Source organism: Varroa destructor, unplaced genomic scaffold (genome assembly GCF_002443255.2).
Source record: "Varroa destructor unplaced genomic scaffold, Vdes_3.0 BEIS01000002.1, whole genome shotgun sequence".
NCBI lineage: Eukaryota > Metazoa > Arthropoda > Arachnida > Mesostigmata > Varroidae > Varroa > Varroa destructor.
In genome coordinates, this window is record NW_019211455.1 from 19307272 (window position 1) to 19522625 (window position 215354).

At 42.7% G+C, this 215354-nt stretch overlaps 1 protein-coding gene and 2 long non-coding RNA genes across 19 annotated transcripts; 1 reads left to right on the plus strand and 2 right to left on the minus strand.

The window, feature by feature from the left end:
• The first annotated feature begins 82799 nt into the window (after window positions 1–82799).
• Window positions 82800–214332, plus strand: LOC111244674 (neuroligin-4, X-linked-like). 14 transcript variants are annotated; one of them, XM_086979057.1, is made up of 14 exons: window positions 82800–83548; window positions 183903–184052; window positions 192078–192263; window positions 197459–197832; window positions 199045–199268; window positions 199686–199904; window positions 200951–201057; window positions 202821–202963; window positions 204121–204253; window positions 205141–205385; window positions 205844–205978; window positions 207323–207646; window positions 209809–209972; window positions 211039–214332. In XM_086979057.1, the coding sequence occupies exons 2-14, from the start codon at window positions 183935–183937 to the stop codon at window positions 211055–211057; spliced, it is 2391 nt and encodes a 796-aa protein (XP_086835183.1). In that variant the 5' UTR covers window positions 82800–83548; window positions 183903–183934; the 3' UTR covers window positions 211058–214332. The 14 variants fall into 14 exon arrangements, 9 of the variants coding, with proteins under 9 accessions (XP_086835183.1, XP_086835181.1, XP_086835179.1 ...); XR_015320264.1 differs by lacking the exons at window positions 82800–83548; window positions 211039–214332 and adding exons at window positions 130152–131963; window positions 207826–208154 and having other exon boundaries at window positions 209809–209947; XR_015320265.1 differs by lacking the exons at window positions 82800–83548; window positions 211039–214332 and adding exons at window positions 130152–131963; window positions 207850–208154 and having other exon boundaries at window positions 209809–209947.
• LOC147757477 (uncharacterized) lies at window positions 91840–135272 on the minus strand. Of its 4 annotated transcripts, XR_015320274.1 has the most exons (5): window positions 134629–135272; window positions 134404–134521; window positions 106175–106261; window positions 98305–98481; window positions 91840–96506 (listed from the first exon to the last, which is right to left on the minus strand). It is a non-coding gene; the product is annotated as an uncharacterized LOC147757477 (long non-coding RNA). The 4 variants fall into 4 exon arrangements; XR_015320271.1 differs by lacking the exon at window positions 106175–106261; XR_015320275.1 differs by lacking the exons at window positions 98305–98481; window positions 106175–106261.
• On the minus strand, window positions 198853–199744 carry LOC147757478 (uncharacterized). The gene is made up of 2 exons (XR_015320276.1): window positions 199617–199744; window positions 198853–199176 (listed from the first exon to the last, which is right to left on the minus strand). It is a non-coding gene; the product is annotated as an uncharacterized LOC147757478 (long non-coding RNA).
• Window positions 214333–215354: the final 1022 nt, after the last annotated feature.

Below are 215354 nucleotides of genomic sequence, written 5' to 3' on the forward strand. Positions count from 1 at the left end.
ATAGAGAGAGAGAGAGAGAGAGAGAGAGAGAGAGAGAGAGAGAGAGAGAGAGAGAGAGAGGGAAATATCTCGGTTAAGACTGGCTTGCAGTCCATTCGTCCGATGAGAAGCGCGGGTCACTACTTCAAGCCGCTGCCAACGGTATTTAACTATACAATTTGATGAATGAAGAAAGTTATAATTAACCAGAAGTATCTCACTAACAATGAGGAAATAATCACTACTGCTGATAAAAGCAGTTTCCCAGATTCAAGAGCAACAATTCCGGCAGAACTATTACTTAACAAAGTGGTTAGATACTAAGTTACTAAGACTGCAAGTGTAGATGTTTCGAGTTCAGTACGCACCAAGGGTTTATCCCACGTACGCACATAGACACTTACAGATATCAACTATGGAAGAATAGTGAGTCGATGATGAGTTTTGAAAAAAAACGTAGCTATCAAAAGAGGTGCAACGTTTTAATAACAGCGAGCATAAAAGGCCTCGTTTATCTAAGATGCCCAGTAACCTGTTCCAAAAACTTCTAGGGAGACTCATTGCGACCGATAGAAACCCTCATTAAAGCTCGCTACATACATACATATATATATATTGCACTTAGTAATTCACTTTTACCTAAGTCGAGGTAATAGAGTATTTGCTTCGGGATACTAGCTACTGTTACAGAGTCTCACGGATACGTCATTGCTTTGTTTATGAACCTGTGATACTATTATAGTAACCAACATTTCAGTAGAGCAGTAGGGTTGAGCTAAAAGCAACTGAGCAATTACCACTTCGTATTAAAACATCGCAAATGAGAAGAATTTTTTTTGCCTTTACGTGCCAGAATATAGCGTGGTAATTGAGAATTTTCTCGTTACCTACCCAGTTTGATCTAGCAGGTTTTACGCATGTTGCTGTGTGTCTTATAAAGTGGCAGTTTTTTTCTCACAGATTAGAAAAACATTTTTTTTTCGCTTCTGTTGCCTAGAATCTCAAATACATTGCGGTCGAATTCGTTTTTACGATAGATTGCCCTTACAAACCACTGATAACTACTAACGAAAAACTCAACGCTCCCTTAAAAAAAAACCTGAACATAACAGGGCTGAACGAAATTTCCCTCTACTATTGGTCGTATCTTAACCCATCTATTAGTTTCGTGCCAAAAGTGCAAGTTGTCCTAAAGTTTAAACTGTGGCCGTTCGTTTGAAAAAGTTTGATCCGTTAAACGTTAAAAACGTAGCTTGATCTCAAGAAAAATCTTCACACACGACTAGATTGATTAGTAATCTTATCCACTATACATAAAACTAACCGGAAGCCACATCTACTAGTATCAATATACAAAGCTCGTCTGAAGGATTTGAATAGAAGACAGGTTTCTACATCCATAACGCCCGTCGCTTAACATTACAACATATCATTATATTGTTTAAACACAAAAGCTTTGTTAGAACTACAGGAATAGTCGATCTGAATATCAGCTTAACGAACGGAGCATATTCATTTGTATAAATGTTTCACATTAACTCTCAAGTTAATTCCGTACACTATGAGAGAACTCCGAAATTGCTTAGAACATGATCGAGTCTGCTTTAAATGACAAATGGTTTGTGAAGACGTCACAAGAATATTTCGGTTATCTATTAGGAATCAACGATCTTCTTATTGCTCCGGTCGTCGGAAATGCTGCTATACCGCCAATGCATCCGTGTAAAAAAACGCTATGATCCAACGAACGCTGATTTGTTTCACAGTTCTATCATCCCAATCATGAGACGTTCTCTGCAGAGCTGTTTAATAATCGGGACGACAGCTTGCTTTCACATAAGGTGTTCTCGTATTACCTATCCATGGACAACTAACTTGATAATTTTTCCACACCAGTTTCTCTATATGAAACAGACTTTAGTTTTAGGTATGATAAGCTAAACAACCTTCGTATGGCTTTACCCTTGTACTGGACGCGCCTGTGACACCCCTAGGGCTAGGTTAGGACTCGCACGATTTTAAAACAACAGCACTATGACTCATAATATTGGTGTATCTATGAAGACAAAATTAGCCTCAAGCGTATACGGTGAATAGGTCGAAGAATATCAGACGGATGATGCGATGGTCCGACGAACGGAAACTTGGACGTCGGCAACATGCTTTGAATGCTTCCACGAATAGGGACTACGCTAAAGCGACAATGTGTGCGGGCTGCCGCTGCTTTTTGTTCCATAACCATCGGGTCTTCCGTAACTCCATGTCGCCCGGATCGCCTTTTGTTGGCAATGAGCTTTTTACAACAGCGAAAAAGCAATAGTCATCCGAACTCTGAAGGTACAGTAGGTATGAAGCTATTTAAAGATGGCTACTGTAATAGTACCAGCGCGCCGTATACGACGCATCTAGGTCGCTTCTTGCGTGGAAGCCGAAGTAGGGGTGTCGCTTGAGGGTGATCCAAAGTCGCTTCCGAAAACGGTTGTTATTGCTGCCTGTTTTGGCGGCCATGGTCAGACGCAATCGAACCCAGGCTGGCTAGAGCCATGACCAATCCGAGTACCCCGACTGGCTGATAGATGAAACTTGTTGATGTGTCATGATTAAGCAAGCAACGGCGGATGAATCAGCGAGGGCAGGACGGGACACTAGCGGCAAAAGAAGAAGGGCACAACCCTAGTCTGGATTCTCCTTCCACACGCATATAGTGCCTCCATCAGTCAACAGTAGTACGTGGTCCGTCAAGGCGTCAATTTAAGTCCAGACCTAGTATGGTCTGTTAGAAAGCTCGAGGCTGGCTTGCGCTAGCTTTCCGTGGCCTTCGCTTGCTTATCACTAAGCATACGGAAAAAAAGTCTGTTCTTTCGACTCTTTGAAGTGCTTGCCTGGAAATGGGAATAAAACAAGGTTTGCTTGGCTAAGTTCGAATGTGCGAAGCTTAGAAAAACCGCGAGTAAATAGAGTTGGGTAGCTGGTGGGTTGGGCAAGCCAACAGATGAATCCAGTTGATTTAGAAAAGTGGGGAAAAGAAAACAAGGCAGCGCGCAAGCGAAAGTGAACCACAGCCGAGACAATTGATGGACGTCGTTTCCTGCGACATGGCTATGGCTGCATTCCACCGACGCCTATCTCGCTCCCCGTCGCAGCACTCGTTGCTGTTGTTAGAAATCCGTAATACATATGGCATGAAAACAGTCATACAGGCTCACAATACATAACAGATGCCCAATGCTAAACATACAAATATGCTGTGTATGGATGTATATATAGTTAGCAAGCTTAGCTAAGAATATAAGCAGGAACTGAGGAATCATAATGCCATCGCGTTGCTATCGACTCGAATAAATAGCGAGCGACTCCACCCGCAATCGATGGCACGCCCACGCTAAAATCTGCCAGATCCACCTGGTATTGATTCGACTTTGCAGGCGTTCGCTGGCTGAAAATCAGTGAAATGGAAGCATTCACCACTTCGTTTGTTTCGACATTTGCCATTCTTCCAATAATCCCGTTTCCCCCAGTCTTCGTTTATACGCTCAGTGCAGCATAGCGTTGGAAAGCTTTTGGACTCTGCTGTTTGTACTACGAAGAAAACGTACGTTTAATCGAACCAAGGCTCCAAAGGTGGAGGTTCTAGATGAAAGAGGGGCATTCAAGAGACCTGTTTTAACCTGGTTTTCCTTGAAATGAAAATCTATTAGAAGCAGTTGGAAAGTTCTAGTACCGTGTACGAAAAGAACTCAGAGGTCTGCTCGATGTAATTAAGAACTTATTCTGTATGAAAACAAAATGCTATAGGATACACCCAGTGTGTCCTAGTGTAGATAACGTGTGAAATGTAGGCGATTCGACGTAAGCGTAGATAATGAAGGACGGCATTACAGAAAATAGCTTCCGGACGATTTTATATACAGGCATATAGAGAGACGTAGTTGACGCAAAATGTTGCAAACGAATGTCGTAATGCTATCTGCAGATTACGCATTGATAGATTAGATCTCTACTAACTGTCTCTAGTCTTAAATTATGCCCTGACAGGTACTCACTAGTTCCGGTATCTGTAAAGGGTTCAAAAAAAAAACCCGTCACGCGCTAGACGCGGTTTCAGGGTCCTTGTCGTCAGTGCACTGTTGCTTACTTGTGATTAGTATTGCCATTCTCCGGAGTGGTGTAACGCATTTCTTTCAATGTCTGAGTGCCGTCAACTCTGGCTTCGTCCCCCTTCATTTTGGCTCCGTCACCGTCGTCCCGAGGAATTATCTCCTATCTAAGGGTGGGCTTTGCAAGTGGCTTTATTTGTAGAGCTAAAAGCGGCGCAAAAACACTTAAACACAATTACTTATCCGGTCCGCAGCGGGCAAAGAGAACGATCTCATCGGTAGCGGCGACATATTAACTCGCAGTGTTTCTTGCCAAAATTGGCGAGCCGGTCAGAATCTTCATTGCCATCGTTATCAGGCGTTGGATTGTTGTTATCGCTGCTGCCTGTTATTGTTATTAGCAGATCTTCTACGGTCATCGAAAACGTTTCCTTTACCACAACCGATTGGCATACTCTCTGTGGCTGCTAAAGCGACTTTTACTATCACTAGTAATACTGTTTTTACTATAGAGGTCCATAGAAAAACCTCATTGCCAGACACGGCTTTCCAACGGATAGCTGCCAGTTACCTCCTCCCACACATTTTCCGTTCTTAAAGCATCGTATCCTACCAGTGGTTAAGCTGTGACCCGCCTATTCGGCCTAGAAACAGCAGTCCCCCCACGGTAGCGCTCCAGTAGGGCAACAACTCTTTGCGCACGTATCCGCACACATACAAAAACATACACGATTTGAGTAGAACCGGCCGGCAGAAGCCCCCTGCTGCCTAAGAATGGTTTGTTGGAGGCCGGATAAATGACGACAGTAATGGTAACGCATTGATGCCACATTCTGCAGGGAGTTCCTATCTATTTGATTCCCTTTTTTTTTCTTTTTTTTTCCCTTTCTACGAAGCGATATTAGTATCACCAATCAAGCAGGTTAGAGGTACTTTTGTAGTATATTCGGTAATGACACGAAACAAACAAAGCCCAAACTTCAAATAACACCGTTCTGCAGGGCAGAATCCACTGCACAGGCTGAATATATGCAGAGATATAGATTCATACGCGTAGACATCACGTCACATAGTGGCTTTTCTGAGCATCGGACGCCATGTCCGGTGCCAGCCCGGTTGTCTCCTTATACAACCTTCGGTTTTTGAACAACGCGTGCACGATCTACTGGGAATTATGTTCCGGCTGCGACTGGTTTTGTGTGCCTTACTTGTATGATTTTTACCTACATTTTCTGTGTGTTCAACCGTATCCTCAGTCATTATTGAGGCGTATCACATTATCGAATTAAAGCTGGAAAGGCGACACTGATCCTTGCGTTCGCACGCTTTTGTTACGATTGCACCAAATACTAAGATAACGAGTGGGTTTTTAGCTCGTGTTGAGAACAGAGTTAGAACAGACGTGATCGGATATGAACCAATCTGCATAAGTTATCCCGTTTAATTTCTATTTATTTCGTAGCGTGTGTCCTGTATTCGTGTTGTGCGTGTCGTATAAGCGTCCGAATCTAGCTTGGATTTAACAGCAAATAAGGCCAATTAAAAGAATATGTGCCAGCATTTATAGTAATCCTACTGGCAAAGAAACATAAAATCTTTCAATGTTAATAGAAAATTACGAACAAAAAATTGCAATTTCAAAAGTGCACCTTCAAAAAGTTCTCTTTTGCTGAATCATGCAAGAAGATGTACAAGGTACGTTCGAATCTTTTATTTCTCTTTAAGTTCGAAACAAGTTAAACAACCCATGGGTAGCATATTAAATAATATTATATATATAATATTATATAATATTATATATATAATAGAAATAAATAATATTGCTAATGCATATATTATTAAAAGAATAACTCATTCGTTTCATCAGTTGGTATGTCAGCAGTATCAGGTACTTGTGGCAAAGCATATTCCCCCACCGACATTAACGCCATAGTTGACCTCTGTCGGGCCACACAACCATAATATCCTACTTGTTTTTTCTTGTTTAAATATCGCCAAAATACCTTGCTTCATCATTGAAATTTCAAGCCAGGATTACAACTCCCGGAGCTGTCGTCAGTATTGGCATACCTGCTCTTCGTATCACTCGTTAACGTACTGTATAAGCAGCGTCAAATCAACTCGATTATAGTTTATGGCAAAATTCAGTTCTATAGGAAGCTGCTCATTGCCTACCCAGCATTTCAAGTTGTAACTAGCTATCTCCATATGAAACACGCCATAGTCATACAGGATATCACGTTATACATATATATGTACATAGCACGCATGTAGGGGCCACCCTTTACGTGGTACACATACAGGCACTTGGCATTGGCAACCAAAAGCACTCCAGGCAGCTCGGTCGTTACAGGCCGATTACAGGCCGCTAGGGGCTGTTGGTACATTGAAGTTTTTGCCAAATATGCCTCGCCGCTGTAGGAATCAGCAGCGAACGTAGGCACTCAAGGGACAAGCGGGCAGGTCTAAAGTCTGCTGCAAAGTTTAATACGTCGTTTCCGTATCGAGCCAGGTGGGCAGGTTAGCGAACGGCTGGTCTGTCTGTCTGTCGGTAGGCAAAGCAAATCTTATCGCTACCCCTTGGTCTTCCAAGCAAAACCCTTCATAAATCCCATCCCACCGATCTCAGTGGTGGTATTTTTCAGCCAAGCAGAGGTGAACGACACTAAGGTCGCCTGAAAGCGACAGTCGAGTGCATGAGATTCGCCCCTGCCCTCATACGTCACGCACTTACGAGCACAACAACAACGAAAACAACATCAGTTACAACAGGAACAACAGTATACTGCAGTACCAGCTGCAACAGGAAGAGTGTCGCCTTGTCGAAACAAGATGGCACTCATAGCCTAGGGCTATAGTTCCTTCCAATGGGGTAGGAGGCAACCCTTGTTGTTTGCTGGGGCCTTGGCGTCTAGGCGGTGGCAAACACTGCATCGTTGCTGAGTAGCTTCATCGGTTAGTAGGATGGTTTGTTGCTCATAATAATAAATTGATTTGTCGCTAACTTTCACCACTGCTATTGCTGCTGCTGCTGCTGCTGCTGCTGCCGTTGCTAAAATGTTTTCTCCTCGTTGGCTTGGTTGTTTCATTAGAACAACGACCACTTGCTTGGATCGTGTTCATTGTTTGCTTTCTGAAGCTCGTCTTCGCTTACCACCGTTACGAAAACAAATTATTCTCGCCTATCGCGACACGCTGTCTAACGCGACCTGACGTTAAAGAAGCTGCCGCTACAACTCTCGAAGGATGCTAGTTGCGCAAAGCAAGACAACATGCGCACGGGCCGGATAGTCAAGGACCACTGCCAATGCTGCGATGTTTGGCGAACGCCCTCTTTCTTTTACTGCTTTTCTAGCTACGACTTTAATCGCTACAGCAGCTTTTATATGGTAGCATTTGTGGCTTTCGGGTGCAGGCGGCCAAGGCGGCGCTCGTACACTAGAACATAATTTACTATAGAGTGTAGTGAGGTCCGGAGAGCAAGACAGATCGCGTGTAAGCCATAGAAAGAGAACTTAGAGAGAAGAACATAAAACAGGCGGGTTCCGGAGAACGAAAATGTGCAAAAGATCAGAGAACGACCACGAACGAAAGACATTAAGAGAAAAAGCACAGAAATATGGAAAGAAGCTCAAAAATTCGACAGTGACTGGCGAAGAGCGTCGGAACACAGAAATACACAGATGCAGGAATTCCGCGGTGTTTCCTTTGTAAAAACAGGAAAAAATAAGAGTGCGAGAAATAAGGCTGCAGAAAAGGCAGTCGAGCTTGAGTCAGCCCTCTTGAAAAGCGTACATTACAGATGGTGAGAAGATATCCCTCATAAGGCAGATGCTGTCGTTGTCCTTTTAAAACTATCACCAGCTTTACCCCGTTCAACTATATTTCTGCTTGAACAATACTATGCGAATTATACATGTAGGCTTGAAGGGTACACGAAAGAAAAAAGCGTTCGAAAGAGAGCTTTGTAGCATTACAGCAGCGTTCTTGAGAAATTTTTTGACATAAAGGTTCAGATGCTGAAGGTTTCAGAGGTTAAAAGTGATGGAATAGCTAGCATGAATATCGAAAAATGGTGAGGATGGCTTGAGGTGATCTCTTGTTCAGGTTGATTAAAAAGTATTTCGAAAAAAGTAAAAATTGCCGGTTGACATGATATAACTGTTACAATAGAAGAAAACGCTGGACAGATAAGTGTCGTAATACAAAGCAGGCACCTTCTTGATTAGTTTTAACGAGAATGCTCCCGCCATTGCCTCTCGTTTACGACACTTACAATGACGAGCTAGAAATAAAAGTTTCAAGCGATGACTAAATAAGACCGTACTCAGACATGACTCGCCTACGTATAGGGCGTTTCATAGATATTCAACCAACAACAATCCGGTTTTGTTTACTAAGGATACGGGAGATACACCCAAATGACTATTTTGGTCAAACATCTATTAGAAGTATATGCACGCACCTTTCAAAGATTACCCTCGTTGTATTTGCTCGTAAATCTTCAAAGTTGCCTTATCTTCATAAGGAAATAAGCACACAGGTCATTCCATAGCAAACGAACCCTTCTGACTACTATACACATACGTTATATCCTAACATAAAAGAATGAAGTGAAACAACGTGTGGCAATGCCCAGTCTACTCATTCTTTTATCTTAACATCATAGTATACATCGAGGATGGTTTAATACCGTTGCCATTTACACAATCGTTACGTTAGGATGTAGCCTCGTCTGAGGATGTATGCCCAACCTAAAAAGTACCTGTCATGTTGACTTGTCTTTTCACCTTGATTTATTTATTTATTTGAATTTTATTAGATTATTCGCGCAGCGAGCAGCACCTAAAACAACGGCGGTTCTGTAGCTTCAACTATGTCCTCAACCGTCGCACAACGCTATTAATACCGTCAGCGCGAATCCTGTTCTAGGTACGATAACGCGCTATCCCTGGCCCCTTTTACCCCACTAGCAATCTGTTGCTTGCAAAGACAATTATCGTGTCCGCTTGTACTTGCACTGATGACCTTGGGGCTTCTGTCTGTTGCTTTGGTTTCCATATCGCAACCATACTCCTTCTAGTTGCGGTAGATGCTTATTGCTTCCGCAGCTAGCACTCCTTGAAAGGATCTTTGACCGGAACCCGACGAGAGCTCTAGCCTGTTACCAACGTATGGCACCAGCAATAAACATGACAAGCGTAGCACGATTCTCGACACTTGCTCCATCACCACTTTTCGTAATGTCACAGCCGTTTTCGCTATCTAACTAACTTGTAACATGTGCTACTTGTAGGAACAGTACTCCGTTTTGACGAATTTTGCTTCTGTTGTTATTGCTGTTGTGTGCTTCCTCTTGCTTAAGGTTTCCCCTCGTACCCTTAGGCCCCTATCTTACGTCTGCTTTCTCGTTTGCCATAACGTTCACCGTTTTTGTTATCACGTCTTCTGATGTCACGCCGGCACAGAAGTCGCTTTCGGTAATTTCCGCTGCTGCTCGCTGTTGGAACAGCCCCAAACGCCCAGCTTCCATGGTCACCCTAGCAGCGGTCATCGACATGACTCGTTACCATGCCATTGTTACCGTTGCATTGCTCAATGTCGCATCTCGGGTATCGCCTTCCTTAGGGTTGCCGTCGATACCCCACCTTTGTGTCATTCTCACTCTCCATCTGGAGTATCGCCGGTCGGCGCCCCACGAATTCTCCACCAAACAACTCCCTAAGCTGCCCCTATTTCTAATGTCGACAATAACCCCTACGACTAACAGGCGTTGGCCAACAAAGCGCTGCTTCGAACACAATTGCGTCGCAACAACTATCGCCGGCCACTGTTAGTTTTGACGACGAAGGTAGAAATGGTGGCAATCGCTGAAATTGCTCGAGTTGGGCTAAGTGAGGGCTGAGGTCGAACTATGCCGAGCTCTGCCTAGCAGGACATTGGTAAGAAACACAAAGAACACAGATGAACGTTCCAACAACCAGGATGATCTACACCCGCCTGGGCCGGCCGGTGCCGACTTGTTAGCATGTGCTTGAGGGACTCCTATCTAACACATTGTTGCCCCCGTCGTACCTTTACAGAGTATTGCAATCGTCGATGTTGTAGGCACTCTTATCGTATCACGTCGCCAAAAACGTTAATTACTTCTCGCATCACGGTTAACTGCACAGACTTGCCTACTGACCGCTCCGTGGCTTCCATGGTTATTCGTCTATGTAAAGTTTCTGGTGAGAAACAAGTCAAGAAGCAGTGGTGGGCACAGCAGCAGCAAAATGAGGAAATACTTGCGTGACCGGTGTCCATGACGTTCTTAGGCCTTTAATTGCGGCACCGAGTGCGTTCCGTGATACTAGCAGGTTTTTTGGATCGACGAAATCGATCGACTGGGGTTATAGGTTATGTACATGAGCATGCTTGAGGGCTTACCACCCTGGTGGACCCCGTCCGATATTGCTTCTTACTCCGAGAGTTTCCGGATACCCAAGACTGAACTTCATGCGGCACAATACGACGAATCATCGGTATATACGAAGCATTGGACCCAAGGAAAATCCCCGAACGAAGTGAGCCTATTGACAATTGCCAGGCCAGCTGACGGCTATAGCGTGTAACTGCGGTAATTGTAATAAAAGGATATGTGTTCAACAGGTGATCTAGTACGACAACAACGATAAAACGATAAACAATTAGCGGAGAAATTTGAGCAGACTGGAAAATGACCGGGTGCTATAGTCACACACTTTATCATCGTACTATTAGCTGAAAAAAACGATAAAATATCGGAAGAACTGCTACTTGGCTCGAAACAAAATCCGGTAACAATGGGGACAGAAAAACACGGAAATCGAGCGGATTTGTACATTGCAACATAATCCACAGACATGCATTTCATGTATGTAGTATGAAAGAGCTAATATAGTATGCAGAATAGCCGAGTTTGGATTGACCAGATCATCCTAAAAGTATAAGAGATTTATTACATCTTAAATATCATTGTCTTATACAGACCGCTAAGAAAATCATAAATCTCTGTGACGTCTGGAATGCTATGCAACTTGCTACGATGGCATTATGAGAATTATCCAGAGAAAATAACGCTTCGTAGGCTTGCGTAAATATGTGAAAACATTTCATAAGCTGTGTACATGTCCTGACGTCTTAAATATGAGGCGATTTTTCGTGAGAATGCTTCTAAAAATACAGTCCTGGTTGACCATGCGCCTACTACGGCTATACCTGATTCCAGATGTGGCATCAATGATAAGTAATAATGATGTTTCGTCTACTAATGCCTTTCTATTTAGCTATTTATATACTCAGACCCGTAGTTCATAAATCATGAATAATAGGAGAAAATAATAAAGAAGGCCAACGTTTTTCCATTTGTCTCAGGAAGCGCATTAACAGTCCGACCAACTTCTACCGTATGCCAATCTACGTATCTATTTGTAATTTTCATACTAAGAAAAAGACTCATGAATAAGTTGAGTGACATCGGTAGTAGTGTACTCAATTGCAATTTTTCCTTAGATGAGCCAATAGCCTGCTCAGGAATGACCACCAAAGCCTTCATTCATAGAACTCAAGCATCTTCTCCCAGATCAGCAGCAACAGCTACAACTTCGTTCGTGACGAAAGCTCTATGCCAGTAGTAAAACGCACGCTGATTTTGGTCAACATCTGCTGTTATCACCTGCAGACAAACTACTGTATAGAACCCGTAGTATTTCGCTGTGTGCGTGTATTCAATGCGCGTTTATTCCCCCTCCGTATTGCGATTATTAACCAGGAACTGCTATTTCGAACCTGATCCAAGATGACGTAGGGACTAGGAATTGTCCGGGACAACGATTTTTGACTTTGCTACGAAGGACAAGCCCCACTGTGGATAACGTGCAGGGTGTGAGCAGTCTATGACTGTGTCTATAGCTTGTAAGCTTCTAATTCTAAGGACAGCAGAATCATAGGCGCTTTGTAGGTACTAAGGGACACAGGGCTGAAATAGAGATTAGAGAAAGGAAAAGTGAGGGGATATTCGTCGAGAACTATGCACAATTGAAGAAAGAGACGCTATAATCACCGCTGCGCCATCACTACTTCCATCGATAATCCGGGTTTCCTCTTCTGCGGCTTTACGAAAAGCCATTGAGTCACGTTTACTTCTTCGGCGGCTTGCGTTCATCTCATCGTATTTGGGTTAAACGACATACGGCCGCCATCCAGATACTGTCAAAAACAGTTCAAAAAGGACCCCAGATTAAGCATCATCAAATCCATCCTGCATAACATCCACTATCTCTCCTACGTTCCTAGTCTGCTGTAGAGTCTACTACACCTAGTCACAATGCAATTTATTGAAGGTGAATTACTGGGCATTGCTGATGGAGGGGTGACGGACGGCGGAGGTGGTGATGAAAGGAAGATGCATAATTCAAGCATAGAAAGATGTGATCACGTTGTCGCTCGCTATGAATGAGAGCCCGGCCGGAGTAGACCCGGGGGGAATTGGAAGGCACTACGAGAACCTGGTAGTCCGTATCTTTTTTCATACTAGAGGCAAAGTTCACACCGATTTGTTCGCGTATATTCAAATCTATACGCTGTGCGAGGACACAGAAATGGTTCTCTATAGCGGGATAGCATCTGTACAGTCGGTTGCATTTTTCACGTTCCTATTTTTGTATAATTCTGACCTAGCCGTTTTCGAAAGGAAGAACAAATTGTGGGTTGTTCATGACCTTATCCATTATAGATCGTGGTGATTCAGCGAGCGCTTTCTCTCCGTATTTACAATATAATAATAATAATAAGAGTTGATCGCTCCCGATTGCATTTTGTATACTTATTTCAGGCATCGATAGTTAAATCGATTGAATCTAAGTCAATTGATGCCAATCAGCATTATTCTATGAGCGATATGTGGGCTTCCCATTAACCAGGCCAGGATCTAACTAACAAGCAGATAAAAAAGCTACTGATCGTAGACAATGCCTTACTAATTATTTTGAACTTGTCAACTTGGAGCTGTTGAGGCTGATGAGTCAAGTGATAATGCGTTACGAGCATAATGTCGGTTGGCTAGATTATCATTTTTGATAGGCGACTGCGACTTAATCGGATTTTATTTCGTTGATTGTATCGCATCTTTTACTTTACCAATATTTACCTATATTTAGTAATATTTATTTATTTATTCATAGGATATCAAGGTGCTGTAGCAGTCGAGCTTCTGTGAGCGTACTTCTATGCAGAAATTTGAGTTTAATATAAACGTTTAATTACAAACGTTTGAAGTTGGTGAGCACACGTAATTTACTGGCTTTACAAGCAGTTATCATCTGCGAGATTTTTAACATAGTAGCTCGAAAATTAGAAATGACGAAAATTGCAAAGGGGACCCTCTCGTATTCGACAGAACTGGACGAGCGTATCCCATGCAGGCCTGGATCAATTGGATTTACTCATGACGGAGGCCACATGGATCTGCAATTATTGTTTCTAATAGTACTTCTATCCTTAACTTAAAGCACACGATGAATTTTCGTACAGGGTAGTGCTACTTATTTTTACCGTTGTATTCGTTCGATCCGGTACCCTGCTTCGACAGCGCCGTTCACGTATCTAATCCACAGCTCCCTTAGAGAATTATCGAAATAGCAACGATATCGGTTACTGCTGGTTCAAATCTCACCGTTGTCAGACGCTGAACAAATGGTTTGTGAAAAAAGAAGGATAATTAGAAAAAGTTGATACCTGCAGTACATGCTGCCACAGTTCCCGTGTCGTTTGTGAATTCGTGAACGATACTTCAGATCTCGGCAGCTTCTGAAGCAAGTCGAAAAAAAAATGTTCTCAAGGCATTTTCCTGTACGCAGATAGTCGAGAAGATCAGTTTGAAAAAAACATATTACGCACGTAATGACGTAACGTGCGTTTGGCTCTTGCCTCGTCGTTTATCTTCTGTGGTCTGTCCCCCTCCCGATTGCAAACGCAAATGCATATACAAGAATATCTCCTAAAATGTACTCTTGAAAGTACTTAACGAAAAAGCAATCTAGATTTTCTTTCAATTAGTAGCAGCGAGTCGGCAAAGTCCCATCTCATTCGAACTTCGGCTCTACGTTGGGTAAGCGATGGACAGACAGGCAGACATGGACGACATTCTTATAATAACAAAAAAATTAATTAAATCGCGAGATTCCATGAAATAGTTGTACTCTCCCCATAGTAGTAGTGCCTAGCGTTTGCGTGGTAACTTGATAAATGCATCGTATGTACAGCATCATTAGGATCAATTCTCGTACAGGACAAAATCCGAAGTCGAGAGTGTTAACCCAGGTTATAAGACAATTATGTCTCCACGCTTAGGTTGAGAGGTAACCGTTGCGCTGGAGTTCTTTTCGATTGGCATTTCGATATACGATGTAAGGTTGTTATGCCGTTACATCTATCAGTAACAATTATCGCCGGATTTATTTAGAAGGTAGTAGGATATAGTTGTAGCTGCCAAATGCCAAAATAGGTAATACGTTTGTCATTTCCCTGTTTTTGATGAGAACTCTTGTTTCACCTTTTTTGATTACCTCGATAATTTTAAAACTGACCACTAGAATAATGCTTTTGTATGCTTGCTTATATCTCAAGAGCCTCCGTCACTCTGTAGTCGCTTTAAATGTCGTTTCATTGAAAAGCTCGCCTGGAGTGGTCACTGGTTCAATAGAAATCTACTGGAAAAGCAGTAATTTTGGCGGAGCAACTAACTTATATAACACCTCAACCTGGTGCTCTCAGCTAAACCTCTTCTTTCGCTGGCTTCAGTGAGGTTTTTCTTCTGCCCCATTTTCCCGTTTGCTCAACGATCTATCTGGCTGTGCCCGTTACTTCTTTTTGTATTGTATTCAAGGTATTTTTCTATTATTGCTGCGCAGGGATCAGCCCCAACAAACTAGGATGGACCCTTCAGGTACTCGTGACCTTTTGCTCTATTCTATGTCAAACAATAACCGAGGCCCGCCGCAACGTACGTTCAATCCAGAAACAGCATTAGAAGATGAAAATGTTTCAGGCTGGGATCTCGGGCTAAACCTGTCTAGCACGACTCCATTACTAATACATGCGCACGCGGCACTGACCACACGAAGCGCCAGCGGTCAGATATAGAACGAAAGTTTACTTGTTTGTTTATCTGATACCTTAACTTGCCTACGAGACTCCATGTCACTGTATTATATATATTTCGTCTTTTTCGACCAATGCCGACAGCGATGGTAACGAAAAGTCCATCGCGTTGGATTGGTGGACTTATTTCTTCTCCTTCCTCGCTATTTGTCGTTGCAGACATACCGGCCATAGCACCGCTGCCACCTTGACTGCAGTCGGTTATAGCCTCTGACTAACCAGGCAGTCCGCATGGCATTCTTTGTCCTGCTGACGTTACCCTTTGGCGGGAGCAAACGTGTCGCGCGCGGCGCCATCGCGGGTCATAGATAGGTTGCCATCATTTCACTATTGCTGCTGCTTGTGCTTTCCGTGGCTTTGGGAGACCGCCTCAGGTACTGTTGTGCTCTAGTAGTAATAAATCGAAGCCTTGAAAATAACCGTCAGCCACAGAAGAAGTAGGGAAACCGAAGAGCACTGCCTTTGCTGGTGAACCAGCAAGTTTTGTCCAGGATATCCTTATGCAGTAAGCCCGTTGTGGCTGTTCGCCTGGCGGTCTACACACTGGGCACATCCGGCATTTGCCTGGCACTCGCTGGTCGTCTCCGTTCGCGCTGGTACATCGTTGTGTGCAACGGGACAACCGTATTGTAGAGCACTGGAGCAGGCAACAGCCATCGAGCCAGACAACTAGACGCTAGCAAATGTCCTGAGTTGCCTGCTGTGGACCAAACCAGAGGAAACAAGATCTACCGGCCAGCACAAAGGAAGCGACCGACCCATTAGGGATTGTATGGGTAAAAACGACTTCAGCGGGCAAGGGTGTGAGTCTGAGACGCGAAAATTGGGCTTAAGAGTGGCGTCGGCTCCCACCACAGTCCAGCCATGGACCGAACATGACGGAGGTGTGGAAGCGAAAGCGGGCAACGCGTTTTCCGTGAGGTACACCGTTGAAGAAAGAAGGAACGGACAAATGAGAAAGAGCGAAAAATGGAGATCCTTTTAGGAGAAGAGTGGATTTAAAGAGAAGGTGCGGGAAGGGGAAAGTTAGTGGCCGTCCACCAGGCAGATTGCCGCTTTGGATGTTGGGGTTGTCACCGAACAGAAGCAGCGTTAAAGAAGAGTCACGGTGTCATAGTTTGGAACAGCCAGCAGAAAGACAGCTTCAAACACGCTGCCCCCGATACGACGGGCACGCTTGGTCTGCTATGGCTAAAAGCCAATGACCGAAGACCACCACCATACCCACCATAACCATACCACATCCGCACGCATTTGCTATTAGCCGATGGTGCAACGAAGTACGTGGTACACGTTACCTTGACAGCGGAAAGTGGAAACGAAAAATCCAAAGAAAATGGGAAAAATTGGAAGAAGATTACTGTTTCTGATAATGGTCATCCTAGTGGTAACAGTATTGATGCAGCGACTAGCATCCTTTTGTACTGAAAAAAGAACGCTCCACGTTATTCCAAATCCGACTCAACTTCTGCTTTTCAAAAGTAAATCGGCCCCTAGTTGTCACAGTCGTAATGGCCAGATGTATAAATAACAGACATAATAATAAGACATCCGCCCTCCTTCGAATGACCCCCCTTCCTCAACGCGCATACACATGAATTTTCGGCATGAGCCGAAGGCTTTATCTTGTAACGGCAGCTTCTTTTACTTTACGACTCTGTAAGATCTATAAGCGCTGGGTCCTGACAATGGAGGGAACCTGTAAATCTTTCCGTAGCAAGTAGCAATTTTTCGAGAGAACAGTGGGCGAAACTGAACTAAAATAGCGCTTATATAGATGCACGCACATCTACAAGCTTACGTTCGTCTGTATCATAAACCTTATCCAAATGCCTCTATATGTCTGTATGCTACTCTTCTAGTTCTACAATTAATGCCTGTTCTACTACTGTAGCTTCTAGTTATCCAGAGAAAACTAAAAACTAGGTACGTAGAAATCCGTCCAATATCGTTCGGACAATAATTAATCGAAGTTGATGCTAAAAGATGTATCATACAATGGATTTGATAATACTTCTGGTTAGAACTATGTTTCCTTTTCCGTCGGCCCCTATTCCAGTCGCTGTTTGGCATCGACTGATTGAAATCAAATACAAGAGCCCTTTTTCCCGTTTCTCGTTCGCCTTCATGAACCACGAGAACAGCCGCGACCCTAAAGCTCCTAGACGATTGGGAAGGGATAAGCGAATCGGTCATAGAGACGGGCGTCAGCGGACATTCGCGGCCTGTTTGGCCTGTGCGGACGTATGAGGAGAACATGAACTAGGAACCAAGTGGAAAGTGTAAAAGAACGCAACAAGACGGGGCGAAAGGGTTCATATCCACTACACAGACTGAACCACGTCAGGACATCACATTTCAAAAGGTGACGAAAAATTAATCGAAGGAAGACGAAGGAGACAGACGCATTTGAATAGACAACAGGTCATCGCACGGCTGCAATACTTACTGCGATTTGTATCGAGTGAAGGTTGGGACTCAGAGCAACTCGAGGAAAACCTAAACCAGGGCAATGGTTTGACCCTCGGTGCACCCCGAGTATTGAAACTAGAAAAGGTTGATGGACAAAACTAATATGATTCAACGGCGTAGGCCATTGATCAACTAACGGGTAAACGCAATTGTATTAACCTCCTTGAGTAGCAATGGTGAAAAATAGCCTGCTACAGCAGCTCCCTCATCTGCTTCGTCCCCTTTCTCACTAATAAAGAAAAAAACGGATTTGTCTTCAAGGGGCGAAATGAAGGGCAGTAGCGGTAACGGCGCTAGTAATAACAGTACCAGTGACAACAGTAGGAGTTCAGGCGGCAGCGGCTGTAGGTTCCTTTAAGTTGTGGCAGTTGAAGTATGGCGTTTAGAACAGCCAAGAAGAGGCTGCAAAACGTACGCGCTGTGCGAGCCCATGTGGATCTCACGAATGCACGAAGGACATAGAGATCCAGTCGACCAGGTAAAAACGTCAAGTTTAGGACAGTAGCACGACTTACTGTATGCTGCTCCGATAGAAGTAAGTCAATGTAGCCTTATGTCGCTGTCGTCATCACTACCGCTGTAGTAGACAAAACGCGTCAAACGACTTCTTAAAATGAGCAGAATGAGCAAAAACCAGAACGTGTAGCTAAATAACGTGAGAGCGTGCGCCACGCTAAGAAAAGAATTTCAAAAATGTCATAAGGTTACCGAATGTGCTATACATCTACTATAGCAGCATAATACTATATGTGTTGAAAGGGTGCGTCATTGCAACGGCCGGAACGGAAAAGCACACACACGACAGAGAAAGTGGGGTACATACATTTTGTAACAGAAGCCAAAGGCAAAGTTGGGCCTGTGTATATAGCAAAAAAATAAGATCGTACGATGTCTGCTAGGCAGTCGACTCAATTGAGTGTCGTATGTTGTGCTGGGGAGCGCACGTGACCCAACGGGTCCCAAAACGAAAGGGGGACATCGTGTTCGAGAGTTAGACAGATCGTCAGAACTGACGAAGATGAAAACGACCGGAGGGTAGCCTTCTTAGTTGAGAATGAATGCAATCACAAAGCAGTCAAATCGTGATGATCATACGAATGTGGACAATGTCATTCATTCAAAGGGATGATAGTCCAGCGTAACAACGTAGATAGAAGATACGAGCAGACCCTTAAAAAGTAACTTGAGCATACCCAGTATATTGATCTGTATTATACACTTGTAGCTGTTCCTGATAGAAATTGGGTAAATTGCTTAACGATCGGCACCGGTGACTGTTATCCTGCAAATGCAGCCACTATGGAATACCGTAAGCAGAGATCGATGGCGATCGTGTTTCAGTCATGAAAAACATGCGTGTATATTGGAAAATATATCATTGTAAAAAGTAGTTAAGTATACTTGGAAAACTGAGCGCTTTTATAACGAAGCGCTAAAATGTTTACCACGAAAAGTTGGCCCAGAGTCGAAAATGATGTAACAACATTCGACTCTACTCACTTCCTTCGGAGCTTCATAAATATATTAGTTAAATACTAGACTGACTAGAAGGTCAGCCGATCTTCCTTCGAGGCACCCCAACAATCCATGATTACTTTGCGCTATACGAATCTGCTGTTTGCCGTTTGTTCAACTGAAGCTTCTAGTCCCTTCGCTTAACGTTGCATCATCTCCCCATGCAATTGCTATACCATGCAATTGCTAGTGATCACCGGATGTTTAGACCGTTCGAGTCATCGCACTAATGAAACCTGTTCGTGAAGTGCGATCAAGCCCAACACTATGTTCTATTTTCTATTTCTGATCAATATAATATACCCGGAAGATTCGATTTTTCTCTATATGACATTATCAACTACTACGTCCCAAAGGATTTTTCAATGTCGTGCCTTCGCGTACCTCTGGGGGTTTCTTGTTTAATATCCGTAATTTTGGGGAAGTGCGCAATCATCGCGTACTCGAAAACTAGTTTCTAAATTAGCATTTCATTCGATAGCTTGATTAAAATAGCGCCTTTCAAAATTACCAAGAGATTCAGCGCGAACGTACTATTCATTGAACGTAACAAACGCATAAATGCATACATTAGTTGTATAATTTTACTACCTCGTCCACGCTCTAGCGGAAGTTGCAGAAGCGGTATACACGAATGCTTGCCAGCCTAGGTTCAATGGAAAAACCCATTTTTGTGTAATCGGCATATTTCTATTTTTAGTTGTCAAACAAATTACTTCCAACCACTGATACTATTTCCGGAACATAATTATTCCTACTGGTATTATTGCAGAATATAATTTAATAGGGCATATCGGTTCAGGCTCAGAAATCAAATATTACGTAGCCTCGAGTATAGAAAACTGGTTCCTTTTGCTTTTTACGGAAACTGTGAAGCAGAGCAAACTGGAATTCAGACTGGTGCTTTTTCAAGACATTTCCTCGATTCGTTGGGTAATTACCGTTCCATTCTACGTAGAATGCGCTGTTCTTCATCGTAACATTTCAACTGATGACTGACGTAGAGCTCGACAAAGAGAGAACATTAGAACCGTCTTTCATAGGCACACATGACAAGACTCCCTAGGTCAATAGAATGACGCTATTTATCCAGTCAACTAAGATAAACTTTGACTAAGACGATAAAACCCGCAATGATGATTCAACCTATAGTTTTCATTTATTCTGCTTCTATAAATAATATTTCTACTGGTGTAATGTTGATTTTAAATTATCGCGCCTTCTGTAGGCGTCCGTTCAAGCTATGCGCTTCGTTCGCATGTTCTTCAAGTAGTTTTCTTCATCGTACGCTCATATGAAAAGCGTACAAGTTTTTATAGTCACATGTCTGCTTTTCAGAATAATGGACAGGGCGCTCGGTGTCGGCTGCTATCAGCCGGAGAATGAATTGGCTGCTTTTATCATAATGAGCCCAGAACCGTTGAGAGACTTACTTAATTTAAGCATTTGTTTATGCTAAGCCTTAAGTAATAACTCGACTTTGATATATATTTGCGGCGCAAAATTGCCATCTATGGCTGTAACTTGTAAAAGTAACCCCATATTCATACTATTGAGGTATTCTGTCAAAAATCAGTTTCCGCAAGCGTCAATGTGACAGCTCTAATTTAGTTGAACTATAAGGTCCATGAGCTTGTAGAGATACATACGGACATTTTTAATAATTTGATGGAAATTGACTTAGTCCACTCTGAGCCGGTCACTCCGTCCGCAGTGGTAAAACCAGCGCTGTCTGTGTCAGCAATTGGTGAATACAACTTATTGATAGTGATATCAAACGTTACGGATACATCTTTCATGACGTGGCTTCCTACGAAGGTTACTTGACGCTAACTGGCTCGCAGACCTAATTATTTCAAATTGGTTTCCCGTGAATATAGATTTGTCAGTTATTCCTGTTAAATAAAGTTTTTCATTTAAGACAGCCATTCTGTTCCTGTTGTGATCTTTAACAGAATGCTTTTCAGCTTTAGTAATCGTTTCAGCTAAATGATGTACCTATAGCATTAGTGCAAAGTACGAGAGATTGGCATTAACCTAGTGGTTTGCCTAGCATAGTTTAGGGACCGGGCAACTATACGGTGTCGCTCATTTGTAACTTAATTGTTGTATTTTTTTGTTCACTATATTAGCATTGTGTTGCACTATGATTTTCGAATGTGCATGTATCCGACTATTACCTTTTTTTTTTTTGTTTTTTTTTTTTTAATTAACAACAAATTTCTAAGCTCTCTATTTTTTTTTCGCTCTTCGTCTAGGGAAGGAATGGTCTCCATCTCGAATAGCTGTTCACGTGCATGCAAGTTTCTAAGTTGTGCCTATGATGACATAGATTGGAGATAAAAAAATCCTCAAAAGGATAAATTCTTTGAGATCATACGTGCAGTGAGCAATGCAAACCGAATGAGACCATAACCTATTTTATTTTGTCTCTTGCTTAGCTTTTTGTTCTGCATATATTCGGCTAAGGACTCCCCTATATACAAAAAAAACCTACGTTGTCTTAAAATATCGTACACCAATCAGAGTCTACCCGGAACGCCTCGCATAAGATTGGCTTCAACTGCCATAGAAGTCTAACGAGCCCCGACGGGAATTCGGGCTGTCGAGTTTCAATCCCAAGAGAGTCAAATGATGCCGAAAAGGTTGTCGAAACAGAAATGAGAAGCAAGACAGTATTTATCCTCAGTAAGTATCGGTGGGTATATGCACGACCTTTCTTCCTTCGAAATTTCTACAAAATTTTAAGCTTTGTTGCCGATGAGACCAGTATCAACCAAGTACGAGCCGCTCCACAAAAGATGAAGGTCTGTTTGGCCAGGGGTGATTTACAATTGCTGTGAGAAATCCGTCTATGATGGCGCTCTGTTACCTTGCAGCTGCAGTTGGTGCCGGTGTGATGCTCGTACCACCAACGGTTTCTTTGTTGACTATAGTCTGCTAGATTTATGGAAAGCAGGCACATTGTAACGCAAGTTCATTCTCTGCTATCTGCTATGTATCGTTGATTCACCTTTGCGGAAGTTGATTCATCCTTCCTTCTCATCTCGGCTCTCATGCTACATAACCGCTTCAAAAACACAGGCTATTTTGACATGCCCGACTTTTCATGGCTGGATCAGCAGGCCGCCATATGGATTTTGGGATCCTCTTGCGGATGCTATATTCCAGCAACGTCTACAGGAAGAATGTCGACCTAGAGGAAGCATCCGTAAGACGAATGTCCGCAATGATATTCGAACAGTGGTGACGGCAGCATCGTTCCTATCGTCGTTCCTCTTGTAGATCTACTAGAATCGATGAAGGGTTTCCAGCAACCCAATCGCAGGCGAACGAACCAGCAAGGACGAAAAAAGGCTTGAGATTTTTGTCGATTCGAGAAACCTTGTGGACATCGTAAGAATCAGTTGCCGTCGCCCAAAAGGTAGTTGCTGAGAGATTTTGTTCCGACAGAAATACTTCCTTTCTGCTGCTTCTGCTGTACGCAAGTCACGTTCAGGAAAGAAAAAGAAGAAAAACTCGTTCACGCTTAACGAAAGATGAGGCCACACAGTCGCTAGCTGACCTAGATTGCGGTGAACATGTAAGCACGTAACACACACATATACACTATATACAGATATTTACAAAGGCACGCCAACATAAGGCCCTTCAATTTGATCCTCTGAATTCGAGGAGCGTAGCTATTCAATAGCAATTTCATTGATTATATATGCCAGTCAGATAAATAAGCATAACGGCTCCGAAGGTAGCCACAAGGGTCGCGTTATTACAAAAGAGCTTATGAGTAACTAACTTTGAGTAAACAGTAATAACTAATCTTGACCTAACTTTGAATAAGTGAACGGTATGAAAAATGAAAATAGTGCCTTATTAGAAATATTACGTACATGGATGATAAGACGATCTTATCGTTTGTTTAGCCAACTTAGATAAGCGTTTTTGGATACTTACTTCTCCCACTATTAGGCACATACGATGGCCAACTTAGGAGACCATCGGTCCTGCAGTTCAATAATTACCTTGCTTTTAACAACAACCATTGTTTAGATCAGCTCACTACTAATACCGGACGTTCATAGTGTGCTTATTCTTACGTCACTAACCATATGGTGCAACTAATTACAGCCAGAATCGATAGCTAGAACAATAACAGAAACAGTAGTCTTGCAAGAACTACGTTTTTATGGTACTGAGAAACCTGCCAATATCTTCTGGGTTAATTAGGGCCACACAGCTGTTAATCAGAGTCATAGTCACATTTCATTTGCCCCGAATTGGAGACACAACAAAGAGAGCGGCCAAGATCGCCGACCTAAGATAGAATGACGTTACTGTATATATTTAAAAACTTAGATAGGAGTGCTTAACAGAACCTTTGATTTCTTTTTTCCTATAATAAATAAATATTGTGGATGCATTGCAGTTTGTCATTGCTTGCCACATTTATCCATTTGAAACATATCTGGAATGAAAACACTGCTTTCATGCATAGATATATTTGGATCTTCGCTTACTGATTAGCTATATATAACTAGCGATGTCAGCGCTAACCAATATTATTATGACATCGAAGTATTTCATGTTATGATATTTTAGCTTATTTATATGGAAACAGGAAACCAGTGGATGGCCAACCGCCTGTGCGCACCTGTCATATAGTACGCTTTTCGGTCGGCGATGGTGATCTCACTGCCTCTCCTTTTAGAACTCCGACGATTGCTTTATGTGCAATGGGATGGGCAAAACAAAAGCAAACGGACGTAAACAAGCACAGAGATGGGACCCACCGAGAGAAATCGGTCGTCGTATTAAGGCCTTCTGGTCGCTTTTCATCGTTTGCGCGAATGTCCGTCGACAACAGCAGCAGGTTGCTATTGTCGAGTCTGCTGCGACTGTTGAGGCACTAGTCCTTGAGCTTAAGATGGCTAAGTTTTTAGCGGTGGCACATGAAGTAGAAAGCAGAAAAGGGAAAACTACTAGGACTTGTTGCTGTCTGGCATAGAGCAGGACGCAGAAAAGACTGAATAAACCTGAACAGGGAAAACATAGAAGGTAGGCAAGCCATGAGCCTAACACAGTTGTTTAGCTCTCTGGAACATGTCCGACTGCCCGCTCTACCAGTGACATTTCGTCAACCGTCGAAATACTACCAGTAGACTAGCAGATTCGTACTAGCAGTACGAATGGCCTTTTTCCTCAACGAGTGAGCGTAGCCGAAGACAGACTGCACAAATCCAGTCCGCTTTCGCTATGTTCATCCGGGTCCGGGTGGAACGCTAGAGTTAGCCGGTATATCGGCATGGTCTAATGTCGGTAAGCAAATTTAGTTGAGAAAAAACGTTGTTTAAGGGACCCGAACCTACTGCTTACTACCTGATGGATGTATTTTGTGACACCTGTTTAACCCAACTTTCGCCGCAAACGGCAGACACAAGGAGGGCTGATACCTCTTAGCTGTTTCTATTAGTGCCGTTGCTGCAGTCACGCACCGCCCAAAGTTTTTCTATTGTAACTCGGTTTAGGTACACTAAGTCTTCGTCGTTGGGCCTATCGCCGCCATTGGGCTCAGTCACCATGTTTGGCATTACATCAGCAAACTAGGTTTTTGTAATAGCGCACCCCATATCATATCGGAATGTATTATATGTATGCTCTACACGGTCTATGGTGGTTGTACACGCCAAAAAAAACCTAATGGAAACTCTTTCCCGTGTAGACAGAGACAGCTACATCTCAAGCAACATTTCTACAAAAGGAAGCGTGGATAAAAGCCATGATCTCAACTGTAAAAAGTCGATCAATCTCAGCAGACTGAGTTTTTCAAAATGCTAATCAACCAATGAAAAGTAGTGCACTAATAATTTATTCGTTCCAATAAATAGAGACGGTAATAAATACAGGCCAGTGGGCGCAGAGGGGACGAAAAATGTGAGCTTAGATGAGACGTTTGCGCATAACCGTATGAGGACTAACAGATGCATCACTCAAAGCGCACTTCCAATTAGTATTAAACACCTATTACCATGCATATATTACAAACGTACCAAATGCCATAATTTATGTAATTTTGTAAGTGTTTAATTTGGTTTAATGTAATTGATTTTCGCCGGCTTGTATCAGCGTAGACATGTTCGCTAGAGCTCTTTGTCCTTAACTGATCTATGGCTTACAATAACTCAGAGCTTTTCGATTCGGAGCCTTTTTCGATGGTAGTAGCTGCAATGTACTCATGCTTGGCCTAGTGGCGCCGTTGTCGCTTATAGATGTGTCCTTCCGGCTTTATCGGCATACTGGTGATATTTTTCCTCCTCAAGCGTAACGTCTCTTGCACCCCTTTACACATTTTACGGTCTGATGTCTCAGATAACCACTTTATGGAAAATTTAATAGCTATTATTTGCGCCCGCACACTCAATGGCAGTGTTAATCCGCTAATCAGAATATCCCCTGCTTTATAGCATGGCTTGTCCTTTTCGCTATCTGAAATAGACCGTACGTCAACAGATGTGTAACCCATCTATGAGCTGCCTGTTATGAAGGCGATTCCTTGAAAAAAGTCTCCGTAAAATTTTTTACACAGATGTTCAAATTCTACATGCGAAGTCCATGAAGCCGGCCCGTCGTACCAGCTTCATTATGGCCATCAACAAAGGCGACCATTTATTAAATTGGCAATGAAAACCCAGCAGCCACTGAACAATATCACTATATTAACACAATAATACATAAATATTACGCTTTTTTTTTTAATCTTTACCAACTGGGAAAGTTTACATTTCCCAAGAATCTACGGCTTGTTTACCGGTTATGGTGATTCAGGAGAAAACTTGAAAAGTAATTTAGTCAAACTTAATTTATGCTCTCTTTAGTTGGTGTCAGTTAAAAAATGTCGTTACCTATACGCAGTCCAAACGAGAACATCATAATTGACTGATGTTGGAAAAGACAAAGACAAAGAACATTCGGGATGCACTATGCATCTGATGAACAGCGACTGCTTAGCGAAAAGTCAATGTTTGATTTTTTTTTGGCATAAAGTATTAAGGTCTACTTCCTCATTGATTTGTAATTTCTATTTTTTAGCTAGGGCGAGACGGTTCATAACAGCGTGCAGCTTAAATCATCCACTACAATGCTAATACAAAATTCTAACGAACAATACAATAGATTTACAGTGAAGAATAACATGGCCATAGAACTAGAAACTGAAGACAACAAACTTCAACCAATAAATTTACGATCGTGGACAACAAACAACCATTCAACAGAAACGGAACTTTCGTATTGCCCCTGCAACATGCCCAAAACAACGAATGTCAACGTATCGTATATAGAAGAGAAATTGTCGGCGTTCCGTAGTTCGGAAATCGGCCTCACGCCACACATTTGAGAAAAATTGTCTAGTAATATTTTTACTATATCAACTGCCAACGTTTTTTATGTAACCTAAATTTGGCTAGGATTGGGAAGGAGGAACGGGTTCACCGAGTGAGTTAGCATACTTAAAAGAGATGATATCTAGGCTCTCTTGGAGTGTAGGCGTAAAAACAAGCAAAACTTAGAACTGCTCGTCTGATAGATAAGTATGCATTGGGAATGTCGTGTTGAACGGCCGGGATGGGTAGAGGTGAGCAACACAGCCTTCTTAAACACTGGAAAAAGACTCTGAAATTATGTAAAAGCCGATTATCAATATTTATAATTAGCTTTCGTTCGCCTTTTCTTATTTCAATCGGCATTCATGATGAAGGAAGATACGAGGTCAACAGGAGCAGAGCTAAATTGAAAGACTACAAGGTTTACTTATTCATTAAGTGAAGTTCCGCAAAGGAAACTAATCGAGGGTCACATTGCGTACGTTATTCCGGCGATAATTGGAAACCTGTTATCCTCCCCAGAGTAGCATAGAAAACGTGGAATATTTGAAGAAGAAAAGTAAGATCTGTAAACTAGGATATGGTACACTACCTGGCTTTGCGTTCTTTACTCATCAATTTTCGACTAAACTATGTAGAACCTAAAAGATGGCGCGAATTGGCAAACACTACCTTAGTGGTGGATCCGCGCGACATTTAACGACAACGGACTGGACCGGATTCCACTTACGCTATGCCGTGTTTGGTTTAACAGTTGATACGAAGGTTGAGCTTTTCCCTTCCGGGCATAGAGACCGAGGGCGGTAGATTCCGGTTAAGCAAATGAAGAAGGCGGGCTGCTTGTAGCCCCACTTCAGCTACGCCGTTAGCCTGTACTGGCACAGAAATAGGATTGGTTGCAATAGCATTATGTTATCCCCTTAGCATGCCGGCGGGAACGGTGATCCGTTGCTGACAAATCCGATATTTGTCGAGAGAAAAAACGAGTGCTGAAACCGACTTGGATCTAACAAATGCGCGCACACAGCGGTCGGCTCAGATACACCACATACACGAATCAACATAGCAATTGCGGAACGCACGGAGCGCAGAGCTGCCGTACCCTGCTTTCTTAGAAAGTAACCAGCACTTCAATATGCCATATCGTAAATCTCCGCCCGAGACGGCAGCAAAGGAGCGCCTGTATGCTTGGATCGAGTTGCGGTGCCATGTCGCAAGACACCGTAAACGATGACAGAGAAGAGCTTAAAAAAGATGCGGCAAAGAGGAAAGTATTTTCGCCCTTGGCCAGAACAACCTTCTTCATATATATTGGACATACCACGCTCTTAAAAACATCAACCGTTTGTATTCTTATGTAGACATCACTTGTGTACGCTACTTGCTGTACTCATATCTTGCAAAGCTTATCTTTCCGGTAGCGGTAAAGCGTAGTGTTAACTAAAAACTTGTCGACAAATCGAGTTGAGCAGGTTGATTCGCAATGGGTTCACATAATTTAGGCAAACTAACAAGTTGTCAATCAGATTATTATTATCTGGCCGTATCCAGAAGCATGTTCTATCATGAACGTTGCCGCCATTAATATTACCGTGTTGAAAGGGAAATCAGACTTTGAAGCTAGGGAAAGTCGTATTATAACCTCCGCGTCTCCAAGTTGGTCCGATTCGCAAGCAACAACTCAATCCGAGCCTGATTCTCCAATGGCAGGCCCTCTTGCTACCAACTGAGTCATAATACCCTACACGGTGGAATGGTTGATTATTGAGTGTGCGACGTTTGTTGCCATGAAACAACAACCCCGAAAGCGGCAGTGACAGGCTGTTTAGCGATCACGTTCTTTACGCAGAGTTGGCCTGATACGATTTAAAGCATTGCAAAGAAAATGTTTGCTTTTCAAATACTCGGCCGACCAGCTTAGTCGTTTTTTATGACAAACCTGGTCACGAGGGATCCGAAACTGGGAGAATTCCGGGGATTGCAAAATGCTACGCAGGAAAAATAGCTATGAACGATACCCAAGCTTAGGATTTAGCGTTCTTTTGTAATGCGATTGTTATCAGCGTAATTTACATCGCACCCGTGGGGAGGTGAATCTTGTGAACAGCGATAGATGCCTGTGCGTTCTAAGACATCCCGCCAACAGCAGATAGTGATGTATTTTCTTGAAGCAGTGTTGAAGTAGCGGTACTGAAGCGTACTGTAAAGGTGGCAACTGAGTGTTAGCTAAGGAAAAAGAAGACCTATGAAGCCGTTAGCTGCTATAGGTGTAGATATTTCCCCATTGAATGAAAACGTTACTTGATTAACGCTGCACAAAAGTCAAGGTGATTCGTAAACGGTTATCGACCCATATTTTTTTTAGAAACACCTCTCTTGTAAAGTTTTTTTTATAACAGATTTTCTTCTGCAAGCGTGTTATAAAAGACCTGGAATTTGCAACTTTTTCAGTTTTTCATACGCTTGCCATAATCAGGCGAAGAAAGTTTCACACGTCTATGCCACACCTGGTTTACATTCAAAAGCGTATTTGCGCAATACTTGGCATACAGCTAGACTTCATTTTTGACCCGGAAGTGAAATTTGGTCTTCTGTGCCCACATGTGCACTAATCCAATAACGTTAAAAACGCGCCTACAGTAAAATTCAGGCAAAACAAATTTTATAATGACTTTGTTATTTACTCAGAAGCAAACAAGGGAAAACATCTATCTAGACTATTCTATGTATTTGTCTAGCACGGAAAATAAACACGTGATTAAACTCGTTTCCCTATATCGAAGCGCGCCAAAAAAAAAAACCACACAAAAACATCTAGGGGAGCGGACGTATTAATTGACTTTCAGAGGAAAGCATTATTCCCAGATGATCAGTGTTTAGATTTCTACTTCTTGTATTTGTGGCATCGTCGCTTCGGTCAGTGGTCAGCATGATCGAACGCATGAGAACTTCCAGTAGCGTTTCCATGATTCGACAAACATCGAGAAGCCATCTGCAACATTATAGTTCCCATTCTAACTTGGCAAAATAACAGCACTCGACAACAGACCGATACAACAGAGACGATTAATTAAGGCTCATGACTGAGTTCTCACTGATTGAAACGAATACCAAAAACAAAGGCTCATCTTGAAGCAGTCGGTTATTTTATCCTTTCGAATCTGTGTTTTTGAATCCGAAAAACTAGATGATCATTCGTTATAATTAATGTTTCGATGTTCTCCTTTTTGTTGCCTTAAGTAATATATATGTTCTATAGCTTAAAAACAGCAATACGAGCTAAGAGCTCAACTGATACTATGAGGTCCACACGTTACGGCAACGTGGAATCTGGTATCGTTCAACATACCCGTTAAGTTAGATGCTGATAAATACTTCAAGTGAATTTATAGATGAACAGAAGAACGTATTATTATCATATTGTTCATTTACTATCGCCGTAGAAATAGATCCTACGTGACAATCCACCTGTACGTAAGCGTTCATGATAGACATTTAATCATTACTGCCCATTGAAATTGAAGTTACTAAATTAGATGGTAATAATCGAGACAGCTTTAATACGCCTAGGCTAAGACTCTTTCGACAGAACAAAGGAATAACATTTATTATCTTAGTTTTCTCCGTACCCAGCCAGTAATTAAGCGTCAACGAAGTCATCAAGTTTTGCGTCGAGGAGTTTATATACAATCAAAACGGTGACAGCTTGAAACCTTGTACAACGGGCCTGGCTAAGAGCAGGGAAAGGGCAAAAAGCACCTGTTAGGTTTTTCTATCCGTTCGAAGTCGCTGGGTAATATATCTCTTTGGATAATCTTGCATTTCGATGCAATGAGTTCGTATTAAGTAGCTACAAGAAACGAGTCCGGCCCTAATTGATGCTTGCCTAGTACTATAAGGCGAGAGGGTTATAAGGACTTACTTAAGTTTCAAATATTATACCTACAAGTACCACCGTAGTCATATCCATATTCCTTGAGCTTTGCGTATTTAGTACCATCCTGCTTTCTAATACCATCCATTAGTTATTGTATATGGTTGTGGTTTTATACAAGAACATACAACTTGATAAAATACATAATGAATAAAGGTGTTATATCAAGTCCTTCATGGAATCTCGGAGACGAAGTAGAATTTGGTCGACGGTTTTATTTGGTGCAAAGTAAAAGTGCTTTACAGTGCGGTCACTATATAAAAAAACCATGGGAAAATTGGGTTTCTTTCTAATGCAGACGTGTGCTGAAGCTTGCATATTGTTTGGCACAACGGAAAACAATTCCAAGGGAAGTTCTTGTACAGAGACATGCAGCCAGAATATAGGCAGGCTACACCAAGGTAAATATTTATCAAATGAATTAATTTTTAAACACTGCATATTTCAAACGCGCCATATGCGCAAAAGCTGTACTAATAAGAAGTACAATAAATATCTGAGTCTGGAGTTGTTAGGAACGCCAGTACTGAACTATACTACACTGTTGCCAAGTTATACTCACAGGTAAGAAAAAGTCCAAGCTACACTGACAACAGAGGGACGTGAACAGAAGGAAAGCCCTCCACGCAACGATGCCCAGGTCAATTGGTTCAGCTTTTATTGCATCGTGTCCTCCAGCGTCAGTTGGTTTCAGCATCAGTCACCATAGTTATTCTCGCATGCCATTCTGTACGGTCATACGATTACATAAGTGCCTTCATAGAAGGCTTTTCAGCAGCGATAATCACCTCAGGTTAGGAAAACGGCTAAGTTCTATGCGGAGTATGAATAGGGGGCGACAACCCACAATGCCCTATTTTGAAGTTTCAGTAATCTCAAGAACCTGCGTATGGTCATCAGAGACAAAGGAACTTATATCGTCTCTCTTGAATAGCATGTGTTAAAGCATGAAGGTTATAACCGACCGGCCAACACTTGTTGACTTTTATCACCTGATACTACCCCAATTTTACGGCAATTTTTATCTACGTAATTTTTTGCAAAAGCTTGTAGCGGTCCCAATGTAGTGTTAAATGTAATACTGTCTTGTATGAAAAACAAGCTCAAACGTGGTTAAGCGCGACAAGTGCTACGTTAAGTAAAGTACTATATTTTTTTTTTGTATATAAGGTGTTTTACATAATTTTGCATCAAACATGATCTGAAATAACTTATAACTCTGGTGTCGTTAGAACAAGTAACACATCATCAAGCAAATAATTTAAATCTTACGCCTTATATTATCTCTCTTTGCGTCTGATTATCGGAGCATTCCTACTACGAATTATACAAAGCAGTATATCGCGATAATTCACGAACCTTTGCGCTAGTTCACCTTACCTGATACTATATTATATGCTGGATCGAATGGGTTCATTACCCTTGAGCCTTATCTTTTCCTTCACTGGAGACATGTGCCCCACCGATCGTCGTCTTCCTATTTAGACTGCATTTGCTCTATACTTTCCTCTATTCATTGCATCCACGCAAGTGCGTCGTGCATTTTCTATGTCGACCTAGCAGCTTCTTCAACCCCTCTGGGGAGTTAGGTCCAGCGTTGCTGTTGGGGCTGCTACACGCGACCGTGTTCCCACCTTTACAGGGGTATTGGTAACCGTAAAGCCACTCACAGTACATCGGCTTTCCTGATGACGCTTCGCTCGCGAGGACATATTGTGTCCGGTTCTTGCCCCCTTGCCAGGCCATAGAGGGAAACCCGCCTACCCCCCTTATTCATTAGTTACTATTTACATACGTGAACTTACTACCAATCCATAGTGAGCCAGCTGACTCTGAATACAACCAATACGTCTAAACGAACCAGAACAGTTCTGTCGTAGGCCAGCTATTAACACTAACCAGGTCGATTCTCGACTGCCGTTTGTACACATGCGTTTGTCTCGTATGTGACCAGAGACAGCGGTGGACTACTATCGACGAAGCTTGAGGCAGCATGTCGTTCCTGACAGCCAGCAAGCAGCGAAGACGGTGATTAGAAAAAGGTTTTCGGCCTAATCATGCACTCGCCGACGACAAAAACCTAAGAAAGTGCTTATACCTGAAGTATGACGACACACAATGTCGGTAACACTTGGTAGGCCGAAACGTAGTGCTTAAGAATCGACGTTGTGCCAGTTTTTATTGTTTGGAACGGTTGAGGCGGGTAAGACCAGAGGACGGGAGCAGATTATGGGCTCGTGAACCAAGGACACTATTCGATTGGCTGAATGTTAAACTTTTTAAGAGGGCAGTAGTATAGTAGGAACTTACTAGTTTTGTAGTGGGCATGCGATTCTTTCATTGCTCGCAAGTTAACTTTTTGTTGGAGAAGGTTGATGCGAAACGTTTCAAACTAAAGTCGTCGCATTACGAGTGGAATTGCCAACTAATCTATTGGTCTAGACGAAAGGCAAGAACTAAACATCTGTAGAATTTTCGATTTTTCAGGCTGAACTAATTTTCCCGAAACGTTCAAGACAGTGAACCGTAGTAATGTATGTGTACCTTAGTAGAAACATTCAAGATGACTTCATGCCATGCTATCGGAAACGTCACTTAGGGTACTATTTTGCTATGGTGGTGTCCTATTATAGATAGACTATGGTTCGAGCAGTTCCCTGTTAACCGATGAATGTAGGACGTGATTATTTGTCAACGTGTAATCGTATCATTACAAATTTTCTACCTATTCAGTTACTTTAGCTCGGACAAACGTACGTTGCCTCAGGCTGTTTCTTATATGCACGTATGAATCACACTAGTACACGTGTCTTCGCTGTATGTTGAACGACCCGTAGTATCTATATACCTTCAGCGAAGCTTAATGATAACCTTCGTGAAGTAGGTTCGATGTACCAAAGAATAAAAAATACATTTTGACTGAATGATAATATATAGAATTAGGCCAGTATCGACCACCTGAACTAAGTCATTGTATAGCACGTGATGAACTATTGAGCAAACATGCACCCATTGTGACATACGTATGTTTGTTTTTATTAGATTATTTATTATTATTAAATTAAATTATATTATTAGATTATATTTTGTTATCGGATCTATCAGCTATCAGGACTGTGCAGCGAGCAATAAATCACAAAAAATGCATGCATTATTTATTATAAACATTAAAATAAAGTGGATTGGAAAGCTGCACTCCGAATCAAACTATGCTTTCTAGCCAGTGAGCTTATCTATGCTCTGGACTGAAGTTATGAACTAATGTTTTAACAGTTTAAAAAGTCTCGATTTCTTGTTGATGAATATATGATTCTATATTGATAAGGATACGGAAAAGATTATTAGAACAAAAAACCTAAAACACCATAAGTGTGAACAAGGACAATACAAGGCCGTTTCCAGATTAATCTTAATGTTACATTTTCCATATATGCTTTCTAAAGTTTAGGTTTTCTGCCGTATACGTTTACAATATCTCAGAAATAGGTGTGATTCAGTTCCGAAGTGCTACGGTTCGTGTAGAGTTCCCTAGTACGTCTAGTATTTGCATGCCTGAAAGATACTGCTTAATAAAAAAACGCTGGTGGCAGCCGTTCACATAACAAACTTGCGTGGATGGCCAACGCAAGAGGGCATCCTTGGATTGCTTTTAAACGTTCAATGTGTAAAGTTTCGCTTCAAGATCAGCCTCGATAGGTTCTAAATAGAGTACTACGATGATGCAATTGTTATCGCTTGAACTCCTTTTTGGGGTGTTGCATAGTGTCAAGGAATTACCGAACAAGCTGCGCTGAATACAGGGGCTAGATTTCGTCTACAGTATAGAAACGAAACGATAATTTTTCTCGATTATACAGGTTTTATGGATTTATTGGACTAGTTATAGATGATCGTTACTGATGATTGTGCCTATGTTAGGCTTTGAGAGTCTGAATTTGTTGGGAAGCCTTTTGCCAATCTCGATATTGGGAATAATTTCTTCCAAGTTCATGTTTCTAATGTAGCATACTTGCCTCGTTTTAAATCGCAAGAGGTTTTGAAATCAGTTACCGCGTCGCTGTCATCAGTTAACAAAAAGTACAGAAAATATTGTATAGCCAACCAGCACAAACAACAACACGGTTACCTTTTAGATACCTGAGAGCATATTCTATTGTCGACAAGTTATTGATCACCTGGTTTCACTCAATTTTCTAAGTATACTCTCGGTCCGTTTTGCCTCCAAGAGAAGCATGTCTATTTGACATCTCACAAGATCTAATCACACCTTAATTCCTCCTACAAAGTGCTCGAAGCACGCTTCGTTTAGAGTTTTTTAGCCCAGCAGATTGAAAATGGCTCGACCTATACGACCGGGCTATTAATATTAAAGACCAGTTATGTATTTACGTGGTTTCAAAAAGCAATAGGAGTTCGTTTGGATCAGTCCTGTTAATTGATTTCCTAACAGAGAAGCATGTTGCATGAGAACATGTCGTGTTTGCAGGATTTCGTCAGTAACTAGCAAGCAATCAAAGGGGATTCCGATGTTCGATGTAACTAGTATCGGATCGACAATGCCGAAACATGTGTCAGTTTAGATAATCACTGTAAAATGTAACGTAAGCTAAGTGTGTGCCTGTACAATGTGTCTCATTTTTTCAAAAAGAAAAAAAAACTATACACGCATGAGTTTTCTGACTGCTTCTACTGCCCGCGGGACGCAGTGGGAGGTAGCGTCTGGGAATTATTACCAGACGATCTCTGGTTTAAACTCAGTTAGGCGCAAGCAAATTAATGCGATCTTACACTTACAAATTTGTTGATAAAACTATTACTATTATCATTGTAATTCTCGTAATTGTCGACTGTATTTTCCAAAACGATCTAGGAATGGTCTAGACTTCACTATAGATCGTATTAATACGCAATACTGCTCCAGATATTTCCATTTTGCCTGTTACTATTTCTGTCTTAATTGACATAAGTTTACGTAAGTCGTCTATTGTTATTTTAGTCCACATGCTGACTTCTGAGTCATCAGAGTAGCGAAATACTTTCTAGCATGATCATGCGTACGCGATCTCGCTTCGCTGGCGTATATAACGAACATCTCTCGACAAGGCATAAGACCAACACCGTTTCAACTATCAGCCTCACATCATTCAGCAAGTACTACAAATATTCGTTTGGTTTTGGGAAGAAATCGTCCCATGTATAAATATAATCAGGGCTGGCCTTATAAGGGCCTGCCTATACCTACAGATTCTGTCGCTGTTTCCACTTCAAAAATGGGCTGGTGAAGAAATCTCAAGGGACTCTAAGGGAATCTAATAGGAGGACAATGGCAATGCAGCTGCCAACAGCAATGGTGGCCTCGTTCTCGTCTCAGTCGACCAGTCCAAGCGGAACCATACGTAGCAGCGATCTATGGCATGTCAGCTATACATCCCGTATCGAATCCTGTGTTGTTTGCACGGTCGCACCATAACAACGCTCACATGCCCAGCAACAACGGATGTTGGCTTCGCCCCCCGTTGGGCGTAGCGGGGTATTTGCCTCTCAGTGCCGCTTGGGCAAATTTGCGTCAAAGTAAACGGCAACGTTCTCACCCGCCGATCCCTACCTGCTTCCTAAAGAACACTTCCGATAACTTACATTTTCTAGCAGCGCATGTATCTACGCCACGTACGATTGCCGCGAGTGACATCAGCTACCCGCACTGAGGGATCTTCGAAGGCCTTACAGCCGCTCTTCTCGACAGAGCGTAATCCGACCTAATGGAACAAAGTACAACATCGGCTAGGAAAACATACGATCGGTTACACGGTGGTTGCTGACTCCCCCCCGCCAACGCAGTAGCAAAGGGCTGGGTAGGGCGCTCACAAAATCTCTGATCAGTGTGGCGTCATTGCGCCTATAGTGGAGAGGGTAACATGAAACAAGGCGAGAGCGGTATATCTGTATTGGACACGAGGGAGTGAACGGGGGAACGAATAGATGGCAAAGAACCGTTGTGTTTCACTTACCATTGAGCTTTCTAGCGATTGTCCCTGGATTGGGTGTAGGCGCCATTTAAGCGATTGGGCAGATACTCGATGGACATTAAAATGGTAGCCCTCGTACAATTTTAGCTAAAATCAAATTCGTTTCTCTTGAAAAGAGCCAGATTTCGCGCTTACTAAGATTGGGCCTGCCTCTAACGAGTTAGGCCTCCGATCTGTAAAATGAAATGATTTGTTTTGCGTCAGGTTTTCCTATTTTAATTGTAGGTCTCAGTGCGGACGGTAATATAATATATAACAGGCATAATATTGTTTGATCGGTACGAGACACGTATGACCACTCACTATGAATAGCTGCCGCGTTTCGTATGTGTGCATTGAAGATATAGTAGTGCAGAATAGGTAGAACGTATTCTTATTTAATTTTTTATCTTTCCTGTTTGTTTGATACAGGCATTTATGCTATGTGCTGGTGGTAAAATTTAATTCCTGTGAACCCGTATGCTGCTGTGTTTTTTTTGGGTCGAGCCCCAGGTATGTTGTGACAATTTTTCACCCCTATATATTTCATTAGGCTATTGAATTAAATTGTCTAGTTAGATATTAACGGATAAGAGATAAGTGAAGAGTGAAATATATTTAATGACATATACTTACTTAACATATAGACTTTAGGCTACGCAAGAAAAGCTTTATCGCGTCCGCTAACTATCTGATTTCTACGTATCGGATTTAATCACCAAAAATTGTTTAAGATTATTATTTCGATTCCAACTTATCTTAATCTAGATTGCCCTAATGTCAGATGAAATCATAAGTTTCAGACAAAAAAAAAATCGTAGCTATTAGTACCTCATAAATTGTCAATTCTGCGTTGTCTTACACTTAGATAGTTTTGATTTATTTATATCTAATTCTAGCCATGCCAACATTGACATCTAGCCATTCGATCGACAAACATTAACCACAAAAATTGAGAACGTCATGCAGGTTTTTCTTCTGATCTAACCTTACATTAGCCTTATTGACTGACTGCTCTGTATGCTATGGGGTTGTCTCGCAATCTGCGTCTCAAAAGCGGGGATTCGCGCAATGTTTCAATAACAGATCAACAACTTCCGAGTACAAGGCTTTTACTCTTAGTTTGTGACAACTTCGATTACCAGATAAACTGAAGGGCGATCAAACATCATATATAGCAAATTCATCAACAGACACAGAACTTCAGGTTTTTACTGTATTGTCGGCTTGCTCTATTGCTCCACCAAGGCTACAGGAAACTGTGTCGCGTAGAAACTTCACCCCCCCCCCCCCCAAAAGCGATGCATTCGGTGATAATAAAAAAAGCAAACTTTCTCCTTCCGCTACCTAAGCCGTTGCGCATTATCCCAGACAACCGGCTCACATAGCGAAACAATGCGTGTCTACGCACGGATTCAAATCTTGTCATGGATTTTTTACTTTAGCCGGCAAACATGTTACATACTGCGCTATAACCAGGACACTTCCTTCTGTAAAGCTTTCTATTAAAAGTCTTCGTTCCGCCGAACGTGAAGAGAAACCACAGATGAACGGATTAAATTGGCTATTGATTTCGCCTCAAAAAAGTTACAGAAAACATGTGATTAGTACTTTTTTTTTTTGTTTTGTTTGACTTATGACCTAGGTAATACCTAATTCAGGAGTCAAGCTAACCAGCGCCTGCATGAGCATACGTTAAAATGCACCAATTTGCTGTGAACACTATGAAGAAGAAAACAGAAGTCTAGACTACAGACGAGCAAGCAATTCTCATCTAAACATTTTGACGAACTACGACGCTTTTATTCCCGACCGTATATATTGTAAAGCCCTTTAGATACAAATGTTATATAGATATTTGTTATCGTTGGTATATATATCAGTAAGCTCAGTGTCGTTATACTTAGGTGCATGAGGGTGTAGTTCATCAAATAGATCGTGCAGAATTTTGAAGGTTGATTACTTCAAATGCCACAGATAGTTTACTGAACAATACAATAGTGCCACCCATAATAATAGGTTTGCTCCCTCATAACAGACAAGGCGCTATAGATAAGCGCCAATCCAATGTTTCACACTATGCCTAACGATTTTATTGGAAGATTGTGTATATGATGCTACAAGAATATTTCACAAATCATGATTTCTTCCTTTCAGGACTTGGTAAGCATATCCTTTTGACACTTTTGAACTGTTATACAATCTTGGAATTCTCACACCTTTATGTTGCACACGCGCCTCCTTGTACCCTTGACTATCGCATCGCTTCCTAAATGACGCTGCTGTCACCGTGGTTTCCAAATTTCAAATCAACAATTTCTTGGTTCCGCCAGAGCAGTTCTGAGACGTAAAACTAAAGAAGACTTTAGTTTTAAGATTTTGATCTCGTCTCTTTTTCCGTCTCGACGTGTCTTCCTATTTACGTGTGGATCCTACGCTCTGTAGTCCTAGGCACACGTCTTACTCAGTTCAGTGGTGTGACTTCTTTCTACCCGCATGCCTTCTCTAGTCCCAGCTTGCACTCAGGACTAGGCTAGTACTCGTATGTTTGCCTTTAATTGGCTTGTGTTTACTTGACTTTACAATCAACTAGAACGAGAATCAACAAGGCCGTATTAACCGCGCTTCACACAAACGTGGCCTGATCCACCCAGCTCCTGCGCCCTACACATTAACTGAAGAGTTAGCTAGGCAGCACAGTTAGATAGAACAGTTTCATGCACCACCGTGTCACGAGTGCTTTCTTGAGCTCTCGCCTCCATCAGTCGGTTCTGACTTATCGTGGGCCTTCACCGTCTTTGCAGTAAACACGTTTGCAGTTGCATCCAGATTCTTCTGCCACAGAGAACAACAAATAGGTAATTTATCCGGTGAAGAACTCATTGGGTGAAAGGTGAGTCGGGGTGAACAAGGCTACCGTGTCCTTGTCGTTTTTTGACCGTCTTCGTGCTTGGTAAATAACGACGATGGCGTATATAAACTAGCTAGGGAACCGGACGAGACCGCTGTTACAAATTCTACAATAACCCTGTGCAAACTTCGTTGTTCCTGACGTCGAATTTTTGTGTTCAAGGCGCAAAAACAAGCAGTCAAAGATTATCAAAGTATACCTGCGATTCGCACAGACGAAGTAGAGAAGCATGGGTAAGTTAAGCTAATGGATTATTAGGAAGTGTCTGTTACTGCTGTAAGGATTATGGTGATGTACGAATTCTGTAATAATACCAACTATATGTAATTTGCAAAACAGCAGGACAGCTTTTTGCAAGTCCAAAGGCAAAAGAAGTTTCGCGGGCGGCCTTAAAAACGCAGTCATAGAGAGGGCAAAAAATCGCCATCACCTCAACCTTTAATAAATTCGTATTAACACGAATAAACACTGGAACATTTGAGTTTTGTGTAAGTTTCGTTCACAGTTTTTCTTAGATTCATCATTTTAAAGCTGTGCTTTTAACAAAAGCCTCACAAGGTTGAGTCGTCGATTCAAACCGAACGCTTATTTTTATTTCCCGGGTCATCGCTCTTCGCCTGAAACCGAACGTGCGGACACGCTGCCGGCGTGTCCTCCCATCGGTGTCTCTCCGCTTACTATAATGAAATTAAAGTTCATATATTTGCCACTTTTTTTTTTTCATTAAAAAGTTGCAGCTATCGCGCTCGACGAGAATGGTTTTATTGCCTACCGCTTGAGAAATTGTGTCTATCGTAGCTAGCTAGGACAGGAGCGGTTCGCAATGTCGAACAACGTTCAGTTTTTGCGGCGCTCTTGTGTACAGTAACGTGGAAAGAACAAAGTTCTGCTGACGTGGCTCAAATATTGTTAGAAAGCGTCGAAAGGAGCGCCAGCGCAGGCGGCAGCAGAAGTGCGGATAATGGAAGATCAGCTTCAAAAAGCGAGTCGCCAATTCTTCGCACCAATCCCTGTGGATAGAAAAGAAGAGCTATGCCTTGGACAAGCGGAAATTGAAGAGGGGGATTGAGGGCAAAAGAGAAAGGCGGTGAGCAAACGAGGAAGAGCTTCTAGTTTTAGGCGTACGCGAACAGGTATGGATCTTATGACTAATAGCCGCAAGGCCAATTTTTCTACTTCCAGCGGTTGCTGTAAGACCTAAACGCTTGCTCCTGCTCAAGGATTCGCTTGCGTGGCGTTTTCGGTGCAGCAACAGTCGAGAGGCAATGGAAGGATGCCGGCCATTGCTAGCATCGAGTAGCCTGCCCCTTCGTTTATCTGCGATAGCTTTGCGTTAAAGGCGCAAAACACTTGCAGCGTCTTTCATTGGCACCAGCATACGATTACGGCCAAACAATAACGATGGTAAAGCGTACAAATATAACATAAAACAACAAAAACGGCGCCGTCTGCCGCCGTATTTTGGTAATAGATGCGGCGCCAGATTCCCGAACGCCGTATTGATAAATTCAACTCACGAACGGAAAGATTCTAATGAAAACCAAATGAAAGTAATAGATAATCAAATCGAGCTCGAGCTGGCGCAGACACAAACAATGTCTTTAACTTTATTAAATGTTTGGGCTAGTCCTGTTAGTATGCGAACAATCTAACTTATTACAACAACGTTGTATAAAAGTTAAATCGCTGTATTAAATAGACTAGCGTTGTTTAAAGTTTACTGAGCCAACGCTATTGGACGAGGGCTTTTGACTGGTCTATTATTAACATTATTGTTAGGTACAGTTTTGTTTTTGCGAAGCGTTCGAGCTGTGGACGCTTGGTGGTCTGTTCCAATGCCGTGACGTTTTTCCCATGAACGCGACTTTGATGCGATGCAAGTATGTGATCCGCTGGAATGATTACAGCCCATGTATTGCAACGTGACAAGTACAAATCTTTTCCTTATATAAATATATGCTTTTGGTTTGCTCTTTGGAAAAGGATTCAGTTTATTAAGAAATTGCCAAACCTAACCTAACCTAACCTATATAGGTATGCTGCTGTAAAAATGAACAGAAAATCCGCTACGAACTGGAAGAAACCCCGCTGTATTTTGACAAAGGTGCAATAGATAGTGTAGAATTTGAATTGATGCGTGAATATCGACGGACAACCAAAACATTAAAATTATATAGCGGGTTTTGCGGCAGGCTCACTGGTAGATTTTAATGTATTTATGAAACCTCATGGTATTATTGATAAGTACATGAACTGCGTATAATCATGTTGCAAGATTTGTATTAAATAATGTTTAGACAATTAGCCGCTTTTTATACATGACTATGTTTCGATATCAGCAAGATTCAAACCAATTCCTTTTCAGTTTCACCCCACCTTTTCCAATCACGCATTGCAACACATTCAGACATACACGCGCACACATATGTGTGATAATAATACCAATGACTGCGTGGACTCTATTCCGCTGTTCCATTTCCGGGAGCATAAAACTACCACCCCAACACGAACTCCCTATCGCTAGTTTTTCACTTCCCCCAAACTGTCTGCGGTGTTTGAAGCTGACGGCTGATTGTCTGTCAAGGTCTCGTAGGGAGCACTTGCTTTCTCTTGCATGCGTTATTTCCCTGACCAGTAACCACTGAGTTCCCTCAGACCCTTCTTTCTGCAAAGGGGTCGCGAACCACGTTCGACATTCGTCTGATGACTCTTCGAGCCATACGGATCACCCCTTGATCATTTCATCTGTCTGGGTTATGGACGCCTCCTTCTGTTTTCTCGCAGCGCACATTTCAGTTATTGGCATAGTTCTGTTCCACGTTACAACGACAATGTCTAGATTACGAATTTTCATAGCCGTGAGTTGCAGCAAAGGAATGGCTGAGCGGTGAACTGAAGAGCTGGGAACAATACCGGTTTGTTTAGCAATGCAGGTGTATGATGCTTTTCACGCAGGCTGGAGTAAATAAACCCCGCATGCAACAAGCGACAGACGTGGAAGACATGATACTAGTCTTTTCTAAAGGCAGGCGTTGAGCAGTACACCTGCGACTGGCGTGGACGAGCTATGAGCATCCGTCACCTGTGCACGGCTGGCGTGACCCTTTTTAGTTTAAGCGGGGTCATGGTTCGTTGTGAAATCGAAAGGGGACTCTAAAACATCACCTATATTTCCTACCTTTTTTAAACTTCTCATAGGATAGCTGCGGACTTTCATCGCTCGAATGGAGGAGGGACAGCCAGCAACACGGCAGAAATGGCCGTAATGGCGGACAACATGTTCTTACTGTTCGAGTGTTCCTGACAGGAGGCTCATATCAATGAGTAATAGTATAGGATGAAAGTAAAGGAACACAAAAGATTTGATAGCAGTGTCAACAGCTAGGATGGGCGAGAGCATAGAATTGCAACACCCCAGTATCCATGTTCAACATAATTCTAACAGATTGTACGCGCCTTTTACAACGTACACTATTTACTATTGTTTTTGATACGTTTCCTCCACGTCGCTCCTTTGATGATATAATGATTCCCATTGCGTGCATGTATTAGTGGACTGTGAATGTCAGTCCGTTGCTTTTCAATATTCAGCTCCTTGCCTACTGGGACGAGCTTTCCACCTTTACCCGAGGTTTCTGACCGTCGGACGACAAACGTAGTACTGCGAGGGGTTGTAAAGCTTGGTCGACTGCACAGGTTGTACACCGCTACTATAACTGAATGTATGCGGGTAAAGACCAAGTAGCCAACCTCAGTAGTTCCCGTCACGACATCTACCAGGTGGAGACTGTCTAAGCGAGATGAGTTAGGATAAACCAAAGCCAGAGAGGCTGGAACTTTCAAATTACATATAAATACAGGTTTCTACCCCAACTGGTGACAGGCACGCGCTCCACTCATCGACAGTCGAAGGCTAATACTGGAGTACGGGGCTTGGTTGTGCTATGCCTGCCCTTGACCGTTTCGTTTTCCTGTTATTTCAGTTGAGACTTAATGAGCTGCTTGGTGAAGGCTCCCTATCCGGTTGCTGTGTAAATCCATTGCAGAAGGGCGCTAGTGGTCCTCTTTCTTCTATTTGTATGGTAAGCGCACGTATGTATGGGAAGTGTGTGTATGTGGCACTATTGCTTTTACAGCAAATGACGTGACACCCAAACAGACAACGAGCCAGCTCAGCAGACAGCCGCCGGCCAAACTTCTAGAAGGCTCTGGAGGCTGGAACAGTCCCGCTCGCTGTTTCTGTTCCTTCCCTTACCCCTCACGTCAATCACATCATTAATGGACTTAGGTAATTGTAGCCGCGTCATGCCACATTATCAACCAAGCTAAGCTAGACATCCTACCTGGCCTAACGCCTGTGAGTCCTCAATGGTTCGCAACTCAATATCGTCTCGCGACTACGAAGCGTCAGGAGACAATAAAACAATTGAGGAGTTTGATAGAACTTAGTCCTGTAGTATATCTTAACATAGGGTGATGCTGCATTGGAATAATAGCGTATGAATCACAAATCCTTTATTCCTCAAATCCAGTCAAACTTGAAATGTATCCAAGGAATACGACTTTGACAAAATAATCTATTGCCTCGAATGACTCTTCGTGTTCAAATCTTCATTACCGCCGTCAGTTCCTGCTTCGACAAAATACCATTTTATGATGATAAAAGTAGCACATTTTACATTGCTCACGAATATTCAGCTGTAATTTAATGTTAGCGATTAGCGGCGGCACCTACACCGACATGGAAGGACCATCTCTTGTATTTTTGAGGAGTTCTAAAGTTAATGCATTCTACGAGCCAGACTTCACTGCTCAAAGCCCCAGGCCTCGTTTTCCTGGGCCTAGGTTCGGAATTCATTTTCCTTAATATTACTTTTAAACCAAGCTTGCAGGGACGGCCACAAGTGGATATGTGAGGCAGCCGTATAATGAGTGGCTGTACTTAATTACACAAATCCATATTGTACAAACGTAGGATCAGAAAAACTGTATCAACTTAGTCTTAAAGCCAATCTGCTATAAGATTTAGATCCATGTATAGCTAATCCTCTTGGCCAGAAATGAAACTAAACATCTATGTCACAGAAAAAGTAGTCCTATCGTTTCGACATCATCACGCCGCCGTTGCCTCTCTGGTGACAACGTTTTTGTCTCTGGTTGCATCAGCGAAATGCAACACAATTGCACCATTGAATAAAATGATCAACCCGTCTTCCGCTGTGTGTAAAAGCACGATTCATAATTAGACTCCTTCAGAGACAGGCGACGTAAAATAGTGCCGTTACGTTATCGGACAGTTAATTTCCAATATTATCTCTCCTCGCACCCCATTCCCCGTTGCCATTTTGTTGCTTTTTGCTTTCCGAGTATTTGACGAGACCTTTCTGAGCATTTGCAAGGGTGAACATTTGTAAGTGTCGATGTATTTTCCTTGTTACCATGTTTTTCGCATTATTTCTTACGGAACGTTTATGTGCACCCCCCTAAACTGCCTCGGGGTCGGATCGACGTTTTTGCACGGTTGCTTCTATTGTTATAACAATGTAGCACGTGTCACGACATTTTTCACACGCACACATCAGTATGCTATGTGAATACACAGATGTCAAACGTTGTATGTTACTATTTGCGTGATATCAAATATTTAACGGTCGAAACGTTGGCTAGCCTTTGGCGTTGAGCCATTAGACGCAAGTCAGACGGGGTTTGTAACGGGTTTGAGACACCACTGTGAAGGCCGCAGGGCCATCGGTGTCCGTTCGATCTACGCTAAGGGCGAGTTGCAGCAACTCCATGCCAAGTAATGGACGCACGACGAATTTCCATCTGAGTGTCTAACTCTTTTTGAGAGATGCGGAAGACAATACTCGAATTGGGAAGTAGCAAGCGATACTTTTAGCAGAAATCGATGAAGTTTTTAGTGTTCACTTAGACATGGCCAGACAGATAGACAAAAGACGTGAACAGAGTACGTTAATTGCGATCAAATCATGAAGGAGCAGAGAAAAAGGTACTGAGCTCGTCTAGACACGTGTTAAACCAATAGCGTCGACACGGGTAATCGTTGTTACAACCAGTATCTATGTAGTAAGTTCGTCGTCGAAAACGAACGGATAAATTTAGTTATCTGTTAAAATTACATGACAATTAACAGCCTGACACTGGCCTTCGGCCTGCATGGCCAAATTAATTAATTTGCGAAGTAAACCCGTACAAAGCAGTGTAAGCATTTATAGATAGACCTTCTATCACCACCTATATATAAAGTACACTTACCTATCTGCAAGAATGATTGCCAATTTTGTAGGGGGCCGATTCTTAGAGACCAACTTCAGTATCCTCGAAATTCAGCTACAAATAACGGGTTTCTTGTATGGTATGAAAGATGAAGGAAGTTTCTAACCAAACCATTTCGTGTCTAAAAAAAGCATTGCGCTAGCCCATTTGTGGTTGCTACGGTCTGGAAATGCGTATTCCGCGCATCTGAATTAAACCCACATCGCTATCTCGATAATTGTGTTAATGAATGTCGTAAATTTGGTACATTTACACCATTCTCCTCTGTGGTGTGTCAAATTCATTTATGGGTTAATAACATCATAGAGACCACCACTAATGTCACAGTAATAGATTATTTTCACAATATCGAAACGAGACAGATTCAACATAGTAATTGATCTGTATTAAACGTCTGTGTCGAAGCAAATCGTTCACGACGTCTTCGATTCTGCAAAGAAAAAAGAACAGAACATGACTAGTCATAACGGTGTGCGAACCTTAGCCAGTTATTGTAACAAGCTAAAATAGACGAATGCTTACTACAGTGGACGCTGACTGATATGAATCGCCGTTAGTAACTTGTTTTCATATGCATTGCATAGTAGCTGACTGCTTTTCGGGATGTCGCATCGAGGGTAAACACAATATCGGATCGGGTGAGGGGAGGTTTTCATCATAAGCAATCGCTACCTATTCTGGACAGCGTCCGTGCGGCTACCGTAATTGGGAATGGTTTTAGTCGACTAAAAACACTAGAAGAATCGTGACACTGGGGGCATCACAACCGTCTTCGGCAACAGACACTAGAGTGAATGCTCTTAAGAAGGGCTGTTTCTCCCATTTCTTTCTTAGTTGCTTGCTTACCGATAACGAACCTGCTGAGCTTCTCTATCGTGTTATTCCCTGATTTTTCTTCCATTATCGTGTGAAGGGTACCAGAAAAGTCCGATACCCGTTCCTGCTGCAGAAGTTCGACAATGTGGACGTGTCTACTAGCTAGCAAGCAGTTGTCAGTTGCTCTCTTCCAATGAAGACAAAAGAGACCTAGGCTATTTGTAAGCCCACTCTCGAAGGGCTGAGCTTGCTGGCCGGGGTAAAGAAGGATAGCCAGGGCAAGCACCGCCTCGTGAGGCTATCCTCTGCGGCTACTCGGAGAACTTTCTCCACAGGAGGAGCGTGAAAGAGAAAGAGAGCTGTGTCAGCGAGCAACGGAAGAAAAGAGTCAGCTGATGTTGCTAGTTGGACGCGTGTTATCGTACTTCTAGAAAAGCTTGCTAGCTAGATATCGACAGAGGCTGTTGGAAGAGCGGTCGTGGCAAAAACAAGTGGCTAGTTGTTGTGGCCGTGCAGGTTGCGGGCGTGCAGAGACGTGCAGAAAGCAAGAGTCGACCGTAGATAGACATTGTAGGAAAAAAAAAAAGGTGAAACGAAAAGACCGGCCGCCGACTACTAAATAAAGGCAGGAAGGCAGCATTCCGTCTACTGAGAAATTCAACGATGGGACTTGGGTAGTAGTAGCACAGTAAAACCAATGGCTGCTAAACTACTACTAGTGCTCTTAGTGATTGTGACGGGAGAAGAATCGGTTTAGGGCAGGATTCAGTTGGGTACCAGAGGAATCGATAGGTTTTGTGCAAGCCGAGTTACCATCGAAGGGGAGATTGGATGATTGGTCGAAGTCAACCGCAATACGTCCGCCTGGTTAACGTGCAACTGGATACCTGGACGGTAGAACTGATAACAGCCTGTGGCAGGATAAGTGGCTGTTGGGATAGACGACTCTTTAGCGATGCCATTCGCTTATTGACGTTGTTATGTACAAGGAAGATCAGAAATCAGACAATTGAAACACAGGGATGTCAAAAGAAGGATTTCAGGAAAACTCGGCGGTGAAGGACTATTGAGCGTGCGCATTCACGCTTCTAATGTACTCTCTTATTTACCTTTGTATTTTTCGCGTGCGTTTTTGTAGCCACTCACAGCGTACAAATGGAACGGTTATGAATAAAATGAGGCTTACGTGAATTACGATGCAAATCTGAGGGCGCCATTTGTGCTTCCGCTTGTGTTCGAACTTAAAAACACTTACAGGAAGTAGTCGTATTTGTTTGGACAGGGATCATTTGAAAGTATTAGTTAAATGATATACGTCTCGATAGATGATTTCGGCTTTGTGCGTGACACTAAGAACACAAACGTTTTATAGGTTTAGGCGGGTTGGAATATTGGACGATATCTTGTTTGCAAGTTCCGATTGTAAGCTGTAGATTGTCAATTGATCAGTGGCACGTATGTAAGTTCACAAACCTAACAATTCTTACATTCAACGTATGATTACATTCCATGTATAATATTGGTCTTTGACAGCTATAGATATACCATGTTTAAAACAGGCGTAAGCTGTACGCTCTGCTAGTGGGTTCGATAGGTCTCGTGCAAAGGATCATTCACCTTTTCTATACTATAAAAAAAAAAGAACTTCTCGTTTCCACTAATTGTCCCGTACAAAGTTATGTAGATATTAGTCGGTCGTCGAAAAAGTATTGAGCGTTTTTCTTTAGTTAAATTGCTTTAGACTTACATAGCTCAATGAATATGAGTCATATCGATTCGCTATTAATGTCATCTGGAACCTGAGATTTAACAGTAGTAAAGGTACTGCCATCGTCAGAATGTCGTTATCTAGGTCTCAGATGGAGCGCCTTGAATATGAGTGGGATTTCTGCAAAAAAATGGCCTTACGCTTTTGTCATGATAAAGGCATACATGCTGGCCAGGCCCATGAAAAATTTGTGCTGTTTATGGTAAAAGGACGTGATCGGCAAAAATGCTCCAAAGATGATTCCGCTGCTTTTGTTTTAGAGGTACCAATATTGATAAAACGGTTGATTATGAGTGATGAAACGTATAAAAAAAAAGGTAAAATAAAAAATATGTTCTACAACTTGTGGTAAAGTCCAGACTAACATCAAAAAAATGTGTAATGCTATATATGTGCTGGAGTTGGCAAAAAGTTGTGCATCACGAGCTACTGCCGGACAATTGGTTACGGTTTTTGCCGACTTCCTATAATGGTGGTCGTTTAGTTTCAATGAAAAGATTCAAAAACTACTTATTCCACTTACTACTTATATTAGCGAAGTTCCATTGTGGTAGAGTTATCGTGTTGCGAGAAAAATGGAAGAAAATCTTCAGTAAAAATAATGCATATTCAGCTTACTAATATTGTTTTAAATATATAGAAAAAATAACAGCTTCTATTTTGACTTAAAATGTTCAACACCATTTCAACGATCCTGTATCATTGTTATTATCATCTAGAGTTAAATCGTGGTAAATTTACGTTAAGAGTAAATGTACGATGAAACATGGATTATCCAGTTCGACCATGTGTACTATTAGTTTTGACAGAAGATTGCCAAGGCATCTTTCCTAGAAGTAAAGACTACTTGACAGAACCGTCAGAGGAACCTATTCAAAAACCTAAGCAAGCCGAATTTGGTGTGTACAAATGTTCGCAGTATCTGCAGAGTCATCACGGATAGAAACGAAAAGTTTTTAATAAAACGGGTTGGTAAATGCAGTGTTTTTTTGTAATAGATTTCCCTCCGGGGATATAAAGGAACGAAAGCAAAAAAGTGAGGTTTGGACACCCAACAACAGTGCGTTGCTCAGGACCAACGTTACGATTTACCATTTATGAAATGATGAGATGCGTAAATCTGAACGTCGTTAAAAGATGTGTATATATATATATACTTTTGATCAGAACAGTCGTAGATAAAAGAAAAAACTTCTGTAATACCTGCTACTAATGTCACCACGAAATTCGAATAAAAAAAACCTTTTAACGTCCAATTTTTTTGCTTTTTCAAGTTTTACCCTTAATATGTAATTTCAGAAGAATAGGAATTAGAAGAAGTTGATAAAGCTTTACAAATTGCAGTTTGTTTATGCTTCCTCATTGCTTGCGTACGGTACCACGGATACGTCTAAGAAGCCGGCTCATTTGACAATGATTTTTATAACGCTCTGAATGAAACTACTGCAAAATAATGCGAGCCGTTATTTTTTCCCGATATTATAAATTCTTATAGTGGGTATTTTTACTCAGTTGTTCGAAACAGCTACCATTTCTTTTTATGGCGTCTCATCTATTAATACTTTTTCCCTCTTATCAGCCCGCAAATCATCAGATGAACACAGTAATAAATATAGGTCGCATGCATCAAGGATAACCCTACAGGAACACTTTGTATAATCAAGACTTATTGCTAAAAGAAACCATTTAGTGATTTTCTGGAATATAGTTATCTACAGGAAAGAGAATGCGGGGCTGTGCCTGCTTGTTGAAAATTTCTGATCAGGTCATCTATAATGTTCCGGTGACGGACGCAAAGAGCAGAACCACAAAGGATACTCGGCAGAGACAGGGATCAGACTGGATTGGACTAATTTAATTGGAAAAAACTAGACTATTCTCTACAGCCGTTTACCGGCAGATGAACTACTGAGATACAAACAGATCTATTGGGATCAAATAATTGATTCTATCAACTCTGCCACTGATCCTTCCTTCGTTGACCACAGAAAAGCCCATCACTGTTGTATTATGTCCTCTAGCGAAGCACAAAGGAAATTAGTTAAAATAAACTACGTCACGTTGAGCAAAGAAAATAACGATCAAACAAAAACCATATGTTAATAATTTCTTGCTAACAGGGACAATTTTACAAGTCACTCAGTCATGTCAAGTGGTGCAAACTGCTCCACATGAGCGGCTATTGAGTGAGAAATATTAAGTGAGGCTAATTAAATACATTGTGCTTCAAACACTTCAGACAGAGGTAAACATGGATCACACTTACTATAGTATATCACTGTATCGACCGATATAAAGATCAGGAGATTTTAAAGCCAAATTCTATAAAAACCGAATTTAGTCGAGCGTATATTTCTAGCTTGTTTTGTCTTCGGCAAGTTGCCGTCTTCTTCTTCTGGTTTTACTCGTCTGCATAGCAATATAATTACGATACCCTGCATGGAATTTGGCTTCATGAGTGAAGCAAATTCGAAACGAGATTTGTATTTCCGCTTATACCTGTTCTAACCAGTAGCCGAGCCTAGCCCGATGATACGAGCTCTTGTTGCGAGCCTAAGGCAGTCGCTAGAAAAACTATTAGTCACAATAGTTCCGCTACCGGCCGAGTTTGTCTTGCCTCGAACAATAGATGAGGCATAGTTGGGGGTATAGGTTAGACTAAAATGTAATAGGACGAATATGAAGGCTTCAGAGCACCGCCGGCTATGCCGTGACGTTGCAGGTTAGAGTTCAGCTCTTATTCGCAGATGCCGTTTTTCCAGTGTCATAGTAGACTGCAAAGAAGAATCGGATGACGATAGAAGATAGCAGAATTGCCAGGGAACAAGATAACGCTCGTATAAATTATTCCATCGTGGATGACCATTTAGAAAAATGGAAAACACACGAGCCGTGGGGTGGAAGAACGACGGGCGAGAATTCAATTCAAATGCAATTGACAGAAAGGTACTCAGCAACACGAAAGCTTTTACTTTTAGAGGCAGGTGCTTGATAATAAATGCGATTCAAGTTTATAGGCGTTGCTTTGCGTTAAATATAGCTGAAGATAGGCTATTAAATGTACTTAATAATTCTGTTATCAGTAGTTATTTCTTTCATAAGTTTTACAAGCTGCGTAAGTTCTGTTTTCTCTTATGTATAGTAATTAGCTGTTAGGCATTCCTTCAGATGGGCCTTATTGCTCTTATCTGGATTTTTTAAAAATATATTTTTATATAAATGGTATGGTAATCGTATGCCATTTGTTAAAGTTGCATTAAAATCATCAGCGGCCGCATATTCATAGTTGCCCCGGCAACGTACCCAAAGGCATGCGCATTGGCCATCCAAATCATGTCATCTGAGCTTCATGAGTTCAATAAGTACACATGTCGCACAAGCGTCTACTTTTTTTCTGAGAAAAATTCTATATACAAAAAGCATAAACTCCACAATGATTGTCGGTTAATGTATGTAAGTCCATAACACGCCCAATCTATTAAAATGGAGGACAAAAATTTACAGGTTGTTATGTCTCCAATAAACAGACAAAGCTACTCTTTCTTTACGGTGTCATTACCCGTGTATGTACGTGTCCTAGGTAAACAGAGTTACAATTTGGGAATAATTGTTGCCCGTGTAACCCTCCCTCTGCTGATGCCTGGCACCACTCACTCAGTCATTCCGTTACTAAGTCAGTATTCGCGAAACGTCTCAATACCCTCAATTTTCCTTTTCTTTACCTTATATTTTCGATGTCTTTTAAAGCATACGGATAGCGTTAGGAGGTGAGCGCGTCGAATACCGACGAGTGATACTACAGGGAGGTAAATCAATCGAACAGTTTCGGAAGGATACTGGAGCGGAGTCCATGTGTGGACAAATATCCCCATTTCCAGCGCTTCTCTGTTCAGTTTGAGCCTCCCGGCTTCTTCCAAGCAAAAAGGGTTGGCCGAAGCGGGAATTCTGTTGAATGCTAGTAGCAGTCGACGATGGCTGTCGTGTCGAAACCCTTGAATATACTGGAAGGGGGGTATCAAAGGCAGTGGCCATGGAGACGTTGGTGGTGCTATCGGTTGCTCTGGCAGTTCAGTTTACGCCTTGGTACCACCAATGTACATCCAACCCATTCCAAGCCAACCAAAAGACAGACAACGGACCTCTCAGGCCGCTTTACTCGGTCCGACTACGTCACCACGTGTCGAGTTCTTGAATAAAGAAGTATCAATTTTTCTTCTTTCGACGAACGCCCTTGCTACCACATCTCTATCCTACCCTAAATCGCTTCTTTGATAGCTGCCTTTAAGGCCTCTCCCATAATAGAAATAAAAGCAGTCGAAGACTCGGGAGTTGGCCGGCGCCTCCTATGCTGCTAGTAGCGCCGGAACATCGACAACTCACTCGCTCGCTTGAGTTATTCGAATAATTGTGATAAACGGATCGTAGTCGGATCTTCGCTCCCTTTATAGTTTTCTTTTTTTTTAAGGTTTTCTATCGTCTAGAGACACCTTCTCTGTCTCTGCGCACCCTTGCTGATCGCCGGAGGAATCGGCGTTATTCTCGCCAATCTAAATTGCCCACATAGCCTAGGTTTGCAGGCTTCAGTGTTAGCCGGTTGAACTACCAAACCGAAAGTCGTTGCCGTCCTGTCGCGCTCGGCTGTCTCTTAGACTGCACTTTATTTAGACTCCTCAAGACCTAGCAACGGTGTTATTTGCCCCTTCTGTTCTAATGCCACGGAACCTTTCATCGACGGTAACTATCGTAGTGATAGTTCGAGAATCCTCGTTTGTCGTGTTGACGCAACTATCTGCTTCGAAATCGCCTTCAAACCGGCCTGCGCCAAGACAAACTAAGCCAACTACAAAAGTAATGCCAAAATTCGAAATAGTGGGATCAGTTAGATTGTTGGCTGTCTGTGTTCACTGTATAGTTTTGTGCTAGTGAACTTTTGAAAATTCACTTAGTACTTGCGCTCCCATTAGAGCATATACTGCTAGTGAGCGCAAGCGGCAACAGTGAAGAGCGTAGCAACAGATATAACTGTTCATTGTTATTATGATCATCGGTTTCATCACTATAAGTTCGGACCATACTCCGAAAGACATCGCTATAAGCTGCAAACAAACTGGCTACGTCTTCGCTTACCTTCATCTTGCACGTTTCTCCTCCCTGCGTCTTACGTCCTCTAACCTCGATGTCACTGCCTACGCACTCCGCACGTTTCCGTAGCTTTTCGTGTCCTTCTGTTAAGTGTAAGAAGGCCTTTTTCTGTTGACACTTCCAGAGGTGGACCACTGTCAACGGTAGTAGAAACGAGGGCTGTTAGCGACTACCACGCGATAAGCGTTTGACTGTCCGGTCACCAAAGGTGACGCGGCTTGCACCAGTTGAGCACTTTACCAGCACCGCTGGTAATAACAGTGCACGAATATGGATAGAGAAAAAAATCTTTAGCACAGTCAAGAGGCCATTATTAGGAATTTTTTGGGTACGTGGATACGGGCAGGCATGCCACAATTTATCGACATCTTTAAAAGGGACAAAAAAAATCTCATAAAGGGACAGCAAGTCAACATGTTTTTGACGTTTGCATAGTTAACTTGCGTACTCGGACATACTCCATGAATGTACCGGCAAGGATAGAACGGTGTTAGGCGTGAGAACTCGTAAATAGAAGGAAGTAGAAGAACAAACACAGTTGCAAAAAATAAGCCTGTGAGTAATTAGTGTATAATACAAATTATAGATAACTGATTTGTATGTAGCTTATAATCTCCAATGATGAACATGGGTCAGAATCAATCACGAGTCTTGTGATCAGTGAATGGATCAGTGGATGAAGAGTTTTTCTGTATTCTTTCAGGTACTGGAAATTATCGCTCTTGCTTTCAGTCACATTTATGAGCATCCTATACGTGGCGTCAATCATATGCGTTGAACACGTTGAAATAGTGCGTTTTGTTTTAGGTTTTCAGTTAATATCCTTACTTTGATACCAAACGCCGTCTGGTTAATATCGGACACGAAGCACAATACTTAAATTCCGAATCCTTCGTACAGCCTGTTAATTGAGGGAGCTTGACTCCTTAAAGTTCTCGGCTTGATACACCTCACAGTGCAAGAAGGGAGCAAATTGAAAGGGACTTAGATTTGGAGGACTTAGACAGTAAATGTTCTATAGGATCTTTTTAAAAATCCTTATTATCCGAACTTATTATACGTTACGGTTCAGTGTAGCAGTTAGCACACACTATAGTACTTCTATACCTAATCAAATGACGTGACATAATATTATTGTTTTCTAAGTTAAGGGAATTCAAAGCAAACGATCAAAGATGAACTTACTTCAGTGACGTATTCAATAAGTGGACCACATATGCTAAGATATGTCGCATAACATGCATACGGGGACGACTAGTTAAGGCTAATTGTATCAAAGTGGTATAAAAATACCTAGTTTTATAGGTTACAAAATACAAATTAGAAAGGAAGTGATTTGTGTGCTTTTGTGGTTAGCTGCTTTTGAAATCCGAACATAGCCATTTGTCTTGAAGATCTCTAACAAACAGTTGTGGCGCTAAAAGCACGTTTGTCGATAATGATGGTCGTATAACGCTTTTGTGATGTAAGCTTAGTTTCTTGAATTGATAGTTCTGCATTAAGTGTAGAGGCTAATATTTGACTATATAAAAGCCAACAGTAACGCAGCTGGACCCGTCTATTTATTTCACCACCACAGACCATATCGCTATAATTTGTTTTTGTGCGAACTTTTCTAGGATGATATTGACGCCATTGATAGTCTCTTTAGTATCTATAAGTTATATAAACACTAGTAAGCCTTTATGGTTTAGTGTTATGAGAGTCATTAGTCTTTGAAATAGCATTGATGCTAAAACTAAATGAAAATTCCAATTTCTAGAATTGATAATTATAACACGTAAGGCTAAATGTTGTAGGTCCTGTGTGTTATCGGTTGTGAACTCGACGAGGTTGACTTCGTTTTAACAGGCAAAGCAACGGAATTACAACACTTGCTCTCATTTCAAATTTCGAAACTCGAACTTCAGTAATTCAGACAAGTTATAAGGATACCTGTTACCCTTTTAAAGGATGAACAAAAAAAACCAATTCTATACTGTTTAAAAACATATGGGAGCAAGAAGTGCCAGGAGTCTTACTAAAAATTTCGACTCACTTAATATTACAGAATGCATATAATGTATCAAATAAATACGGTTTACTCACTCAGATTCTGTCATGTGCCCTGGCTTCCTCTTGGCCCGTTTTTGTTATAGAAAGCTTTTCCCGTCGTCGTCGTCGTCTGGACAAAGCTGGAAGATCGACTGTACAAGGCGTGACGTGTTTTTCTCAGTCAGGACGAGCACACGTGTTAGCCATCCGCCTCTGTTTTTACTAGTGAATCGCCGCGATATAAGGACATACCTTTTCGCTCTCTATTTTACAAGAAGATCTGTCTCCTACGCTATCTCAACAACAACAACCGTAACTTCATTGAGGCATCCGCCCGCCATTGGCAAATCTCACGGCATGTAGTGCGGTCGCTGTTTTGCCTGCTACTGTTTTCTAAATTATTTCTTTTTGTTTTCCTGTTGTCTTCACTTTTTCCCGTTGTAACACCCTCTTTCCAACCCTACTAACCCCCGACAACTCTGATCTGATTTAGTCAGCCTACGTTTGCAGACTGCTGGCAGCTTTTGCTCTACCGGCCGGCTTGCCATCTCGCTAACTTCTTCGTCGTCGTCGCTACGTTCCCTGCTTTCCTACACAACCTGTTGCCGCCCTTGTCTCCTTTCTGTGTTCAAAGTTCTATGTTTGTCGCTTGGGTTAGGCCTGATCGAAGTAGAAGAAGTGATACTACTCCTGAACCAAGCCTAGCCCGGCTTTTCCACGTCTGGTATCAGCTTTTTTGGCGATAACCACCATCCAGGCGGCAACGACCGAAGCAAGCTACGACAACGCCAGCTTCTGCAAGGAGAGAGAAGTGGTAAAAGGGAGACGGGGGGAGGGGATACCCCCGGATCGGAAACTCTGGCCAGCCAGCCAGCCAGCCAGCTTGGGACGAAAAGGGAACAGGTTTTGCCATTGCTTGATAAAGGGGAGGAATTCGCCTCGCGAAAGACCAAGGCGAAAAGAGGAAAAGCAAGAAAAAAAAGCGAATGCTGGGTCATTACGACGCTACGTAAAAACGCAGCGAAGGAGGAATCCGCCTATTCCGGTGTCAACCGTCCATTCGCTCGTCGTTACTTACAGACCACCTATCCGGGGCCTTGGAAAACTCGAACGAGGCCGACGAAGCTCCTCCCGTGTTGCTGCGTCGCCTTTTGATGACAGATCCTTCTTATTCTTTAAGTTCATTTGGGTATAGGCCCCCTACTAAGCTGGTTCATATTGATTCCGTCTTGCTAAGAAAATTTGCTTTTTTTCTCTTATTCTTCGGCTCTTTCTGGCTACCTTAATGTTATGCAGCGTAAGTCAAACGCCTGATTATAAGTGGGTGCTGATGCATGTACAGAATCGATAATGCTAATCATAGTTTAATTGTTTTTCACGAACAGCTTATTACTACATTGTATGTGTTACGTCCATTAATATAATACTTCTATAAAAATGTCGACGAACGCAAGCGATAGGAGGAGTGCGTGCATTTACCATAAAAAAAAACAGCTAACTTTACGCATACAAGTATAACAGATATATATATATATATATATATATATATATATATATATATATATATATATATATATATATCTGTTATATAAACAGTCTGTGTTATAAACAGTCTTAATTAAAACCACCATGGGAAAATCTACCAATGATGAACAGTATCCACCACAAAAAGTGTTATTGTTAAACCAAATCATAGAAGTTGTTAACGTTTGGGAATGGAAAAGTAAGTTCATAAAAGACAAATAATGATTTTTCTGGATGCTTCTTGTAAATGTATAAACGTTCAGTACCTATTGGAAAGGCTACCTGTTATGGATTACTAGAGACTTGGCTTACAATGGATGGTATAGTTTTGAATTGTGACACTATGCAAATCTGCATTAGACACATTTCACTGATATACGAACGAAATGAGATAAAAGTTGTTCGAAGCTTCCATAATAACTAACTTCCAAATCTTTGCTTGACCTCCGGAAGTCACCACGCTCCTATTATCGTAAATCAACGTTTTTAGTCATATAATTCTCTACTAAATTATAGAAAACACTTGTTATATCCATTTATAGCACAAGTACTTCTTTCAAGTTAATCCAAGTTCTCCTTATGGCGATGGTGTCAATATGACACTGATTCCGTACAAATTTAGACTTCACGTATGCGTTAGGAAAGGCTTATCACACGTTTTAAATCTGCTTTATACATGAAACTGTCGAGAACGGAAAGTGTTATTTGCAAAGTATATAATAAACAGCTAACTAAACTCAATAGATCCGTTTTCGTTTGCGAACAATTGTCACCCTTCACTTTGGCGCCACTATTTTGCCTAGCAACCCAGGTTATAGTGCTACCTAATGAGGTAGGTGTTGTAGTCAACTGCAGCGCAAGATTCGTCCCATTTGGGACGTACAAAACGAGTTCACATTTTCAAAGGTCGAAACAATGGGACGCGGCCTATTCCATCGCATGACTCTCTAAGTCGAAACGGAAGTGATGCACACGTGAAAATGTCGCAATAAACAAAGTCATTGTTTGCTACGCGCGATCCGTGTCATCTATTTGACTCGTTCCTAACAAAATTCCCGCGCTCAAAAGATTCAACTTCGCTCATATTGTGTACAGGCAGACAGACTTCGAGCCAGACAACGATGTCACGAAGGAAAAAAGAAGTCCATCACCTTAGCCGCGTTCTTCTCTTCGCCGCTGCAACTCGCTGCGACGCCGTCTATTACTGCTGCTATTGTTCCCCCAATATCAGATCTCTCTAAGCTACTTAGGATTGTGTAGGAGTTTGGCTCACCAACTGAATAAACGGATCATCCATTCAGCCAAGCTTCGTTCGTCCAGAAACAACAAAAATAAGCATCGTTCACAGCGTGAATACGCCGCTCTGCTTTGCTAGTCTCACAAATACAATACTGTATACTACGACAAGAACAACTACTACTACTAATGCTCCTATCTTCGTCGTCATTTTCACCGTCGTCGTAACTCCCATCAGCAGCATCGGAATCGGAACTCTTATTAAAATCAGATGGAGACAAGCTATTTGACTAGACGAGCGGTTGCAATATTGTGTTCGGCTCCTGTGGATGGCCATAAGGTGGCAACGCTTTTGGTTGGCAGACAAACGAGCGGCTAAGGATTTTCTTTTCCCTGTTGGCGTGTCCTGAGGTACACGCAGTGTAACGTTGACGGGAGCAGGAGTTACGGTTTCGGTTTGAAACAACGGAGCGAAGCTAGCTGCGACTGAACGTTCAGGGCAGAAGCTTGGTTTTGGTGTTTCTCATAGCCAAGAAACGACGTTGCAAAAGAAGTACGAGACAAGGCCGCCTATACTTTGGCTCGCACAGGTTGTCACGGACGTAGGCGACTAGCAAAACGCCCGAACGATCGACGAACTTCGTTCGTTTGCGACGCCGCCACAACAAGTGCCGCCGAGCCGATAAGGGCTTACGAATCGATTTTGCTTGTTGGCATAGTCGAAAAGAACCCACCACTGCATGCACAAGAAGCGAACAGTGCGTCAGAGATACGAACGGCAGGCCATGAGGCAAGAGGTTAGACAGCTGTGCGACCAACTCACCTGCAATTGCAGCCGAACTGTCGCAGTGCGTTTTTCCAAATGATGTAAAATATTATGATGGCAAGCACTAACAGTAGCGGCGACGACGGCGGCGGCGGCGGCGGTGACGACAGGGGCAGCACCAGTACGAAGACGAAACAAAAAGAAGAAGGAGTAAACAAAATACGAGGATGTGATTGTGACAAGAGAAACAAGGGGAAATATGAAATCTAATGGGCAGCGAATGACAACTGGTAGAGGACGGCTGTAACAACAGCATCAGAACGAGCTAGAGCGGTCTAACACGAGAGGAATTTAAAATGACGAGTTCGCCGAGATATCGGACCACAGACGGGCAACGATAGAGATAACAACAACGACCATGGCGTGAAGTAGGATCGGTGTCCGTACTAGATACGCTGAAAGAAGGTACGTTGATGCTAAAGTGGACAGGCAGATTTACCAACAACGCATTAGAAGATAACTCTTTCGAGTGTAATTATTGGGAGAGGGATGAAATCTTATGTCAAAACTGCATATAAGTTCTAATCTTAAAGTTCTAATCTTCTTAATCAAAACTGCATATAAGTTCTAGGAAGCTTGTTGCTCAAATTATGGATTTTAATTTATGAACGTACCAAAGAAATAAAGACCCTGGAAACGTTGATTTATAAAAACGTGATGTGTTTTTCAGCTCAATAACAATCCGGCAGAGATGTCTGCATTTGAATTTACAATTAAAGTCGATTATTTGCTCATAACATCTTCCAGTGTAAATAGAAAAAAAAACCTATATCACCAGCACAAGCATCTTCTCATTTATTTATTTAGAACCGCATGAGATAGGTTTTATATAAATATTACTAATCACACCTTATGCTGTGATATAGAAAACGGGTAGTCAATATCGCAACGGGTGTAACGTCCTGTTAGATTACAATGTTTATGCCCATAGCACACAATATTTTTCATTATAAGGCCTGTTACTGCTCTGATGAGCTCGCTTACTGATAAACAGCTGAGTTCATATTTGACCTCGTTGAGATTACACGGAAGGCCAGAAGGCGGCTGAAGCTACAAGCATATCTTGCTAGCAGGCGACAAATTAAGGTCTAAAAAAATATCGAAGCAAAATATTTACTCTCACTACAGAAGTACGACTGCAACAAATATGACAAGGGTAAATAATTATACAGACGTATAAGGCTAGAATTCTAGTTAAGGCCAGAAAGTTGGCGAATTAATTCAACTCGCTTGTTAATCACAAACCCAATGTCACCACTAGAGATATCTGTATCAACTTGTTCTCAATATAGGTCACGCACGCCCTTTAGCGACCTTTACGACCTTTACCGACGATAATAACAGTATCGATTCGTTAAATAATAAACACAAAAGTCATCGAATAAAATCGTTTTGAAGGTACTTAACAATTTTTAAATTAATAGTTAGTCTAAGTGTTTGGAGTATTACATCCGGTACAGGCATTTAGACGGCAATAGGTAACACACTAGACGGAAATAGCAAATACACTCGGTTAGATTAGACATGCAACAAACAAGATCCAGTCTGACCTAAAGCTTATGCAGGTTTATTAGAATAACATAGTTTCCTCCGTTCTAGAGCGCTGAGACCAGCTCTGGACACCACTGGGAGAATTTCGAAGATCCAGTCGCTAACTTAAACTGCCAGGGGCTCAGGGCTCACGATCAAATCGGCAACAGTAACCATGGTAGCGATGGGCCATTACTACCCACTTCGCCGGGACGACTCAAAAAAAAAAAGAAACAAGATTCTAGTTTTCAACACCAAATCAATTAGTTGAGTAGTCGGACAATGGGTACACAAAAGCACCCTCACTACATAAAAGTCCGACGAGAAGGGCAGTAGACAAAAAGAGATCAAGAAATAATGGATCTATCCGACCGTAACTGAAAACGACATTCTTCATAGTCTATTTATCGATATGCAGAACGTGGAACGCTTTTCTTTCGTGTGTTTGACACAGGAAAAATCTAGCTAGAGCTAGAAAAATCTGGATAATTCAACACCTTAACATATAGAACGAGAAACTAAGAACTCGTGGCAATTTCTCACGAATTACAGAGCAAAATATTCATGGTATTATCCAACGCAGGCTCTGAAAGGCGCACATAAATACTGAAGGGTAAAGAGTGACGATCGTGGTGAAACGTTCATTCGGCTGGCTATAATCTTGACGTAAATTTACACCATGAACAGTCACATATATCTTGTATACACCTCCGACAAAATCAGTAGAAAGAACAATAAGAGTTTTACAATGACATCCCTGGAACAACGTAAAGAACGAGGTTTTAAATGAAACCAACTAACCATGGTAGACAGAAATAAAGAATAGGACTAACATTAATAATAACAATGAACTAGACGAATGAACAGATACAATTGTGCTAAGTAAATAAACAACTGGATAAATATACCTCCTCTTAATAAATAGTTGCGTGGAATGTACAAGAAATAGGCGACGCCTCATACGGACCACGCAACCATCGGCTGGCTAGACCATAGGGATATCTATCTCTCTCGAATAAAATACAGGTTCTGGACCAGGATAGTGCACGGACTGAGAACGCTAAACAAGAACGTAACGATCGTCCCATGGCTTAGACCCCTGGGTATAAATACGTGTGTTTGAATGTTCAGATCCCTAGCTCACTATAGTGCGGTGGTGTTGTTGACCGTAATCACAAACAGAAGGCCGACTGATTCTCATGCTGTAGCAAAGTTGGAAACTCATTTCCTGTGCAGTCACATTGCTCCATTTTAAGACGTACAACCTTCTACTAGCTAGGTTCACGCAGGATCTTGAACAGCGCCTGTAGACTCAATTCGCGACGTCGTTGGAGAGCATCGCAACTTCACCGCTTGCAACAGACGTTTTTCTGTTTCAAATCTGGGGCGGAGCTTCATATGGCGTTGACGCCTATTCAAACAGCGCCTGCTCCGGCTTCAAGATATGTTCCTCCTAAAGACCCGTGAACCTACTACGATTACGATGGTATCACCAACGCTGTACAGTGTCTCCTTAGATTTTGGTACGCCACGTCAACAACGCGCGAATTAAGGCCAAAAAGACGGAAGTTATAGTGTCTCCATCTAAGTGAATTATGTACCTGCACTGAGGCTCATCGTGCAGAATAGACAAAGTCGAGGTAAGGAAAGATCTAGCGGACGTGTGCTGCACTCTGCTCTATCTGTACAAATTAAATTTCCCATGAAGATGACGGACACGGGACGTAGGCAGAAAAGATTAAAGAAACTTTTGCAGTAGTGGATATTCGGATGAGTTTTTGAAAAATCAGTTCCCCTTCTTTTAAGAATACGAGTTTAAAGACTAAAGTCTGTCATATATACCACTCGTGATGTAATTCATGGCTGAAGAAAAGCGTACTAAATCAAATTCAGATTAGTTTCAAGCGTGCCTTGTACGTGGATATATTAGCATACTTAATATAATATTTTTGCTCTAATTATAGTAACTGCCTGATTATGCTTCTGCGAGTATTCGTTCTTCCTCGACCACATACGCCGAAAAAATGTGTGCCAGTTTCTTTTTTAGTTAAAAAAAAGTTAAAGAATTGTGAAACCAGCAAAGTAAGTCCATGGTGACTTACGCATACTTAATCTACGTATATAAAGCAAATACTGAAAGATCTATCCTGTTATCGCTATATATATATATATATATATATATATATATATATATATATAAAGTAAAAGTACTTTGGTTTCCGGGAATCGTTTCGCGATGGAATCATATCCTTACATACATATATATATATATATATATATATAGTCATTGGCCAACCAAAGAAGGCCACCTAAAAATTTCACGCATCGTTGACTTTGATCGAAGACATTTCCGCGTACGGACTAAATATCTCCGTGCGGTTTCTCTTAATCTAAAAATTGCCTAAATAATACATATAAATACAAATAATAAATAAAATACTATCGATCGCTGTGAAAAGAGGTTTAATTACTGGGACGTGCGGTGCTATGGCCACTCGTCATGACACGTGTGAACACTTAAATCATTACGCATTATTCAAATACCCGATTCTATCTTCTCCCATTGCACGGAGAGACACGTGATCGGAGATGCAAAACAGCAATGGTCGTTGACTCATTTATTTGATAACAACGATGTTTTTAGTAAACTTTCAGCTGTCCGTGGATGAGATTATTAAAGGACCTCATAGAAGACCAGCGAACTTTATTATCTAGACTCATAGAAAGAAAACGATCGCAAAGAAAAACTACAATCTAAATATCGAAGTACAGTTGGTTATGTAACTCTGAAAATAAAGGATGAGGCGCTTCTGTCATCAAGAAAGCTGAAACACAAATCGAAAATGGCGCACAACGTAGTAAGGAGAAAGGATCACTCTAACCGGGCCATAAAAAGCCCAATTTGCAACCATGTTTTAACTGCGTCAGAGGGTGACCAAGCGCGGAACTACCGCGTCCATAAAGACTTTCCGACCTTGTATTGAGATAAGTGATTTAGGCTATCGTAAACGAACCAAAAAAATTTCCGCTAACCTCTCCACACAAATATGCGCATTTCAAATGTGTTAAACAACTGTGAAGTTAGGCAGTCGAAGATTCGTAAGTGTTCTCTTCTTCAGGCAAACCTCATTCGGAGACTTTGAGTAGGAAGGCCCAATACGGGCGTTCCGGTGAAAGATTTCACGAGTTCTGCATGATCTTGCACGTCAAAAACTCAACGAAGATACCATTCACGGTGCAAGGCTCTTACATTTTGTCAGCTGAACTATGAAAAAATGACATCACAATAAAATTATTCAGATGAAAATGCTAGACGACAAGCACGACAGCGGTTTCCGGATGGGGTCTATGCAGTTATACATGACAAGTCACGATGTCACATGGCAAACTCTGTCTTTGATTTGTCTATCGCTGATGATATCGACTTTCTGCAATAACTTTCTGACTCCGATCGAATATGTGTATTATTATGTCAAAGGACGAGTCCAAACCGTAGAAAAAAAACAGCTTATAAATATGCTTGAAACGTAGACCCAGGACCCGGGTGTAGCGGAAATAATGCGAGGGTATATTCGAAGAGTACCAGACCTGGTTACAGGGCAGCTATCACATAGAAAAGCCGCATGCAAATACTTCGTTCGGGTGCGGAGCTATCTTTAGTCAAAGCCGATACATCTGTGAGGTTTAGTAGAAAAATTTAAAATAAGCAGCCTTATCTGATCAGCCAATGACCGTATATTTACATATAACCGCAGAAATATTGATTCGCATGCACTCAAGGTAAAAGTCGTATTAACGAAACAACGTATTAAACAATGATTTATCACTAATACCCAAGAGTGTCACGTCCTCTTTCCTATTTATTTCAGTCAGGGCCAACGCACAACAATTTTATTTAACTACCCCAAATTTCTGTGAATTAGAAGACTTCATAGTAAATGGCAACTCATTAGAAACACAAGCCCATTTAGCGGCCCATCAACGTCAGATAACAGCATTCGGCAAAAGGTCTTCACGCTGTTGAACTGAGAAATAGATTTGTCATCTTGTGGCTATGTCAACCGGCCAGTGTTAGGCTTTGTCCACAGAAAGACTGTCGGAGTTTGCCGAATAGTTGCATTGGATAACTCACAGACGTTTACGGTCTACAGCTTACTATCTACTCGACCTCGTACTCAAACTGCCTGCGGGGGTCCTATTCGTGTCCGGCAACTTAGGTTGTAAAGTCGTCGTTTGTGTTACAACGTATGAATCAATGTCTAAAAGACACCGAAATGCATTTAGCTAAAGTCACGATGAACGAAGGAATCGATGACCTATGCATGGCAGACGGTAATAATAGGTAAGGGTGACATGCTGCGCCTCGGGCAACCTAAACAAAGTTCGTGAAGACCTTAGTGAGGCCTTGAGCTTTGCTGACCGAAAAACGTTTTTCATCTATCCATTATGACGCCCGTTTTGTAAAGGCAATATATCATTTTTGTATATATGCGAAAAATCTAAAGTTCTATTTAACTGTTCTTGAAACTATAAAAAGTTAGTCGCCACATCTTTACGGGAGCTAGGCAAAGGAACTGAACAACTTCGAGACATACCTTTAACGTATCTGTGACTAAATCAACTTTGTTATTCATGTTATGAGTATTCAAGTTTTTAATAGGATTGTTCCAAATAACCAACTTCTCTGTTTCTGTTATCCACTGTTTAACACAATCATTTGAGGATTTCAATGCAGCCCTCCAAGTTTACAACCATCGACGTCGTAGATCAGGCTTTTCGGAAGAGTATGGCCCTTTATATTGGTGACAATGGCCATTACTATTGCTTGTCCGTTATCAAAGAGGACATTTTCATTTTTCTATTCATTCGTAGTATTGGACCTTTGAAGCGCGTTGTTTTTGAAATTTGCCAGAATAATGGTCAGGCAAATTTCATTCGTGGACCTATGGCTTTAAATTTTCTACCAAATAAAACACGAGAACATGAGACGAATTGTGCATCCGAGAAATTTTCCGCATGTCCTATGTCTCTCATTGGTCATGTGTTTTAAACGGACATTCGGTACCTATGAGAATATATCCTTTGACAAACATTTTCGAAAGCGGACTATATCTCTATTTTTTTCCTTTTGGACATCTCCAGAAAAGTCCTCGAATGACACAACACGATCCTTCAGAACTAGGATCGAATCGATTCAACCGCTATTTATATTGGATTCGACACCTTCAGAAACGTGCTTTGATTATATTTAATCCGAGTACCAGTATCGAAAAGGTTGGTTCGACGAAGGTCTACCAGTCGATGATAGCTGGTAACTACAATCGTCTTTCGCTATTTTTTCTTCCCTTTTTGTTGCTAAGTAGTGCTCTTTTTATTTCGCTCGGACACAAGTAAAACACTTCACGTACAATAGATCACGCGCATAGTCAATCCGTATCGATCTGTGTAGGAGACCGGTACATTACACTTTCTCAAAGTACCCCGTCCTCATCACTTACCTACCACAACACGTCTGGTACTAGACCACAACTACTCCAACTATTGTCATCATTTATAATGCATCTATTTTGACTATAAACGTATTTTGTAAGCCTTGCTTCAATATACTAGACCGCGTTTCCAATTTTCGTCTCAACGAGTAGAAAACTGGTGGATGAAAAGACTTTTCAGTGAAATACGACGGCTTCAAAGGGTAGCTCCGATGGGAATAGCAAAGCGATCGTGTCAACGACGAGTCCTGCGATTCCGTCGTCTCCTGCTTTTCGAGCTGTCTTTCAATTAATCATCATCCACAACACGATTGACTGGTTCCCCCCTGGTGGCCCACTCATTCCGGCCGGCACAGTCTCCGTCATTAAGTTCGCCTGGCTCTGCGTCACGGCTGACGTGAACACGAACGAACTTGTGTCCGCACCAGCTCAGTAGCTCTGGCAGCGTCGTAGTTGAGGAGTAAATCCTTGCACGTCGTTTCATACTGGAACACCGCTTCGTCTCCGCATCCTCGAGTTGCTTCCGGTAACGTTTCCGGTCTATCGGAGAACATTACCATCGAGATGTGCTCGTGTCGATGGGTGTCCCCACATATGTGGGTGTCTGTGCACTGCGAATAGTCAGGTACATATTATGTATATATGCAGATGTGAGCAGAGGAGCTGCTAACTTCTGTAATTCTACTGGCAATGGCGACGCCCCATAAAAAGGGGAGGTGTGCGTTGGAAGCGTCGTTTGAAATGGTAGCAGCAACAGCAATACCGTCACTGATCTAGGGCTGATGTGGAGAGTGGTTCCTCAGAACTGACGCCGAGATTCGGTTCAGGCTAAATCTTATGTGCTACGATCTTGCCTGTCGGGCCCGTTTATACGCAACGTGTGCCATGTAAAGGACCGCGTGGCCGGTGCCGCTTTATCCATCCATCAACGGGGAAGTAGGCGATCAAATACATCGGCTTTATGATTAGTGTCGCACGTCCTTCAACCGCCAGCCGCTCTCCGCGCGTATTACCCTTGTCATTACTACCCCAGATCCCTATATGGCGCTTGAAAGCTGTATCTGAGTGGCGGAAACAAAATAATGGAGCTTTTCGTTGCACTCCATATGCAGACCACAGATGAAACAAAATAAAAACCAAACATGGACGAGTGAACGAACGAAACAGGATTGGAACTAAGACACTTGGGGAAGGTCTTAGATGAAGCCGTCAGCTAAGTCGGTCAGCCAACCAAATAACAGACCGACTCATCGTCAGGCCGACGATACTGAGCTCGGGATAAAGGACATACAGAGATTGTATGACGGTGACGGAAGCCGTGGAATAGCTCCTAGGAAAGGGTGACAGAATGCTTGGGAATGACAGACGCAAAGAAATAGCGTAACGCAAAGTAAGAGAGAAGGAAAGAAGGAGTCACCAAACAGATTGCATGTAGACACGCTCGAAGCACTGCTGAGGAGCAGAATTGTTTCGCAGTCGCGCCTGCTACCACTGTTGTTGTTGCCGTCGATGACGATGACACCAACATCGACGACTATGACGTTCTTTCGCGTCCTCCTGTTCTATCATCACACGCTGTACCACGCTGTACCATAGAGGAGAGCAGCAGGGAGCAAGGCAGAAGGCGCCGTAGCACTAGCTAGATACCAAGAGAAAAGATAGGGGCCAAGGAACGTTAGGGAAGACACCGCTGACTCTGTCGTTGCCATTGGTACATTAACGGTGCACTGTCGCCGGGTCCTACGCCACATTGCCAGACACTAATGATCGATTTCGCTATCATCATTACTACTACTAGCAGTATTACTGCCCGTGCGGGCCAAAGCTGGCTATGCAGACGAATACGTATCTGTATAAGACGAGGCAGTGGAAAAAGGAGGAGCCAGATTACGGAGCAAGCTTCAAGCTGCTATTGTATTCGCCTGCAATACGAGTAGTAGCAGCTGCTATAGCTAGAAGCGTATGTAAACGGTTGTTTCGTTATATGGTACTTTTTAATGCATTTGAAGTAAATAATTATTACAGTCAAGTTTTGAAAATTGGATTATATTTTTGAATATGATCAAAACATGGGAGGATCGATGAAAAAATATCCGCTAGGGAAATGTGTGATTTAGCAAGGAACACAGCAGATAAGCATTTCGGTCAATATCCGTCTGCAATGGTTATTGGAGTTTGTCGTTGGTGCTTGATAATCAGTAGGAAGAAAAGGTGTCATAAAAAAAAACCATAGATTTATGCGACGTTGCCAGCATTTTAGAAAGTCGGCCTAACACAGTGTTAGTTAACGTAAGAACAAGAAAAAACGATGAAATTCTCGGAAATTTGTAATAGTGGCGTTCCTCTGAGGACTCCAATCGCAGTGACTTGCCTTATAATCATGATGAGTGGGATTGCCGCCTTCAAAGCTCCCACTTACAGGCTGGACGCACCAGGCTCACCGGGCTAGTGTCTGTTGCAGGAACAGTTAAGACAACGGCGGTTTAGAAAACGAAGAGAGAACGATCCCAAGTGTAGATGGCAAAAGAAGAAAGATCACCCGAAACCGCAAGTATCAGCAGCAGTAGGCGTCTGCCTAAGTACAGTTGGTGTTCAATCACACATTAGCGATTAGCAAGATATAGCCGGACGCATGTGCCAGGGGGCCAACCTGAGCTCATGGGAAGAAATGCGTTGTTGTCAGGAAATGTAAGAAAACAGTGACATCTGGGGAGATGAAATGAATGCACCATAAGAATGGCGGGATGACACCATTCCTTGCCACCGTAGCTTCCTACTCTAGCTCCTTTCAACGCCCCCGATTCCCCCTTCATTTCCCCATTTACCTTTGCTTTCTGGCTGTATCTTCCTGTAGAGAAGTTGGGGGAGTAAGAAAGTAGGTTACTGCAGCAGCCAGTCCTTATTTTTTACTTCTCCTTTCCATTTTCCTCTCTTTTTTTACACCTCACCCCTCTTTTGCTCTCATCTCTCCTTACTCGGGTCCTAGAGGCGCTGACGACACCACGACGGCTGCTGATTCGAAGCCCTTTTCCGTCAGTGATGCCAGCAGCCTTCTTGAGTAATGAAGGTTGGCTTTCCTTTAGCCATGTGGCTCACCCGTCGTTCGTTCCCCTCCTAGGCCTTATCATTACATTGGAGCTTGTGTTCTTTCAGCATCTCAGCTAGACTTGTATGTATCTACGATACTTTGCATGGCACGATGTATGCAGTGCAGTTACTAGCCTCGATCCCCTTTGTCGGTGGCTACCTTGGCCGCTACCGCTTTGCCTACCTCGCATTCTAGAGGCAGCGGCCGGAGCAGCAGAGGGACCATTGCGCCTTCTCCGACGCTCCTTCTGCAAGGCTACGAGGGATCGCATTGCGCTTTACCCTCAAGCCAACCGACGACCGCAGTCGCGTTTCTACTCCTGCTCGCCCGCACTTTTGTTCAACATTCAGTCTCCTTTGCCGCTCCTCCCATCCGACCATCGTTGTGCAACCATAGCGATGGCATCTGCTATTTCCGACCGCGGCCGTACGGCCGTGTCTTGGTATCTAGCTGCTAGTTGTCTGTTTCGACGACAGCGACGACGGTGGCGATGACTTTTCGTTTACAAGTCTTGCAGTACTACTGCCCATGCTTCAGCCATCGCGGCTACCATCCATGTCTGGCGTCTTCCGTTTCTGGTCTTTGACGTTATGGGCCACATGGCCTATTCGGCTGACATGGCACGGCATAGAGTAACATGGTCTAACGCGGTGACGTCATAACGGCGTTGTATGAAATCCTTTCTTGTTGGCCGTCTGGTTGACTTGCCAGGATGAGATGCTAGTGGGGTGGTGGGATAACGTACTGCCGACCCGCGTAGGTAGCGGACGCAATCCATTCCTTCAGACTGACACAAACAGAGACAGGAGCATTGCGAAACACCGGCAGTGCACGCGGCAAGCAACCAGGCGAGCGTACTCGGAGAAAAGTAGGCCTTACCTTACCCACGAGGCAAAACGGAACTCCCGTCAATTCACCAGGAGCACAGGCAGTAGGCATGCAAGCGTCCATCTATTATGACGATATGGAGAATGGCGAAGCGATAAACGAACAAACGAAAGAAGCAAGCGTCACACGGAGAAACAGCCAGAGGCTACGGCGACACTGATAGTCGCAGCAATGGTATAGCTCCTGCCTGTTCTTCAAACGTAGCCGACGAAAAAGGGAATGCCAAGAACGTCGTAGTAATATGTCGTTGGGGTATTATATCGTTGCGATGAGTGCGAGGAGGGCAAAAGACTCAGTCGTAGCAGGGGGCGCATTCGAGTGGATGCGAGGGCCACCGGTAGGCCAATTGACATCAGTTTTGTTCTTTCTGTGTCTCTCTCTTTCACATAGTCGGAACCCGAACGATACGCTCAGTCGGCTTGATGCTTCTCGATGATTGGGACATAACACACGTGAGATGCAGTGGAGTAATATATTACGGAATGCAGATAGTGTGTATGTGAAACAAGTGAGATTAAGCATACAAAAGCTTGGAATTAATGCAACTAAACACATCGGCCTTAGCCATGATACGAAAGCAACTTTGTCCTCAGGCTCCGATTATTGTCAGAGCCAAAAAATGGAATCGATGAGCAGAGTCTAAAATATGGAAAAGTACTCTGCTGAATTAGCTTGTTTTGTTAGGCGACTATTATTTTTCTAGCCTGGATCTTTTTCAACCATCTCTTACGATATACAACTTCCTGTTATTCTTGAATTGTGCGCTATTTAAGTGCAAGACTTATAACACACATTACTGACATTTCAATGAGTGATGGTAGTAATGTACATAGGAAAGGCTATGTACTAGGAACGTCTTATAAAAGGTGCATACAGAGTTACTGATCGTCTTCGTTCCTTTCCGTGTGTGTTTATAAATAAGGGAAAGAAAACTGTGAAATACACCAACGTGTGCGATTGCTAATGATGGAATACCACCATTAAAGACAGCGTCTATTTTTCGTAAAAACTTACTACTTACGAAGCCAATGACGGTGGCCCTCTGCAAGTGACGCACAAAGCACGGACGACACTTTCCGTTGGCCCAGGAAACAGTGAAACACTTACTCAAGAAATTCAAGCAAACTGGCTATCGGACAAATAGAGTCGGACCAGAAAGATCACAAACATAACGAACAAGCGCTGCACTGAGGAGCAAAGTGGACTCCATCCAATGACCTCAACTCAACATCGTGCTCAACACTTTGTTTTGTCGACAAACGTTCTGCGGCTCATGTTGGAGAACGACTTGGATCTTTATCTCCACAAGGTACCAGCCAAGGTTTCAGCCATTTAGGATATAAAATTATTACAGGCGTCATTTACCGTAATATTGAAGCAAAATGCACGTGCCAGCGACATCCTTGATCACGTCTTCTCTGATAAAGCGCATTTTCAGTTGACTGGCTGCAGGAATAAACAAAGTTATCGCATTTGATGTATCAAAAATGCACGACGGCTTTTGTACATTCCCGTTTTCCTAAAGGTCAAAATTGTAATATAAAATTAATTTGATTAAAAACACAAGAAAACTTTTAAACTCACAAATATCCATCGTGCAGTTGTAGACATGCGCTCACTTCCGTGGTTACCCACACATATTGGCTTATTTTCGCCAAAAGACCTTGCGCGTTTCCTGATTCTATTACCACTAAGCTAAAAAGAGGTATGACCCTTCAGAACATATCAAATGGTAAAATAGAGTTAAGCCAGTTTAATGTATCTTATCCAATTTGGAACATCCAAACACTGGAAAACACTCGTTTTCCGACATTTTTATATACGCTTTCGTATAGAGCAGAGGCGAAGAAGCTGATCATATATATGTTGTAAGTGACAGGCTTCTTACATTGTCGTGCAGCAGCTTTAGGCCGGCTTAGTCCACGCCGTATGTTGCTTTATGACAGGAGTCAGCGAGCGGTAACCGACACCAGCCGATCCCATCAGTTTCGTCGATCACCAGCAGGTTCAAGCACAGAGGAAATAAGAGCACTTCAACAGCGAAATGACTTCTCGCTTCAGTGGAGCGGTCCGGCCATTTGATCGTTCGTTGGGCTGGCGACAGTGGCTGTTTCCATTGAGTGTGTCCCCATCGCCACCACTGCCGCCAAACCGCCGTATACACTACACGGGCATTCCGACCCTCCCTCTTTTCTCCTTGGCTTCAGCCTAAGAACCAAGAGCAGTTGCTGTATTTTCAGACCGTTCGCGGGACGTGTCAACATACGGCGGCCGCAACTCTGACTAGGAGCTACTACTACTACTGGTATAAGCTTAGTTCAAAATCGGCGTTTGTGTATTACGCCTCTACCAGAAGGCTCGTGAATTGTTCTGCTACTGCTAAAAGGACGGGACGGGCCATCGACATGCGAACACGGAAAGAGCTGACTTGCTATCAAAACGGTGAGGGAATGGGCAAACAAGAAGGGGCTTCTGCCGCAGGGTCCCTGTTCGCACCAGCATCTCGTCTCAGCAGTAGTAGCAATGGACGCAGCAGAAGAGCAGGCTGGAGAGCCGTGAAGCTATGGAGAGTTCGGAAGGGGGAACAAAGTGCGGCGGAACGTACTATGCTGTAAAGCGACTTACGCCGCTCAGGCGGCAGAGCATGCGGTGGCCGTATTCGTATTTCGGAGTGTAGTCTCCCAAAAATTGATGGGTTCAGTAGATGGCCTGGATCCAAAAAGCAGTAATAGGCAGTCGTGAGCAGATAGGCTAGGAGGAATTTTGACGGCGCTTAGGACGAACGAAGAAAAGCTGCTGCACCCAATAGCAGCGGCAGCTAAGCATTGATGTGCATCTCACCTTGAAAATACGAGAGGAAATGTGTGCAGCTAGGTTCTAGGACACCGCCATAATCCCTCCGAAGAGACTAAAACCAATCGTTAAGAGGGTGCTGCAAAACGAAAACTAGTGATTTTTCGCGAAAATAAAAAGCTTAAACGAAGTAATTATGCTAGCTAAGCGAATTAGTCTTGCTGCAGTATATGTTGAAGTGGATCAGTTAAAAGCAATCAATTTGTTGCATTGTACAATAAAAAAGGATGTCCCATGTACATATTTTCAACAAACTTAGCAGCTTTTGTACTCGTCAACTCCAACAGTAACTTTAATGCTCGAAACAGCTGAGCTAGAATGTTTAAAGCAAATGAAGGATTTGCATGTTGGAAGAATTTTGTAAAACACGAAAAGCGAGTTCCAAGTAGCATTTTATGTATTGATCTGACAATTAGCTTATGGAAATAGGGTAAATCTGCCTCTGCGAGACAATAGCGCTTAGTCATAAAGCACTTACTAGGGCTCCATCATCAATATGCATTTTAGACCATTGTTTACGATCTGCAGCTGTTGAATTTGCGAACGTAGACAGTAAATTCAGTAACAAAACAAACTATAAAACGCTGGGCTCATTTCGGGCGCGAGACGTAGAAAAACGAACATTTTTAACATGCGAATATTTTATTGTAATGTCCCTAAATTTACTACGGATATCCTACAGGCTCATATCTCCATACCAAATAACGAATTTTAAGGTCGACTTTTTCCGTCGGTTCATACGTCAGGTGAGCTTTCGAAATTCCCGTAAGAGATAGTATCTCGAGCTTGATTCAAATGCATACGAAACGGCTGCAACCTGACCGCGGAGCGTAGAACAACGAAAAGAAACAATTGAATAAAAAACAAAGACAGAATTGGAAAAGTCTCGTTCGGCGAAATTTGTCGAGACAAAAACCGATACGAGGTTGATGTTACAATGCAACAGGAAATAGAACGAGATATGACAACAATTTAATACGTGTGTGGGTGTGTGTGTGTGTGTATAAGAATTTCCTCGCGATGACTCAGAGAGCACTGCCCCTAGCGGCTTCGATGCGGGAGTTATCTTATCAAATACGCAAATAAATATAAAGAGCATATGAATGGATAAACACAGGTCGAGCGAAATATCTATTCAAAAGAATAAATGGAAAACTATTGCTAATACAATTACCCGTATAGCCTAAAGTCTCAACATTTATATATCTATAAAGATTTTAGCAGTGAATTCTCAGCCTTACCGCCTTTACTTAAAGGAATCAATCAGGATTTGATACTAACAGCGTCTCTACTGATAATATATTTGCGACAGCCTTGTGCGGTAGGCTATACGCTAAAAAAAATAATGCCTTAGAATATGTCAAATGGCTGAAATGAAAACCCATCATGTAGATTACCTTGTCCGAACATGCAAATGGCATTAGGTACACCCTATCGAACTAGAGTATTGAATGTTCAGAAACGTATTCTAACCTGGAGAAATGTTGTCGCTCTTGAAGTTCGTTTCACAAATCCACCCCATATTGTATTAGCAGGGCAAATTTAGCCAGCTATATTATTATTAATATTTTTCTTGACAACAACAAGAACAACAAATTGGCTAAAAACTTGATGCTCGTAAGCATTTACTCAGTTTTGTCTCGGTATTATTGCGCATGTATGCAACAGTTGGTAGAAGATAATGGTCATAGAATAGTAGTACTATTCACCAACAACAATAATCGTCATCGCATACAAGGCTATCAGGTCCTAGCACGTGTGTAGGTGGCACACTGGAGTGGTATTTAAGCTGGTCATGAGCCAAAAGTTCTGTTCGTCTTTACAAGGAGGGCAGAAACCAAGCGTACGTCGAACCGGGGAGGGATATAATGGCAATGGGATGAGCGAAAAACTCAGCGGAGCTGAAACGACAAGCGGTGGTTCTTTTCTCCGCATCCGGTGACGTTCCCGATGACTACGGCGGATCTATAGGCGAGCGCACAGCTGTCTTTTTTCAGACGGCGGCGATCTAAGACACTCTCGCAGACGTTCCGGAAAACTGTGGGTTCGGGACCGTAACACCCCTAGATCCGGCCAGCTTGCTTACCTTACTATACGCTGCTTTTCTGAGGCGTCGAATTTAGGAGGTCGAGGGAAAACAGTCGGCTGCTGCCTTAGGATCAGGCAAAGGAAGAAGTCTTTCCGGTGCTGTTTTCTCATGTGGCCGTTTGCTATGCACTGGTTGTTTCGCACGCGCTCCAAGTCGCTTTTAGTTTCTTATTGACGCCAGGCCTCGCTGATGGCGGTGCCTGTCCCACTGTCAGCAACCCCTCGTCTTCGCGTAAAAGGCATAAAAGTGTAGGCCCTCAGATATAGCCAGATACACACCCACACCCGGCCGGGGTCAACACAGCGCCAGGACAGAGGGTCTGCCGCTATAGGAACGTCGGGCCGAGGAGAAACCGAAACAAGGATGAAATGCCGTACGAAGGTGGACACTAGCGGAAATCCTAGAACAGATTGCGTTGGGCGGAGGGTAGACGTTTAAAGCTATTAAGATGGGCCAGTAAAGAGCTCACAGATGAGAGAGCTTACGGCGATACTAAGTGCGCCACTCGAAGAAGACAGAAGGCCAGGATTTTTCACAGATCTCACAATAACCCATCGTAGGATGGGTAGCAATATAACAAGAGGAATAAGCAGTTGGAATGATTAACCGCCGGATCAGCGCTGAACGGCATACGAGAAAGCAAGCCTTGTACCTAGCTTTGTTTAAAAGCTAATTGTCAAGGTTAACCTTGTTCATCAGTAGGTTACGATAGATAAATCTTTCAAGCTACAGGTCCGATACCGCCGTTGAACATCGCTTGATGCGGCTATTTTTCTTCGACACGAAACGTGCGTGTTACGTTCGGTTTCTAACCTCGATCACCGCGTGCGCCTAAGCTTAGAAAGAAAATACGTTACTACTACTACTACGCTATTAGTGTACAATAATAGCACTGGTATTTTTTCGTTTCTAGTTTGTTAGTTAGTTGTTTCACTAAAAATGAAAGCTATATAATGTTTATGTTCCTTATTAATATTTTGTCTACAGTATGGAGGGAGCTGATTCAATTAAAAATGTTTGCGTGCTTGCATTGTGGATATAAAGAATAAAAGCCATTGGGTTTGCCTTCCTCAAACGTATCTAAATCTATCTGTACAATTAAACAACATAACACAGATCTTCTCATTTGTATAACTTCAATCATGAGAAATGAGTAAAACAATAAATCATATGGTTCAGTATAAAGTCTCTAAGCCATTTGAAGTCTTCTTTATTTTTTATCTAGAGATAGACGGCACCTGTAGGTTAGGTTGAATGTGTATGAATGTTATGAGTGGTATAAATATTTGCTCAAACATACGAATTGCCGTCCTTTGATATTTACGACAGCTTCTGATAGCACTCTTTCACATTTAAGATATAAGACATTGTGGGTTAATTAATATGGGGTAATATGGGTTAAGAATATAGCTAACGAAAGGTTGGAACGATCTGTCGGTAAAGCTACGAAAAGATTTTTAAGGAAGATTCATGGGCCGAATGTTTGAGACAAAAGGAGCATTTGTTTGGGCGCTAAATGCTTCAAATGGATCCTCCATATGTTGTTCGCACTTAAAGAATGTCAGTTTGGCTTGGGCTGATTGAAGTTTGAAACTATGAAAATCACATCATCAAGCATCGCAAAACTAGCCCTCGAATGAAGAATGCTTACAAAAAAAAGTTTGCCGGGAACTTCTTCACTGCTAATCAACAGATATGTAAACGCAATCTGGTCTATTAAACTGCATTCAAGAACCCAAGTGTAATACCCGGTATCTACCCGATAAAAGGCCTTGAAGGCAAATGCCTATGTTACCCTCGATTGGCACCAGTGCATCTACACGCTTGTTATATCACATGCTATATCTCAATTTTTTCCTCTATTTACCTAATTTAGAAAATTTTATATTGCTGATAAATCTTCCAAGAGACACGTGATTTGGTCGAGCTTATAGCAGGGATATGTAGATATTTTTATATAATAATAATTACTATCACCTGTTTTTTTACCAAGCTTTGATATTATTTCCTGAGTAAGTTATCAGTTGAGTCATCAGGAGTAAACGTTCGTTGTTTAAAGATGAGCTTTAGTATCGCTTATAGGAGCTTTGGCCAGATGAGGGCCTTTGCTTTATATTTACCAGCCTTTACGCCGGCAAGGATTTCATCAGACGAACGACTGGCTCCAAGCACTCGACGCGTTCGAACTACGACCACAATGTGCCTCTAAGATTAGCACGCAAATATGTTACCTACCAACAATGCTATCACGGAAATGATACGTACGAGCCTGTAGGCTACTAAACTCCCATTGTTGGCTTGTATAATGGGGTGACGGCTAAATTTGTTAGCTGCATTAAGTTATGTGCTAAGTTTTATAGACGTTTGTAAATCTTTGCCATTTTTTCGAAATTTTTCATCCGTTTACATAAATGACTACCTTACACATGTAGAAATTATCAGAATAAGTGATTTTTTAAATTGTCGGTGCCTTGTGAATTTTGGAATTTTTCTTCATTTTTTTCGAGGTAGTTTTTTTACAGTTGACTTCATAGAACGTGTACTGCATGCACAATAAAAATAATAATAATAATCATCTCAATCACGCACTGCTAGGGTAAGTAAGTATATATGTACGGACGTGCTATTTCGCAAACGACTCTAACGATTTTTGTTGTTTTTTGGTTGGCTTAACAACTTCTGTAAGGCTTCGCTCGATGAGAAAATACTATAATAAAAACAATACACCCAAGAAAGTCGTTCTTGTACTAAAAGCATTAAAAAACCGAGAGAAAAATATTAAATCTAAATACTCTTTTCTTTGAAAATAAAATGTTATTTTTTCAGTTTTGTTATTTCAGTAACGTTGCTTACATGCAACGAAAATAGCTTATTAACACGGTTCGTTTTTGCAGCATCGTGCAGCTTTACACCTGCATAGCTCCTCTAATTGTTCATGCCAGTGTCGAAAAATAGAATCAGAGATCTGTTTTTTTGAAGTTTATGGATAATCATATAACGGGTCGGTGATGTGGTACTTGCTTCAACGGCGTTAATTACGGTTTTCGAAATGCTTCAGTCCTATCAGATGAACTGGTCCACCACACTTCTTCACAAAATGAGAGACTTAGCCTAAGTAGTCTTCTGAAAACTTCGATACCGAATTCAAGCTCTTCACTGCAAAACGTCGAGAAATTATATCATAATTTTTCTCACGGGGAAATCTAAAATTGGCGTAATCTCTGAGTAGAATATATTTAATAGGGTGAGTGTAGAACATTGACGGGATTCGCAAAGAATGGATGCCAGGTTATAGCGACAGGGTTATCACAAACAAATTCATAATTACCCTCATTCACTCTTAGACGTTCACGCCAATGAAATTAGAACGTCAAACCTAATTATCATGTGGTCAAAGAGAACAGATGCGCGCGCAAGTTATTTACGGGGTAGGTAGTAGATCAAACGACGAATACTTACTAGTGTGTAAGGATCGCGTTGTAAGGTTGAGAAGGTCCGTGCCTAATATATAAATTCACAATGCTTTCCTTGGAACTGTCGGGAGCGAATTGAATAGAAGTTATACCTAACAGATTAAAATCATTCGCGACGGCTATGAACCTGAGAACGTATGGGAAATATAATAGATTTACTGCGTTTGTCACTTCAAAGGGTTAGTAGTGACGAAATTCTGTGATACACAGCACAAACTTAATCATCCTGCCGTACAATTATCGAGACGCTACGTAGGAGTCTCTACTCGTAGAAATATAAATAGAGCCAATTAGAATTAGACTGAACTTCATTTGAATTGAGAGGAACGAATCGATCTCTTTTGACTTACTTAAACTTTAACCTAAACAATCTATATTCTGTGAAGGTACCATTGAGGACACCAAGGAAACATTGAGAGAGCGGAAACAACACTCGTCTGCAAAACGTTTTCGCAGAACGTAGCCGAAACCAATGAAATCCTGTAGCTGACACTTTTGCTAGACGGATGACGCCTCGACATTATCTGTCTCTCTTATCGAAGCCGTTGGTATATGTGTGTGGCAAAGAAGACATATTGCAACTTCTTTAAACAAAAATTTCGAACCTTGCATCTGGCACTGCCATTAAGCATCGCTTGAGACTACCGGCCCCCAACACACGACGAAGCTTATCCTCGTTAAGTTTGCAGTAAACACACCTATACCGTAACATTACATGGGTTCTTCGGATTTACATAGATTTAATAGTTCAAAATGCTACAAATTATTATCTAATTTATATATTATGTTTTTTTATACTTGAACTACTGTAGCATTTGTCTTATAGATCGCTTAGACATCTTTCAGCAGATGCTTCACATAGAAGCCCAATTTAATTAAACATTTATCTTGAATGATATGACTGGCGATATAATTCAGTTCGAAACAACGAATATCTTTAAAACATCGACCGACGCACCCAACCTGGCACATCTAAGTCAAAGCTGTATTGTCGGTTGGGCTTAAAATGGATGGCCTTTTGTGCACCTTAGTTACAGTTTGACTCGCATTGTACGGCCTTGTTTAGAGGCAACATTTTCGACGAAATGGACAAATGCTTTTACCGAACGATAAATAATATCCAACACTTAAATGCGTAAGGAAATCCAATCTGGAGGTCTTTTTAAACGATGGCTCGTTAACATATACCTAGCTCACATGCTGCTCATCTAATTCCTTTTCTAAAAGGATATAGTCGCACGTACCTGCTCACGCTACGTGCAAAGAAGAAGTTAAAATTGTTTTTCTCTATGGTTCTCCTTATTCGAGGACACTTGATATATTAAAAGGAGCGGTATATAGACCAACTGTTTTAACTGAATATGAAATTCATCCCTATCATTATATAGGCAGGCCTGAACGATTTTATCTACTGATATACAAATGGACGTTTTCCTTCCATCGATACTTGTACAGTTTTCGAATAGCCATGTATGCATGATCAGCCATTAAGCCAAGAAGACATCTCCGAGCACGCGTCGTCCTGACATGCCCTTATTCAGATAATTCAATCTCATATTTGTGCCTTTAGCCAGGCTGGTAAATAGTAACTTCAATATATATATATTTCTTTTTTCTCCAGTTCCTATGAATGAAGATACTATGTCTGCGTGCGGTTTTCTTTCTCCATTTGAGCGTGTTCTTTCCTTATTCTAGACGAAAATTCTATCTCAGAATTTTTACGCTTAATCGGTAATAACGATGCCTAAAATATGTAATAAAAATTCTGTTATTAAAACTAAATATTATGAGCTTTTAGTAATGGCTCCGACTTTAGGACGCTGTAACCATAAACTATAATGGATCCTTTGATTGATATGAAGTTCGAAAGGTTCAGGTACTAGCTCGCAGGTAGAAGAGTGAATGTTTGGTTATAGTTCCAATGTCGCAGCATCCCTGATATTATTTTTCTGGGTTCCGCTCTTCGTTATCGCTAAACTACAACGACAAGATTTGTTACACCGAAATTTTTATCCAGCAGAGTAGTCATTGCAGCTTAAAATAGGTCAGTCACACACATTATACTGCCAGAATGCTTATACTGCTATTTATCGAGTGAAGTAAGACAGTACCAACATGATCATTCTCAGAGCAGCGAAATTAACTAGTTTGGTTACATAAAGTTATCAAAGAAATATTCAACTAGGGTTTTATAGTATTGTGATTGCATTGCCATCTTTTCCCCACAACGAAAGGTTCAGTGCAACGTTTGCCAACAGCATGGTTGCCATGGGTGCATACTTTATAACTAAAACAGACTCCCCCGAAGTACTACACGTAGCCTTGTAATCTACTTTTGATGACCAGAGTGACCCGAACGTTGTCCGCGTTGCTTCGTCAACCAATGTGCCACAAAAATCGCTAGTTTTGCAATCTTGTCGAGTTTTTCTCCGCTTCTTCTCTAGAAATTTTTCATAGTTTCTAGGCGCGTATCGCTACTCTCGGACATTGTAAGGCCTGCTTCGTCGAAATCTTGCGGTAATGTTTGCGTTTTTCTCGATAGGTATGTATTTGTTTCCTTTCGTTTTTTAGCCAGATGCCATCCCCTCATACTGCAGTTGACATATGAGAGGTGATATAGCGCCCCCGAAAAGAAAAATGAACTTACCTCGCCAACCTGTTTGTGCCGCACCGAGACGAATCATCGGAGGTACAGAGACGTGGGCATATCTACCATGTATGCCCTTAGCAATAGCATTTGCACTCTGTTAGAACGCCGCCTACATAGAAATAGTCAGGAAGAGCCATAATCCTACGCATTTGTAAATATCGTGTTAACAGAAAGCAATGCGGTGCGTCTACATATGGTGTAGAATGGCTGATTCCTTGGCAAAAAAAATGTTTTTTTTCTTCCCAGAAATAAAGAAAATGCTATAAAGACAATTCTTGAAGCGTTCTTCGAAGGCCTAAATAGGTTTAGCACTTTTGTCAACTAATTTATTCAAATGTCACATACTTCTTCTTTTGAAAAATCTTAATCATAGATACGTCCAGTGGATGGCCCCCAGACAAGCCATAACTTAGCTAGATACAACTAAACAAGTTTGAACTGCAACTTAATTACCAAGCGCAATCTTTTAGCATTTTTGCCATGGTAAACGACGCCCGCCTGTCTGCACTGGAATTCAAAATGCATATGATCAAGCAAGAAGTATGTGGGATCGATTTCATTTAGACAATAAAAACCTCTGCTATGAAAAGGCAATGCTATCATATTATGTATCAATGACTATTGTGTGCAACAATAGCTTTTCAAAATTGCTAAAAATTTAATCAATATTTGCACAGGACCTTTAAAACATTAGAGTCAATAAAAATATGCGTAAAAATAATTTTTAATTCTAAAAATAACGTGCGATACATTCAATCAGAGGTATATAAATATATCAACAGCGTTTACATTTGTCGAAGCCACCCGCTAAGAGTAGGGAGTCCGCAGCTGAACAAATGCAAACTTTATGAATGTACCATGCCGTTGCATCTATTCGATCGAGAGTAGATGTGTACGTATTTCAAGCGAAACCCAGAAAATGAAAAGAGGGGGATCTACAATAGTAGGACGGATCATGCCGATGCAGTGATCGTGTGGACTTTTATAAAAATAATATTCGAAAATAAAAATACTGGAGCTTTCAGAACTGCAAATAGCAAGCAACGCATCATTTCCTTAAAAAGCTGTATCCTATACGTGCACTAAAAGACATTTAGAGGATTTAGGTGATTTATCTTTAATTATGTTAGCTTGCCTTTACCTTTTCTTAATTGTAGGCAATGACATAGCGTCAGAATTGCTCATATTGTTCGATAAAGTCTAAAGTCCTATTCATTCAGCTAGCTTGCATAAATAATCAAATTTGGACGTCAAAAATTACTTTGGACCAGCAGTGTCATATCCTGGCTGGTTGTTCCTGTATATTCAATGCTGAGTTAAGTCCGTCGTGGCACGGTAGCTACAAAACTTTCATGTCGAAGGAGTTCGTCATAGAAAGTCGTATCAAAGCAAACCGAGCACCAATGCTCCTATCCTACTTACAATGTCGCTACAGAGTAAACAGCGCAAGAAAGGAGACTGCTTCTCGTCACCAACATGGAGTAAGAAACAAATGTCTACCTTAAGTATCGCCGCCCTTGCCGATACGTATCAATTTACGACGCAATTCCCGCAGGAAACGAGGAACAGAAACGAGAGATGGTGAGAAAAGGAGGAAAGAGTTACATAAAGGCAGATATATTCTAGAAAGCCAGAAACAGACCGATGCGTTAATCCCTAGTGCACTGTTTTCGTCAATAGCCTGATTCTAAAAGTTAGCAAATAGACAAGCAGACCTTCCTCAGTCAAGTAGTGATCGCTCGTGGAAAACCAACCAGGCGTCAGCTCTTCTTTGCTTTCTCCCTCTATTTATCACTATGGTTGTCACTGACGTCGGTGCCCCTCAAAGTCGGACCTCCGACTGCAAGGCAAACTCAGTCATGGAACGACTTCGTAGCGGTCTAATAAAGAGGATGAAGATGCATGGCCGCATCACGGACAAACGGACCTCTCGTTCGTCTGGCCTACTTGTCGGCCATACGGCTGATACCGAACTCAGTCAGCGCTATGGTGTATGTGCTGCTAGTTTAATGTTAGCTGTCGCCTTGGATGGCCATCTAGTGAATAAAACCAAAGCGCCAAATGAGTCAGGCCGGCAAGACCAAGAAGCTATCGTGATTAATGGCAATGGACGAACCGGGGAAAGAAGGATAGATAAATGGTGTATCTGACCTGGCCATAGTTTCGGACATTACATAAAAAACAATACTGTAGAATCTATAACTTCAGTGACGTAATGGCGATAATAAGGTTAACAGCAGAGAACTGGCATTACCATCACAGTGATCCTAGTGATGTACGGAAAAAGGAGGAACAATATACGGAGGGAAGAAATCGCGTGGATTAAAAAGTACTAACTAACACCAGCGCAACAAGGTGCAATTGATTCAAAGGTAAGGGTATATAACCAAAGTTATTAGTAAACCCGCTAACAATTCGTCATTTGATAAAAGCGTTTTGAAATTTAATACGCGTCGCTACCCATATATAAACATACTCGAATTCTAGAAGCAAATTAAATTATTATTTACTCGCTATTGCTCTCTACGATTTTTATTCATTCCTCAATCGATATATTCAGTCCAGCTAGACTTTAAAATTTTTTTTATTGCCAAATGTACGTTCACGAATTTTATTTAACCACAATTTGGGGAAGGGCATAATCCATTAGGGTGAAATTTGAAGAATACCGTAGGTGCAAAAAAAACCTCCGGTTACCTTTCAAGTGTCAACAGTTGAGCATCAAATCCCGTCTATTCGGTTTAAGTTATATATAGATCTTGGTTGACTGCCATTTTTTTAAGCATTTAAGCATTTTCAGTGTATAAAACCCTTCCAGTCCCACCAGACGCAGACCATTGTCTTTTTAAAGCAGAAACACGGCTTAACGTTGGATATAAATATATCCCCCAGAAACAACCATTCTTTGTCTGTTTTGCGTCAGCGTAGAGGCACCACTTCGGTAACGATTTGGCATAGAAACCTGGCTTTGTGGTCACGTACTACTCGGTGTCGGGCACCACGTTGAGAGGCAATGAGAAGCCTTGTTCACTTTCATACCCGGGCTTCTAATTTCAGATAAAATTACATGTATTCAGGATGCCTAACGAAAATGTGGTGCTATCTTCTTGGATAGTTAACAAGTTCCTTCAGGATCTACATCGATCTCAAGCGTCAAGGGTCGGGCACACTATACAGATCTACAATTACATTATTGAACATAGCAAACCCCTTCTAACAGTTTTCTTAGTTACAGAGTCCTTGCTGCACACGGCTCGGGCAACCGAGATTATTTCGACAGATTTTGATTTCAGTTAAGGGCTAAATAAATTGATATAGAAATTGCATTTTTAAATTTGGAACTTTTTTCTCAGAAGCCTAAACTCGACATGTATGTCCGTTCACGACGCGCATGCAAACGAGACAGAACCCTGTCGTATATATATATATACACACACACACGCACGCCCGAACAGCGCTAGAAAGTACGTAAATTTAGCCAACAAGGTCTTCGGATGACCTTCTCAGAATGATTGAAGATCAAGGTAGAGGAACATTAGGGATGGTCGGTTGTTGAGCTTCGCGTGATGAAAGCCCATGGAACTGTGCAGAGCTTGCAATCCTGACCTCATGCAGTGCGGCAACTATAGAACATTAGAGAGACTTCTCGCTTCGAGGCAACACCACTACCACTGTTACTGCTAGTGAGGTAAACCTCGTTCACACGCAAATAGTACGCCCGGGTGGCAGCAGGAAGCATCCTCTATTCGTCACCATTGTCGCCATCAAGTGTTACTTTTACGCAATTTCGCCGTCATCGTTCATGATCTGCGATCCTTTCCGCTTTACCTTTTCCCGCTCTCCTATGGTATTTACTGAAAATATCCCAATCAAGGAGAAAAGGGCGTTAGCCACCTTAGTTCTGCTTATCTACTTTATTTATGCAAAAGCAGTTTAGCCAATGTCACTCACCGCACGACACCTGTTATACTACGTCCATTCCTACTAGCATTATTATTGCTATTGCTATCATTGTTATAGTACGGTCTCCGCTTTATTTTCGGCTCCCGGAGTCAGAAATGGTGTTTTACGAAAATCTCTCTACGACAGCTGTGATTAAATAAAGAAACATATACAAAACTATAGTACTATGTTCGTTATTATAAACAAGAGGAACTGGTACACAAGTCCGAGGGTATACTGTATTTTGCCAGAGCACGTAACTTGGGTGTAATTAGGGATTCGGATTGTTAAAGGCCTTATAGCAACTAGAACGCCACTTAGATGCTCAGTTATTATAAAATAGAATTTAACATGCCCGTCTAAGGAAGTATATCAAAAAACAAACTCTTGTGTTTTTCTCTATGCGAGCGCCTGTGTAAGCAATTTCCAATATGGCAACATTTCAATACGATGGAATGGCCTATTTGAGGTCAAATTTGAGTTTATTGTTTATTTATTAAAGCGTTACATATATGATTCTATTTTGTGAGAACAATCCTGTTGTCATGACTACTTTTGATGTACTACGACCACTAATCGAACAGTAATTGATTTTCATTGCAGAGTTGGTTAAATGTCGCACTTCCTTGCCACGGAACGTAAAACGTCTCAACAAACAGCTCACCTCGAAAACACTGAAACGCCACAGAAAACAATAACCAGAACACGTTTTTTTAACTATAGCCAATGGAATACACGTATGAACTAATTGACTTTTAAATTACCTTTATTTCTTTTTTTTTTTATAAATGCAGTTATTACTACGTTGAGCTACCAGGTGTCATTTATATGACCTTTGGCCTTTCTAGAAAAACGTTGTCTTTTCGCGAGTAAGAAAGCGCCACTTATAATATTGTAGTTAGTAGGGACCTGCGAAATTTCACGTCTGTGTCGTGCCCTTTTGCACTGCTGTTAGACGCAATGATAGAAAATGTCGCGGGGCGTTAGCGTGTACGCTAGCATGGACAAGGTTCCGCGGGGTAAGAGTGGACGAAAAATTGACCACCTTTGTCTACCAGCGAGGAGGCCAAATGCAGCAAGATGCAAACGGCGTAACCGTTGTGGTAAATGTCATGTTTACTCTGGATTAAAAATTAAACGTTTTATCCACGCTTGTTCCTGAAACGTGTCCCCAAATAGAATACCCCAGAGAACCGCTAACATGGTGGCGGGATCCGCGGTGCGTGTTCCTTTATTTGTCATTATTAAAAATTAGTTAAAGTACTCAACTTCTAGCACAACGAGAGCTGTAGGTAAAGAGGGCTATATTCTAGGCTGATAAATATGTCCGTGTTTGGCTTAAAACTACTGTTGCTGTTTCCATTCAGAGCTATAGTCCTCAGTGTCTACAAATTCTGCTTCCGTGCGTTATCTGCATAACAGTGATGGCGTCACCCCTAAGCCTATGCTAGTGTGTCAGACTTCCACCCAGCAATCAATTCTCGTAAAGCCAGCTTACTCCCGAGCAACACACATCATAGAAAATCGTATGACGAATAGTTTAATTAGTTCTGCATAATCATACTAACTAAAAAACGCTGCGCTGACAACGACGGTATATTGGAACGACTTTATTGTTACTGCTACTATCGGCTGTTGCTGTATGCACCAAAAGAAGCACGACCCATTGTCTGCTATCGTACATATAAGTAGATTCTTGCTGTTTTAGTGGGTCGGGATTCTAAACACATTAGATGTATTGTGGCTTTTGCGACTACTGTGCATGGATAGTGTCATTTACCAGGCTATCCTTCTCGACCCTTCATTAAATATCTACCCTTGCCAGATAGCTTGACACGTGCCCTTGTTCAAACAGCGGCTTCTATCGACAAGATGGCGTACAAGAGACCGATTTGTCGTAGCATATTAGTCTGCATGCAGGTTTTGTATGTGCTTGCCTTATAGCCCAGGTACATGCACGTTTGGAGAATCTAACTTCTCTCTTCTTTCTGTCGGCCGGCTGCTCACCTGCGTTTGACGTGCAGATTAGTAATGAAATAGAAATACGGGATAAGGCCTCGTTGTCTTACAAGGCTACATTTTCCCTCGTTCTAAGACTAAACGGCAATCTTCCTTATAATTTTGCCTGGTATCTCCCGAATGCTAACGTTAACCCTTTCCACAGAACGTTACGAATCATTTTTCTATTTACTAAGATATGTTATTTTTTCTCTCGTTCTCAAGAACTTCGTTCGACAACTGAATGATCTTTTGCTCTGAACGAAATGTATTTATACAGTAGATCCAGTCTGGCTTAGCAAACATAGTGTTGTTTGGATCAAAGGTACACAAGCTATGTCTGCCAGAGCTGCAGTATCGTATCAATTAGTACACGCCTACATGCTATGCAAGGATATTTTAACATCACCAACCTACCGTAACTATTAAAGTTGCTTTTGAGTTCGAATAAAATACGCGTCTTTCGCTTTTTTTTGACCGTCACCTCCTTGGCACCTGTGTCCCAAAAGTATTACTATCCATCCACAATTCAAACACTCGTTCGTTGTTTACTTACAACTCTATTTGTATATTCCCATGGGCATCGGTTTTAATTTGAGAATTAGATCTTTCGATTGTGAAGCGTTAAAGGCTAGTAGAAGGCAACCCAGGTAATTGAATGACCTGAATATCAGCTGGGGTAGATGGCAAGGGAAATTCCCTTCTGCTGTCAAAGAAAAACACATGGGTTTAAGAAAGTCTATGAGGCCGTAAGCAATAGAAATTTGTCGCCTACAAACCCGGTGAACTCGTCACTGCGACAAATGCCGTGCTGCCTTTCAGCAGGCGGACAACAGTTGACTATATCCATTGCTGCGGTAGTCGATACCAAAAATTCATACAAACAAAGTTGCAGATATAAAGGAGATGTTTTTTGCCTTAGGTTAGGTCGGATAACTGTGATGTAATAGGTAGTAACGTAATCATGATCGGGCGAGAAATCTGAATGTCTCTTTGTTAAAGATCAAATAAATATAGCTGGGCGGATTAAGTGATGCCAATAAAATGCACCCTTCTAATAAAAACATGGAAGACATGCTTGCTAATAAATGTAGTGAGTTAACAACAGAATCTTCAAGCTTAGCTGTCGCAGTGCGTTACACGAAAGAGCTATGTAGACCGAGATCTTTGCCTTTGGTTGCCTAATCTACAAACGAGACTAAAATCTTCGTTTTTTCAAAATCATTCCGTTATTTTGGCCAGGCCTCTAGTATAACTAAAGCGAAAAGAATTTTACTTGATTCTGTAGCTTCGGATATATTCGTACCTTAAGCCTTTGCTTAGAATGACTGTAAGTTGGTACCATAGTTCCTCTTTCTTGTATAAACTTTAATTCCAAATGTGTGTAATTTGGATGTTAAAGCTATGTTGTCCAGGACCCATGTACCTGACTTAACGCAGGCTCAAATCAGGCAAGACAGACCCCTTTAATATTTTGTATTATACATATGATTTGATATGCCACTGGGAATAAGAAAACTGTTAAAATACAGTTGAACGAACATGAATACGAGGCCATGTCTGTTCAACTACTACTTCGATATAGCGTATATAATTTTTTTTAGAGAACGGAAATCGTCAAAATAAAGTAGCCCTTTGAGATAGGAAATAAAAAGGTCAAAGCAGGCCAAGCTAAGGGATCTCGGCATTATTAATATGTTCGTAGATAGAGTAGAAATTGTTCACATAGCTACTGGCAGCGCCTTAATAGTAAGAGATTTAAGTTGCATAGTAATTTAAGGGGTAACCTAGCTTAATTACCGATAGATGCATAACTTCGTGTTTTTCCACATACAAAATGTGAGAGCCTACAGAAACTTGAATTAGAACATTCCGTATAGTGACACAAAGAAACCTTGACGAGGCGAAGTTGTTCGGCAAAGGAGGCTTCAAAATATCACAACTGTTTCCATAAAAACGTTCATTGAAGTTCCCTCGGTTGTTCCCCATACGCACCCTGCAGAATCCGTTGGGAAGGGAGCTCGGTTTGGATGTTGCAAGAATTCACGCCGACTAATTATAGCAATTGTGTCTCACAGGATTAAGCAGCCTAGAAATGGTTACAATCGTGTGTATACAGCAAAGTGTATATCGTTATTGACATTTAATGAGAACAAGTTCTGTTTTGAATTTCGGAACTTTCTGAGATAAAAAAGATTTCTAGAAATAAGTATTTTTCGAGATCCACTATTCCACACATAACCATAGATGCGAACGCATGCTTAGGTTTACGTAGCTTGTAAAAAAGGCTGGTATTACACATATATTACACAAGGTGAATAGGCTTGCCGACCGCTCATGTCTTATTATGTTTACAACATGTCTCGTAAGCATGTATACAGGTTCCTATAACATACAAGTATGGGAAAATGAATTGGGGTAATCTGCGTCGGCGACTGTTCATGATTGTAAGCTGTTTACAAAGATTAATATTAGACAACGAATTATGAGTGTCCGTGTGTGCGCAAGGACATGCAGGTGTATTCTGATCTGAAAGACGAAAGCTCTGAAACCGAACTTACTTATCACTTAGCTGCGCCTATATTTGTGCTCGAACGAGAATAGTATGAACCCCAGTTTTAGAATTGTTAGTCTTCATAAGCGTTTTCTTAAAAAAGTCTAGCATCATAGCTATTGTCCTTGTGGTCAAGGGGTATAGTTTGTGGTTCTGAAGATGGTTCCGCAAAAAAATCATTATCGTCACCGAAGTCCCACATAGCGATCCAGTGCAGTCCAAATATTCTTCACTAATGCATATTTATTTATTTAATGAAAATTCCTTCTTTAGCGTGTATTAAATGTCTTTAATCTATATAGGGTGAGGATAGAACGGCGACGTGTGAGAACGTGTTCACTAGCTTTTTTGGGTATATTTTTTGCTAACGCCATGCATCTGCTTGCATTGGTAAATAAACGATGTTCAGCTACGGCCTGTTACTCACGGCTGAACATTTCCTTGTTTGTCCTCTTAATTGGCTTCTTTGAGAAACAATGTCAATATAATACCTTCATAAGTTGGTCTTCATGGCTTTCTTCGCCTCATACACTGAGTGCCGTTAGAGTTTCTTTATTACCTTTACCTATTATTATTGGACCAAACGTAAATCAAATGAAGATACCTGTTCCTCTATATGATCATAAGGTGCCTCTTGCGTTACATTCCTTAGATATAATATAACAACGACCTGAAAGGTTTTTTGAAATTTGATTTGGAAAAGCGCAGTGCGGCGTGCTGGATCCATTTTGAGTACAGTTTTATAAAAATAAAAATGTCTGTACTAGTTTGACGTAGCTGTAAACGTTTTGGCATCTGGGTCCTTCCCAAAAAATGTCTGCCCTTATTTGTTGTGCCAAGCAAATATAATACCATTATAACGCATCTTTTGGTCGGGCTATATTTTTTGATGAATGCAGCAGAAAATCGGCTTAGGCCAACACGGAATACAAAGTACGATATGAAATCTTATGTCGAATTTCTTAAGCAACTCTCGGTTAAAGCCCAGTCAAAATGTCTCTAAACAGAGTGTAATGCCAAACAGGTCCACTAATCTCCTATGTTTAGCATAAATCATGTGTAAAAAGCATTACATTATTAATATAAAAGTTGAAGGTAGTACTATGACTTGGCAGAACTCCCTTGGCAACAGTACCGCAGGTTAGGAACCGATCACTTGTCGAAAACCATATGTAACTTGTAGAATACATCAAACACGTTCTGATTAATATATACTTAATATACACAAGGTTTCCATGCTCGACGACAGAGTTATGTTTTCGTTTAATTAGAGACTTGCTATATCCGATCTGCAATAGCTATGAGTGTTGTTAACATTTTCTGATCCGCTTTCTTCCGTATCCAACCAAGATAGTCGCTATATTGTTTCTACTAGCCGATATCACTGGTGTATTTAGGCGCGACGATAAGCGTCTCCGTTGTACTCAGGTAGTGCGCGGCATCAATTGCTCTCTCCACGCGCGCTCTCACCAGACGTTAAAAAAATATACATATATACGACTTGAATGAATATATTCTAGGCTGGTGCTACCTGGCAACTCCTCGATATAAACGTGGTAGTTGTCGACGGAACAGTGCTCCCATCTGGCGGGACGGCGCCTGCATTTGAAATAAACTAGGCTTACTGTTTATATAAGCTGCTAAATTACTGATGATCGCTTCCCTTTTTACTTTGGCTAGTATTTTGCCCCGCTAGAAAGTTTTTTTTCCCACTTTATAAGGTTCGGCTGTACCGCCGCGGTTGTTCTGTTCGCGCAGGATATTTTCGACCCCATAAATAGGTATGTTTGAAGGCAGAGTGTGTTCTTGTAACGTTCCTAATAAGTCTAAATCGTTTTTAGCAGATCGGTGAAAGTTGTCGCACTAAGACAGGACTAATGCGAATCTTTCAACGGGAGTCCTATAACGGAGAGCACCACTCAAAGGCCGCTAGCTAAATGAAAATATGCAATTTTAAACTTAAGAACGAACTCTACTCAAGTTCCAAGTCCGACAGGTATCATCGTAAAATATTTTCAAAGAAAAATAATTGTTGGATAAATAGAGAGACTTTAACTGTTGATATCGTACTATAAACATGATAAGTTGCTACCGGAAGTTTCTGACATCGACAAAAAGCTTACTTATTTTTACCCAATATGATGTTTGCTGTTCCAGTTCAGGGCAGGACGACCTGATGCATGTAAACAGGTGATGGAAAACAAAGCGTTCCCACATTTTATGGCATCTGATGATGAGCCAATAAATAATAAAATAAGGGCGGTAACAGACAAAAACTGAATATCATTTATCTAGAAAGCAAACACTTGACAATAGTAAATAAGATTATTTATTATGAATAACTCCAGCTACAGGACAAACGATCGAATTCGATGCCGTTGGCAACAGATGTCGCTGCAGATTACGAAGCTTCCCTGACAGATAAAGACGAGTACCGCTGCTTACGTAGCCGTACGTACCGTATTTACGAGTTAGTAAATGCCAAGTGTACTCTGATATTTTATAGCGGAATACTACTGAAGAAGTCTCCGGAAGTTAAGCGACAACGATAGATCCAAATATGGTAACTTCTATGAGCTTTTATGTAGACGACACTATAACACGTGACGGACGCATAGACGTATAAACCAGTCTACCCAAATACAGTCTGGCCACAAAAGCTCGAAGAGGTCACTTATTTCTTGTAAAATTTTTTGAAATATTCTGTGGTGGTAGAATACGTACGGCCAATGCACCGTAATACGGATGCGTTTACAATACAATTTATGGTTATGCACAGATTTTATGATACAGCTGTCACAAGCCGGACATATAGATATGCATATAGTAGACAACAATAAAAATATATGTAATATATATGTAATAAATGAGTTGGTTTAAAATAAATAGTGTAACTTTTACGTCCGGTACTGTATTTAAAAGCTGAGTCAGACCGTTGCTTGTTGTTCTACGCTCCGCTTTCAATCTAGACATAGGTACGTGTGCCTAACTTTAGTCGGTAAATTTGTTACCACTGTACTATCATAGAGACAAAATTGGAAGACTCATTAAAAGTTAGAAAACATTCACAAGAAATGTCGAGCCGTGAGGCGGTTAAATATGTGAAAGTATACTAGCGAACGACACAGGCGGAAGTAATCATCAGTTTGATGTTCTCTAGGAGAAGTTCATAGACGTAGGAAGTTATGCCCAATTCCAGGTCGGCTTACTTAAAATAGTTCTAGTCGCGACAGCCCAACTGTGCTTGCACAAAGATGACGATAGAGAGGTTTCAAGTGAGTGTAAAAAATTAAACGTGTGCCAAGTATTAACAATAAACCCATAGGGCCGCTAAAATCCAGGCCCAAAAACACTTCTTCATTGGATGTATTCATATCTAATTTATAGTCGAACGATAATGATGCTCCCAATTATAATAATAGCAAATAATAATGATACCAACAATGAATTACCCTATACCACACAGGGCTTCTGATACAGCCCGTAATGGCGCTCTGAGGGTCCGCAGGCCAACTTGGCTCTGCTACCTTATTGTGGAGGCTATATTTGCGTTCAGCTCTAGTTTTAATGCGTGTAAAACTACTATATCATGTTTGTTCCTGTATGGTTTGCATCCACTGCGTCAGACCTTGCGTTTTGTAGTTATTGAACTAATGCTAAGTTACTGAACTAAAACGCATGACTAATGGAGTCGAATTGGCGGCCATATTTACTTACCAGCAGAGGCACACTTTCAATGGTAGATCGTAACGTGGAGATTCTTAGAATCAAAAAGTTAAAAGCGTGGGCTGGTTTACCTTCGAACAAACTAAGACGGTTACTGTGTATGTGTTTAGTGTTGGGTTAACGGGTTTCCGAGCGGGGACACTTGATAAGAAAGCGTCGAATAGCATCAACCATACGTTTCACTGTTCAGTCAAGCTAGACGGTCGTAACGTTAGAAAAAACGCCGAGCTGTACATGTAAGACCTAACATGTAACCCGGTTAACAGGTAAGCCGTACATGGTCGATACTGATGTAACTGAAATGGTGATTGAAAGCTTAATTCAGTACGGTCGTAGACTCATTCGAAGAAATTCAAGTAACTAGGGCGCGGATGTTTGACGATCTCTAGTAGAATGCGTTCATTGGACGAACAGTAAATATCCGATTATTCCCAAAAACTACTGAAGCGTTCGTCTGTTCTGTGACACGCAACATTCATGGTCGTCATATGATGGATATTGAACGCTTATTAAAGCTTATTTAATCAAGGACATGCTCTTGTCCTGTATTATGTTATTTAAACTAAGTTACTCCTGAAGGCTTCGAGCAGTTTCAAAAACTTGGCGATCGTTCATTCCTCTCCAGAACCTTAATCGGGCCATAGCAGTTTAAACAAAGCTCAAACATTGCGTAAGTCATACGAATTAGTTATCTACTAGTACTAAGTGGGTTCGTTTAGTCTCTGTTATACACGTAAAGATTGTTCAGGAAATTAAGCAAGCGCTTGTACTGAATAGCTATACGACAAAAAACGGCACACATACAGAGAAGTTCTTGGCAGAATATACGAGATGCACTCGAACACATTTAGATATGTATGGCCAACGTTTTTTCAAGGCCCTACATATGTTTATTTGATTGCTTTCGGGCTGATTGAAACTTGATAAGAATAAGACGTCTATCGTATATATCAATACGATGGCCTAAGGTCACAAATCATTGTAGATACTTACTTGTCGATTTGATCTTTTATCGAAGGTTGACGTCTATCTTCAAACCCGTCTGTCTTTGACATGGTTCCATGCTGTATCGTGCTAGAACTCTGAAGTTACTATTCTGGACCACGTTGGGAAGAGTCATCAATGAAATGAGCGGCGATATATTGATTTTCTACTAAATTATTCACGTTCACGAAACCCGGTCTTCATGTTGACTCCGACACTCAAATCTTAAATGTTTCTGTTTTAAGATATGGATCAATTTGTTTCAGTCACTGATTTAACTGTGCATTAATATGTTAACGAAATATATGCTCAATTCAATTATGTTGTTGTTATTATTTCTATTATGAACACTTAAATTATGTTTTTATACTCTATGAATCAAAACAATGCACAGTAGCTTGGGAGCACAACAGCATCTCTGTTTTGTGCTTAAGAAGCTAAATGGAAGCCTGAGGTAAATGTCAACGCTAGTCAAGCTCAATCGCGTAACGGAATAGGTGCCGGCGCTGATGTGTGAAGGTCCGCGACCACGGCAAACAATTCAGTCATAGCTAAACTCCTTTCTGGTGATTCCTTTCGTTAGCTTAAAAATTACCATTCACTCATTAATGCGCTATCATCTTCAAAGGTACGGGCTACTTTTTCAGTACTCAAACGCATAGAGGTATCGGAGAATTAATTGAAAAGACAAGCATTACAGAGCCTGCCTCGTGTTGCGAAGCATCACCCAAACAATGTTATTTAGAGTGATTATTTGAAATCAGTTAAACCTAGAGGAACCTAATATATTACTTAGTAGCGCAATTTGGTAAGAAGGTGAAGTGCGCTTCTGATCTGGGCCTATCTCAGAGACGAAGTACAACCATCTGGATAGGTAAGATTCACTTTTGAATATATTTCAGTATCAAAGGGATCGATCATAGCACTTAAATGAGTTTTTCTAATAGTAGAGGATTCTTAAAAGTCCCAGTAAATGAGAAGCAGAGCTTTGATTTCAAGAACCAGCTTATTGTCCATCTAAGCGAAAAGCTCTACACAATGCATTTTCACCTTATATTTTGAGTGAATATATGCTAAAAATAGATACATATAGCATGACACGTTGATACTGTTAAAAGCGAAACATTTCGGCTTAGAAAATATGCTACTATTTACCAAAGACAATAACCCCCTTGTGCTACTGTTCATTTTGGAATCACGCTAAAGCACAAACAATATGTCATGTCGGACACATATATAAGGGTATCTTGCTATGTAAAAAAAATGAAAATAAGAAGAGTAGCTTGGATAAGCCGCGCTGGCGAAATCCTGCCTCCTTAAGAGTCGCTGGGGGGGGGGGGGGGAGGACAAGTGAATCGTGTGTGGGTGGTCGCAGTTGGGGAGGCATATCTCGGATGAGTCGAAAGAGATACCTGCTCCTTGAAAGAACGCAAGCAAGTTCCTTTGGGGAGACATAAGACAGAGCCCCGCTTGTTCTAGAACCATACGCGCTTCCTTTCCTGGGGTTTTTCTTCGTGATGTTGGCAGCTTCTTTGGCTGGTCAGCCTGTACTTGTGAGTCGCACGCCCTCAAGTCCTCAAACCAGATAAAATGTCTCAACTGAATCTTCGCCGAGTCAAGGGATAGTAAGCAGTTTTCGATCGCGGCAAGTCGATCGTTCTCATCTTAGCTGGAGATAAGCAGATATGTGAGAAAATTGTACCCGGCGCGCGCACCGACATTTGCCACAGAATCTGCTGCAGATCGAGATCTCTTCAGGAGCGCCACAACCACAGAGGGCTTCTTGTAGATGCTCGTTTTACATATATAAGGGCTTTATATCATGGTATGTTTCTTGCAGGAATGATTTAAAATTGTGAAAGACTTTGTATACTAAAGGGTACTCGTTTCCCTCTTCCCTCCTTTTGGCTTTCGTACCTGTTTTACTCTAAACGTTGTAAATGCGTATGGTGATTATCTGAGGCCGGCTTTCTTGAATGGTCGAACAAGAAAGATTAATTTTTGATATTATCTTAACAGCGCAAGATTTAGAGAAGTATAGAAAAACTTAGGCCTAGAGATAACACTAAAAGCGAGAAACTGTCGAAAAAGGGCCATATTTTTCCGGATCCTCGAGGTATCTGAAACTGAAGAGATTGTAAAAACATTATTAAAGTTTATATAGAAAATAGCAATTTTCTTATCTACGCCCGGTACTTAAGCTGTGAGGTGTTTTGGACGCTGAGTCCCTGCTAGCACAAAATGAAGCGTGTTTAGGCTCGGATTCAAACTTGGACCACCTTACCTCTCTCTAAGCTTTGCTTAGCAAGCAAATACGTTACCCACTGTTATCGCGGAAACCGTACATACGTTCGAGATAACTTCTTTCGAACATAGATATCTTGTGATGATTTAGTCATGAAGGTGAAAATGAAATTTCTTTTGTTCAGTTTATTTTCTATTGATGTCGATTCCCACAATTCGTTGCAAGGTCAATTATCAGGTCGCATGTCTGGCTTTCCCAGGCTACTCAGACTTTACCATATTCAATTATGGCTAAAAAAATCAAATAATTCAATCTGTCTGTAATCGTACAGTAGACTCCGTCGTCACAAGCCGCTACAAATGTTAAGTGCCTTCGTGCATCGTCATGCTATCTAGTATGTAACCAATAAGCATAATAACAAGAGCTGGCCTTAGCGTGGTTTCTAGCGACATGTTGCTTGATGGCAGCGCTAGCCCTTCTCGTAAATGGCTCTGGCCAAGCAAGCCTAAAGTAGAACCTAAGTCTGAAAAGCTTTGAGCGGAGCAAATTCCTCGGTGGCCGCTTTTGTTCCTGTACTGTATGCGCCACATCATTGACATCACATGCGCGTGTCCTATAGCTGTTGCACTATACCCAACAGTACGGGAGTCAGGCACAGAGAGAGCGGCACGATCGTATACTCACCATGTTGGCAGTTCACGTTCTCTGCTTTTAAAGCGGAAATCAGCGGGAAATTGCAGGCTTCATTTGAGTGGGATCCCACGCCGGTTACGCGGTTATTTTTTTTTTGTGTTCGAAGAAAGCCAGTTTTTTTTTTGTTTTTTTAGAAAAAAGAAAAACTCATTATCATGGCAGAGGCTGACATTTTTTGCTCATTTTCGGAACATTGTCTAATGCCTTTACGCCTAAAACACCGTACGTATAACTTAAAGCCTCTTTGGCTACTTAAAGTCAACGGCTTACAATGTTGCCATCGTACATGCGGCTTCAAAAAAAGTCGAGGAAAATTCTCGGGAGGAAAATCGAAAACAGCATAAGATGACCAACGAGCCAACGACCTATTAATAAAGCTCAAAGGTACGTATCTAGTAGTACTGGCACCCCGATTCAAAATTTAAAGACTATCCTTTGGAGACATTCATGCCGCATAGTTCGTAAATATTTTAAGTTCATTTCGCATGTTATGGAAGCCAGACAAATATCCTCTGAAGATAAAAAGATCAAGAGATTGTCTTACTGCTTTACTCTCTCAAACAATTTTAGGTAAAAACAACTCAGTTATCTTCAATCCTTGACTAATGAGAGAATCTTTACTACCCGAACAAGCGTTAGTCAGAAAAAGGAGCGCTGGTTTATCCATAACACCAACGATGTTCTCATCTAGGCTGGAACTGAATTTATTAATTGCGATTATATTTGGAAAAAAACATTAACTATTGAAGGTGAGGTCATCCCTCTTCTAAAGGCAACATAGTTCGTATTCAAAAGTGATCTACGAATTCTCTGACTTGTAAATGAATACCAGTAACATTGTGCAAACATGTCCACCACAGAAAAAAATCGTTTAAATGCTTTTTTTTTTTTTAAACGAACCGGACCAATCTTCGCTTTAATTATTCCGAGCATTGTCCTGTCTAGGCCCCTCTACGGACCAGTTCGATTCTACACGACATACTGACCAGTATTTTGGAAGGTTTATCGCTGCGACAATCGGACGTTTGAATCAGCCACTTGTTCGATAGTGCAGGGTCTAGCCTCTTGACACCTGATGTAAACACTCGTTGTTTAAAGGTGGCTATAGAAAAGTCGTGTTCCAGGTTGTTGTGCAGACTTTGCTGGCCACATTCCTGGCAAACCTGGAAAGAAGTATAAGACGGCAAGGTGGAAGGGTCATTCTTTTGAGAGTCTGGAAAAATAGCAGCATAGGACAGTAGCAGGGCAGGGTGACTAAACGTGACTGTATTGCTAAATACGTTCACATAGGGACGTACATAAATGTTTATACATGAAAATTTAATTAGTCATAACCCTCCGCGTACTACTGCATGCTCCGTTGTCCAGCGCGTTGTGGATGCCATCAAGCGAGTGCATTAGGTGCGCATGTGTGTGTTGTTACACATTGTTAGATTGCCACGTTTAAAGTGTCGTCCATATGTCCGTTTGAGATTCTGTCCCGTCACTACATAACTACGCTATCCAGACCCGGTAGAAGAAAAGGCTGTGCTATAAGTGTATACTCTAGAGAGCCCAGCATTGTGGTACCCTCGAATCTTCAGACGGTATCATAACTGTCGCTCCAAGTATTTTGGCATGTAGCTTTACGCGTACATCTCTCGATTTCTCTTTGCCTTTCTGCTACTGCACTTTGGTCTACAGATAACCACGTACAGGCACCCCATTCCTCCTGGCGCAAGGTCGTTGACTGCGTAACCCGCGGGTGCTCACTACGAGCAGACAGCGCGTAGATAGTCGATCCAGCTATGGCCACGGCTTCACCAGCACAAAACTACATGTTCAAGAATTTCCTGTCACAATATTCTCTCTTGTTGTCAGCGCCTACTTCTCTATGATTCTTGATCTGTGGTTGGAGCTTCTCAAGCTTCACCGTGGGGTACTAGCAAGAGAACTAGTGGGTCGAACAATTCGTTCCGCTTGGGCGCACCTTGTTCCTTTTTCTTTCAGGCATTCTGTGGCCCGATCGCTGGTGGAAAAATCTCGACTCCGTAGAACACATCGCCCTAACACGCAGACAATTTTTCCCAATTTGGCCAAGCCATAATATCAGCATATGAGCATTTACGCCTCCTCATACATAGCTGGATGTCTCACAAGGTTTTCTATATTTTTTCGAACCTTCCATCTCTTGCGAAATCCACCTGCAGAAGCAAGGCAGGAAAACAGCACGCGGGAACAAGGTGGGACAGCCACGTGCTGGCTATCGTATCAGTTTCCGTGCATGTGCAGATATCTTTTCTGCTTTCACCTAGCTCTGCTTGACGACGGTAGCCGCATGGGCGGCAGCTCCAGAGGCGATGGCAGGCGTGTTGGTCGTCATTGATTCCGGATCAAAGCCAGCGTGTAAGCTTTTAGGGCTAATTGAAAACACCGGCGCACGCGACTCAAACACTACAGTGAGTCTGGGGCTAATAGACCGCCTTATCTTCTGTTATTACGGCTACTACTACTATTACTTGCTACTCGTGTTGTCCAGTGATCTGCACCAGCGTTAAGTGTTGCCCTTCGCGGGCACCATCCAGGCCACGTAGTCTTATAGTGACCCCCTGCTGAGCACAGGTGCTCTACGACTTCTCTCTCTTTTTTAGTTGTTAAGGCCAGCTATAGTTCTTCCTCTCTTTCTGCTATAACGATCTGCAGATGATCTGCAGTTAGCTTTCAGAACGTTGCGTCTAGTCCCCACCTGCTACCTGCTTGCTCGTTCAGTCATTCATGTTACACAAGGGATCCTGCGCCGTCTAAAACGCATTAAATGACAGCAGTCAGGGCCGCTATCGTTTTCCACGAGAGCTTTTTATCGTCGGGACCAGAGGCAGCAGGCTGAAACGAGTCACTTTGCCGTGACTTAGACCTGCCGCCGCCCATCAACTCGATATCTTAAATACGAAATTGTGGCAGAAAAATGGGAACTGATGGAGGGGTGATTTTACGTCTTCTCATAGAAGTCTATTAGTAACTAGAATGGCGGAAGAGAGTCTTCACGCTTCAATGTACTGAAGCATTCAGGGCTTGGCGATGACGACAACAGTTTTCTGCCAGGCAATTGACGTCCTTTTCTTCTAGGCGGCACAAAAACCTTTCCAGTTGAAGTCGCAAAATGACATGCGTCTCCTGTGGTAGCCACATATTATCTTTCTTAGTTGACGAAAACAAGCCTGCTTCGTGTATAGCATCAAAGTTCTTATTACTTCTATATAAAAGAACAAATGCTCACAAGAGACAAATGACGAGCATGTTAAAACTCGAATTTTTTAACGGGCTATGATTACTATTTTTTAAAATAAAATTTTATTTATATATATACATGTATAGCGCAAGTTGTTGCTTCTATAATTTACAAAACTCTAGAATCAATCTTCAACGAAGGTCAAGTTAATGGATAAGATAACAATTTTACGCAGAGCGTAGATTTTTGTCGTAGATCTTGAATCATGATATTATATATTACAGGTTTAATACAGACCCTGCAAATATTTGCCCACTGACAACTTGATTTTATCTCTATGACATATGATTCATGTCTATTATTCACGGTAAATAAATACCAAAAAACATATATATATATCATTTGAATCTATTTACTAGAATAGTATGGTTGGAAATAGATGTTCTTTCGCAATATGCCCGTCATAATCGACAGGTGCGGCTAGAGATCCCTGACTGACGCTTTCTTTCTCTCCTATGATTTTTCATGCGTTGTCAAATTTACGTAAAGATAAGGTACCCTTGCATATCTCTTTGTTCGACACATTGCAAGAAACAGAATGGAACAGCGTAAACCGGACACTCGTCGTTGTCGTCAGTCTCCTGTCATTGGGAATATTTAATCCTCATCTATCTTATTCACCACTCAACCTAAACGCCCAACCAGTCTTCCTAACAAACGTCGTTCGCTCGAAGCTTAACAACATATTTCCCCTTCATTCATTTTCCTCCTATGGGTATTGACAACGATAAGCATCCGCGACCATACCTACACTCTTTACACGAAGCTCACTTGCTCTACCGCTTTCTATGAACGACGCCCCTATGTATCCGCGAAAGGAGATGACACTGCATTCCTCCGGGACACTTCCCGTGCGGTTCATTCTCGACTTATCCTATAGTACAGGAGTCTGAACCCGACGACCGCCTCGAATTCACGTTGACATCCCACCGAACGCTTCAGCACGTGTCCAAATCTTTTGCATTAGTGCTACCTTCCCTACCGGTTTACAGCTCACTCACACCCCCTTTGTTCAAAAGCTTCATTCCGAGTTTTACTACGCTCCAACTAAGGAAGCTTTGCTGCATGAGTTACAAATAACAAACGGCTACTTTCACCAGGTTTACCGTTTATCTATCCCATTTCATTCATTCGTTCATTAACAACAGTAATAGCCGAAAGAGCCCGATGGGACAAAAGCTCTATATATTTGGGAACTATTAGAGGTGATGTCAGCATACCAGTGGGATTGCCGACACCAACTGGGAGGGATTCCAGTGAAGAGACCTGGGGTTTAGCAGCGTCGAAGCCAGAGATGCTATTCGGCATGTTGATTCAAGGAACTGGAACTATGTTCCATTCGTTCTCAGAAACGCATGCGTAACATGGTCCCAGCATAAACAGAAACATGAGTGTCAGAAAACAATCGGTACCTATGCAACAATGTAAGACTGTAAGGGTTGGTTCTCCTAGCATTCTTAAATCATAGCGTGTACGTTTCTCTTACTTGTGGAACAGCAATACTCAGGGTCTGATGGGCTTTCAAATTAAATGGTGCTGATACATAAATGTTTTTGCTTTTAAGTCAGGTTTTGCTCCCTTTAAGCATTGGTTTAGACGACCGGTAGAATGGAGTATTTGTGCGTCCAGTCTCGAACCCCGACCATGTCGAGTGTTTTGAGGCAAACAACAAGTTTACTAGGCAAACAAGCCACCTTTGCCCCATCACAAGGGGCGCGGTAAAACCGCCAACGACATTATTAGCTACCAGACAATTTCTAATGCAAGACATGTTCGACGCCTGTATTCTCTTGAAGTCGTGGAGAGGAGAGCCCCGTTGAACGCTCAGAATATTTTTTAGCATTTGTACATTTGTTCATTTATATACTCATACCGTGACCTTTTAAATGGTGATTTAAAGTATTAAACAGGTGCAACACATTTAACCTTAAAATTTAAATATATACGACATTTTACACAAATATTTAGATATCGTTACTCTGCCGAAATGATAGCCGGTTGTTTCAATAAGATCCCAAACCTGCACAAAAATTTTATATTCTATGTGGAACGAACACTGCATTTTGTTAAAGGGACCACTGAATGATTTACGGGCAAGCCTCAGTCAGCGTTTAGCACTAGAAGCAACCTTAAGCCGATTGTTATTATATGGCAACAGTTTTCACTTGACTTATCTCTTCGGGCCCTGTATGATTCAGATACGGGACCTCTTTGACAACCAACAGTTCTATAATGTTACCGCTAATATCAAACGCCTTCGACCTCAAACATCCTTATTCAGGTTATTCTAGCGCACGATGTGTCTACGCGGCGTCATTGTTATAGTAGTACGCATCTACAAAAGACTACGAGGTAGTAGAGAGATCCCTTGACCATGTATCATGTAGAAATGCAAGTGGTGCTTTGTGTTTATCTATTCATTTTTGCATGCTGGCGGGAGCAACTCTATTTCTATGTAATACGACTGTTCAGTTAGTACATGATCATGACGCATCGTGTCCCTTCGCATCTGTGCGTTTCGTGTATCTGTGTGTTTCGTATGTGATCGACAGCATTAACCTGTACACCGGCTGGGGTGCAAGTGCTGGCCACAACGCACAAAGTTACCGGTACGACCTTGCGCAACTTAAACTAGAAATTTTACCGCCCGCACGAATGGCCATGAAGGGGACACTGTGCAGGGCTCATACAAGTACAAGCACATGCGTGCACTTTGTTGCTCATGTGGAGCACTCTAGCTTTTATAAGGCCGCCATATTTTACTAGAAGGTAGCGGTGCTGACGCCGTCATTTCGCGTAACAAGAGTAAGAGATAGAAACCCTTCATACAAAGGAGCCGAACTTACTTCATCCGCTCATGCATGAGTTTGCTTCCGTTCCGCTGACCGAAATCATGAAATGACATTGCCCGTCTCGTCTTGGCTTAGCACCCCCCGTGGCCAATGAACAGAAGTGCGGCAGCAGGAAGTTGGATCTGCTAAGAAACATGGGTTGATTTGGAGTATGCTTCAGCAAAAAACGAGGCGATGGAGAAGGAACAGAGCGAAGGTGGGGACGTTCTTCGTTGTAGTTGTTCTATGCAAGCTGCTTTAGCATGGTTGTGGCCACGGTTTGTAGTCTCTGTGGCTTCAGACAACTTGTAATTCTTTTGTCCTCCTTATTCAGAGATTAACAAGACAACTTATACGGCTTCTGCATCAAAGTTTACTAGTTAGTTGCTGCATGAAGCTATTGCCGTGTACGACAAAATCCTGGGCTAAAATACGTTGCGGCCATTTGAAGATTTTTAGGAAACAAACAAGTACCTCAAGTACCGTACTTTTGAACGATTTTCAACCAATATGTGTGTGTGGTGTACATATAGACATATATGTTAATTCCCACACATACAGCAGGGTTGCTCAAAAGGAACAAGTAAATTTGAAAATCTCAAGGTGCTCCAGCGAGTGAAATGTCTCCCTACTTGGCAAAGGTAAAAACCCATGGTTTACTTTTGCTTAGACCATCGGTTCGGAGCTATGATAACTGATTGGTTGAGCTTCTCGGGTCCCAGAAACTTTTCATGTCCCAAGACGTAACTGGTACGAACCGCTGAAAGGGAGCAGCAGGTACAAGCCGTAAGGTTCAGCCAAGGCAAACAGGAAGAAACAGCTGGAGCAAAAACTTGCTGCGCTACGATTAAAAGGTCTGTGAACTGTGCCTCTTGATTGGGACAGGGTGGATTGCCCTAACCTAAGGCATTGAGTAATCACGTAGCTACCCCCGCACCTGCTCTACCTACTCTGTGGGCAAGTCGGAGGCTGAGTCGAAGACGTAGAGACGACGCAACCAGTGCACGTACGCTAAACAGATAGGCAAACAACTTCTGGCTGTTCTTAGTTTGCATAGTGCCAAGCGTTTAGATGACCTCGCGGGTGCCTGCATGGGCCGAACAAAAAGGTGTCTACGTAAGAGGCGTAGGAGCACGCGATTCACTGTTGCTTCTATTACACGCTTACTACTAGTTACTTTTAGATGCTCTGAAGAGTCAGCGAAGCCAAACTGTCAAGGACTTTGCATAGTATATTGAAGTAGGGACATTTTTTTTTGTTAATTGTACGCAATTCTGTAAGTATTATGTATTAAGATAATAAATTTAGCCTGTGTGCAACTGCACTCTGTTTTTATCATGTGCCCTCTTTTGTGTTGTTATGATGTGCTAATTAGCCTAGGTTAGTTGAACATTTTCCATTCGGATCAATAAGGTTACGAAGCACGTAAACAAATATATTCTTGTTCGTATATGGGTACATCATAATTATTTGAAACAGTCAAGTCTATTCCACTGTGGTTATTTAAAGGAAAACGCCTCTGTGGATCTCGGTTAACACCACAACAATTAGACGGTGCGGTTAATCTCGTGGAATCTTGAAAACATTTTTAAATCGCCCCTCTGTTTCTCCGGAATTATATTATACTCTATATATAGCTAATCTATGATTACGTCTCGTCAAACCTAGATGAACAAAACATCCGCTAAAATACGTTTGAGCTTTAATAGCTGGGGGGGGCACATCTTATCAGATCAAAGTGATTTAACTCTAGATTTTTACTCTACGCTCATCTGGCCTCAGCCTCAGCGTGAAGCTTCTTATCAGAGAAACATTTAGGTATATATTAGAGGTAATAAAATCAACGATCCGTATAAACTTAACACTAAGTCCTATAGGTAAGGTATTTAATTTGATAATATCTAGGCATCAAACGAGAGTTCTTTATCCGTTCGAATGTTTGTAGGCGTCCTTAAAATGTTTGTTCTTTTTTGGTCAATAGAGCCTCGTCGTCTCATGACCAGAGTCTAATCTGCAGCTCGGCCCAATCTATATGATTTAGTCATTCTATTTGCTTGGTTGTTTTAGCAGATTATTTTATGAGGTTAACATTGAATAGTAAGGAAGTGGCTAAAACAGTAACAGCTGAATAAAACTGTAAAATATCTTTATATGCTACACATATTTACCTAAAGCTACTATTACTTATTTTCACACTTACTAGCCAATATGGCAATAAGCTTTCTAGGTAGACGTAAAAACTGCAAGACATTTAGCACTTGATGTCAACAAATGGTTAAGATGGGTTCTCAACATAATCTAAAAATTTATACACAGGCAGACATGCATTATGCCCTAGTTGACACCAAGAGGTAAGGCGCAGAGACACGGGGTAAATGCCCCAAAGACGTTTAATGGGGAACCAATTACTCTGGCTCATTATTTATCCGCAGGTGTGTAAGCAAAGCTATCTCGCCTACTAAAGGAATCTCCATATTCATTTCCCATTTACGTCGAAGTCCATCTTGCCCGATATATTAACGACACTAATAACTTCTGCCGGAGGCTTTATTTTACGTTTACGTTAAACTGCTCCCTCAATAACACAGCACTACATTGATATAGACCTGCTGACGGAACTAACTGGTACACTCGACCTGAAAGGTTCTTGTGCTTGTCGTAGCTACTTCTCGATAGTGAAAAGCCGGCTCGTTCACAGAGGGGTGAGCTCCTCTTGTTTCTCAGGAGATTTTTGCTCCTATTTGATCCGCGACTTACCACCAGTATTTAGCAGAAGGGCACACAAACGCAAACAAACGCTGCCTCCTTTTAGGGAAAGGTTTCGCCATATTGGATTCCGTTCGCCTAAAAAGGCATTTGTATTATCAAACGGACACACAAGAAGACAGCGGTTACGAAAATGTATGATACGTCAATATGCATAGAACATAATGGTCATATTACTTTAAATATAATTTAGGAAATAATCAAAGCTAAAGCAACCTTTCTAACTGTGCCTTCTAACGATCGGGCAAGCATTGGCCCCCGTCATTACTGAGACTGCCGTCGTTGAAACTATAGAGCGGCAATAAATCCAGTATCACAAAAACTATGCCTACTTTTTCCGATCTTTCGACCCATGGAGTCAATTATTTTAGAGTCAAAAGCAAAAACACAATACTATCATCATAAATATCCTAATTCTCTAATGGTAAAAGAAACATAAGTTGTACAAATGAAGTCTTTATGCATTCCAAAAGCAAGTATCGTGGTCGGGTTTCTTTTCCACGGGACACCACCATGTCAGCGACGGGGAATGAGAGAAAAAGGATAATCATGGAACAAACGTCGTCGTACCTTCACATAAGCGACATACCATGTCAATCTAAATTTTAGCATGAGCCTTAAAATAGGTCTATCTATGTGAATTCTTCAACGGATGTGGATATCCACATATTTTTATATCTGAGCTAATCAATAGAAGGAGCAAAACAAGACCGATGGGTTACGACTAAGGACATAGTTGTTGGTATGACAAATCTGCCCCAGTATGTTGAGTACATCTGGCTGTTAAATGATAAACCTTCCACACGTAATAGCTTCACGAGGTGGGACTTCAAGAAGGGGGAAGGCTTGGCAGTTTTTGCGGCAGAACACCGGATCAAAGGACTCATTAGACCGGGACTTCTCGAGGCCGAAAAAGTTTAATTAATTTGATTAAAGAATGACTTGGCATTAATTGGCCCGATGAACAAACTATATTGATGAAATAGTTAGTCGACTGTGGTAATGTGTGGTGGTCGACAAACAACCATAGTAAACAGAATATTCAACCTCGTTAGAACTTACTATACTCTAGTAGGAAAAAGTGATCTTATCATTGGGGCCGCTCAAAATGTGTTCTTTTGGTGAACGCGAATTCCGTATTAGATAGCACTATTAACTGAAGTAATGCTGCCGTAATACTATTTTGAGTCGCTTTAATCTTGAGGTCCAATTTTTATTTTCGATTTCAGCGCCATTTAGAACTTAGGCGATAGTTTATTCTCAAGCTATCCCAATACATGAACTTGTGTATATCTGATGCAAAATAATATTTGAAATCCGATGAAACTTTATAGATTGGCTATTCTTTGGTTGAAGATTCATCTTTAATCACTTCTGTTATGGTAGCTCTCCATCATCTACGACCATGAACCTGATATATGGCTGGCTGGCTCGCAAGGACCCGATAGGCTGTTGAAAGCACTGTCTACCATTTTAATGTTGTGATGAGCGATATGTAATGACGAAAGCAGTGCGAAGTTGACTGCAATTCAGCTGCATACGTTGCGAGTACGTAACTATAAAGACTCTCCCGCCGAGCCTCTCAGTGTGAACCAGCATCCCTTATAACACTCTGTCGTCCTTTTACTTCTTTATTTGAGTCACAGGTTCGCTTTCTCTTCTATACTGTAGTAGCGGGCGTTTTTGCCTTGACGTTTAAAGTGGTCTTGTGACTACTGCTACCGAAGAAAGGACTATTCGGTTTTATGAGGAAGTCCAGTACATGTTTCCGTGAAGAAAAAAGTTTGAGATTAAAGATAATTACACTAAGCGAAGCGCCAGCAACAGCTCGTTAATGGTACGTCTCGGAAAAGGTGCTCAAAATAAGTAGAGAACAAAAGCTTTTAGCCTGTGGCCAGTTAACCTATATACATACAAACGCCTATATGCAAACGCCATATCTGCCGTATGTATACTGCCTTGAGCCATTGCGTAGCAGTAGCCAAAGTATGTATGTGTTTCAATACGCCAGTATATCGCATCTAACTGGGCCGCAAGCCCGATCAACCGCTGTTGCGAGTGGGATATATCTCCTTTGGCAAGTTAGCGTCTGAATACTTGATCGTAAGTAGACGAACTAGATGGTATAGTAACAAATGCACGTACACAGGCTTTTATTTTTGAAATATTGAAGAGAAAGACAGCCAAAGAAAAACACAATCAACATTACTACAGTGCAATGACCGTCAGAGTCCTGTCAAAAAGTGTCTATATGCGGAGAGGCTTAACCGCCACTGACCGGTTACAAGTGTCTGAACAAGGGAAGCACGCGACGGGAGGCGGGCTTTGCAGGATAGAGCGGTATCTATGTATGAGAAATGTTAGGGCAGCGAAAAGCAAAGCTGTACACTTGTTGACAAAAACTCCGTTCCAGTTTGCTTTACCCCACCTTCACCCCAAAATTACAAAATCTACACACTGCTTTGTCCATACTTCTTCTAGTAACCGCGCCGAACGGTTTTCCTGGTGTTTTTGCCTGTACGCTGGTGACCTCTGGTCACGAAGACGACCGTCAGAGAAGCGTGCTGCCGGCTGCATTTTGGATAATAGGTTCGGCCGAGCTAGGAGCGGTGGTCTCACGGCTTACTGTTCCACCGGCCGCGAATCAGCTCACGCGCAAGTTTCACCAGAGCCAGCATGGCTTTTTCCACGGTCTAGTTCTTTTGGCGCTAGCAGGCTTGATTTCGCCATGCGGGTCCAGTTTAATCCGGCACAGCTGCGCCGCAGTCGGAACCATCGCCGTGGAAGCTGCCACGAAGGCTTGTTTACGCTCACAACCATCGATAGCAGCCTACAATCGCCGCAGGCCATACAGAATGCTACAGGGAGAAGACGGACGCATGCGAGAAGAATCTACATAATGCTAAAGAGGAAGAGGTGAAGACAGCCGGGCGATAGCAGCATATTCGGACTTGCTCCTGAGCCGTTGTTTCGAGAGAGTTTGCCGCAGAAATAAGGTCCTCTATCGCACCCTTTCGTCTGGTGGCAATAGCCACCTGCTGCCACGAGGCCGCCGCCTTCAGTGAAGTAGCGGATCCTTGTGGGATGATATGTACACATCCATGGGCATTGGAGGCATATGTATATATATAAGCAGATACAAGTAGTCTCTGGGAAGGCGATGCTGTGGTGTTTCTGACAGTCGCAACTAACAGACACTAAGGACAGCGGTCGAACAGCGATTCTCGATTAGTGCTATAGTTGTTCCTGCTAGGTTCTGCTACTGCTCACGCAATGCATTGCTCCCAAGCTGATAGAAAATAGCAAAAGCAAAAAATATCTATATACAATATATCTACAACGCACGACAACCGCAGTCATGCCATAGCCTTTCATGGACAGTTACACTGCCCAATATGACACTGTAACGTCATTTTTGCTACTAAATATTGATTGATAATAAGTAAAACAGCTTTAAAGGGCAGCAAGGTGACGTTTTCAATCCTGGGCGGAGAGGAACGTACACGGCAAGCGGGGCTCATTTGTATGATTGATAACCATAGGCAGGGGAACCTAATGTTGAATTTATTGAAATGTTGAAATAGAAATACTCAAAACGTTGCTCCTATTGCTTAGCTCGCTCTTAAATATAACAACGTCAAGCTCATTGAACTGCTTCCACCTAAGGACCTTATTCAATTGTCAAGCAGGTTCTAGTTGTCACGTGTCGCATTACTACAGGTATTTATATCAGCTTCTAGAGTCGATTATGACACAGGCTAAGTGCCACGTTACCGACAAGGATACCATGCGATGTATTCTTGAAAAATAGGATATCGAACGCCATATAGCCAAACTTCTCAAACTCTACCCTGCGCTCGGCTCCATCAACCGACAAAATCTACCAGACTAATATGTAAGTCTAGCCGAAAACTTGTCCTAGTTTCATCAACATGTCTCTAAGATTCTTTTACACAAACCTCGAACAATCCCTTATCAAGTCTTCGCAGACATCAATCTATAAAAATATTATCTATTTCGCAGCAAAAAGATGCGGTCAATAACCACAATCGAAAGCTGCATTCACGTCTGCTTTTCGACGCATGACTTCCGCGCACAGGGAAGCTAGTTGTTATCCACATCTATGGCACCCGTTCAAGTACCTGGGTCTGTACAAGACTGAGAAATTGATGGGCTTGTTCACATTGGCACGAAAAACGTGCGCGAAGCTACCTGCGGCAGTTTTCTATCCATCGTCAAGACTACGTCTGTATCTGAGTGTTAGATCTGCTGCGAGCCTGCCCCGCGTGGTACTTACGAAAATCATTTATTATCGCTTCTAGCTAAAATGTACGGTTAGCTATTTAAAACAGGCATCGTGATATCACCTTCGGCAACGCTACAATTAATTACATATATTTCAAAATCATGCTGGCACGCCTGGCGGTATATTGACGCACTATATTCTGTAACGTAATTATATAGCCCTCTTCGGACCGATTCGGTATTGGGATAAAGTTCTATCTTACGGAAAGTTTCATGATAGATAGATATTGCTCATAACTATTTGTTGGCATATTCGAAATAAGCGGAGCAATCGCGGCGGCCAGTCGGTATGGGAAGGAATTATTTCAAATCCAGCATGAGATTCATTTCGCTCTAAATGGTTTAAAATACAAATAGGAACAAGTGTAGATCACGTCACATTTACGTTAACATCTACCAGTAGACATCGTACATACTGAGATTTGTATCGAAATTTTCCACACTTGTTCTACAATTACTACGAGGAACAGTTGTTGTCGGTTGAATCTCTACTTTCTCACTTATTTAGCTGGTAGAATTCTATCATTTGCTATGTCCAATGGAAATTATATTTAGCAAAGTTTTTAATGATCGAACAGCTCCTGGCACCCATCTCATGCTCTGTGTACTTTGGCTTACGGATTGCGGCTGCGTTGAGCTGGCCATAGAAATACACTAAAGCTAAGTGATGGTTGCGTTCATGGATGTTTCGATTATCAGCAACTGGCAGATCATCAAATTAGACCTACCCATAAATGATCGAAAAAATCGTCTGAGCTGGCTGACGTACATATGTGTACGCAGTTAACTTGTTTTGGATAACGAGTGTGGACATACTAACCCTCACTGCGTAAAATCTAAGCTCTCTAGCAAGGTGTGCATGTAATAGGGCCGAGTACGTTGAAGCAAGAAGCCAGCACACAGAAAAAAATTATGCAATCGTATAAATGCTGTGTAAATAAGCCAGCAAAAACAGGCCGTGCATGTGAAGGGGTCACGCAGCGGTCGAATTTGTCGAATTTACCGATAGCTTAAGGTTCATCGTTAGCTGCAGATCGTTCGTAATGAACTGACTTACGTTCTGCTTCATCTACGTTGACAATATCAATCTCTTCCAGTGTTCTGTTCTCTTCATCTATTCTATTTGTGTTGCGAACTAATTACCCTTTTTACTCGAAGGCGCTTGCGACAGTCTGCTGCGTGCAGAAATACATCGCCTGTAACTTCCGGTACCCAGGCGTCGTGATTCAATTCCATCATAGTATTCGGGCTAATATGATACATAGAACGAATACCACATCTTACGATTCATGACGAAGAGCGTAGATAAACAAAGTTCTTTTCGAGTCCATCCAGACCCGTACCTACCGCCTACCTGTTTGGTCCCTTCGTTCGTTCAGGCCCCATCTAGCTCTCTTTGCCCCCGCAAACACTCTGACCCGCAGTACAATCCCGTGTAGTTTTCTCGATAAAGCCTAATTGGAGCTGTGAAGAACATATAGTTGATAATACGTACATTTACGTATAGAGTTGTTGACACATGGGGCCTATTCGACACGTCGAGGAATTCTCGGGTGAGTCACAAGGCCAGAGGCTTTGCTAGCGAGCTTGAACAACGATCGTTTCGATAACAATGAGCGTATTGCCGACACAGGGAAGTTAACGAGGTCGTTAAAAAGGACATGGCATTGGTAGCTACATGCGGCCACTGTGCCGTAGCAATATTTTTTATATACAGTCATAATTGTAGGCACGAGGCCGGTAGTGACCGTTAGACGATATGCATGTACGCATGCCTTTGGAACGGGCGTAGGATCGTCATTATTTCAGATGCTTACAGTGCGCTGGCGCGTTGACCAAGCACATTGTTGCGGACCCCTCTCCAAAAAAAGATCAAACTAAGTTTGTTGACGTCAAAAAGTGTACAAGATTAAGTTAGATGGACGCTGCAATAGACAGATGACTTAATTAGCCAAATGCATCTTCAGGCTGTGTTTAGGAATCGAGCATTCATTTGGAAACTGTTTCATTTGATATAATTGCTGCTAGATATATAACTATCACAAGAATATAATTGATTTTGCATAAAGTACGTAATAGACGTCCTAAATATATCTGACAGAAAGTACTTATCTAGGGGTTAGGATTTTACTTTGAAAATATTCAGTTGACATACGACCTGAAAGAATTATTTTCCAGCTCCCCAGTGGAAGGAACGCTGGTAAATTTCTATTCTGTGAAACTTCACTTAAAAATTTATACGACGGGAATTTACAGGCGATAAATACTGGTACCAGCGGTGAGTTTGCCTACGATAAAAGAAAGCATTCGATGCAACGTAATTAATAGAAATAGAGTTTCCATAGGCTCAAGTGCCTTTTTTCTAAGCAGGAATCTGCTAGTATTTACTTGCATTTCTATTACTATTATCTACAATTTATTAGGTTGCCACAGCATCATCTGTGATTCCTATCAAAGCTGCAGATTCGGTACCAGCTGTTGCTTGCTCACACAACGTCACAGGTTTGCCGGTCTGCTCGAACCTACGTTGTGCTTACGTATGCGCTACACGTATGTAGTACAGTAGGTCGGCATCTAAAAGATTGTCGAAAGCATCGTCAATCCTTTAGGCATAATATGATATAAATTGCTCTGCGGCTCTGAGGCCGAACGGACTAAATAGGTCAGCCATTTAGAACCCACGTAACGACCATTTCTGAGTTCTTGACGTTTGCTGTCCGCGAAATGCGTCTAACATATGCTTGAAACGATAATATAGAACATAATATTGATAGCTACAGATGCACGCGCCTTTGGACATATGTCGTCAACGGTTTAAGTACGTTTCATTCCCCCCGCGTGCACCTATCAGATGAAGTGCCACGTTTGACGAATCATAAGGAACGATCGATATCGATAAGCAGCAAATACTAGCCAAGCAGTTCTCAGGAGGTTTGCGCGTAGGTTGATGATCTTTGCCTTTTCGCCTTCATGTGCTGGTTGATGCCACACTTTTTCTGTCATTGCTATTCCAGTGAAATGTATTTGCTAGTCAAGGATGCATCCGTCTTCCTCTCTTTCTTCAAGGAATCGTTGATGTCAACGGAAATACTGATATTGACAAACAGAGTCCTAGGCCGACTGTGGGATGGAATAAAATGCCCAACTAGATCATAAATGTGACACTTTCTCTGACCGATCGCTATTAGTGTCGTTGCTATTTGCGCTTTACTATCTCGTCAAGAAGGCCAGAGTCGTAGCGAACCTAGCAAGAAGTACACACAACGTAGTAGCGTACATATATATATGTATATATATATATATATATATATATATATATATATAGTTATTGTACGCGTTACCGTGTAACCCGTCAGAAAAGGTTTCTGGGGACGATAGGCTGGGGTAATATCTCTGTGCGTATTACGCTATAGGTCAATGATATCTAATAGTAATTCAATGAATCACGGCTGTTATAAACACGTATAATTTACTAGTGTTAATTATGCCTAGACATGCACTAAAACTGCTAATGTGTTGATACAAAAATACAAATAAGTAATTAGATTAATTCTGTGCGAATCATAGGTATATATCACAGGAGCGAATCGAACTGATAATAATTTGTAACTTTGTCCCACGAGTCTTCACTGTGTAGTGGAAGCACACCTCAGCGTCGTGCATCCCTGTTTCGTCTTGTGAGCGTTCTCTGTTGTTCTTATCAGAAGTTAAAGGCGTATACAGTAATTTGCTCCATGTTTGAATTGCTGTATAAACGAGTTCGGCATTTTTCAGTTGTAGTTATGTAGGGAGAAGTTTAGACGAGTGAATGATATGAGCATATATGCAAATCTATCTGATACGTTAATTTTTCCGTGCCAAGGAAACATAGATACGGATTATCGTCTTTTATACAGTTCAAATTAATTGTGATGCAGTTGTCGATTGGATAAACCAACCTACCCATTAAGATCGCTTGCCCATTTTTGCGAAGATCCATAGATTTGCGATCGTACTCCTCGAGGCTGTGCACGGACTGGGGTTCAGCCGATTACACAATCCTTTATCCTATACTTCTATCTCAGTGTGGAAATTATCACAGAAATGCGGGTCTTCTACGCACTGCTTAAGCTCCTTAACTGCCAGCGCATGCCTTCTTTTTCCAACTTCGGCTACTCCATGCAATATGTGTTCCTCGTATGACTGACTGATTGTGTCAAGCACTGTCAACACAAGGCGTGCGAAACACAGGCTGAATAGTCCTTTTCAGTATCATTTTCACAATTTTCTCTGTTCTAACGGACAGAGTTGAGTTGTCTCAATTTCTCATTGGAATATCGCTATAGAGACACCCACGTCTATCACATTTTATTCCGCGGTCTATGCATGTATATATATGTGCATATATGGGCTTAAGTAGGTCCCTCTGTGTTAGAATAGTAGCAGAAGCTGCCGCAACAGCGAAACCGGTAGCACTAACAGCGGCAATATCAGAAGTGCGGTATTCTAGCTGTCTGGAGACGACTTGGGCTCCATGTGTGGATGACACCTGTATATTACCAGGCACTCCATTCCGCCACTATTTCGTACCCATGTTGATAGCGGGTGCTCTTCTCGCTGTTCCTAGGGGAGCTCTGTGCGGCTTCTGCTGCTCTGGTAGCAGAGGTGGGCCCATGTGAAGGTGCTCGTGGGCAACGTAATAAGAGTCGCTCGCCTTAGAATGTCTGGCGCAGTCATGCGACGAAATGCGAGAAACAGCGAAATAATGAAACACATGCAATGTAAACTATACAGCACGCGAGCAGAAAGTGTAGAAACGCCACGGTGATGTGAGCTGCCTGAGTGGACAGTTGTGGGGTCTGGAGGGGTAATGGGGGGGGGGGGGTATAGGGCCAGACGTTGCGCTACGCAAGATGAGTGGCGATAGCCGACAGGGTCTTCCGAGGCTCTTCCCAGTGTCGGCTTGCCTCGCTAGGAGCGGTAGTGGTGGTGATGGTCGTCGCAACAAATTTCGGTGGGAGTACCGACACGGATGTCCATGCTGGTAGAAATATACTCGGGTAGTTGCGAAGGGTGAAAGTCTGTGACAGCGGAATGGGACTTGATGTCAGCGGGTGTCCTCTCAATTCTCTGTATTTTCAGTGAGTGTTTTGATGGTCGTAATAGTGGCAACGGCTACGTATGAGAGGTCACCACTGTGAAAGTTTTGGCCGCCTCCCCCCATTTCTTGCACGGAGCTGAACGTATCCGCCTTGGACAGAAAGTGGGTTCGAGCATTATTGTCAGAAATGCGGGTACTCTGCGTGTAACTACTCGCTCAGGTGTTTTCTTAGAACATGCTGGACGTACTTCAGCGTGGCAGGACACCATCGTGGGCACTTAAGTTGCGCTGCGTCCTTAGCCCTTTTTGAAACAGTCTGCAGCTGGACGCTGAGAAGCCGTTGACACAATAATTACCGCTACCAGCGACTGCCAATGTAGTCCAAGCGAAGGAGACAGATCCAAAGTAACAAAATAGCGATAATATGGTAAGATGCCACTTCATACAATTGAAAAAGCTCGCAAAGTTAGAGAGTACGAGGAATATCGCAAAAGTAACAGAAGTACAGAAGTGAACTAACCGCTTGATGAAGTTGTTTGACCAAAAACGGCCTACATGCCCATATAAATTCGGAGAGCCACATGCTGCCCTGTAGCTCATCCTCTGGCGAAATAGGACACACAGAATGTAAATATACTCTTAGGAAGGTTTCTAATTCGCTCCCCTCTGTTAAGTTTTCCATGAAGCCTCTATTACTCCCCTATTCCTTCTTCTTAAATAAAAAAAAAAACTGCAGCAAGCAGGTCCAATGATAATGCCCCTGCTAGATCCGAGCTGCCATACATCTTCAGATGCTTATTTTACTACTTCTACTGTTTGGACGGACGTTCCAGAGTGTAGAACAAGCTCTGAGCTCGTCCACACTCGCTGTTTCAACTTCTTATTATCTTCAGTTATCCCAGAGGCCTTTAGCTGAGGATGATGATAACAAAGCTTCCCTTTTTTGGGCACTGGACCTCCTTTTCTGTCCCATTCTCGTCTGTCTCTTTACAATGAAATGAAGTGATTGAGGGAAGCAGCTTCAGTTGTTGTTCTCGTCGCTGTTACTGTTCGTATTGTTGTTGATGTTGCTTGACCTGTCGAACAAGATCTATAACACGGGAGATGTAAGAGCAAAGCAGCGGGGATGTCGATACTGAGAAATGCGATGCGACGTCTTCGCTTGCTGCGAACGTGTCCTGGTGCCTGATCGTTGACTTGAGTAAAGTAATAGCAAACAGGTTTGAAAGGGCGCAATTTAACTGCTTCTTGTTGAGGGACAAGTAAGCACCATTCAAGTACAGCTGAGCGAACGACGGATGCTTAGCGGCTGCGTGGAGGAGAAACAGGTAAAAAAAACAACTGAAAATTAAGTGACAGTGCTTTAGCGACAAGCCGGGGTATGACTGTTGATCTGCCAGTTCTAGTCTTGCGGAGAATGACTGCTGAACGGATGAGAGAGAAGTGACTTGAAACGGGACAGGAAATTGTGCCGATTTGGTGGTCTGCCTTTTGCAGTTGATCTTAAGCAAAGATAACGAGCTGTGAAAAGTTGTTACCCCGTTTTTTGCTAGTAAAATATATGTAAAAGATAATATTTGCTTTTTTACTCATGCACTTACACACTGAAGTATCTGAAGAAAGTTCACAAGCAAAATTCAAGATATTATAAAGGCGAGTGCATCAAATACATTACAAATAGCTGCAGGTACGGTTATGAGGAACTTTTCTATGGGCCAATATTCTATTTTTAAAATGCTACTTTCAAAACGATAAAGTAATTGTTATGTTTTGTAATAATACGGAAGCAACAACATTGTCAATAGCAACGTTCATTACAATTCTAGAGGTACAATTGCTACATACATGCATATTCGAAATACTTATAACTTAAGTATAAGGAGTGAAGTTCCTTAATTTATAAAACGCACGTTTATATTCGGCTAGGGATCATTGCTTCTTCGATGGGCCTCGAAAGTCCGGGGTCCTAAAGTTCTATCCCAAAAGTTAGTACGCAAATATATCAGCACTATTATATTACAGCAACGTGAAATCTCTATACACATGAAGCGCACTCTTAAAGTCGATGCATCTTATTTATTTACTGGGGCTAAACTGGGCGAGTAGTAATGGTGCAGGGTCTTTTAATAGGCGCTTGTGAAAGAAAGCATACACACAATATAAAATAAATATGAGTAAAACACATACGGCCCACAGTTGTCCGTGCCTTCAATTGGTTTTCGCGAATTTTCTAAGCACGAGGTAGCCGCGGTTGGCAGTCGTGCAGAACTTGTTGCAACGAGGCCGTGCGATTATGCTTAACATCATCAAGCCATCGATATAATTATTTGACGCCTGCTCCAGTTGGTCAAATCGACACCAGCTGTTGGAACTGCGTACGCTGATGCGTATACGCGCGCCCCTAAGTATTCTTTTGGTTGTATAGGTAGAGACTGATAGTTTCATTGGCGACTCCCTTCACACTCAAAGGCGTCACCACCAGCCCCCGCCTCACGACTTGGCCGATTCCTTCATCCACCCTCGAATTGAATAGTCTCTTAACTTCGACGATCTACTCTTTTCTCGTTACCGTCAAGTCTAGTGACAACGTACTACTAGCTGCACAATCGCAATTTGTTCAACCAGTACTTCGTCTAGGATTATTACATATATATATATATATATATATATATATACACCTTTTTGAAAGCTAGACTTCCAGGTAATAGCTCTCTTATCAGATCCCCTAACGTCCAGCCATAACGCAGACCATGCTAGCAGTCAAGATGGGCCCAGGTCTTTTTGGTCACTAAGGATTATCTTATGTAATTTGTTTTCCTGTTTCGTCTCTATTTCTATGTAGCTTTCTTAGACGCACTGGTGCTTTAGCATTTGCAATAGAGTAGCCAACAACGACAAATCTCCACAGAGTTGCCGATTAGCAAAGGCACCAAACCACCAAAGGAAAGCAATTTAGTAACGAAGTCCCCGACGCTTTCGTGGATACTGCGGAGAGCGGCAAATAATCTCAGTTGTCGCCGCTGGTCGTTATGAAGACAGAGATACCAGATGGAGGCGTAATGTGGTAGCGGTGGTGACGATGACGTTACCAGTGACGTTAGAATGCCGCTAACTCGATTTTCGCTCCTCGGCCAAAATGAGATTTTTACGAACGACAAAGGCTACCCATTTTGGTTCCAAGCCCATCTCTCTCGACCCGATTCAATACGGCTCGCTTTCTTCCATCGGGGCATCGTACACAACGACTGATCGCAACTTTCCTGACGACTGTCGCTGCCACCGGTTTAAGGGTGCGATGCGGGACAAATCGTGCATGTCTCTATATCCGAAGTGGGGCGCTTATACAAGTTCATGTAATTGCTTCGTGTCGATAGATTATAGCAAGTAGCTCAAACACATTGAAACATAATACAGCCGAGAGTGCGTGTTGTGTACAGGCGGTAGTTTTTTTGTCCATGTACTTACTGTTAGTTCGTGGATGCTTGTTAAGCTGTTGAATCTAAAACAATTTCTTAGCTTTTTTTTTTGTATTTGCAAAAAAAACATCTTAACTATTGAGAGGGAAGGGGCAAGATTTAGGCCTACAAATTACCCACACTTAAGCTTCAAGTTATCAGATATCGTAATCTTATAGATATGCTCGTTTATTTAATACGATGCTGTTGTCCTTTTAATAGGTTTATCTTCTGCCAATGTATAATTTAAATATGAATGAACGTGGATTAATGAATCGGAAGAACTCATAGTGGCTGTAAATAAATGTACAACATGGTATAATGCAGGAAATAGCTAAGCAAAATGACAATCCCAATTTGCACTAAGTATTCTTGATCGGAACATACTAACGGTTCATTTTTAGCTGAATCTACTGTCTGATGTGTATTTCGATACTAAAAATGATTGATTTCTTGTCCTGAAAAGTCAGGAAAACAAAAAAGACAGCTGGAGAAGTCTAACCCAATGTGAGGCCCGGCGAAACGTAAACGAGCACGCTTTCGAAACGTGCACGTAACTGCGGCAGGATCAATTAGAATAGAGTGAGTATTTGTCAACTAAAAAAGCAAATGTAACTAATCTTGGAGCACTATATAAAAAAACGTAAAAAAAAAAACTGAAGAAGCGCAGAGACCTTGAAAAGAGGTCAAAGTTTATTGAGATGCGACGTGTCCATTGAGTATGGTAATGTGTATTAACAAGGTCCAGAACTTCTAAATAACGCATCTAATCATAATCCAATGGTGCCTTCCTTTCTATGTCGTGTGAAGTATTCTGCTTATGTTGAAATGTTAAAAGGCTACTTGCTTTTGTTTTTGCTGCAGACTCACGCCATCTATGGATGAACTTGTGAGGAGTATGCCATTTGCTGGTGACAAGATGGAGTTCAGAAATCGGCCTAATTCTGACAGGCTTTATCGTTTACGGAACCCGACACCACATTTTTATCGATTAAATTTGTTTAAACTTTATTATACTCTTTTTTGTTATATATATATATTTATAGTCTTTATAGATTAATTATAGCCAAAACTCTATTATATGCAATCTTAAGCTTTAGATTTAACGTGAGCTTAATCACGCGATAGTTTCAGCACGTCAACACTGCTGAAGAGTACGTGTCTGCGTAATGATTGTTGCCCAATGCCAGTTAAATTAACATATCTCTGCGTGTTTACCGTATCACAGCTGTCGAGAACTTCCTGTTACTAGTCGAAAGTCTCGTCTACGGTTCAACCGCTAACACGTGTTGGAAATAGCATTCTTGACTATTAAAAATGAATAACACTACAATTTTCTGTACGTCTTTAAGATAACGTTGTGGTTTTTTTTTGGTCAACCTAGTTGCGCTACCAGCATTTGCTGAAAAATTCGCACCTCCAGCTCAGCAGCGATTCTATGGTGTCCGGCTGCTTGATCAAGAAGATCGGGTTTTTGGAGAAGAGTGTGAGGACACGGGGGGTTGAAAGTAAGATCCAGCTGAAAACGACGAAAACCGCTTTCACTTTTTCTTTAAGTAATTTTTTTATTGCTATTATTTTTCTTCTTAGAGAAGAAAGCGATGCATTGTGGGCGCTGCTGCTTCGGACAGGGGCGCAGTGATCTCGCTATCCAAGCGCAGCCTAACTGATTTTGCCTGTGCAGGGAGCCGGATGGTGGGCCCATTGAATATATTTCGCACCTGGGTAAATCTTTTGATCCTCCCTGTAGCAAAATATAGCCAAAACTGCCTTTTCTGCAAACACACTCGTCAAACCGACTTTCATGGCTCCTATGAAGATGGCGTAAGTGTGCTTGCCGAGGATGACGCGCTCGGCGAGGAATAAACGTTACTAAAGCGCCCGCTACGGAATCGATACCTCCTATTTGCTCGTTGCTGGGCAGGTTAGCAGCGGCCAGGACGAAACAGGCAGTCATATAGCTTGGCTGCTATCTAGCCATCAACCAATTACCCATCGAACCCATGCAGAAAAATCAACTTTTATTTTGCTGCACTATACATACACTCCTAAAGAGTAGTAGCTGTTATGTGGAAGTTTCTTGCTATAATACTTTAAGCCTAAAGGACTAAGCTAGCGAAACAACTACGGGGGCCAATGTACCAGCGATGCCTACTCGCTCTTCCACCGACAACTAGAGCTAAACTAGTCAGCAGGATGTTGCCAATACCTAGTCTAAGAGCCCTCTCGCCGTCGAAGCACTACCGTTACTCTTTCCCAATTCCGTAGGGCCACCCTACTAGTTTTTTCACCCGGCCTGCCGTTCTCCACCCTGATCTTACTAACTTTCCCGAGCAAAAACTTCTTTTTTTCAAACTTTCTCTTCAGTTTGTGCAAGCGAAAAGGAAGGTTTGCATGGATTCTCAATTCAAAAACATTTTTTTCAACCTATTTAAGAAACATCTGGACAACCCTCGTCTCTCATTTTATCGTTTTCGCTTTTTTTTTTTTTTTTCGTTGTCCCCATCCCATCTCCATCTCGCCATCTTATCTTTCATGTCCTCTCTTTTTCATGTGAGTACTTCTTTCTACTACTTTTCTTTCTATTACTAGATCTTCGATCAGGATGGTTGTTCAGTTCATAGGTACGTAGGCCTGAGACGCGGTATAGATGAATGATACCTAAAAATCAAATTTTTGGCCAGACACACACACACACACACTCATGCACGGTAATTGCTCTTGGTTTCCCACCTACGTAACGCTTCCACCTCGCCGTTAATTCTGCTTTTCGATCACTAAGGCTTTGTCGAATAGCTTGTTATCTTTCACTTTCTCCTTTATAGCAGGTAATGTAGACTCAGAGCGCAATTTATTTCTGTTTCCTATTCTGGACCTCTGAATGTGAAGTAGTTGGCTCGTAAGTGACTTGGCCATCCTCTATAGAAAAACCAAGAGCAACATCAGCCACCAGCGACCTCTCGTAGTTAGGTTTTACCACACAGCTTCCCACAACAGACAACTCCAGCATTCTCAAGGAGCTGTTCCAGAGAGAAAAAGCAGCACTCGAAAGGTGACGGGAACGGGCGCTGTCGGGCTTCTTCTGTTCGTCCCTACAACTCTCCACTAAGCCCGCTCGGCTGATGCCATCGCCGGCCACCATCAAACGAGAAGCTATTTCTACCTTTTCGTTTACCAGCCTGGCGTCTGCAGCCGCAGAAACTGCACGGCTATAAAATCGATAACGATGCAATTAAAAAAGAAGCAGAAGCCACCCGATACGCTGATCTACTTCTCTTCCTAATGCCAAGAAAGCTGGACAGCAGACAGGCCGTTTCTTGATTTTTCATCCCCTTTGTCAGTCTGCTGTTTTCGCACTCACCGGCATCCTCTCGACGCTCCAGCCGACACATACGCGACGGCAGCTCTTATACTTTCCACTTAGTCTTTACTAGCAGTAGCGGTACGAACCAGGCAAGGGACCTGCTTGTAAGAGCGTCTTCTGCTTCATCTTCTTCCTTCTCCTCCTCTTTTCGCCGCCTGCTTTCGTTCACTGTGCCTGCAACCGATGCTGTTCCCATTGCCACTGTTACTGAGAGTCTGGTGCAACGGCCTTACCTTCGTGGGCTTACCAGCCCGTGCAGGATTCGTCCATTCGCCAGCGCCAGCCGCAGTGATGACTAGTACAGCTGGGTCATATTTTTTTATCTTAAGTTTCCGGGACGAGTGGGCCTTGAGGGTTTCGTCAAGTAGCTGAATGGGTGGCCCTGCTGGCTAGCCTTGCCAAGCAAGCCTGGCTGTCGATGTATATGCTGTTGTTGCGAGGTTTTTGCCGAGGGTTCGGAAAGCCCTAAAATGCCCAGCCGGCGACCTGGTAGCCACTCTGCTTCGTTTGAAGCTAAGACCGCGAGAGGCTCGTTTGCTGCCAGTCGTGTATCGAGTAAAATAAAAAAATCGCTGCTCATATGTGCTATGAACTGGCGTTGGCAAGAGGACCAGCTCGGATCATACTGTACAGGAAAGAGGATCGATTCCACCGGATCCTGCTCGTGCCTACCTGCTGTGAAGTGTCTAGACATCGTCCGTTAACTGTCGCATCTGGAGTTTCTACCAGTCCAGCCACGTTCAGAGCACTCCAAGCGCCCTTTTGCGCCCATTCCGACATTTCATACATGCTCACAACGATCACATAACCAATAAGTTGAGAAATATAAACAAAAGGAAAGTGTTTAGGCAAACTATCGCTTGTGCTAGTCGTGCGGTATTAAATCTCCTTCTGCATCTGCCTGGATAGTAAGCGAAAATAGCTGGTTACGGGCCCCGTAGTGATAGCGTCGGAAGCACCGTCAACTTTGTGTTTCACGTTGTTTAGTCGATGTATCCGCGAAATCGACCGTTCCCGTTCCCACAGCGCGCTTCCCATTTACGTATGTTTCGCTGCGCGATATCCTCGTATTTATATTGCACAGAGTACTACATTAGGCTGCAGCAAACGAATCTTGCAGGCTTGAAATCGAATAATTTTTTAACCACACGCTGCTAGCAGATAAAATGTAATTGATAAATACTTCAGTCAAGAGACCTGTCAATGAAAACCAATTGAGTTTACTCCTGCCAAAATTAGTTCGGAAGGAAAATCCCTTTTAAGTCGAAAAATCAACGAGCATTAATCAACTTTTTGTTTCCCGAAAGAGAAATCACGCTACGTGAATGGTGAAAAATGGAGACAAAAAGTTAAGGAGCAGCGAGGAAGTGACCAGGCGTTGGGACTTGAAGATCAAGAGCGCATTGTCACAATCGAAGGAAGGAACTTTTCACAAAAGTGGGGTTTGGATTCGAAGGGCCCTGTCAGCCAAAACTAACGTTTCACATGTGATGCATCACAAAAATATAAACCAATTATGGAAAATGCGCAAACTGAATAAAAAAATGGGTTTTCCATAAATTGATTCCAGGCCAGTTGGAAATGCTTGTGCAGTTGGAAATTCTACGTTTACGGTGCAAGACTTCAATCAATAAAAGATTCCAGAAACATTATTTGCGATAGGCGAGACATAGTTCAATATCTATGACCAGCCGGAGAAAAACCAGGCGTGAGGATAGCATAACCGCCAAGAAGAATTGAGCTTGGTGGCAATGTCAAGTAGATTTGCACGTAGAGTGATTGTAGCGCTTGCAATAGACATAAAGGGCATCTGGTAAGCAAGCATATTTCACTATTGAGCTAGTTCGAGAAGGCACAGTTAGAAAAACAACATACGGGAACGCGAATGGTTGGTATATGGATGTCTAGAATCTGTCAGAGGGCTGGGAGAAGCGTGCAAAAAGTAAAAGAAAGTACCTCTAGAACATATTAGAAAATCGTTATTCTGGCCCCATTGGTTCAGAAGTTAATCCACCAGATCTGCTTGTAACAGCCTAATACTAAATGGACTATAATACCTATTATCAAAACTGTACACCCGTAAGGCATCGCAGGTACGGGACTGATACCCTATATTCGCCATTAAAGCCTAGATTTGTTTCCAATAGTATTGTAGTAGTTCCGATAATAGTAGTACTATAATAAGTTTTTTTCCATATTAAGCTGTACACAGAAATCATATTAATAACCCCCTATAGATCTCAAGCTCCAAAAATAGACAAATATTCACAAAATTCCAATATATATATATATATGTTTGGCGTGACTGTCTCGTGCGTCATAAACACATCTAGCAGGTTATCCATTTCCTAGGAAGTCATTTAGGAACTAATATCCCTCAAACCGCTATCATCTGGTATCTGTTTAGGTGAAAACTTGGTTCAAATCTTTTATTTAGATTTGCAGGGAGGAAAACTTATACAGAAGTTTTTGATGTGCAAAGCTTTGGATTGAATTTATTCACGTACTATACCACATTTAAGCTTAACATATGCCCAGATTACCTCACCGACTAAACAATATTTTCTAATTCTAACTTCGGTCTCCGACACGTTCAACGTATACATTCTGTCGTTGCAGAGAAGTAACACACGCTAAAACAAAGTACCACAATACGATTAGTATCATTTACGCGGGACAAGCTGCCACAGAATTGTAGCACAAATCTACGATAAGACACCCGTCCCGATTATTCTAGTCGCTAAAAATCCGTTAATGAAAGAATCCCGCTGTGAGCAGTAGAAGATAATAGAGCGCATGACAAGGATAATATTGATTGAGACGATGTAACAATTAAAATGTTATCAATCTCTTAATAGAAAACCGAACCTTCTTATTAAGAAGTTACGTAAAACTTCGGAAGACATTTTAAAATGCATTCACTGTCAGAACAGCTTTTATAAACGAAACCAATGTCTAAGTAAATAACCTTTGAAAAACTATATGGATTGCGAACTGCAGGTAATATCGTCATAGATCTTCCTTGTGCGTAAAAAAAGTACGCATTTATTATATAAAAGTGATGTATCTGAGCATTTTTGTTCCGATCATGTGCACACGAAACAACTGTGCTTAGGTATAGACTATATTTGATCTATATATAACTTTTTCCTTATGATTCATACTGCGAATCCCGTATAACCGATTACCACCACCCTCGAATCAGAAGCAGGCCTCAGCAGTTATTCCGAGGTTCACCACTCAAACCACAAGCCAATAGGAAAAACACAGAGCAGATAAAAGGTGCAAACGATAAATTTTGCTAATTTTTCTTGAGCTTTACTTAGACCTAATAGAAAGCCGTAACTTTGGATGCCGTCCCAAGATCAAATTAGCGACCCTGGGCTCAATTTAACTTATTTAAACTTCTAGTGCTGCCGACCGCTTCAAGTTGGCATGTCCGTAGATCTCATATATGCATATGATCTTATACCAGCACTCACGATCGCTAAAACAGCAGGCATATAGTGTCGAGTATCATTGCGTATAGCCTGATAGTGGTATGTATGGTACCGACGATAAATAAATCTCTATCTCCGTTCCTATTCACTTGAAATCACGTTTTTCGTCTTTCGCCCTTATCAGAATATGGGTGGGCGTATTTAGAGGGGTTTCTCCTAGAACAGGGGTTCACGTCCGTTTCCTCATTCTGTCATAGCCCGCCAAGTAGGCAGCCCTATTAGTAGCAGTGAGTGTGGTAAGTCACCGCGGCAGCAACTATTAGTGATACCTCTGAATGGAATGGTCATGCCAGATTGCCATAGTAGCTTTAGATAGTCATGCAGCTTGCAATGTCTGCATGAACGACATAGTGGCTCTTCTCGTCTGAAACGAGCACGAAAAGTAAAAGCGTGAAGGACTAGGATTTCGTCGGCTTGTATTTGAGCAGTTTATAAGAGGAAGAGCGCGGTTGGATGTGAGCAATTGGGATCCGTTTAGAGGCAATCGCAAAATGCAAATTTATGCTTTCGGCCTCTTTGCGCGCAACCTCTTGCTCTCCTACAATCATAGGAGTACCAGTAGAGTATAGTGGACAGAGAAAGACTCGGCCGCCAAAAGGACCAATGGACTAAAACGGGAGATGGCCGCAGAGCGAAGGCTATGAAAAAACGAGAAGACCAGAAGTGGTCGCAGCGGACCGATTAGCTTGAGTGTGGATCAAGAGCGGACGACGACTACGAGCCCCACTACGAGAACGGAGCCGAAGAGGCATTATTCTTATTTGTGCTTTTATTAGACCTGTCCGCTCACTATAATTCCTTCACTACCGGCCTCTCCTGTTATCTGCATCGCCCTTTCTTCTGCCCCAATATTTTCGAAATTTTCCTCGTTTTCAGTATTGCTGTCTTAACACTTTCGCTGAACCTTAACGCCACTGGCGCACTTTCGTCGGGTGCATCAACTGCCACGTTGTCGTGGTCCTTCCGTTCATTCTTCTGGCGGGGCCATTTCCTGCTCCGTCCTCGGCACAGGTACCTCACAGAAACACCAGCAGTGACAGCGTCAACGTCCCGATTCTTTCCTTCCTTATTGTCCCTTTCTTTTTCCCTCTTTCGCGGTGTTACTGATGGCTGTTTTTCCATCGCTTTATATTTGCCACGATCGCGACGAGACGTTGTACTATCTTCATCGGTGTCTGTCGTAAGTGTGTTTGTGTGTGAAAAATCGACAGACGATCGAACGGCAAGCAGGAGACGGTTCCCGGAAGGAATGGATTTTGCTATCCATTGCAGAACGAAGGAGGGGCCAGAGAAATCGTTTGAAACGGTAGAAAAAAGATACAGATACAAAGCAGAGAGTGACAGCGCGAAGTGACTTGAAACAAAACATTGTGCCGATGTCCACATGAAGCAAATGCTGGGGTGGTCGTTGTCGACAGACGACCAGTCAGACGGAAAACCCGGAATGGCAAGAAGTGTGCTTATGGGCTTTGCTGTTCGCTTCTTAGGGTAGCAATGGAACGTCGAATACTTTCATTTCCTGTTCTTTCCTTAACGTTTTAGTAAACGTGATAACCAGAAGCATGTTACTTGATCGGGCATAAAAAAGAGCAAGCAGAACTAACATGGCCTGAGATGTACAATTTTGTTTTTGCTTCAATCACGTCCGTCCCTGCGTGTTTCCATTAGGTTTGTTTATTCCTATTTTTTTTAGCCGAATACCTTGTTGCACTGGGACAATGCGATGAGATATCTGAAGGCAATATCAGTTTGGCATACTGGAGAAAATAAATACACAAGTGTCTACACTTACAGTTTATGTAGGTAAAATAACATCAGAAGGTGATCCTGAAGTTTAGAAAATCATGGTAGGAAGACTGTTTTAGGTAGTCGAGAGAGAGCGCAAACGCTATAAAAAGGGAAATAGACGCTGTGACTTTCTGTGGAACCTCATAAAAACCATCGATTCAGTAACCATAGAACCTTTGTCGAAGAGCAGGTTAAATTGATGCAAATGCGATCCATTTCCATACGATGGGTATGACCACGGGACAAAGAAGAAGCTGCCTCAGCCTCCGAGCGCAGTTAACCCTGATCACTTCGGATCGAGCGATCCATATGTATTGGCTGTTGAGACGCAGACCGATACTTTGGGTGGGGTGTGGTGAGCAGTCTTGAATAGCCTGAAGGGGGTGGATAAGGTAATTGTCCATGTGGGTTTTTTTCAAGGGGTATGTGCCATAATCTGATTAAACTTTTACTCTTGAGAATGAGTGACTAACGGTTCAGGTACAAGTCGGAACTGGATAACCTATAGAGTAGCACTGCAGGAAAGTGGGGGAACGAGATCTGGGAACGACGTCAATCAAGAATCGGGGATTGTTGTCCATATAGACTCTTCTTTTATCGAGATTCTAGAGTAACTAGGGCCTCATGCGTATGCAGATAGTGTAGTATACTATCAGAGCATCAACAGCAGCAGCATAGAACCACGTGTGCTTGAAAATTGGCAACACAATCAGGTTTCTGCGGGTAGGAATCACTGTACAGACGAGCACAAAGTAGTAGCTTCGATTTGAGACTCTTGTTTCCGTTTGTCAGTCTTCCGCTCTTCCTCAAACCTTCGTCGTTCAGAACCCCTTTCCTATCCCCCCCCCCCCCCCCCCACATACACACTCAAAAGGCATTTAGAACAAACCCTACCTCTATCAGATTTGTAGACTCGTACAAGATCGCCTTTCCCTTTTAGATAATCGGCCCCTGTCCTATAGCCGAACGAAGCAATACGAGCAAAAAAAGGGATGGCTTGTATGAATGAATACCAATGGCCGGTGCTATTGCTGCTACTCCCCTTTCACCCACCAGACACTCACATAAAGACACAGTTCCGCCTACCTCACTGTCAGTCGATCAGCGTTCTTGTGACCAGACTGGCTTTTTGCTACCAGCGTATGGAAGGGCGAAAACAAAAACGAAAGACCGCCGGTTCCGCACCTTGACAACTTGGGCACGAGCCAAAATATATACCTACGGCAACTGCAGTCGATGCTACGCTGCTGCTGCGCTTGCTAGCGCGTAGTATAACCCGTCGCGTTCAAAATACCCCCGGACCCCACGATGGCTCCCGCTAGGCGAGAGACCGCTCGCCTAGTCTGGAAAGCAGTTCCTAATCAAGAAATTCGTACGAATATGAAGACAAATTCTAAGCAACGATTTCGCTTGAGGCAGCAAAAAAAGATCTATACGTAGATTAAAACGAGAAGTCAGCCCTGTGTGACCCCTTGCAGGCAGTAATGCAAAACTTGCTGTTTTTTCTCCAGTGTCTGTTAGGTACTATCGTAATAAACGTGAAAAAATTTTTAAGTATATAATAAGGTTTTATTATTTCTCTTTTGTGTGTTATAATAATGATATGTCGAGCAACCTTCTAGTGGTTGCGTGAAATATGAATGTTTTATAGGTACATATATACTTTTAGTATATTTGCTTAAAGGGACGGTGCAGCGGACATATTGCTTATAGCTGATAATAGTATGGCGGTTTCATACAACTCGGGTTATTAACTAGTTTTCTTTACGGAGCTATATCAGTCCGTCGGACTAAATCACCAAAGGTTAGAAGACAGAGTAAGGGAATCGCGTTAGCTTACACGTTTGCTAGAGCTGACCCATGTCGTAATTTGCATGACCTAATCACAATATGTAATCGGTGTAATTGCAATAAAATCATCCTAATCGGTTAGGCCGCTGATTGCCCAGCGAACCTGTCACGACATGAAGGCAACGAGCAGTTTGTCGCCAACGTTGTACAACTAGATGCAGGAGCTGGAAGATAAAGAATTACTGTTTTATTTTTTGTAGTTCACGAGGGGTTGATGACCAGTCATTAATGTCTTTCAGCTTCAAATTCCATGCTGGTCCCGTGTTGCTAGTACCCTGCATTGTCTTGCTATACGTGATAGTTCTGTCGGTCTGTGTCACTGCGATCGTGTAGTATACTGAGTGTGAGGCCTGTATCATCCCGTTGCCGGTTCGAAACAAACCTGAGTTAGGCCAGGTTGTCCTGTCGAATCGAACTCCGTGCTCCATCTGTGCTGGCTACCGTTAATACTGGAGGCCTCGTTGCTCTTCTCCTGTAATACCCTTGCCGATAGAGGATGAAGAGTGTCCCTTTCCTTTTGTCTGTACGACAACGGACGCGTGCACCCTCTCCCGTCTGCGCGCATGCGTCTGCTGACATAGTATGCTCGGAGGGGCCCTGCGAGCCGGCCGCAGCTCTAAAGAGTGCGTCGTCGAGCATGTGCACTTGGCCAAATGATGCCCAGTAGCTGTTCAGGCTAGTGATGTCGGTAACGCATCCTTTTACACTATTGGTCGCGTGTGCTCCATAGCATCATGGAGTTTACGTCCACATGGTATAGATGTGTATAAACTCGGGCTGGCGGTAAAAAAGTTAAAATTATACGTAAGAGAGGGATAAAACCAGAAAGAAACTCCATCTAATCAATAGAAGCGTCAATACGACTACGGGAACGCTACCGTTGTAGAAATAATAGGGTCTATGCGAAGGAAGTATGCCACCGTTTACTAGTTGTGTCTTTAACCAGCACGGTGAAGGCTTGTTTCGATTATGAACCCGCGTATCATCATCTCGACAACGGCATTCGCACGTTTGACCGAGTCGAGCAGGATCTGTAATTCCATTAAGAGGTTCCATTACCGCACCGTTCGACTATTTCCCTAGTGTTCTGCGCGCGTGTCGTTCTAGCCCTGCGCTGAGTACTGCTGGTCAGAAGTGTAGTGCTGGCTTGTCCTTTTGCGCACTCGTCTCCGTTACAGTGGTACTATTGCCGACGCTGCTGCTGTCATACGCGGCCCCGGACGACACCAAAAGGATTATCATCATTACGATAAGCAAACGCAGCGAAGTATCACACCTGTGAGCATGTGTATCTTACCGATAGGCGATGATTGTGAGTGAGTGACCCGCTTCGTCTGTAGCGGTAATGGGTAACCAGTGTGTTCCTTCCGCAGCCATAGTACTAAGGGGGGAAACAGCTTAAAGCAGCAACAGCTGAGTCCCTCGAGGTGTGCTGCAGCCGTGACCTTTACTATATATAATTCAACTCTGTTTATTTGTCTTTCCACAGCGAAAAAATAGTCGAAGTGTGTGTGTGCGCCTTTCAAGTGTCGTTGTACTTCTGTGTCGTTCTGTTCATATTCATGTGTTAGTTCATCAGAGGTTTTATTCAGTGAGTGCATCATACCGAATTACCCACTGTACCGGCAAGTCAAATAGGCGGCCCCCAATCGGCGAGTGAGCTAAGAAACGCAACGAGTGCGCGACGATGGAGCTCGTTCGCTGGAAAATTTAGGAAACGCTTTCTTGGGAACGGCGGCGAGCCGTTGGGCGGGCGTTTTTTGCAACATTTTTAAGCAGCGACATCAGGCAGCATTATTATCTGCTGGTCAGCGCGTTAGCAATAACAGTGTCTCAATTAGCCGATTCTCGCCAGTAGGTGGTGGCGGGCCCAACTACCGAAAGCAGCATTTCCGGACGCATAGCAACTCCTGCGTCATGCGAACAGCGCTCTTGGTAATGGTCGCCCTACTGGCGGAGGTAAAGGGAACATCGGCTACCCTACCACTGCCGGGAAGTGGAGGCACCGCTGGTACTAGCAGCAGCAGCAGCAGCAGCAACGGGCCGATTCATCCGACGTTCCAGGGCTCGCGCGTGAGCGACCGCGTCGTTAAGACCAACTATGGCAAGCTGCGTGGACGTATCATCATACCCGAATCGAAGTTCGGTATCACGCTTCAACCAGTCGAAGTGTTTCTCGGGATTCCATACGTGTCTCCACCCATAGGAACGTTGAGGTTCTTGCCGCCGATGAATTCGCCCCACTGGGAGGATATTCGCGACGCGGATCACTTTGGACCCGTGTGTCCACAGAAGCTCCCGATTGATTTAAACGACACTGCGCAGGCGGCGCAAAAGATGCCATTAGCGCGTGTCGAGTATCTCAAAAAGATTTCGCAACTACTTATTAACCAATCAGAGGATTGTCTATTCCTCAACATTTACGCGCCAGCTAAAGGTGAGTGATTGACTAAGTGTATGGAGTAGAGCCAGTGAGGATGTAAGATGACAGACAGAGTTCCAGTTCTAACGTACCCGTTAGCGGCCTACCTCGAAATGTGACTGCCGAAGTCAACGGGAACTAAGGAAAGAGGAATGGAGGGTTTAAAATAGAAAGGTTTACTATGTAAAGAAAAGTGATCTCGATATTTTCTTCTGCTGTAACAAAAAAGTCTTGCTACCAATGCTACCGTCGCTCTAGCGACTGGGGTATGTCTCGCCAAAACAGTGTTCGTCTGAAGGATGACGCAGTTGTATCCCCAAAACTGTATTATGCTTACTCGTTTCTTCGCGGAGGCCTCTCGACTTCGCGCAACCGTTACCACTCGTTTCGGGCCTTCCTACGTAACTACACGAAGCTCCTCTGCCTGCGATAGAAAATTCCGACCTGTATTGCCCGACGAAATCATGTTGGTGTTCTTCCTACTTGAATTTCGCTACTACCTCCAAAGGCTAGCACCGAACGGCGGCCAAAAAAAAGAGACGAAAAAGTATTGACGTTGGCCTCACGGTGGCAATAGCAAAGATACCTTAGTTTCGTCACTAAGGATGACGATGGGAGAGAAAAGGAAAAGGCATTGCAGAGGTACGGGTTGAGAAGCTACATCTTCCTCTTCCAGCTTCTCTCCGAAAAAAATGTTTTGGGCTGTTGCCGCCCACACCGCTGATCGACGTACGGTTTTCTGCAGTTGTGTTACGCTGGCAACGGGCGTGCGAAAACAAGAGGAAAACAGCATAATAAAAGTTTTTATATATGGACCCTTCAACCCATCGAAGCAGCCAGTAACAATCAGCATCTGAGGACCTACCCAAAATGCCTAAAGCATTTCTGTAGCGTACAGTGCAGCTTTTATAGTTGGTCTTACAATTTTAAAATGATGAGAACACCACGCTCTCGAGTGACAGCAATGGTTAGAAACTGATCGACCTATTTTTGGCACAGTTCCGAAAGATAATTTTTAGAACACATGTACCGGATGCGCCGCCTGAATGGAAATGCACTTTGGTGGGTTGTTCACCTTTGCGGGAATATGTGAATTCGCTATATTTGCATTAAAAGCAGGTGGATTCTTTCTAGAAAAGTCCCACAAATGCACCACAACGGTGGCAAAAGGTCAGTCTCTGAAGTATGGGAAAAGATCCGCTATTGTATAATGTCTTTGCCGTGCACGAACCCTCGCCGAGGTCATAAACTCCCTTAGTTGCAGGAAATGGACAATTTACATTATTGCAGGTCTCCAGAAGGTTCTCTAACATTCTAAGAAAAATAACAGTATGCCAATGCGAAAGATCCACAACAGGACAATAACTCAGAGAAGCTAAGGACTTGTAAAAAAAACAATGAAATTCATATTTAATGGTACCGCTGTTTTTGTCTCGATAGTGAGAGATATTTTTGGAAGCGTACTTGCCTCACAACTAACTAAGACTTCAAATCTATTTTTTACATCATAAAAATCAAACCGATATTCTGAAGACGCAAGAGCCTAGATATTTTTTTGGAAACAATTTTAAAAATGAACCATGCTAGCCTACGCCGATTGCTCCCTGACGAGAGTGCCTTCACCCTTGATGTAGGTCGGTGAAGGTTTCGGCGAAGGAAGGACCGCTAGTTTGGCTGCCACTCCAAGAATGTTTCCACCTTAGCTAGAACAAAATTCTCTACATGTGATGACTTTCCAAGCAATACAGCTTGATGAAACTAACGTCATGTCGCCACTGCTTCGTTTGTATATAAATAAACAATAGTGGAATACTATACAAATTGTGACAAAGCCGAGGGTTATTGGACAAACTGTATTTGTTCGCTTTGCAAATTGTAAACCGATAGAAAAACGTCAAGTTCGGTGCTTTATCATTTGAGCGTTCGCCGAAACTAGGGAAGGGGGCAGCATTTTGGCTTAAAATGATGCTCTTGAGCTTGTGAAGCGGTAGCTTCGTTACCCGCCGGTTCGGCAACTCGAATTCAATTCAGTAAGCAACCGTTTATAGACCAAGTAATGGAGTCATCTCAACTTAAGGAAAAGTTCCAGAAAAGTCCTGAGCCATTAAAAAATAATTTATGTGTAACGTTTCAACGGAACTCCAATGCACGAATATCACGACGTTACTGGCGATTTACAGAATGAAGCGTGAGGTTATTTAGAATTGGTTTAGCTCTCCCTTGACGAATATCGAAGCGTATAGCCTAGTTGCAGAATTAAATAAAATTAAGCAAAATAACTAACCTCGCAATTTACACCAACCTATTTTGCAATTGTTAAGGTATCAGCGTTACGTCTTCGGGCATTAAATAGGATTACGCTTACGCTTAAGGCCGGCCTTACATGAATTTATTTATGCAACCTTATCAGTTCACAGATACTAAACAGACATTTTTTAAAACTCGTACAGCTTACCTTCATGGTTTCCTTCAGGCCTCGTGGCGGGTAATTAGGCTCATGTTGGCTAAGTGTATGTTCCGGATGAAGAAATACTTGGCACTCTCAAGTTCGAGCCCGCTAGGCCAGATGTAATCTGTAAACGCACAATTTGCGCAAAATAAAGCTAATTGCATGTTCGTTCGATTCCGTTCGTTCGCTCATACTAAACGTTATACGATTCAGGTTCCCGATAAAGCCTACCTGTACTTTAATGTACTGCTTTCTATGTCCTGCATCAGTATATGCGCATTCTTCACGGGCCATTTCAGACGAATGGACATTTCGGATGCACGGCCACAGACCTAATAAGCACGTTCAGATCTTGCTTGTGAACCCACTGATTCGGAAGCGTTTGTATGGCTCCTCGGGCCTTGGCCCTCATGTGTATCCAACTCACACAGTCGGCAACGAGCCCTCGCTACAGGCGACACGGGTATACTAGAACGCGCTGCGACGACAACTACTAATACCGGTACCGCCATTAGAACTCGAAATGCTCCGCAGACCGACAAAGCCTATGGTGATTTGTATTATTGCGCGAAGTGCCCTGATCCAAGGGTAGTGCGGATATAAAAACATAGGTAGCCGACGACCGGAGAGTGAGATAATTAAAACGTGGTCTGGACGATCCATTCCCTCGATGTTGGTCTGCTTTCCCCACTTCTACTGGCTGATGTTATTATAATACATGCTGATGTGATCGTGTCGAATTACAAAGGAAGAACAGGACGCTTTCCTTCGTTCCAGGTCTGTCGCTGCTCGATCAGCAGTAAGGGGCGTCTTACTGCTATTCGACGCCCCTTAGTGCCGCTCGAGTATGTTTGTCGTTTTGCTTTTTTTATCTCTTCCGTCTCTGTCTGTTATCTTGATTATCACAGATGTGCGCTTCTCTCGTTCTTTATGGATCGGATTTATTTTGCCCAGTGGCTGCCCATCGTTTCGACGAAATAGACTCCTCGTCAGCGCTCAGTGTTCAGTGCTGGCTAATTGTGAACATGCCCTACACGGTAGACGGTTTCTCCGTACTACAATGAGTTCCATACAGGCATTGTCACCGAGTGTTCGTCGACGAATCTTTGCTACTGGGTACCGCTTCTGCTGGCGCTACTGCTGTTGCTCAACTGAAGACAACATCTCCAGCTAGCTATCGGCGATACCTGCTAAACGATAGTTTTTTTTTGCTTCAGCAACTCATAAGCTGGCTTTGCTGTCTGTACCATACGTTAGGGGCGAGTCGTTAACACTGTGCCAGCTTGGCTATCTGCCGTACACCTCACTCAGGTACTATTTGGGAGAATCATTAACAGGGATGGACAGCCTAAGCACCAAAGGCGTTCCCGTGTGGAGAAGCTGCTCCCTAGTCTACTGGCAGGTCTTTCCTACTCACAGTATCTCAGTAAAGTTTTCGTCAGCACTGGCTGCTGCAACGTGAAGCAGCCTCTTCTGATGTCTTCCGTTCCCTGACAAGTGGGTTGGCCCCGTTCGCGTTTACCGGGATGAACGAATGAATTTCTTGCCGGTCTGCTATCGGTCGAATGAATTTCGCCGCCGCTGCACTCAACCCTTAGTCTGAATCAGCCCTCTTAGGCCATTCATTCTTGGGTGTTTCTTTATATATGGTATCTATCCTTCCTCGTCTTGGCGCTGGGTCCAGCTGCTCTTGGGGCTGCCGCACATTAGAATTCGTAGGATACGTTATGTGGCCTTTAGGAGTATAGTGCATGACAAGGTTTGTGTGATCGATTCTATTTGATTTAATTGAATCAACGCGTTAACCTGACCTGTTAGCGATACAGAAAACAATTGGCTAACCAACTTGACCGTTCAACAGAACTGGTAGGCCCTGTGGTCTTCCCCGACACTTGTTGAACGTGCCAGTCTGTAAATTCGATATGGTTTTTTTTGGCTCACAAAGGATAGAATAGGAATGTGTTTTTTTTTAATCAGAACCAAAGACCACAGTAGCTGTATAATGACAGACCCGCTCCATTAGCAGAGTAAAACATCAATAATTGCGACAATATAGCAAGAGTGGCTTTGCTCGTCTACTTGTTTGTCGAGTTAACTGCTTATCTAGTCTTACCAGGTAGACAGAAGCACGCGTTAAGAATCGCGTTAATTGATACTTCATCACTGGGTGAGAGACGCTACTTCACCTATTGACCACGCGACCAAGCCAGTGTTGCTAAGGTCCAGTGGTGAGCCTATTAAAAAAGACCTCTGATGCCAGCGATTCTCCCATAGTTTCTCTTCCTGTTGGTTCGGCTCGTCTCCTATATCTAACACTTGCCTCCTGTCTAAGCGATAGCACTTAACCGGATAGGTGACCAAGTAAGTGACTGGACCTTCGAGAAGTTGTTCCAAAGCTGGTGGAATAAAGAGCCAATGTCTCGGCCAGAATAGAAACAAGCTGCGTGCGACAATCAGATCCCTCGTTGATTACCATCAACCGGCAAATAGGCAAACAGCCATTCCTTTTCGTTCACCCTCATCTGTCCTTTACGTAGTACATACCCACCTGGACCTTTGCCAGGGGATCAAGGCTTAAGCAGTTGGCGTGCCGCAGCTCTCATTAAGGCGACTACTTTGCTTTGGTTGCAAGCTAGCAGTGCCTTGCAGTTTTTGCAGCTAGCAGTTTTGTTGTGAGGGTTCCTCGTTGGCTAGCAAGATTTGAACGGGATGAGACCACTATGACACGCTATCGTCTCACGCGATGCATCTTTAGTTCATAGAGCTATTGCCTTCGTTGCGGACCCCTTCTGCCAATTGATGAGGACAACCAAATGACAATTGGCTCAACAAGATTGAGAAGCAACCTTGTTGATTAGAGATGGCGTCCGCTTATCGCCGAATGGATTGGCTGATACGATATAATCGTGTGTGATACCATTGTCTAAATGTGTCTAAGTTCATTTACTGCTCGTTCAAATTAGGCAGATCGATTCCGTGTAGTCGAAAGAAGTAGGGATCAAATATTTGACTCTAATTACTATTCTAATAGGTAGTGATTTGTCATAAATCAGCACGATCTGCATAATGGTTAATATTAAGAACAGATGTTAATAGTATTATTGGACATCATCCGTTGGAAAGAGCCCGTTAACCTTTTCAAAGGCAACATTATCTCCGGCCGAATATATTCGAAACTTGTCTGGACGGAACGGCTTTTCCTCTGTGCTAAAAAGCGAGTTTCAACCGTCTTATTGAATACATCATTTAGCTATTGAACAAAATCAGAACAACAACTAAACACGAACGTACACTGTCTGCTTTCTAGCGAAACGAATAGCCGATACCGACATAACATATGCACAATAAGGCTTTTGCTTCTCTCGATTTGGGCTCATTTGATCGTTTACAACCTGACGCCAGACGATGCTCTATTATTGTATTCGCTTGCCTGCAAGCCATATCGTATATTCATTATTAGATCAGTATCTGCACCATTATGTCCAATAAACAAGTTGGTATTCGCAGTGACCTTCGTCTCGTCCGCCAGCGGCCTTGCCACAGTCGCTGCAAGTTATATAGCAGCGAACAAGTCCAGCTGCAAAAGCTTAGTGCAAGCTAAGTTCCTATTAAGTTTGTTGGCCTTTCTTAGTTTCTATGTTATACCCATACCACCGGTGGATTCTGGAGCGTTGCAGCTTCGACGACAAGCGGACTGCCGTTGTTTTTGAAAAGGAACCTCTGTAGGCGAATGAAAAAGTTCCGCCTTATCTTCTACGTTCGTTTCTTCTTTCAACCTCGTTCTTCTCCCTTCTGCCTAACTCTCGTAATTCTTGCCGTCCCCATTGTCCCATGTCTCCCTCTATATATTCTGGATTTTGGTGAGACATTTCTATGACATTAGGGTAAGGAGTGGTAGCTTAAGTGGTCTGCATATCTTACGATAATCATAAGTGACGGCCTACCCAGTTGCCATTATAGCTTGCACCGTTCAGTGGTCAGGCCAGTACGGGTACAGAATGATCGTTTTACCATCTGAAGCAATGAAACAAATGATAAAAAGGGCTGAGGAGAGATACAGCTAAGTGAAGAGGAGTTTGTTCGCTAGAGAACAGACCGATTTGTTGGTGGCGGTGCAGCCCGAAATCTCTGCTGGCCACCTAGCAAGCGATAAGCAGGCGTCGCAGATGACGATAAAATCGATCGAATAAAAAAGGCGCTTCAAAGCCAGCAGTTGCAGTAAGAAGGAAAAGAAAAGAGAGCCTTGCCATGGCCGGACATCGACCTCTTGCCGGACGTACTCGCTTCTTGGTTTCTACTTCTCGCGCTTGATGCGGCCAGGGCTCTTGTCCACGACGAGAAACCTCCGCTACTGGTGCTGCCGCTGTTTCCATCGCGGGTCATGTACCTTTGATCCTGGCTAGGCCCTAGGCCCAGTGAAGCTCAGGAGTTAGAACAATGGACATGCAGACAAACACATCGTCGACTGAGGATTGGCCTGGGTTGACGGAGGTAACGATGAAACCGCTGGAATGAGACGAATATAAGACAAAGTATCGGGCCAATAGTAGTAGCATCAGAAGTAGGGCAAAGCGATTACGGGACAGATCTCTTCGTTATCTATTAGAGCAGTGCAGGCAGCGGCTAGAACTCCGAAACAAAGGCTGGCAATCGAAAAGACGACTATTAGAAGGAGACGAAAAAAGGGAAACGGCACAGCCACAACTAAAACCTTTCGACTCGGACAGCTTTGCAGTGTAGTAGCAGTTACTGTAACAGCCGAACCAGTTAACATTTAGATAGATACTTAGAGATGGTATCTCCAAGCATACATATACGTGTCGTGGCAGTGGAGAGTTTAATGGGTTTGACTATCTAAGCGTAAAGGTCCCAGAACATGAGGCGGTAGCAGAACGTTATCGATTGATTTTGTCCTGTTAATAAATTGTTGTACGCGGGCTAGAAGTCCAGCTTGAACGCGAACGAACTGGTGCATAGCGTTGTGAAAATGGAAACCAATCGAAGTAAGTTGGACATTAGAAATGAAAGACTCATTAGTGGGAAATACACGTGGCAGGATCTTCCAGTAAACGTTTAAAGCTGGATGATCGTAACGGGGGTGATGTAGGTACTGATAGTAATAATAATAACTACAGCCCCTTCCCCTTCTATGATTTAAGTATGCGATAGCAGTAGAAAACCGTTCCGATAGGTCATCAAGGCCTTCGAAGTTCAATTGACCACACTGAATAATATAGGTTAAATAAAAGGTTACGAGCAAAGTACAAACAGTAGTCTTGGTATCTAGGCTGTAGAATGATTGTCTCTATGGCATTATATATTTTTTAAACAAAATTTTAAAAAAATTACTGCTGTGAATACTTGTTCCAACCAGCGGGCAGCAACGACTTTAAAGGCTACATTGCAGTCTATGCATGGTTTAAAACAGTTGGGTTTACCCATATCATTGATAACTTGAAAATCACCTGACAATCTAGGCAGCAATTCTTTTTTGTCGGAAATCATATCTTCGATCGGAAAAAAGCATAACTAAGCAATATCTATTGTATCAATTTGAATTATCTCATTGGCAGATTCTTAATGAATCTTTATCAATTCCTTAAGAAAAAAAAAAAGCAAAATAGAGCTTCATCTGCCAGAGTGACCTCAACAGGATAGTCAGAACAGTAGCTAACTGATACGTACCAAAAATAGAGTCAGCTGCTTCTGCTAAGGTCTGTTTTATTATCTTGTTTCAATTTTAAAACGATCACCACTGAGGGATCTCGTTCAGTATGAATCCAAAGTACAGCTTTAATTTCGGGCTAAATGTTTCACAGAAGCACACGATGGCGTCCCATTGATCGTTGTTTTATGTTCGTCTAGGTAGTTGTAGTACGCTGGACTCCAATAGTCGGCCGCACTTTGCCAATCTTCAAGCCAGAGCCGCCTCTCGGATCATTGAAGTCTGCTAGAACGACGTCGACTGAGCAATGAGCGACCACGGTGATACGTTTCAGTGTCCCTGAGGGCCACCGAACCTTCATGCCGTTGCATCTATGAAATGCCACAGCCTAGGCGCCCAATAGAGACACGCAATGGTAGCCAAGCCATCAGTGGTTCTAGCAACTGCTAAATTCCAATGATAATGCGAGATCCCTTGAGCGACCCTGCGATAACCACGGCGCAGAAAGTAAAACAGAGAGGTTGCCGCTGGCCTCTCAATAACTGAGTTCCTCGCGGCAACATCAAAAAGATAAATACTTGGGACTACTACTATGAATGCCACTACCATTAGCCAGGGTAGGGAATCAGACCGCACAACCGAAGGAAAAGCGTTCAAAGTATCGGATGGCGTACCTCGTTCGCAGCTTTGGTGAAAAGAGCTTGCTTGAGTTTAGATGAATTGGGAGCTAGGCTGGGCGATCTGTGGGCTTAGTCCTAAGCCCTAGGCCTATGGCCTAAGCGTCCGGCTTCAATCAAGCCGAATCTGGGCGCTGCTTCTGGGTTGACTTAGTTCACAATCGTATTCAAGGCAAGACTGCTGCTCTTCCTTGCCTAGTGGCCCCCTAACCAACACAGCTTACCCGTGCCCTATTAGTTGGTATTCGCGACAAGTCGTGCCTAAAGCAGTCTGGTGGTTGCAGTCATTACGGCTCTGCAGTCTTCAAAGCAGCGCTTTGCGGGACATGGAATGGACGGATTTCAAGGGGCAGCTCAGACAAAGGCACCCTCGTTCTCGCCTGCCATCCGGTCTCGTCTCTTTCTAACTCCTCGTCGATTTCCTCACTGCTGCCGCTATCACTGCAGTCGCCGCCGACATTTTAGGCTCGTCAGCTGTACGTTGGGCCGCGGCGCAATAGCTGCTAGGCCACTCGCCTTGCCACACCACGCCGTTACGGATAGCGCTAAACACTCAGAACACAGGGCAGTAACCATAAGCCCTTTAGCAACTTGTAGGTTCTCGTCCTTAGCTTTAAAGCCACTGGCGCGACGACAGTTGTTGCCGTCGTTACCGAACTCTTCTCAGGTGCTCCTTTTTAGTTTGACTAGGCGTCTCATCAGGGTCTAGTTGGTAGGCGATAGGTAGTGGACGTTAGGCGCTAGAACACTGTAAGTGCCGGCTGCCCTGGCGTCCGTTGTCGCCCATAGTAGTACTGCTCTGTTAAATGAGATTTTATTCCTAATTAATGCGTTAATCTTTTATCCGTAGCAGAACTCGAATCAGGTCAGAGTCAGCGAGCGGTGTAAGCAACCCATGAAACTAAGCATATCAAATGGAGAAACGGAGCGGGGGCTTTTGTGGAGGGTTTGGTTGACACCTCGATCCGAGCCAGTAGCCACCGTTTCCAGGGAGTTTTCTGTACTCTAATGGCTGAACGATTTGCAGCCGCGATTGCAACTAACGTCTGGACTATTTTCCCACTTTTCCGAGCTTGTCTAAGGCGACGTCAGACCGCAGTAAGGCAAAGCAAGGCTAGATTATTGTCGCTTGTGATCGCGCTTAGATTAAGGGTATAGCACGATGCCGTTAATGTGCCAGGTCTCTAGTAGAGAAACTCAGAGCTCCTTCTACACTCACCTAGCCCTCGCCTCATGCCTACCTATTCCTAGAACCCACACTTCGAATCTCAAACCACCGCATCTTTACCGTCCCCGTCGGCCCACGATCAAACCACTAGCCCAGCTCATGCCTATAATTAATCCTTGTCTTCTCTAACGTCGAAGAGTACGAGATTTTCTATTACTTCAAAGTTTTGTCAAGCCTTCATTTACTTTACGGGTCCTCCAAGCTATATAACTCGGCTTTGGTTTCTTCGCATTTTGGTGGCATTCGCTCATTCGGTTGGCAACGTCCTTGTCGTAAGCCGGCTTCTAGCAACCTCGACTTAATCCTCTCAATTCCCTTTTGTTTGTATCATCACTATAAATATAGGCATAAGCAAGTACCTAACTTATCCACGAGATACAAAACTGAGAGCAAACTATTACTTAGGCGCACGAAACCGGGCTGCTTGGAGTAGTCCTCCCTTAGCGATCACACGGCGAAGCCTCTGGTTTCGATATAAGGCGAGACAGTAAAATTCTACGTACTGCTTCACTTGCAAACACGGAAAAGAATCAATTTGTTACCTTGTCTAGGCCCTTAGTGGCCTTTAAAGCTAATCTGAATTCTAGCTCTGGATTTGTAAATGTGAGACTGGTTGTCCTCTGAGAGAAACACTTTTGTCAGCTGTTTCGCGGTGTTTCCACCCAAATGTTTGAACAACGATTTTCATGTCAGGTTCGTAGAAAACATTAGTCTATTGGTTTGACCAAACTGATTTGAAGTTTGCCTTGTAGTGCTCGTACTGAGCACGCTGATTTTTGCTGATGCTGCAATCACGCGCTAAACAAACGCGATCCTTAGTAAAATAGTGAGGGTTTCTAACGTAAGTGATTTAAGCAACCTTAATTCAGTGCTGAGATACTGACTATCAATAGCTTCGACCAACATCATTCCTGTTTGCAAGACACCAGTATGACGCGACTGTTCGCCGAATCCAACGAGAAAATCCAATCCATTCTCTGTCATGCGAAAGGTCAGGACAATAGAAGGGTCGCTTGCGACCGCCGCCCCGCCAACACGATGCTACCGGTAAAAGCTTCGTAAATCGAAACTAAGCGAATACTATCGAATACTATACATTGCAGAATTTGATTGCACCGTTTGGACCAGGAGCTGTCAGACTGTTAGAGAACTATTGAAGACCCCAGGGTAGTAGATGGCACAGATGGCCTGATTACATTGCAATGGCCCTCACCTCGAACACTTCTGGCTATTCCTGTCTTGAAAGTGAGAGTAGAAAGAGGCGCGCACCGGCAAAAACCGATTGACTGTTGGTAGCTCAATGGATTTGACCTCCTTATACCCACCCAGAAATAGTAGAAACAGCCGATCTCAACCTTACCTTGATGCAAAGTTTCGCCAGAGCAAAGACCGATCTACAACGATGCCAGTAGGTTCCCCAGCTTCGCTTCTTCTCTCATGATCTAAAGCTCAACCAGCCATATCCTTGAGAATGCTGTAGATGTAGGATTTACCGACCTAACTTATATATTAGATAATAATATTAGTAAGAAGGATCACAGTGAGTGAGCGGGGTTCGGCTATGTTAGAGAGAAACGCATTACTTGGATCTTACTACACATGCAAATTGATCCTACACCTCTCCTAGCATCCACGCAGTCGTACTATAGATCTACGGTTGGTAATGTGTAAAGCCATCTACAGTTAAATAGGCAGGTAGGTCTTCGACGTTACTGTAAGACAATGCCCCCACATTTGCTTCAGGTAGCGGTCGTTTAAGAACTTACTTTGTCTTAAAGTTGGCGAATTTCGCGAATTCTATTTTCAGCTTCCGCCTCCCTCAGATGATTCTCAAGCAGAGAAGATGAACCCTCAGAGGAATTGACCTTGCTTCTTGCCTTTTTTGCTTATAGTTAACAGCAAAAGTAATAAGAGATTGCGTGGGCAGAAACAAATAAATGTGCATATCTGAAAGAATATATATATTTCGAAAGCACCATGTGCGAAAATAAAGACGTAAGGTTTCTCGTCGGGTGTGCATCACGTGAGATGCCACTGGTGCCTAGTGGATTCAGACGTAATTATTTGATTGTAATTTTCACCCCATGATCGCCAGTTATGTACGCGCTGTTATCATGAACGTTTATTTTAATTTCGTTTCTAAAAAAAACACATTTAAATAAACAGTAGTTTTTTCTTCGCCCGGGTACATAACCATATACAATACTTCTTTGAAGTTCTCTGACATCGGTCGAACATTGAGTTCAAACCAGTGCAAAATATCTAAGAAAGATGCACTAAAGCTGTCAAGCCGGCCACACCCCTTGGCGGGGTATTGCAAACATAGCCATCGCAATATTTACTGGCTGCTATCGGCTTGCTCTGAACGTATCTGCCGTTTTTCACGTTCATGGCGGGCGTACAAAGTGTCTGCCTTAATTTCATTCTTGGTTCTCATTGTCTTAACGAGCCTGCTCACAATTCAGACCAAGCCTGAAACTCTAGCCTGCTCACTAAGTAAACTCGCCTGGCTTCTTGGTGATTTGCTTGTTAACCGCTGAATGCTGATGCTTGGGGACTGACGTCTGGTTGTTGGCTTTTAAAGTGGAAATAGCTTGGACGATACAAACCAACAAGTACAGACCGCGGGAATAGCGGCTTTAAACAGGCAAAGTATACACGAGGTTTCGAAGTGAACTCGGCACAATGATCCAGCAGTCGCTTGTCAACTAGTCGCCCGTTCCAAAGACCCGCCAGACCAAGCAGGCGGGTCTCAGGAATGACTCTCTTTCGACTATAGAGGCTTGCCGCCATCCAACCCAACGCTAGGCTGCACATTATAAGACGGGTTGCCCTGCCTGGTGGAGTTTCCACTCTCGATCTCCGTCATTGACCGGGTGGCCCCTGGTCAGCGGCTGAACCTTGAAGCAAACAAAAACGGCTGAAGGGCTGTCTTGAAATAAGGAGCCGCAGATGAGCGGGCAACGTGTTGCTGGCCGCGGATACGGGCTTACTCGCTCCATTTTCTACTTTCTATAAGCTCATTAAGGGACTGCGAGGCATGACTATGCACCCTCACAGCTAAGGGTAAAGCATACTATTGGTTGCGTGCTTGTCGTGTTTCCCGGCTACCGTCTTCTCAGCCTGCCTCTCCTGCAGACGCGGGGGCAAGGAAACCGCAGAAACAAAAGTTCGAAGATATGTGCAGTATGTAGTTAAGCACACAAAATAATACCTGACAAACTGAGATGCAAGGAGAAGAGAGAAGATTATATATATGTAATGACTAACAATGTAAGGCATGGGTTTCATCGCGCTAACGAGGCTACTGTTGCTGGGGGCAATTATGAAACTAGCTCAACTTACTCGACTCGATGCTGCTCGTTGATTCTTTGCACTTGCCCTGATATCGCTGCATCCTTCTATTACGTACCATCCCCTCCACGGAGAGCTTACTCTCCAGTTGTCCCATTTTCCTTACTTGGACCGAAGTAATCCAACCCCCACAAGGGATCGTTCTCGATGTGTGCTAGCGATCGGCAGAAAACTTAGAAAGAGAAAGGGGTCCAAGAGGACTGCGGGCCGTTATGGTTAGCCGTTAAGGTTTTTAATCGGCGAAAATTTTCATCGAGCTTCACTATCGTAACCATCGCCTGGCAAGGTTGATTACACCGGGATCGTAATGTGTACAGATCAAAATGGTCAGAAGTTTAAAAATTAGACAGATGGATGTGTCGTCATGAGTATGCTCGCTAGTTCAGTGTCTTCTGGTATAGCTTGTATACTGATAAATCGTTCAACTAAAACAGAGTGTGGCATAGTAATTTTGCTGCTGTAGAAATGAGTTCAGTTGGAGGTCGTCGCGCTTACTTGTTAGTGCCAGTCTGTCCTATAGGCAGAAAATGTGTAGGTCTTACCACACATTTTTACTTTCCTCGTATACTTTACTTCACAATTTCACAACTTTACAGGGCCGACACCGTAAATATATACGTTAACTGTTTTAAAGTTTGTTTTAGATGCACCACTTCTGCTGGATGAAGTTCCGGAAGAGACAAGGGTGCACAGATTCATGTGTAGTAATCGAAGTTGGAAGTTCTGTTTGTTTACAATAATTGTATGATGTACGTACTACCTTGCTATAATATGAGCCATTCAAGATAACCAATGCTAGTACTAGCTAGGAGATACGCCGATTGCTAAGCATAGCCGTTAAAAGACAGCTTTACGTTAAGTACAAATACGTTTCCCAATTTGAGTGGGAACTACTTTATAATGACAGTTTTCCAGTATGGAGTTGCACAAATGTATGCGCATTTCAGAAATTATTTTCTTTTACAGTACATAATACAATCCTAGAATAATCTATAGCTCTCCAATAATAAAGCAATGGACAATATATAGACCCCTACATACAGTTACCCTAGGCAACGTAGTTTCTCGCTGGCTGTGACTCCAGTTTTATCTATCTCTTATTTTGTTGATTCGCAGCACTTCCCTATCGTTGATGAGAGGGCGGTGCCGCTGGGCGTTTAGTTGACGGCAGCGAAGGGGCGCCATTGGTCGCGGTGGCAATGCCAATACAACCTATGGATGGGGCTGATGAGCACGCTTCGTCTAAAGGCTGGCTACTCAATCTTATGTTGACTCCAATTCTCGCTGACTGTTGCGGCCTAGAGTGTTTGACCGAAGGACCGACTGTTAGTCGCTTCAGACTTGACTCACGTATGCGATTCTGTCAATGGCAGTATTATCTGTTCCCTAGGCCACACCGGTGACCTCAACTAAGTTATCCCAGTTCTCAGTTATCCTACCGCTAGTGTTACTTCATCCTCTCGTTTCAGTGTTTCTCAACAAGCGTCCGAGCTTGTCCTTTCTTCTCATGCCACTACGGCTCTAACGCCCGGTCGATCACTTAGTTCGAACGCTTGCCCGTGGGGAACACTCTGCGAAACGATGCAGAAGCCCCAACGCCCCAGCGGCGCCGCCAGAACTCAGGCCACAGTCGCTGAAAAAGCTAACATTAACGCCAACTTTCCAACCTCCATCACCGCCTCCAAAGCTACCACATCGTCGTAATCACTGACGCCCCCTAATAACTGCATGCTGCCTTGCCTGCATTCAATGCCTGCCAGACCTAGCGGCGTCGATGACTTTGACTGCACAAGTCCCAAGAGAGATACACAGATCGAGACAGCGGCGATCGGAGGAAACAGGAGGAAGACTCAGACGTAGTGTAACTCGCAGAGCAGAACACAAGACTTTATGCGACGGACTCTGTGTTGGCTGTAATTCGGACCGATTATGGAGTTGTGCATGTGGATGCATAAACACTGCGCTGGCTACCGTTCCTCTATACGTCTTTGTCTTCTGACGAGCGAGTGGCCAGTATGCGGCTCTTGCCCGCTTTGCTATACCTCTGTAGCGTACTTCATTGCACAGACGGCGTAGCAACATCGTTCCGATGACTTATGTCAAAGGCGTGAACCCGAAAAAAGGTTTGTAGCTCATAAGTAGTCGGCATGAGTATAGGGACAATTGAGTGCTCCAATCGTTTATATACGAGTCTCGTCCTTATTCGTTAGAAGCATCGCGGAGTATTCATGCATAAACAACGATACCACCGACACAACCTTGGCTGAGACTGTACGACGCCATGGGCATTTGCGTAGGCTGTTGGAGTTGACCTAGTGGGTCATGGTGGCCTTAGGACGGAAGGATTTAGCGATTGTCGAAACGGATACTCAGAAAGGCAGGCAGTTATGTGCCAGTAGCTCCAGCAAACAAGCCGGCATCGACATTCTGCCTAGTTGTACAGTAAGCGTTGAATGGCTCGGGGCAACTGCGTACGCGATCGAACGCATCAACAGAAGCCAGAAAGTGAGGATTGCCTTCTTTACACGTCGAAGTGATCGCTGCAATGGAAGCTGACGCTGCCGCCGGTGGCACCCTAGTTGTATCATCTTATCTAGCCAAGCGAACATACACATATTGATATGATCAGCGAGCATTGCCCACGGACATTTACCAGCTATACTACATTTCATGCTGGCTAGCGCTTCGCCATTAGCGAGCTTACTTGGACTATCTAGGTCACAAGCGTCAGCGCTTAGCTGTGTACAGTTTTTCCACTGGTGTGACGCGCACGGACTAAGGCAGCGTTTATAGCACAAAGTCAACTTTTTTTTAGCTCCTCTTCGCATGAAGTACTCTATAGCGATTTAGGCGCCTGCCAAAGGCTACCCTACTACCATACACATATTCTTAACAAGCGAGACTCACTTCATCGCATATTTGTCTTGAGAGCGGAATGAGTGCTTCTCACGTTCCCATGAAAAAGAGGCGACCAAGGCAGAACTGGAAAGCGCGCCGGAGCTCGAAGCAGCCAGTGCTCCACGCGAGCGAGTGGACAAAGCACGACTAGCACTCACGCGCGCTTAATGCTTCAGCAGTTCACCACCAGCATCACTTCCACCGTTATTGGTCGCCGCACTTCGGTACAACGGACCCTAAAGGCCAAGAAAAGCGTAGGCAGATAGAGGGACTGACAGGCACCAGCAACATTGAGAGTTAACATTGCCTACTTTGGCTTTCTTTGGGGAAGTGACGGAAACTACCTTTGTTCCAGCTTCCCCGCTTTTATCGTGTCCATTCTTTTCGTCCGTGTAGATTTTTGATAGGTTATGCACTAGTCGATTTCATCCCGGCTGCCTGTTTGGGGTTCCCGGTCCGTCCTATCGCTGAACGCGAACTAAAAAAGAGCTGCAGCTCTGGGTAGCATCCGTTTGGGAATGTGGCATTGAGGGCAAACAAGCAGATAGCCCTATCATATGCACACTCGTGTGTCCTGGGTCAACGTGGCAACCCTTGAGTAGAAGTGAATCATAGGCGCGAAGGACGCAGATTTTCAAGCTGCGGCCGAAGAAAAACATCTGCAACCTAGGTTCATGCGCTTGACGTTTGGAGAGATCCTAATAATTGTCGACCAATACAACTGTCAATACAGCACCACCAAGATAGTTTAGTCGTCAGTGGGACTGGACTGCACTCAAGGAAAGCTTTGTTCTTCTTTTCGTCTCACTCACGTGAGGATTTGAACGCTTATCGAATCATCATATCATAATATCTCAGGCTACTCACATTTGTATTTATTTTAGAAGGGGATGGACGACAGTGCTTGTGTTATCGTAGAATGAAAGAGATTAAAGCACAGAAAGAAATCAATATGCGTTTCCCACAATTTTACAACTAGCCTAGCCTTCATTTGGCTGTAAAATTGAAAGAAACTCTAACCCTATCGACAAACTGAATCAATCTATATCAGTGTGTCATAAGTACGTTACCAAATTAATGAAACTCAAGGGTATCGACTCGCTAATCCTTGTAGATCGTTTTTTTGTCTATAAAGAAGCTATATAGACGTATCTAACGGCATGTCATGGCTTTAACTCGAGCAGAGCTTATACAAACAGCGAAGCATACACACGTAGTTGCTAAGAACAGAGTAAAGATTTTTAGTTTCATGTCCGAGGCTTGCATGACATTACTTCAGAACGGAGTCCTGAACACCCACTGTCAACTCAATATTACCTTGCAAAATACATACAGTAAAAGCTGGAGCTTCTTCATACGCTAGCCGTTAACTAAGCAGCTATTAGAGAGGCAGTCAGCGTCATTGGCTATCACGTAACTGCGTCTCTGTCTACTACCGAATGGAAAAACGACTGGAAGCGCGATATATACGATATACGCGCGACCTATATAATGTGACAAAATAGACGAGCAGACATCAGTTGGAGTAAGCAACCGAAAAAAACAAAAGCTATACTATTTATGGACAGGTTCGTGTAAACTTTTATATAATGTCAAAAAGAAAAGGCGGTCAACTACCTAGTAATGCGACTTGACTGTAAGGCTCCTAGCTGCATAAGCTTTAGTAGGAAATCTAACAAGAGCGCAACAGATACTCGCTTTCCAAACACCTAGAACGTGCAAACAATTCCGGCTTTACCGGTTCAAAGCAGGATGGTATTATAGAATATTATGGTCGCGGAATGAACAAAAATGTATCAGGCTTAGTCGCTTGCTAGAGAAAAGACTACGGAATACAACATTGAAAAAAATGCAACAGGAGTGGGTAAATACAGCAAAGGTCCTTGCCTAGACTAGGTTTATGACAGAGATCAAACAGTGATACGGAAGGGATTCAGAAGGAATACGACAGTACTCGACGTAGCCTCTCGCGGGTCACGAACGTTTCTAGGAGTATTCCTATGACAGAGTCCATCCTAGCGTTGCATAAAAAAGAGACTGGTCCTGTTTGTGGTCGAGCTAAACTTAAACAAACCAACACATACCCGTAAACAGAAAGAAATGCGATTTTAGTGGCTACAGCAGTTACCACTTAGGCTAAAACATCGCAACTTAGCCTGGTAAATACCCAAAAGTGAAACTTCGTTTATACATTTAGCTTTTATAAAAAGAGTTAGAACAACATGAGGTAGCCAGTGCCATCAAACACAGGGGTGCTCTAAAGACCAAAGCATCTTCCGCAAGCGATTTAAACTTTGACAAGTAGTCTAATTTGAGACAAAAAAAGGGAGCTAGAGACGCCAATTGTATTAGAAGCCTCAGCTAGGAACGTCAAGTTTTCCTACCGCTTTTGCCACCAGGGAATGCCTCTACAGCCATGATCGTCTCAGGGACCGGGAGCGAGACAGCGAGCCAAGTTCTCTTTCACTTAGGCGGTTTGTGACATAGACTAGAAAGGTTTTTATCTGGACCGTACCCAGCTAAGCTGATAGCTTAATTATATTATTATCGTCCCTTTTCGATGGGCTTGCGGCGGGTCGACAGACGGGACAGTAGTAGTTCTGGAGAAGTAAATAGATCAAGTTCATTCCCGCGACGGAAAAACCCGTCCTTCAATGTAGACAAAAGTGCACAAGGCCAAAAAAGGTCAAAGACTTTTCACCAATAGCCATTCTAAAGAATATACTAGCATTACTATGTTTGTCGGAGCAAGAAATGATGATTAGGGGGCTGGCGACTAAAAAGCAAGAAGATCATCGTGCGGCAGAGCACGATAAAAATTCTTCTTCATCGATGCAGCTTCTGTCGTCACCGCAGCCACAGCTACGTTCTTTGGAAAAGGAGAGCTTGGACCAAAAGCACATGCAAAAGTTGTAGACTTGCTCACCCAGTCTGTCTACGTTCACAGTGCCCTACGTATGTCAGCTAGCGCCTCTCTAAAAAAGATACGAGGCACTGGTCATGATTGCTGGCGGTTTCTAGCATGAGGGACACGATGTGGTCCTCTGGGAGGTGGTAGCTCTGAACACAAAGAACAGGGCTCACGATAGTCTTCGACTAACGACCAGGGCCCCTCGATAACAAGATTCAGTCTTTGGGTTTCTTTAGCCTCACTATCCTTTTCGTACTAGTATTTGCCTGTCGCCACTCACTCTCCAGCCGGCCGCCCGTACTTAGCCTATATTTTAGACCAGCAAGGCAGGCCGGCAATGCTTAATGATGAAGCCTGTTCGCTTCTCTACAGAGTCCGTTAGGACGCAGAGCCAAAGGTAGAAAGAAGCTACATGAAGTTGAACGTCTCCGACATCGACGAATTTCGCTAACACCAACGACGCTTGATCACTGAAGGCGGATGGTCGTAGAGTCTCGCCTTGCTTCGCTTTGGTCTCACGCTACCATCTACGGTAGGGTCTATCTTCTCAAACCTTTTAATGGATCTCAGACTATCAGTCACTTCCATCGGCTGGTGCCCGCGCAGCAGAGGTATACCAGAACGAGAAGATCAGCTGGGATCGATTGCACATAAGTCCTATCAATAGCATCAGACAGACAGCCCCACCTCTTTGCTAGCATGGAATGCACGCAGAAGATGTAGGCTGTAGCGAGGATATAGGTGGGTAGGCCCACCAAAAGACTCCTTTCCTTGACGAGCGACTCGTCTAAACGGTCGGTTTATCTGGTTCCTAAGCGAGCCGTTTAAGACGCTTGCTCATTTGGGCAAATTCCCTACTAAGAAAAGAACCCTGCGGTAGAGGAGCATCGTCGTAGTGTTGAGTAAGCGACAGAGTTATATATATATATATATATATAAAGTGAGAGAGAGCAAAAAAAGACTTAGTGAGTCAATGGGAAAAAACGGGTCCAAACTGATTATTCATTGCGCATCGTTGATGAGTACGCCTTAGATGTAAAATTAATTTAACCGCTATGGTAATTGTCATACTAGTACTACTAGCTATTAGCTATTGGCCGATCGCACAGGATCGGTTAACGAAATGAAAGTGGATAGCACGAGATATACACGCGAGTATGTGCCATGCGCGTACTGGGAAAAGGTTCAGGCTGTTCAGTTTAAATATAGCTCGCGATTCCTCTGCTGTAGGATCCACTAGCGCCGTTGCCTTTTACCTATAAAATAGCAGATATATAAATGTAGGCTGTATTTATTTTGAACGTGGCGTGTACACGAAGTACGTTTGTCGACCCAAGCATTTACGTCGTGCCCAGTAAATAATGTTGTCTACTGAAAACGTTTCAAATTCAACTTTGCCACTGCTAATGTCCCGAATACAACTATGTGGATCCGTGTTGAATCGACACGAATCGTGTAGAGTTCTATTACAACACTTTGACATGTGAGAATGATAATATTATTATTATATAACTACGAAACATCACAAGAGATATATATTATAATATAAAACATTTAACAAACTTTCATGATCAAACATTTCTAAAATTTATGTTCTAACACAAAAAAAAAATAAAAGTAACAGATTTGACATTAGCAGGGCAGCGTGGGTCTGTACCAATTTTAGTGGCGACTATTTGGCGCTGAGGAGTGAGAAAGCTTCTAATATTCGATTAAACAATGATGACTGAAGTTATCCTGAGCTTTTTTACTTGACAATAAGTGGTTCAGACAACCCGTATATATTAACTTTGAAAAGAAGTACGATAATCGGGTATAAGTAATACCTTATGAATCGGTGCTTCGAATTTTTCAAGGAGACTACGATTTTTTTAATTCTGCAACTCTATACAGCTTAAGCTGTATGCACCATATATATTGTACAAGTACAAAACAGCTACGTAAGTACGTACTGATTGGTTGCGGACTCGTGGAGAATTTTATTTTCTCTTGGGTGGTGCCGGGTCTTCAATTCGAATAGCAAATCAACTAAGTGATGCTCAATACGAAGTTTATCAAGCAGGCGCTCAAGGGGCTGTATGTATAGGCAAAAGGAGGCAGCGACGACGACAGCGCTGGTAAAGCAAAGAAAAGGACAGAGGCCCATTCCAATTTGTTATTATGATTAAGCGCCGATGTAGATGAAGAGGCAATCTTGTATCGCAGTGTGCCTTCTGCGCTGTTTGGCTATGACGTTCTAAGTACTTCGCGGGCTCTGTCGGAAAGAAGCCGAATAGTATACGCGGGCCTGCTGACAAAAGTCGGCGTTCTTTGCCTTTCTCCTGAAGCAAGGGTCCCAAAGTCACCACTATGTGTTCGATGTATCAGGATGTCTATGAGAGCGATCGTACCGACGAATCAGGAGCGGTTCTCCGAGAAAGATAGAAAGTTCAAGAGAGAGCATAGAACTCAAATAAGTCTTTAAGGGACCCCACCACCTATAGCTAACCGGAGCCCACTCGAAAGGCCTTTTACTCCACCAAAAGTCCCCCGACTAACGCGTCGACCCACACAGAGAGTTCCTTCTTTACACAGGCACCTACTTAGTCGCCCAAAAGAGACTCGATATAGAAGTAGCGACATGAGCCATAGCGACACGGACTAGTGGTGACGATGATGATGGTGGACGAGAGGAAGCATACAGAACGCTTTCCGCAATGATTCCCTTAATGAAAAATGCAGCACTCGCGCTACACTTACACTGACTCCTGCAACAGTTTTGACATGTCGCCAAAGTTTCACTCAGCCTTCTTTCACAGGGCTCGCAGGACCTTTATTTCTTGGTAGGCAAGACATCCCTCAACTGTTTCGCTGGCGGGTACCGGATCCCCATCCAGCCTCTGCCTTACAATCCACTCGGTGTAAACCCCGTATAACTAGCCTGTAACACTTCGCTACGGGCAATTCCTTGGTCTTGCGCGATCGAGTATGTGCTGCAGTAGTCATCTCATACTGGTTCATATACTCGGCGTATTACTTTAGCACTAACCGTTCAGCGGCTGATGGAAGCTAAGTTTTCCCTCTTGGCAGAAATTGACAACAATGTTCAGACCATTGCCAGCCAAGTGTCTGCTACTGATCTCGACGAAGTACTGAGAAAAGTTATTGCAAATAACTCTTCTTTTAGAGTGGATCGCTATCGGCTTGGTCGATGCACTTTCGACAGACAGTTTGATTCTTTTCAATAAAAAAAGGTCATCTGTTATTCCTAAAAACAGCTACCTTTGGACAGCAGAAGTCTATGCAAATAAAGTGCTAGTGCTTTCGCATCGAGAGTTTCTATCTTGGTTAATGGACATAACAGACGCAACAATCAAAATGACCGCAGCAGACTAATAATAATAATATTCTTACATCAACGTGTTCATCAATGCTCGCCTACTATATTACATTAGTTAACATCTCAAGGGCAAACGTACTTCGTATATACTTACTGTTCTAAGCAGTTCTGTGCGTAATAGATCTCTACTATATAGAACGATTGTCTTATGCAAAAAGCCTAGAAAAGAAAGGTCAGCAAACAAAAAAATGGCGTGTATTTAGGAATATCCACAAATACATTAGTCCAGCTGCATGCATGTTGGTCTTAGTATTGCATAGAACGAGGCTGCTGGTTGCATTGCTCTGTCAAATATTCGCTTATTGTTTGATTAGTGAGGTACGATATCTAGCTTTCTCTGCTGCCCCCCCCCCCCCATTTCCACCCAGTTTACGTTTTTACTACACGTGCCGGTTCTATGCCTCTTTTTCTATGCTTTCAACCTCTGTCATAGTGGAAAGTATGAGAAGAACGAAAATTCCCTAAGGTCAGGGAGCGACTGTGTTAAATAGGTTCCGTCTGTGTGACGGCACCGGTGCTCCAAGGCAACACGTGCAGAGCTCGGAAGGGTTGGAGTATGCTTGCTTCGGTACGGATCATGCGTTACACTATCGCCTAGTAGCTCGCCCTTTCAAGCTTTCGTCCGCTGTTCATTCTCGTGAAATGGTTACTATCGTACTGAATCAGCCGGAGAAGTGCCAGCTTGCTAGTGCGCAAGCAAGGCTAGCATTTTCTGCACCCTCTTAATTCCGCATCTTCTTCCTCTTGGACGTTCACTTTTTCAGTGCACTGACTCTAGCAGACAGCAATTATCCGCCCCCATATCTCTTGCTTTCTAGCCAAATCGTCCACCCAGAAACCATGGCCGCTTCTAGGTTGAAAAAAGATAAACAGGAACTTCGGGCAGGTGAATGCAAACAGCATTGCTCGTTTCCGTGTCCTGACGCTTGTGTAACTCTATTCTGCTAGCCAGACGTGGGAAACAAAAAAGGAGCATGCAGAGCACCCTTGCCTGTCTGTTTGCCTGGTTGTGACCTGCCCCGGTAATTCTAAGAGCCAAGGGCCTGCATCGCTTTATAGCTGAAAGAGTTGCACAGGTACAGTTAATCAGGATCGGCCGTGTGGTGCAGCGCTTTCGTCGTACGAACGGCTTTTAGGGGAAAGGTATAGTGTAGGATAGGATACTGTAGTGCTGTTGCTGATTTAGCTCCGAGCTGAGATACTACTAACTTGCCAGACGTTTACCGAACGATCATCGCTACTACTGCGGCGACTGCGAAGGCTGCTGCTAACACTGCATTGAAAACAACTGTGTGAACGGGATTGCTATTAACGGCGTACCTGCATTTGTTTCTTAGAGCTTCTCGGCATTCTCAATCCTCTGTCTTTGGCCCTTGAAGAATAGCGCGTTGAGGCGGAGACCCCCCTCCTCCCCCCCCACACACATAGGTATTCAGAAACAACAAACAGGCGGAGGCCGCTACCGTCGACAGGGATCGAATGATAAAAAATTATTTAAAGCCTCTCAGATGCTGTGGTAGCAGCAGTATGGCGAATATCGTTCTTCGCATCGCCGTATTCATTGTTGTCACTGTTATTTTCATTAAGATCTGCCGCTTGTCACCAGGCGAGCTGTCGACGAGAAAAGCTTTTCAACGACAAGCCAGACCAGCAGACTGACACAGGATCGTGTAGGACAAGAGATTAGAGCCGCTAACAATGCAAGAACTACTAGAACTATAAATACGATTAGCTGACTTAGGGAGGACCCGATGGAGTCGCTCAGCCGCAGGCCGAACCACTCGGATGATGTGATACGCATTGCGAACCCTTCTCTTATACTTGCATGAAACAGCGTACCCACTAGACAGACAACGAGATGCACTCTTCTAGCTTATAATCTGTCATCGTATATCCTGACAATAGTTTTTGTTTGCCCGTGCTCGGTAGGTACATTTGTCCTGTACGGCTCTGCCATCTTGTGATTTACTTTGGGGCACCGTGCTCTTAACGCGTTCGGTGCGAAGAGGACAATGAAATGCTGATTTGGTCGCTTCATGCTCCAAGTTTCAACCGAGCTAGATTTAATTAGCAAACGAAACCTGCGTAGGTAATATAGGACATTCATTTTTGCAAGAATCGTATATTTCGCTGTCATCGTATTGCAACTGCTGTTCTCTGTACGTCCGTTACTACTTACTATTGACGGTTTACGGCATCAGGAGTTGATACAAGTATACAGATTCTTCTAACCTACCTCGCTGGTGTGATTCCTGTTTAACAATACATTAGTGTATTTAAATGATTGAGTATGGAGACTGACGGTAAGATATAGGACGGGCTGCGCGACCGATAAAGGGCGACGAGCTATACAAATAATACCACGTCGTAGTCAGTCCATTTTCACTGCATACGCTGAGGGGAGAGCATGTGGCGGCCTGCGTGTCAATGAAGGTAGGCTTACACTGAAATCCCGCATCTTCCTCAGTGACGGGAGCATAACCTAGTATCGTCTGCTCTTTCCTTTTACAACCACCCCCGCATGGATATTCCACAAATCTCCATGTATGATCATCCTGTGCAATGCCCGAAAACGTATAAAGCACAAATCCTAATCCAGACAACAGACTTCCGATGTCAGCAGAAGTAGCGACAGCCTAATCAACAAGCGTGAATTTGCGCTAACTTCTACCAGCTTAGGGTCCGCTTACATCTGGCCGCTACATTAGTCTATTTTTTCATGGATCCGCTCACTGCAAAGACTAATAACTGGCGGCTATTACAAGAGTCGTCTTCATTGCAGTGGCAACTTCTTCAATAGCCAAAGAAAAGGAAAGCCTTTGGAAACCACCAAATACCTTTCCTCCATTCCGTTTTCGCGTGGAGCGCGAACGTGCTTCTTTATTCTTTTTCCGTACTACAGTTGCCAGAGGGTCAGACAAGTTCGAGCGACTGACTACCGTTATTTCGTTTGAACTTCCGTTGCATAAACAGAGAAGAGGCTATCGCCGATGTAGCAAAAACAGGTACCGACGAACCGAGCGCCGACAGCATAATCGGGGGCAACACAAGGTCCACTTTTGGTCCTAATGTCGACAACACAGAAAACTGCAGAGGAGGAAATCTATGAGGCGCACAGGGGGCCCAATGAAATTAGGCTCTCGTCTTTTGCCTTCGTCATTCGTTACTGTCGCTAAAAATATTGCCAGACTAACAGACAGCAAAGAACCAGTCCCATGACCAGAGAGGCAAACTCTCATACGGATCGGACCCTACGACATAGAAAAAAGCCAGAGTACAACAACAGGCTTGTCTGTTCAACCAGACGACCGCTGAGACAGCGTCACAAGATAGACACTTTTCGCCGTTACCACTGCCAGACGCCGCAAATCCTAACGCCGAAAGATAAGCGCTATAGAGGTTGTTGCTATCACAACGACGCCGACCGCGGTCCACCTACGTCTCTGGACGCCTGGACAAACCAGCAAACGAACGAAATCCAGAGTGGCAAAGTAAACTTTTGTAAGGACTGCTACATCATGCGCTTGATGCGCTTGTATTAAGAGTAGGTGGAAAGACGGTCCCTAGAGTTGACTTGAATTACAGCCAGTCAATCTTTGTACTGACCTGACTAACTCTTATACCTAAGTGGACTTGAACGCCCTTCAAGAAGCCGTACATACTCCTCTTATTGATACTAAGTTTCACTGCGTCAGATAACACTCAAGGATCAACAGCCGACTGCGGAATCCCTAAAACCGTTGAAAAACCCATATTTATTTGTAAGCAGTATGATGCTTCATGGCGTAAAAAGCAACGTCAACAACAGCAGGGAGCTAAATCTATTGGGCGCGGGGCTGATGATCGATTCGCTAGTGGACATCCATCAGTGTTGAGTCAGTTGGAGGTTGAATGGAAGCTGCTACGTCGAAATGAAAAATGAACCGAACCCGTCGCGGTCCAACGGACTCGACAAACAAGCAGATCCCAAATATCCGGTTGACAACACCCAATGTTCGTCGCACAGGTACCGTTACGGAGAAACCACCCGTTTCTTCTGTCCACTGCTCGGCCGCATACAGCGCCTTAGCGGAAGCTGTTGGCTAGCGGTTTTTGGCGTTCTCCCACCAGGAACTATTCAATTCTGCTACTAATGCAACCGTTTTATTACCCTGTGCAAGACTTCGACCAGAGCTCTAAGCTAAGAAATGAATTTTTGTAGAACATTCCACTAAAACGTAAACAACACTTTCGTCGTCTGCGACAACCAATAAAAACACGTCTAGTTTGACATGATCTCCGTACAATCAAAAGATTATGCCGTCTTAGAGATCTTTAAATACCGTATACTAATGAACAATATTCGTTACGCTATTCATGTCAGACGAAGAGGTTCATCTGTGATCACCTCGTATTCGGGTCACCGTTGCGTTTTTGTTCTATGACTTCGCTGTATATACGAAACGATCGTGAAATGGTTTCCTCAGGGAAAGAGAACGGCCTGCACCTCATACACGTCCATAGATATATACGTCTATAATAGATCAACAGTTCCCTGTTGCACATGTCTCTCTAAATAAAATGGCCGATGGCTAAGAATAATAAGACATCCTGTAGAGAGCAGTTGTGCTTTGTTAGATCATAGAACGCTCCGCAGCCTCGGATTAGGTGCCGCGGCCACTACTCTTACATCCTAACAGATTCGTAGGGTCGATGGCTGAACGCGGCTTAAGGCTTTAGAGAAGGGCGACATCAACTAAATCTTTCACTTCGGAATAAGTGCAACGCTCATAAAAAAAAACTGCGTATTTGATGGCTATGTCGGAAAGTCAGACCGGCGCTTCATCGATCGATTGGTTTCAAAAGGTGTAGAAATGCCAAAGCAAGCGGAAAATCGTTCTTATAAGATCTAGTAGCTCCCTGTAAATGCGCAGGTACGCGCCGCTTTGTCTACTTATTGCTCGTAATGGCCTGAAAAGGGCGACACAAGACATTTGTAACATCGGATTACGAGTGGTCGCTTTGTTGACAAAGCTAACGGATCTAGAGTCATTCGTTATTTCTGCGAATAAAGCAGTGACAATTACCAAAAAAAACTTTTGTGTCATACGTATATCTATATGCATATATGTTTAAGATTTTGTATAAGCTTGTAGCTAAGAGAGGAAAAAGAACCTATTTCGAGAGCCAAGCCATATCATCGATCCATCACATTTTTTTCGACACCCTCTCAGTGGAGCGCTTTGGCAGCACTAAATTCCCTCAGAGATACCGTTTAAGATGTTTTTATGGCAGTCACCCCATTTACTGAGTGGGCTTCGTTGGGTGCTTTCAAAAACCAGTAGGGAAAAGCTTGCGTTGCGAAACGAAAAAATGTCTTTTTTTCGTACTAAGTCAAATTTGTAGTTTAACGGCTCTAAATATCTCCTACTTTGTTTTATAGAAAGCCGCATCACTACGCTTCTTTGCTAATCACGATAGCACGCTATTCAAAAAAGGACCCTTCGCCGGAAAAATCAAGTCCGTAGCGTAGTTGTAGTTGTCTGTTCCTGGGCAGTAAAGGTAGCAGCAACGCAGCTCCTGCACTTGGCCGGCCGAAACTCGGATGAAGCGTCCGTTATACCAGTAACTGATCAGCTACCTTTAACTGTCTGTGCGGATTCCCAGACTAGGTTAATGAATGGTTGGGCGCTCTTCGCTGCGGTGGTGCTTCCGTGTTTTCCTCTCCTATGCTATTACTCTTGATTAGACATCCGCGTAGACTTTAATCTCGGCCAAGTTCCTCCAATATTGGCTTATATATCCAAGACGATCTCCCCTTGCCAGGATGGTATAACTCTAGAAGCTTAAACTTGCGTTAGCAGGACTCCTATAATATGGGTCACTCTGGAAGAGAATGTTTAGTGCGTAACACAAAAGTTATCACCTTTACCGACGCATCCTATGACCCCTTTGCCTCTGATACCCCATGAATCATAGGCTGTTATCACAGACACATGTTAATTTCGAAGTGCGTGTTTGTATAGTGTCCCATCATATGTATTAAAAATACCGGGGCAATATAACGTTGAATAACGACTGCGTTACAGAGCTTCAGTAGTCATCAACGTTTAGAAGGGTTCCTCAAGATAAGGATCGTATCTATGAGTATGAGGCAACGCGTACTAATAGACAGACAGAGTATTTTCAAGCTGCCAATTAAACTAAAACGGTGTAATCCTTAGACAGATTGTATTTTTCTGCCGCTGGGCTGGGAAAAACAAACACATTTAGCCCCTTGCATGCAGTACATATCAACACATATAATCAACCGTAGGCTAAACACGACTCCGCGAAGAAAGAAGAAAGAATTGTATTTTACGCTACAAGAGAGTCTGAAACAGTGGCGTATTGATTACATATCCTATATTATTGGCCAAGATTCGAATATATGGCCTTACATCCGGTTGATAGTTTGTTTGTTTACTTGTTTAGCGCACGTTAGGGATTCGTCACATTGCAGCAGAAACAACATGCCCACTGAAGGCTGTGTCTAAACTGTTTGCCAATTATTTCGATTTTTTAGGGTCGAGCAAACGTAATCAGCTTTATAGCAGTGCATAGGCTTTGCTGAGGAACATAACTTCGGGTTTATATAGAACGGCTGACGTCTACGGGCCGAAAGCTGCTGGCAGCCTTCGTGCTGCTCAAGGGGGACGTCACATCGAGCTTTAGTCAAAGCCAAATACTTTCATTACAAGCATAATTAAGAGATGCTTGAGAGCAAGGCTTAGGGCATGTGTTCAAAACACATTTCCCATTCATTCCCTAACGTTGCATTGAAAAATATTTGTGTAAGGCGCAATACTATAACATCTTCTCGTCCATATACACTGATGCAAACACGTAATATCGATAAATCGCCTGGTCCTGTAACAGCGAACACGTTGAAATCTCCCTGTTTGTTCTGTTTAAGCTGGCGTACTCGTTGTTTTAAAAATACATCAAATACTGTATACAGGCAGTAAAAATACAAAAGGGACACAGATTGACTGCTATATATGTGGACAGCGTCTTTCACATGAAATTTTGATAAGTTGTCTTTTAAAGTCTACCCACATCACAGTGATGTAGAGTGAAATGCAGACAGATTGAGCTGGCCGACATTGATTGACTTACTAATCACTGTTTCGCCTGTTCCATAATACAGATAAGTCACTTTCATCCTTCATATATGTAGGCCTCGATATTAAAAGGCCATAGAGAGTTTACTACGCTAAATAAGGCTCGGATTTGACACAACTATCCAGTTGTCAAAGCCCACACTTTACCATGGGTTTCTTTATTAGAATCTAAAAGCTTTATTAGATAGTCGCAAGGTGGCTGTTCTAGTCACTCAAATTTTACGAACTTAAGAGCAGACATAGATTTTCATTGCATAATAGACATTCGTGTTGTGTTATGCGGATGAACGGATGTTACTCTTCGGCACATCACCAATGCCTTGATCGTAAAGATGATGAAGAACCTTACTTCGGCCGCATTATTTATTGATCTTCGATTAAATGAACTAATTACCAGTAGGAAGCAGTATGGTGTTCATATAAATCAAGTCCGTATAAATACGTAATGATTTATTGCAAAAACACGCATCTACAGGAACTGCTTATGGATAACAAGTGGCGCAACTTTGTAGGATAACGCTGCTATGCAGCCGATTGTTTGGCTGGCCAATCATATATATATATATATATATATTCGATCGTCAGCCTTTAGGAATATACCTATCATCGACCCAGGTCGGTATTACCCTCACAACCATAACTATGTTAAACAGGATTAACGACGGCGGCGGCGCTTGTCGTATCAACAACCCGAATCGACCCATCGTCGCTCGTGTTTCCCTAGCTTTGATTCACTATGACTGGCTTGATTTTGCTTATAATAAAAACGTCATGATACCGAATAATCATCAGCATTCAGTGCAATGTCTTTCTTTTTAAGTGCAGACTGCTTGAAATTGGCAACAGTAGTAGATCAGATTTTGAACCGTCCTTATCCAACCTTCATCCGGACATTCCGGATGAAGGTTGGATAAGGACGTGGTCTTCATGAGATCAGCGATGAAAATCCCGTTAATCGCCTCTCTGTTAATTAACAATGTAAGCAGTGTATATTGTATACGGACAGAATGTACGAATACGCTAACACGTGTATGTTTATATTCTACATTTAGCTACTGTGTATACGCAAAAACAACAACAGGTCCCAAATATTACTTTAGTACCAAGGGCCATTATGTCGAGCTTCTACGAGCCGAATAGCCAACCACATGGTCTCCCTATTCGCGACCTGTGGATCATTTTAGCAAACGGATGCGATAGGATCAATAGAATTGTGATAGGCGGAAAGGTGCAGACAGGGGAGATATTTCCAATCGTATCCACTGGATAGGTTGAATCATTCGGATAAATATCATTAGCATGAGAAATGACCGAGTGGTCAATATACGAATTCATGTTCAAGATATACGTTTGCCTTACGTAGAACTCAACTGGATTGCAGACATAATAGTGGTCAGCTGACTTCGCCGGTAGATATTCTACACCGTCTCGGAGATGCTGTAGTAAACCTCTGAATATTAGCCTCGTGCACGATAACAAAGCATATGACCCAGCTTAAACAATTCTCAACATATATGTCTAATTAATACAAAATTAAAATCGCTTATTACAAGAAACTTAGATTAGGCCACTACTACAGCTATGGAACATATATGCCACATATGCTATAAAAGCTTAAGCAATAACATAGTTTATCATGCGCCGCGCTCCTTCATAGGGCGTATAATTAAATGTAGACTACGTCCTGTTAAGGTAACAATCTTCGTTGAGCAAGATGTACTTGGTTTGATATTATCTAGCATTTGCAATAAGACGATCCCGTCATTTCATATTCCAGAAAACTTGAACACCGCCATCTGCCGCTCCGATATTATAGATACTCATATGCATACAGATTTTACGAGACACTGACACATACTGTTTCAATAGACTAAAAGGCCCTGCAAGCCGTAAAGGTCGCTAAAAGGGTTAGAAATGGAGTTGGGGTATAAGATCAGAGCTAAGTTGCCTTCAGTGCACACGTCCTACAGACGCCAGCCTACTTTCGCTGAAAAAATCGGTCGGCAGGAGATTTCGTATGGACGATTTTGTGTCTGCGTTTTTCAAGTAACAGTTTTTTCGTGCCCATTGGTCAGTTATAAGATCCACAGAGCTAGATGAACCCTCGAACCTATGGAGACAGCTACGCCATGCTATGCCGAGGGGTTGTATGTTGACGGATCGTGATGTGGGGAAGAACACGAACAACCAACTCTTCCCAACATAGTAAAAGAGCAGAAAAACTCGAACGTGACCCCGGGGGTTGTATCCGGATTTATAGGAACGCGAGGCAAGGCAAATCCGATGGCTTTTATGGCCGTAAGACTGCTGCAGCAATAGTGGCGCATGCCTGCTCCATTCATACAGCCCACCCCCCTGTCGCGCCCCGTATGTTTCCATATAGAGAGCATCAGAGCGGCGGAAAGGCGGAAGAACCCAAAAGCCTCGGGTCGGTCGGAACCCGAATAACTGGATACCGGCACACTCCCGGCAGTTTGCCGAGCTAAGTTCGAATTGGCACGACTTTGGCACGGACGACATTACGGTCATGTAATGTGACTATACGTTTTCTATAGTAGTCACAGTGGGTGGTTGCAGTGGCCGACAGTAGAGGGTGGGGGGGGGATGTTTGGCCATGTAAGTATGAGGCTGGTCCCATGGGGGAAACTCGTGGATGCAAGGAACACTAAGCGTTCATTCACGTCTATTTGCATTCTGATAAACCGTCTTACAGCTGTATACGAACGCGATGTACACGTGCGCAACGAACCCATATCACAATCTCATATACACAGACATACAACCATACGTTCAAACAAATATTCTGCATTTTGTAAGTTATTGAAAGTTCTCCAAGTATACGGCCAGTGGCAGTGGTGGTAAGCAGGCTAATCATGATTTATGAGCATATTGAAGTACTGTGAAGATATATGTTTATCGACGTGAAGTGAACGTTATCAAGGTTCCAGTACGGAACCACGCTGTCGATTTAGAATGAAGGCTGAGTGAAGTGGAAACTTGAGTGTTTCAACGGTTTAACAACGTTTGCCTAAGGCAAAGGGCCATGCTCTCATTAAGACTGCATATATAATACTATGTATATATTATAGCAGTAGCCAGCACACCGATCGAATGAGTCGACACGGGACAAAAAAAAGTCGAAGAAGCTGCAGCGGATCAGTGATCAAATTTTACCTCGGATAGGCATAATTCATGTCGATATGTCCTAATTGATATGATTAGTCTCCGTGTGTTCGAAGATTGTCTGCTAGCAGATTTTTTCATTGTTAGTTCCGATTATTTCTGGAATGAGCGAAACTCCTTCTTTTTCTGATTCTTAACTGTCACCCATTTATCCATCGATCTTCTCTTTCTAGATCATCCAGTAATCCATCCATACAGCGAAACGGTGCAGCATGCCAAAGATTGCCACATTAGGGACCCTAAGAAGTAGCACTGTCTATCCGTATTGAACATTTACTTATACCACTTGCTATCACAAGAAGAACAACGTAGGGAATAGTTAAGAAACACATGACTGTTTCGATAAACTTCTATTAGAATTCCTTATTAATAGTCATGACTGATCAGCAAAAAAAAGCTTGCTGACATTTGCAGACAATCGGCGTATTGCAGGAAACTGTCGTTAAGACGTTGACGCACTGCAGTCTTTTAGATTTAAAGTTTCCTCCACTTATATAATGGATAGAAATGTGCTTGCTTCCTGTTCTGTTCTCTCATCGCTTGAAGAACAGAACTAAGTTTCTATAATCTACAAGACGGATGTACGGCTTGGTTTATGCTAGGCGTGGCTTGGCTGGCTAAACGTGTATGCCTTTGATGGCGGAAATAGCAAGTGGGTGCCAATGCCCTTGCGACGACCCCCTGGAATCATTTGCCCGCTAGAACCATTTCCCTCAGGGAACAATACCGGTCTTGCTTTAGGCTATACCTTTCTTTCGTCAATTGCTTTCGTCATCGCGAACTTCGCCTACATCCCCTTTTTTTTTTTTTACTGTTTCAATAGCACGCAGTGCTCAGCACGCACTGGCAATCCAAAGACGCCCCCTCACTGGAAAAGAGCAAAGCCTTGTGTTGTCATCAAGCATCAACTTGCTTCACTCCTGCCGGCCTCAGTCGGCTCTGATTAAACCACTTTTATAGTGAATATAACGCCTTGTGTGGTGATACTCTTCGATTTCTATGGAAGGTTTTAAGTTTAGGAAGAATTACCGAAGTTTCGACCCATTCAAGCCTTTCAAAACCCTTGATTGTCATACACCCACCCACGCTTTACCAAAGTGGGCAGTGACGGAGTCAGTCAGTGTCTTCAACTCAATCAACTTATAACATAAAAGTCCTGTATAGTAAACACGTATAGAGAGAGACAGGGTGAAAGAGCAACGAAGAGAAGGACGTAATCACACTCCCAAAAAGCTCAGCTCTACACCGATCCATTTAGGTAGGCCTTTCTCTCCCTTGGTTATGGCGTCTTGTCTACGAAAACACTGAGAGTGCACCTTTTTCTGCGGGTTTGAATGCAATTTTGTGCTGCGATCTTTAGAGCGCCGGCGACAAAAGAGAAAGAAGAAAGAAAAATAGTGGCAGTGACAAAGAAAGCAGATACTTGAAAGGGCTAGATTACATAGGCAAGGCACATTCGTTGGCTAGAGAATCAGTGGTGAAAACAAAAACTAATAGCTTTGAAACTACTTTAAGATACGGCAATAAAGTCGGTATCGGGCCCAGTAATATAGTTTTGCTACTACGGGTTTGTAGTGAAGCGGTAAGAGTTAATATGCGTAACTTTCGTGTTCCACTATGCCTCTCCTCGAAGTCATAGAAGCAACTGTCGGAAAACAACTTATTTAATTAGGATAATTTCTTGCCCTTTATTCACACCGTGTCGCGTTTCCCTTTTTCTTTGTTCTCTTCCATACTAAGCGATGTAGCTCTAGTCTGATGGCGGACGACGCGACGTTCTTAACTTAGCTGTGGCCTCGGATAAAAACAACCGTAGCATAAAACGTTGGCCGAGTACACGTTACTGTTCGTAAGGCGAAAGATTCTCAAGCTAAACGTGGAGAATAAAGGGTAAATGATAATATTCTTACTCTCTAAAAGAAAGCTCATTAAATCTATAGGTGGGCAGTAGAGAGTTATTATCGAGCTTTCCGGTAGGTTCTTCCAGTTTGCAAAGGCCTCGACACTGAGGATACCGGGCCTTTACGTCGACATAGGCTCAGCCTTGAGTCAGGCCTTCGGACTCAATGGCCTGCTGATTGAGCTGAGGAGTACTTCGGAACATAGCCATCGGCTCTGCTTCAGCTGTAATTCTCCCACATGAATTATCACACACGAAATGATCGCCGGAGATGAGGCCACGGGCGAGAATGAGCTGCGTCACGCCAGCAACAGTGGAAAACCACGCCAGAAGTTATGTCAAAGCTTACTTGCAAACCAACAACGTTTTCAGTCTCTCATAACCTTTGCAAACCGGTACGAGTTGGCGAACGATCCGTGAACAAGCTTACAGCAGGGTTTATCTTTAGCCGCAGCTGCTCTAAAAAAACAAAAACGAAGCTGCATTATCCCAACTGCTTTAATGGCGCATCTTGAGTGAAAAGTAGGTGTTGTATTTTGGCCGATTGCAAAAGCCGATGAAAAGCAGTGGGGTTTACTGTGAATAGCTATCCAATGCATAAATCCAATGCAACAATGATACGTCTGTAGGCGCTTGAATAACTTGTGTGGATTTTTGATGAGGCTTTGGAATGGAGGGAGTAAAATGACAACGATAAATGTGCACCTAGCTGGACCTTTAGTTAAGTGAAATATGCAAAATCATCCAATTTTTGTTCTTAATCACATCTATTGATACTACGATTCCCTTAAGTCATTATAATAAAAATAAAATGTGTGCAGATTGATAACTGTCCTTTGTAATTTTTAACTCTATTGTTGTTTCGGTTAAAACTTGTACCCCTATTACGACTGAAAAAGTAAGCACTGAAATTATTAAGTTTGTTAGAATCACGTAACAATAATCTTTCAAATAAGTTACCCTACACTAGCTAAAGAAAAAACTCCAGACAAAGTTAACCGTAGAAAGAGAAAACTCAAAGAATACATGTGTAGGGCACGCTAAGGACGATACACAACTTCGGTTTTCGCGGAAAAATTCCGTAAACAAGTAAGTTGCAAGATTAGGGATTTATAAGATAAATTTTTTTCGCTTTCCAATTTATATTGCGGGCATAGCCGATTCGTTCTACACGCCGCCGGCAAGCAAGCGACAAGCAGAGGTTTGCTTACCATCGGGTTCCAGCGACATGGAAAGAAAAATGAGAGTAAAACTCTCAAAACAAAAAATGAAGTGTTGAGGGCTTTACGTTTCCTATTCAGGTATCGTACAGTAGCGCTTCCCTTTTTCCACAGCGTTTACTTCTTCCCGAACTAGTTCAGAGCATAGACAACGATTAGCAATCCCTGAAGTTGTAGTAGCAGTACATAATAGATACAAGGTGACATAAAGAATATACGAAACTGCAAGTACTTTTCTCTACTCTGTGAGGAAACACTCTGTATGAACGCAGACCAAGTAATTCTTCCGAGAAAAAAATCGGCCAATAAAATGCGAGCAGTCGCCCAATCGTTAAGTCCAAGAAGGTCGATGACAGGGTATGTAGGAAGTGTAGAAGGGTACATGCTTGGCTAGCCCGACAGCCATTTGGGGATAAAGGGTGTTTTGCGTCCTACCACTGGAGAAGTTATTCGGTGGGGGACCTAAAATAAAGCAGTGGTTCTGGTTTAGGGCCGGCCGCTGGTCCTCCTTTGTATTATTGAACTAGGCACTCAACAACTTTCCATTGCCCCGAGGCTGCGATAGCCTGCACGTCACAGTCGGTCGGTCGATCGACGGTTGGTCACAGTGGCAACAGCGAGAAACCGAAGCATTGCCGCAGAACCAAGCTAACATCATCAACGGCGCTAGGCAACTACTCAGTGACTTATACGTACTTCCATTCTGTCGTCACATATATCCTTCGGTCTCACTAGATTGCAACTACTGCTCCCATCCATTCCAAGCTCCCAGATTCTGGAAAGCAGCAAACGGGCTGTTTCTTTGGCCTTTTCTACATATATGGGTGTTCTGTTTTAAAAGCATGTCTTTGACCCGCGTTTCCGCACCTGAAGCCAAGATCAGAGCCTCCTCGTTCCGTCAGATTAACACAGACAGATATTTCATAGTATTATTTGGCTGCCACTCAACGCGAACATAAGTTAGCTGATCTAGCTTTGTCGCTACGCTATTTTAACGACTATTACTGTATAGTTTATCTACGAGGAACTGTATGCTCCTGCATTATTAAGCGCATGCACTGTGGGTACTTTAGCTCGCAACTGTGTAGCGATAGAACATCTTAGGACAAATTGTTCAGTACATACGTATATATATATATATCACACTGCACGTTGCTACACGTTGTTAGCGGGCAGCAGTACCAAAGGAGGAAAGGTCACTAACAAATCGAGCAGGCTGTTTGTCGCTAAAATGATGAAATCCATCGTTTTAGTGGACGGGGGGGGGGGGGGGCATGTATCTACAAAAAGTTTTTCCCAGTATTTTTCTTTGTCATCTCGAGCAAGCCGTTTTTGCTGTTGCATGCAAAGTGCATATTTATTCGGGTACCCGAACTTAGGCTCCTGCCGACTATCCTACTTGGGGCCCTTTGCTAGTGCACGGAATCGTCTAATCCTTCTACCCACGAGACCAATCTGCGCAGTCGACGAATGGGTTCGTCTGTTTTTCCCCTTGAGGAACAGATTTATCATCCTTCACAGCCGACCGACTTGCCCGGTTGTCTGGTCGTTCCTGCGGTGCTTATTAGTGGTATGAGGACCCGATGCCCGCTCTCTGTGGGCTGTTGGTCCTCGTTTGAATTCGTTTGGATAAGCTGAGTGCCAAGAAGTCCCGGCACATCTTAGCACAGTATATTGTCCGTAAGAGCAAGAGCCAACAAGAGAACCAGTATACGCATTCGGTTAGCGTAGGTGTGTAAGTATATGTGCGAAAGCGCCCGACGTGTGATTGTAATGCGGAAGAGCAGGCAAAATATGGGATAAGTTCGCTATGCAACGTTTATGACCAGTAGTAAAAATACTATGCAGTACTGAAGTGGTAATCGTGGATCACTTCCATATATTAATATAGATTGACCCCTCCCCCCATTCTATTCGTATTTTCCTTTTGATTTTTTTTACTGAGATCTATTACGAACCAAGCAAGGCAATGGCCGCGGCGCGTCCTTTACTATCGCTACCGTTAGACGACAATAAAGAATTCGAAAATGCAGCCTCGAAATAAGGTTTTACTAGATCCTCGGATTTTCGCCTTGTCCAGCTTCCATCCTCTCCTGGAAAGAAAAGCCAAAGCGTCCTCGAAAAACGCAGAAGACAAAAGTGCACACGTTTAATCCATATTGAATTGTACGACTCCGAATGGTCTCCACTTTCTTCTTTTTTTCATGCTCTGAGATCGAGTCCAACACGGCTCAGTACACAGCTTTAAGTTTAGTTATTTCGCTTTCATTGACGTTCGTTCTGCATGGCAAGCGCTGGCACAAGACAAAAGCCAGCAATCTGCCTGCATAAACCACCGTAACGTCGCACGAATTGGGCCAAGAAACGCGGATGATACGGACACGAAATCAATCGACAGTGATATCTATATTTAAATTGTGAAAACAGCGCAAGGGAGCGAGGCTTTGCAAAGCCGCTGCTGCTGTTGTAGTTATTATCCACAATTCTATGGAGCAATTTTTCTAGCAATTTTTTTTTTAGACGCATATCGACCGGAGTGTATTTATGAAGGAGGGAAGGAGCAATACAATTCCTTATTACTATCACTGCTACTAAAAGTTCAGCCAAGCTTGAAGGCTGCCAGACTATTCGAAGTTGAAGCGCAAGCGGCCTAAGGTTAGAAAGTCTAGATACGCACGGGTACTACAAGAGGCCAGTCGCTGAACCAGGACCTATATACCAAGCTTAATGGGTGACTAGATCCACCCTTTTCTTTCTCGCTTGTCTTCTTTCACTATACTCCAGGCCGTTCCCTCTCCTACTGGCAGTCTTGCACAGCGGTTTCCTACATACGTACACTCCTCGACCTGGCGGTTACTTGAGTCTGCTCGAATGGGTACAACACAGAATAATTTCTTGAGTGCCTGTAGCTGACTATTGGAATACTACTATCGCTGTTCTTTTACCAGTGGCGTCGCAGCCACTGTGGGGCAGGAACCTGGAATTGGGTTTGAGGCTGCCGATGTCCCCCCAGCACTTCAGCAGAAACAGGAGAGGACAACGAGCCGACGAAGAATGTAAGAATTATGCGTTTTCAAGCAGTACCCCACGGAACAACCGCGAGTGTAAGCAACGAGCTACGAACGCAGGGAGTCTGCGGGACGCCGGAAAACGTCTGGACAAAGAAACAGAACGAGCGCTCGTAATTTGCTACTGAATGCTCCGAAACAATGCGGTTATTCGTAGTACCGCCAGAAGAAGGAAACGCAAAACGTAGAATAGCGACAGTGGCAGGGAACCGACGGTGTTGGTTGGAGTTCTGCCCTTCTTCCTTTTCACTGTTGCCCTCACTTGTCCCCTCTCTCTCGCCCTATATAGGCCGCACGCGGGCGCTCGCTCTTCTTACAAGCCTGCCCCGATGCCTTCCTGTGCGTCTCCGGATCACTTCGCTCTTCGCCAGCTTTGCCAGTAAAGACGCTTAAGCGAAACAAGATAAACCGACAGCAGCTGCATTTGTGGGCGAGACAGGTCCGGCAAACGGCGACAGCAATAGCAGACGGGGACTCCGGGCGCCAAGGATCTTGCCTGAGACAGCGAAGCGGAGCCTGCTCTAGAGCGGGCAGCATCGAGTTGGATAATAGGAACCGGCAAAGTATACGTCATGCCTTATCGTAAGTGGGCGAGCGAACTGCGCCGTCAAGCCGAGGCCGCGTTGTGAACTGACATTATAGCATCAATATCAGCAGTAGCAAAGACGGCTCGACACGCTGCTAAAGAAGAGTTATTTCTTGAGTGCGTTGCATTCACGACTGGCACCAATGGATGAAGACAGCGATCGCGGAGGCTGTAGAAACCGACAAAATATCTGAATGCTGCTGGCAATAGCATTATAATCTAGAGAACAGAAGAAGGCAGAAACACGGCAAGCGAACACAGAAGCTGCGACGCATAACGTAACAACCTTCATTTCATTGCATTGAAAATACACAGTATTTTATTGTTACAAAGAAAATAAATTCAGGCATGAGTCGATGCCAAACTTTCGCAAGGAACAATCGGGAAAAATACAACGAGAAGGCGACAGACAAACCTTTCTCGTAAACCCCTCTTTGCCTGTCAACTTATGGCAGCATGGGCGGGTGCGAAGCTTAACCAAAACTAACATGTACTAAATGAGACATGTGTGAAACGTGTGCTGAAACAATCGATGAGAAGCTTCTGGTTACTGGATTTTTGAAGTATAACAAAAAAGAGCATATAACACGTTGATATTAGCCTATTGATGGTCTCCTAATAAGCTGCTTTCGTATATTTTGCTGTGGCAGAATATTGTCACTTCGTCCTTAAATGCATCTTTCTCCTATAACATGTAAAATACATGTATGAGTATATTATTATATTTACAATGGCCGAGCGCTAACTGCCATAAAGGATTTCTCCTGGAGGACATGCGAGTAAATTTCGATAGAAATTAAATCATATGCTGTATTTTTCTCTAGAAGATCTGCTTCTCGATGCGCTGCAGGTAGATAAAGAAAATCGATCTAACAATTTGTTCCAGCTTAGCGTTATATTAACAGGGTATCTATATCAAATATAGGCCACATTTTAATGCAGTATGAAAAGGAAGCATTCGTTAGAGAGAAATCCCAATTGGTAAAACCTATCAGAGTATGGCACGGTAGCAATCGTATCCACTCTCTGGCGTAACGGAGTCTTTTGATGACTAATATACGGGCGCTGTAGTACGATATGCGCGCATATAGAAGCTATAGGCCAACATCAGAGAGTTGATTAACTAAATCTGATTTGATTATATACGTTGGTATAAAGTGTTATAGTATAGCGGATTGATGACTTGTTTTTGTCCGTACTAACTTGAATGCGCGACATTTTACTAGACGGACGCAATAACGATTTTTTCTTATCAAGCACTGCTTAATCTAGCGCCGCGTGAAGCATGGCTCATGGATACATCAGTAGGCAGACAGGATCCTTTCCAAGACTCAAAAGACAGAATAAATACATGACAAGAGATTCTCGGTTGCTCAACTCCACCCTTCGCTGTACCAAATCGGAAAGCAGCAGCGAGAACAGCTAAAAGCTTCTTAATGGCAGATCTCTTCAGGATACGGGACCTATCCGATGCTGGGACAGGTGTTAAGATTGGAAAAAAGGACAACGTAAACTCGAAGTAATAGGTGTCAGCCAATGCGTTGGGTTACGTCGGCTTCTGCCGATCACAAACTGCACAAAACATAAAACGCGGACACAAAGGAAAGCAAAGTCACAGAAAGAACTGTCAGGCAGAAGCCGGCTGCACGGAAAGCCCAAAGAAACTTCGGTAAAAATTCCACATCCAACTACATTTAACATGTTACCTTTCTCTATGTGAGGCGTGTTCGACAAGCTTCGGCTGGCAAGAGTTCGGCGAAATAGACTGCCTACCATTTGTCTGTTCTCATCGCTTTGGTTCAAACGCCCAAGCTGTAGCGAGAGATCGACACTACCCGCCACGTGCACGGCACCTTTGAACTTGATTGCCATTAGATGGCCTAGACTACGTGGAGGGTTTTTGTCCTCGTTACAAATAGCAGTGAACTCACTTCATGGCGGACTGTCCTTGATGGCCTAAATGGCCTCGCTAAAGACTAGTGACATCCAGACTAAGAAAGCTTAGGAATTTTGTCGCGAGGCAAAGCTAAGAAATCGCCAAAAGTCAGATTTAGTAACAGTTGACTACTCTAAATGAGCATATGTACATATTGGCGTGCGTACTTGCAGTATTTAACTCAACTGCCAAGTTGTTAAGAAGATCACTCAACTGATCACTAACGTGCCGACGGGGCTGTTTGGATACGAAAGACTAAATAGAGATTTTGAGACAGAGAAATTAGATCGTTTCTTCGTCTTGCTAGCATGGATGTACATAGGGATTGAGTATACTAGAGGTAGCCAACTGGCTAACTCAGTCTCGTTCAATCCTATTAAAGGTAGAAATTTTGCACTGATTGGCCAGGTGAGCCACTTTTAGCTGATACAACTTTGGGAGGCTGCCTCTCGCTTTCTCAACTATATCTGCTGTTGGCAAAGATGAAAATATACAAGTGCGCTAGATGGAGGGGAACACGACGAGATAAAATGGAATGGGTATACGATGCAGTGGTTACGTCTGTAACTCACATATGGATCTCGGTTATATGGCACTATGATGCAAAACAACTAGAGCGACAGGACGGCAGGAACGGTTTAATACGCACGTCTGCAGCTTATCAACGTTGGACAATGGCCTAAGACCCAGTTGCCATATTCCTTCGCAATAAGTGTGGCTGCCCGTCAAAGCGCGTAAGTGACACAGCTTGGAATGGCGCAGCTGGTCGGTCCTAGACAAGCCCACATCTATGCATCTCTATGCAAGTCGCCGGCCGGTCGTATATGGCTCTAGTGTAGATACGGCCTTCAGTTTATGTATAATGCAATGATATCAACGATACATGTCGTGAAGTGTATGGTGAAGCCAATCGTATTCGATGAAGGTTAGATCAAAGCAATGAATGAATGAATGGAAATACGATCTGGCTAGACTGGGTCTGGCCATTGCAGAACTTCACTATCACGAATTTGGGTGCATGTTGATATGTAAGGAGGCTCGGTTACAGCCGATTTCGATATAAAGCGAGTAGGATTGAGAAAACCTGTTGGGGTATAGAATGTATGAAGTATGGAATGTATGATTAGTAACATTTATTATGCTTATTATGAAGGGTATTAGTTTACCGTCAACGACCTGTAACTTATGCTTCTGAAAGAAAATAAACTCTATCCAATTAATTAAATTACCTGCAAGTAGGCATAATTGCACGATAAACAAAAAGACACCTGGAAAAATAGAACTACATTATTAATACCGCTTACTTTCTTAGAGTCTAGTGTATAAAGATGCATTTGGCCTATTTATCTATTTACCAACAGGTTGTATAAACCTAGTTTTCCCGTACAAATTGTACAAAATCTTACGGTGGTATTAAGTTAATTATTCAATATCAAACTAGAGTCACTCATTCATTAGAAGTTCTCCAGTGGAGTAACAAGTACAGCATTCTTTTGTAAAGGCCCGAACGCCAGCGGTGTCCCCCAAAACACGCCGTTTACCGGTTCGCCCTACTGACAGGGTTATGTTCTGGTTGTGAGCTAACCAAAGGAATACAAGCCTTTCCTAAACTTTGTTGATCGTACGCATCGCTACTGCCGAGCTGGATTTGTGCCCTTAGCGTGAACGTATGGACTAGGGTGTGCGGGGGGGGGGGGGCTGTGACGGGCGCGAGCCGCCCGCGCGTTCCCTCGCTGTAGTTATGACGAACGACCAGTAGGATGCTAAGCGTCGTCCGACCTTAGCTTCGCCAAGTCGACACAAGGCTATAGAAGCAAATGCGGCCATGGCGTGCGGCACGCGGCGGCCTCAACTTCGGTCCACAACGGCTCATAGTACCGGCATACCATGATGGACCTCAACCTGTCGCAAGAGGTTCCATACTGGAACCTCAGCGGGAAGTAAGGGGCACATAGTGAAGAGGTTTAGAGAGAGGAAAGTGTTTTCTGCGGATATGTTCCTTATTGAAAAAGGACTATGGCACGGTAGTAGCACTATTCGCTGGGCTGCTTTGGAGAAACCCGCAGGCTTCTGGCTGCCCGATCAGCTAGAAGGAAGTAGTTAGATGGAACAGTATTCTTGTGTGCGGTTCCACGCTTGTGGCTCTATGTCAATGTAAATATTGGCGTCTAGGTATATGCATGTTATTTAGTGTAACCGCGTAGTGGTTCCTATGGATATGGATACTAGCTTAATGGCTGGCGATCGACATCTGGCAGGTTGAACGACAGTCAAGAGACTAGGAAGAAGGAAGAAAAGAACAAACGTTTTAGAGACAAACAATGGGACAGAGGAGCTTCTACAGAATTTGTTTAGCCAGGCCTGACAAACAAGGACCTATGACTCGTGATCCAACAACGCCCACTTCTTACAGCGAAAAGACCAACGGCTGGTCGACGATCGATGAGATAGCCATACACGCTGACAACGTCGTCTGCGTTGCGGCCTGCCTGAGTGGTTAATGAGAGTGCGGAAATACGGAAAGGCCCCATGCGTTTCATGGCACATATTCCACCGTTACTACGGCTATTGAGTCACTAATGCTCTTACCGCGAGGACAACAAGTTCAGCTAACCTCCGCCTCGTGATGATACAGTCTGAAGACGGTACCGTTATCGACCGTCATAGTCAGATGTGCTAGAGACGTATATCGGCGTATTGTTGAACTATTTCAGAAGCATGGACCTCTTAGTTCGATAAAAACAGAAGCAGTGAAGGGTAGGCAGGAGATAGTTGATTCTACTCTCCTATCGCCGCCTTTGAAAGATAGCCTTTTCGATATACTGCTGGAAAAACCGATATAGCAAAAAACGAATCTAACATATATTATGCTTTTCTTACATGTAAGTTTAGCATGAAGAATCACAGGTGATAATGACTCACTGAAAGAAGTTGTGTGACGCATTTTTATTTGGAAGGCCCTTTTCTAAAACCAATAGAGCTCTTGATACTGAAACGATGTCTGTCCTTAGTAACTCGTACACCATCGTACCTAGTGGCTAACGTTTAGATAGGCGTATTCTACAACAGGTGACTCGTGGATTCGACAATAGAACTAGAAGAAATGCCAAAACATACAAAAAAGTTAATGGAAATCGAAATTGCGTTAAAGTTTACGACACAAAACAGCCGTCTTGCTATCACTGCTTTTTTACTGCGGCTCAGGTCATGCTTTACCACTCCATGTGAATTTACAAGCAGTTTTTTTGACTCCAGTCAGTTTAAAGGAAATTAAAAGCGCCAAATCGTAGACAGGCAAATCGTCCATCTTTTCGCTCGACAAAACATACACAACAGGTATCTGCACCACACAGACAACCGGGATACGAGCCAGAGCGATGCTAGAGAAGTCAAAAAAGTCATAACCGCAAATAATCGGCTTACCTCACGTTTTAGCCTTTGCCCCTAGTTTGTCTACAAAAGGGTACAGTGATGCGTTTCCACGCTAACGGCACCCCGAGCGTCTTATTAACCATTGACCCTTCCTCAAACTTTTAATGGTATCTATCACAATTGCAGTGCATGGTGTATATATGCACACCATAGAGTCGTTTCATCCTTTGGGCCGAGAAGGCATGCCATTTCAGTGTAAGATGTCATGAAATATCGGACTTGTGTGAAGCTGACCATTCGTTTGTAGTGAATGAGAAAACGATTAGTCCTTGGAATGACGACGCTAAATCACACATTGCGGTGTATAACCATGATAATTGACTCAGACACCTATTCCCACTGCGGTTTGATAATAGCATCTTACTCCACTACATCAAAACGTTAGTGGGTATTAGCAGCTGGTCCTTATATAATGGCTGGGTAATACAAACTGATATTCCTAACGAAATAATATAGCACCTGAGTACATTGTTATGCTTTTTTTTTTTTTTTTTTGTATTTTTTATATATTCTCCTATAAGGTCACTTCATGGAAGGCCGACTGTCCTTGTTGAGAGTAGTCTGCTTGCCACACGTGCGTATGAAAAGTTTCCGTTCAAAATGCAATACTTCTTGTGTTGAGCTTCTCTCAGCGAGACGGGCTGGTTAAATTTGAAGCATTGATTCTACTAAAAAATGATTAATACTTTGGTGAAAGCATCCACGATGAACGGCTATTACAGTCGGCTACAACCGCCATTTGTCTCGGTAATTTTCTTCAACACTTGGCAAGAACTATGTGCAAACTCTTTCTACGATTTTTCTTTTTAAATCTATGATGAGACTTTCGGCGGTGGCTTTCAGTGATTTAGTGTTAATCTAATGAAACTTCCTGCACGCCTGTTCGATCACACCTCGCAAAAGGTCCGAAAGTACGATCTGGCGATTAGACGTTCTTGTTCTTTTCTTGGCTATCGAAAACGTAGTTATAGACGGTTCTAAACCGGTGAGCCGTCCTGCTTAAAGGTCTATTATCTTCCGCTGATTCGTTCTGTCACTCCACGGCTTCACACGGGGTAATAATGACTCCGCCTTATTTTTAGAATAACCACCAGACGGCGCATCGAAATATTGGGATCACCAGAACTGTACATTTGTGCAGTACATCTTTCAAGACCCTCAAAAACACGTAGTAGCGCCTGCTAGTCAGATACAGATTCACCAGTGTGTAATTAACAACGTCTACGGCTGTTCTTGATTTGTATTCAAAAGACAACTAGCCTCACTCGGCCATAGCGATGCTATAGTTTTATTGTTGGTGAAACGAGCTTTGTTTAGAGCCCATTCCTTGTCGGGCAATGCATTGTCTTCAATGGAGATTGTTCTGGATTTGACTGACACATTTTATATACTCTCCGTATCGCTTAACGCCTCCGATTATCGGGGAAAAGGCTAGACCCACAACCTAAACACTCGTAGCTAAGTGCTAAAAAAATCGTACATATTATTGAGTTTCATATAAACCGTCGGCGTTACTGATTTCGATTAAAATGGACTTCAGTGTTTTTGCAGACAGAACCTCCAAATCTATCTTCGACACGGCACACATAGTAATAATATTTGCAAAATTATTCTTTTACCTGGCGATAAACAAAGCGAAGCTTCTTAAGTCATTTTTATTAGCGATGTCTGGTTTATCGGCACGGTCGATCAACTCTGAGGTATAGAAAAACCCTACAGAAACGTACCCAGACAATGAACGATTAAGCTTTAACTGAGATTCCAGTTTCCTTTTAGTGCATCGTTGTAGCAGGCGTTATTGGGCACACACAATTAGAAGTAAAGTGGGTCGACAACACAAATTAAAGCTTTCACGGAAATTCCTCTATCTGCGCTTATTAGTGATGCTCTTGTCGTTTGTTGCTTAGTTATCGGCGCTTCATTTTCCCTGTAAATTCTGCAAGTAACAACATCTTGTCGTTTAGAAATATCAAAACCCACAATTTGCCCACCGGCCTCGCCTCGTTGGCTGTTCCTCAAGAAACAACCAGATACAAGCAATCGCAAAACTTAGAGGAACAGTATTCTAAGCTTGTCTAAAATCGTAGTTTGTAATCGACTAAGCTTCCCGTCGCTATGCCGTCAAACTGGCCTGAATCATTTGATTATAGTTGTGCCTTGCCGGACAACTCACTATCCTACACACTATAGGATTCTTATCCCAGTGCAGAAAATTGAAAACAAATCCAGACACAGAGATAAGATATTAAGATAATGGCCTGTTACAGAGCAACCCTCAGGAGAGGCGAGGTTTAACCGTTTGCTGGTCTAAAAGATTCGTATAAATCAGTCAACAAAGCTAAAGAAAACGAAGATTAACGAGACGTTCCCTTGTTCGTGATCTGTCGCTCGTGACACCGGCATTCAGCTGCCTTTTTACAGTTAGAATCAGTGATAACATATTCTACAGCTATCGATAACTCCGCCTAAACTTACAAAAGTAGTAGCGACAGGAGGATGAAGCAGTCATTAAGTAAGTTGAATTACAACCCGAGCAGCTCGAGTCCACGTCGTGCTGAACTAATAATGCTTCGGTTTGTATTATTCTAACTGAGAACTACTGCTGATGGTGCGGCCATGACTCAAATGCTATTGCATAACCGTGGTGCTACTTGAAGAATTCGAAAGACTCAGTAGACAGGAAGCTTGGCTTTTTCTGAAAAGCCAACCAGGACGGCCTGCACTTAAGTGACGCTAATTTCTGTGCACATTCTTATACAGTGGCCTGTGATCGTTGTACTTTACGTATAATATTCTTGTTACGATGGCGATAACGCAATTGCGTGCAACGTGCAGCAGCAGAGCAGGGTTTCGTATGCTGGTGCCGATCCCTTCAATACTATTGGCCCTCATTAGACTCGATGCGACTTAATATAAAAATGGGTCTCAGAGATTCTCAGTCGGCCAGCTACCCGGGTAGCTGGATTGTTTTTTAAATCGGTTTCAACTCCACCAATTGTGTTCATTTCTGCTTATCTTTCGATCTCACTAGTCCTGAAATTCATTCTCTCAAAATCCATATTTTCTGTAAACAAGATGTTAACGTTCATTAGCCAGTTGTTTTCGAAAATTTCTACTTTTGTCATATTTCGCCGTGCGTTACTCTCTTCAGAACCTAAATATATTACTAAGGTCAACGCTGGGTCTTAGCCTGACTTAGCTGACCAGCCTATTAACATCTAAGCCGTCTACATGGTCAGGCAACAAGCTATATAACTTTTGGCTTCGGAATAACGATACAGCTGGGTCGCAAGAAGCATTACTGTTCAGTAAAGCAAGCATTGTGCCACAACGAGTCGGAATTTGCGACACAGCTTTTAGTTAGCTCTCAGGATTGCTTCAACACTATCTCGGCGATGTTATATAGAAATTGGTGCACGCCCATAGCACGTGTACAGCTTCGTCGAAATATTCGTTGCTATGAGCTGTAAGAAAGCCTAACTGATCCAGATAGATACTTCAGTTAGCAGCGACTCAAGTTCTGACTTTGTCTATATCAAACACGCCACACGCCCTTGTTTGATGATGACGGCTTTCATCGTACTTCCGTGTGTTCCATCTCGAACGCCGGTAGTTGTTCGCACTTGGTACTTCTATTTACTGGTACTTCCATTCCGGTAGCAGCCCGCATACGATAGCCACTCTCTTGGCGTATCATTCTGTCGACGCAGAACAGAACAGCTTGAAAAGATTTTATCTCGGTCAACAGAAAATGTGTCACAACAAATTCAGCTACAACAGAGCAATGCTTATAACGTTGGCGATTGAGGCGATGATGCCTCGCGTATTTGGCAAAATATATACACGGGAACAATTTATATCGGGAACAAACTGTCAGTAACTTCCACCATTTGTACGTAAAGCCTAATACATCGAGCACAGAATATCGTATCATTTTGTATGTGCTTTGAGATAGTACTCAGGAATGCTTCTTACCTACTAGTGGCGCATCTATCAGACGGCGTCTGCAATAAGTCGTCTGAAAAATGCCCTCGACTGCATCTGGTAGTGCAAGCTGGTCTCTTTATAGTATAACTAGTATATTTACAGCAGACGCTTAGAAGCCTACAAGAGATATAGGATGGACGGGAAACGCATCAACGATGCGAAGGGACAACACTATTGCAATTTGAGTGACTTCTCCAGTCTGTCAAATTTGGCAGTGTTGATGCGTGGTCCGCGCATTTTTATTGTTAAAATCTATGTACCATATGGGGCACTTGAGCAAAAAGTCTATCGCGTTCACAGTCCCCAGACCCTCAGATGTTACGGGAAAGATCGAAACTGCAATGGCCACACTGGTTGTGCTGAGTGGTGACGACGTCGCTACTGTCGAAGCCGTCATTCGGTACGAGTTCCTGTAGATATCCCTCTACGATGCTACTAACTCATGATTCAGGCAATACGAACAAAGACGACATTGCCAGTAGTCAAGCGGCGAGCCACTGAGCCAGCAATATCCAGTCCAAAAAAAAGGATTTGATCGGACAGAACACAAAGAAGGAACAGCGAGGATACAAACGAAATTGGCTGATGTCTTTTCGTTGTCTGTATTCGGCCGGCAGTTGTTGAGCAATTGGACTAACAGCCGCTTGGATCCTTCCATTTCGTAACCGATCTGAACTGCTTTTGCTTTGGCGTATTACCTACAGAACGAGCCGGCATCGTCGTTTACGATTGCAATTTCGTGAGTTGAAAAAGGCCGTTCACTGATTCTCCTTCGCTAAACCAGACGATCACCGCCTGAAAGTCTAGCTTGGAATACAGCCCCTGCCAGTCTCTAAGGCTCAGTTTCTAGCAGGATATCAGTGCAGGACGCCATCGTCTCTAGCCGTAACCACGATAATTTTTTGGGCACCTCCTTCTTCGCTACTATGTAATGGATGCGTATTTCAGCGAACAGCGTTTTACACACAGCTCAAACGTTTGACATTGGCCGCTTCGCCGCCTGGCAACTGTCAAGTATGGCTGCGTGTGTCTTAAATATGGTCTAATATGGCTGCATGTGTATTACTTATACCATATAGTGAGCACCAGCTGAGCGCCAGTAGGGAAACGATACTTTGGCGTCCAGCAATCTCTTCCGATTCTTGCCCTGTTTCCGTCTTCTACCGCGGCGCAAACGCTAGACGGTGCCGAATAGAATGCAGCTATTGGTTGCGTCTATTTCCGTTCCATTAGATATTGGTAGGTATGTGGCCTCTGTCGTCATCTCTCTACATCAGCAATCTAAAATCAACCTTTTCACGAAGCTAACCTCGCATTCCACTTTCTCACTCGTGCGTCGATTTGCGGTATCATCACCGTGAAAACGTATACGAGGTGCGGAGTGATTGGATATCGCTGGTATGCATATTACTACCACTATGGCGTAAGCTAGGTGTTCACTAGAAGCTGCTTCCAAGCGGGCTAGCGTCGTTCCTCAAGTAAACTGTTTTTTATTACTAATGAATTATATATAAGTACACATCTACTTATTGACTCAGTTTGGCCAATGCTTTTACACGTATAGGAAAGGACCTAGTGTCACTTCCAATAATCTATAATGCAAGCGCGATGATAAACGAGGTTAGTGTTATGCAGTCTGTCGTCTCCGTCACGACTGATTACAATAATAACTGTTCATCGTCCTAAGAGTTCCAATTAAACAAAAAAAAAGCCACTATATATCTCATTACGACCTGATGAACCTTATTATTGTCTTATTAAGCAAAACTTAACCAAATTAATTTTGATCCTTTGCTAGATTCGCTTTCTGATTTTACTTGTAGTTGGGTTTTTTTCTATGGACCTGCTTTATCCGTCATAATTATATATATTTATTTTTATTATTATATTTGTTTTCTTCGTGCCCCACTCCCACAATCGTTGTATGCTATACCTACCCTACGAGGCCTTTCGCGTTCCAGCAACCCCCGAGAACAAACGAGTATAGTTCTTCTTCCTCGTGTCTCTACTCTCCATCGTATTGCCTTTTGCCTTTATCGACCGCCTCTTCTTGCGCCATATTCCTTTATTCTTTTCTCTATCAGCCTCTTCCTATATTCGGCTGCTCAGTCTCACTCGGGCCATCACCCTCTTCTTCCATAATCCAAGTGAACACTCCGCCCATCAATAGATATTTGCCGATATTAAGTGTCCACAAAATCGAATTAAACTATAGAATTCTACAAGTAGTACGTCAATCCAGAGCTACATCTAGTCACTCGCCTGGTCGCCCGATAGCTACAGACTGTCCGAGCGCCATCAACAAACGCGCCAGCGGCGTTATCACAGCTGTTATCGTTATCCGCATCATCGTCATTGTTATTTTGGTCTCTCTTGAATGTTTGCTTACACGTGTGTCTGTTCAGATACTGACAATGGCAGAGAGAAGGAGAGAAGCCGGAGTGAAAGGTGCTGGCCGGTAGGACTCAGTGGGGTGTTCGGAGATGTTACATAATATTGACGGAACCAAATTACCACTGTAGTGACGGACAACGAAGCCTCGCTAGACTATTTCGAGTCTTTTATTTTATAAAAAGACGTAATCGTAGTAATACGTGTAATCGTAGATAGTGATAACTGTAGATTCTGATCGGGTAGTAGAACACGGTGACAAGATGATGAAAACAGAAGACTCGATTAAAAACAATACCTAACAATTCTTTGTTGTTTCATATTGTTCTGTTGTTGTTGACGTTCTTCTTGCCAATATCGCTGCCGCATGCCGTTGCTGGGTATGTCGGGTGCCATCCTCTTGTACTGTGGCGCTGACGCTATTTCTGTCCTGTTCTTTTACTCTACTTGTGGGGTGGGATCCCGTACGCGTTCATCGCATCTACGTCCGACCCCTGTTTAACTATTGGTCCGCCTTCGCTACTTGTTTGGGTTCGGGCTGGTCACAGTGGCTCGAAGCAACGTTAAGCTGCCGGTGGTGATGTTCATCCATGGCGGAGATTATGATTGGGGGAGCGGGAGCGCCTTCGATGGGACGCTGCTGGCGTCTTACGCAAACATCGTCTTCGTTACCATCAACTTCCGGCTGGGGATTCTAGGTAAGTACGGAATGAGTCAGAACTGAACCTGAAGATGCACGCGTCTTCGAAGAAACATGCACAACAATATATACCTATACACTAACGTGGGAAACAAACATTTAATAGTAGTAACATATGTATGTGCATAATGTGTGCGAAACGATGACATAGAACATGCTTATGACCATAAAAAATCCTTTGCCCATAGTGCAATTTTCTACCGCTAAACTATCTTAATTATCAATATCTTCATCTATATAATAATTGGCCGCAAGCAAGATTATCCAAATTAGGAATTGTTCTGCAGTCGGCTTCGTTAAAACATAGAAGTTTACTTTTATTATTACTAATCATCAACAACGGAAGGTTAGAGTATAGTAAATGCAAGCACATTAGTTAGAATTGTATACAATCGATTTTCTTCAATTTCAATTTACGCCCCATTTCCGCAATACCCTAACGCCTAGATACTTACGTTTAGACTATTTAAATAAGAAAATATTACCACCCGTGGGTAGCGAACCTTAAAAAGACTTCGTACAAAATACCGTAGACACAGTCACCCAATTGGTCTCGTACTTAGTTCATTCGAGCACATACCTGTCGTGTAAGTAACTTAAGCGAGAGGTGCTGCCATCTTCCGGGAAATCAGTTTTCATATAAGATCGATTAACCAAGCAATGGAAATACATCAGGTAGACCTATAAAAATGGGGCTTTCAGTTTTTTTAATAAATGAGCTTTTGCTCAATGCGGCGTATGTAATGTTGATAGTGGTAGACCTTAGCTACATATCGATCGGGTAACGTTTAACCATTACTTCTCGACTGAACTAGTCACCCATACACTTGACTCGCAGCAGCTTCCATAACTGATCCTAATTTCTCCCAGATAAAACTAAATGTGGATATAGTATGCTTTGTAATTAGTGTAAAGTGATAATTGCTTTTGTCCATACGCATTCTACATACTAATTATATAATTTTCTCATTATTTCCAAAGCTTATTGGCCGGATGGGCCAGGTCTTGTTGTTGTTGTTGTTTATGCGCACGCGCCGTCTCGATTCAATGTTCTAGATAACAGAATATATCGTTTAATATCCAAATGCGGACCACTTTTTGCAGATCTCAATTCGAAAACTAGTCATGGTATGGCTTTTAATGAACTCAATAGAACACTAATTGCCCATTGTATCGCGAAATAGACGATCTTTGGTGCCGCCATAGAGTGAATAACTTACATTGGTTTTGTGGAATCTAAATGATTTGGTTGCATCGGTCCGATATTATCTATGTGATTATCTCTTATAGTACTCTTGAAAATAGCGATAGTTCTAGTAGACATTGCATGGACGGACGGTATTGAATCCTAGTGGTTTCCTCCGATGCTGCCAGTATCGCATGTTCACAACAACATACCACAAACATATTGGGCAATGTATGCATACATGCTACACTATTATGCATTCTTATGAGGGTTTGTTTTTATGGGCCACGTTTCTACAGCGTTTCTTTCCACTCCTAAATAAAATGTGCGCCCCCATTTCGTTGTTGTTGCGTCCCTATCGCTGCAAATCTAGCTTCTCTTTTATTCAAAGTAGGCAACTGAAATGCTCAGAAAGAGAGGCTTTAATGCTTCGAACGAAAACGTCACTCATACATCCATCGAATAGTTGTTGGACCGGCTTTCATGTTGGGGCATCCCGTTCATTCATGATCTCGTATCGAAAAAGGGGTGGGATGGGAAAACAGCCTAGCGAATTTCGCCGCCATAGCCTTAGCCGGTTTTGCAGACATACTTCACTCGCGAATATACTTCACTTAATAATCATTAAAATAGTAGTCGTATTAATTAAGTGAAAAATATACGTTGTTCCACATCCTCTTTCCTTGGAAGCCGCGTTCCGTTCAAAAGCCACTTGATTATTATAATGTTAGGTGCACATAGACCGCTGTAAATACGTAAGCCATTCTAGCAACGTGGATAAAAAGCAATGCTCATTTAAACAGTTAGCCCGCCTGTTTGTTGCCATGAGAAACGTTGATTCAATAGGCAGTGACAGACACACATAAAATCCAGTATATATAAACTATGTACAGTACAGGTTTGTGGACATAGCGTGTTTGTAAACAAACACAGAAAACGGTGAACAAAGTTAGAGTAACATAGAACCAGCCACAATTTCAAAACTTAAGTGCCGTATGATGTCAAGACAGCCCACGCAGTCATCAGACAGCCATAAAAACGTGCTCATGCATTGCAAAATCAATTCTCACTGCACTATATGCATCTTTGTATGTGGCTGGACTTCAAGTTGGCAACAACTCTATCTTCGTTACCCTTTACGAAGAGCTTTAATCCTAAGAGCTAGATACGCCAGCGGCTGACCGAAAAATCGCTTTTTGCTTTGCCACTTTTACGTGCAAGTATACTCTTGTAATCAGCTAACGAGTTACATGTATGTATATATGTATACACACCCATACAGGTTAAAGCACCTGAACGTATTTGAACGAAACTTTACGAAACTAAACCTTGACGCACGGCTAGTATTGAAAGTTACTTGCAGACTGAAGAAGGACTATTTTGAAAACCGTTAGTGAATGATTTAGATTCGTAACTGAAGCTGTATTGCATTGAATGCTAGTGGGACTAACACTTCCCACATATGTGAGAAAAAAAATTGTTGAAATAGTCGGTCTTAATCAAACACAATCTTAAAAACGAATCATAAAAGAAGTCTCAATTCATGCGCCGTATTTTATATACATATATATATACACATGATATGTTTGTCTATTACAGGTCTTTTCAAGAGCGTTCTTCGCTATATCAACTGGTAGATACTGCCGCGAGAGAGAGAAAAGTGCAGGCATCGCTATTTTTTCCTCAGCTAGTGCTTGGCTTCAATAGCGATTACCGGCGCAGGCTTCAGTTGAGGAGTGTCTCCGACAAGACATCGAAAAGAGCACATCATTTAGAACTTACATACTTAACTGTTCGTCATTACACATATACGTTTGTTAGATGTACGCTTTTACTTTACTATTGTGCAAGATCACCATCATCATCATCATCATATATCCTCTAAAGTTATAGAGTGTTTGCCCACTCGTCCCCGTTAGATGCCTTCGTCTATTAGCTGTTCTCAGGGGAGTTTGAAGCCGAGAAACAAGCTCACCTTAGGGACTGTTTATTTTCGACATCCGCGTATGGACTTGCCGCTTTTTAAATTGGCAAATTTGAAAGCATTGTTAGCGGCATCAGCAACAGCGAGACTAGCCGATTTCATCTTGATTATGACTGTTATTTTTCTTTTCGCATATGCTATTATATCTTGTAATAATAATGATGCCCTGTTTGCCTTTGTGAGAAGGGAGAGATTGGCGGAGAGATCTTTCAATTTTCTCGTCTCTGCACACTAATGATACATTCACATGTCCTGCTACTGCCAAAAACCAGAAGGTCTTAGTCACATGGCAGTCAACACTGTTCCGTTTGGGCTTCTGGGTACTGAGTACAGGACGTCGACCCCTAACTACCTGGCTATTGGCATGGAACAACATGGTCTACACAGTATTTCACAGGAATTGACTACAGTCAAGAATGTCGCGCATAGAGGCGAGTAAGAGGTAAACAAAGGGTGGAGAAGGCACACGGCCTAGTCTACCCCTCGTACAGAGTCGTAGTAGGAATACAAAGCAGGAAAAGAAAAGATATCAGATTTGCAAAGCGGCGGTTGTGATTTTGCTTCTAACATTACTTGATAATACGGTCGCATATAGTGCTCCGGTCAAACCTGTATTGTGTCCCACTGCGACCTGTCTTGGCCCTCGCCGTGATCATAAGGGCGTAGTATATTAGGCTATAGTATGCATAGCATAGGGGTCATCCTCTCAGGCAGGATGAAAATGGCAGTGGGAGAAGTACCCAATCTCTGTTTTACAACAGTTTCTAAGGTCTTGGCGGCTGTCGCATACAAGTATGACTACAAACCACACCAAGAGGGGATATGACATTCTGCAGATGCAACGACAGCTCGTTCGCCCGAATCCCTCCTGAACCAGACGACTGTTACCCTACCACCTTTCCGCCCTTGAGCGCTTGGCCGTACAAGGATATGGATCGCAGGAAAGTGCAAGCGGCTTCTTTGCACCTCAACAATCCCAATTCAGGTCTAATGGTGTTCATTTTTTCAAAGAAAGGAAAAGAGCGAAACAGGAGAGCCGTTGAAGGAGTTCCTTGTCATCACGGGTTATTGTAACTCGACAAGCTAGGAGGCGAAACTCTGTATCCCATAGGACACTATACCTCTCGACAGTAGTATGCGTTGTGATGAACATGTTCTTTCGGATTGAGAAATATAAGCTTACGCCGCATGACCTCCGTCACGTAATGAGTGTTGCCTTTTGGCCAGAACTCTATAAGATTTCCATGGTGCAACGGCAAGAGCAGGAATAGTGCAAAATGTAAAATCAGGCCATAGAAGTTCGGATATGAAAGAAATTAAGAACGGCGACTGGTATGCTGATAACCAACGGCATCTAACGGTTTTATTTCATGTCCTTTTTTTTATAGCGTCAACTTGGTTTTTCCTTGACTCTGCTGCTTTCCCTTTGTTTGCCCATCGGCAGGGGTATTAAGGGAGCAGAAAGTAAAAAAAAATGTATGCATGAGTGTTTTCTTGAGCGCAAATGTGTATCCTTGATAGGAAGATCAGACTCGAACATTTACCCATAATAGTTGAACAGGCTGTTACAATTCATATGCAGCGGAGGTGTCCAGGTTTTGCCTGACAGAGCTGGTGGCGTCGTCTTTACGAACTTTTTTGGGACGGAACGCGTCTGGGGGAAGTTTCGTTGAAGGCAAATTTTGCACGTCCTAACACTTTGGCTTGGAGGTCGGCTTTGAATTTCCCCTTCTCCTACAATCTTGCCGGGATTTCAGCTATACCTCGACTGTTCTCGTGGCTACTGTCTTCTATGTCAGTGAGCTTTATTGATCTTTGGTCTGACGCTTCTTCCAGCTACGTTTTGCAGCTGAAAAGTGGCATTCAGACCAGTCACATGTCATGCATATATCTCTCTATATATCAGTAAAGCTCCGTGCCTGTTGATTTATTTGTCTATTCGGTCTAAATTTACCCTTTGAAACGGTCGGATTGGGCTAATTTTTAATGGTCACTAGGGTTTTATTCCGGAACAGGCTGCACAATACAAAGCTACTTAGATGAACACTTTTCATCCCGGAAAAGTTTATTCTTTTATTTTATAGAGCGTAGTGCTAAACTGGGCAAATCACTCGTTTTGTGCACTTATATTTTCTACAAGAATCCCTTATACGCGTCTATAAGATAGATATGGGGGTCGTAGAGACTGTGCGGGTCATATTTTAGTTGAATTTTCTAGTGGAAAAATGGTAGACGAATTTCTTTATGGAGATCTATGTGTGGAGGGTCATTTTTCACACCAATCGAAAATCCTCGCCGAGTTGAATCGAAATTCAATACCTGTATATTCAGATCTCAGTTTTAACATTGAACGACGGAAGCTATCTATATAACACGATGTTCAATGTAAAAGGGTTTTTTGACGCCAGTCAGTAGATATCAACAAGTTGAGTAAAAACGGAATCTAAAATGGATATTTTAATACGAAAATGACCAAAAAGATTCATCTCCTCACGTAACTAATCTAATGAACGAATTTCTAATAAAGGTCAACTGAAAAGTTGTAGCGGCTGATTTGGCAAACATTTTTTGACCAATTTAAAAAAATATATATTTCAAAAGATTTTCTAATGGAAATAGCACGTAGTTGAAAACGTTCTTTTTTTTCAACGAAGTACCACTTTCTTGAGGTCGATTCCTTCAATAGATCTTAACGAGCTGAGTAAAAATGCATTATATCTTCCCACAGGAATCTATATTCTTCTAATATATTTTTGTGCATAAAGAAAACCACATAACTATGCGTCTTGTCTTAAAAACGCTTTGGGATGAAAATTTCTCCTATCGAAATCTACGTCAGAGAGATATTTCTTGGCGCCGATCGAAAAATATCGATGAGTTGGAGCGAAACGCAGTACTACATCAGTTTTCGGACTGAAAATCCTATTTAAAAGGTGGAAACCTAACATGGTATTCTATGTACAGAAGGTTTTTCCCTGACGCCAATCGACAAACTTCGATGATTTGAATAAATACATGCAATATACACATACCCATACACAAAACTGATGTTTGTGGATGAAAATTGTCGAAACCCTATTGGGCACATAGTTATGCCTATGTAACAATGTTTTTAAGAATGTTTTTTAAGTGATTTTCTAATAAATGTTAATTGAAAAGCAAAATGGAAGGCCGATCTTCGTACGAATTCGTCATTTAATATTTTTTATAGAAAAATGCTGAACAAATGTACGTAAATATCTATTGAAAAAAAAATAAAAGTATAAAAAATCTTCGAAACATCCCAGAAACAGAGCCATTAGAATAGCGAAGCTATTATTAAATTAGATCATTATGAAATGTTCATTACATCTTCAATTAGCCTAGTATGTGCAAGTATTTTATATAAAAAAAAAAGAAAGAAAAAAGAACCTATTTATTAATGACGACTTACATAGCAATGCACAAAACAAAAAAGATCGATCGCATATATCAATACCGTGTATATATTTCTTTAAAAAAATGTATTAGTAATCGTTACGAAGAAAAGGAAAACTGAAAAGTTTTAAGTTTTGGCAGCGTTTAGTATATAAAGCTAATTATAATTTTATAGAATTTGTGTAATTATTTCTTAGTAAAAAAAAATCGAAATTCAGTATGTCCAAGTGATTTTTCAGGAGCAGAATTAATAAATTAGCTGATTTTATTAATGGCAAGACCGAATAAAGGTCGACGGGGGAGAGGGCCGACTCTCTCCCCGCGGGGGTCGGCCGACGGCCTATTCTATTCACGTGCGTTCCGGAAAGAAGCCGATTAACCAATAGTAAAAAAAAAAAAAAACGGTGATCACGTCGTAGAAGTGTATCGAAAATCTAGATATCACGAGCGAGACAAATCTGGAGTTGGTTGGTTGGGCCCCTGGGCGAACATATTAGAACAGGGTAGAGGATTCGGATAGGTGAAGCAACGGAATAGTCAATCTATAGTTTTCGTTAGCCTAAGCGAACGAATCGAATTAATCAAGACAGTCAACACAAAATAGGTGCGAGACGAAGGCTGTGGTTCCGTCTAGTATTCACGATATTTCCAGCCTAATACGGAACCGCTGGCGGAGCAATACTACCGCTGTTCCGACGTTCCGTTCCAGTATTCGTTATTTTTATTGTCCACAATATACGTTGAACTCTTACATTGCAAATAAAATGAAATTAAGCGTCTGTGGCTTTTAAGAAACCATGTTTTTAGAAAAAAAAAAGAGCTAGAGAGCTCGGTAGCTAAAGAAATAACTTGAAACATTTTAAGTGCAAGCTGACCGCTAAATGTTCTTGTGAATAATCTATCGTATCTAATAGGTCGTGTATCGCATACCAATTCTAGCCCATATAAAATAAAGTAATTATCACTCTACTGCGTTATAACGCGTACCACCTAGCTGACGTTAGCCTTGCTCCGTACATCGACGTCTCTAAGTACTCAGTGAAACGTACACGAACCCCAATTTTTTCTAAACACTTTTCTCGTGGGTTGATTGAAATTGCATAAGGTACATACGTCTATAACAATATGGTTGCGTAATGGAAGTCTCTAATTTCAAAAAGAATATACTGAAATTAAAGTTTGACGGCAACAGTATGCTATGTTATGACACGTGGTGTGTCGCAAACGTTTCATAACTGGTAGTGCCGGATATACGTGTGGTCGAGACACGGATTGTGAAAGCACTGCTTTAATGCCTAAATCCATTGAACCAGAATTAACTAGCCTAGCATAGCCTTGTAGTAACTGACTAGCGGCTTCCTAACACAGACGAAACGAGTTTTTAGACGTTATGTTATATGCGGCCCTAACACATATTTATTTTGTTCTGTTTCTAGGTTTCTTCCCAGCTATGGAGCATGCTTCTCGTGCAAACAATGGTCTCTTGGACCAGGTAGCAGCGCTTCATTGGATTCATAGGAACATCGAAAGCTTCGGGGGAAACCCAGATGATGTCACGATTTTTGGGCATGGAACAGGAGCGTCATGTGTGAACTTTCTCATGCTGTACCCTATGGCAAAAGGTTCGAATGATTTATTTTGCACGCATCGATTTGACAACAGTACATGATCAGTACCGTCACATTGTATAGAACATTATATATAATGATTTGCCCTCTTATAGCGCTAGATTAGAGCACGGATTGTGGATCAGTCGACTGGGTTTTTCCTACTGAACGTCACTAGTCCTGCCCCGATTTTTGTGTCGGATCGTCGTGATATAATTGCATTTGGAGCTCTCATACACAGCAATCTCAAGCAGCTACCCAAAAAAAAAAACGAACCTTCACTGTACAAGTGTTTGATATTTAACTTACTATTGGTAATATAGCTATGTGATTAAGTGTAGTATAATTTTACTAAGCATCGTCGGGTAGTATCGATTAGGGCTGATTTCGCTCCTAGACTTTTTGGTGATGAATCCCAAGCTGGATCTCAGCGAGTTTGAAACTGTGCGCGTGCAAAAGAATCGCCCCGGAGGGCTGACTTCACCGGCCAATAATATTGCGCAGCTTTTGCTAGCATCGAGAAGAGCTCGGACTTGTGCTTTCCCCGCATTACTTTGATTTTTATTTATTTTTCTATGCTTTCTGCTTGTTGGCTTTCAAGTCTTCTATGACAGCTGATTCCAAATAGTTTTCTCTAATGATGTCCTGCTGTTGGCTGTTACGCTGACCGGCAGAACGAGCTTAGACAACAACAACAGCGAGAGTAGCAAGATACTTACCAAAGAACGTCGAGACACATCAAGTTCAGGAAGGTTGGTGGTGCTAGTGAAACCCAGCATATCGGCGAAACCCTATTCGGAACTAAAAAAACCGTTGAGAGTACGCGGAAGCGGTTCGATGAGTGGGACTGGACAAAGAAAGGGCGGCTTGAAAGGAAAACCGGAAAGTAAGGATGGGGTATCTGGGGTTCGAAACGAAATGGACGGACTGACGGCTAAAGAGAATGTGAATGGGAAAGACTGCTGGATGGCAATACACCAGCTTTGCCTGCTGTCCACACAGCCTTTGTGGGATGTTCTCTTCTCGCTATTGCACTCCTTGTACTCTCGTCGTGGCTCTCTCAGTATTTCCTTACTACTGCTGCCTTTGTTAGCTCGATTGCACAAGCTACTGAATAGCTTTCTGAAGAGTAATTTACATAGTCAGCAAACACATAGCCAATCGGCACACAGTCACGCAGCCAGATTGCCTCGCTGCCGTTTCCAAATGTAGGCCGAAAGCCCCTTACTTATCCAAGAAATCTAACAGATTAATCAGCTACCATAGAACGCTACTGCGTTATACGAGCCGCATTGCAGTTCCTAAGGCTGGTGCAATGCCTAAAGACGTTACGTACAATGCAAATTCAACGACGTTGATTGTGTCTCTAGGACTCGTGACAGCGCTGCTGGCCGATTTCGGTAACAGAGTGAGAGTTGAGGACTTTAACGGCAGACTGCAAAGCTAGGAATTGCATAAACGCTATACAGCGTTTCTGTTGCTATTGTGAATCTAAAAGCTGAGTGGAGCTATGGGATAATAGGATGAGATGCGTTCAACTTATGGAAATGGAAGCCGGGCAATAATGTACGTTGCAGCGGACAAACGGTTCTGATAACAAAAGGTGTCGTTGCATTAGTGGCAGTGGAAAAGGCCATCGTAGCAGATCAGTAGATGCTGCATAAGTCCAGGCCCCGCTAATTGACATCGAGGGTGTCTCATCCGTTCAGTCAGTTTTTGCCACCAAACCAACGACAGGCCATTGTCCCTGCCGATGTGGATTGGTTTCAGTTGAGGCTACGGCTGCTAGGGATAGCGGAGGCAGGTAAGTTAGCCGTATGTATGTCGGCCAAGAGGACCAGCCTAATCGGACTGATGATGTGGGTGAAGGGGCTTGGTGTTCGGAAGACTGTAAAAAGGTTTCTTTCATCCACCACTGTGGGGCGCCACAGGCACTTCGAGACTATATCTTGGGGGTGCAGGCTGGCCGTAATGTTGTGTGATATGAACAAACGGAGTTGCTTCGACCTACAGTGGAAACAATATGTAGAAAGTGTGAACTTGTAGACACCGAAGGAGGCACAAATCAACGTACGCAATCTCATCGGCCCGTGTTGCTCTCGTTTGCGGAACCCACTCTGCCCATCAAGCGACCAATGAAGACGAAATTCTGTTGGGATTTTTATATATATATATATATATACATATATATGTATATATACACATAAACACGTAGATATATGTCCCCAGTAAAAATAGGAAGATGAGATATCCAGCCCTCATCCTTAGTTCAAGAGACAGCAGCATGGTCCTTGAACAATATTAGTAATACTGAAATATAAGACCATATAAGCTTACAGGTTTTACAAATAAAAATTCGAACAAGAATGAAGTACTTAGTAATTAAGTGGTAGACAGCTTGCTGTTTACAGCTGTGCCAGCTGATAGATCTAGGAAAAAAACAGTAGTTCTCAGAATTGGAATGAAAAGAATACGTACATGGCCCTTCTTAAAAATACATAAGCAATTAGTGGGTTGTTTGGGTACTTCTGGAATTTATATTGTTTATAACGTATGCACATGTAAAGGAATACTGCCTTTTTTGGACCAACGTGAAACAAATATTTTTTAGAGATATTAATGGGCCGATAGAGCGTGCGCTTCTACAACGTAACCTGTTACCCTATCGGAGAGTGGGATCTTAAGCTGCGTTTTGCCAAAAAACATACTTAAAGGCGGATAGCTTATGAATACAGGCGGATAGCTTAAATACAATGAAATTTTTAAAAATTGTTTCTTTCACCAGTGATTCTATTAGCTGCGTTCGGGAAAATCTTTTTTTGATTACTATATTCAATTATAGCAAAAATTCAGTTATCGATAAATCGCGCTTTCTAATCATATCTGGTCCTGATAACAATATTTACCTCCCCATTAGGATCAATTTGATTTCTATCATTCACGTGTTCGTTAAAAATCGGCCTTAATATCTGCAATCAAATAAGATGAGCAAATAATAAAAATGCATAGTTGTTTTCGCTCAGTTTGAACGTGCAAATATGCATAGTGGTATAATTATACCTCAGGGAGCTGCCCGAAGAGAAATTCCTAACAGGGAAGACTTCAGCTCACCTTCACTTGACTTATACTTGATTGATAGAGACTTCCCACATCTTCATTCGAGACATTCATCAGCTAATAATCTTTCTGGTTAAACAATATCATGCATATGATCTTGTCTGATTGTTTACTTCTCCAGCTTCTATTATCCTACCTTTGTATTTTAGCGGCTCTGGTTTTCTTGAAAGAAAGGCACCATACGAAAAGATGACAGCAGGGCATTTTTGGCGACAAGGTGAGCATTTCACCCTTTATTTGCTATTCCGGTGTCCCTTATATATTCCAGGTCTCTGAAAGATTTTCCTATCTCGTACGCGGGCACGACTCGGCCAGCGAGGATTCCCACCACCAATAATTGTCTGGAGCTGACAACGCCCTGCTCCGCCCCGTATGAACTTTTGCGCTTGAGTTGACTGCACTGGCTGCTCCTTTCTTAGGCTTCATTAATAGAGTAGGCCAATCATGCAGCAGCCAGAAATATTGAAGCCGGGAGCCTGGCAGGGGCTCAAGGCATAGGATATTTTTTGGCAGCTGAACTTGGGCCTAAACCAGGCTGATGGCAGGTGAAAGCAGAGTAAGCTAAGAAGAACGAAGCTGTTTTCTTTTGTTGTTTAGTACTTTCGCAAGCACGTGAGTTGGCATATGGCGTGCGCTACGACCGAATCAGTTGTATGAGTCTGCACAAAGGAACGTTGGACAAGGTTGGGCTTAGAAATTGGTTCAGATATTGTTCGTCTCTTTGCAAGCTGAAAAGAGAAGAGTTCCTTCTGACCAAGGGGTCTATCTGAAAAAAAAAGCGAAGACAGTGAGCCACGGAGTTAGGGTTATGGCGTGTGATCCGAAAGGCGAAAGAGCCACCCAAACCGTCCAACACCTTCGGTACATTGGAATATATTGGTAGCAGCCGTCAGATTAGTTTAGAATTTTTGACTGCCGATGAATTTCAATGGAGGCGACGGATTTCTATAGCATAGCACAAGGTCTTGGTGGGTTGGCGATAATGCCATTTGACGTGACGTGAACGGCGGAACAACTTAGGCCACGTTGACAAGAGAAGCTGATCAAAATCCTCTCGGACCCATTTTAGCAGTAACGTTGAGGTATCCTATTATAGGGTGGATAAGGGAAGGTAACCGTAAAGAAGACAGAAAAGGAAAGCCGTTTTGCGTCGATAGTCGATGACCTAAGCAATATAAATGATGCCTACAACAATACAATAATAACAATACCAGGGCCAGCAGCGAAACAACAACAGTTTGCGGTCTGGCCAACAATCTGCGGTCTGGTGAGCAGCGGTATCTACGCGTAACATAAATAAGATTTCTGGATGCTTTTCTATCGCCAGAACCTGCCGAAAGCCTCAAATCATAGACGCATTTCATCTTAAGAGCGATCCTAATGCAAGAGGTAGATTTTGTGATGGTTTTAGTTCTTGATTCAAAGGTTGCTTAATCTCTTAATTTGATAGTTATAAATATTAGCTAGCTATACATTTTTTTTCTATGCCAGGTAGATATAATCTATACAATGCTACAACTGGTTATCATTACACACAAATGTATCTGGCAAAAAGAATTGCTCATGTAGAACCATTTCAGTCAAGCTATGACTACTTTCTCAGCAAAAATAGTATGAAGTTAAGATACCGTTTTACAGCTTAGTGGGGGTTAAATCTACTGAATGCGGCGATTTCGCAGGGGATATTCCTGCTAAAAAGCTCACAGATCTAACATCTGCTTTTGTGTGAGGAATAAATAATTTTGTTTAACCCATGACGTTAGAACATTACCACTGATGCCGTTACTCGACTGGCGTCGCCGAAGCCATGAATCAAGAGTCACCTGTCCTGTCGTCCTGACCACGATTGACCACCGAATATCTTTGTAGTTCGGCCTAAGCGCCTAGAGTAAGCATTTATGCAAGCCACTTGTAAAATTTCGGTATGAGTTTCGTATTCGAACAGCAACGCGTTGACCCATTGATCTGTTTGTTTGGCTCTGTTATATCTTAAAGTTCAATTCTTTTTTTTTGCACTCCGAATAACCCATTTCACTCCTCAGTTACACTTACAGATATCCCTGTGTCAAGTTGATTATTATTTTCCGTTACAGATTTGTTCAAGCGCGGCGTCATGATGTCTGGCTCGGCATTAAGTGCATGGGCTGTCGCCCGAGATGCGCCAATGTACGCGCGCGAAGTGGGCCGCCACCTGGAATGTCCTACGTCCGAGGCCACGGCGTTCGTCGAGTGCCTCCGCCATCGGCCCGTACAAGAGTTGATTGGCGCTGCGACCATCCTAGACGTGCCCGATCATTTATCTGCGTTCGGGCCTACTATTGATGGCAGTGTCGTCGCCGGCGAGCCGCGTCAAGAGATGGTATCACCAACCTCACCGTTCGCACAGCACGATCTGCTATTTGGTGTCGTCAAGTTCGAAAACAGCTATTTCGGTTTTTCGAGCCACGAGGAAAAACACGGATTCGAGGTAAGTCAGAGCATAAGTCTCCTGTGATGTTCCTACGCTAGATTTCTGCTGCTCGGCTTAGGAACAAAAAAATTGATGAATCGTATATTTAAACCACCACTATATGCCGTTAAAAAATATAAGTAAGTTAAGCTATTGTGATAATCAGTTCTTCAGATCCATTTCCCCACATTCTGAAGTGATCATCAAAATTTAATGACTTGTTTCACGAACCTTTTGAAACGGAATTTCCATAAGTCGCGTCCGCTCTTGCTTGTGAGTACTCGAAGTCTATCGTGACTCTGTCTCTCGTTTGTATACATGTAATACTATGTACATAGTGTGTGACTCGTGTTCCATTAAGAAGCCTGAACGAATTCGTCTGCCGTCCAGAGGACTGGAAAGGAGGCATTGCAACAAACGACACAATGGTGCCTTTTTCTTGAGTCCTTCGTCCCAGCCCTTCGTTCTCCTTTTTCAGCTTAACCTCGTCCAAGCTATTCCCCACCGAAGCGTTCTCTAGGTGGGCTTGTGTTTGAGCCCTCTCTGCTAGACTGTGGGCTGGTCAGCCAGCTTAGCAGCTGACCAACAGTCATCACGAGCAGAGTGTACCACTAGCAGAGCGTCCTCGATCACTTAGTGCAACAGCAATTCGATCGGAACGAACGAGGTAGCGGTTAAACAACAGCAGAAGCAGTAACAGAGGCAGTAGATACAGCACAGGGAATAGCAGCCACCGCTGCAGAGTAGCCAGTTAATGGGTGATGTTGAGGGGTAACTGTCTCGGGTGCTAGTGACGGAAATGGCAATAATGAGTTTATAAAATAGCGAGATTCAATGGTCGGCCAAAAAGCGGCCCCTGCTTATTCGATCGAGAGAGTACGAGGCCAAGATGCCTAGCGAGAGCCAACCGTAAAAAGAAGGACGAAGACGCCAGAACAGACACAGCCTGTTCTGGCATTTTCATCCTTTTCTGATGCCTTTTACCGCGCTCTCCCTCGATTCCTCCTTTACTTACTCCCGTTTTACCAAATTCACGAATTTAATAGCGAGAACGATAGAGCAGACCTAAAGACAGCTTCTTTCTTTATTCAATTACTTCGATGAACCGAAATCGACAAGATGAACGACTAGTGGAAAGGATGTACAAACTCAGTATTTCTTGCTTACACCTTATGTTGTATCTTTGTCATTTTTGGTTGTTTCCTGTTCGTTTTATCGTAACGACCTTAGGCGGAACGGCGCGACCGGATCATTCGCACGCTGGTGCGGAATCTATATTCATACCATCAGCAGGAGATCTTTTTGACGATCATCAACGAGTACACTGACTGGACGCGTTCGATCCAGCACCCAATCAGCATTCTGGAAGAGACGGCGGAAGCGTTAAGCGACGCACTTGTTGTGGGGCCCATCGTCGAAACGGGATCGCTGCACGCACAGGCTGTTGCCTATAGGTAAGCTATATATAACCAGAAAATAGTTAAGACGGTAACTATTATAGTGTAAAGAGGCAATCTGCGGCGCATGTTAATCGTCATTGCATGTAACGCTCACATGTGAGTGTATTATGAACCTGGTCAAAGACGCATACGTTTTACATATTTATTTTAGCGTATGAGCAACTGTTTTCGTGCAGATGGTTAACATAACACGAAAGAAGCGTTGCAGCTTAGCGCTCTAGTAAGTGATATCAATTTAGCATCTTGCGCTATTGCTTTCATGTCGCAGGACGGTATTTATGGATGTATGCATACAGTCATACAATCGATATAATGAACAAAATACGTAAGAAAAGGTCGTACATTCGAACCAGCGATAGATTAATCCGTTTCAGGGTCAATCACGCAACAAACAAAGTTACTTATTTTCAGACGCACTCATTCGACGACCAACTTTTACGTATTCGGATACCACTCGGAAGAGAGCTTGTATGCGCAGAAAACTGGATGCGTCAATGGCGACGACCTGCCCTATGTACTAGGTGCCCCGTTGCTTGGCACCGCTTCAGCGCTATATGGCAATTACTCGAAACAGGAAGCACAGCTGTCCGAGATGGTCATAAGTTACTGGGCGAACTTCTTTCGTTCAGGGTGCGTACCGTTCAAGAATCGGTTATTTCTACAGTTACTAACCAGCATGACTACTACACAAGGCTAAAGAAGTGGTGGTGTGTTAAGGATTGCTGATATTAGAGGTGGTGTTTCGGTATTGGGATTGAGGGAACGAGGGTGCGTGGTGAAGTTTCCTGTTTGTTCTCTTTGCTGTGTCCCACTGTATTTCCACGTCTAGCAGGTCGAGCAGAAATAATATTAGCACCACGCGCTGCGTTGCTGTGTGATACACATGATGGCTGGCCAACATCACGGACGATCCTTTACTTAGCTGCTGTCGCCCAAAAAGCCCAGGGTGACACTAGCTGCAGTTCCTTTTGTAGGCCTTCAGCCGCGGTCAGGTCGGAGAAGAAAGGTCAGAACGGTTAGCATAACATGATTAGCGGCTTGGGAGCCGATCGGTCATGGCCACTATATCTGGCGTCGGGCGGCACTCATCTTGAGTGTGCGTAGAAAGGTTATAACGCATAGGATTATTTCAGCTGACCCATCTGCCTACAATACGGCCGCTGGTAAATAGGCTAATCATGTGTTACCGGGTAAATGCAGCTGACAGGCTGCGGGGTGTATGTGCGGAATAGTACCCTCCGGGTGAAAAATGGGGACACGAGAAGACTAAACATTTGAGAAATATTCCCTAAAAAATAAGGCGAGAAAAACACCTTCCGATGATTTGGGGAGTAAAATATATGGGCATGGCAAAGACGAGATGATGCTGTAAATAGAGCAGTATAAGCTAGACTGGGATGTACTTGTTCACTTCGAATAGATCCTAATGCGCAGTATCCTTTCTAGTAGCCTGTTGGCATTAGATGAATGGTGTGAAGCCAGGTAATAGAACGCTACTTCATTGTCAGTAGATTAGTTAGCAGTAGCTCTGTGTGCTTAAAGCGGTTCCACGTTCAGCATTTCTTGCGGTTCCAACCAGTACTCAACGATTGCAACTACTACAAACTACTTATGTCCAACTGTATTGCGCTTTTTTCGTTTCACACGTATTTTCGGGGTTCGTTCTTCATTCACAGGTCTCCCAATGCTACCGATAGCGACATTGACTCAAAGAGCAAAATTCGATCAGAGCGCGTTGGTTGGCCTGACTACGAGCCGGTACATCAGAAATTTGTCACGATAGGTAAGTTCCGATCGGCGTCCTGCTATGATTTTAATAAGGCCGTATATATATATATATATATATATATATATATATATATATATATATATATATGTAAAAGCTAGTCGTAATAGCTGGGGTTGCAACGTATTGTTATGACTTATCTACGCACTCCATCGAAATGCGCCTCTGTGAAGGTATGTGAGTAGTATTCAAATTTATGCGCCACAAAATTCATAGACCATGCACAGATCGTAGTTCTTGTTCGTCAACCCTCATCGTTGCCGTGTTCGTGTCTCACAATCGCTGTGTTGTAGTCAGGCTTTGCAGTACTAAAGTATCCAAGAAGATCCACTGATAGAATAAAGCAGCGGCCTGCGCGTGTCGTTATTGCAGCTATTGTTGCGCGTAAAGGGCCTGTAGCGTAAATAGATGCGTTTGCTAGACGACATGCGTATTGACATATCTCGATTGAAGAGATTTTACTCGATGCGCATTGGACAGATACCGGCCGCGACAACGACACTGATGCCTATAAGCGTCGATCCAGCACTGACAGCTGCAGGCGAACCCAAGGCTAGGCCCCATCCTTCAGTCCTTTTTTTCGTAGAGTTGCAAGATAAGGCGATGATGTGGTTGCTTCGGTTGCATAGGCATTTCTTTCGTAAACAAATCCATACCGGTAGTACCACGGACGCAGTAGCAATAGAGAAAGTAACGATACCAGCAGCGGCTGTAAAAGGACAGCAGAATCAAACTTCCTTGCTTCGTGTTCCGGGTTCTTCCAAATGATTGCTTGTAGAGTAAACGATGCTTGCGTTTGTCATTGTCGTTGTCAACTCAAGCTGAGTTTCCTATTTTAGCTCGCATTACTGCCGTGACGAAGAGGCTGATCATGGCTTTGATAAAAAATGGAAGCGATACCACCTGAGCAACACGAGCAACGAGGACCGATGGCTGCCCTTGCAACTTTTTCTTCTTTAACCTTACCACGTATCAACTGTTCTTCTTAAGCGACTTTCATAACCGAAACACAGGAGAAAAGATGCGATTTTTGTCACTGCCGCACGAACACACAGACGACGTTCGCTCGATCGCGCACCCACCCGTGTCGGCACGCTTACGTGCCCGCTATAAATATACACTTATGCATATATATGTACACGTGGCTGTTGAAAGAGAACAATGAAATACCGGCCAAGATGGGTAGGGGGCCATAGTGGTTGCGTCGGTAGCTAATGAAGCGCTATGACTGTGGATGTGCACAGTAGACTGCAGTCTGTAACACATTTTTCATGTGATGATGCGACGTACGCATACCGACGTGACTACGGTGGCACTAGCAATAACTTTGTGTTTAATTGCAGCGGCTGCGCTCATGTAGGACCGGTGTTCAGAAGAAAGAGGACCGAAGATCAAGTTAAGCAAGAAAGTTGTTTTCTATTAAGCCAGACTAGTACGTCCTATTGTCGATCTAACGATTATATTATTAGCATAGTAAGACGAAGACAAGACAGGCTGATACTTTCCAGAAAAAGTGCCCACACCTGGCCTACTTTATTGTTATCTTCTAGCAAAGCTTGCCTTGTGGCACTTTACAGTGCTGTCCTAATCTAAGTGTATGATAGAGTTATGTACTGTATGGTTTGTTTTGCTATGCATTTTTTCTCTACACCACTGACGTCTGTTCCGTCTGCATTTCGATTCGGTGGATCTTGCGATCCACAACGGCAACAACATGGACGCAATCGATATCGTCGCTGATTGTTCCGATGCTGTCGCAGGGATGAAACCTAAGGTTAGGGATCACTACCACGCCCATCGGCTGTCGATCTGGAATCGGCTGATCCCAAAGCTGCATCGGGCAGGAGCAGGAGGTGCAGCCCTCTCTAGAGACCACCACCTTCTTGAAGACTTCGACAACCAAGTGAGTACCGGTAGAACCTTCGAAGTAACCGTGTATAGCCTTGGTAGACGTAGCAGTAGTCATACACGTTGTAAGGACGCACCGAAGTTCAGTTGCTTTAGCGAGCCCCTAGCCCTGGATACATCTGTACCACTGCAATGTTTCCTACATTCCTGTCTCTATTCTTACATTTCTAGTTCATCTTGTCCAGCCATCGCTTGACCCTCGCCCAATCGATGATCAAACTGTCTACTTCAGGCTCATCCAGGGCAATAGTTTCCACTGCGTTTGAACGCTCAACCGCAAACAATCGTAACGACCCAAGCCCCTTAGCCTCGGCAGTTGTCTGATGTCCTTAGTACGCAATGATTGTCTCAAATATTTGCTAAGCCCAGGACAAGACAGTGGTCCCTAAACGTGGGAGCGGGAGGCAGAATGCAACAGAGGGAACTAAATATAAATATAATAAAAAGAAACAGAGGGTGGATGTTCTCTGTCCTAAGTCCAATTTCCCTATAGCATCCTTCAGTCGTCGATTGATGATAAGGAAGTGAAAAACGGAGAGCACTCAAATGCGAAGTATTAGCCGCGTTGCCACCCACTACCACCGAGTCTTAAAGGTAGGCAAGCAAGCATCGTGTTTATTGAGGCACACCATTGCTACGTATAGCTCATTTCTAAGCCATCGGTTACCCGGCGGTCCCTTTCTTACCCAGTGTTGACTCAGTCAGGACGACCGACAGGCCGTGGATTGATATATATATGCACAAATATAACGTATATGTATGTGTATACGTGTGAGAGAGAAAGAGATCATGGCCTAACTGGAGCCGGCTTTCCGAGACGTCGTTTCAGTGATATGAGTTCGACCCGTTGTAAAATGTTTATAGTGCACATACATTAGGGCTTCAGCCGCTATGGCTATGCTTGTAATGATAAATACAACAATAGATTTTGCGCCATAGGAAAAAGGTATATGATAAGTTAACCACCAAAAAAATTTATGAGAATTTAAAATACATGAACGGTGGCCGGTCCGACAGAAGGTCCAATACTGATAATACCGTATGCTTTTCTACCTAAAGTTTAAAAAACTACTCTAGTTTAAATATAATTAATAATAAGGAAAGTAATCACGATATTTGTATTATTACCACTTTGTTGTCCTGTCATTGCAGGCGTCATATGCGGGTATTGTTCGCAACATCAGTTTAATGACAGTGTCTGCATCGGCACCAGTGTCAATTAGTCCTGGTCAGCAAGGCGGCAACCCTTCGCAAGTTCAGCAAGCTCATCAGCCACCTGATATCGGTGCGTTCGGCTTTTCGACCTGATTGGGCCTGATCACAGCAAGAGGATATAATAGCGGCATATTCTTGTCGATCTTTTTCTTGACTCTTAGCTCCACGCTTCTGGCGCTCTACCGACTTTTCGCCAATTGAATGATACAGCCGTTGTGGCAGTGTCGCCGTCGATGGCAAAACCCCGACCCAATGGTCCCGATACTGGTAAAACCGGAAACGGTACCACATTAGGTGGTTTGCTGATATTGCTCATCAATAGTAAGCGAAGCGAACGTTGCAAGGGGTCTCAATATAAATAACAAAGTGGAATGATGTCCGTTATTCTGAGAGGACGCACCAAAGAAAGAAATAAAAGGTATTTTTTCTTGGGTCAAAACGATCTGCAGCAGATACCGTTAATAAACGTTTTATTACCACCAGAAACGCGGTGAGCATACGAGATATATATTTTTCTATACTATAGGACAGTGGCTTAAAAACGAAATAAGTGATGAAAAAATAAAATTATAAAGCCTTGCCAAGCGTCTCAAAGGTTTATGAAACAATACTCTAATGTAATGTTAGGCTTCGATTCCAAAACTGAACGATATGACTTGAAGAAGATAATCTTGCAGGATCAAAATGCACGTTAGTCAGTGGTAGTTTGCGAGATAATTGTCATGATATGCGTTTACCAGTCTTTGTCGGTCGCATAAAGCATTATACTAGTAATCAATCAGAATGATTCCTGGCTCGCACCTATACAGGTAGGAGCGTGCATTTAACAACGTCTAAACTAAGGTACAGCTATTGAATAAGATGCGGGAAAATCTCACGTTCTCGCCTGCATCAACGATAGCTAGTAATAATAATGGTTTCGTATCGCCAACGTTTTCACTCGTTTACCTTTTTTAGAGGGCCGTCCGTTACTACCACATCATCTCGATGGGTCGGAGCAAAACCGGAGCTCTGAGTCCCAGTTCATGTCGGGGCTGGCCGGTTTTCCGCAGGGAACCTATTCGACAGCCCTCGGTGTGACGATCGCCGTTGGTTGTTCGTTACTTATACTTAACATCCTTATCTTCGCGGGGGTGTACTACCAGCGCGATAAGGGTCGGGGAGACAAAGACAAAGAGGTTGCCAGCGGTCACAAGGTCCAGGTATGAAGGTTTGGTTCATTGGTTGGACATGCACAGTCACACTATTAATTATCTCGTACTGCTCATGTATTTATCCTTGTCCGAGAGTATTTAGGTCAGATCAATTACCAATGACCTCACAATAATTGCGATAGCAGAACGTGGTCATTTTGCTTTAGTTACTACGTTTGTTGGAAGCAACATATCACGCACGATAAAGATGATAAAGTGGATTTAATCAACGAGAAAAAGCATTTACGTCGTAAAAGTACATTGACTATTAGATACATAAAGAATGTACATTGTAAAATGACGCAAATGAAGGACTAGAAAAAAAAAAAAAGAGTAAATCCGTGAAGGAACGAATTATTTAAAGAGTAGGATAAGCAATTCAAGTGAAATAGAGAACAACGTATCTAGCAGAACAAGTGGACGGGTTTAGCGTTATTTCCTTTTTGAACAAATACACTACATTACAGCTTTCGAATTCGATCAGAGAGGCGGTTCCAAACTCAACGCCCTCCCGCAAATCTCACAGAGAAGTCTCGACACGAGCCCAGCCCCGACAAGGAACGCTGCCCAAAAAAGTGTCCACTTTACCGAGACCACAACAAGTACGTATGAATCGATATGAGCAGGTTGAGTATAGCACTAGTGGACTTACAAGCGGTTGACCACTGCAAGCTTCTTTCCACAAAACAAAAAAACTGTCTATAACAATAGATAGGTGCAACATTATATTAGACAGAAAAGCATTTTAGTGGAAACAATAATAATAATGATAACCAAACAGCCACTATCATCAGGCAGACACAGTAACACATACTTAAAAGGATGTTATATAGGATAGATAGAAATGTGGTAGCCAAGATGGTTTTTGAGGACGACGAAAGCGGCTGGGTTTGGTAAAGATGACTCGGCTTGAGTCAAGTGGAATAGTCGATGGTAGCGAGAAGCTTTCAGGAAAAGTTTTTCTACTTCCGCTTTTCTCTCTATAGGTAGGAGGCGGGAGAATGGCGGCGGAATCGTCTCGAATAGATGCTAGTGGTGAACGGCTGTCTATTCAGTCACCCTAGCCGGCTATGCCTTCCATTCCCAAATGCTGGATAGTATTCACTAGTACAGTGACCTCACCCACAGTTACTGCCATCACCACTTCCACCGGACAGCGCAAGTCAGAGCGGGACACAGAACTGTGCTGGCTTACGTTAGTTGACCATAGGTGCTGTGGCTAATTGCGTTCCTCTAGGCCTGTGCAGCGGCCGGAACCACCGCTGACGAAACTGGCTTCCCTATCCAAAGCGCCTTTCGGGGCCCGTCTTCTACCCATAAGAGCCAGAATCGTTCTTCTAACCACTGTGGCCAGCGTGAAGGCCTTGGTGGTGGGTAAGAAAAAAAAAGGTGGCCACTATGCCAACCCCACTCTTAACGCTTCGCTAATACGAATGTTGACTACCCCTGTATTCGTCCGTCGGTCCAGTCCTCGTTGGCGAGCGAGGCTATAGAAACCGCTATAGAGCAGTACCACGCTGTTATGAAAGATACTCTCGTAACGACGCGGGGTCTAGCCAACCAATGCAGCTAACGGCACCCTGTATCTTTTTGGCCTTAATGCGTCAACCCCAGTGGTGCTTGCCCACTTCTTTTCTTTTCGGTAAACTAGCTCGCTAGGCTTTCCGTCACTTTAGGCTTCCGCCGTAATCCCATTTGCACGAGTTGCCTGTCATGTGTCGGGCGCTCTCGATGTTGCTGTCGCCGATGTTGGTGTTCCACGGGGCTGGTGGTACGATGAGTCTATGGCATCGTTGCTCTGCGCTATCATGCAACTTCTTCATATGGCTCTATAGTGTGTTTTTATGAGTGTGGTAATATTATTAACGTTGCCGTATTATCACTTGTCGGTCTTCCTTGTCGTCGGTGTCGGCCGTCCTATTGCGGGTTGTGGTTTTCCCAAGCAGCGCAGCTGTATGATGACAGCATCTGTAGTGCAGCAGCCATACCAAGCGAGTACACTGCAACGGCCCTCCTCGGGAGTGGGGGCCACGTCGGGCCCCGAGGTAACCCGACCGGAGGGCTCGGACTCGTACTCACAGCAGGTGGCACCCTCCAACGACAGCTCCGACAACACCAGCATGAACAGCACCACGCTGCACCATCAGGGGGCGCTACAAACGCACCAGGAGTTCTACAGCCAGATTTGCTTGAATTACAGCGAGCTTCAAACTCTGCCACATCCTCCGCGCTCTTTGTTGGCAACTGGCACAACCCAACAGCAACTTAAGGTAAGTCCACTGGCCTAGCAGAACTTGTCACTATACGTAGAGCAGCAGCTACGGCGGGGGGTACCTTGAGCTATTACATCATACAAAAGTCGTTGCGGCCGCTTCGACCATTGCTTGTTTTTCAGGTCTTGAAACTTTTCTCCGATTTTAAATTCTGGTTCGTTTTCTATGTTTCTCAGACTCGCTCATCTTGGGTTTTTCAGATCACCCTTTCCCTTTTTTGTTCTCGCTGCCTCTACAGAGGACCTGAAAGGGGTTACGTATGCAGCACGTAGTAGTTGATGCCTCGAGTGGCCACTACGAGTCTGCTACTTAGCCACTGGCAATGAACGTCTACAGAAAGGCCGCTTCTTGTGTTTCGTGCACGGCACGAGGAGCCACCATGCTGCCACTGTTAAGGCTACGAACGACTGCTAATGCTATTTCGGAAAACTAGCTGAAGAGCCACGGTCTGTAGTCGACCACCAGTCGGCGAATATAGCCCTTAGCGCTTCTAGCATCATCTATCGTGCGTATGCGTGTAACATGAACAAGCCTTGACTAGGTACTATTATATACACGGCCAGCCCTCAGCGCTCACAGTTAGTTGCAAACAGCGAGCCAGCGGAGTATCATTTCTAGGATGCTTATGGGTTATGTATCGCTGTTTTCTCGTAGGCCTTTGATGGGATACATCTGGAGAACACAGCTGCACTCACCATTGGTCCGCAACATCCGGTTCAGTGAAGGCAGCAATACTGCTAGTGGCTACTTAGTGCTCTAACCCACCCCGAAGGCCACAATTAGCAGCATCTACATAGTCTGAATGCACCCCATAAGATTGAGGAGATTCGGACGATTCGAGGCGCCAGATAGATAGCTGAAAAAACAAACTAAAAAGAAAAACGAGCGGTACTCAAATGCGATTTCTGTTACGGAGCTACATATCCGTGGTTCCGTTACTAACTAATGTTAGACTAGGTTATTCATTTTTGAAATACTGATCTCCGTTGCTCACATATAGATTATATGTGGTCGTAGTAGTTGATGCTTCTTGTAAGGATGAGTCATTTCAGCCATATTTGGGGATTCGGCGTCGCATATAAGCAGTTTGGTCCTAGTTTTTTTGTCTTTCAATATTAAGATGGTTTTTGTCTTTTCGTACCAACTGCCTTTATCTATAGAGAACGATTTTATTTTCGTGTATGTTACTGGGAATATCTTTGAAAACGAAAACTGTTCAATTCATGCGTTTTTACTTCCGTTTCGAGTTGTGTTTATTTCTCGAATTTTGGTGACTGTCTGATAAAATACGTGGAAGAAATCTATAGAGTAATCACTAAAAACTGCTCAAAAGTAAAGCACACTTTTTCATCTTTAGGGCTTTCTGTGCAGACAGAAACAGGTCCATTTGATAGCATGCTTTTATCTCATGAACGGCAACAGTTGGCTTAAAAATTAAGTCAGCTTCATCTCTTATTCTAGTACATCAAAAAATAACTAATCTTTTTACCTAATATTTATAAAGATTTTTTCCTTGATTTAAGCTAAAGTATATTTACCACTGAAGCCGCAATTAAAATTGATTGCGTCTCGATTTGCGTAGTCAGGTTACCTGCTTTAAAACGATTTTGTTTTTGTCTACAACAAACACTAAATCCTCAAAAGAGGTCCTTCCAGTAGGCAATGCGCACACCATTATTAGGACAAACATTGACTCTATTTTCGACAAGGCATTGATTCAAAGAAGGGTATCATATGTGCCTTCCTATATATATATATATATATATATATATATGTGTATTAAGAGATAGTACTAAAGCGGCAATCGAGAAAATTGATATGGCTCTCATCTGGCAACTATTGAGTAAGTTTAGTTATTACAGATTCCGGGTTTTTTTTTACCTGCTGTCATTCCAGACAGATCAATAACCTGCTGTTTGCGTAAACGTAAAATGCCATATTTTTCATACGGTTATATAATGAAGCATCGCTTATCCGGTTGTCCATTTGAATTAATTCTGCTTAGGATAACATGGGTTAAATATAAGATTTTACAGGAAGACCACACGTAGTTCCGATGTTATTATTGTTTTAAATTACTCTATTATTATCCTATAAGCATCATGTAACTCGGCACTCTGTCGTTAAACCTTAAACATTACACCTGATTATATTTACAGAGCGGCGGTGGCAATGTGGGCTCTGCCAGTTCGGTGGAGCAAGGCCTGCTACCAGGTACCTCGCCAGGGTCCCTGGCTGCAATTATCCAGCATTCTGTTGCTGATCATACGTCGCGTGTACTTCCAGCACACGTAAAACAGCCTAACTCAAGCGAAGTTTGTGTGTAAGTATCTATTCTCAAATATGTAAACGCGGTGGCTGTGTTCAGTGGAAGCTTGTCATTGTTATTGCTACTTAGCAAAAAAAGTCAGTTTTGTAAATGTAACTATTAGATTGATGCATAAGTAAACTTAGTTTTTTTTAATTTTGCTATGCTAACGATCAGTGCTTTAAAGCCGGGGTAAAAGAAACATTCTGTAATAAAATCAAAAAGAAGACAGTCGTCTTGTGGGGTATCAAGCACGATGCTTTGCAGAGGTATAAATCTTTTGACCATGAGCAAAAAGACAAGTAGGAAAGGAAAACGAAGTAACCAAAAACAATCGTTAAATGTGCACAAAGCCTAATAAAAGGGCAGATCAGATCTTCTTACAATATAAAAATTGCATTTCCCTGAATTTCTTTACGGGTCAGTCCTATATACGGCCATTGATGTGTTCGAACAAAAGCACTGTTGGATGATAGGTTTGCTTGGTTCTTTTTTTTTATTCCTTGTCTTGGATGGAGCTAAGTTTAATAGAATAGTGCCTACGAAGTGACTAAATGAGATAAAGTTTAACTCCCTGCAAGGGGGAAGAACGGGCTTAGTACTAGCAATCGCTAACAGATACTCAGCTACACAAACGTAAGAATCAGAACAAATGACACCATTGAATATTTTCAACAGCGCTGTACGGCGTTACCTATTCAAGTTCAAAAGGTGACTGAGGGAGACAGGGAAAGGATAATGGTCGAGCGGCCAGCGCCTACTCTCAGCGATTCGCATCCAATACGTTTCGCTTTCTCTTTTTCGTATGTCTGCCACGTATGGCCGTTTTCGAGCAGTGGAAATAATTGAATTTCGAACCAAACATGTCGAACCGTGAGATAGGTAGACCATATATTTTTCCTGTAGCGTAATTATATTTTAGGGCTCGTTAGTATATTACGATTAAGACTATGTTTGTTAAAAAATACCGCTGCGCTTAGTACAGAGCGGCTACCTTTAGCTAGCGTTTGATTTTTTTTTTCTTAGGTTTCTATATCAGTAACAACGTCAATGTCTAACTTAGCGTTTTGTTTCTTTTCAGAATTAACTACCACTACTAGTTATTATATATATATATATATATATATATATATATATATATATATATACATACATATGTATATATAAAAAATGGACGAGAGCGAAAGCGAGGTGCTGTCGAGTACGCCAAAAGTCGCGCACATAAGCAAGTAATGAAGTTATCGTTGTAGTTTTGGAAGAAGCGCGTTTCCGACCATGAGTTGTTGTTTGTCTCTGATATTGTGGTTACGCATCGCAGTCGAAAAAAGGAGCAAAGGTTTCCGAAAAAGTGCCCCACAATAACGGTAGAAACGTAACAGACCCACTCGCTAACCGATTGCATGGGTGCACTGTGGATAGTATAGAGTTGTACGCGCCAATCGGGAAAATAGGCTCCTACAGTAGCAGCAATACCCAGCCGCAGCATACCATGATGGAAAAGAATAGATCAAAATCTGCGCACATAGTCAACTTCTGTAAAGCGGAAAGCTGGGCAGCCTGAGAAGAGAAAGAAGGAAAGACATTTAGACATTAGAAAGGGAGGAGAAAAAAACAGGGATGAAAAAGTGAAAAGAGGGAAGCCGCAAAAGACAACAGATAAAGGAAAACAGCGGCCTGATTTTTCCTAGGAAGTTTAATTAAACATAATGAAAAACTGGGATAAGTTGAAGCAGTTTGAATGGCGGGTCGGAACAAACGGGTAATTAAAGTACCAAAGGAAAGTTGACAGAAAACACAGAAGAGATAAATGACATTTGTAAAAGCAGACGATGCAAAGAAAGATGGCAGACACCCGAATTGAGTCAAGTCAGACACTGTTTGTGCGTTAGGAAATCAATTCAACTTTGCGTCTTCTGGAAGCTTCTCGCAGCCGTGTTTCCTGCTACTCCTTTTCCAACAAACGTCGTTAACTCGTTCACACAACAGCGACCAGAGGCACCCAGCAGCCACCGGCAACGGCTTTTATTTCTTCACACTAAACTAGTGGTACAGACGTTTGATATAACTTGCACCCGCCTGCGACAAAGAATGCCTCAGCGAAAGCCTAGGGGGCTACCTAGTTCATACAATAGGTCTGTAACAAGATAGGCACGGTGATAGGTGATAGGATCAGCAGTTACAGAAAAGATCAATAAGAAAGAAGGTAAGACTAGTAGACTGATCGCAATCATTGACTCGTTTTATCGGATGTGTGAAACATTGAATCAAACAAAGGAAGTCAGTACGTCTGTCGATGTATCAGAATGCACAGGAACGGGGCCTTATTGAAAAACACAAGGGAGAACTACAATGCGTCGTTAACCCGTGACCAGTCTAACCTTGAATGTGATATCCCTGTGTGAAGATTTTTCAGTTCTTTGATATTTTGGTATGGCAATTTAAGGGAATTACCGAGAATTGTCAAAGCAATAGGCATACTCTGATCTTAAATCAAAATGTTTTATTTCCGCCCGTTGTCTCTCAATGAATGGGTGATTAGAGCTGAACAAATAGGATTCCATCTATATTTGTCAGAGTATATAATTTTGCTAATAGTGATAATACGAAGTCAAAAGGAATTTAGGTAACTACACAATCTTTCTTTTACTGGCTTCGATTAAAGCAAAAAATGGTAGTTTGCCTGACAACTCCGTCTAATCAGTAAGGCGAGCTTTACGAAAGTTTGAAAAAGTTTTAAGAAAATAAGCCAGACATGATAATACTGCTACGTACCAGGGATTACGCAGAAGAGCACCTGACCGTCATGGAACCATTCAGGTACGCCAGTCGCAGAAATCTTAAAGGCAGAGGCGAACAGCTGTGGGGAGCTTCCGGTCGGAAGCAGGTTGTAGGTTGTTCATACCCTTATATATACATATACCTGTACATGCTCAATTTGTAAGAAACTTCGGCCCGTTGAGCCTCACCGCTCGGTCCAGGCTAAAATGTGCTTTTGACTCGGGCGGAGGTCCAAGCGGGTATAGATAGAAAAAAACAAGGGGAAAAACACAAACAAATCGAACGAAATGAAATAACAACAATAACAAGAACAACAGTGAACTTCTTAGATCCAGAATGTTAGGAAAGTAAAGATGGCGAGTAACGTAGTCTGGCACAACGAACACAACTGATGAAAAGCCGAAAAACAAAAACATAGGAAATAACATTAACAATAATTATTGACAAAACAAGAGTTTGAAGAGCAAACATTCTCTAAAGCAATTTTTGAAACGGACGCGAAGTAAAATTTGCATACGACGTGACAGGCAGTGAAAAGGGTCATGAAAAAAGGGGGGGGGGGGGTACGATGTCACCGTTGATTGCAGAACACGTAACATGCTTAGTTGTATACAGGTAGGCGACAGCAACGCTATTTCCGTTACTAATTATTATAATTAATATGCTGGGCGATATATTCCCACTATGTAAAAGAGAATAACGTTGTGCCGCCAGTAAACCACCACAGCCGACGGATTCTCCTGTGTGCCCTGTACGGAACCCTCGTATGCTTTCGTTACAACCATACATTTACAAAAAAATAGACGAATACTCATACATTCTCGTATGAACTTAGTCAGACGGAATAAGTGTTGCTGCCGTCACTAAAAAGTCGACATTTTGTTGCTGCAGCAACAGCGGAGTAAAAGCAAATCAGTTTTGCTATATGCTGCGTACGACTCCGCTTATGCGGTTCTCATTGGTCCTAAGTATATTTGTCAGTTAGAACGTTAACTGAGTAGTGCTTTAGTATGGCAGCAGACAAGCGATAGGTGACTTGACCTGTCTACCTACGTTAATTGCAGTCAAACGAACTTAGCGAACTGGTAGATCTATTCAAGCAGTGGATCTAGTCTGGGTCTTCTGATAAAAGGCAACATACAGCTCTGTATTGTATATAGTGAATGATAGTGCGGGCAAGAATGGGGCAAGAAAGTGCTGAACAAAAAAGGACAACTGAGCAATCAAGCAAGCGAGCGAGCGAGCGAGCGTAGAACGAAAACGTCGAGAGGATGAGTGAAAAGATTTTACAAAAGAGAAAAAAAAAAGGGCTAAACTGGATACGAGATAATAGAGAAGAGAGCTGGAAAATATTGCTGATAATAATAAGACTAATAGTAATGATGAATGATAATAACAAATGAAAATACTATGAACGAAAAGAGAAGACGAGTACGTACGTATGTACGTAGAAGGCGATAAACTGAAATGAAATTGCCCCGGCAATTGGTGGTATGTTTCTGCTGTAAAGTGTAAATGAAGGTAATAAATTCTTATTCTTAACGTCAGATATTCATCTTCATCGAGAAAAAATAAAGAATAACTTATTTTCCTACAACGCTCACCGCATCTTTATGCTTAGGATTATAGTCATGTAGTGTTAAAAAAAAAAGCACGATATAGCAAAGTATATGCGAGAAATAATAGACGTGCACACAGAGTTGTTACCGGATGCCTATCGTCATTAGGGTCCAAAACTGTTTTGTTACAGGAATTGAAAGATAAAATGAAAATATACGTTGGTGTACGTTCGCTTTTAGTCGTCCTGTTATTAACTTCTGTATCCTTAAGCGGCTAGTTCGGAATCAGAAAATTATTCCGATTCGACGAACTTTTCTGAGAAGGGCAAGCACTATCTCGATATCGAGCGATCCACCTTAACGTCTCCACCAAAAAAATTTGTCTAGCTGTGGGCTATTGGACTGACATTACTGGTTATTGTCCCTAGCAAGTGAAAAACGCGTTTAAGTTATGTATGTACTCAATTGTATGTTACAACTTCACGACCTCGGTTTAGTAACTCGAACTTGATATAATCTGTGAGTTGAAAACTGTGAACTAACTATCTAGAACGCTCCCAGAATATTGATTGATCCTCTTCAATTGATTCTACATCGCGAGCTCTGCAGGTTAACACGAAATATCCAATTCATCACATGCCCCTATAGGCAACAATCTTAAGTCTGAGGCAGTTCTGCAATTTGTTAAGGTCTGCTTTATATGAATGTTGTTCGCTAACTTGTACTCTTAATACGGAAGGTAAAATTTAAAGAAATCAGTTAATTATACACGTTGAGTCGTTTACAAGGCTAAACTCCCGGAACTCGGAAGAAGACATTATAGGTTTCTTATGAACTATCGATTGACGGAATTAGTTTTCAAGCGTAAAACATAAATTTTCTGTCACATGAAATGTTTCTACGATCCTTACATTACCTATTAACAAAATTCTATAGCACGTATAGTTTTAACATTCTCGATTTAGCCTCTTTGTGGTCGAATCCATAAAAAGAGGGCAAATTTACCTTTTACGTTCCGACGGAGAAGATACCTAATTGTCACCATTTGTAACTGTAATCC

What these genes read in the sequence shown, in the direction of transcription:
- LOC111244674 (XM_086979050.1), top strand. Translation starts at nt 131,444, where the DNA reads ATGCGAACAGCGCTCTTGGTAATGGTCGCCCTACTGGCGGAGGTAAAG. An exon ending in GCACAGGCTGTTGCCTATAG is followed by an intron (nt 199,269 to 199,685) that starts GTAAGCTATATA and finishes ACTTATTTTCAG; the next exon opens with ACGCACTCATTCGACGACCA. An exon ending in TTGAAGACTTCGACAACCAA is followed by an intron (nt 202,964 to 204,120) that starts GTGAGTACCGGT and finishes CTGTCATTGCAG; the next exon opens with GCGTCATATGCGGGTATTGT.